The 288,358-nt window shown below is 36.4% G+C and overlaps 9 protein-coding genes across 21 annotated transcripts in view; 7 read left to right on the top strand and 2 right to left on the bottom strand.

Annotated features, from left to right (window-relative positions):
- LOC117419642 (synaptotagmin-10-like) overlaps positions 1-15,871 on the bottom strand; it is a 22,970-nt gene extending 7,099 nt beyond the window's left edge. Inside the window, exons 1-4 of one of the 4 annotated variants that reach the window (XM_034032608.3) lie at positions 15,517-15,871; positions 13,289-13,375; positions 7,878-8,235; positions 5,214-5,772 (exon numbers count right to left, since the gene is read on the bottom strand). In XM_034032608.3, the coding sequence (XP_033888499.1) occupies positions 5,214-5,772; positions 7,878-8,235; positions 13,289-13,375; positions 15,517-15,664 (1,152 nt within the window). In that variant the 5' untranslated portion in view covers positions 15,665-15,871. The remainder of the gene's footprint in view (positions 1-5,213; positions 5,773-7,877; positions 8,236-13,288; positions 13,376-15,516) is intronic. The other 3 variants (XM_034032610.3, XM_034032609.3, XM_034032611.3) reach the window with 3 other exon arrangements.
- An 84,683-nt stretch (positions 15,872-100,554) lies between these two features.
- On the top strand, positions 100,555-152,200 carry LOC117419772 (liprin-beta-1-like). 5 transcript variants are annotated; one of them, XM_058986188.1, is made up of 30 exons: positions 100,555-100,772; positions 123,543-123,637; positions 125,731-125,936; positions 129,711-129,797; positions 130,281-130,394; positions 131,318-131,449; positions 132,321-132,422; positions 133,996-134,088; positions 135,330-135,450; positions 137,378-137,439; positions 137,779-137,863; positions 138,721-138,869; positions 139,479-139,603; positions 139,700-139,759; positions 139,903-139,945; positions 140,162-140,200; positions 140,360-140,389; positions 141,000-141,171; positions 142,118-142,150; positions 143,345-143,486; positions 143,841-143,969; positions 144,626-144,776; positions 145,477-145,588; positions 146,010-146,098; positions 146,729-146,851; positions 147,171-147,296; positions 147,443-147,631; positions 148,094-148,270; positions 149,675-149,740; positions 152,073-152,200. In XM_058986188.1, the coding sequence occupies exons 1-30, from the start codon at positions 100,693-100,695 to the stop codon at positions 152,157-152,159; spliced, it is 3,219 nt and encodes a 1,072-aa protein (XP_058842171.1). In that variant the 5' UTR covers positions 100,555-100,692; the 3' UTR covers positions 152,160-152,200. The 5 variants fall into 5 exon arrangements, with proteins under 5 accessions (XP_058842171.1, XP_058842172.1, XP_033888752.2 ...); XM_058986189.1 differs by lacking the exon at positions 140,360-140,389; XM_034032861.3 differs by lacking the exon at positions 132,321-132,422 and having other exon boundaries at positions 100,556-100,772.
- Positions 152,201-154,303: 2,103 nt separating this feature from the next.
- LOC117419773 (rab15 effector protein-like) lies at positions 154,304-157,690 on the top strand. Its single transcript, XM_034032862.3, has one exon. It carries the CDS (start codon positions 154,802-154,804, stop codon positions 155,516-155,518), a length of 717 nt encoding a protein of 238 aa, XP_033888753.2. The 5' UTR covers positions 154,304-154,801; the 3' UTR covers positions 155,519-157,690.
- Positions 157,172-166,112, bottom strand: LOC117419897 (NADH-cytochrome b5 reductase 3-like). The gene is made up of 9 exons (XM_034033254.3): positions 165,995-166,112; positions 164,390-164,524; positions 164,029-164,101; positions 162,652-162,758; positions 160,793-160,922; positions 160,301-160,384; positions 159,988-160,073; positions 159,586-159,685; positions 157,172-159,047 (listed from the first exon to the last, which is right to left on the bottom strand). The coding sequence occupies exons 1-9, from the start codon at positions 166,013-166,015 to the stop codon at positions 158,878-158,880; spliced, it is 906 nt and encodes a 301-aa protein (XP_033889145.3). The 5' UTR covers positions 166,016-166,112; the 3' UTR covers positions 157,172-158,877.
- Positions 166,113-166,301: 189 nt separating this feature from the next.
- Positions 166,302-174,340, top strand: LOC117419898 (poly(U)-specific endoribonuclease-like). Its single transcript, XM_034033255.3, has 7 exons — positions 166,302-166,430; positions 168,247-168,346; positions 169,256-169,367; positions 170,302-170,423; positions 170,916-171,028; positions 171,940-172,093; positions 173,419-174,340. The coding sequence occupies exons 1-7, from the start codon at positions 166,420-166,422 to the stop codon at positions 173,674-173,676; spliced, it is 870 nt and encodes a 289-aa protein (XP_033889146.3). The 5' UTR covers positions 166,302-166,419; the 3' UTR covers positions 173,677-174,340.
- A 1,470-nt stretch (positions 174,341-175,810) lies between these two features.
- LOC117420151 (poly(U)-specific endoribonuclease-A-like) lies at positions 175,811-182,217 on the top strand. Its single transcript, XM_034033720.3, has 7 exons — positions 175,811-176,299; positions 176,746-176,842; positions 177,313-177,424; positions 180,248-180,369; positions 180,467-180,579; positions 180,882-181,032; positions 181,361-182,217. Exons 1-7 carry the CDS (start codon positions 176,289-176,291, stop codon positions 181,604-181,606), a joined length of 852 nt encoding a protein of 283 aa, XP_033889611.3. The 5' UTR covers positions 175,811-176,288; the 3' UTR covers positions 181,607-182,217.
- A 2,423-nt stretch (positions 182,218-184,640) lies between these two features.
- Positions 184,641-217,916, top strand: LOC117419415 (DNA-directed RNA polymerase III subunit RPC2). The gene is made up of 28 exons (XM_034032143.3): positions 184,641-184,849; positions 185,652-185,684; positions 185,883-185,939; positions 186,029-186,093; positions 186,341-186,416; positions 187,011-187,111; positions 187,286-187,377; positions 187,828-187,945; positions 188,213-188,321; positions 190,876-190,998; positions 193,972-194,088; positions 194,194-194,328; positions 196,696-196,857; positions 197,084-197,284; positions 197,540-197,702; positions 198,027-198,180; positions 202,059-202,133; positions 202,312-202,410; positions 202,530-202,657; positions 204,535-204,744; positions 205,238-205,396; positions 205,686-205,803; positions 205,918-206,060; positions 214,028-214,131; positions 214,641-214,807; positions 215,416-215,529; positions 215,707-215,880; positions 216,617-217,916. Exons 1-28 carry the CDS (start codon positions 184,778-184,780, stop codon positions 216,744-216,746), a joined length of 3,399 nt encoding a protein of 1,132 aa, XP_033888034.1. The 5' UTR covers positions 184,641-184,777; the 3' UTR covers positions 216,747-217,916.
- A 3,844-nt stretch (positions 217,917-221,760) lies between these two features.
- On the top strand, positions 221,761-248,711 carry LOC117419498 (transcription factor RFX4). Of its 5 annotated transcripts, none has more exons than XM_034032286.3 (18): positions 221,761-222,000; positions 225,546-225,632; positions 225,862-225,922; positions 228,733-228,856; positions 230,958-231,019; positions 231,445-231,658; positions 232,042-232,119; positions 232,630-232,793; positions 233,391-233,491; positions 234,007-234,065; positions 235,810-235,954; positions 236,566-236,660; positions 237,051-237,168; positions 238,915-239,034; positions 241,807-241,965; positions 242,737-242,902; positions 243,325-243,463; positions 245,823-248,711. In XM_034032286.3, exons 1-18 carry the CDS (start codon positions 221,958-221,960, stop codon positions 246,087-246,089), a joined length of 2,202 nt encoding a protein of 733 aa, XP_033888177.1. In that variant the 5' UTR covers positions 221,761-221,957; the 3' UTR covers positions 246,090-248,711. The 5 variants fall into 5 exon arrangements, with proteins under 5 accessions (XP_033888177.1, XP_033888176.1, XP_033888178.1 ...); XM_034032285.3 differs by having other exon boundaries at positions 241,804-241,965; positions 242,740-242,902; XM_034032287.3 differs by having other exon boundaries at positions 221,762-222,000; positions 241,804-241,965; positions 242,779-242,902.
- Positions 248,712-252,847: 4,136 nt separating this feature from the next.
- Positions 252,848-273,870, top strand: LOC117419939 (synembryn-B-like). Of its 2 annotated transcripts, none has more exons than XM_058986186.1 (10): positions 252,848-253,059; positions 254,634-254,681; positions 254,871-255,068; positions 262,986-263,080; positions 266,990-267,140; positions 267,234-267,329; positions 267,648-267,792; positions 267,936-268,080; positions 269,617-269,736; positions 272,889-273,870. In XM_058986186.1, exons 1-10 carry the CDS (start codon positions 252,967-252,969, stop codon positions 272,995-272,997), a joined length of 1,200 nt encoding a protein of 399 aa, XP_058842169.1. In that variant the 5' UTR covers positions 252,848-252,966; the 3' UTR covers positions 272,998-273,870. The 2 variants fall into 2 exon arrangements, with proteins under 2 accessions (XP_058842169.1, XP_033889238.1); XM_034033347.3 differs by having other exon boundaries at positions 254,871-255,473.
- The last annotated feature ends 14,488 nt before the right edge of the window (positions 273,871-288,358 follow it).

Genomic DNA, 288,358 nt, shown 5'->3' with positions numbered 1-288,358 from the left:
ACAAATGTTATCTTTGCCTACTACTTCTAGCATTTAAAATAGGAGAACAAACATATCTGAAAAACAGGGCATGTCAGTTTCTTTGGATTATCTAAGAATAGATCAATACAAGACACAGTAGCATCACAATTTAACTCAAGTTGTTGCAGTAAACCAAAGGTCAAAATAAAACCTTGTATGAGAAATGAAATCAGTTTAGATTCTGTATCTCCAATACAGGACCTTGAAAAAATGTAATAGCGAATACAGCCTATTAAAGATCTGAATGCCTGTTGAAGTAAACATTGAGCAGAAGCGACATAAGTAGAAAAACTCTGACCTCCCAGAGTGACTTATCTAAATAAGGGAATGGTCAGCAACTTAAAACTTGAAGAGCGTAGTTGACGTCTAGAGGTAAAGGGATGCAGCAATTCAGATAAATGTGTAGGCCCTATTCCCCAAATAGCCTTATCAGTCAAGAGTAAGATCTTAAATGTAATACGAAACTTAGCTACAGTAAAATTAGAGAGGTTCAGTGTAGATTAATTTTCTATGGTAAAATTGGTGCCTTGAGCATTAAGAGACGGCAAAGAATGTATAATGGATTCAACATTATCTGTGACAAAATTAGCAAAATTTAGAGAGGAAGTAGAGCTAGTAGTATGGTTAGGATGTAAAATTTTGCTAAAGTTCCTGAACAGTACTTTAGAGTTGCCTTGACCCTTAGTAATAATGCCAGAGTAGTAAACAGTTCTAGCTGATGCAAGAGCATGCTTATAAGTAGATAAATGTTTCTTCAGATCTCCCTGTAGACAGTCAAACCCGAGCTCCTCCATTTACGTTCAAGTTTACGTCAAATTCTTGGGGGACTTCAAATTCCCAGGTATCAGCTGGAACAGCCCCACAGATTGTGGAGTGACCGGTCTGTAAATGGTGGAGGTGGCAAATTATTTCTTCTTAGCACATTTTTAAATGCCCCTACCAGAGAGCTCTTGCCTTTAACAAGTATTGAACAAAATAGAAATCACGGGACCACTAGGAACAAACAACTACAACATCATTTGAAGTCTACTGGAAAATCAAAATAGCAACATCCAAAACGCTGGTCTACAACTTTCAGAAGGCCAAGGAATGAGACAAAGCCTTCACAACACAGACTGGGAGACGACACTGGAGGGAAAATCTGAGGAAGGTGGATGGACAAAGAGACATAATACTGGATATGCAAGATCAATTCAAATCCAAGGAAATTGTGATGAGGTTGTACAATGCACTGGTGAGACTGTACTTCGAGTACTGTGTCCAATTCTAGTCACCACAGTACTAAAGAGCAATCAGACTAATTACAGTCTTACAGGAATGAGTCTTTAAAATCTTAAAAGGAGTTGACAGGACCAGTTCGACACAGTTGGAAATTAAGTAGAGATAGACCTACAGTAGGACTGAGAGAGGGAGACACTGCTTCACATAGGGTGGTCAGGGTATGGAATGGATTACCTTGTCATGTTGTTAAGGCAGAATCAGTTGGATTCTTTAAGACCCAACCGCAGTTTTGAGATCAAATCAGTTACTAGGAACTGGATGAGTTCAGATGGGCTGAATGGCCTCCACTCGTTTGCAAATGTTATTTTGTTTTTATGCAGTGACAAACACATGATTGTCTTAATTTATCTCACTTATGATCTTCTAATTTTTAACAGGTAACTAACCCAACAGCTGTAGCTTTTTTGTTTGTTATATATACAGCTATAGCCATCACCCTATAGAATGAACAAATTTTGTTTCATAGTTGAATGAAACCTGCTGAATAATGTTATGTTAACATATTGAATTATATATCGCTTTGTAGTTATACTTCACGAAAAAATGACAAAAACTGAAAAATATGACATTTCTAAATCCAACATGAAATACTGTACTACTATTATGGCTTCATTTTGTAGTTTTTTGATGATGTGATGTATATATATATTTATGTCTCAATCCTAAAACTGTAGGTGATGCAAATCTTTGGGCCATAGCTGTATGTCCAATATATGTTTCTGCTTAAATGTTTGGACTGCACTACAGTAGCACTTTTTCAACATGTGATTCAAGATTAAATAAACAGATTTCTGGGATGCACAGTGTGCAAGCACATTACTCGTTTCAAGCCCTGGAAAATATTTCTCAAATTTCAAAGATAACAAACAGCATACGAGAATCTCAAAATTAACCAGTTGTAAATCAATGATGGCATAGAATTTTTTGATAACATTTTTTTTTTCATGGGTAATACATTAAAGGGGAAGTCTCTAATTTCATTTGGTTGTCAATGCTACAAGGAATATATGTCAGAAGTGACTATTAGTGGTGAACATGCCTCCAGTTATATGCCATGTCCACAGTCATCACTCAAGAGCTTGAGAAGCACAAAGCCCTGGCAGGGTGTATTTAATATTCTGTCATTTACAATGTAAATGTAGAAACAAGATTGCTTTTAGTCAAATACCACACTGAGTGACCGACAGGTCATTCAAGACCTTGTTTTTTGCCTCCAGTTTTCTAAGAAAAAATTATAGCATGCTGTCAAATGTGGTAACATACAATTAATGTACAGTATAATAGGCATAACAGAACACACTCTCATTAAAACTACATTTATTATACCTCCAAGAAAAAGTATTAAAACCAAAACCAAGAGTCCAGGTTTACCCAGTGGAGGTGGGTTGTTGAGGATTTGTGGCGCACTCCACAACCCGGTTTCTCTGAGACATCGGATTCAGTGGTCAAGAGTTGCGACGCATAGTAAAGAACTTATCTGAAGCAGCAGAGAGGAGCAGCAACTGGCTGTGTTTGAGATGAAAAGATTCTGGGTGGGGACCTCAAGCATAGTAGAAAGAAAGCAACATCGATGTAAAGGAAGGTAAGTAAGCTGGGCTTAGCTGAGTGGGGGACAGAGGGGGGTGATGCTGGGATGCCAGAATCACTGTCTTAAGGTGTCGTGGGCTAGTCGACAAAACACCAAAGATGGAAGGTGCCCACTTGAAGGCCAGCAGCCATTGTGTGTGCTGATGCGCCAGGGAGGCAAAATAGGTTGATCCCTGGAGCCAGGCAGAAGGATATCTACATCATCAGATGGAAGGAAATGCAGATGGATCACATTAGTTTACAGTAAAAGAAGCTATGTCTTAGTTGGTGCTTATCTTGGGCGAGAGCTGAGTCCAATATCAGCATGAAGTTTTAACACCTACTCTCATGTAATGGAAATCATATTAACAACTGCTTTTTTAGATTGCAATCTGTAATCTGTATCATCAGTTTTCTGGAGAAAAAAAAGTTTATCTTTCTTGTATCAGGACACCTTTCCAAACCTGAGCCAAGAAAATGGTCATAACTGTTACCACAGGCATGAGGAAGGCCTGACATATAATTAAAAGAGAAATACGTAGCTTTTGTAGGAATCAGCAAGTTTCAGAATCTGTTAACAGTTCAGTTATATTAGGAAGTTCACTTCATAAGATTTTAATTTAATAGGCAGTTCAAACTGCACACATCTAACAACAGATAACAGACATCTACATTTACAAAGACTAACAGACAACCACATGTCCTTATAGTATATATGTTTTACGATAAATAATGTACTTTTGTGATGTGATAGTTACCTGATTAAGACAACTGCAAACAAAACACAAGCTATAATAATGAACAGCTTTCAAAACCATTGAGACTTTTGTGCACAGAGCAATGATTTCAGGATTACGGACAGTTGATATGCATTTTGCAATCTCTCTGTTTAGTAATTACTCATATTTATTTTTTAAAGCCCATATTTTTCCATGTCATTAAAATCCATGTAACAGTTATAATGGCACCAAAATGAAAGTGCCTAGCTCTTAAAGCCTTTGAGCAGCTCACATGAAACAAAGAAAATAAACACAGTGAAAGCATCAAACCTACTTCCTAAAGTGATAATAAATGATTTATGTCTGTTTGTCTATGCACTTCTGAGGACCATTAAAGGCACTACAAACCTTTAAATATGTAAATGTCAAAATTCTGACTATGTAAATGAGCTGGAAGATAATATTGGCATGCAGTGCAATATTACTATTTTCTTTTGAGTTTTTTACAAGAACACAAGGCAGTTGAATGGTACTTCTGTCAAAATCTGTGGTTTTAGTGTTTGGTTGTGGGTTAAAATACAACTCATTTTCTGTTCTATTTCTATTCTAAAAATATTAGACATCGGTAGCAGTGAGTGTATTCACAAATCATCAGGTTCATATATGAGCTCTTAAAATAACCACCTATTCTTTTGAAGATGTATTTTTAATATCAAAGTTTTAGTGTAAATTTAGTAGGGTTGTAAATGCTTTGTGAATACGTCCATCTGTTTCTCGAAAAGAAACTTGCAAAAATTATTTTGCATCTGTCTCAGACTGGCTTAGAGCTCATCTTCCATGGTGATGGGTAGGTAAAATAAATAAATAAATAAATGCCCCTTGAGTCTTATTCATGCAGAAGCAAGTGAAAATGTTAAGGAACTGACAGTTGCTTCAGCCCTAAGGTAAGCAGCAAATGCGTAAGGAGCTCTATGAAGAAAATACAGCAAAAGACCCTTGAGTGTGAAAAACCTTAAAACCCCTGTTCTTAGTTACTGAGTACACAGGGGCAGTAACCAGGGTCGTGATTCTCAAATGTATATAGTTTACTCTATCAAACATGAGGAAAATTACCCAAAAAAAAGGTAACCCATTTTATCAGTAAAAGCTCAGTTGCACTGGGTCCTATTAATTTACTTATTTATAATTGTCACCTCAATATCACTACTGTATAACAATTGTCTATCAATTTTCAGTAACTGCATATCGTGCACCTTAGACTACCATTTATGTAACACTGAGCCAATATGGGAAGTTCTCTTGAAATGATATAATCTTTTTTCTCTTGAAATGATATAATCTTTTTTGGACTGTGTGCATGCTGTCTCATACAACAGTTCCGTGCATATCAAACCATTGCTGTGTCCTAAGGATGCTTGTAGGCTACCTTTTGAGAGTATAGACCCTATCCATAAAGGCCTGGCTCATAAATTACCTTAAATTTATTTAATTAAATATTTAATAGTATCAGTCTTTAAAGCTTTGCAAATATGACCCTAAGTTGGGACAAGCAACTGTTTACTATCGCAACAATATTTATAGAAACATTTAGAATATTTGTTGACGTATTTTAGGTTCCATACTCACTGCGGTGGCACAATGAATGTCCTTCCAAACAGCCGTTTCCCTGGAGAGATCAGACACCTCAAACAGATTGTCCACAACAACTTCTCCAATCATATTGTGACTGGAGAACCTGTCAAAGTCATACACACTGAAGTGAAGCTTCCTGTTGCTTAACTGATCATACACCACAGGAAACTGAAAGGTCTCATCAAAGATGGGATCAAGAGTCTTCCTGTGCACTCGTGTCTGAAACTTCTTTTTTCTGTCTGGAAGCAGATAGATCTTCACATAGGGGTCGGAGGTCCCTGTAAAGTCCTTGGCAGGCAGCTCTAATGCTTTGATAATTTTAACTACAAGCATCTCGTTCTCATAGTCATACTGAAGCGTGAAGTTCAGTTTTCCGCAGGTTTCAATGTTCTCATTTGGGTTGTCCTCAGAATCGACAGACTTCTGTTTATAAAGTTCTGGCTTTATGCGCCCAATGCTGATGGTTGTCTCTCTCCTCTGAAAGCTGTCCATGCTAAAATCCACACTCGACACCTGCATTTGTCGAGGCAAATGCCTCCTAAACGAATTATGCCTGTCACAAAAAAAAAAGAATATATATATATATATATATATATATATATATATATATACTGATTAAATAGTGGACAGCAAGTAGGCTTTTGATCATGTATGACAGGGGTAGGCAATCCAGTCTATTCATTTTTCCCAACAGTTCCAATATTATTTAATTGTCCCTGAAGAAGATAAATTAAACAATTAAGGACTTGATTGGAACTTGCAATGTCACACAAGAGCCAAGGTCTCCTAGCCCTATTGTACTGTATGAAGCAGTGGGAGTAGTGGTTAGGGCTCTGGACTCTTGACTGGAGGGCTGTGGGTTCAATCCCAGGTGGGGGACACTGCTGCTGTACCCTTGAGCAAAGTACTTTACCTAGATTGCTCCAGTAAAAACCCAGCTGTATAAATGGGTAATTGTATGTAAAATAAAGTGATATCTTGTAACAATTCTAAGTTGTCCTGGATAAGGTCTGCTAAGAAATAAATAATAATAATGTTAGTTACACACCTCCCAATAATAATAATAATAATAATAATGAAGTTAGACACCTCCCAAAACAATACTGTATATATATATATATATATATATATATATGCTATATTAATATATCATGTAATCAAGATACATCCTTTCATTTAAATAAACATTTTCCTAACCTTAGCACAACGCTTGTGTCAGGTAATATTCCCTGATGTTTTTATTTTGACGCCTTGGTAGAAAATAATTAGATGTTGTAAATGATATCAGCAAATGCTTTGGAGTCAGTTATGCACCCCACAGTTTATCAAAGCCAAAGATGTTGCTAATGTACCTGTATATTCTGTCAGGAATTTCAGATGAGCATGACCTTTTTTTTGCAGTATTGGAGATACATATTTGTATTTGCTTCTCATTAGTGTGAGTAGGCTTTTTCAATAGATTTTCTGTGCTAGCCTGTTTCCTAGCAACTACAACACTTTTCATCAGTTGTTTAAAGCAGTGTACAAAACAATATACTGTAAGTGTGATTATTTTAGTGATTGAAATTATCTTAAAATTGGAATGCTAAAGATTCTAATTACTGGAATGCTTTACTCAGAAAGGAGACATCCACCATTAGAATTAAAATAAACAATGTATTCAATTGACAGATGAACATGTCCCTAAATGATTAGATTGTTATTTGAATTTGGCGCATGGCCTTGTCCATTGGAGCACATTAGCCGGCAGACAATATGTCGAATAAAGTATATTAATTAAGTTAATAACTAAAGCCAGTGGGCAGGGCAAGTGGCGCTCTGGGCCACCTTCCCCCTAGACAAGGTAGGCTGCAAGGTAGAGGCAGGGGAGGAGGGGGACCAAACAAAGAAATGACAAAAGGGCTTGATGATTACGTACTTGATTAATGGGTGGATTCTCCTTTCAGAAATACAACCAAGTTTCCAAGGTTCAAACAGCAACCATTTAACCATTTGTTCATTTAATTCATCCAGATTTAAAGCAAGCATCAGCTATCGTATTTTGCAAAAAGCAAACAACCTCATTATGATCACTAAACAAGCCAAGTGAAAAATAAAGTATGACATTGCAGTTGAACACAACCTACTCCTTGGTGTGGTCTACAACTCCATTCTGTAATAAAATCCTGGTCCTGAAATTGCACTAAAGCACATAATGATAGGCTAAACTAAATGCCACTAGTTGTTGCTTGTGGGAGTAGTGCAGCTGCATGGTTGTTTCCAGTGGGAATCAGAACTCAACAGCACATCAGTTCCACTTAGCCACAGTTCTAATTATATAGTGCTCATTGAATTCTTTGAGACATGGTGCAAATAGGGAACTAGCTGATGGTTTAATTACAGGGGTATTTTACAACTGCATTGTAGATCTATTTTTTAGTTTTTAGTGTGTTTGGGGTGATTATAGGGATAGTGTAAATGGAGCTTATTTTTCTCTTTTTGGGTTTTATATACATTTATATATCTTGATATAGCTGATTACATCAGCAGGGCAATTTTACTGCAACATTTTACATTCTTGTGACATTAATAGATGACATATGTAATTTTGTTTGTTTATTAATAATACCATTATGACACTTTGTGTGTTCTTGGTATGAATTCCTTGTGTACAGATACCTGGATGATGAGGTGGGCTCTGTGATCTGCCTCTGCATTCTGGTTTGCCTCATGAGGTGCTGCTTCAGAGCTGTCTGCACCTCGGCTGGGATGTCTGGAGAAGTCTGGCTAATCTTCATAGCAGCCTCCATAAGCTTCACAGAACTCTTCCCGTTTTCCTTTATCTCCTTTTTTGCATCAGTTTCCACCACCTCTGCAGGCGGGCTGGGGGTATTCTGGGGGACGTTATTGGCATGAGATGTGAGAGCCTTGCTCCTCCAGCATGGCCAACAAAGCTTCCAAAAGACAAAGAGAGAGACTACCAACAGGGCAAGCCCACAGAAACTGACGACTACAGCAAGGAGACTGACTGAGATGTCTACAAACAACCAGAGAGTAAAGATAAGCAACCAGCATGACAGACAAACACGGAGGAGAGAGAGAAGGAGAGAGGAAAAGTAGCTGTGAGAAAGCAGAGGCTTCAGATATTATGTCAAAGCATTTAACATTTAATACTGTTCAACTTGTTTTTTTAAAGAATGTATGTAAGATTTAAAGCAGATAGGACCAATAACTTAATTAGATACAGTAGATGGTTTGTGCCAAATTAAAAAGAGTAACTAAACCATTAGCTTCCTATACTCTCTGTCTTCCGTGTATGGTTCCATGATGCTGCTTCACTACAATTACTGAAATGGAGGCACCAGCACAGGAAATAAACTCTGTACACTTTGAAGGCCCTTGAGCATATGCACCTGTAAAAAATGGCTTTGTTATAAACCTTTATGATGCGAATTGTTTACATCAGTGTGGAGTAGTGGTTAGGGCTCTGGACTCTTGACCAGAGGGTTGTGGGTTCAATCCCAGGTGGGGGATGCTGCTGCTGTACCCTTGAGCAAGGTACTTTACTTAGATTGCTCCAGTAAAAACCCAACTGATAAATGGGTAATTATATGTAAAAATAATGTATAAAAAATAATGTAATTGTACGTAAAAATAATGTGATATCTTGTAACAATTGTAAGTCGCCCTGGATAAGGGCGTCTGCTAAGAAATAAATAATAATAATAATAATAATAATAATAATAATAATAATAATAATAATCATTGTTAGTCAGCATATAGAAATTCAAGATCAAGGCAATGAAGATGCTAAAAGAAATCCACTGCATCATACAATCATGTTCCCCATCACCCTAACGAGAGCTTCTTGTGTATATGAAAGTGCACCACTGCATCCTTCCTCACTTCAGTGGGCAAACGATGTTTGCTTCCCTTCACATTACAATGCAATTTATTTGACAAGAGAGTGACTCAGACATAGGCGCAAGAGCTTGATGTGGTCATTGCATCAGAAAAAAAACTGAAATTCCCATATGTGAAAAAGCAACAATATTCAGTCACAAAATAATGGGTTTGCTTGCTAAAAACCCCAAATCATGGATGTCACACTGGAGACTTAAAACCTTTTTATTTTGGCTGATTATTGACATAATTTAGGTTAACACATCACCCATAGTTTAGTAAGATAAAGCAAAATAAAAGTCTATTCACCTATTGTGTTGCCAACCAATTTACTAGGCCAATTTGTGAAAAAAGGGACAAAATGCTACTTGTCCTTCTTAAAAATCTACTTGTCCTTCTTAAAAATACTTGCCCCCTCCCTGTTGCACAAAACACACACAAAAAAAAGTAAAATATAACTTGTAGGATTTTGGTTTAATTTACCAGTGAACACAATCAATCAATTAGTGATTAACAGGGGTGGATCTAGCATTGTAGCTTGACTAGTTCACTAAATTCACAAAAGGTTCCCTGTGACCCAACCTCACCTCAACACGTGTATAACATACTTTAAGGAAATGTTCCTTTCAGTGCAGTTTGTAACACATTTGCTAGTACATGTAAGTAACATACTAAGAGTACAACTATAATAAGATTACTGCTGCTGCTTTGTGGAATTCTGATTTTCTTAACATTCTACTGTAACTAGTTTTATAACTGCTGAACCTCAGATTTATAAAGAACGTGTGTATAACTTGTCAAGTTTCTCAGATTTCTTTTACTGTTCTTCTACCAAAATGTATGCACTATTTACAGTAGGCTCCATCAAATACTGCAGACATAAAATGTTTTTTTTTATTTATTTCTATGATATATTTATTTTACTTAATAATACTATACTATACTTATAATTATAAAACTGATTGTTAGAATGCTGCATACTGATTGGTCCATCAGTGTTCCAAGCCATTACAATATTCAGCACAATGTCATGATTAGGAACTACTTAGGAACAAAGGCAAATCACTGCACCTGTGCTAACCACGTATCACTGCGCCACCAAAATCAAAGAAAACACCTGTCCAAATACCTGTCATGGAAGATACTGAAGGTGTTTTCAGTTTATATTAATTTGCACTACGAACCAGTTTGCTATTTTAAACAAGACACTGTTTTTGGTATTTTATTTGTAGAACATACCAGTAATTTTCTGTAACTTCGGTCGGATCCAGTTGTCAGATATTTTTAGTTGTTATCAGCCATCGTTTTGTGAAACTGACTCTTCATTAATTTTTAACTGTGGATATTTTAATATTTTTGGACTCTCGCCTTTATATATATATATTTATATTTGAGCATCAAAAGAATCGTTTCACTTATATTTGAGCATCAAAAGAAACTTAGGACTTATGTTTGGATAAAATTCACTAGATGTGATCGAAAAATGACAAACTCTGTTTTAGAGCAGGTGCAGTGACTTTTTATTGTGCTGATTATGAACTGACATCACAAAGATACTGCAAAATTATCTGTCGATTTGGGCAGGTGTTGTGACTCTTGGTCTCCCAGCTCGTGGTCTGTCTTTGACAGAGTGTGTCTGATTATACCATCTTGCCAGGTTTGAAATTGCTGGCTGTGAGCACCCAAGATGGCGAGCCACAGTACGCTGCCCTAGTCCAGCCTCCAACATGCTGATTGCACAAAGGCGCTGCTCTCTTGAAAGATGTGGCATATTGATTTTTTTTCTGTAATTTTCTTTATTGCTTTTATTCAAGCTTGCAATTCAACAGCTGAAATCACTCCATATCCAGTGTCCAATCAACTGTCTCACTAATTAGGTGATTAAGTGCATATGCTTCAGTCATAGTCACTCAAGCGCGTCATGGTCAAGGATGAATGATCGAGTGATTAAAAAGAAACCAAAAACATTTCAGCAATGTCCATCATTTATATACCTTATTTTTTTCGAAAATAAATGTGTTATAATAGTGATACGTTTCTTTTGATGCTCAGTATATATATATATATATATATATATATATATATATAGCGTTTAAATATAAAAAAAATATATATGTAAATATGGTAAATAGCAAACTATGTTAGCAACACTAAAAATTTTTAAACATATTCACGCTTGACCACAAAGTGTTATAAATTACACAACACGTTTTTTTTTTCAAATCCGCTAATACCTTAGCGACAATGGTGTATCTTTTTTTTTTTTTTGTAACTTTACTAGATTGCTGCATTTAAATGTCAGGTTCATGTATTAAGAAAGCAGTATCACTTATTTGCTCATTTACAAAAAACGTAAATAACACCTTAAGTTTAAAAGATTAGCGTGTGTCTTGACAGAAGCTCTCATCCTCAGGCAGCCATTTCTGGGTTTCTTTGTAACCAACAGAAGATCGGCTTCTTCCACAGCTAGCCAATCAGATGTAATAGGGGTGGGGCATAAACACTTTTTAAAATATTTGTGTATGTGCTAGACTTCCGCAATTCAGTTTTCAGAAACTTGCGTGGCTCTCTACAAATATACCCAGAGTGCTTTTCTAGCAACAGAGCGAACAATAAAAAGAAATAAATAAAAACTACTTGTCTGATGGGCAAAGTATAACGGCAAAACTTGTTGTCCGTCCTACAAATCTTGTTGTCCCGGGCGATACGAATTGGCCACCCCTGTAGTGCTGTGGCTTGAATACCTTCTGTAATACTTGCTGGTCTGCATTTACTAGATATTCCGATCAGTTTGCCTAGAAGCATCCATAAACTAAAATCCTGTTCTTCTCAGTGTAATGCCACTGAACACAAAATATATATGCTGGATCTGAAGCAACTGTACCCAGCAGGGATATAGCTTTGAAGATTATTTTTTTCACAATCTTTGAAGGTAATGGGCCTTTCAACCGAGCTGTAACTCAAATTGATTATTTGTCTTTTTTGAAACATTTGTATGGGTTAGTAGAACAAATGACAACTGCCACAAACACATTTGAGCTGTTCTAGAAATGCCATCCCTGTTGTATTGAGAGTAATAAAATTACTTGAAATCACCAAGATCAGAGCAAGGCAATTCTCGGGAGAACAGAATTTTTCACTTATCTGAGTCACTGTCTTGTTTCAAATCAAACTGTAAAGACCGTACTGCACCCTACTCAAGTTGCTGCTGTTTTCAGAATGATCACACAGACATGGGGAAGTATGTAGGGTAGGTGTGAAGCCATCAACAAATACTGGGGTGTTTTTAAGTAATGACACCCTGCTGTTTCAATCTCATTTGGGTGACAGGATGTACAATTACTAGTTAATAAATACTTACACATTTCTTACTATTAATTCAAAATAAAAATTAATAAATACACTTAGAAATCGAAAAACAATGAATTACTTGGAAAAAACACTCTCATGTTTAACTTGTACACAGCAAATGTTAGGCTTTATTGAAACAGGATTATTTCATAAAAGTTATTCTTATTTTACAGTTTTAAAAAAAACTGTATTGCTCTGGGAGGCTTTTTTATTGTTATTTATTTCATATTTATTGACATACTTAATTAATTAAATAATTTAAAAAAAAAAACCCACTTAATTTAAGTTGGTTCAGTTTTGTTTTATTAGTTATCACAATTCCATATACTGTTGCAGGCATTCAGAATAGCAAAATACAAACTATAGCTTACATTCCATGCAAGAAAGGCAGTCAACCTGTTGCATTACTGCATGAACTTGAAGTACTCCGATAGATGGAAGTGCATGATTCAAATGTTTTAAGCAAAGCTTAAAGCAAACCAAACCCCACATATAATTATGCATTTGTCAAAACAAGTAAGATAAATGAGTTGTGGAAAAAGCCTACATATAAATTAATAAAATGTTTTGTGAAAAAACGAAGCTGTAAAAACTATATTAGCTAAAGACATTTGTTTTTTTTCTTTGTCAGTAAAGCATAAAAATCTAATCTGTTGCCACAAATACAAAAAAGTTAATCTTTCCGACACCCACACAAACTGCTGCACTTGGTTTGGTACTTTCACATCCCACATATTTGAGCTCAGTGTGCACGGCTGTCAGGTAGCACAATGTAAAATTACAGGAGAAGCAGGAGAAGGAAATGAAGCAATAGCCAAGACTGGAATCCAGTTTACCTGAGCTACCTTTACCTGGTTTGCTCCTCTCCACGGGAAAGATGCCTAAACATTTCTCCCACTCTACTTGCCCTCCCAGGCAAAGCTCTGAAACAAATGACAAACACCACAAAATATTTGAGCTGTATTCTGGAACTATCATCCCTGATCAAGGCCATCCTCGAGAGGACAGGATTTTTTCACTTGTCTGAGCCACTGTCTTGTTCCCAATTATTGTGAAGACTGTGTAGTGCATCCTACTCAAGATGCTGCTGCTTTCAGAATGACCATTGGAGATATCGGGCGGTATCTACGGGTATTTGTAGGGTAGGTGTGAAGCCTTAAAGCAATGTAATTTTGCACTGCACACTACCTCCTAATTTCCACCTTCAAAATGTGCCATGAGGTAAACAAATCAGGCATATGGTTTTTGGAATGCTAGGTAGATTGCTTAACAGTATGTTTGCAATAATGAAAGCTATGAATAACAGAATTTAAGGCAATGGAAGCTATTGTCTAGTTTAAACTGTATTGTGAGAATGTATGGTATAGTAGTTAACAGAATGGTGCAATGAAAACCTAAGAAAATGTGTTTAGAACATCCTCATAATACATCATTTCTAATTATAAAACTGAATCTTACAAAGTTGTCATTGTCAGTATGGATCTATCTATCTATCCATCAAACTATATATCTCCTGCATGTATCTACAGTATCTCTCATTTTCCATTCTTGCCTATAGAAGTACTGAATACATCCTTTACCATGTTAATTTATTATCTGTGCCATGAAATTGTCATCAACAAGTACATTTCAAAAAGATCCCGGCTGATACAAATAAATTACCACTGAAAATGTGCAGGCATTTAAAATGTAATCTGTTAATTATCCTAATAGTATGCAATAGCAGTGTTAGCGTTTTGACTATTAAGTTCAAATCACTAATTACCTTCTCATGGGAATTAACTCCATATGGTCTTGGCTAATTAAAACATAGCTTCAGACATCTAGTACTAAAACCTAATTGCTATCAATTACACAATCCTATCCAATGGGTTACTCATTTTTGGTAAAGAAAAGGTGAATAAAATGGGCATTTAAATAATAGTACAATACAAATACATAATATTCTGATACCTCAAATGCATGACTAAATACGTGAGGCAAAGTAAATACCATGCAATATCAACAGTGGTTTACAACCTTTCATTTATTTAATGTTCCCACTGAGATTTTCAACCAATATATGAATGGACAGAATGATCCATTCAGAGATTTCTTCTGTGTATAGTTCTTGCACACTTAACCAATCAAAAGAATCATATGTGGGAGAAAATCTTGTCTATTTGAATTACTACCACCATTGAGCTTTATCGTCATTAACTTGCAGACAACAAATAATTTATTGAAGTTATCATCTTACTGTCTGTAAAAAAGCATCCCAAATCAATACATGATTTTGTCATACATTTAGAGGGCATTTTAAATCAAGTTAGAAAATAAAAATAAAAACAGCTTGGAGACATTTCAGTTATTTCTTTCACAATGCCATATACTGTAGCAGGCATTCAGAAACTATACCTGATATTCCACGCAAGAAAGGCAGTCAACCTGTTGCATTGCTACATAAAGTAACAGGTGGGCGTGCATTGTTTCAATGTTTTATGTGAAGCATAAAGTAAAGCAAACCCTATTTTTATCATGCATTTGTCAAAACAAATAAGATAAATGGGTTGTAGAAAATGCCTATCTATTAATAAATATACATGTTGCAAAAACAAAATCAACTAGACAATTAAAAAAACGAAAAGCTTTACTATGCGTCACATTTTAAATAAGGCAGTAATAAAACGCTGGCTGGTTTATGTGTTCTAAAGAAAATCGCGCATACCAAAAAGTCAAATTCTTATAAAAACACACTGAAAACATGTCTCGTGTCATTGCGTTTTATTTTTTTTACTCTGTTAGAGATGTGTTGTTTTGTGAGAACTAATGGTGTAAAACACGTTATTAGCCGAAAACATCTGTCTTTTCCTTGGTCAGAAAGGCGTAAAAAATGCCAATCTTGCCACACATACGAAAAAGTTAATCTTTCCGACGCCCACACAAACTGCTGCACTTGGTTTGGTACTTTCACATCCCACATATTTGAGCTCAGTGTGCACGGCTGTCAGGTAGCACAATGTAAAATTACAGGAGAAGCAGGAGAAGGAAATGAAGCAATAGCCAAGACTGGAATCAAGTTTACCTGAGCTACCTTTACCTGGTTTGCTCCTCTCCACTGGAAAGATGCCTAAACATTTCTCCGACTCTACTTGCCCTCCAAGGCAAAGGTCTGACACGATCTGCAGAGCCTTCTTACATAGGCTGATACTGTCCTCTGTTTGGATACTCATGTCTCTCCCCTAAGCCATGACTTGCTGAAAGATTCGTGAAAAAAAAAAAGACTTTATCAAAGCACAATCTGCACTACAGCAAGCAGGCGGTGTTAGAGAGTGGAAAAAATGCACAACGCAGTCACACTCATATTGTCCATGGAACAACTCCCAGTGCGCTCTGCCTCAGCAGCTTCTTTTGAACAAAGACCATTCAGCACCTCGCGGGTTTCCATACCAGAGCTGTCCAATAAGAATGCAGCCTTCCAGGTTGGGAGGGAGACATGTGGTTAGTTCAGAAAACGACAGTGAATCATCTGTGTGAGATTTAAGGGTTGTGCACTCCTCTATGGCTTCACCATGCAACCAACATTGAATAAATAATCCTATTTTGGAGTTCACCATGCATAATGTTGAATTTTATTTGTAAACACTAAATTGAAAATAACACTATTCATTGCTGAATATTAATGAAATACAATATATAATAGAATAATAGAATTAAATGACAAATAACAAACGTTTCTTTTGTGCGGAAAATGATATTTAATATCAAGAAATGTAAGTGCACCAAGTATTACTTGCCAGAACATCACATATATACGTATGACGTTAATGGGACAGAACAAGAGAATAAAGACTTGGAAAGAGATCTTGCAGTAACACTAAACAAACAAAGGATTTAACAATGTGGAAAATTATTTTTAAAAACCATATACAGCCTGATTTTCAGAAGACGCAGTTTTACAGAGAAGATAGAGGTTGCAATCATAGGCGTAATTTACACGGGGATGTGGGGGGACATGACCCCCTCACTTTTTCAATATTGGGGAAATGTCCCCCTCACATTGCAGGAGTACTAAAACTTTTAATTCATGATAATGTATTGGTATAATCATTAGTCAGTATAGAAGTCAATGGGAAGAAAAATGGGATTGGATCCGGGATCACTGGAGCCGGATCATGAGATTGTGTTTTACTACGAGGATCTGGATCAGGCTCCAGTGATCCGTAATGTTGATCCAATCCTGGAGCTGCACACACCAATGAGAAGTGAACATACATGGCTTGTAGTTTAAAGACCCTGGCTGCAGTAGGAATTAGAACATTTTGAGTGCTGAGTGTGCACTCTGCTACAGGAAGTGCTGAGAGTGCTGGCACTCTATTACAGGAAGTGCTGAGAGTGCATAGAGTGCTGAGTACTGAATACCGGAGGTGCTGAGTACTGAGCACTGAATACCAGAGGTGCTGAGTGCTCAGAGAGTGCCGAGCACTGAATACCAGAGGTGCTGAGTGCTGAGCACTGAATACCAGAGGTGCTGAGTACTGAGCACTGAATACCAGAGGTGCTGAGTGCTGAGCACTGAATACCAGAGGTGCTGAGTACTGAGCACTGAATACCAGAGGTGCTGAGTGCTCAGAGAGTGCCGAGCACTGAATACCAGAGGTGCTGAGTGCTGAGCACTGAATACCAGAGGTGCTGAGTACTGAGCACTGAATACCAGAGGTGCTGAGTGCTCAGAGAGTGCCAAGCACTGAATACCATAGGTGCTGAGTGCTGAGCACTGAATACCAGAGGTGCTGAGTACTGAGCACTGAATACCAGAGGTGCTGAGTGCTCAGAGAGTGCCGAGCACTGAATACCGGAGGTGCTGAGTGCTGAGCACTGAATACCAGAGGTGCTGAGTACTGAGCACTGAATACCAGAGGTGCTGAGTGCTGAGCACTGAATACCATAGGTGCTGAGTGCTGAGCACTGAATACCAGAGGTGCTGAGTACTGAGCACTGAATACCAGAGGTGCTGAGTGCTCAGAGAGTGCCGAGCACTGAATACCGGAGGTGCTGAGTGCTGAGCACTGAATACCAGAGGTGCTGAGTACTGAGCACTGAATACCAGAGGTGCTGAGTGCTGAGCACTGAATACCAGAGGTGCTGAGTGCTGAGCACTGAATACCAGAGTTGCTGAGTGCCGAGCACTGAATACCAGAGGTGCTGAGTGCTGAGCACTGAATACCAGAGGTGCTGAGTGCTCAGAGAGTGCTGAGCATTTTAATAATGTTTGTTAATATACTGTTATAGGGGTGATGAAATTTGACAGGACACCGGCAATGCTGAGTAGCTGCAGCACTGAGAGAGCACTGTGCCGAATGACTTGTGTGCTGGCGGTGCTGAATGGCTTGAGCGTGTGTGCTGGCTGTGCTGAACGGCTTGTGCGTGTGTGCTGGCGGTGCTGAATGGCTTGTGCGTGTGTGCTGGCGGTGCTGAACGGCTTGTGCGTGTGTGCTGGCAATGCTGAACGGCTTGTGCGTGTGTGCTGGCAATGCTGAACGGCTTGTGCGTGTGTGCTGGCGGTGCTGAATGGCTTGTGCATGTGTGTTGGCAATGCTGAACGGCTTGTGCGTGTGTGCTGGCGGTGCTGAATGGCTTGTGCATGTGTGTTGGCAATGCTGAACAGCTTGTGCGTGTGTGCTGGCTATGCTGAACGGCTTGTGCGTGTGTGCTGGCGGTGCAGAATGGCTTGTGCGTGTGTGCTGTCGGTGCAGAATGGCTTGTGCGTGTGTGCTGGCGGTGCAACGGCTTGTGCATGTGTGCTGGCGGTGCTGAACGGCTTGTGCGTGTGTGCTGGCGGTGCTGAATGGCTTGTGCGTGTGTGCTGGCGGTGCTGAACGGCTTGTGCATGTGTGCTGGCGGTGCTGAACGGCTTGTGCATGTGTGTTGGCGGTGCTGAACGGCTTGTGCGTGTGTGCTGGCGGTGCTGAATGGCTTGTGCGTGTGTGCTGGCGGTGCTGAACGGCTTGTGCATGTGTGCTGGCGGTGCTGAACGGCTTGTGCGTGTGTGCTGGCGGTGCTGAACGGCTTGTGCGTGTGTGCTGGCGGTGCTGAACAGCTTGTGCGTGTGTGCTGGCGGTGCTGAACGGCTTGTTTGTGTTTGCTGGCACTGTCGAGAGTCTTGCAGCACTGAGATGTGCGGGTGGTTGTTGCAGTATCCTGACTGTCCTGGAAAGTTTCATTTCAGATCGTAACAATTATCGTGCATATTAATTTCAGTTGCATTTTCAATTTAAATTATTTTGTATTTGTTTATTAAGTAATTCATTACTTAATGCTTTGTTTAATCAGACTATATGCTTACTTCATTTTATGGCATTAATGTATAATTTTATGTGATGCTGTATTTGTCTCTGCTACATATTTTATTTTGAAATATATTTTGGAAAATATACCATAATCAAGGTTGCTAGTTTTGCATAATTTTAACTTTTTTTTTTTTTTTTTTTATCTGCTTTAATATGACAACCTCCTCCCTGCTGAATTGACTCACTGTATCACAATATGGACCCGCTGGGTTTGCCATCAACACTACACAAGAATACGAGAATATATGTTTCCCAGTTTAGCCTTAGTTAAGTGTGGGTATAAGTTAGGGGAGGGCAAGTAGGCAATGTATTATTATTATTATTATTATTATTATTATTATTATTATTATTATTATTATTATTATTATTATTGTAGTGCTGTATATTACTGTATATGTGTCTGTTCTGTCTGTATTACTATCTAGTTTGTTACATTTTATTTATTTTGATTTCTACATTTTACAATACTTTTGAAATTAATATATATATATATATATATATATATATATATATATATATATATATATATATATATAGATAGATAGATAGATAGATAGATAGATAGATAGATAGATATAAACCTACTATATCATTCTATAGTTACTACTTTCTCCCACCTTAACTCGAAAGCTTATATATATATATATATATTGTGAGGGATTGGTTAAAGAAAATGAATAAAATGTGAAAGGACAACGTAAACCAACTGGTAAGCAAATAAAATAAATAATGTTAAGTGTTTGGGATCAAAACTAAATTTAATGAATACACTTTGTAAATGATAACTGTGTGTTAAATAAGGGAAATCAAAAATAAATAAGTCTGGTTTAAAATAAATACTGTGCAGAGACCATAGTTGAGGCATTAGGACCCTGCAGAGGTTACTGGAGTCAGGGCTGAATCCAGGGGAAGTCAATTGTCTAATTGTTCAATTATGTAATTGGTTTTGTTTAAAAGGTGTGTGTGTGGGTCAGAGAGCGTGATGGTAGGAGATGTGTTTGGAGAGCGATGAGCAAACTGATTATTATTAGTACTGTGAAACTGGACAACAAAGGTATTTGGACTACGGCTTGGATTGTGATTTGGTTTTGAAGACGAGGTAACAGGCTTAGCCTGCCTCGTATTAGCTAGAGACAACTTCTGTTTAGCCAGGACCCGAGATTGGGTTAGGTTTTGTTTTGTTATTTTCTTTTGATTATTGTAAATAATACACACGCTACAGTGTTTCCACGCATTCTGGTTGTCAAGTGTGTTTGAAGAAGGAAAACCTGTGTCCATAATGCAATCTGTCACTATATACAATATTTACATTTACATTTCTGCAGGTTTATATACCTGCCTTCTAATCACAGACAGGTGATAAGGCTGGAGCTAGGTGAGCTCCATCCTGGCTCCCTCCCGTGGCATTCTGGAGGTTGGTCCTGCAGCTCCCTCCTTGGACCCCAGTCTGTCACTATATATATATATATATATATATATATATATATATATATATATATATATATATATATATATATATATATAATATAAATAATTACACACACAAATGGGTTTTTTTGGTATATCATGCTTGGGTTTTGCCCTTTTTATATGCATAGAGAAAGATATAGAAAGGGCTAAAGAAAGAGAGTCAGTCATAAATTCCACAACACTTCTTTATAACTTATGCCTGATCTGTCCCCAGCTGTTGTCTGGATAGCACCCGTTGCATGAAAAAGAAGGGCTGCTGTAACCTTTACAGGTACAGGTATGACATGACTGTGGGCTGTTTGTGATTCTAAATCAGACTCACACAGCTGTTATAGTGCCTATATCCAATCTGTATCTACACATAACTTGTATTGGAGTTAGATCTAGTTTAACCCTGGTGAAAGCATTGTTATGTCTATTAGGGGGCATGGCTTAACCTCAAGCAAAGTAGACATGCACAGACTGTTAGGATAACTAGTCTAGATTTTAAGGAGTAATAGCCAAGGCTACAAAGCATAGTATAATAGACAGTGCAGGAGGCTATTATTTGGTCGAGTTAAAGGGAAAAATTGTTTTTATGCAATATTACATTTCCCTAATGAATCTGGATACATCTTAGAGGTGCATTTCGCCTCCAGGAAATATATTTATTTTTAGTTAGCTTGGTCATGGAGCCTCAAAGCTTGGGGTCATGAATATTGCTTGCTTTTCATTCTTTTCATGATTTTGGTGGGTGTTGAAATCCTTGGACATGGACACAAGACAGGATTGCAAAATAAACAAGGATTACAATTACAGCTTGCCCTAGAAATAGTAGATTCATGCATCATTTTAGTAAATAGAAAAGCTATAAAAGTCAGTTTTATCTGACACTATGTACAGTTTATGATTATCATTTAAATGTTATTTAATCTAAACAGTGCATTTTAAGTTTATGTATGTATTGATTTATTTGCTTTTTTTCTTAAAAATGTTATTAACATATTTTATTTTATGCAAATGTGTAGTCATTTTAAGGCCCGTATACCATTGTGCTGTAGTGAAGTCATGATATCTCTTAAACTTAGTAATGTGAAAAATTATACCACCAATAATAATACCAATGATAATGAACTGATGTTATAGTACATTTGTCTTTACCCTGAGAAACTACACGTGGTTCTTTAAAGTGTTTTAATTGTTTGGGGGGACGGGAGTGAAACTTTTAATAGGGTGTAAGGTTATAGAAATTCCTTTACATAATTAACAGTAACTTTAATTCAGAAACAGGCACATTTAAATATGACATACATTAATATGCAGTAAAAACACATTTCTCATGTTTCAACTCCTCACTCAGTTGTAAACACATTCTGCATATGGTTCTCTTGTCACAACCACACTCCAGCAGATGCTTGTGAAATGCAAAGTCAAACATGACAGCATTCAGTGTTAAAATGCTTAAATCATTTATTGCTGTATGGTAACACTACACACAGCTATCCAAACAAACTTGTCTAATGCTGAGGGAACACTTTATGGAGAAAGTATAGAGACTTTGCATTGTCTTTACATATGACAACTGTATTCTTTTCTCAGTTAAGTCCCATACCGTTGTGCAGTAAAAACAATAGCTGTTAATGATTCTCTCTATAAAGTGAACATTAAAAAAACAACATTGTTAGTTCTACATTATTTTATGTAAAGCTGGTGCATTTTATCCTCTATCTTAGAAACAGAATGTATACCCCAAACAGTCTAGTATTTGAATAAATATTCTAGTAATTTTCCCTGCTGATTTTAAACTGTGAAGATTTTTCTCAGACAGACTGTAAAGACTGCTTGACAACCTGGTAAGATCTGTCTTTATCTTTGTAGGCTTCTCCAAGCCTACTCAGCCTGGCTATAAACTCTCTTTTGTCATGACAGAGGATTTAAAAGTGACTCTGCTTTTCCACAATGACACAACCTGGCAGTAACCCCTTCCCTTTGTCACAGGTTCCCCTTTAACAGCCAGGGGCTCTTCCGAGTGGCCCACCAGCGGCCTGAGAACACACAGCTCCAATACAAGTTACAATGTTACTTATGTTTGCATGAAAGACAAAACAAATCAAATTTCATTTCTTGTGCATTATATTTTGCTATTAAACCTAAGCATCATTAGTTGGTTAAGGTAGCCTTCTTTCATGGATTGACGTTGCTCTGTGAAAATGTGTCCATATGAACCTTCCTTTCAGCATCCGTAGAATTGGTAACAACTGACAAATATATTTTAGCCTTTCTTGCTAAATTGTGAAATAGTTCTTCATTTCTACAAAATTCAGTCAAAGAAATTCCAAAAATGCTTACAGATTGGAATTTTACACCATAAACTGATTTGCAACTGCAATTCTTAGGAAAGGACATGCAATAAATATAATGCTGAAGTGAACAAAAAAGATTAACAAGCAGAAACAACAAGGCTCACCATGACTTTTTCTAATTTGAAAAGATAGGTCTTAGTATTAACAACAAAATGGATGCTGTGGGAGTTTATGTGTTGCCCAAAGCATTGGTTTCTGGGAGACTTGCTGTCATTCTCGATTCCATGTAAGCAAATGTGCCCAGTGGATTTATCTGGGGTTAGATAAATCACTGGGAATCTTTAAAGGTTAACCACAGTCTATTTTTCTTGTTCCTCGTTGTGAATTACTGTCATGAACTAGCTTGATATTTCCTTGACATCTATAACGGTATACATTTAATTTAAGAGACTACTTTTTATTTTATTTGTGTTTCTGCCCTTTAAATTAGAAAAATACCAAATCTACACCAATAAACTGTTTCACTCTACCCAAAGGGATGAGAACTGTGATAAAGCTCTTTGTCTGTCTGTCTAATTAGATATGGATAAGGATAAACCTTTGCAGAACAACATATTTTCATCAAATACAATTTTACCATTAATACACTACTGCAGATTGGTTTAGCCCTGTATATTAAATCATGGACAGTTCTCAGTTGCCTTGCCTTACCTTCCAGGAAATCTGTTACCTATGACTTCCTGGTCATTTTACTTCAGAGTTGTCTTCCGGGCAAACATCTTACTGGCTGTAAACCATGTCAGTCATTATGGGAAGTAGGTTATCAACAGGAAAGGCGGCCATGAAGGAGTGGGGACAATTCACTCCCTGCGTGACTATTCTTTAACCTACAGCCGTGTAGTATCATGTGTCATGTATTGAAAATAGGTGTTTGCTAAAACATAAATTTCTTTCAAAACTACACATTTGAAATAGTTAACATTTGAAATATTTCACCAAATGTGGTGTACGTTTGCAAAATAACTATGTTAAAAAGGAGTGCTGGTTCTTTACAAAAAGTTAAGAAAAAAAAAAAAACCTTCACTAATGTGTTACATTTTGCATAGCCCCTGTGGTGTTGAATAATTGACAGCATTGCATAGAGCAAATGCCAGAGCATTTCCATTGAAGATCATTTTGTAAGGTCAGAACATAGGCGTACTTCTTACTCAAGGTTCTAAAAGGTGCAATGAGGATATCTATCATTATATATATATATATATATATATATATATATATATATATATATATATATATATATATATGTGTGTGTTAGGGGACAAAATAAAAGGTTCTAAACCAAACACTGCAAACTCTTCAAAACACACAAAACAAAAGAGCACAGCCAACCGAGGCACACTTTCTTTCTTTTCTCACCAAAACACTTGTTTACACCCTCTCCACCAAACACTCCTTTGTGCTTTTTTATAGGGTGTGACCAGGGGTAATTGACAGTCAAGCATTCAATTACCACCTGGCCAGATTCCACAATTTTTACAATCACACCTCAATCACTCAATAAAGCCCCTGCTCTGTACACATCCTCCCCCTTGTGCGCAGCAAACACGGCCATTCCAAAACACAACCATCCCCCCACAAGTCCATTATTGTCCACTTTCAGTCCCTTGTGGGTGGGTTCGAAAGTGGGTCTGTCCACCTTATGGCGCTTCCACAAAGGGTCAGAGGATCGGACCAAAACAGGGTGGCAGGGGCGACTGGAGTGCAGGCAGAGGTGAGAGCCCTGGAGCCGGCACAACGACATCTGAGCCACCAGGGGGAACAAAGCAGGAGGCAGGGGGAACACTAGGGACGTCTGCCGATATTGCAGCGACGTCTGGGGCATCAGGGGTAGCGAAGTAGGACACCAGGCTAACGACTGTGCCTGGTGGTGCATTGACCTGGGATCTAGGCCCAGCAAGAGGTCCAGACACAACGGCAGGGTGTCTAGGAGCGTGGGGCAATGGATCTGCCCTATCGGCACCAAATCAATGCGCAGGGGTGGTGGTCTCTGAATTACAAAATATACTACAAAACAAAGACACTGCAAACATCATAAAAACTTCGCTTTCATTGTTTTCTGACTTCCAAAAACTCAAAAGTCAAAAGTCAAAACGAATCAATACAACCTTCACAAACTCTTGAGAATGATATGCCGCAGTGACAAAGTCAGACAGACAGTTCTATGTCAAAAAACTTCAATAACTATGTGCTATGGACTTCAAACACATTACTTTCTTGTCCAATTGATAAAAACAAATATGGACTGCAGCAGTTCCATGTAACATTAGAGTTAAAATGTAAGCCTGTAATTAATGCATAGCCCACAAGTTAGCATTAAAGTATGTACAGTATTTATTGAAAGTACATGTGACTTCCAGTAATGTTGCATTTTACTCCTTGTAAAAGGGTAGCATCACGGGCCTGACTCTTACCATCAGAAAGGAGACTCAGAAATAGGATTGCTGCAGTTTAAGTGCCAGAGGGCACTTTAATTAAACAAAAATAAAACGTTAAAACAAAAAAAAAAAACCAACAATACAAACAAAAAAGACGCTATCTTGATGCGATAGGTAAGAGCACCACCTACATTTCTCATCTTGTTCAGGCTGGGCATTCTTTCCTGTAAATCAGAGACTTACACTGTATCCACCTAAAAAGTCAAGACCTTATTATAATCTACTAGTTGTAAAGCAATACACCAGAAATACACAGTTAAGTCTCAGATGCATTTAAAAGGTCACATCTTGTCTTTATGTAAAATAGGTTCTTATCACTTATGAAGATGTATCATCGCTCTTCATTCTTACTAGTTCTATCAAGATTCCAAGTCAAGGCTAAAACACAGAACACAGGTTTGGCCTAGCTGCATGTAGTACGTTGTTAATTGTAGCGCCACTATAGTTAGGTTTGAATATGTGTGTGTGTGTGTCTCTGTAAGGTATAAACCACGACAGGCCATGCGGTTCCCATGATATATACCACGCCTGTGGTGGTGATAACCACCCCAGATCCGCACGGCCCGAACTGGTTTATACCGCTTATAACATGGCTACCTGTCATTTGGGGAAATGAAAATAATTAAAATAATAAAAACACATTTTAAATTAAGACAAAACCAGAAACTTATATTGTGTATACATCCACAGTGTAATATAGTCCCACATTTAATTGAATTGAATTGAATTCATTGTTCCCTTATTAAAAATAAATTGCACATCTCTGTTTATTGTGAATTCATGCATCGAAAGTGGCATCTTGAAACTAGAGGACTGAGCACAAGCTAATGATGTTGATGGTCTGGGCGGAGTTCAAATAACAGGAAGGCAGGACAGCAGCTGCGATGAATGCTGAAGCCGGATATTGAGGTCAGTTTGTGACCTCGCTATATGCAAGGCACACATATTCAAGTCCATTTTCATCCTTCCGTATCTCAAAAGATGTTTTTGTTAGTTGTCAAACACCCTCGTGTCCACGTCGTGCCAGATTAAGTTTAAGATCGAACCAGACTTTACGCACCAATCTGACAGACGTTTCAGAGGATAGTGCCTCAATTTCCCGCAGACGCTTCAAATCCAGGCTGGTAATTCGGGGGGTGGTGTCTGGCCTTGTCTACCTGCTTTTCTAAAAGTTTTCATGACTGACAGGAGTACATTATTGCTGGTTTTAAACTCACTGTCAGTACAGATGTTAACACTTCTACTGTTAAAATATCTATCTAGTCCGGCTCTCAGCATTATATAACTGGAGACTGAATACTGGTCGCCAGTTGAACTTGCACTGGCATAAAATCCCCTTTAATGTTCTTGAGATTTTTTGACTTATTTCCTCTAAACGAATGTCAATATATTTTTCTTTAAACCAGTGTTTAAGTACATTAACAGCCCATGCTGCAGTTTTTTTCAATCTTTGTTTTCTTCTATTTCATTTAGCTGTTCCTCATCTACTGTTATGTGTCTACTCTTGACATTTGCTGGAGCACTTATTTTATTTGTTTATTTATTTCAGGTGGACTGCTGTCTTCACTCAGAAAGTTGGTGTTGTACCAGTTATCTGTTTTCATCCCCAAATAAATTAAAGTAAACAGGTGGAATGTCACTCATTTTTGGCAGTGGTTTTGTAACTAATAAGAAATAAAATAGCAGTTTGTCATGGAATTTAGAATGTAGTGGTGCGTATTGATTTATTCAGTGTGAAGCAGCTCATTAGTATGCAAGCCATGGTATACGCTATATATACGCATGGTCATGTGATGCTGTTTAACCAATCAGAGGTTGCTATTATTCCAAGCTGCATTATATATATACATACTGTATATATCTGACAGTAGGTAAGGAAGAGTTTAGTTTTCCATGTGAAATGTGTTACTGTCATTTGTGACTCAATCTAAAGCTGCAAGTGTATGTGGGAGCAAGTTATTATTATCTGCTGTTGATTTCTGTTGTCTGAGGATAATTGGATTTGTTTGTGTGTCATGCCGGTATAAGGTGTGTGTGTGTGTGTGTGGAATATTGGATTGGCAGGGAGGTGGTTAAATTCCTCCCTGCAGAAACGTGTAGGAATGTGGCATGAGTCATACATTGAATAAGTGATGATTAATTAGGCTCCAGTCACAGGTGTATAAAAAGGGTAATCGCGGGTGTTAATTTTCGTATTAATGTTGGTGATAGAGGTTGAGATACGTGATACGTGGTACATGGTACGTGGTACGTGGTAAGTGGTATGTGTTGCTGTGTTGTTGTGCTGCTGTGCTGCGTTTATGTCTGTGAGTTTTTGTATAGACCTTTTGTTTTGGCCCTTGTGCCTTTTTATTTGTTAATGTGTTTTCTTTAGTTTACTGTCTTTGTTATAAAACATGCAGAAAAGTGCTTAAACTGCAGCTTCTGTGTTCTGAGTCTCTCTACTTGCTGTTAATATCCTGGGCCGTGACCCTACCCTGTCACGCGCCAAATACCTTGGTGTTTGTGAAATGTGACAGTTTATTTTAAGGTGCTTTCTGTTGACTGGTACAGGGGAGTAACCTAGAAAGCAGTGTGGTCCAGTGGTTAAAGTCCAGGGCTTGTAACCCGAAGGTCAGTGGTTCAAATCCCACCTCAGCCACTGACAGTCACAGGTTCCAATCCCACGTCTGCTGCTGACTGACTCACTGTGTGACCCTAAGGAAGTCACTTAACCTTCTTGTTCTCCATCCTGCAGATGAGATGTTAATTCAATGTCTCTGTAAAGCATTTAGTGATGGTGGTTCACTATGAAAGGTGCTATATAAAAATAAATATATTGTTATTAAACTGCCAGTGTCATTACCTCAATGGGCATTACAGTTTGTAGAGGGACATGATCATGAAGGCTAAATACACATTATTCCATCAGGCTGTGCTGAGGCATATGTTCATTTTTCATGTTAAATTAATCTCAAATACTTCATGGTCCATTTACTTTCCCTCAGTCCTGCATGGGTGAGTAAACCAATTTAGGGGGAGCTGACTGACTGGATGCAATGAGCCTGTTCAACAGTAATGGAATCTCCACATATGGTAGAAGATCATATATGGTAGAATTCTTTTGCCCCTTCATTCCTCCCCATCACTAGAGGCAGTCCAAATCTGCGGATAATGGAATTCCTCGGAAATTGCGGAATTTGCAGTTTTCCATAGATTAAGCAAATTCTGCAGCTACATCGTCATCATAATTCATAAACAGATTGTTAAAGTGACCTGAAATATATAACTTAGTTGTTCGGTTCTAGTTTTGTTGAATTAACTGTTTTTTTTTTCTCCTTCAAAAAGTTGGAGTTAATTATAGACTGGAGTTAAGGCTTTGAAAATGTGGCCCAATAGGAAGTCTCATCTGATGTGATGTTTTTGTTTGACAGTTTCTAAAGATTTTACTGACAAAAATGCTTGATATATTAAAGTGGAAACATTTAATCCACAAATTATTTGATTTGATTATTTTTACTTGATTAACATTTTTAAACAAATACTAAAGACAATAAGTTGCTCTGCAGAACACACTGCACATATCTGCTTGTGATGGGGTAATACATATGGTTAGACTAGGTACTGTAAAACGTGGCCATGAATTGTAAAGGGAATTTGCAGTGGTTGTGCAGCAGTCACAGGTTGTTTTTTATTTTTTAGTGTTATATTTTTTTAATGTGAAAACAGTAACAGTGATAGAAGCACTACATTTAAATAATGTTCTGCGCTTTGGAAAGTTGGTCACCCTAAATATGAACAAATACAAATTCAAAATAATGTTAAAAAGAAAGAAACATTGGTGCAAGGTACATACACCAAAGAATATCAATAATTAACCAAGTTAATTAGCAAAATATTTGCAGGATATTTAAAACCATTACTGGAAACAAAATCACAAATGCTAATTTTTAAATACTGTAATAGTTTTTCCATTTATTACTCTTACCCTAGCCCAAATCTGAACAGAAGAAAATACAAATAATGACCTTATAATTGACTCTGTATATTACTTATTGACTAGTTATTATAAAGCAAGACCATAATATCCTTGCATTAATTCAAGAGCTTCTGATATTGTTAATAAGCCAAGTCTATCAGTTACCACACAGCCAAACTGTCAGCTTGAGAGTCTCTCATTCTTGCCAGTAACAGCTTGGGCCATGACGCTATCCTGTCATAGTCGCCTATTAACTATTAACAACCACCTAATAAACATGTTAATACAGTCAGCACTCACATATCCGACTGTATAAAATTGTGACTTCAGTGACGGTTAAACGAGTGTGACGCATATCTGATATCCAACCCTTGTCTGTTTTATCAAGGCACACAAAAAAGATACAATGTCAAAAATACATAGCTGAAAGGACTTTGTTTTAAAATAAGTAGGATTCTATTTAGATATACTGTAGTTGGTTTTGTTGGTACAGTAATATAGGGGACATGTATCAAGATCGATTGACACAGCGCTCTGCCGTGGCATAAATTTTACCCCATCCCGAATGTATTAACTGGCCCAAAATGAATGAGGCATGGCGTAAGCTGCAGCATTTAAATGCTTAAATGCGCTGTGCCGGTGCTCAAAATGGGCTACCGATAAAGCTTCGTTATTTACCATTGAACTGTTGTTGGACTGTTGTTTCTAAGCACTGCACTACCTCTGTACCTGTGCACTACAAACCACTTTGCCACAGTGTCGTATATCCGAGTGCTGACAGTATACATTATTTATTTTTCTGTTAATTGTTAGTTAATATATAATAGGCCAGCTACAACTTTAAACATCAGAGCCCTATAGATTATCAATACCCAGTCGATCATTCATCAATTCCCTGTCGATCATTGGTTTAAATTGGTTCAAATTGTTATTGTCTCCATTCGTGGTTATAGAGCTTTTAACCTCATCACACCGACAGTGAACAGTACCCGGAATGGCAGTACATCACATAACACGGTCCATTACATTAGTTTATAAAGATCTTAATGTATAACCCTTTGACAGAGAAAGAATGAATCTTGGTTATAAATCTCCCTCCCGACCTGTGAGGGCGTTGCGTAAAGGGAACAGAGTGCCCCGGACTGGATGGTCTGACAATTCATTCCAGGGAAAGGTGGAAGTGGGCCATCTAGAAAGGGGGCAGAGCTATGGTACACCAACTCATCGCCCCAGAAGGGAAGCGATGTGGCAACCGCAGATTGGAGGAGAAATGGTTGCACTTGCTAACCAAGGGGGCGTGACTAACGGTACACAAGGGGAAGTGGCTAAGCGATCTGTTCCTTTGCTATGGTTGCGAGTGAACCAAAAGGAGAACCAAAAACATACCGTGAGTGTTTAGTGTTTTGTTTGTTTGTCGTGTCTAATTATACTTGTTTGTTCTTGTTAGACAGCTAACACGATCTGGAGCTGTCACTTAAGGCCAGCACCAAACCCAGAAAACACTTCACCACTGTGCATGAATAAATTATATTTCACCACTTGCACATTAGCACTCACTGTGGACTTATGATCGTGTGTGTGTGTCTTGTGTGTGTTTAATACTGTGTTTATTATTTCGGGACTGACTGTAACCTGTGTTTAACAGTGTCATACACATTGCTGTGTATTGCCTGGGATTATCAATAGCAGTCATAACGACCTGGATTATAAACAGTATCAAATTAAACATTGTTTGGACCGTGAATTTACGTGTTTGTCATTACTTGAGCATCGCATCATCTCTACACCTGCACACTGCAACCCACTTTGCCACAAACCATTAGGAATGTTTGTTAACTGTTAATACACTACAAAAAATGGCCCTTAAAATAAAGCGTGACCCAGCAATTTAATTCTGCCGAGGTCTTAATGGTGCATTAGCACTAAATCGTTTCTATTAACATTAGGTAATGGCCACATTTTAGTTAAGTTTCTAAGAAGCATTGAATGGATGAGAGAAATTTCCTAGAAGATGGAAAACAAATGGTGTACAACAAATCTGGGTTATGAGCTCAGGATATCAGAACCTTGAATGTCACATGCGGAGTAAGGGAGCAATCAGTTTTACAAGTGCAGTGATAGTCCAAATATGATCCATTTATTACAAATACAGAACAACTGGGTGTGGCTTTTGTCCTTTATTTTAACCCCAAGGTATTGCAACTTTTGTATTAGTTCATAGCATTACTGGTAATGTACTGTATGTCACAATACTACAGTGGGTTTGGCACCACTTCACCAATGATCCCAACTGTTGTAGCTGCCCTTGTGCTACTGTTTGCCCCACTGCACACAAATAATTGTAGCCAAAGTAGTGCTACTGTATTACTGTTACAATGAACTGGTTAGAACTTTTCCCCCAGTTTAACATTTTTAATAAAATAAACCCTTCATCCATTTTTCTCCAAATATATCTTAAAAACAGATACTGCTCTTGGGAAATAAAAAGTTTTAATAAATTAGCAGCACTATTTTTGTTCTATCACATTTAATTCCTCACAGTACATCCCACAAGCAATGAAATGTGGACCTCAGCTATTTGCTCTACATAATTCAATGAAAAACCAAATACAGGGAAATATTTTTTTTACTGTAAAAGTAATGAAAAAAAAAATCTTAAATGTCAAGCAGTAGCTTCCTCTTTTGACATTTAATTATTAAAGGAATGAATTAGTTTTAGGTATTTTGGACAGTACTGACACTACTTTTTGCCGTTGTTTTGTGTGTTTCCAGCAAATTAAATTCATATCATTGGTCTCTTTTAAGTTACACCTTTTTCTCACACTATTTTGGTAGTACTTTTCAGGTCATTTGGGTTTTCATGTACATTTATTTTAGGTAAGGTGACATATGACTCTGAGTTCAACGGGACAGTTTGGGATAGTTCAGGCTTTTCAACTCGCAACCCAATGCATTCTGGTACGTTTAACCTGTCTCAGGTCCCATTCTTACCTTTAAGAGAAGCAGGACTATGCTTACCAGAATGCATTGGGTTGTGAGTTGAAAAGCTTGAACTATCCCAAACTGTCCCACTGAACATGGAGCCATATGGTCACCTTAATTTTATGGAAAGAAATTCTCCTTCCAAATGCAAACGACCTAATTATATATTAAAATACAGAAGGGTATATTTAAATATTTATGTCTGCCTTCCAACTTGGCCTTTGCATGGCTGCTGATATCGTGCAGCTTTCTTAAACTGTGTGTGACAGGGCAGAGGAAAAGCCCTGCACATAATTAGAGGGGGCAGGGCAAAATCCTGCTTGTAAATATATGTATTGTTTATTTTAGCAAGGTTGAATGTATTGTTATGATGTATTGGTGTATTATTATTATTTAAAACAAATGTATTGTCTGGTGGGTTATTTAAAAAGGAGAAACTGGTATGATTTAAAAGTATTTTGCTTTATTTACAACAAGTGTTTAGTTTGTTGTTGTTTGGCAGCATGGAGGGGGTGGAAGCCCCATCTCTGTAAACCCTGTGCAGAAGGTGACCATCTCCAGATTAATTAATTGATTAATTTATTGCTAGTCTGGAGATGGTCACCAGTATGAAAACCCAGCAGCTGTGACTGAGGGGGGAGTGGAGTGTCTAGGAGTAGAGAATAGGAGTAAGAGGAGGTAAAGAAAAATAACTGAAAAGAAAACAATTGCTACTCGTGCTGGCTTTAAAACCAGCACGATACTTGGATTTAGGGTTCGTTTTATTTTGTGTTTTGTTTGTTTTGGCCCTTGAGCCATTTTGTTTGTGTTTTTGTTTGAAAACCTTTTTGTTTATTTGAAATAAGTGCACCGCAGTTATTCCATACTGTGTACTTCCTGGCCTGACATCACCACCCAAGCTATCCTGTTACACTGTGTTTCCACTAAGTTTTCAGACTGCATTGAAGAACCGCAATTGCAGCTTACCTCATTTGCCCACCAAAAAATAAAATAAAAAAGCAAGGGAAGCAAAACAAAAAGCCAAACATAGCATTAAACAAATAGAAAACAAAACAAAAACAAATACCAACATTCCATAAGAAAGCACTGTTATACTTTCATTTTATTTATTTATTGCTGTTGTTGTTACTGGGGATCAATTATGCCGGTAGTCCACCCAGGCATTATTTATTTATTTATTTACTTTTTTTTATGTTTTCCTTCTTCTAAAACAAATCTTCCTCAATGAATTAGGTGGAAGAGATTTTACTTCAACTCTATAGGTGGTCCCTCAAGCCTAGTGGTGTCAGTAGCCTCCAGCAATAATACAGGATCCCATGATAGATGCTACTTAATTGCATCTTATTGCTAAGGGACAGCAAAGAAAGATATTACCTGCCATGTTTGCCAATGGTGTTTTATTGTTTTGTTTTTCCTGAACACTAGAATTATTGGAAAGCCTAAGGGCATTGTGTTATTTAAGAGGCTCAAATATTTTTTATGAATTATTTTCAAATGGTAGGCTACCTCCTGGGAAAGAGGGTAACATCATTAGCTAGCAGTGACTGGCAGTGCTGTATCCCAAGGTGAGTTATATCTTTATTTATAATAAACGGCCAAATCCAAGTGGTGGTTGAACAGGCATTTGGGCTATTGAAGAGGAGTGGGATACTACTGAAGCATACTGAAGTAAACCATGAGTTTGTTCCGCAAATTATTACTGCCTGCTGTATCCTGCACAATCTGTGCCAGGACAGTAAGGAGGTGTGTTCAGGCATCAGTGGCTGCTGATGGTGAGCGAAGCGGAGGAACAGCTACCTCAGCCGCCAGCAAGAATTTCCCAACAGTGATATGAAGTGGATCCTGCTATTAGAGAAGCACGCCTATCTTTATTTTTGTAACCCGACGGTGTACTATATTTTGTATCACATTTTTCTTCATTAGCTTATTCTGTATCCCTTTATACCAAATATAGCATCCTCATTTGTGCTGTACTTGTATGACTGCTTCTGTTAAATAAAGAATTGGAATATTAAGTAGTATTGTAGCGTTTCGCAGGAGGCAGAAAACAGAGAGACACAGGTTCCTTTTTCAAATCCTTTCTCTTTATTTATTTCTCTGGACACTCTCAGCACCCAGACCAGAGACCACAGCTCTGTTGGCAACACAGGATTCACACACAGGAACACAGGAACCATGGCAACCAGCACAACATCAACCCCCCTGAATGGCGTTGCAGCACCTTCTTATAGGAATAGCCCACCCCCTTATGCAAATAAATTCCACACCAATTTTTATTTTGAGAGTGGGTTAAACAATTTTCGTGTTGTGCATTGTATCAAGCTGCCTCATCATATCCTCTTCCCTTAGGGATATTAACACCCGAGTCTCTTCATCGCGGCAACGGATGTAAGTGGAGGATGGACACGGGTTTTGCTCAGACATAACTCGGAGAAATTGCATTGGAGTATAGTTATACACATTTAAACATAGTACTTAGTAGTACTTTACAATAAAGTTGTTTTGACAGTTGTTTGGAAAGCTATTTGCAAATGTATTCTGAAGTACTGTACAGTAGCTGTAACCACCTGAATTCACAAGCCCATGATGTAGTTTATCAAACACTTTTAGTGATAGTTTTAAACAGAAACTTAGTAAATACAATCTGTATGATACTTTACAGACGCATTTAGATGCATACATGATTTGCATTATACAAAGTGTTAGGGAAGACGGAGAAAAAATTGAGGTTATCTGCAACATCAATCTGATAAGGAAAATACTGCAAACAAAAAAAATATTTTCCTGCTTCCATCTTTGGACCATGGTAACTAACCTATTCCCATGTTACTTTAGATAAGGCACTTGAGTGAGCTAATTGACATTATCATGAGAAACTTGTGTTTCCAAGTGGGTGCTGATTTCCTTGATTCTCACAGAAAAATGAGACTTTCCTGTTAAAACAGTGCGACCGTTTTTGAGGCATTTTCAAAAGCTTTCGCTGCCAACATGCACTTGAGACAAACCACTCATGTAAACTGGTCCATTTTCAGTGGAAACGGCAAAATCAGCTGGATTTTTCCACCTATTAATCTGTTAAAAAAATATTAGTGCTGGGACAAATATCCGAATATTTTTTGACATGTATTTGGATACAAAAATCAGATGTTCGTATTCACTAGAAATGACAAAAATACCTTGCACTTATTTACCGCCTCACCAGAAGATGCATGACAATTTTAAAAATGTCTCATGAAAAAGAGGTCAGTGTTATATGTTAGATTAATGTATAAAATACATTAAAAAAAACACAGGATCAACACAGCAGCTCTTAGCCTCTATTTAAAAGTTGTAGACAGCAAAAAATAAACAAACCAGATTATACACACGCTCATGCATAGTGATCTGTATGTTTGACCATCTAGGTCAAAAACGCATTGTGCTGCTTTAGAGGAAATCTATGTAGCGCCATTTGTGCCAAAACTATCCAGCCATTAATTTGTCAATTTGTTTGTCAATTCATGAATTGGTCCATTCGTCCAGCAGTTCGTCCATAAATTTGTCAATTCATACAGTAATTCATAAACGTATTTGTTATTTCATCTAATAATTCATTAATTCATTTGTCAATTCATTAATATGAAAGGCTGTACAGAATTTAGTGTGAAACATTTGCTCGGCGCTTGAACTGCAAATTTCCAATCAACCAGACGAACTTCCCTGCAAACTTCCCAACAAACAGACAAACTTCCAACTGTCAATCTCGCACTATGCCGAAAACACTGCAACCTTTCTCGCCAATGGGAGCACACACTCATATTTTAACCAATGAAAATCCAGCCTCACTCAAAACTGCTTCAGCCAGTAATATTGCAGTTTAGTAGAAAGGGCGTTTCCAAAGATATTCTATTTAACAAGATACTCGACTCTGCTGATTTTCAATGGAGACTTCTGTCTCACTGCGTGCAAAGCATTTGTTAGAACGTGGTACGTGTATCAACTCTTGACCCACGTAATGTCAGAAAGCGATACGTTGTCATGTTGAAAGTGGTATGCTGTCAGATTTTGGTACAGGTGCAATCAATTGCGATCTGATGGGCATTTTCCTATTGTCAAACAGAGGTACATTTACCAATAATTATACATTATTTTTTTGCAAACTTCAGCTGGAAACAGACAATCAATTTCTCTAAAAAGAAAACAAATTCACGACGAACACGATAAAATGAGAAGTCCACTGCAAAGTTGCACAAGTAAAAAAATGTACAAGACCCAAAGTATTACATGTGATAAATATTTGCATACTATTTTCTTAATGGTGGAAATATATGATAAGTTACATTAACAACGATGTGAAAGACATATGGAAAATATGATAAATTAAGTTTTAAAAATGTAAACGAAAACAGCATGACATACCAGATTTGAATGGCCGCTTCCCTGCTTTCTTAAAGCATATTGCTTTCCTAGAAGGGAGCTTTTTAGGGCATAATCAATACATAATGTGATTGTGTACAAATCTCTCCTGTTTAAAAGTAAATGCCAGTCTTAATATAAACTTTGTTTTAAAATTGCAGACACCAACTCTGGATTTTAAAAGTGCACAAACCCAAATGCAAATGCCATTATTAGGTATTAGTAAAGATCAAAATGTCATTAGTGCCACTTTATATGAGGAAGAATGCAGCCTTTACCTTTTTATTTTCTGACAAGCCAGTCATGATCATTAAAAGTGACAGAAAGGTGATAAAACATTACCACAGTAGACAACAGATAAACAGATCAATAAATACAGTAGGAGAGCAATGTTTTTTTTAAAAAAAATATTCTATGTAGTGAACATATGATATTAGAAAGCTATTAGATACTACACTTTAAGAATAAAGTTACAACAAAGTATACTTGATTCACTGCTAGACAAATTCTTTGTTAATGCTTATTTATTGATACTATTTTTGTCTCAAATTAAAATGGTAGCAAAAAGGAAGAATACCCAGGAATTTAACTACTCTCTTAACTGCATGAATTGGTGTACACAGCTGAATCACGTTTAATCTTTTCAGCTAAGCATTAAAGTTGATAATCAAGAAGTAGGGATGCTTGCTGAACAACTTTACAGCAGATGGGACAAGAGTTTGGTTAATAATTTTGATCCGAATGTTAATTTTGCTCCCTTTTCTTCTTCTTTTTTTTTTTTTTTTAATGTTCATTTTGAAATACTGTACCTAGATAATTACAGCTCCAGGGCTTTGTGTCTTCTGATGTTAATGGATCTCAGTTTGAAAGCTTTACCTACATATGTTAATAATGACCTGATGAGATCTCATTTCTCTGAATTTGGTTGCCTTGGTAATGCATATTCTATGATGTGTTCTGCCAATCATTGTCTCCAGGGCCAGGGGATATGATTATCTTTTCTGCAGTTTCTATTGCAGTTCACAGTACTGTATGAAAATGGCAGAGTTGTTCAAATATTTCACTTTTTGGTTTAATGAGCAGCTTGGTACGGATGGATATGAAATGTATATAATTTTCTGTTTTATATCCTGGTGACATTTTAGAGCTTTTAAGCACCTGTGGCCTCAAAGAGCTCAGCTGGTACACCAGTAAAGCCATTAACCTGTCCCCTTGCAAGACTCTGCCCTCTGTGGATGTAAGAAATAACACATTTGTTCAACAGTATGTTATGTCTTACTGATGTATTACTTACATATTCCTATGTATTTGCTTAAAAACAGAAACAACAAATAGTCTGAATTAAAATATAGCTCCAATTAAATAATATTTGCTCTTTGGCTCGTCTGAGAATGCATTTCGCCTTGGATTCTAGTTATTTAACAGTTTTCAAATCATGCTTGTATCCTTTGATTCAGGGTGTTGCTATAGCAACTGCGTAGTCGACATTTGAATTTACTTGGATGACAGCCACCCTGCAAACCTCAGGTCTATAAATAAATGCACTAAATGCTAAAATGTTCAGAAAAAAACAGTGGAATACAATTAACACCAGCTTCTAAACTGTTATTGGCAGTCTAATATTGAATACAGAATACTACATTAGGCATCTGTCTAATATGTAATACGATCAAAAATCATAGACGTTTCCTATTTCAAATTGGGCAATTAATTGAATTAGGTATTTCAAATGAGTTAGAAAAAACAGTTAAGATTGATCAAAACAAAAAAAATAATCTTCATACCAAAAAGTTTAAATTGGTTACTCTGTCTGTTGTAGCTTAAGTATTTGGATTAATGAAAAAACTTTGTTTTCAGGGCACCTTGACCAATCAAAAACTGTTGAATAAATCCATTGTTACTATAAAATCCTGAAAGGACTTTGGCACAAATTTATAAAGGGGAAAAACCGACCGCAAAAAGCCACGTAATGTGCATGTTCAGTACGGCCGCACTCAGCTTCAAAATAACTACTTATTTTATAAGACTAATTAGGAGAATCAGGTGATTCCGCAATCAAATAATTTAAATACCCCTCACCGCAATTAGCGTGGAGAATTACACACCTCTCACAATAAATAGCAGGTTTGGGTCAACCCTGCGTGTGTAGGCTACACATTCCAAAAGAAAATGAATGGCACACAAAGACTTCAACCTGGTACTAGCCATGGTAATGAGGATGCACAGAAGTGAAAACTGAAATTTACCAATATGGAAGTGGAGATTTTGGTACAAGCAGTACTTGTAACACATGAAGATGTGTTACAAGCTTGAAATATATCACCAGGACAAATGAATAAAATATGGAATGTGTGGTGGCTTCTTAATAAACAAATGTACCACTTCAGAGTTTGTAGTAGGTTGCTTATACATTACGACGCATCATCCAGTTACTGTGCTTCACATATTAGTTCAACTTCTTATTTCGTATTGATTAATTCCAGGCATATAGACTTTTAAAACATCTGAAACATTATGTTTTATTTACTTACATCCATGGCAGTCAAACAGGTGGAAAATCATTCCGTTGTACAGCAATATTTTCAACAACAATAACTCCATACAGTTTCATACAAACAGTCTTTAGTTTAACTACGACTTATATCTTCTTAAATTCTTATGCAGTTACAACTCTCCTATTTCTTATGTATGTCTCTTTTTCTGACTCAATATATGATTTTAAAGCATATATGTATGGTCTATAATATAGCTACATTATTTAGATGTGCCTACAACCAGCTGTACTGTATTTGCTGTAGCTACAAACTTACTGTGTCATCTGTCCCTCTGTCCTTTTTTTACCGTTTTCTTTCAAACTCGAATTTAACAATACTGCCTGAACCAGAATTGTTAAATACCAGAATGCCATATTACAAAAAATACATTCTATAGGCATTACTAAAATAACAGTGGAGGATGAGCCCTCATTGTATTACATCGTGTGAACAGGCTGGCTGCAGGGGTGACGTCAGACCAGAAAGAAACACACAGATAGGCAGTACTGGTGGGTGAAACTGAGACGCTGCAGCGCTCAGTGTTTTATTACACACAGAGAAAATAAAAGGTTTGAACAAAACAGAACATGGCACTTGAGGCCAAAATAAATTGTCAAACAAAACAGACAGTGGATGAACACTAAACAAGTATCATGCAAGTCCTTTTGCACGAGTAGCATTTGTTATTTTCACTTACAATTTATTTTCTCCTTCTCTCTCCACACCCGTTCTCCACTCATTGAACACACAACCCAGAGTGAGTAAAAAATGTGCATCTATATATACTGTTGTGCCGGGATTCAATTACTAATTAATTATTCACTTGAAGCCCAGCACGTGAACTATTTATTATTTTGTGCAATCCCATGCTCACATACTATTACATACTTTAAATGCATGTGAAGTGATTATGCATCCTCGTGCCTAAATACAACTATATATTTTAAATCACTCGTGCTACACAGACCCATTTATATCCTGTGCACCAATACCTATACACCAACATTAAAACACCACACGCAACACATAACACACATGAGCAGGGCACACTGCCACACATGTATATGAGACTTTTTCATTTGTGTGCCTCGGAATATCGTTCCATCTTTTTTAATCTCCTCTACCGTTCTTATAATGATGGCTACAAATGGCTAGAAGTAAAGGCTCTTGTTAGAACCTTGCTTTGCCACTGTGGGGTGACCTTTTTAGGTGCTTCTAAGAACCTTTTTTGACATGGATTCTATATTCTCTATCTGCAGACTTTCTTTGTTGTCATGTAAGCTATAAAACTTGTATTGAAAATTGGAGTTTGCAAAACAATACAGTATTGTAAACCACAATTTACAAACTGACTTGATCAGAAGGGTTACAAAATTAGCTCTTTGCAAAATGTTATTTAATGTTTCTTTGTCCTTGTGACAGAAATACAATGAGTTTTGGTTGTAAATCTCCCTCCTGACCTGTGAGGGCGCTAAGCAGCAAAAGGAGAAGTCTTTGGACGTGCTGGCCTGACAGTTCTTTCCCTGGGCCGGGAAGTCGGTCAGTCTGGAAGAAGGTGAGACTCCGTTGCAGGAACATATTGACCCGGAAGGGAAACGACGTAGCAGCTGCAGATAGTAGAGACAGCTGCACTCGTTTACCAAGGGGTGATGCGTGATAGCATAAAGGGGATGGAGAATCGCAATCTTTTCCTTCGCTTGGTTCGAGATACAAGGAACTGGAAGGACCGGGAGAAACCCCTAAAAAAATAAGAAAAAGTGTTTGTGAGTGTTTTGTTTGTTTTGTCGCTGTTAGTAATTGTCTTTTATTTTGTAAATCACTAGACAGCTAACACGTCTCCGGAGCTGTCGCCTTGGGCCAGCACTACCCGGAACAACACTACACCACAGTCACTGTTTAATTGTTATTACCCACCAGGAGCACTACTGCATGCACCCGGACTGGTGACCGTGTTTTGTATTATTGTGGGGCGGATAACGTGTCTTTATTATTTGGACTGCAATCCAAATAAAATTGTTTCTTCTGTGCTTTACACATTGGTGTGTATTGCCAGAGGTTTATTGTTTGGTCACCAGACCAGGAGTTATAAATAAAAGACCACTTCCAAACGGATTAAAGTTTCCTGGTGTGTGATTATTTCTGCACTGCATCACCTCTGCACCTGTTTCCAATCACCAGCCACATTGCCACAGTCCTTGAAAACAAAGTCTCTTTCTTGCTGCAGACAACTCTTCCATATCACCTTGCCTTTTATGAAGCCTAGTGTATGACTGCGGCAAATTAACGCCTGCTTTTCAGAGTTCTTAAAATAATCAAGCAAATATGAGGCCCGCAATTACCGGCAGCTTTAATAAATTAGACGGAATATTTAATAGACCTCATTTGCAAAATCCCCTCCCAATTTTAGTGGTTTCATTTAGAAACGCACCAGAATTACATATGCATCAAGGGCTAAAGTGCACAGACATTGCCCCCGCAAATCATGTATTAATTGCGTGTTTTTGCCATTGCGTGTGTTTTATGAATCCTATCCAATAATTCAGAACCCTCAGAGCCATTTTTATGGTCATAAAACATGCACAGTCCTTTTATAAATCTGGGCCTTCGTCTTTATATCTCTCCTCATACACAAGTTCTGAATGACCACCTGTAACAGGGAACCGGGTCGCTGGTTCCTGCGCAAGTGTGTGCCTGTAGAAAATCAGCTGCAACGCGCAGTTGGAGACGCGTTGCTAAGCAACCAGTTGAGTGGCAGACTCGTCCTGAGCTAAAGTGATCGGGAGGTCTGGATTGGCTGGGGGGCGTGCCTGGGGATGCTGCGCAGAGCTCAAAAAGCGGCTGCGCTACAGCTCGGGGCTGCTGCAAGGCCATTGCTGTACAGACGAGAGCTGTGAGTTTGTTTACATCCAGGAGGGAAGCGTCCGCTCTGCGGGAAAGACTACTACGGAGCCCTTTAACTGCAAGACGGGGCCTGTGAAGGCAATTGCCCAGCCAGGACCGTCAGAATGGCCCGGAGTCGCTGGGAGGCCAGGACTTCAGAAATAACACAACAGAAGTAGGTCAGCTTAGGGGAGGTGGATCCCAAAACAGTATAAATAGGGTTACCGTAGAGTAGTAGGTTCCTGGAGCGGGACGTTCCTTTTAGTGGTACTAGCGCTCGTCATTTTGTGTGGCAAACTTTTATTTTTAGCTTTTGTTTCTTTGTTTTTATTGCTTTGTTAAATGTGACACTAGGTCTACCATCGCTGGTACCCTAGTGTCAGTTTGGTGCTAAAATTAAATCTGCACGCCTGAGCGGCGCATCAACACCAATGCTCTGTGTCTGTCAGTATTTTCCAGTGACTACCCACACATGTAACACGTCACCCTGTTACACCACCTCATAGACTGTAGTGGTCTGATATAGTGGATCATGTATAATGAACAAGAAAATCCAGGACCTGAAAAATGAAAGATCTAAGCACTTATTATATTACACTTATACCAAGAGTACAGTACTTGGAGACATCCTTGCTAGTATAAAGACCATGACCCTGTTTTATCCACCCTGGATGACCCTGTCATCTATTATAATACTATATACTAACTCGCCTAAGGTTGGAAAACAAAAGGGGACCACTAACAGCAACTACTTGTGTGGGGGCACGGGAAGGAACACACAGAAAGTGATTGGTACTCAGTGTTCTGACACCAAGATTTGAAATGAGACCTGGGATAGCCCTACTGATATAGAACCAGATAGGGAAACACGGGGTTGGGATAATGGTTTTTTCCCTGTTTTTGATAGCTTTGCTAGAGAGCAGGAACACGATGATACTCTGGTCAATATTAGGCAGAAAGTGGTCTCAATTAATGGTGTCCCAGTAGAGAATGCAGTGAGAAACCCTCATTTTTTGATTAAAAAAGATTTGGTCTATCGAGGGACCTTGTAGAGCAATTACTAGTACCCACCCTGTTCTGAAACCAAGTGTTAAGCCTAGCCCACAGTCATTTATTTGGGGCACACTTGGGATCAGAGAAAACACTAGATCGTATCTTACAACGATTCTATTGGCCGGGAATTAGAAAAGCAGTTGAGCGTTATCGCAAGTTCTGTCCAACTTACCAGCTTTCCAGTCCCCGACCACACCTGTGAGCTCCTTTAGAGCCCATGCTTATTATCAACGTTCCATTCAAACCTATTGCAATGGACTTGGTGGGGCCATTGACCAAGTCAGCCCGAGGGCATGAGTATGTGTCAGTGATACTCGATTATGCCACCCGATATCCCAAAGTCATTCCCTTACGGAACATGGCTTTGAAAACCATAATTAAGGAATTAGTACAGGTCTTCTCTAGGTTGGCATCCCAAAGGAAATACTTACAGACCAGGGAACTCCCTTTGTTAATCGTATTATGCACCACATTTAGAATCAAACCCATTAGGACGTCAGTTTACCATCCCCAAACTAACGGCCTAGTGGAGAGGTTTAACAAAACATTAAAATCCGTGCTCTGGAAGGCAATAGGGAAAGATGGGAAAGATTGGGATTTACTTCTACCATATTTAATGTTTGCAGTGTGAGAAGTATCCTAGGCTTCCACTGGGTTTTCCCCTTTTGGACTGGACGTCAGAGTGCGCCCCTATCGGCACCCCGAGGCAAAAAGGGTAGATGTCGTCAAGAAGGTAGAAGCCGTGTTAAAACTAGGGGTCATTGAAGAATCCACCAGCCCCTGGAACAGCCCCATTGTGATGGTAACAAAGCCCAATGGGAGCTGGAGGTTCTGTAACGACTTCCTGCAGTTAAACCTAGTCTCCAAATTTGACTCCTATACCATGCCTTGAGTCGATGATTTGATTGAGTGATTAGGAAGAGCCAAATTCCTGACCACTCTAGACCTTACTAAAGGCTATTGGCAAATTCCCCTTACCCAGAGTGCCAAAGAGAAAACAGCCTTTGCAACCCCTAGAGGCCTGTTTCAATATAGACTGATGCCCTTTGGTTTACATGGAGCCCCCGCGTAATTCCAAAGGCTCATGGATAAAGTACTGAGATCCCATACTGACTATGAATCCGCCTATATTGATGACATCATGATATTTACAGAAATTTGGGAGGAACATTTACCGAGGGTCAATAAGGTGTTGCAAGCACTTAGAGAAGCCGGGCTTATGGCCAATACCAAAAAATGATATATCGGGTTGATGGGCTATGTGGTGGTTGGAGGGGTTATCAAACCCCAAATCAGTAAAATTGAAGCTTTAAAAAAACTGGCCAATACCCCAGAGTAAGAAGCAGGTCATGGCGTTCTTAGGGCCAACCGCCTATTATTGTGCTGGAGTTCTCGGCAATAACAGCCCCACTCTCCGACCTAACCAAAAAGTTAGCCCCCAACAAGGTGAAATGGTCAGAGACAGCCGATAGTGCATTTAACAAGGTGATAGAGATCTTGTATAAGGATCCCATACTGAAAGTGCCAGACTTTACTAAACATTTTGTTGTTCAGACATATGCGTCAGAAGTAGGCCTGGGGGCAGTCCTCTCACAAATCTTCGAGGGGGAAGAACATCCCGTCATGTACCATAGCTGTAAATTATTGCCTCGAGAGTCCAGATATGCAATACTTGAAAAAGAGTGTTTGGCAGTAAAATGGGCCGTAGAGACTCTTAACTATTACTTGTTAGGGCGAGAGTTCACTCTGGTCACCTATCATTCACCACTAAAGTGGATGAAAGAAAACAAAGATAAGTATGTGCCCTGCAACAATACAAGTACACCATAGTGCATCGAAGTGGTTCTAAGAATGCCAATGCAGAAGTACTGTGTATATGAACATATTCAGTTCCAGTAATCAAAATGGGTGTTTTCTTAACAATGATTTTCATTAAAAATCATACTCAGTAGTTCTTTTGGTTCTGGGGCTTCAAAGGCATCACCCATTCTACCATTAGAAAAGCACCTGGGTGTTTTTTAAATGAAAACTCAGCTTACTTTTAAAATAATCAATGGGTTAAAAATAGTTTAATACAGAATATACTTCTAGATCCCAATCTAACCCTGATATTAGATTGCCCATCCCCTGCAGGGACAATCTGTTAGTGGAACAAATGGATTATTACCAGCATGTTGTAATGTTTCATAAAACCTCATTTTTCCCCAGATAAAGCCAGTCAATAAATCTTTTTTTTCTTGGAGGCAACATCTCCGTAGCAACAAAAGTCTTCTGACAACAAGAACTGTAACCCTGCATACAGTATGTGATTAACATGAAGTTTCTTGGAACTTGCCAATGGCACACACTGTACTTTATTGTAAAGCTGCCAAGATAAGACAGTAATTGTAGTTGATTTTGCAAGAGGAATAACACGATTGCACTTTACTTATTTTTACTATAAGAAAAAAATAAATAAATACTGGAGGCATGGCTGAGTGGAGGACCAAGGGTTGATGAGCAGAGTATGATCACAAAGTTGTCCAAAGAGACTTTTTACTTTACTAAAATCAACAGCTTAACATTATTTCTCTCGAGGACAGCCCCTTGTCACACCAATGGCAAGCACAATATTTTAAGAAAATTGGCTTGAACAAGTAGTAATGTGCTGCCCCTTCTTAATATAATTATCTAATTTAGTCAGGAACAAAAAGTAATGCAATAGATTTAATTGGATTAAGAAACACTTTGGTTTAGACTCTGAAAGCTATTTACTCCAAATCATCATTTGCACATTTCTTTTTGTTTTTGTTAACCACAATTAAATAACTCATGCTTTTAATTTTGGGTCTAGTAAGTAGTGTTATTTTTATTTTTTTATTTAATTCATTTCAGGATAGTAATTTGTGTTTTTTCCTTTCAGATCAAAATGTGCTAATGGATATTTGTATTCAATTGAGAATCTAGTCCTTTGTGTTCATTTTATTTGAGAATGCAAACATGTTTAAAACCCAGTTTAGAGTGCATTGCCTTGGTAACTGACTTTGGTAGTTGGGATTTTACCTTTCCTACTAATCAGGGTTCTTTGTTTAAATACATTTGCCAAATGCAGTTCCCAGTGACAAGCAGCATTATACTAGGACAACCAACATGGGTTATAAAGGACCATGTTCTGTAGCTGATGCATTAACTGATGAAGGTTTTTATTGCATTAGCTTACACAATCAGTTTTATAATACTGGAGCTTATATCACATGGCTTATTTAGCAACCAAATACATTTTCACTTAGTTTCTACTGCAAAATTACTTGTGGGGTTTGTTGAATAACAAACTCAGTCATTTTCATCTGGTGGAAGAAATGGCCCACAAAATGCACAAAAATATTTATTTCGGATTGATACTTACATCTCAGGAAATGGTGTTGTTGGATTTTAGGTTTTTGCAAAAGCTGATGTACATAGATAGCCTTAGACTCTATCTGACTATGCTTGACTGAAACAAAAACATTGCTGACATTACTCTTAATGGCTTCTTGTATTCCTATTCAATGTCTGAAGAACAATTAACATTCATCCTTTCCTATTAAAAAAAAACTCTATAAAGAAGAGCCTCTTCCTTAAAAAAACAAACACATTCTTGAAAATAATTTTACAAAAGAAAATAAGTGCTGTTTTACTGGTTGATTTGTAGATAGAATAGGGAATTCATAGAGACGGCAACAAATACAGTAATAAACCTAAACGGGTGTTATCAGGTAAATATTAGTATCCCCTCATCATTAACTGGTTGATATATTGATTAAGTGACAAATGTGGCACCACAGCAGGTCATCTTTAAGAACCAGCTCCTCGCTCTGCAACGCTCTGTTCAGTCTTTTTATTTTAATTCACTATCAGTACGATCATAATGAGATTTCTGTGCATGGGTAACATTTTGATTTCATGTTGCTGTTGGGTCATTAATGGAGAATTTTACATAATGCTACAATACGTACCGGATTTAAATGTATGTACTGTATTACAGTCCATGTGTCCACAGTCATCTCTTTTGGCAAGTGATCTTTTCAGAATCATATCGTTCTGAATTAAAATACTTCTGTTGAAAATCTAGTACTGTACCAACAAAACCAACTACAGTACATCTAAATGGAAGCCTACTTATTTTAAAACACAGTCCTTTCAGCTATGTATTTTTGACATTGTAGCTGTTTTGTGTTCCCTGAAAAAACGGACGAGGGTTGGAATGGGACAAAATGAAATAATCAGATATGCATCACACTCGTTTAGCCATCACTGAAATTTTATAGGGTCAGATATGTGAGTGCTGACTATAGAAGTATCGTATAAACTTATGACAAAACACATTATTTACATACACTTCTTTTTACAATTTATTCTAGGTCATATGTCTCTTTTTACAGTTGCTACTCTAATGGAATAAATGTTATAAAACTGATAGAAACATAATGCTACAGAATAGCCTGCTTTACCATGGTATCAGACCTGGAGAGACAACGGAAAATAGTTCCTCCAAATATCCTTAGTTATGGAGTGACAAAAAGATTCCTTTAATAGTGTTCAAGTCAATTCTTGTGTTTATTTAACTATTTTCTTGATAATGAATTGATGAAAGAATCAATTTGCTTGTTTTTTTTCTGAGGAGTATGTTCCTCCTTAGGAAAAGTAACATTTGAATCTCGCTGGGGATCTTAATGTAAATAAATGATGTTTTTATTATCTGAAATTGATTTTGCTCTGCATAAAGCCCAATATAATAATGATGGTTTCATTCAAAACGAATTAAATGCCCAATCGACACATAGTGAAACCATGTGATTGCCACTGCCGGGCAGGCTCAGTTTGCAGTTATCCATTACCTTTGCTGGGAAAAAAATATATTGTTTATCAATGAAAGGAAAATAGTTTGAAAATTAAGCAATAACTCTAGAGCTGGTTAAGTGTAAGAGGAAATTGAAAACTTCCAAGTGTACAAACGCCTACAACGCTTTTTCTTTGAGTTTTTAATTATGTTTTCAACAGACCTACATAAGTACATTTTCAACATAATACATTTTTGTTAACAAAGGATATGCACCAGTGTTTCTCAACAGTATAAGTTTTTTTTCTTTTTAAATTGTATTGATATATTAAGAAGTGGCAATTTAATATATTTAGTTTTCTCTTAGTTTGTGTCTCTCGTTGCCACATGGCGAACCGGTGGTTGGGTTCTTTTTATTTAGTCACTGTTTTTGCATAATTTATAATATTATTTTTCCTATCTTCAATTTATATGTCTTTTTAAAATTTTAACTCTAAAGAGTTTGTGTCTTTTAAAATACATTATTTAACTCTAGGGGTCTGCTAGTTGGGGAACCTGGTCTTATACATTATAAAAGTGATTTAAAAGCTATTTCTTTGGGTGAAATTCCCAAGTTGGCATAGTCGAACATTCATTAGTTGCACTTACCTTGCCACTCTGTCACATATCTGTAACAGTATCCGGACAGATGATTAGATGAGTGGGGCAGGCATATATATAAATTGTCATAATGTTGTAATTAGATTTTACATAAAGTACTATACAAATCTCTATATTCAGTTACAGTACACTACTGAAAAAAATACATTACTGCAGAAAATGCAGGAAAGGTTAATTAACTAAGGAGCTGAGACATTGCTAATTGAACTGCTTTCATCATTTGTCAAATAACTCTTAACACAGGGAATCAATTAACCAGCCTGACTGTGTTAAATATACAATCAGTAATTATCACATGCTGAATGCAACTGTTATTTATTCTGAATTGGTTTGTACTGACAACCACCCTCTGTACCCGGGGGAGCTCACAAACTTAATACGCTGCTTCAATTCAGTCTCCAGTCTCGTCCAGTCTGCCCACACGCTCTGTTCTCCAGGTGCTCCGCTCTCCAGCCGCTCCGTTCTCCAGCTGCTCCTTCAGCTCGACCAACAACTCGTTTCCAGGCTCTCCCAATCTAGGTAAACAGCAGGCCTAATATACTTCAGCACCCAGACTGACCCAGAGGTGGCCTATCTCACGGCCCCTTCCGCTCGCAGCAGACCAACCAGAGCGGAAGAGGGGTGGAGGCAGACCAACAAGGAAAAGGGTATTTAATTTAATTTACATGCTCACCGCAGAAAAACAAGCTTGCAACTAAAATAAAACGACAGCGAATATATATCCTGAACTCTGGATGTTACATGCCCAAAAATTAAGTTACTGCAAAACATCAAAACATAAGAATAAACATTAATTAGAGATTGTAAATAACAAAATAATTCTGAAAATATAGCTGGTAAGGCCAGCAAGGTCAAAAAGGAAACAGCAGTCACAAGTCAATTACAGCAGGAACATTTTGGGAGCTGTAATTGCTCACTAATTGCCTTTCATCTAGCATTTTTGCAAATACAAGCTGGAAAGAGACATCACTGACATGGCAGCAGAATTAAGTTATATATTTTCTGAAATAGGGGACCAGGCTCTGCTCGCAATGCAAAGGAAGATAAAAAGGGAAATCAAGGACCGTTCAAGTGGCAATTCACAAAGCCCCCTGCGGATCATCTCGGGGGACTAATCACCTCTAGTCACGTTCTTCTATGGGGGTGTAGGACAGATATGCCCATTTTATTATCATTGGTGTAATAGAATTAATCATACAAATCCAGTTGCTTCTCCCACAATGTAATTTAATATGGACGCTCTGAATAGCCACATACAATGCGGAAGAATTAACACTGGCATGTCTTTCTACATAATACAGTTTGTTTTTACTTTAATTTGTCTCTCTGTTACCTCCAAATTTATAACTTTTTGGACTTTATGTTCATGCAGTTATTTTTCCCATATGTAATGCCTGTTCCTTTTATTTCTTAGAGTAAAGTGTGTGTGTATATATATATATATATATATATATATATATATATATATATATATATATATATATATATATATATATATATATATATATATGGTAGTTTGGTATTGCTTAATTATTCGGTCATTTTGTGTGCAGTTTTTAGGCTTGATTTACATCTTATGTTAAAGTCGACCTCGCTCGAACATTGTCAATCTGTATTAATTTATGTTAATCATGCTGTCTGATACTAGCCAAACTATCTGATTAAAAAAGGCTGTATCTTGCATGTAACTGTAATTACAAAATACTGTAGTTGTAGTCAACCAATTGAAATGTAGATATGATCTACAGGTGTTTATAATAGGGATGTTTATATGAAATGTATTACAGGTTACTTGAGGATTTTTTTTTCTTTTTTTTATTACGTTTCTAAATTTCTAGTTGCTAGGGATTTAATAAATCTTGCACAAAAGCCAGGTCATACAGTAAGCACACACTGTTCTGTACAGTAGTACATCACATGATGTGCAGATAATTTGCCCTGGAGATTTCCTGCTATACTACACGTTCTGCTCGTTACTACATGATTCATACGAATTAGTTCACACATTAGAAATGACTGAAATTAGAAGCTCAGAACTGTTATTAAGAGTCATTATGATAGACAGTGTTGTAAAAAGAAAATGATGTACAGTGGTAAAGTAATTTTAGAACACTATGTAAACATTATCTTATTAAAATTAATATGTATTCAGCATTTGGAAATTATATTTAATTAGTGGTGCTACAGTAATTGGGAAACCTTATTTCCCCACACAATCCACTATGTAGCTACTGTAATTAGTGCACCTTATTTTTTGTAGCAGTGGAAGAAGCCTTGCTGACAGTAAAACAATGGTTATAGTTTCTATTTTGTGTTGTGTAGATACATAAAGCACACAAGATTTAACAAAAGTGGAAAATCATGTTTTCACATGTCATGCAAGACAGATTATTTATTTTATGATTGAAGTCTGTCAAAAGTTTGTTCACCTGCAACCTACAGTATCTTATTTTCTGCTCTTGACCTAACATCTGAAGTGAATGGTGCTAAATAAGCATGAAACTGTTCATTGACCTGTCTGAGATGAAATGTCCAAATGCAACATTGTTGTTCTAAACTGAATTCATATACTTTATATTTACCCCCCAGTGTCTCTGATCTAAGTGACACAGAGTAAGAGAAGCAGGCTAACTTGAGAAATCATATTTAATCCTATAAATTAAATATTATAAATATTAGTTTATTTAGCAGACGCCTTTATCCAAGGCGACTTACAGAGACTAGGGTGTGTGAACTATGCATCAGCTGCAGAGTCACTTACAATTACATCTCACCCGAAAGACGGAGCACAACAAGGTTAAGTGATTTGCTCAGGGTCACACAATGAGTCAGTGGCTGAGGTGGGATTTGAACCGGGGATCTCCTGGTTACAAGCCCTTTTCTTTAACCACTGGACCACACAGCCTCCTATAAATAACATGTTTACCACTCCAGTTATATTTTGCTTTATATTTCTATAAATTTGGTTGCCCTACAAGTTAGATGGGATAAGGACAAGTTCCCTGGTACAGCAGACATTTTGCAAACCTGACATTTACAGTATTTGTTAATGAAATCTAGGATTATAGGTAAATAAGCATCTAGGTATGAGGAATTATTGCTTGCAGTCGAAGTATAAAAGTCATTAAGCAGTAGCTAGTTTGTCATCCTCTGTGATCTCTTTTCTCTAAATATATTGCACGCACATAAAAACTAGAAAACTGTGTAATAATATTCAATCACTGCTTGAGTAAAGGTGGGTATAAGCTTTTAAGTTGTAACAAGACAAACAAAAAAAACTGTTGTGATCAAACCAACTAAAATTATTCATCTTACCTTTCTGTTATGCGTTTGATAAAAAAATCATTTAGATCTCCAGTGTGCACCTGCATCTCTACAAAGAATTGTGGGATTGTAATCCTGAACAATATTTAACATCTGAATAAACTTGACAAACAAATACAGCATCAGTAGCTCTTAAGGTAAGGGCTAAGGAAAGGTCACATATATGTGATGAAACAGTGGTATTTGGCTGTTTAGCTTTTCTGTGAAATTAGTTGAATAAGTTACATTAAATGCTTCTGTAGCACTTTTTAAAACTTGACTCTTGCATATTTCTCAAGCACCCTAAATCATTATGCTAATGAAATGCTTAAAAATTAGTAACCTATGCATGTTCCGGATAGTGTCATCTTTTACTGACCCACATTAGATTGCACAACTGAACTAACTGTGAGTGAGTCACATGTCATCAGTAGCTTCTACAGGATTACCGATACAATTAAAGGGTTGGCCTAATTGGTAGAATCTAAAACAGTTAATAGTATAGGAAATCTGCATATAGCTATAGCATACAGCATGCACAGTAATCATATGGATCCACTGGTTTTATATTTGTGTCTCTATAAAAGTAATCATATGTATATCACATCAACTTAGCAAATATCTACAGGTCAGTGGTAGGGAAAACACACTGTATTTACTATTGACAGGACAAGTCAATATATAAAATGGCTGTGGCACTTAATTGAGGGCGGTGTTTATTCGAGGGTGGCGTTTATCAGAAATACTATGGTTTTTGAACGGTGCAGTATTTTATTATTATTTTATTACATGATTTAAGACATGTTTTGGGGGCTTGAATACAGTACATTTACTGACCGTTAAAAAAAAAAAAAAACGACGTTGTCTTTTGGGACTGTACCATAAAATAAAATTTGCTTACTAAGTTGTGTGTAGATTAGTTTGTATTACATGCTGGATTGAGGCTGCAGTCTCTTCGGGGGGGTCACATGTACATAGGCAGAGCTGCGAGTTTCTTTATTTATTTTTTGAGCAGCGGTAGAAAAAAAATACCTTTACGTTTCTTTATTGAGAGCGGCGTTTATTCGAGGGTGGCGTCTATTAAAAAGCTGATATCTGAGTGAGGAGTTAATTCGAGTGCGACGTTAATTCGAAGTAATACGGTATTTAAAAAAACAACAAAAAATAAATAATAGTTGATCTTTTTTTGTTCCTGATTTTCCAATCCATCAGATTACTAACAGTTAAGTAAGAGTAATATATTTGAGTATGTCTATTATTGGCAAATAATTGGCAAACTTGGATAATAACATTCTTATGCTAGTGTGCCTACTTCATTCACTGTGGACTCCACTTTAGCTATTTAATCACAGGTGAGGTGTTTGCAAAAATTAAGCCACAACTGAATATTTACTTTTGAACTGCTGTTCTGTAATTCTACTGCTGTAAATCCAACATCGTTCTAAAGAGTGACAAAGTGCCTGGTTTGTGATGATCATTCTTTCGTTCCAGAAAGAATTCCCCATGTTGCTGCAAAAGAAAACGTATTTAATGAAAATGTTTCAAAACAAGTCGCTTCAAATGAAATTTCCAAAATTCTTACTGTCCTCGTACCTTTTATGATGTACCAGTGCCATCTCAAATAATGAGTCTTATTGACATTTTTTCGTATAGGCTGTTGCTTTTAGCTGTTTTGAAATTGACAGCGCTGACCCAAGATGACAGTTAATTGCTCTCTTATCGGTAAGTGGTGTACAAGACTGTCTCCATGGCTACCATAAAAGAGTCAAAATCACACTACAGGAAAACAGTGTACAGCTATGGCCAATAGTTTTGCATTACCTAGAATTTTAGGATTGAGACATAAAAAATAAAAAAAACCTATAGGAACATAATTTAGATATTTTATTTAACATCATGTAATCAAAGAAACTACAAAATGATACCTCAGCAGTCTACAGGAAGCCATCATAGTAGTAATATTTCGTGTTAGATTTTGAAATGTGTTTCAGTTTTTCGTTAAGTATATGGAAAACTACAAAGTGGTACGTAATTCAATATGTTACCGTAACATCATTCAGCAGGTTTCATTCGACTTTATGAAGCGAAATTAGGTAATTCTATAGGGTGATGCAAAACAGCTGTATAGCATGTAAATTGGCACATGCAGTTATACTTGGGTGTACGCTGTTTCTGTGAAACTCCTGTTACTCCTTTGGGTTCATATACTAGCCCAAGTGTCTGTGTCCAAATATGAGCATGCCATGGTTGAGGTTCTGCTAACGGATTCTATGTGACTTATTATTTATGACATTATAGTTATTTCACTGTCTATACATTCAACATTCTATTATTTTAATACATTTTAAATCCAAAAAATAAAACGGAACATGAAAAAAGGTAAGCCAATTCTAAAAACAGCTTATATACAGGATTTTTAATGAGGAGTTTTAAAATGCTGATTTTGTAGGCCTACTGTGTTTAATTGATACGTCTTTGATGTGCTCTTCCTGCATCACAAGTGCTTCTGTCTCTATGCTTGTCGTTTTTTTAGAAATTTTCCAGGGTGATACAGCTGTAATTTTTATGTCAAGTAAAGTAAGCCATTGTGTGGTCTAGACTGTGATTTTTGTTTTAATCTCATTTCATGATTGAGGAATCTGTCGAATCTGCTGATCGAGTTCTAAAGTGACTTTTATTCACTACTGCATGCTGAGCCAGTGTGCTGTGTATTGTTTTTGTATTGAAAAAGCTATCTGTATTGTTTGTTTTGAGTCTGCGTGCTGTTTATACAACTGTATGGAATAAACCATTATCAATAGACCAATGAGATAAACCATCTTTATGCAAACATACATTGGTCCATACACTTCTCTTTACATAATCTCCTTGTAAAATAAAACTGTAAAAACAATCTACCCATTTTATCCCTTCCTTGGTTTCTAACAAGATCTCAAGTCCAAAGTAGGTTCCAACTCAAAACACATTATCTTTGTAGCTTACAAACCTTTCATTTAATCAATGGGGTACTAAAGCAAACAGTCAGACTAGATCATGCTGGAACCTAATTCTTGATAAATAGCAATTACACCCCAGGATCGTGTGGGACATTAATAATAACAATAAGTTAGCTAACACAGTTCCAACCTGTAGTTTTCAATTATGCATTTTGCTATTAGTGAAGTACGCATGCTTTTTGACACAGTGAGGGTTCCATAGTAGGAGGAGGACTGGAAAGAGGACGGCACTTGCCCTCCGCTGTAGCTGTTTACTAGTTGGGTTCTATAGTTCACTTAATTGGGCGTTGGGCCACTATGGTATCCCGCTCTGTGGAGTTCTTGGCGGACCGTTTTTGATGAAACTGGCTGCTTGTGCCCCAGCTTGAAATTTGTAGTCAATTGATCTGCAGTTGCTCGTCTGTTTTGCCTTGCACTTCGAATTAATGCACGGATAGCACGATCCTGGAGTATGCGCTTCTGCCCACTGTTACCCTTTGCTGTCTTGGGGGATGTCTTTCCCTCGGAGTTCCATGCCGACATCACCTTAGACACCGTTGCTCGTGAAACAGTAGAAAGTTGAGCTGTCTTGGTCACTGAAGCTCCTGCCAAACGTGCCCCAACAATCACCCATTTTTCAAAGTCACTGAGGTCTCCTCTTGCAGCCATGCTAGCCATAATTATTGTTCACTACCTGTACGTCTTAAGCAACATTGTTATCTGTTAACCCTATCTCATTACATTTTTTTCCTACTGGATATATAATTATTATACAAGAACAAATGAAAACCACATAATATTTTGGGATTGTTAAAAAACAACATGAGTTGAATGTGCCTTCTGGAATGATAGTGTATAGCATAGGTTTTTGGCTACTTGGGGTTTGCTTGGGGTGTGTGTACATATGCAAAGTGTTAGGGACTGGAATACATTCATACACTATATGATAAATTATTATTTTTAACAGCACAAATACCTGCTTCAGTGTTCTGTGGTTTAAATAATACTGCTTTCAAAGTCTAGTGAAAATGAGGTTTGTTCCATGGTGTACACCATATCTGTATTTGGAGTAAATGTATCTCAGTATTTATTTCAATAACATAAGTGTAGGTTATAATACATAAAAAGAAAACTGTGCTTGTTTGTGAGGCCGCCCTTGTTTGCTAAAGTATGCCTGAATCAATAAGTTGTCCTATTTTCAAAATAAGTACAGTGGTTCCCTAAACTGCATCACTTTATGAATGACTGCCAAAACTGGTGCAGAAGAATAATGAATTCTAGTTCAAATTGGTTTCACAACCCCCCCCCCCCCCCAAAAAAAAAAGTAAATTCTTATAGGAAAGGAATTTGTTTCTAACATCAGTCATAAAAATTATAATAATAATAATAATAATAATAAAATAATAATAATATTTACAAAAAACAAGTGACTTCATGGGGATCATGAATGTGCTGTTTTGACATGGCTGAATAATTGTTTACTACCATAAATGTGTTTTAAGCATATATTGACAGGTTGTGTTTACACCACACTTTCTTTGCAAAGCCTCTTCAATATGTCTGTCATGAAAATTCTAGTGTGACAGCTACTTTTGGACCTAGAGTACAGCATGCTTTCATTTCTAAAGGATTTATAAAGAATTATTTATGGTTTAATGGAAAACCCTGTCAGTGGCATTCTGAGCAATGTGTTTCTTCTGATAGATCAGCCAGTGTCTTATGTAAGTAGGTGCCTTGTGTTATGTAATATTACTCATGTTATCTAAGCATTCTGGAAACTTTTACAAAAACAAACCCAGAGTCAAAAGCAAAACAAATGAAACTGTTAAATGAATGGTATTTAGAGTGAATATTGTTCTGCATCCTGGTTTGTATTCCTGGTCACAATTTTTTTCATCAAGATTCAAAGCTGTTATTATTACCAAATCGTAGCTCGTTTTCCACACATTTTTACGGTCACATAGCAGGGTTAGAAACTAACAATATTGTGGTACTAGTCAAACGATTACAGTGATCGATCAAGCACCTGTTTGCACCTTGTTACTGAGCAATTACTGTGCTGTGTGCTGAGAAACTGACACTAACAGCACCAGATGGGATGACAGAGGAAAAAAATATCTTATCCCTGTCACCTTGCCGACCACGAAGCTCTGCTTGAAATTGACACCGATGACATAAGTAAAATATTTATTTCATTGTTCATTACATGTGTTGCTATTTACAAAAATGCTGGATGGCTTGTGGAGTTGGGGGTTACAGCCTTAAATAACTATACTACCTACAATAATTAATGTACTCACGTACACACGCGGCCTTCACTAAAAAGCCCCAAAGCTTGATTTTTTTTGAGGATGCAACATCGACAATGGATAATTGCAAAGCATATGACATGGTTTATTTAGATTTCCAGAAAGCTTTTGACAAAGTCCTGCATAAAAGATTAATTCTCAAACTGAGCACAGTAGAGATTCAAGGAAATGCATGCACATGGATTAGGGAGTGGTTAACATGTAGAAAACAGAAAGTATTAATTAGAGGAGAAACCTCAAAATGGAGCGAGGTAACCAGTGGAGTACCACAGGGATCAGCATTAGGTCACCTGCTCTTCCCAATCTACATTAATGACTTGGATTCTGGTATAGTACGCAAACTTGTTAAATTTGCAGCCAACACAAAAATAGGAGTGGCAAACACCGTTGCAACAGCAAATATCATTCAAAATGATCTAGACAGCATTCAGAACTGGGCAGACACATGGCAAATGACATTTGATATAGAAAAGTGTAAGGTACTACACACAGGCAATACCAATGTGCATTATAAATACCCTATAGGAGATAATGAAATTATCTCCTATAGGGAATCTATGAAAAGAAGGAATCTATGAAAAAGATCTAGGAGTTTATGATGACTCAGAAATGTCTTCATCTAGACAATGTGGGGAAGCTATAAAAAAGGCCAACAAAATGCTCGGATATTTAAATAAAGGGAAGTAATGTTAAAACTTTACAATGCATTAGTAAGACCTCATCTAGAATATTGTGTTCAGTTCTGGTCACCTCACTATAAAAAATGATATTGCTGCTCTAGAAAGAGTGCAAAGAAGAGCAACCAGAATTATTCCGGGTTTAAAAGGCATGTCATATGCAGAAGACTATAAGTATTGAATCTATTCAGTCTTGAACAAAGAAGACTACGCGGCAATCTGATTCAAGCATTCAAAATTCTAAAAGGTATTGACAATGTCGACCCAAGGGGTCACAAATGGAGATTAAATAAAGGGGCATTCAGAACAGAAAATAGGAGGTACTTTTTTACACAGAGAATTCAAGATATTTGCACAGGACTGTAAATTTGTTTTTCACATATTAAAGTCTTCATGTACATGACTGTCACAAAGACGGCCGGAGTGGGTGGCGTCAGACCAGAAACAGGAACACAAACGACAGAGAGATGGGGTTTTGGTGAGGCTGAACGCGTGATCGCGTTCAGCATTTAATAAACAGAACAGAAAATAAAAGGTTGGAACAGACAAAAACACTGGACACGGCACTACACGCCAAAATAAATAGACATACAAAACGACTAAACGCTAAACAGACGGTGCAGGACAGACAGACGAACAAACACGGTGAGTGAAAACACGTTAACTATTACTTTTACTATTATTATTATTATTATTATTATTTTACTTCACCTCCGTCTCCAGTCTCGTTCTCCACTCACCGAACACCAACCACGAGTGACTAAAAATGTGCCTATTTATACTGTTGTGCTGGGATTCAATTACTAATTAATTATTCACTTGAATCCCAGCACGTGAATTAATTCTGTGCAACCCCGTGTTCACATATTATATTTTAAATGCACGTGCGTGATGTGCAATCCCGTGCCTAACTATAAATCTACACTTAAATACATGTGAAACACAGACCCGTTTATATCCCGTGTACCAATGACTATACACCAACATTTACACACGCAACATCCAACATACAACACAGATCACACAAATGCACACAGGGGCGGGGCACTTTGCCACAATGACATATTATTTTCCATTATGAAATGTTTCCCAATTTACATTCAGTTAGCATTACATTTTATTGCTAATTATCTATCATTGAATTCACTACTTTGTTTTTAGGAGATCAGTTGACATAACAAATGGACTACCCTTCAATTACATCTTCAGACATGACAGGTCATGAATATTCATTGACCAGCTTTTCCAAATCCAAACAATTTTTTAGGGCTCATAGAGAAAATGTGTATTCGAGATTTTTCCTAAAGAAAACAAAATAATGTTATAAAAGTGGTATAACTTACCTTTTATAATTTCGCAGCTTTATTTATTTATTAATTTATTTTTAAACAAGTATCGCAAATTTACAACAATCTACCAGGATGCTGTATAAGGATGAAGATGTTTAATCTGCCCATCTTCCGTTTCCTGTCAATTACAATGTCCACAGTCAGCTCCTAGCAACTCTCATTAACAGGGAATCTATTTTTTCATGAAAACTGTCACTAGAAAAGACAGGCAGGATAAAGATGGGCCGAGTTAATCTCAGTGCTGGCTGATCAAACAGTAAGTCTTATCATTCTTCTCCTTATGCCAGCTGCCTGACAGCACACGCAGGACAATGAACTTGAACTGTCAGAACATTACGAGTCTATCATTGCCATGATTGCAGGAAAGCAACTATTTTTCATACAGGCCACCCTTCCCTTTCAGCATAGTCCATTCCTGGCATAACTGTAGAGCTGCATGTCATAGAAGTACAATAACAGTCTCTCAAACCAAGAGGGTTCAAGAGAGAGAGAGACGATGTATACATTTTGGGGTACCATACATTTGTGAGATGGCTTGTTCATTAAATTTGTTTGTATTCAGTATACTGTATATAAATGAAAACCACTACAAACAAGTACAGTTTAAAAACAAATCGCAGGCCTCTGGTTGAGAAACCATTTTACCTTTTAACTGTTAAGCTAAAACAAAGCTGTACAATCGTACAGTTCTGCACAGCCTAGTTTGACATTATAATCTATTCAACCAGGACTCATACTCCAGGTTCCAAGCTGTGATGGCCATGTGAAAACACCTTATATACTGTATATATAACAACAACAACAACTAAGTAGAGAAATGCCTCTGGTAAAAACCTTCCTCAGTGTAATTACTTCTAGTTTTTTAAGGACTGGATGGAAATCAAAAGTACCCTATCATCCTATCATCAGAGTGTCACCTAAAAAGTGCTTGTCAGTGAATCACAATTGCAATTATCAGGTGGTGATGAAGCACTCACTGGAATAAAAAAAAATGATCCCTCTCCCTTTTTTTTGTTTTGCTGTAAGCATTAGTAATTACAACACCAGCTCTTAGCTTCTCCTGCTGTGAAAAGGGCAGCAGTGTGGTGTAGTGGTTAGGGCTCTGGACTCCTGACCGGAGGGTCGTGGGTTCAATCCCAGGTGGGGGACACTGCTGCTGTACCCTTGAGCAAGGTACTTTACCTAGATTGCTCCAGTAAAAACCCATCTGTATAAATTGGTAATTGTATGTAAAAAAAATAATGTGATAGCTGTATAATGTGAAATTATGTATAATGTGATATCTTGTAACAATTGTAAATTGCCCTGGATAAGGGCATCTGCTAAGAAATAAATAATAATAAAAATTAATCTAGCTGACACTTCCAGTCAAAAATAAAGTACATAGCACAAGGATTCTGTTACACTGGTCTGTCAGTAATTCAAGGCAGATCTATCTAGATTCTAAGAAGATTGTTGACCACTTTCAGAAACCTGATTATATTTTCATGTACAAGCAACAATGAGTTTTTTGTCATATCAGTTTACTCAATTGAATGTGAGTAAACATATGAAATAGCCTATCTGTGGATTTTTTTATTTTTGTATTTATTTATTAATATGTGCATTTTAGAAAATGAATACATTGTTTAACTAACCTTTTGTTCATTTTCATCAAAAGCACAATATGTTTTGGTGCATATATATATAGCTAGTCAGTGTCCTTGATAACAGTACATAAACTGCACTATACCCATAAAAATATTGCAGTGGTCCATACCTGCTTTTTGGAGCATTTTACAGAGCCATGACCAGCAGGGTACATGTTCATCAAGATAACTTTTTAACAAATATAATTATTTATATAAATATTAGACATTGAGGCAAAACTTTTTAAAAATAATTATACTTTATATACAGTATATATATATATATATATATATATATATATATATATATATATATATATATATATATATATATATATATATATATATATATTCTCTCCACTTATTAAAGTCAGGAGGCGCTACTAGTGAAAAATATGTGAGAAAATATGTTAATGAAAAGAGCCGCAATATACTAATTTAAATATTTGTTGCATCTTCTTAGCAAGATCTCTAGCATACATTGTGAGAGCCGTGCAACATTGTTCAAATAAATAGCGGGAGTTGAGCTGTGGTTTGCTGCACGTCTATACATGCAAGAGTGCAAGAATCAAAACAGCATTGTTTTTGTTAAATGTAAACGTCATCTGTACAATGCATTCTGTTCTGTCTTCATTTTACCTATTTTAATACTGTTATATATATATATATATATATATATATATATATATATATATATATATATATATATGTATATATATATATATATATATATGTATATATATATAAATGATTGTATATATATATATATATATATATATATATATATATATATATATATATATATATATATATATATATCATGTCATAGAAATTTGTTTTTAAGGCTTGTAAGTACACCCTGCCTTTATTAAAAATTATGTATTTGGGTGTTCGCCTCAAAAATGCATTGTGCACAACTGGCAATGCAAAAGAAAAAGTGGACTGGGGAATGCCAGCAACAATTGTGACTGCTTAAAACATGCTTTCAATAGTTCTTAACAAATCGATGCAATTGTAAGTGTAGAAATTGCCAGCAGCTTTAGTATATCTCATTATAATATTTAAGAACCCTCATTTGCACTCAATTTTTGCGAATTTATGCAGAAACAACACCGTAGGAAACACCCATAATTATATATTCGTCTAAGGATGAACCGCAAAGAACAAATGCTGCCGCAAAGCATTTCCTAAAAAGTCCCTATATAGCGTTGCACTTGTTTAATTCATTTCACTCTAGACTTCCGACTGGTTTGCGACTATTGCGACAGGCTCAACACTATTACATCTACCCCTGAGTGTTTTATAGTCTTGGAATATAATATTGCACTTGATGCAAGTTGACAACACATTCAAGTCTTAAGTATGCAATAAATGTATCACTATATTAACATTCTTACTCTGAGCTGTATAACAGCCCAGTAGGATTTACCAGCTGAGTATCAGTGGGGTTACAAGCTGGCATAGTTCCCATCTCTCTAGCAACAGCTAACAAAAAGGTTTGTTCCTCACTGTGTTTCCCTGTCGTGCATAATTAGGATTTACTTAGTCTGTAAGCAAACAGACAACCTGCAGTAGAGGAATTGTTTTTGGTTATGGAATTTATGACATCTCAAATACTGTATGAATGTAAAAAAGACAGTTGCTCTGGTAGAAATTGATGGGTAAATGCATAGTTGTCTTGGTAAGTGCTACTAGGGATGGTGTACCGAAAAATTATTTTACCTGTAAAATCTTCTGTGCCTTCTGTGATTATGCCACCTTGAAAATGAAATACATTTCGGGTTACAATGGATGAAAAATGGGTGGTTTTTAAAGTTGACATCCGTCACTGGCAGACAGTTATATAATTATGAACCTGCTTGTCAGACACAAGCACCATGCCTTGCTTGTTAATGAAAAGGCAAACAAAGGTCCAGTATACAACTTTCCATTTTAATAAATCCTTTTTCACTGAAGTTATACACATCTTGCCCTTGGAATAACTTAATGGACTTAATATATACAGAATTATACACTATTCCCTTCATAAACAAAATGTATGTTGGCTTCCTTGTTATTAAAATAAAAAAATAAAAAATAACTGTTTTTACATTTCAATATGAGGTTTAAAAATAAGTGTTATAATGAGCTTCTATTGCTTCTTTCTATAAGGGATTACAATTACAAAACACAGAGAGTGTACATGTATTTTTGTAGGGTTCCATTTGCAATCTGCAGCACTAAACCATGCCTTGGAATTCCCACATTTTCCTACAAGTCCTGTTATAGTTTGAAAGCATTGTGTTATGAATTTAGTTTTGCAGTGTCATACAAATGAAACAATCTAAAAAGGATTGCAGTTATTATAAGCTTCAGCACTGGTGCACCTTTAAGATGCACTAATCAACACACTGTAGATTATGAGGGACATTGACTGCAGATTTTGTCTTGATTGGTTTCATAACAAGGCAATCACATGTACATCAATGGAAGAAGAGTTAGGTCAGACCTGTCCGATGCTTTGACAAAATGAAAAAATGCCAAGAGTATTGTAGTCTGTCATTACTATAGAAAATGAAATTGCCTTACGTGGCGGATATTGATATTGTTTTGAACGTTATAACACAAGTGCCAATTTTAGCTTTGTACATAAGGCCTTGGAGATATAAATTGAGTTCATAGCAAACATAAAGGCTATTACACTCATAAATTGTGTCAATTAATTATAAATAAAATGTTAATAATAATAATGACTTATATGCCTTCCTGGAACAGATCTCGTTGCATATTGTATGGACAATTATTTGATTTTATGTTTCAGTTGTATTCATGTTGCTTGAACAAGGTCCGAGGAATCCATCACTTTTTTTTACCAACAAAGTAACACAAAGTAACATCCACAAACCACAGCAATGTCCCCAAATGAATTGCACTCGAATCTAAACATGCAATTCTGCTTGGCCTGAGTCTCCTGATTGTGCAAGACTTTACCATGTCTCTAATTACACTTTAATTGTATGCATAAATACAAACTAACTGCATCTTAAATATGCAACTACATGTGTAAATACAGCCAACTGCCAACATTTTATAATGTTGTTGCTTTGTAATTACGTGTACAAATGTGTTATACTTATCTTCTTTCGTGCAGAAGAAAGGCACCCTGCAACACCCCATTCAACCTGATCAACTACCAAAGTGAATAGTAATAATATAATTTTCTGTGAACATGTAATCTTCTGTTTAACCATACAGACAACCCCATACTTGCCTTTAAAACTAATTGTGCATGTGACTCAAATGGGAGCTCTAGCTAATTTACCCATCGTGTCATTGTTACCAGCAGCAGCACTTGTTTTGCATTAGGACAGTAGGGGGTTAACTGTTGTGTTATATAAGCTGCTTTTCTCACTGAGACAGTATGATTGAAATCAATCACAGCAAGACTCGCCTCCAGAGCAGTGACAGTATGTGCTCTGAAACAAACAAGTCAGTTATCTGTTTAAATGATTTTACCAGAAAATCCCTTTCATCAATATCACAGATCAGATGAACTCAGACTGACGGGTAGAGACATTAATCGGTTCTGAACAGGGAATTACAAATATATTTAGAAAATATGAATAAAAACTTTTAAATATATATCTATATATATATATATATATATATATATATATATATATACTAAAAAATAATAATACAGAGAGTAAGACAAGTAAGAAATATGTGCATTACATACGCAATTATACTTTATTAACTTGCACAAATCAGCCATGTTAATACCTTAACTAACTAAACTATAGAATGAACACGTGTTGAAATCATGTAATTGCCATTCACTTAATTCACAAGTTCGTGGTTGTGTGTTATTAAGGTATTGGGAGTATTAGATGCAACTAACTTTTCTGTATTTTTCAGTTAGGCATTTAAAAGTAGTTAACATCTGCTAAATATTTTTGCTCAGAAATGTGATAAAATTCTGCTGTAGAAATATCAGAAACTGAAGGAAATATGCACATTGTTCTTCATTTTTAAATCTCTTGATTACAGAAATATGAGTTAATTTAAAAATGATATGATCTATAAATTATGAATGTAATATTTTCATATGTCCATGTATATACATATACTAAGTGTAAAGCAGTTATATTGGGGCACTATGTGAGTTTGTATTGTACTGTCTGAAAAAAGGAATAGAACAACCAGTGCTCTTCCTTATAGCTGATTCATCAAAGAAGTACTGTATCTAGTTGGCTCCAGTCCGTCCTATATCCTTATTGTGATCCCACTAAATAGTAAGCTCTCTTCTGGTCCTAGTCTGTGCTGCAGAGTAAAATGTTATCAATAGTAATCTATTTTTTTGCGTAAACCATCCTATAATATTTATATACAGTAATTTATATATGCAATATTACATATTTTTAAGATTGACTGGGAATTCAAGAGGAATATACCTTGATTCCCCTGAGACCTCAACCTGCTCCATAGTACAACCTGGCTGTGGGGATTTAAAGGGGGGCCATCTCAAATAGGAGGCTGTGTGGTCCAGTGGTTAAAGAAAAGGGCTTGTAACAAGGAGGTCCTTGGTTTAAATCCCACCTCAGCCACTGACTCATTGTGTGACCCTGAGCAAGTCACTTAACCTCCTTGTGCTCCATCTTTTGGGTGAGACATAATTGTAAGTGACTCTGCAGCTCATGCATAGTTCACACACCCTAGTCTCTGTAAGTTGCCTTGGATAAAGGCGTCTGCTAAATAAACAAATAATAATAACATATCTCCTTTTCCATTAAAGAGAAAACTACACTTACATAACCAAAGAAAAACAGTGTTGTGACATGCAACTCAGTTTGTGCTTATAATATGTTTTTAGTGCAATTGCTTTCATCCTGGAATAATGACTCAGTGTGCTAAAGCAATAATCTCAAGAATAAGAACTTTTATTTACACTGCAGTAAGTTATTCATTATGGGTAGACGACACAAAAGGCAAGTCACAAGACAATCTCTCCTAGAAAGCCAGAATGTGAGATATGCTGCTTTGACCACTTCACCAGAGAAATAATGGGGTGCATAAACGCTTGGATTTTAAAAAGAAAACCGGTCTTTTCTTTGGGAAGGATGAAAGAACTCAATAGCTTTGTAAGAATGAACAAAGCAGTAAAAGACTTAGGAGGACCTATTTATGTAATAAAAAGGTACAGAATGTTCTAGAGTCCCATCTTTCATTTATTTTCCTTAGAGTCCCATCTTTCTTTCATTTATTTTCCTATCTCACATTTTGATTAAACAACACCTTACAGGCTACTGTAACTTCCAGGGCACTTCACTATGCTATTGCAGTTGGTTCAAGAAAGATACACACAATTTCAATTCACGGAACTGGTTCACATGAACAGCAGCAGGTTGTTGATTTGTCTGGTGAAAAATGGGTTTAGAGCAAAAAGGAAATAAAGAATAGTTTTCTTTCCAGTTTGACTAATATTTCATTGATTGCAGATGCATCTAACAGGAGTGTATAACTTGCTCCCACCTGTCTATCATTCTACTCCTTTCTTCATCCATGTTTATATGAGTAAACTAACAGACAAAGAACGCTTTTAAATACTGCAGATAACTTTAATAGACTAGTTTGAAAAAAGCGTATGGGGGAATGTTACTGTAAAACTTGTTTGAAATATAAGCAGACAACAACTACCCTTTTTCTACATTCTCACGTTTGCTGCAGAAATCCTTGTGTAAACCCAGTTTAAGAAAGCTGCACAATATCAGCAGTCACACAAGGCCAAATTGGAACGCTGACAGAAACATTTAAAATTATACCCTCCCATATTTTAATATTAATTAGGTCATTTGCATTTGGAAGGAGAATTTCTCTCTTTAAAAGAAAACTACATGTCAACCCAAATTATCCAAAAGGTACTACCAAAATAAAGTGCCAATATCTTTGCATGTAAACCACGACATTGTAAAAGACTATTTTCGAATGATGTATTTGTCCGAAGTGGAAACTTTCTTTCTTCCTCACAGAATTTCTGTAATACAATATGACATTTAAGCAATTAATTTTAAGGTCAGACAGTCTGGTAACTTTGGCAATGCCAGGGTATGTTTGAAGTCTTTAAAATAAAGATACATCATTCTTATTCCCAAACACCAAGTCACCTAATGGCTTACAGAGGGGCATGCATTCTCTGACTGTCACAATGGCTACAGTGAGTGTCCTGAAATCAAAGCAGCTGGGTCCTTGTCCTCACAGGAGCCTTTCCCAGGGGGGGTCATTATTAACCTCTTTGAACCTTTCAGACTTCAAACCCTGAAAAATGACAGCAATCATGCTGAGCCATCCTTCTCTCGCCTTCTGAACTTCAACCACTTCTGTAATTGAACCTAGAATTCAGTAATCAAATCAAATGAAGTTTGTTTATTATTTTTTTTATTTTACTGCTGACAATCCGATTACTTCCATATGAATGGAAAATATATTTAAAAAAATAATAATAATAAAAAAATAGAGCCAGTGTATTTAATGTCTTGTCTTGTTTATGTTCGTGGGTTTTTGTGTAGACCTTTTATTTTGGCCTTTGTTCCTTATTTTGTTAATGTGTTTTTCTTCATGTCTGTTCTGTGTTTGTAAATAAAGTGCACATTTGCACTTAAACTGCAGCTTTCTGTGTTCTGAGTCTTTCTCTGTGCCAATAACATCCTGGGCCGTGAAACAGTAAAATTACTGCCGAGTTTATCAGGAGTATCAACAAAGTGCATGAATGCATTGACGATCTGGATTCAAAATTGCCAGCTGAGTCTGTTTCCCAGATGCAGAGCCGAAGTGAAGAAAATGGAGCAAGTGGCTAAAGAAGTGTGTGACATCATAATTGTCAATGCAAAGGAACACTTTGCATATACAAAATATCTGGTGAGTGCAACATTATTGCAAAGTGACTTTGAAAGTGATAGACACAACCAATGCTTTCCAATGCAAGCATTAACCGACACAGTGCAATCATATCCAATGCTTAACAAAGAAAGACTGCGCACTGAATGTTCTGTTATATATGAGAAGCCAGACTTGTGTTGTGCTAGTGGTGCTATTGCACTATTTCGTTGTGCTAGTGGTGCTATGGCACTATTGTGTTGTGCTAGTGGTGCTATGGCACTATTGTGTTGTGCTAGTGGTGCTATGGCACTATTTCATTGTGCTAGTGGTGCTATGGCACTATTTTGTTGTGCTAGTTGTGCTATGGCAGTATTGTGTTGAGCTAGTTGTGCTATGGCACTATTTCGTTGTGCTAGTGGTGCTATGGCACTATTTTGTTGTGCTAGTGGTGCTATGGCAGTATTGTGTTGTGCTAGTTGTGCTATGGCACTATTTCGTTGTGCTAGTGGTGCTATGGCACTATTTTGTTGTGCTAGTGGTGCTATGGCAGTATTGTGTTGTGCTAGTGGTGCTATGGCACTATTTTGTTGTGCTAGTGGTGCTATGGCAGTATTGTGTTGTGCTAGTGGTGCTATGGCACTATTTCGGTTGTTTCTTGAAAATAATCTCCAGGATACATTTTCAGAAACTGTAATTTATGTAATTATACAGGGTGTTTACCACATCAAACCACCATATCACTGGTGTGGTAAACTTACTTTCTAATCACCTTGTACATATGATGTTTCTACTTTTTGTTCATTAAAATATATTTTTATTAATATACATTTTACATAGAGCTAAGGTAGATGCATTTATTATTATTTTATTTCTTAGCAGACGCCCTTATCCAGGGCGACTTACAAGGGTACAACAGCAGTGTCCCCCACTGGGGATTGAACCCACAACCCTCCGGTCACACTGCTGATTAACTGATTAAATTGCACAGTAAACAAATCAAAATAACAAAAAAATCAATATTTAAATTAGCAAATTGCAAATATATGTGGCTTTACATAACATCAAGGCATATTAATCAGAGTGGAATTTCAATAATAAGAAGGAATCAGTGCAAAAACGTCTTATACTGTATGCATTTGTTCATTTTTTTTTCTCCTACACCCCCTTAACCTGAGGCTCACCAGCCGGCACTGCGAGTCTTCTTAGTTGAAATCTTTAGTTAATGTAGCAATACTGTATTCACGAACTGTTTCTATTTCCTTCCATCAATAAACTATTGACAGTGGTTTCAGGGTTATCTGTCAATGCACTTTACAGCAAAATCAACAAGAAAAAATATGTTTTACAGAATGCTCTCAAAGCAAGGCACACTCTGAAATGAGTAGCAATTAATTAATTTTTGGGGTTATAGTGCATCAACATCATTGGTCTGTGAAATTGTATTATGTCAATTATGTTCAGAAATAAAAACACAATTTCTCAGTTGAATGTCCTTGTTTGTTTATTTATTTATTTATCTATTTATTTATTTATTTATTAATTTTGCGCAGTTTGTCATGGTGAAATACAATGACAAGGTAAATGGTTTGAGGGAAATAAAGATGGAAACTAAAACAGTATAATTAAAAGGACACTGACTTTGAAAAATAAAAGCAAAACAAATAATGTTGGCTTCCATCATTCCAAGAGAATGCCTTTGTCAAAAAAGAAAAAAATTCAATCTTACCATACCCTCAAAAACTCTCCAAAATAATGTTTTAAATGATGATATTTAAAACTGGAAACTATTTTTAGTTTTATAAAAAAAAAAAAAAAAAAATGAAAAAAAGTCTTGTAAGTTCCCCTTAAGACTTGTATTGCTTATAACACGTCTGCCCATACAGTTTCAGAAAAGAGAATGCTTTGCTAGCTCATGTCTATGTCATTACCAGAAAGACAGTATTTCATTCAGTAGGATGAGCAAGAAAAAAAAAAAACATGGATCGTTTGCGGCATGACAAAAAGCCCTTGACAATTTGCTTGCATATACTTTGAAGAGAAAAGCTGCATATGATACCACTAGCACCAACAAAAATGATCTGGTAACAGTGTGTGTGGGTGTTTGTTTTATGAAACTTTTTCAATCAGAGGCTAAGACTTGTTTTGTAACCAGCAGCTATTAGTGAGTCCCTATGTGGTCTGCCCCCAGAGACGGACTCTGGAATACTGTCCTATACAAGGACCATCATTTTTACATGCCTTACACCTGCAGGTTCTACCGTTGTGACTTACTCTAAATTAATGTCTGCGGTAATTTGAGGCACCTTATCCTGCATTACATGACTACAGAGCATACACTGCACATTACTGCCATCTTCTCTTAAACACAAATGCACAACATTTTTTCAACCAAAACAAGGTTTTCTCTTTTAACCCCCCACCCTTGTTTTGAATTTCAAATACAGGTATTAATGGTCAGAGAATGACCTGAAATGCTTCCTCTGGATTGTGGGCAGTGCCCATAATTAGGTTTATAATTAAATAAAATATAACAAGTATTATTACTTTCTTAAAATGTACATCTGTCCTATAATCATATAACAAAACCGTGGCATCTGTAACTGTACTGTTATTGTACTAAAATATGTTAAATATCTAAGTATCTAAAGAAGTATGTTCAGATTGTTCCCAAATTCAAAAGCCACTGAGAAAGAGTAATCTTAATGGTGAACTGGTACACTGTATCTGGTTAGAAGGAAGGATTTAACTGTGTGTGTGTCTCTCTCTATACCTGTTGTATTATTGCCTGTCTAAACAGACCATTTCAGTTCTTTACTTGACAAACAAATGGTGATTAATAATTTAATTAAATTATTGTTGGGAATTGCCTGAAGAGTATTTTTCATGTTTCATGCAACAGCTGATTGATTGTATCATTTATATATATATATATATATATATATATATATATATATATATATATATATACATTCATATATATATATATATATTTATATATATATATATATATATATATATATATATATATATATATATATATATATTCACAATTACTACAAAATAAGAAAAGTAATCAAGCAACAACAACAACAACAACAACAACAACAACAACAACAACAACAACAAGGATATTACTTTTACCTGGCGGGGCTTGGAAGGAGTCACTGTTCCCCAGTGTTTTTTTCTAGAATTGCACCGTGACCACTTGTATCCAAGAAAAGGGATACTCCAGCTGTGTCCACTAGAGGGTGGTATAACCAGACATTGGGAATTTCTTACCTTTCCAATCCGCTCAGGATTTGGTCTCTAAATGGCAGATGAGTTGTTAGTGTATATAGGTGGTGGAGAAAATACCACTTGTATATAACAAAACACTGGGTGACGTGTAAAAGTTTCAGGAAATGTATTAGAGGACAAGGAAACACTTTGTCACACTACTTACTTGTCTGTATTGTTAAAATAAGACAATATGACCTGGAGAACATATTGCTGTATTCCAGTATAATGGCAACTTTTAGCTTCTTTACAGTGTTCTGAGCAGTTCTGATAATACCCACAGCATTATTCATCCCCTTTTTAAAGAGTTGAGAATTCTATAGTTTTATGTTAAAGTTATAACTTTGGGCAGAATAGTGTCTGTCAATTCAAGGACCCTTTGGCAAAGCAATATTGAAAGAGATGCAGTACTTTCAAAGTGCTCAGGATGAGTAATCCTCTTGCTATTTCAATTCTGAATACAAAACAACACAAAATATTTAAATGTGATAGCTTGTTAAATTCATCCCACCATGAGGGACAATTGATGATCACTAAAATGGCAGCCATAAACTCAGTATAGGCATTTGTAATCCTCCTCACTCTGATACACTTGTCCCAGCTTGATGTGGGGTTGCATAAGCCAGGAGCAAATATATCTTAGGGGATCTGTCCAAGAACATCCTGCACTGCCTCCTTGACCCCCTTTTCACTTTTGAAACTAGTCTTTCAGGGGACCTAATAAAATGAAGTTGCTTGTGGCAGGGTCAGGGCTTTTCTGGGGGCAGTTTAGCATTGTGGTAGTTTTGATGTGTTGCGTGTACACTGTGTAGCACAGTGTTGCCATGTTGGAGCAAAAATCCCACGCTTTTACTCTGATCTTGATAAGAGTACACTTTTTATCCAGCAACATCTCAGAGTAAAGGATAAGCCAGCAGTTTATTAGTGCTCTTATTCCAAAAATGAGTAGAGATTATTCCCTACATAACATTGTGTCTGGCAGGTGTTTTCATATGAAGGAGGGGTTGTAGGTAGATAAATAAATGCCCTCTATCGGCAGCCTTTATTCTTCTTGTTGAATACATTTTGATAAAATACGATACTCACTAAAGGTATCTGTAGAAAAATGTCCACCTAGACAATACGTTTTTTACTTAATAATTTATTTTTGCACAACATGTTTAATGATACACCTCAGGCATTTCAGACTACATTGATCAAAAAGTAAATGATGTAAAAGTACAGGTACTTCACAGCTGATTCAGGATTGAATGTACATCAGGTAGCAAAGTATCCTGCTGCTGCTGGGTTCGTTATTCTGTCACCTCTATAAAATGGCTCCTCTGTGAAAAACTAGTGTATCAGTGTCTGCAAACTACAATATAGTATTACTATTGTATAAGATGGTACGTTTACCTACTTTGATACAGGAAAGCAGTGAATAATAATACCATTCTGTTCAGGTGTCGTATAAGAAAAAAGTGACAAAAGTGTATTTCACATTGGCAAGCTGGCTCTTTTATTCATCTGTAACTATAGTTATTAAGCAGATAATTGCACACATCACACAGACCAGTAGGCATTATTGAAAATGCATTAGTTTTGGTGCAATGTTTTCAGTATCACAGTGAATGAAAACGAATCATCCTTGTTGACAAGGAGCAAAGCTAAAATAAAAGGTTACACTGAAAGCAGTTAAAGCTCAGTTGATAATGTAACATGCATATTGCTTTGTGTTTTGCTTCAAGCTTCTTACACTGATGCAACACCCTATTAATATTGATATTGTCAACGATTGTTGGTTTTCCTTCACTAACATGTTCAAGAAGCTTTGCTGTGTAACCCCTAATAATGTTGTAGATGCGCTAGTATCTTGGAAAGCTATGTTTATCAAATTAGGATGTTTTTCCTGCTTTTCTTTTTTACTCGAAAAAAACTAGTGGTCTCTTCACCTTCTCCCCCCTCTTTAAAGCCGGCTGCTCGATCCTCCCGGTTTTGGCCTCAGCAAGGTAGTGGTGGCACTGGCAGTGGCAATGCTGATAGCAGCGCGGAGCACTCCGGCAGTGGTGGTGGAGCTGGGCACTCCGGCAGGCTGGCAGTGGCAATGCTGACCTCAGCACGGGGCACTCCGGCAGTGGTGGTGGAGTTGGGCACTCCGGCAGGCTGGCAGTGGCAATGCTGACCTCACCGCGGGGCACTCCGGCAGTGGCGGCGGCTCTGGGCACTCCGGTAGTGATGGCAGGGAGAGAGACTTGGACACAGAAAGCTGCAAGATGGGACAGCACAGCTCGGAACACAAACACGGACCTCTACCTCTATCACCACCAATTTAATTCTAAATTACCACCCGTGGACACCTATTTTATAAACCTGTGGCTCTAATCATTTATTCAATTATCAGCTTCAGCCACATTCCCACATGTTTTAACAGGGAGAAATGTAACCCCCTCCCTGCCAATCCAATATTCCCCTTAGCTTTTGCCCTGCAACAGGCATTCAATACAAGATTATATCATTTGAATGCTTGTTTTTGCTAAAGAGAAATCCTGTCAAGCTCTTAGTAGAAGACTTTCTTTTTAATGAGGATCATGACAGCTTTAACTCAACCAAAAGGTTAAACAGATACACACCAGCATTTGTAATGTGTTAACCTGTGCATTCATGAAGTAATCTTTATTATTTATTAGACAGAAATTATCAGAAACGTGATACCCAAGATCTCGCCTTTCAGCTTGGTAGAAGCCATCCTTCTAAGAGGGACAATACATTTGAACTGTGTGAAAATAAACAAGCTTTGAAATAAAATGATAGCGATGATACATTTCACACAGAATGTGCCCTATCTGAATGCTAATCATGTTCCCCCTTACTTACAATTAGTATCAAAATAGTTATCTAATAATGGCATTAATAATAGTGTATATATGGAATACCTTTAGTAATAATATTCAAGTTTTAGGCAGGTGTTGAGAGCTCAGTGGCAGTGCCATCACAGGGTTGAAGGTGGCAGTGGGTATTTTTGGTATTCAATTAATTTAATGGTTGGCCAGTAGTACAGACAGTTCAGTACAAACCAAGATGTGTTGTGTCTGAGTAGGCTACTATACCTGCACCGGCGCCAGTGATCTCACAAACTCTGCTCTTTCTAAAACCACACATATAGAAAGAACTTTAAACTTTAACATTCAAAGCGTTGCATAAATGAGCAGCATTACCTGATTATAATTGACTGATGCCATCATTCACCTTCATCTCATGTTATGTAATGCTGGCCATAAATATTCCCTCAGCACCCAGGTGCTGATACTGGATTATTCTAGATGTATTTTCTATGAGTTGTAGTGCACATCTCTGATAATATAATTCATTGCAATTTTTGTGTGTGTGTGTGTCTGGATTCAGGGGGATCTTTATATCCGTTTGTATTTTATAAAACCTCTACCACTCTTCCTGAATTGTTTTTATTTTCACATTTTTGAATTGCTTAATTTTACTCATCATGGTAACATAGCTTGTTACATTATTAATGGCACATAACCTGGCTCATACTGTTCTTTTTAGGACACTCGTCAACTGTGTGAAAGGCTAACATCATAGACACAAGTGTTTTTTTCTGACCTTTCTGGATTACATAGGGTCTTTCTGTTTGTTTTGTGTTCTCATTAACATTTTCCTCAATGATGGGAGAATAATGCTGTAAATGATTTGTATTCAAAACCAGGATACCTTTAAAGGGCAACTCATTCCTCTGTCATTATCTTCATTATTTTATCTGGTGCTTTGAACTTTTCTAAATGCATTAGCATATCGTCAGTTTTCTGTGCTCAGTTTTGTAAGTGCTGAGCCAAACCAAATCTTTTATGTCTGCTTACGTGCATATCAATCCCTTCCATACTAAACTAACCTAAATAACTTCTATCATCCAGAATTTAAAATGAGTTATTTTTATCTACAGAATGTATTTGTCCTTTTGGATTGTATTGGTCAACTCCACTGACATGTGGACAAGAGAAGCTAGCCTCCTTCTTTCAGAATGGGCACACCATGCAGATATTTGACTGATAATGAATAAATCATAAGCACAATTGGTGAAAAATTGCTGCTGGGAGGCAATGTACTTGCTCTGAAATAGATTCAATAAAGAACTCAGCTGAGCATGTTCTTCTCTGAAATGCTGGTTGCTAGGTTTCATGCTCCTTTAGAGCTGTAAACAGAAATAAATCTGTTTTCCCTTGGAACATTCTCTAGGCGAGTTACCTAATATGTAAATCCAATTACTTATTTCCCACTCTGTAGCTGTGTAAGGGCAAAAAAATGAGACCTCAGAAATGAGCTTACTAACAACAGTTTGCAATAAGCTATTATTCCTTAACTTTATAAATTGGCATTTAAATAAATGTAAGGAATTGTATAGTACAGTACATTACTAACTTTAAGAGCTTGAATGACTTTAAGCTGTATGAGTGTGCCAGTAGTAGACACTGAGCTTCAGAATATGTTATAGAAGATAAATACTATATAGAATATCTGGTCTAAAACAGTAAGTATAAATTGGTACAGATGGATATGTTGTCAACTACACCCCGCTTTACTTGTTACTCTATTACTTGGGAGGTAGAGTGTATTATCCCCTGTTAATCAATGTTATTAGTAAATATTTTTTAAAGAAAAATGTACCAGTTCTACCAGTTCTACATCTTCTTTGCTCCCAATACAACGCAATTGCCACACATTGATAAAGAGGTCGAGTAATCATCATGCAGAGGATGTGTCTTTTCCAGGCTATAGGCAAAATAAAACACCTGGAATGACTTGTACCCCATTCACGCTACCTAAATAATGCAGGATCATCATGTGTCAAAAATGTGATTATGAATAAAATGTTGCCTCTACTGCTTATGGTGTAGCTGGCAGGAATGTGTGCCTGCAGGAGAGACAATGTTAAAAGCTATATAATTGCTTTTATACAATGGTTAAAATGCTCACCCTTTTTAGGTTTTTATTCCAGCCGTAATTATGTCTTTTAAACCAATTAGATGTCTTACCAGATCCTGAAGTACTTAATCATGTAATTCTAGCTGTTAAACTGAAATGGTCCTCCAGGACGGGAGCAGCCTCTCCCTGCTGTATTGGTTGTGTTCACATGCCAACTCCACTGCCAATGTACCAGGGCACTGGGACTACATGCCCAGCTTAGCATGCTGTGCCAGTACAGTTCTAATATTCCTTGTTAAGCTCTAACCGAAGTTGAAAGGAAGTTGAAAGGAAGGCATTAATTGTGAGCAATCAACATTTGCTGTGATCAAGGGCAGTCAGAAGTGATGCACAGGAATGGGTTTTTGGAATGAGCTGAAGTGCATTACCTACTGTTTGGCGCCCCGAGGGAGGAATTTGAATGACAAATGAACATGACATTTTCTAGTGCTGAACCCAAGAACCTGTTTGACCTTTCCCTTCCATATGGCTATGAGCTATCAAAGCACTTTCTAGATTATGACATTTATTTCCAGTGCTTGAGTAAATACAGCAGCATCACATTGTGTGGATGCATTTTTAGCAGTCAGCCAAAACACAGGCTGGCACTTCATTCAATATATAGAGTAATGGAGGATGATGGTTAAAGCAAAGCAGCCACATGCTAAAGAAGTAGTTTTAAAAATACTGTCCATTATTATGGAAGTCAAGTAACTGGGAGGGAAAATGTTTTCTTTGTGTTCATAGTTTTTCAGGAGTTTTTGTTTCCCTTATATTACATCTACAAATATACCGTTCTTCAGTGTATAACAATATTTCTGTTATTAGCAAGTTTTACAAACTACCTACAGCATTTTCCTCCCACGGACCCTTGCCATTAATAAAAAAAATGTTCAGTTGGAAGAAAGCCACATTATTATTATTATTTATGTAGTTTGTTAACAGAAAGGAATCAGCATTTAGATTGTATTTCTAGTTGTTAAAATACATGGTTTGTAGTAATATATGTTAATGTGCATTCTGTACATTTTAATACTTTTCGGAGTTGCTGCCTGCCAATAGGTATAACAGGATGTTGCATTTCTGTAGGTATTTTCTGTATGAATATTTCAATAAACGTTGAATAAAAGTACAGATGACACCGTTTTATATTTTCTAAAAAGCATTCTTAAAAAGCTAGTGCCAATGCAAAAATAAATAGTTTTATTTGATTCTTTCCATTAACAGGTAAGATAACACAAAATGAGATTCTCTTAAGGTTATGCACGGCAATTACTTATAATGGGTGCTTGCTGAGGCTTCTTTTATAATTGGGATATTTCTGTCTTATTTCATATGTCCACGTGTGACAGAGATCGAATGATTCTTGGTGTTAGATCTCCTTCTCGACCTGTGAGGGCACAGAGTAAAGGGAACAGAGTACCCTGGACTGGATGGCCCGACAGTCCATTCCCAGGGTTAGGCGGAAGTCGGCCATATAGAAAGGGGACTGAGCACCGGTACACTAAATCATTGGACCAGAAAGTTAACGGTGTTGCATCTGTGGATTGGAGGAGCGGGTGCGCTCGTTAACCAAGGGGTCATGGTTGACAGTATATAAAGGGGACGTAGTGAGGTGATCTGGTCCTTGTGATGGTTATGCTAAGAACCGAAAGGACCGATACAGTGATTATTGTTTTGTGTTTTGTTTGTTTTGTCTGTCTAAAACGTACTGTTTGTTTGTTTATTAAGACTAGACGGCTAACACGATCCGGAGCTGTCCCCCACGGCCAGCACTAAACCCGGACAACCCTGAACATTGTATCACAGATAAAATGTACTTCACAGCGAGCACTACAGCACGCACTTTGGACTGATGACGGTGTTTGTATTTTGTGTTTGTTGGTACTGGACTATTGTTTATTATTGTTTACGGGACTGCAACTCATAATTATTCCCTGTGCAATACACATCGCTGTGTATTGCCAGTCCTCCTATTATTTACTGTAGGGTCATCAGACCATTTGGATTACAAATAAAACAAAAACCATTTCACCCGTACTTTGTTGTCTGTCTTTTCTTGTTGGGTTACTGCACCCACACTTCACCTGCTTTACTAATTACCACTTTGCCACACCACGTCATTCTGTTTTAGCTCACCGCTACCACCCCTGCGCTGACTCGGGAGGGCGAAGACGAACACACACTGTCCTCCGAAGTGTGTGCCGTCAGCCGACAGCTTTTTTTCACACTGCAGACTCACCATGCAGCCACCCAAGAGCTACAGTGTCGGAGGACAACGCAGCTCTCTGCCTGATTCTTGGTCTCTCGATCGGGTGAAGGAGATGGAGGAAGAGAAGAAAAGAGGAAAGAACGATAAAAGGGAATAACACAATGCTACTAACTAGAAACATAAAGTGAGTTATTTCATTTTATTTTTTATGGTAGCTACGGCTCAGAAACAGTAATAAATTAATAAGTGAAAATAGTATTTTTGAGAATATTTCGACCACACATCTCATGAAATAAAACTGTAAAACAATTTCTAGGTTACCAAAAGGAAGCCATAGCATAATATTAGACCCACAAAGGCAGACTTGAAAATCAACATTTTGCCTGTCATTTGTGTTTTAACCAGTTTGTGAAAAAAAAAGAAAAGCGCACAACAACACCACACAGAGGACATTTAAAAAAAAAACAATTCTAGGCAGCTTTATTTTGGCAGCTTTATTTGTCCAGAGTAAAAGCACACAGTATCTTCGTTAAATTCATTCACCAGACATACTAGTAATAATGTTCTGCCAGGCATTGTCTTTTTTACTGTTGTCTGTACTGTTGAGTTTAATGAACAATTGTAGCGCACAGGATACCGCTGCTCTTCCTGAATCAGTTTCTTGTCTTCCATGATCATCACGTATTTGTGTTTTGACCAGTGTCAAGATTACTGAGTTTGCTTCTGATTGGTCCGTTTCACTCTAGTCACTCACGGCTGGTGGGAACACATTTATATTCCTGTGGTCGCTCGCTTCACTCGTGTGTAGACACACCCCTTGATTCCTGTCACTTCTAAAGTATTTGCTCGTGTTGCTCATGTCCACCTTTATACTTATCTACAGTCTGAAACAACAAATGACAAAGTGTGATTTTCACGAGCTGAAATTTTTCATTTGTAATCCAAACCCAGTTTTGGTCCAAGAGAATAGAAGTTAGAAGTATTAAAACACAGCTCCTATACTACACCTGACACCCCTCTTAATTTACATCCTAGGCACTGCAGATGCTTTTACAGCCTGCTAATTGACCTGGCCACTTCCTATACCACTCTCAGTGGTTCTCAGTGTCAAAGATGAATAAAAGAAACTGCCCCCTCTCGCACACATCCTGCCCTTTTCTCTGTTAGCAAAGTACAACAATTCCATTTGTCAGACTCACAAGGACCGACTATAATGGATTTAAAAAATCTGGCAGTTATGATAAATGTAATTAAATATTAGTCTCCTTGGTAACACCATACCTTGTCATGGTAGCAAACACATGCGTTTAGAAGAGATATTGATTAGATAAATGGTGGTGGCTCAGTTTCTAAGAATTATAGTAAAATACTACAGCTTCTGATGAAGTATGCATGCCTTTAAATTTAGCATTTACTTCACAGGACAGCTGTGTCATACTGGAAAACTATCATAAAACAAAAACAAAAAAACTGTAACTATAACATCCCTCAATGCTGCAATGGCTGTGCCTCTTGATTATATTCACTGTTAGAAATAAAATAAATAACACAGTATAGCATTGCTTGAACTAGGTGTAACGTTTTGTTAAAAGTGTATTGTTTTATAAGGGCTGGCTGCCTAGTCCCACCGTTAAACATTACACCAAGGTGCCAAGTTCCACATTCTGAGTAGGATATAAATGACATTTTGCAGACATTCTTCAAAGGCAGCTGAGTAACACTGATCGTATCAGTGAAAACAAAAACCACAAGCTCCATCACTACAGATATTCTGAAAACACATGCCTGCCATCCAGATCTGACAAGTGTTTTGTCTTGAAGAGAAAGGCGGAAGTTCATTTGCCTTATATGCACTTTAATCGTATTAACTACCATGGTAGCTGGTGCTACCAAAAGAGAAAATTACTTTTGAAATCCTGAGAGATAAACTTCAATACAAAACAAATCTGTATTTTAATTTTAATAGCTCATTTAATCTAAGCAACACCGACACAAGCTTGTTATATTATATTAATGTGCACCAGTCAGTGCATCCAAAAGAAGAGCATGTTGCAGAAGAGAAGCAGAATGACTAAATATGGTGAAAACAAAATAAGCATCCCAAGTGGGCAGAACCCGTGTTATCATTTGTGTGCATCCTGTTGTTTCAGCACATCATTTAATGCTTAACCTTACACAGCCATCTAGTGGTCATATGACATGCTTAATGGTCCAAGCACAGCATGCGGTTCAAATATTTATGAAGATTGGATTACTTTGTAAATTATACATGAAGTGGGAGTAACCAGTAACAAGAACCCACATCTCCTCACTCCCGTAGCTCTCAACTACTACCAGATTAGATTGTCTTCCACTTTTAGCATTTGTCCACAAGAAAAGGCATAGTACACTTTGGGTAATATGTAGATCTTATTCCTAAAAAAAACTGATAAAAGAAAACTGCAAAAATCCTCTGCAAAAAGAACAGTTTTCATAAGAATCCTTTGTCACATACTAAAGTAGAACTATGTGTTCCTCCATATCTCTACTGTCCAGATGTCTGTAAACTGCATTTCTGGTTCATAGATTGTCCCCACAACACCTTATTGACCTGCTATCTGTACATTAACCATGATCAGAGGATTACACAGCCAGGTCTCCATGTCCAGGTAGCGTGGATGATATTCAGCCCGTTGCTCTTGGCATTGCAGCAGCCCTGAGGTGAATAAACGGGACCTTTTTATACCTGGCGCCCTGCTGGAACACACCTATCTGCTGATTATCCACAGCTGGCAATCACACACATCAAACAGGAGCGTCAGGTACTTCATTAATTATTTACAATACTTACAATAAAAACACACTCTTTACAATACATTTACACAAAAAGCCCTCTTCATGTGCAGGGCTCCTGCCCTGCCACATACATCGCCCCTTGTGCAAAGCACAGATGGCCGCCACCAGCCACCTACCCCTTGAATGACGTCTCTCTGCGTGGGTGGAAGTTACAGCTGGGCGGGAGGGTACGTTGGGTCATTGTGTGGGCCGATCTTTCCAGCCCAACTCCACCTTAAAGGGAATCAGAACAGGTGACAGGGGACCTGGGCGGTGTGGATAGGGCGACCAGAGCAGTAGGCTGGTGACTGAGCGTCTGCAGCTGCAGGCAGAGGTGAGAGCCTCTGCGACAGTTTAGTGACGTGTGATCTACCAAGGGGAGCAAAACAGGAGTCTGGGCAAACGACCATGTCTGGTGGTGCCGCGACCTGGGACCCAGGCCCAGCGATGAGAGGTCCAGACATGACGGTGGGGTGTCTGGGAGCACGGGCTGAGGGAGCTGACCCTTACGTGTCGGATTGGAGCACAGGGGTGGAGATCGGGGCTGTGGTGGGGCTGGCCTCCTCGACTCCTCCGCTATAGAAATCTGTCGCTTCTCTGCTTCCTGGCTTTCGGGGACGGCAGTTCCTCCTCAGGCTGTCGGACAGCAGCTCCTCCTTTTTTGGCCCTTGGCAGCTACTCCTTCTTGGACCGTAGCTCCTGGCCTTTGAGGATGGTAGCTCCTCCTACTTTAGCCTCCGTTGGCTCCCCTCTCTGGCTCCCTCAGCAGTGCCTCACCTGCAGGCTTGTTGTTGTCCCCCCAAAAAATGTCAGGGGTTCGGGGCATCAGCTTTTTCCACAGGGGTCCTCCCCCCTGGATTCACAATCTCCTCCTGACAGCAAATCCCACAGCTGGCACCATATGTGACAGGATAGCCGGGTGTCTAAGGTGGTCAGGAGGTAGGAAGGAGACTCAGAGCTCAAGAACTGACGAAGTTTTTTTTTCACAAATAAAACTTACGAACAAAAACACAGCTCACGGAGACAAAATAAAAAGGTTAAACAAAACAATCACAAACACAAAATCTCTCACTCAAGTCTCACACTATCATGGTGAGTTTCTTAAATGCATACAGAGGAGCATTTGTGTGTCTCTCTCTCTCTCTCTCTCTCTCTCTCTCTCTCTCTCTCTCTCTCTCTCTCTCTCTCTCTCTCTCTCTCTCTCTCTCTCTCTCTCTCTCTCTCCATGCAGCTCCCAAAACCTCTCTCCCAATGGAGCTTCTAGCTCCCTTTTTATAGAATGTGGCTGTTCCCAAATGAGATAATTGGTGCTAATTGGGAACAGCCACATGATATAAAAAGGGAGCTAGAAGCTCAATTGGGAGAGACAAATGCTCCTCTGTATGTATTTCTATTCCTGTTAAAGACTCTCTTGTTCAAGATGGCTTTTAACTAATGAAGCTCTATACTAGTAACCTACTAAATCTCTTTGTGTTGCTTTTCCAAGTATAACACATTTAAAACCATATGTACAACTGCTGAAAAAAAATGTTCTGGGTGTTATAAATTACAGCCAGGATATGACTCTGGATGTAGTTTATTTCTGAATCTAGTATTAAAGCTTCCAAAGGGAAAAAATTCAACAACTACACCTACTGTTCTGGTCAGGATTAAAGGGTTAAGGATATACTGAATAACCTTATGATACTTTCGCTGCTATAATACAGAGCCTGTTACAAGGACTAAAGTGACCCAAAAATGAGGGGCAGACTTGACTATGAGTCATGTATGTCTGGACAGGAAAATCTGTTACAAGCTGATTATAATGTTTTATTTTTGTGACAAACATTTGCCACAAGGTGATGGTCAAACATAACTGGCAGCTACAATCCTCTCAATGACCGCATGAAGTCATCCCTTAGCAATGAGGTTGTCACATTCCATTTTCTTTGGATTTTGAGCTCCACATAAAAGCTAATTGATATTGCGTTCCTTAATAGCCTCCAGGGCAGCAGTGTGGCGTAGTGGTTAGGGCTCTGGACTCTTGACCGGAGGGTTGTGGGTTCAATCCCTGGTAGGGGACACTGCTGCTGTACCCTTGAGCAAAGTACTTTACCTAAAATTGCTCCAGTAAAAACCCAACTGTATAAATGGGTAATTGTATGTAAAAAAAATAATGTGATATCTTGTAACAATTGTAAGTCGCCCTGGATAAGGGCGTCTGCTAAGAAATAAATAATAATAATAATAATGGCATAACCAAATGTAGCCACTCCCGAGTCAGCGCGGGGGTGGTAGTAGTAAGCTGAGCCTAAAAATAATTGGCTATTCTAAATTGGGAGAAAATTATAAAAAAAATCAATTGGTGACTACTAAATAAAAATAAAAAAATACATTACTGGCAACCTATTTTCTATTTGTATTTCAAATAGATTTGTAGACCACTATTTTCTATTTTCTATGTAAATAGTTTCCTCGAATATTTTGCCCATCCCAGGCATTGAAAAGTGTGTGTTCGCATTTCAGTAGAAGTATCCAGTCATGTGAATGAACTGGTTATCCAGCTGTGGGCTGTTTTACTTAGTTAATTGGTTCACACAGATTGTACTTATTGTATTGACAACTATATTAGAAACCTTTTAAAGTTGTGCTATATTTTTTAAACTACATTAGAAAACGATTCAGTTTCACCAGCCAATTAGCTTCCAGCTATAGCGGGCGTTAATACACAGTAGATGCCCGCTGGAACGTCACAGCATCACCTGTGAATCAAATTTAAAATTAATCCGTGCAAGTACCGGCTTTTTCATTTTGACTTGCTATATTTTTAAGCTTAGTTTACATCTATTGGACAGTAAATACTAAATAAAGACACAAATGGTCCAAAAGTATTTTAGTATCCACCAAAAGCAGCCAATCAATGCATTGCACCGACGAAAGCAACCAATCCTGTACCTGCAACTGCCAAGTCAGCCAATCACAGCATCTTTCAACAACAACAAACTGAGACCCGGACAGTTCAGTAATATTGTTTCATTCAGATATCTGGCACTGTTCAGATAAACTGTAAGCAGCTCTGACAAGTAAAAAAAGTTATTTGATTCATGCAGTAATATTGTTTTTCTCTAATTAGGTGTCTGATCCTTTATGAATATCTTTGGAACTATTCTCAGCGGAAGGCTACCTGACAAATCGTTACAAGTTCAAGGTAAATGTAGGTTTTTTTTTTTTGTTTTTTTTTTAATAATGAGAACAATCATTTTCGTTAGCGCCGTCCGGTCACAGTCAACTACCACACGGTAGAGCCTTCATCGACGGGCACTATCACAAAAATATATTACACAACTTTTTTTTTAACCATACTTTATAATCTTCCCCAGTTCAATAACATTCTTCTAAAACTTGTTTGGGACAGTAAACACCACAGTGACATTGATATTGGAGGTCTTCCCTCTGATAAGGCCAGTTATGTGAATCCCTCAAAAAGAAAAATCAATTTAAAAGCAGATTCCATATTGAATTGACAGATAATTTAATTAAAAAAAATTAAAGGTGAGAACTTCTGTACTAACTTTGCCTGAAAGAGGTTGTTCATTTCTGTTCCTATGGAGACCAATTGTGTTTTGTATGCAGGCTGCTACCTCTCACTGCTTGTTGAACACTACTGGATGATAGATTACTTACATTTATGCATTAACTTTATTATAGATTTAAAGGTTGCAATTTAGAATTAAGGTACGGTAGCTAAAATGTTGTTTATAATAAGAATGAATACAAGATTTATAGCTTTGTTTAGCCATTAGTATTCATGTACATATAGCTGCCATCAAGACAACAGAGAAGAGATTGCATTCTTCATGGTTAGCAGATGGAATTTGAAATTTACTGACATTGTTCATCTGTTGACATTGTTAATCTTTTCTGTTGGCAGGTTATATTAAGCATTTCATGTTATATGAAAGCTCTTTCACGGTGCTTTGGTTAGTCGTGAGGGGAAAATGAGGAGCGCCATTTACTTTGAAGGGGGAAAGAACAATAGGAAAGCAAGTCTCAGTCTCGCGATTGGTAACCTTGGTGACAGAAGGCTAGTCTTGATGACCCCTGAGACCTGGAAAACATAAAATGTTAGTCCCCTACTCACTGGAGAGCCGCGGCGGCAACTTGGATGCGGATGCAAACCCATAGGAGGAAGATGACCCGTCTCAGCGGGGCAGAATGGACTCGCAATTGTGCCCTTGAAAAGGAAAAGAATAGAGACCCTGACGTTTAGATTGGCATCGGCTTTAGGGGTACCCTGAATAGGAAATATATATTTTTCATATACAGTTATATAAAATAAGACTGGAAAGACAGGTAACGACAGATTGAATAAAAGCATTATAGAGCATGAGCTGCTACAGGACAGAATTATTTATGGCCGGGGGTCCCACTGGCTAGAGCGCCTGGAGCTGATAATGGATAATGGCAGATATAAACTAAAGCAACTTTTGCATGCTGCAATAGTGATCAGATCTGAAGAGGGAGCCGAGATCTGCTGTAGTGAGGAGAGATTAACAGTAGAGGGCAGGATCTGCTGAACAGTGCAGAGATCTGAGGAAGTAAACGCTGGGCATGTTAGCGATGGATTGTTAAGCCGCTGAGATATCTGAGACAGTGAATGTAAGTATTGACAGCTGAAGAAGACCAGCGACCCATTATTTTGATGAGATGATGATTGACGTTTGCTTTGGCGGCAGAGGTGGCTGCTCCGATTCTGAAAGGAGTGTAGAACTGGTGAGAGAGACATGCCTTAGATATGAAGGAGGCTAGATGAGTAGTGAACCAATGTCTTGATTGATTGCTCAGAAGGAATCGATGAATAGAGGGTCTGCCGGAAGGAAAGGGCTCTTGCAGGAAATGTACTGAGCATGGAGGAAGAGGGACATATTGGAGAATTGATTTTTTATATTTGGATGAACCATCCTTGATGGAGCATGGAGTGCTGTCAGTAGTGTGCAGTGGCCTGCTGTGGAGAGCAGAGATCTGCTGAATGTGGTGGATATTGGTCTTGAGTGTTAAGGTGGTTTAGATGGACCCGGAGCTGGGGCTGCCTTTAAGCAGAGATGAAGAATGCATAGATCTGAGGCCGCTGCAGAACCTGAGAGGATGAAAAATGTGTTGTTCTGAGGCTGCTGCAAAACCTATTGATTTGCTCAGGAGCAGTCTATGAGTGTATTGTCCATTGCGGGGTAGGAGGGCACTTTGACTGAAACGTTGATAATCGTAGGACATGGTTTCCGTATCTGACTGGCGGCTCGAGTTGATGAAATAATGACTTTGAAAGTTGAATAAAGTGCCTTGATGAAGTTGGTCAGTTTGGAGGAGCTGAGCCAGATGAGGAGACAGGACGAGGTCGCAGGAATGGATGCCTGATGCAGAGAAGCTGGAAGTTAATGTGACGGTAGATTCTGAGAATCTCCTTTAATACTTCAAACAAATATGTTACAAAGTTGCGAATAGTGGGCGAACTGTATTTGAAAGTGTATCTGTTAATATATTCATATTTATACATATTTACAGTTGCAGGCTAGCTGCTTTCTACATTTTAATGTAACAACAAGTTAGCTCCTAGTTAGTCCCAATTGCCTCCTCTCGTTTGTAAACTTTCTTATGTTCTTATGTAATATATTTTACACATTGTCCTGCCAGACTTAGAGAGCAGCCTTGAAACGGAAAGAGGGTCAACATCGTAGATAAAGAATTACATTTCTGGGGGTCCCCGAGTGGTTCATCCAGTTCATGACAGCAAACCCTACTGGCCAGACACTGAGCACATTCAGAGTGGACAAAAAGCAGGTCCGATATCTGATTTCTGGGCTTGGTAGCCCGTCCACCTCTGCTCTGGATTGCTTGGCACAAAATTGATTCTGGCTTTAGGCTTGTGAGATCGGAGGACGCTCACACGCCCTCAGAACGTCTGTGCTATGTGGGGACTTGCTGCGGTGAGGAGAAAAAACATATTTGGGCATTCCAAATTGGAGGAAATAAATAAATAGAGGGCTCCTGAGTGGCGCATCCAGTGAAGGCACTCCAGTGGAGTGCAGGATTCCCTATAGCCTGGAGAACGCCGGTTCGAATCCAGGGCATGTCATTGCCGACCTTGACCAGGATTTCCCAGGGGGCGGCGCACAATTGGCTGAGCGCCGCCCGGGTAGGGAGGGCTTAGGTTGGCAGGGCAATCCACGGTTCACCGCGCACCAGCGACTCCTGTGGCTGATAGGGAGCCTCTGAGTTTGCTGTGGAGCCACTCAGATCTGGCAATAATTTGGATTTGCCAAAATATATTATAACACATCTCAGGGGTTATGTTTGCATGACTTTACAGGCACTTTTTTTTTTTTATTATTATAACAGGTTGTTTGGATCTCAGACTGACCACCAGTCCCCCCCAGGAGCACACAGGAACCACACAGACAGGCAAATAAAAAGATTGTTTTTTATTATGTTAATAACAACAACAAAAAATCCCACACACAACAGTTTTCACAAAGAAATGTCAATAACACTTATACCCCCTAAAACAACAATGGTTTTCCCTGCGATGCTACAACTTAATATCCACACAGTAAGTATTCCGGTAAGTAAACAGTATAGTTCTGTCCCATCGGAGGATTTCAAAATGTCCCACACTGTTTAGAAGGTAGATTCATTATGTCCACAATACCATTAAAGTATCACCTGACCTTCAATGGCCACAGAGTGTCTCGTTCCTCAAAAGGACAAAAAAAAAAAAAACATCTTCTCCAAAGTGGTCTTCCCCATAATGCAGACACTTTAATTTGTCCACGAAAGTCCAACTGGCTCCTTGCCAATACTTTGCATCCAGATCCCACACCCGCCTCCAGGGGGTGCTCTTTCCGTGATGTCAATCCTGGAGAAACAATGAAAACAATTTGTCCTTAATAGTCGCTCTCCCCTCCCCTTCGGTGGTTTCTGTAATGGTGCCGCTTCTGTCCGTGCTGGAGAAGTTCAAGGTAGGCTAATATATTGTAACGGGCACGGCTGGACTGACTAGCTGTTGCCACCTGTTAGTTAATTGTGTCGTGCCCGGAGCCGGCCTCCACAAATATGTTACTTAGAAGCAGAGGATGCTGGGAGTGGTAAATAAGGTAAGGGAAATACTGTTGTTATTGTTGTTATAAATATTGTGATTATTTTGCCATACCCTGTAACTGTTGATCCCTTCTGTGTTGTTTTATGTACTATGTGAATGTCACCTTGAGCGGTTTTTTTGCTCTTTCTTACAAAAAGTCAAACCCCAAATTCCCCATAAATTAGTTGAAATGAGATGTTGCATTATCACAGACAATTACCACTTAAAGGTTATGTTACAGTTAACCTTTACAGTTTAAAAAATAAAATATGTTGTCATCACCATAGCGACATTGTTACCTAACTACTGCAGAGCTTCATTAAAATAAACAAATATACAGAAACTGCTCAAACAATGGGCTGAACTTCAGAAGCAAATGCCCAGACTGGGGTGTCTGACCAACATGGGCGGGATTGGGACAAAAATGTGGGGGGGTGTTCTTTCATTATTAAACAGTGTTGGACTTCTTAATCATGGATGTTTCATGTCACTTCTGAATGTACAAACATGCAAATATACCATATGCTGACAGTTTTAGAAACAACACCACGATTAAGATTGAGAGATGATATTATGTTTTTCAGGAGCCACAAATGATCCCTGGACTGTAAAATCGCTGCCTTACGTACCTGAGTACAACTGCAACCTGTTTGTGTCTACTTATATCCTGTGTTTCGAACGGTAAAGTGTACTATAGAGCTAGGTAGGGGAGAACGGGGTAAGTCGAGCCTGTGGGTAAGATGAGCCACCCCATGTATCCAGGCAACCAAACACAAAATTAATCATGTGACCACAGATTTAGAAAGAGTTCATCATTTCACTGAATATATGATGGAGGAGAGCACATGGAGAAAGTGGTAAGTGAGCTAGGTCCAAAAATTTGATTTTTGCTATGTCGGGTGATTTTATTATGTTTAAGGTGTCATGATTCTTGTATCTGTACAGAAGTAGATATGTTTTGGGCTGTATTACTTATTAGTTGGTGTCTATATGAGCTACAATATGAGGTTATAAACTAAGCATGGCAGTGGGCCTGAGCTGCTGTGCAAAGCAATTTTATCAAAATGGTGGTTGTGGGGTAAAACGTGCCACTAGGCCTGGGGCAATTTGATCCAATGGCTCAACTTACCCTACACTTATGATATTTACATTCTGTTAATTGTCAGGATTACAAGCTCAAATAATTTACAGTTTAAACCATATATGTACTCAAATGGTATTTTTGTAACATTACAGAGCAGATTTCATTATGCCACTAGTCTATAAACACAAAACAAACAGGGGTTCAGCCCCCTTGGAGGATCTAGAAAGAGCAGATTTACTTTCATTGCCTAAAACATCAGCAACAAAAGCAAAACAAAAACGAAAGAAGGTCAAGACAAGAATATTAACAGACACACCTGAGAAGCTCGATCTGGAGAAAACTCACAGAGAGAGAGAGAACAGAAGAAAGCTACAAAATCCACCAAGAAACAATGTGTGAAAAAACAGAGCAGCAAGCAAACCACTGTTGAAGAAGGCAGATCAGATGAGTTATGTAATTACTGTTACCTTGTTGAAATAAATAAGAGTTAGCCTACTGTTACCACGTTATAATGTTGAAGTAAACAGAAGTTATGTTGTTTCACACTAAGGAAGAGGGCACCTTCCCAAAAAAGGATCTGATAAAAAAAAACTGCCCATATCTCAGTTGGTGGAACAGCCAGAATGGAGAGACAGTTTGTCTTCCCCTGCAACCTGGATAAGAGGCATGTTGTCAAAGTATTGAAAGGATAAAAAAAAATGTTAAAAGTTGTGTAACCACAATACTAATTGTGTAACCATTGTTACCTTGTTGAAATAATAAAAAAAAGTTCACAAAATGGTGTGATTACATTTTATTCGGTACAGAAGTGTGGAGAAGTGGCACATTTTACCCCCACGGGGCTCAACTTACCCCGTCCACATGCTCAATTTACGTCTAACCTGGGCAGAGTCATAATTATAAAACTGCATTAGCTAGATAAAATTTATTGATTTCTAAGGATGCACAACAACCTGAAGTATACATAGCCATCATTGTTAGAAAGATTAATATATTTCCCTTGCCATAATAATGGCAAATGTAAAAATTGGCTCATCTTACCCCGTTCTCCCCTACATGTTTTTAATAAAAAAAGCAAACCATAAAAAGGGAACTATGCGCTGACTCCTAATTTGTTACATTGAAGTGTAGCATTTTCTTGACACTATAAGTAACCCTTAAGTACACCTCTGTATTATTATTATTATTATTATTATTATTATTATTATTATAGATATTTCCTGGTGTGAATCATAAAAAATAGGTAATGTTAATTATATTTGCATTATTTTAGTTCTGTTATACATTTTGTTTAATCTTTTCAAACTACTCTCTATAGAACCACCAAGATAAATTGTTGGATTGTTTTAACTTGACCAAAAGAAAAAAAAAAAATAATAACGTCTATAGCTACAGATGAAATTTTGGTACAGGTTGCAGATTTTGACAAGGTAGCAAAATTTGACGCTTATACATATCATATTTTGCTACTGATAGAACATTTTAACGAAGTAGCAAAAATTGACGTTACACTGGCACGTCCACAGAATATTAAACTTTGGCACACGCATTCAAGTATTGCCTGTTTTCCACAAGTTCTGTATTTATTTTAGTAGCAATGCTACCAGTCTTTTGGGAATCTCTGTAAGCAGAAAGCTTCACAGCTGCAGAAACATGAGAAGTGCTTTTTTGGTGATTGTTACATTTTTCAGTTGCCTTTTTTCCAATTAGAAAATCCTTTTGTACGAAAGGTTTCCTCTGTACTGGTCACTGTAATTGTTCATTTTACTACGTTTCATGAAATACGAATCCAATGTATAAGTGTGTTTAGCCATGCTTAAATAACCGATACTTGTGTGCAGCAGAAAAACACTGTTACTCCAAAGTTCTCATACCACTTCCCATTGGACAGAAGCTGGGTTACCGCGAAAAGAGACAATACTACTGTTTATAAAGGTAGTCTATTTTTCTATTACGCCATCTAGTGGTGAATCAAAATAACTATACATGAATGATATAATTATTCTACAGTACTTGTATTCCCTTCTAGACTGCATCTTCCTATTCTTCACCTATAATCCTGCCAGTGCTGCCCATTATGAGTTGTTGAAGAGTGTAGAGGTGAACCATCATTATTTCTATTATTAGAATACTTTTTAGACAGCATTAAATTGTATGCTTCGCCACAAACTAGCAATAAAGTCTGCCAACAACTCCATAATGTTAATTAAAAAAATGAAACAATAAGAATCTTCAATTTCATGTTTGTCCGTGGGTTGCAGTACAGCTCACACATACAGTAATGATAAAATCCATTACTTGTAGTGTTGGTGTAAGGCCTTGATAGATAGAAGCGCAGAGATTTAATTAGTGAAGGATCACATAACTAAGTAAGCCCATCACTAGTCATTACATTGATTTAGATTATACAGTATTATAGAAAGAAACTGACTGGAGGGGACTGAGGAAAGCCAGATGATGAGATTGGCAGAGGTCTAGTTACTTTCTCATACAAAGTTAAACAATGGTCATGTTTTTTAAATGACAATTGTATTTATCAAACAGTCATACAACTACTTTATAGTAGAATTTATAATTCAGTGTTTTAAATATTTCACATTTTATTCTATCACATTTAAACAGCCAGTTTGGGAAACATGTTTTTGCAATATAACACAACAACTATTTCAATACACGACTCTTATTCTTATAATTACTGACACTGTAGAAAACAAAAATGAAATATCCAACTGTGATCACTGGCAGTTTGAGATAAAATCATGATGCAGTGGGAATCGGTCAAAAGAGTTTACAATGCTAAAGTGTTTTGGTCGATATAGGAGAGAGGAAATTATTCTAATGTTATTAAAGCATGGACAGCTGCCATCTTCTAAAGTAATTGTGACTCTCATCTACGTAAAGGAAATCAAGGGCCAGAAACGGGTATTTTATACAGTGAGAATACATAGGCTGTTTTAGTCTGTACATTTTTAAATGTGCAGGTACTACAGTGAATTCAAGTCTTGGGGACTGTGACAGGGTAGCTAAGTGGTGACGTCAGGCCAGATGCAGGAAGAGAAAAACTGACACCAGGTAGGTACTGCAGTGCAAAAAGACGCGTGGTGCGCCCTTTATTTTCAATACAAAAATAAAATAAATATTTAAACAAAAAGACTTGCTCACAGAGCGAAAATAAAACAGTTAAACAAATACTCCTGGCAGAGGACGAGTGCTAATCTCGCGTCTGCCAGAACACGTTTAAATGAAAATAAATAAAACATACGACTTCACCGTCACATTTATAAATACAAAAACAAAACAAGGCTACGCCGTCATATTTAAATACATAAATCATAAAACAAACAAATACAAAACAATAAGCTGCACAGGGGCGGAGGGGGAGACCCTATTCTAAAACTAAATAAACAAATACATGTACAGGGCTCCTCGCCCTGTTACAGGGACCTTTACAGTTTGTTACATGGCAAATTTAAAAAGAAATTATGAACAACGAGAGAGAAAATACAGTATGAGTAATGAGATTTTGGAAAAGGTGTTTAACTTAATGAGTAACTAGACCAAAATGAATGTACTGTATTATGGTGGATGGGCTGAATACCAAATTACTTTCTAGGACAAACTTTAAATAAAGGTATGGGTCATAAAAAGGTTGTGTTAATTCCATGTTTCAAATCCAGTACATTTTGACAGCAGATATTTTTAAACCCTATCTAAGACTTATAAATGATGACTTCATTAAACAGACATTTTTGTCATGTGTTTTAGTACCCTTGAAATGTTGTAGAATGAGGACTCAGGTTAGAGCAGTCCTGTTTATCTCTTGAGCAGTTACAGTACAATCCTGTGTGAGTGACTCCACACTGCCCAACCATGAGCCCTGAGGTCCTCAGAGAGCGAGAAAAGAGTTTCCTCTTTTATTGGCGTCAAAAGCTTTCAGTTGTGATGGGGACTTTGGGGATGTATCTGTTTTGGAAATCCTGGTCTATATAGGATGTAGGAACAATTCAATAATTGATCATTTAATGTTTATCTGGGTTGATTAGTTCTCTTACTAACAATATTTAATTGACATGTTACAAAGATCGAGGATTTACTATGAACACACATTCACACGCACACACAAGGAATGGTTAATCAATAGTAGTATTTTATTAAGTACACAAATAATAAACAGAAATCAGAAAAGTCAGAAAGTAAAGTCTCTAAGCACAAAACACAATTAAAAAACTCTCACTGCCTTAATTTGACTATCAGGCAATTGAAATATGACACCGCCTGTCTCATCACACACAAGCAGCTCTAGAGCAAGCTGTGACGTAGTAGCTTGCTCACACACACACGCCCACATACAAGCACAGCCTCAACTGAGATGATGCAGACAATTGTAAAATATATCACATTAAGCTTATTAATGGTAAATAGATTAAGTATATGGCAAGTTTACTTTTAAAGAAATTCTTCATACAACAATATGAGGTAGATTACTTATAGTTACTTTATCAAGTTTCACTAAAAGTTATTTCACACGTGAAGTGTGCAACGTAACTAATTAATAGTTCAATTCTATGTGAATGTGTTACAATTAATCAATTTAGTTCAATGAAAGAAAATGCAATTGGAATTATACTCAACAGTTCCTTCAAGCTTAGACTTTTGGTCCGCTGTTTTGGAAACTCAATCTGTTGAAGTGTCCAGTACAAAAAGCTCTCCTCTCACAACGAAGTCTTCACTCCCACATTGGATCAAACTTGGCAACAAAGCTTTAAATTCTCGATAGAATCAACAAACAGCTGCAACAAAGTCTTCAGTCCTCCGTATAGGATCCACAACAGCGCCCGTCCACTCTGTCTTCTTCGCTGAATCTTTTAACTATGCAGGTAGCAAGGCACGGTTTCTTTTGGATACTGTGGTTTTAGGTGTACAGCAGACCTAGACTGGTTTGTCTGATAAGTCTCTGTAAGTTTTATGGCAGTCCTTCAGCCGGGCCTCAGTCTCGTTGCTTGTGGTCGTTGACTCGCTTGCAGCTTGCTTCCTCATCTTGGGTCAGTTTTCAGGTCCCGGATTTGCAGCTTTGCTTAGCAGAATGACAGCACCTTGTTTAGCATTCAATGTGGAGCGTAAAATGTTCAGTTTTGCTTGGATATTTATAGTCTTTTTCACTCTGCTAAATAGCCACCTTCATGAGATCATTTGTGCATCCTGCCTTTTTTTAAACTCCCAGTCCTTTGATGTTTTAATGTCCTTTTCCACTGTCGCTAGTTTATGTCTTCCTTGCGTCAAAACGATTGTTGTTGCACGTGTGAATTATCGGTACATAATTCAACTGTCCGCTCAGCCTAATCCAGTTCAGGCGCCGGTCCTCCAATCAGTAGGTCACATAGTTCAGTATGTCTGCAAACCACAGGCCCCTTTCTCAAGACACAGCAGTCTGCCCTGTTTCTCAAGACACAGTTTCATTAAACAATCCAGTTACATTTCTAATACACGTTCATGTATTATCATATTCAGGGAATATGTCCCACAAGGATCTTAAGAAATAAATCAATGCAACAAGAATGGCAATAAATCATATATCACATGAGGCAATGGGACCACGCAGAATGGGGCCTTCCAGCAAAGTTTAGGCCAGGCTGCTGTATCTTCTATGTAAGAAAGGGAAGTCAAGTAAGACCATGGAAATGTAGAGAAGGGCACATAAAGCATTTCTGTAAATGTACTGAAAAGTGCACACTGTATCACCATGTATAAGTGGCCTGTTAATATTGGTTATGATAAGGTGAACTAAATAGATAATTTCAGATATATTAAAGCCAATTATGATATACAAAAGCAGTTGTTGAAAAGTTTGTATTCTTATTGTAGTGTGATAGAAAAAAAAGAATGTTTCATATTGTCAGCAGGTACAAAAAACCTGACTAATAAATAAACTTTGAAAGAAGCAGGGAACACGTGTAGCTAATAGCCACTGTTGCTGAAAATAATTATTGTAAGAATGCTGTTAAAAACTACACAGTTCAGGGGATCAGGTGACATGTAAGGCAATCATAGATATTTGAAACTTCAGGCTGACCTTTATACTATGTATGCTTAATCATTTTAGTTGTGGTCACAGATAATGAAAAATAATGCTTTTTTATTTCACTTTTACTAGTAATCTCACAATAACAGTTTAGATTAGTATTTGGTATCTTTGTCCAAGATATAAAAAACATATCTTGAATCATTGAAGATCTCATTTTTTAAATGACAAACAGTTGGTACCACATATAATGATTAGTTATATCTTAGTTAAGGCAGTACACACTTAGTGCTATAGCAGTATGTGAAATCGGTCACCAATGTGTGAACAAATCCTTTAAAAACACATTGACAGGCATTGCAAGTGTGAAATGTAAAACCTCTGTATCAAATATCAGGTCATGGTGAAAACACATTTTAAAAATATATTTTAAAAGGCTGTGTATTTTATTGGCCTATTTTTTTGCATGACAGATATTGAAGAAGTAATTTAAAACATACAACTGCTATGCAGCAAGAACTGAGGCCATAACATGCCATTTTGTCTCACAAAGTGACATACAATTATTGGAAGCAGATTTTCAACAGGGGATACAGCTTCCTTGGGGGATGTAAACAAAACGGATAATGCAGAGGATACAAACCCCTAAGCTATGAGAAAATGTTTCAAATGGCAAATCAATGTGAAATAAATAAGCATTGCATTTAAGCTCCTAAATGAAGAATCAACTAAATGATACATTTAAGCTGCACAACCTGATTACATTACAAGCATCTGACAATAATAAAAAAAAAATTAAAGAATATTTAGTATCTAATTAGTCTCATGGCAACCAGAACCAGAAGTAGTCATCTCATCTTGTTGTTCATGCTCTTGATTTTGTTTTTCAAATTCCACTAGAGGGAAGTAGAGATTTAACAAAAAGCAACACAAAGTGTTATAACTTCCAGTAACTGTTAATGGCAATAATAAGTAATATCAACATTTGGTCAAATAAAATTTTAGCAAAAAAAAAAAAAAATTCTTCATGATATCACTGTATTAGGATTGCTCGATATAATAACAATCAGCCCTTCAAGGTTGAGCAAAACGTTAAATGCACTTTATTTCCCAGGGTAACAGCTGTCATGGTAGCAGTGTTATGGAGACTAATAAACCTTTGTATTCAACCTTTTGTGCATTGTAATTAAGTGCTTTCTGAAATTCCACAGATTCATCAGAGGAAATAATGTTCCTGTTTTAGCTCGTGCTGATTTTGCTCCTTGGCCTCACCGCCCAGCTAAACCCAGCAGGACAGTGGGTGAGGATTTATTTATAGCAGCAGAAACAGGGATACTGTGACTCATGTTTAAATACTGTTTGCATGAAGTTTTATCATGGCTCTGGGGGCTCTCTTGAAAAATCTCTTACTACTTTACTCTCAAACACTACAAAACCACATGAATCCCTACTCCTCTGACTCTATTTGAGAGACACACATTTTGAAATCCCATTTGAATCAACCTGCAATTGCATTTCTTTGTACTGATAAACAATTGTAAACAACAGTAGTTCCGAGGAGGATCCTGCGATGTTTCTTCCTCTTGTGAATTGGCAGAGACAACAAGAATCCTTGTCTTGTATTAGAGAGGTTTTTTTGGTATTACCCAAACTACAAGCAGATTAGCAGCATCTCACAGATGCAGGATCAATGTAGTTCAAATGTTATTTTCCCCAACAGGCACATTAGGCAACAGTTCAGTAGCGTATTCACCATATTATGAATTGAGGGGAATGTGATAGCATGTTGGGTTTTTTGTGTTTTCTAAGGGACTTGCACACCTTTGGCATCTGGCTTTAAAAGTCAGTGATACAAAGTAATTCGACTATTATTAACTGCCTTTTGGGGCCTTCAATGAATTCAGTGTTAAATACCTCAACCCATCTCTTAGTGCAGACTTCTACAAGGAGATATCTTGTCTATTAATCATCACCACCATTAATACTCTACTCTTGTTCCTGTGTGTCTGCTTGAAGGGTGATAGGTCATAGAGCTGGCCTCCCTGACCAGGGTTTATAGAAAGGGGAAGTTAACTAAATCCACCTTGAACAAACTACATTTTTTTGTTGGGCATCTTTTTTGGCTCAAATTCTGTAACATGGTATGTGATTGTGAGGGCATGAGTGATGGTTGTTTAAAAGCTGGTGGTCCAAAATGGGGCCTACAAAAACTTCCTGCGCTCACATAACCTTCCTGTTCACCCTTCACCCTGATTTTACTCTAGCCCTCATTGTTTAATCAAGTGTGTAAATATAACTAGACTGTGACAGGTAGAAAGAATTACAATGTCTTAAGACAAGGTTTTATTTACAATGTTTGCCAAAAACAGTTTGCTACGAGTAAAACTGGGAAATGTGAGGCACTGTTTTTCCGGAAACCTAAACAACTCAGGGAAAATTTATAATAAAGTATTGTAAAGAAAATTATGCGTAAGAAAGGTGCAGGTGTCGTTGTCCAAATCAAATCAACAGTACGAATGTCACTCTTGAAATCAGGACTTAAAGGATGTGTTGCAGTAAGAATACCTCTGTTAAGAAAGGGGAACAAGACTAAAAGGCAAAAGTATGCACAAGAACACAGAAATTGGACCATGGAACAATGGTCAAAGGTGCTTTGGACTGTTGATGGATGGATAACGACACCTGTGCCTTCTGCCAGTTCTGTATTCAGATACAATCGAAAAACCTGAAAGACAATTTTGACTTGCAATCGGAAGGCATAAATAACTGTAAAATAGAAGATTAGAGATTAAATACATCATACAGTACAAGTCGGAACCGATATAAACATAATCTCATAAGAGCCTTCAATGATCAGTGTAGTTTTCCACATATTGTTCTGAATGCTTTAGGATTAAAACTGTAACAAGGCGATACCATTCCAAATCACAGCAATGCCCGAGGGTGCTATTCCTTGAAGATTTTCCCTTTGAGATGAATAACCTTGAAAGACAAAAGGTAAATTATATCCTGGGGCTAATCAGAACATGTAGACAATTGTGTAATTCCCCTTCCCTGAATGTGTAGGGCATTCCTAGAAATAATCCTTTATCTTCTGTATTGGTACAGTAGGCTCTTTTTATTCAAACTATTAACACAAAAACAGAATGTTTCATTTCATAATATTAACATAACAATTGTAGGCCCAATAGTGTATGCTGAAGATCCCACATATCTATGCATTGAAACACATTATACACTTTACAAGAGCTCACTGGTAAAAAGCATTTTAACTTTCCATCCACTGTATGCACATGCAAAGAACGTTTGAAATACACCCTGATTATGATACTTTAAACAATTTGTGCTGAAAAATGTCAAAAACGAATTTCCTCACAAACGATGCTTCCATATACCCACACATTCTGAAATGTAAGAATGTTCTTCTCATGTTTCACCATAGCTGTTTTCTAGATTTGCATTTGCACTGTACAGACTGATACAGAAAGGTAGGAGGACCTGCAAAGACATGATATTTTCTTGATTGCTAGCTGACTCATCTAAATACAGAAGATGATTAAGGGATGTCAATTCCAGTAAAAGACAGAACATTGAAATTGAAGTCTACAACCTGCTTTTATCAAACAAAGTTACACTCTTACACTACGTTGCAAAGTAAGATGCCACTGGAGTGGTTAAACCACCATGGATTAGCATTATCAATGAGAAATGTGCGTTTGCCATACACAGGAATAGTCAGTCTATTAGTAATGACATCAGTTATGACATAGTTAAGTCAAATGTATATACAATTAGTTGTTTCCACAAAATCCAGAATCCATCTAGCTAGCCCATCTGAAATAAATCCAACATTGTACATTACACATTGTGGGATGTAAGTATTAATCTACCACCCAGTTTTTACTTTTTGTTTCTGGCTTTATAAGCAATACAAACAAAACACTTTCTGTAAGCTTACAAAAAGTTCACAATAAACAAATAGTGTAGGGCCAGAGTTTGAAGAGGCGTTTCCTTTATTGTTTCAAAACATGTAGTTTAGGTATATGAAGGTATATTTTGACAGCTTGGATATTGAATAATACTAAAGATAGAACTACTGTATAATCACTCTGAATCTATGTTATTTGGTAGCTTTGTACTTTTATACTAAATAATTGTCCAAATTATTGAAATATTATAGCATAGTGGTGGCCAGCTGTCCTAGAATAAAGTTGCACATCATCTATATATTTAGGCATGTCTTCTACAGTTCAGTTTTTTTAAAATACATATAGATTGCAGGTGGTACGCAGTGTAAAATTTGAAAAGTGATTATACAGTTGTTGTCCTTGGCAATATAAAGTAACGTGTAATAAAGCCCAGTGAAAGCATAGGAAAGCACTGTACAGCACAGAGCTAAAGCACATTAAAAAAATAAACCACTGTATGGTAAATATAACCATGGAAAAACTGTAAAATTGCCTTGGAAAACTTTCATAAGGGATGTGACCTACTGTGTGCCATTTATAAGTCAGTTTGTTGATAAAATTGTTTGCTCTGCAAACGTGTTGTTACACATTCATGGGACACCATAGGCAAATATTGGAATCAAATAGATCAGTGTATAGATTTGTGACTCAGATCCAAGGGGGTAGGTCCAAAGTTAACACTCAACCACAGGTACATATTGGAGACAGATCATTTACTATCCACTTATTAAAAAGTCAATGCTAATGCCATCCAACATTCAGCAAAAACATTGTTGTTCACTAACTATGACTGATATGACATTACTCCCAGTATAGGTACTGAAAATTGTACAGCAGCAAACATTAACGGAAAATAGTGTGACCAGTAATACCTAATAACACATACATGTGCCAGCATCCTATTACCCATTCAGAACATATCATTATTTTGTATACAGTAGGAAACATTCCTGCTAAACCAACTAGTATTACAGTGAGTAGTAGTCCTAAAGTTAATGGTACGGTATGTTGCCTTATAATTGACCACATTGAAATGATGGTATTTACAAGTTATGGGTTAAGGAATGTGTTGTACATGCTTCGACAATGGTTTGCATTTTTGTATCTTGATATGAGACATGTATACTGTAACATGTCCCCACTTGCCTGACAGGACCCATCTGAAATGTTTTACAAGTTAACAACAAATAATTAAACACATACATAAACAAATGCAGTAATTAAACAAAAAATGAATTTATTTAAATAGATCATATTAAGGCTACATCATGTACCAAATGTGTAAACGTGTATACTTACTGCAATAAACTAAACACTTTACCAAAGCATATTAAAAACGTTCTTTAAGAAAAAAATGACAATTTTTTTTTCTGCCCTACTTTGTCTCTAAATACAAGTACAGTACTGTAATAACCCTATCCTGTTGTCAAAGTAACAATCAAAGCTTCAAAATATCCAGTAACATTTTAAATGCTTAAAAATTAGACCCAATTTACTTTTTTTATTCAGTTATTGATCAATCAATTGGAGTTAATGTGCCTTGTGGAAAACGCAACTAAATGGAGATACTAATAGTTTTGTCCAACGCCGCCTTTAATCACTCTTCTTTCCAGCAACGTTACCCACTGTATCCGTCTCCCCAAGCGGGACTCTCCCACACTTTGGAATGTGAGGAACCACGTGACAGGCTTCTACAACTTCATTGAGTTGGCTATTTCATCCAATCGTTGCTTTCTTCCATGGAGGGTCTTCAGTCCTAAACCAATCCGCTTGAAAGTAGGGGCGAGGATATTTGTCGCCGATGACGTCCACACACTCCCAGTTAGATCCTTGGATCCTTGGCATGGCGTAGGGAAAACGGAGTACTTTTTATGCTGTTAGAGAGCAGGCTTGTGCATTTCCATCCAGGAAATAATCAGTTCCGTCGTTTAATATTCATATACTGTTCTAGGTAAGTAATACACGCTGTATAAACCAGTTACTCTTCTTAATCTATAACTACTGCGCAACCAAATCAGTATTTCAAATTTAGGAGTTGCATTTAAAAAGTTTATCGACATACTTTTCCTACTATAAATCGAAATAACTCTTATAGCGCGATATTGTGACGTATAATTCCAACCTGCGAAACTGTAAAGAGAAATGAAACTGATAAACGATGTACTGTAACCAGAGATGTTTGTAACTTTTATTTTAAGCGAGCATTGAGCCAGACGACCTTTCTTGGAAGATATGAAACGTAAAAATAAAAGGGTTCATAGTCATACTAATATTATCCCAAGTAGTGGCTTTCTTTTTGTGGTTTTGCTTTTAACTAAATATACTTGCATACACCGATTTACGTGTACTTTAACAAGATACATGTACACCCTTGGGGTTTGATAGCTCTGTGTGTGGCTTCTCAGTTATGTGAAATTTTGCATGACGTGTTTCTAGAATTAGAAAACTAGGGAAAGGAAGGTCTTACTTACAAAGATATCTGGCAGGGTAACTATTGTTAAGTGCACTTTTGATGAACCGTTTATGGTCAGTTTTGTTGCACAGTGTTCAGAGCACGTACTACATTCGCCGGTAGTGCAAACTGTAATGTAGACTTTTCATTCCAAATACTGTGTATTAAATCAACGTTGTTTTATGTACAGACAGTGCTAATATTTCAGCTACATGTGTTAGGGAGGTATGTGGGGGAAACAGATGAGCGGTGAGTGTATGCTCAGTTCAACAGCCTTTCTCTGATGAATGTTGAGCAAAATGTTTCTACTGTACCACTGGCAGGCAGTTTCTTGAGTACTATAGGACGGATTTAAAATAGCATTATCAGTGTACAATTATACTATTTAGATTTTGTTTCTTCATTAATTTGAATTAGTGGAAGCTTGTGCCATAATAATATACTCACTATACAAGCTTCATCCCAACTCCCAACCTCTCACTGTATAAACTTGACAAAATACATTTTATTCCCCTTATAAAATGTTAAGGGTCGGGTTGCTGTACAGTCATGATGACTGTAAGAACCATTTTGAACCAATAGCAAGGATTGCATGGAACCAAACAGTGACTCGGATGACCCCAAACCACAAATTACTGGTACAGTGTATTGTTTTAATTAAGCAGTGAATTTGATAAAGAACATCAAAGAGTATGATGTAGACTAATGCTAATACATCATAATGCTAGCAAGAACACTTGAAATTCTTTGGTTGGACTATGTAGGGATTGCCTTATCAACCATCCATCCAAAATTCAATGTGGTACAACCTTCAATGTGGTACCCATCTTGTCAATGGCCACTGCTGCAACTGTGCTTTGGTGGTTGTGGGATGGATTGCAGATTTATAATGTCATGTGTGCAGCATCGTAACCAGAGCTGACATTCTGCCGAGGTCAAACTTAGGTTTCAGGATGTAGCTGGCAGTATTTATATGACAGCTTGGTATTTACTGTTCAACCTCCAAATCTATGTTACACTGCAAAGTATCAGAGAAAATGAAGGAGTCTTTTGTACTTTACCAGAATTTTTACATGAGCATCAGCATTGATGATTGCAAAAAAACAAGAAAGGACACAACCTCGGTGTCCTCATAGCTAGTTACGGCCATGCATGCGTGTATTTGTTGAGTGGATAATAGTTGTCTATTGAGGGATACAAAGTGAGTAAGCGGGGTAAATGCCCACCCCTTGTAATTCTCAATTTCTAGGTGGATAAGCTGTTCCAGTTGTGCTATCTTTAGACTTTCTCTGAATGTTAATAGGGCTTGCAGAGCAAATCATTAACAATGTACAAATGGTAACAAATGGTAATTACAGTGAGGTTTAACCTGAACCTCACTGTCATCATTAATTCATCCTCCATTAATTCATCAGTAAAGTTATTACAATACTTATAGCCTACAGTATGTTGTAGTGACACACTATGCATTTAATGTAAAATGCATTTAATCAAAAAAAAAAAAGATTTACAAACAAAGGACCATCTCTTGGAAGTACCCTGTCATAGATATTTGACCCCTGCAAACACTGAGGGCTCTCGCACGTAGTTACTGTAAGTGCACTGAATAAATTATAAGTCATATTGGCTTAAGGCTATAACTGTAGATTCATTATGATTCAAGAAACCTGATGAAAAGGCAGTTTGTTGAGTTTTGTGGTCTTAAAACAGTTACAAATGAGAGGATATCATTTGGTCGATCAGGGCTTGCCGGTTCTGGTTCCTCGAAGCTGATTGATCCCAAAACTTTGTCTCTTAAAGGACCGCAGTGCCCACTTCGGGAGTCGGTCTTAATTGGTACACATCACAAAACTCAGGACTGTATGGTAGAGTAGGGGCGTGTTCAGGTCAAGCTTCAGGGGAAGCTTAACTTTAGCCAGCTCTAAATTTTAAAAGAAAGTTCTATGGAATTGATACACTATAGCCTAAACAAAAACATCCGTCTTGGCCAGGAATCTCTTGACATTTCCTGGCAGTGGCTCTTATCAGTATGCCAGTTAATAATACATACAGTTGGCCTACTTTTATATTCAGCATTGATTGTTATAATGTAGCCTACCAACTGTCCTGATGTCCACAAATGTGATAATGTTGATAACTGTCAAAGTTTAATGAACGTGTAGAAAATGAATAGATTCAAAACTTTACTGCTACTCCAGAGCTTCATTGAAAATAGATAAAGTACTGCAAGGGTAGCGTAGTATTGAATTGAAGCGAGAGCAGGAAGCATGCATGAGGGTGCGCTACGTTTCATTAGAGATCCAGAAGAGGCCTTCACATCAGAAACTGGAATAACGTCTACTCTTAAACCCCAAGGGATAAATGTAACTCTGGACCACATGCTTCTAATACAAGTGTTGTACTGTAATTGTTTAATGACACGGTGCTACTGTAGGGGACTCCTGAGCCCTTTGTTGATACAATAGCAAGCTGCTTGTGTATCTGCTTGGGTGTTTAAGTGGACTTCTTTTTTTTCTTTTTGAGTTAAACATTTAATTTGGAAACACTTAGCCCTGGCTTTTTTTCTTTTTGTAAATGCTTTACTTGTTTGTGTAATAACTGCTAAGTATTTCCATTTTAGTGGTGAGAAGCAGAGTAATTGCATGAGTCCGGAAATGTGGGATTCTTTTTTTAATGGCCAGTTAATATATTTAATAGGCTATTCTTTTTATGCAAAATGAGTTATTCAGAGGTGTTATATTGTGTGTTCCCATATTATTGAGCGTAACAAGATCCCACATACAGTATCTGGTAACAGAGTACAAATAGAAATACAATTTATCCAAATATTGAATATTCGGAATAGTAATGTCATTGACACACATATAAATGTAGTGATTGACATAGACAGATACTGTATCCCTTTTCTATGTCTGAATATTCCAGCATGTGTGTCTGGTGCTGTTTTCTGTTTTGAAATGGATATGACAAGAAGTCTAGCTGGATTACCAGCATTGTATTTTAATCTCTGGCCTTCAGTATTTTAGGGTGTTCACTAAAGAGAATATAAGAACATAAGAAAGTTTACAAACAAGAGGAGGCCATTTAGCCCATCTTGCTTGTTTGGTTGTTAGTAGCTTATCCCAGAATCTCATCAAGCAGCTTCTTGAAGGATCCCAGGGTGTCAGCTTCAACAACATTACAAGAGAATAATGACACTCTTTTTTTGTAATTGTAACTGATTATAATCCAATACTTCAGTTCTGCTACAGTAATACATTGGAGGACATTAGTGAAGTATGGGGGAACTTGGGCTAGCTTTCCTATAAAGGCAGCTTAGTGGGCCCGAAGTCATGCCGACTAGTTTAACAGTAGAATCGCCGCGGTTATACTCGTACCTAAAACCGCCGCCGACAGTCATTCTGACTGTTACATTTTAAACAACATCAATATTAAAATAAAAAGACAAACTATCAGATACCTTTCAAAAGTTTTATTCAAGCACATCATATCAAACATCTGCACAACCGAAACACTTTATTTAAATTATGTATGAAACATAAAAGGGTTTATTTTCTAACTTACCACAATAAAGCACTACTTTAAAAAATGAAAAACTATAATAAAATAAACATTTAAAAAGAAACTAGTGTGTAAACAGGTATATGTATATACAAAATGAAATTATTTTTTAATTTAAAACAAAAGTAACATATGTTTTCTGTCAGTAGGTGCAGCACTGAATCCAGATTTTGCTGCAGCAGCCTGCTGCTTTGCAGGTTTCTGATTGAAATGTTTCTGCCAAAGCGCAGCGTCAAGATGAAATCTCTCCTACTGATATTTTCCCCGGTGCATTCTTTGTACAAAACGAAAGAATTGATGGCTGCCAGGTCCAACAGAGATAACAGGCTTATATATATATATATATATATATATATATATATATACATATACATATACATATACATATACATATACATATACAGTATATATATAAAAAATATAATATTATAGGTTATATTCAAAATGAAAACATGTATTGTAAAAGGCAGTCAAAATGACAGCTTTGACGGTTCTAGTGTTAAATAATTTTATGTTGCATTTACTAAAACTACAGGTAATGTCCGAATAATTGCCTGTCTTTGGTCGTGTGGGAGGGGTAGTTTATTGTTAGAGGTGTCAACTTTAAAGTTCAAATCCAAACCAGCAACCTGTTCACTTTTACAGTAAGCACTACTGCAGCCTATACACTGGCTCCTAACCTTGAATTTTGTTTGGAGTAACCAGCTTTTGAATATTTTTGAATAAACCACCAAAACAGAACATTTGTAATAGACTGCATCACATTCAACAGCATCAACTTCAGCAAAGCAAAATCAATGTTTAGTCTTAGTCAGAACACACACAGGTTTGATACGTGCTCAGTGTTCCTTAGTCCTTTATTCAGTACAGTTCAGCACAGTGCATCATATATAATTATTATAATTATAATATATATTTTTTTATAACCCCAGGTGATGAAAAAACCTCCAGGTTTATTGTGAGCTACTGTAACAGTCAAATCGGTTACAAAGCTGTTTTATGAAGTGTTTCCCTTTTTCCATACAGTACTTGACTGTTAATAGTGTTTGCATTACTGAACAATACGAGATTTAAAAAAAAAAAAAAAGTTGCTTTAATTTGAAATTTAACTAGATAACCTCATTCCCAACAAATCTAGGCATTAATGAACCTTTATTGGTCGATGAATGTATAGGCGCTGTATGGTTTGATTTATTTATACAGTACGTCCATGCTTGCAGTATAATAGCTGTGTCCTTGCTTTTGTAAAGAATGGTTTTGTACTTCAAATATAAACAATGTAATTTCTGGCTAAATTACAGTGTGTGTAAAGGAAACCAAGTCTGCAATTATACTTGTGTGTGCCAATCTGTGATATGGCATACAGTCACAATTCAGTATCGGCACCTTTTGTGTACATTCTTTGCTTTGACATGTCGCTGACATGTATATACAGATGTACTGTGTGATGTGGGTAGAGTCTGCTGCTAAAACCAGAAAAATACCAACTTTATAATAGATAGAGGTAGTAGTGAGAGATATATATTTGCATGAAGGAGAAACCCAGACTAATCTGTTTGTATATTTAACAATTTGGGCAAATCATGTTACACAGTGTGAATTTTATTTATGTGTTGTATTTATTTTTGTGTATCTAGAAATGTTTTTTGCTGCCTATTAAAAAAAAAAGTGAGGTAAGGTTTCACATTCAGCTGCCAATTCTAAATTTTGAATGCTATGCTTTTAAATTTTATTTTCATAGCCCTTGGCAAATATACAAAACAGGGTAATTATTTTTGCACGCAGGACTGCCTTATTTTCTTAATAAAACTAGCCTTTTTTATAAAGCAGGCAGTAAAATGAAATTAACAGTGAGTCTGTGAAGTTTGAAATGTAGGTCAAGATTAAAGAATACACATTTGTTTGATGTACAGTAGGTCCCTTTTCAAGATGTGTTTTTACCTCGGTTTTGTTCCAAGCATTCCAGCAGTAGAAAGTGCAGACGGTAGTGATAGCAGTTTGTGTTGCATGTTTTGGGTGGTTGTCTGTAGCTGATGGGCACCAGGTGCTTTTATGAGAGAAATATGTCTGTGTTTTGCTGTTGGTGAGTCACTGTGTGGTGTCTTTGAGAGAGTGTGTTTTTGTTCTTGTTGTTCAAGGTTTGGTGTTGAATTTGAGCCTGAAGCTCCTGTTATTGCCCACAATGTACTGTAATTACTACAGCAGTCATTTTGAGAGGCAAAACGATAGCCACAGCAGCTGAAGTAACACGACCCAGGGAAATATAAAAAGCAACAGAGGACGTGGCTTTTTGGATATGCCATTTAAGATCATGTTTTATTATTTCTACAGTAGCACACATTTGTCCACCATAATCCTAATGTTGTACTTGGTACGGTAGCTGGGAGTTATTTATGATGTTTAAATAGTGCTTAGAGTCCATGTCGATTTGAGAGAAAAAAAAAACCCAACAACAAATAGAACTGCTGTAAGAGCAGTACTGTATACTGTACAGTGTGATCGGTCATACAAGAAGGATACTTTTTTTTTTTTTTTTATCTAAGTTTAAACATTAGGTACTGTAGATTCATATTGCATCGACATTGAGAGACAGCTGGACCATGTTGAAGGACTTCAGTGGAAAGGCTACTTTTTAGTCAAGGTCACCAGTTCCATCATTACATTCTTTAAAACATTATGAAAAGGATCAACACTGGTAAAGAGGAACCTACTGTAAGAGTCAGTCATGGTAACCCTGATGTACATATTCATGCAGGAGCTGAACTCTGAGCACTAGAAGAGCAGCAATGGCAGTCTATCATTTGTTACATGGGCTGGTGCCCAGTAGCTTTTGGATTGTTCAGACTCATTATGTTGGCTGTCAGGCATACTGTGTGTTACTGCAACTCAAGCACTTTTCCCTTTCATACAGAAAATATCTGACATTGTTCTCATTCTCAAGCTGCATCCACACTGGAAAAGAGTGACACAAGCGAAATCCCGAATGTCAATCCACACCAGACACGACTTCGAAATGATCCAAAAGACTGGAAATATACATGACCCCGCCTGTGCATTCCTATTGGACATACTAGAGATGGGCTGTCCCATTACAAAACAGGGCTTGTTTTGATAAAAAGGTTACCACCCTGACCTATGGCAACTACATTGTAAAATAATGATTAGAGTTATTGAACATCCCTATATATCCAACAGTTTTATTATTAGTAGTAGTAGTAATTGTACAGTTGTAGTCGTAGTATTTTTTTTTTCATGGTACAGTAGTAGTAGTAGTCTGAAAATAGTAGTATAGTTCAACTGATATTTTCAACAACATTATTTTATTGTTATACAATTTTTATGTACAACTTATTACAATCTCATTTGTTAATTTACAAATTCCTTCTTTGATCCTTTTTGTTTATTAACTTTAAGTATTTAAGTGCAATATTATTATTATTATTATTATTATTATTTATTACTTTGTTGTTGTTAAACACTACATAATTGCCATCTTTTTTTATTATTATTATTATTAAAATCTGTGTTATTATGCGCAGGTCACCACTTACCTTGTATTATTATTTAGTTTTACCTTTTAAAACAGTCTGGTGAACTTGAAAGAAAATGCTTTATAAATGTGGCTCATAATTTTCAAAATTATGTATGAGCTTGGTAATGTGGGATGTGTTGCATAGAATACAAACGTATTGCTGGCTTTGTTTTACAACATATAGAATAGTAGGACCTCTAATATTTGTTTGGTGAATCGCCACAAAACTTCACTTTATGCGTATGTAAAGACCTTCTTGTCACAGATTTGTGCCACAGAACAATTTAGTGAACAAAATGCTATTTACAAACAAACAAACAAACCAACAAAAAAAAAGCCATAGCTTAAAATTAGGTCACACGTTCTGGTTGTGTGAATGCTGGACCTTTTTTGTATCATTTAAAAGCCAGCAAAAGTGCACATAATTTAAATGCTGGATATGTAGACTGCATGTATAGTCAGATTTTTATTTTTGCTTATTAATAAACCTATTTTTATGCAACTTGCATAATCAGAAAGGAAATGTCTCGGTGCTGCTAAATGCACCACCTGCAAGCCACCCAGGCTTTGTCTTTCTTCTGGGTGTCTTTGTAGTCGTTCAATTTGCAATCATATAATAAAGGACACAGCTTGACGTGTTTTGAGGCATGTGTTTGACGTGTGTCAAGGGCGTTAACCTTGCTCCTGATTGCTCAGCTTTATTCCAGTCGCGTGACGAAAAAAGTAATAATAATAATAAAAAATAATAATAATAATATAGAAACAGGTTCTATTTCAGCTACGCAAAATTGTCAAAGCGACGTCGCTCGCTGCTTGTGTGTGTACTCCTATTTGACTGCAGTGACTTCTAAGTTATTCACTTGCGTTCAGTGTGGATACGGCTTCATCCTATCGTAAAAGAAAAGGGTTTTGAAAACAGAAGGGTAAATGGTTACACAAATTTTTAAAACAAAATTACAAATCAGGGCTCCATACAAAAGAAAATTGGTTGCCAAATCCAATTGCTGGGTGCCACTTCAGGAGCAAGTTGGTTGCTACCATATTCAACTGCTTAAAATACAACAACTTGTTAAGACACTAAAGTGATACTGCAACAGTAAATTAATGTCTGTACTCACTTGTTTATGGCCACATTCTCCTGAATGGTTACTCTGTGCAACTGATGATTGCAGTGAACTCACCATGTTTATATTTTAAAGTGTGTCTGGAATTGTTGACAGCACCTCTAGTTGTGTACAGTTGTATCATGGGGAAATAGCATGCTGCAGCTCCCCTGCTCAGTGTCAGTGAAGTCCTGATTTGACCGCATGTAACACAGACGGCTCTTATGATTTACATGTTAGTTTATTTTTCAGTAAACACAAGTTTACATTGCAGCAAGCTGGTTCTGCTATTTACAGTATTAAATAGTACTTTGTTCACAACACTCGAACACGTTTGGTCACCGTCACAACTGTTGCATGAAACTGGGGTTACTGTATTCTGCTGGTGTTAATACAGCACCTATCTGAGCTTACAAGCATTTGTATTTGATGAAATAGTTATTATTATTTATTTTATTTGTTACCGTCCTTCTCGCACTTGAGTTTATTAAAAATGTGATATGCACTTTCCCCCCTTACAGACCGACGTTGTAGTGCATTCATGAAAATTGACACATGCTTTTAAAGGGAGAGGCAGCATTTTTGTGTTCAAGCGCCAATCCGCCTAACCCCGAAAAAAACTGTTTACAATGTTTGTTTTTTTTGTCGGTTTACAAATATTGTAAATAATAATAGAACTAAAATAAAATGTGCATGGTTATTGGAAACCAAACTTTTTCAAAAGTTCTGAATGTGATAAAAAAGAAAAAAAATCTGTTCTAAATGCAGATTATTTTTAAAACAAATAGAATTATTTTAAATTGAGTTTTTTCTTGAGGAACACTTAAGTGATCTACAAGTCCTGGTTTGGGAATGCTTTGCTAATGCACACTGATGTTGCAGATAGTTTTGAGCGATTTTATGTTTCTAGTTTAGCTTAACTTGACAATTTGACGTCGTCTGTAACTGTGATGGCGATGATGTGCTGTCGATCTGATGGTGTCATGCACACTAAGATTGGTTGTATCCCCTGAATGCTTGATTCGAACCTTGCATATTTTACACACAGCATGACTTATCAAGAAGATGAGGCGAGTCCACACTGGATTTTAAACCAGCCAGAGCAGGTTGAATTTTGCTGCTGCCCTGGTGAGATTATCAGCATTAATAACCCGCCTCCACTCAGCTTCCGTTTCGCTCCGCTGCCAGCGGACTTGACAAAAACACTCAACACAGTGAATGGTAGGTGAGGCTGCTAGGGTACATGCTAATAAATAATGTTCTCGAATTATCAGTGTAGACACAATTTAATGCATTCTCATGTTTATGTTGGCAGATACAATTTTACTAAAACAAACAACAACAGTGTATCGATAATCATTTCGTCAAGGAAAATATCCCGGTTCACCGTGTGAGTCGTTGAATTGGCACACACCTAATGCTTTCTATTCCTTTCTTGTCTTTGTTATTGGGCTACTAAAGTTTTAATTAATCTAGATCTAGAATTCTTTTTTTTTTATTGATTGTGATAAATGGGATTTTCAGAATAGTTTTGATTAATGGATAGCAAAGACAGCCACTGTATTACATCTTTAACACAAACATACAGTACAATACACCATTGTTTTAAGAAGAGATACAATACAGTATATCATACCTTTTTCTGAACTTTTGGCAACAATCTGTTTGTTCATTCCAGAATGGGGCAGTCTTTCAAACAGGCCCTGGCTGCCAGTAATTCAGTGTTCTTCACAAGTAACTTTTATACAGAAACACTCGCCATACTGTAGTATCCAGTGATCTTTTTTCAAATCAAAACTACTGTATGTCGATTTAAATGCTTAGATTCTTCATTACTAAACACTTTCAAGCTCAGCTGGACCAAGGGGGGTATTGCTCGGCCACTTACGGTAAACCTGTATGGCCACTTGATTATTTGTTGGATAGCCCTTGAAACAAGCTTTAGACCGATACTACCTTCATGGAGAAAAAGTAGGTCAAAGGTCATCAATGGGCCTGTTTACCACCAGAGACATTTCTCATCACGCCTGCTAAGATATTCCAACACTGCACCTACTGTACAATTCACCACAAAGATCCTTCCTGTTTTAAATAAACCTTTCTGACTTAAACACAAGTGACCTCTGTGTGGGAATAACAGTCCTTAGTCGGTGTAATCATATTCAGCTATAAATGCCAAACAATGTCTGATTTTAAAATAACATTTCAAGGGAATACATGTGTACTGTATATAGCCTTTTTTTAATACTTTGAATGAGGCTTGGCCTAATTTCCAAACCCTGCTCTGGAATTCTAGGGATTACAGGGAACAATTTAGGACATGGTTGAACCGAAGACTTTGCCCATCTTTGCTATTACTGTATCTTTGAGGTTGTTGATAGTGCAGTGTAGTCACTCCTCTCCTTTTTTTTTTTTTTTTGAGTGGTTAGGAGGATGTGAGTCACTCCATGTCTACTGTTAACTGAGCACAGGTTCAGACATTCACCTCCTTGGAGTACTTTAAAGACAGTAGAAATAAGTCATTGTCTGGGATGCACATGGGTAACAAATCAACCATTTGCATGCTTCTGGTCTATAAGCCTATTGTTTTTTTCTGGACAGTACTTGAGATGACTAAAATGTGCAGCAAAATGTTTTTTAGAAACCTAATCCCATTACGTTCCCATTCTGTAGTAACACATTCAGTACTAAGGTCACCATCAAACATAATCACAAAAACACAAGCATGGTATTGGACGTTCTGTGGCATGTCTAAACTGAACCATGAAGTAAATACAGTATTGTAGCTTTTGGCTTGCACCAAAAAAAGCGAATCTGAAATCTACATTCTCATCTTTTCAAAAAAAGGTTATCGTTTGGCCAGTGCCTTCATCAGTGAGAGCCCCAGTTTCTGGACATGCATTTCAGAGGGTTTAACGCAGCTACAGTACATGCAAAATAATAATTACTTAAACACCCTTTATTTTAAAGGAAATAATATTGTTTGTATTCAATTAAGGATTTAAAATTGAATTTCCTTCAGTTCATTTCCAGTGGAAAATGGCACTTTTACAATTAACATTTGTTGCATACAATACTGTATAACAACCTTTAAAATACACATATTCAAGAAAACTAATACAAAAACAAAGTTGTAAACCCAATATATATATTAATGAGAAGTATAGTGCAGTACAACCCAGTGTTCAATTCTGATGTCCCAAAGAACTATGTCTGCAGTATGTAGAATATATATATATATATATATATATATATATATATATATATATATATATATAATATATATATATATAATATATATATATATAATATATATATATCTATATATCTATATATCTAGGCTACACTGATTTTAGTTGGTAAAGTGTCTTTGAAAATGCATTTTGGTATGGTTTTTGTACAGTAGGTACAGTACCATGCTGTAATTTTTTTGTGTATGTATTTAACAGGAAAAAAAAATTCAAGTTTTATCAGGTCATGCACGAAAGGTTTGTTTTTCTTTTGAAGATTTCACTTTCAAAGTGTTGCATAAATAAACATTTGTGAGAAGAATCAGCTTTATTGCACTTTTTAATTAGAATGGAGAATTCCCAAAACTGTTCCAAGCAAAGTCATATTTTTTTTTTACAGCAGACAGTGTTTTGTTTACCCTCAGACAGTGGAATTAGAGGATTGCATTCGAGCACATGAATGCTGAGAGAGAACCATGTCAAGAAAATGTTTCAAGACTGCATGCTGGGTTGCACCAGCTATGCGTAAGTTGTTACTTGGCTTAGTTATAGCGCAAGTCTATAACTGGTTTTACACATTACTAAATTTCCATGGGTTGCACCAGGTAAGACAGTTATAACGTAAGGCTTAGTTGTTACTTACATTTTACACATACCTTCGGGTAGGTGTAAGCCAGATCCAAGCATGACAGCTTTATTCTGAAGCATTCAAGTCTGTGGGACGAATTTAATGATGTCGATTTTAAAGGGAAATTACTCAGATTCAGGTTATAGATTCAGAAAGTGGTTAATGGTCAGTTTTCTAAACCCTGGAAATGCAAACCACAAATTTCATTTACTGAAATGTACAACTCGTTATAATAAACACTTCCATATATTGTAATGTTGGTACAACTATATTCATTAGCCTTAGATTAGGGAGTATTTTAAACAGTTTCCATTGAAAAATTGAATACATTTGAAAAAATATGTACAGTTTATTCAACATTACTAATAATAATAAAGTAAGATGCAACACTGAGTGGAGAGGTAAGCTCTTCATTACAGTGTTATCTGTGTGAACGGGAAAAGTCTGCAGTGCCGGTATCCCGACTCAGAATGTACTGATTTAATTAATAAATTCATCTTTAACATAAAACATTCCCAACTAAATGATATGCTTATCATCGGTACCTGTAATCGGTCGCATATACTACTAATAATAGTTTAAAGCCAGGCACTATGACTAGTCGGTTGTACGAGCTGTTTTGATCAGCAGCGTCCGCACTCCAACATCCTCAGTGCTGATTGGTTATTGTAAAGGCAACACGTGATCGACTTGGAGTCTCCGGTCGTAGTAACAAACTAGCTAAGTTCTGCCTTAAGTATGTGTTATGCAACCGAAAATAGGACAGCGCTTAGTTAGCAACTAACTAGTAACTACTAAGCACTTAGTGAAAGCTTTACGTGTTAACTTACGGACAAACTTATGCATAGCTGGTGTAACCCAGCCCAGGTCATTAACACTCCTTGGAGAAAAGATGTTAGTAAAGAGTAGGAAATATTACTGCTTATTAGAACTGCCACGCGGAGCACTGCTTTTTAACTGTTTTATATGCCACTGTGCAGTATATTGTATTAAAGTGAAAATCCCTTTTAAATTAATAAATGCATCCCCTGTTGGAAACTTTGAGAAGATTTTCACTTTACATGTTAACTGTTAAGTCAGTATTGATAAATCCCTGTTCTTTTGGTAGACCAATCCAAAAGTCAAAATCATGGACTGAGTTGAATCACAGTGATTGGTTCCTTTGACTTTTATTGCAAGGACCACCTTAAATGGTGTTCACCAGCAGACATATTTTAGTCTAGACTTATTACTATAGGGATGATGTATATTTTTTGTTTGTCTGATACAATCTTGTAGATAAGGTAGACCCACAAGAAAAATGTATCCCCACCATGTGTTTTACTTCCTTGTATGCCATTTACCTCTGCGACTATTAGCTGTTTTGTTTTCCTTGGGTTTAAAAGTTCATGTGGAAAATCGTTGAGCCTGTTTTTTCCCCAGTGTTATAAATCCACCACAGAGGAGCTCTCGGAGCCACAAGACAAGGAAACGTCATATTTGCCACTGGATTAGCCAATAAAATAAACACACAGTAGGCACACAGTATTTCATTTAATTAGCCTGTTTTTTTTTATAATTCCTCATATTTTTATACAATTTTGTCCAGCTAACTTTCTGAAGGATGTAGACATTTCTCCAGGAGGTTATTCTTGATTCCCACCAGAACTTTGTTCACGGTAGCAATACAGTAAAATCTACTGTGTGGGACACTTTAGGGCAGTGGTAATCAACTCTGGCCCTTGATTTTAAAAAAACTATGTATATATATATATATATATATATATATATATATATATATATATATATATATATATATATACTGTATATGTGTATATGTGTATGTGTGTGTGTGTGTGTGTATATATGTATGTATATATATATATATATATATATATATATATATATATATATATATATATATATATATATATATATATATATATATATATATACACACACATACATATACATATACATACAGACATGCTCAAATTTGTTGGTACCCTTACAGCTCATTGAAATAATGCTTCATTCCTCCTGAAAAGTGATGAAATTAAAAGCTATTTTATCGTGTATACTTGCATGCCTTTGGTATGTCATAGAATAAAGCAAAGAAGCTGTGAAAAGAGATGAATTATTGCTTATTCTACAAAGATATTCTAAAAGGGCCTGGACACATTTGTTGGTACCCCTTAGAAAAGGTAATAAATAATTGGATTATAGTGATATTTCAAACTAATTAATTTCTTTAATTAGTATCACACATGTCTCCAATCTTGTAATCAGTCATTCAGCCTATTTAAATGGAGAAAAGTAGTCACTGTGCTGTTTGGTATCATTGTGTGCACCACACTGAACATGGACCAGAGAAAGCAAAGGAGAGAGTTGTCTGAGGAGATCAGAAAGAAAATAATAGACAAGCATGGTAAAGGTAAAGGCTACAAGACCATCTCCAAGCAGCTTGATGTTCCTGTGACAACAGTTGCAAATATTATTAAGAAGTTTAAGGTCCATGGAACTGTAGCCAACCTCCCTGGGTGCGGCCGCAAGAGGAAAATCGACCCCAGAGTGAACAGAAGGATAGTGCGAATGGTAGAAAAAAAACCAAGGATAACTGCCAAAGAGATACAAGCTGAACTCCAAGGTGAAGGTACGTCAGTTTCTGATCGAATCATCCGTCGCTTTTTGAGCGAAAGTGGGCTCCATGGAAGAAGACCCAGGAGGACTCCACTTTTGAAAAAAAAAAACATAAAAAGCCAGACTGGAATTTACTAAAATGCATATTGACAAGCCACAATCCTGCTGGGAGAATGTCCTTTGGACATATGAGTCAAAACTGGAGCTTTTTGGCAAGTCACATCAGCTCTATGTTCACAGACGAAAAAATGAAGCTTTCAAAGAAAAGAACACCATACCTACAGGAGGCTCGGTTATGTTTTGGGGCTGCTTTGCTGCGCCTGGCACAGGGTGCCTTGAATCTGTGCAGGGCACAATGAAATCTCAAGACTATCAAGGCATTCTGGAGTGAAACGTACTGCCCAGTGTCAGAAAGCTCTGTCTCAGTCGCAGGTCATGGGTCCTCCAACAGGATAATGACCCAAAACACACAGATAAAAGCACCCAAGAATGGATAAGAACAAAACATTGGACTATTCTGAAGTGGCTTTCTGTGAGTCCTGATCTGAATCCTATCGAACATCTATGGAAAGGGCTGAAACTTGCAGTCTGGAGAAGGCACCCATCAAACCTGAGACAGCTGGAGTAGTTTGCTCAGGAAGAGTGGGCCAAACTACCTGTTAACAGGTGCAGAAGTCTCATTGATAGCTACAGAAAATGTTTGATTGCAGTGATTGCCTCTAAAGGTTGTGCAACAAAATATTAGGTTAGCAGTCCCATCATTTTTGTCCATGCCATTTTCATTTGTTTTCTTATTTACAATATTATGTTGAATAAAAGATCAAAAGCAAAGTCTGGTTTCTATTAAATATGGAATAAACAATGGTGGATGCCAATTACTTTTGTCAGTTTCAAGTTATTTCAGAGAAAATTGTGCATTCTTCGTTTTTTGTGGAGGGGTACCAACAAATTTGAACACGTCTGTACATACATACAAAATATCGAAACATTGGGCAGCTGGCTCTTTGAGCTAAAATATATCTATCTATATATATATATATATGTGTATATATGTATGTGTGTGTATATATATATATATATATATATATATATATATATATATATATATATATATATATATATATATATATATATATATATATATATATATATATATATATATATATATTTTATATATATATATATGTGTGTGTATATATATAATCTCACACACACAGTATATAGAAACTTGTATGATACTATCCTAAAGGGTAACAGTCTGATTGCATACTGGAGTAATTGATGACATCTGAGCTTAAACACAATACCTGCAGTTTAGAATCCACACCATTTTTAGTAAACCCATTACAGGCTTTGCAATGGGAGTTTCTGTTATCATCCTATTAAGTTCCTGCAAATTCCTACAGTTCCTTGTAAGAACTGTGGTGTCTTACATTTTGTTTACTGTAAAAGATGCATGCCAAAATGTTTGTTTTTTTATTGTACTGTACACAAGATATGTGACATAACAGACTACTGAATTATTGTTAATCATTCTTGTTAATCATTTGTAGAAAATGGTTAAAATACAGTATCTTAATACAAGCAAACATTAGAATGGTGTCTGAAATCCATTGATTATTTTTGGCTACTCAGGAATCTGCAAACCTGTATTTATTGTTAATTAAAAAAAAGGGGGGGAGGGGGACGGGACGGGACGACTCTTCTAGAAAGTCTTTCCTTTGCCTGAGTGTGTTATATAAAAAAACATGTCTGGAACCTCTGGCATTGCTTCACGGAGCCAATTATTTGCTCCTGCTGAGGTACATTTGAACACTACAGAACAAATGCCACTTGTACTGCAATGAAAGATGAAACAGACCTAGTTATCTTAAGGTTATTGCACAGAATTTTAAATTAACTCTACAAGGATGTAATTGTGTGAAATTGCATTTGAGAATGTTCCATTCACATAAGAGACATGCTGTTCTGAGGTCCCAGCATCTCCTCCAGTGCCACAGAACGTGCAACCAAAGCAGTGCAGGAAACGGGCCTTCTGATTGTAACATAACCCACAGTACCATATAGCCTATTGTGGAAGCATTTAGCAAACTTACACTAGGCCAGCCTTTTGTTTTTTGTATTTCTATTTGAAACAAAGGACAGCTGCTATTTTTATCATGTTTAAGCTACTGCTTTCACTAAACCTACACACACGTTTTTTTTTTTTGTTTTTTTTTTGGATTAAACTACGAAGATACCATCAACAATAACAAACATTTTGAATGGTACCAGCTGGATGTTATCCAAAAAAAAAAAAAAAACTAAGGCATTCTTTTAAAGTTAAAGTTTGTGAGTAAGAATTGAATGAAGTGATCCATTTTTTTCTGGTACATTTAAGTCATTAATATTAAACCAATGTGTTCACAATATATCTATATAGGCTGTGTACTGGGTGTTTTACGCATTGAAAAAATGAGTTACATACGATATTTCAATTTAATGCGTAAAGTATATGCATAGTAATTTTGCTGCACAGCTGGAGTTCACATATTATCAAACTTCTTGTACAGTAGTTGGTTGGTTGGTTCCCGCTGTCTCAGTGGTCAATTGTGAATATACTGCATGCAGTAGCTAGAGAATGGATCGTAGCCTACACTAGTGGGAGGAGACTCGGTGGACGCAGTAGTTAACTACATCGAGAGGAGCAACTTCACAGACTGGCTGCAAAAATACATTGTTGATTTTTTTTTTTTTTTAAATTGAGGTGGTAAAATAAGGAAAGGGAAGTTTTTTTTATTGTAAGACCCAAGTTTTTGTAAAGTAGTAAGTAACATTACAGTTCATGTAAGGCTGTAGTTACAGTAATGCATGTTACATAAGTTAGCATTAAAGTATGTACAGTATTTATTTAAAGTACTCATGACCAGAGGAATGTTGCATTTTACTCACAGTGTCTAAATTGGAGAGTAAATTACTCAATGACCGAAACCCTTTCTGGAGCACGGAGTACAATCATCAAAAAGTATTGGACTCCTCTGTAGTTTGATATGACTTTCATGGAATATAGTTTGATGAAAGCATTGCTTGTTTTTAGACAGGAAGTGCTGCATTATTGCTGAAATGTTTTAAATTCCAGGAATATTTACTGTATCCGCAAATGAAGTACTGAATAGTCTGTCTCGTTCTCAAGGCTATGGCTGCATTATTGTCAAACTCTGGCTTTTCTCTGGTCATGGCTCTTCTGTCACAGAAAATGAACACTAATGCCTTTTGAAATATATTTTTGTCAGGGAATTGAAGGATATTCATTTGTCTATTGTTACAAAAGCATTTTTTTTTTCTTTTTTTTTATTGATAATTTGTGGTTTGTAACCCTTGCAAGGTGAAGATTGTGCATTAAAATACATAATATCCATCACAATAAAAGGGGAAAAGTATTTCCTTACAAAAAACTTTATACAGTACGTCTGCAAACCTCTTTTCCAAATTTCTAAAATAACTTTATTTTACACATAAATCCTGTAGCTGTTTTACTTGTCTGAAAACACCACGGCCTAATTTTAAAATACATCTTGTTTGCCTCTAATGCTTCTAAACAAAAGAACTGCGTACTGTACCACCTTATAATGCACCAGCTGTATTGCAAATCCGTTGCCTTCAAGCCTATCCCAGCTGATGCAATTTGTTCCACCAGATGGGCAGTCTATAAACAATTTCATTATTAAAGCAGGTTCAGTCAGTTGACATAAGAATATTGTTTATAGGTTTTATTAAATCAAAAGGTACTGCAGCAGATGTTAGTGGCACATGTAATTGGTTTTTCTAAGTGCGTCAGTGTTAAAATTAAGGTTCATGTAACACATTGGGTATATTACTTGCCTCATGTATAAAACAGATACTGTATGCCTTTTTATGGCAGTAATACATCTCCTTCACATCCTGTGCTTCCATTATTTGCGCATTATGTAACTGTTGTGCAAATACACTGAAAACCAAAGGCTAATAGGCAGTTATGTAAGAAGCACTGTCACTTGCTACAGTAGTTTTCAACAATTTTACAGTGACTTGTTCAGCTTGTTCTTTCCAAAGATTTGAATCATAAGTTGTAACTTTTCAAAATGTGATGTACAGTAGAGAGTAGACACCTGCTTTTAAAGCAGCGATTATTTTACAGATGGTTCAGCGCAGTTGATTAAAAGGCAGAATCTGATTTCAACTTTTTATTTCCTCCCATTTTTAATTACAATTTGTCATAACAGTTTAAGACTGACAAACTGCTGGTTAAGGACTGAATACCAAACAGTAATTCTTAACATTTGTAATAACAAGTCTTTGGATACACATAATCAAAAATATTTGGGAATCTCATCAAGTGCACAAATTTGCTTTCTATTTGGCAAAATTATTATAAATAAAAAATAGTGAGCACTGTAAATGTTTTGCGTTGCCATTTACTTCCCATCTCGGCATAGTCGTGTGCCATTTAATATCTTTACAACATAAAAAAAACATTAACCTCAAGATAAAACTATAATAACTAACACTGATAAACTTTTTATTAAAGCCAACATACAAATTATCCAAAGCAACTCTGTATAACTAGGGCCACGGAAAATTCACGATTTCACGAATTTCACAGAAATCGTGTATTTGACTGCCTGACAGGGTTTTTTTTTTTTTTTTTTTTTTAACATTACTCTTCACCAGCTTTTATCATGTAGAAACCATAGACAACTACATAGAAATGTCTGCAACAATAATAAAACTATGACTAATAATAGATGTTATATATATCATGGTGTCAGTCTTGGATGTCACATATTTGCCACTAGATGCAATCCCTGATTTCACAAGCTGTAGAGATGAAATTGAATCTTACAAGCACCATGCTGCTGAAAGTGATAAAAATGTCAATATTGTTTATTTCTGGGTGAGGTATGAAATCAGATTCCCAAACATGGCAAAAATTGCACACTGCTTTTTGTCAATTCCACCAAACTCCGTGGATGCAGAACGAGCAGTTTCCGCATATCGTCAGGTTTTTACATCATAAAGACGAACCATGAGTGTTGAAACTGCAACAAGATGCACGATGCTGGCCGCCAACAAATAACTAGTTTTCTGCTCACGGGCCAGATAATTATTGTGTGTGCACAACACGCTAGATGGATAAAAAGTTGCGTACTATTTCTTCCTGTTTTTCCTGTTCTTGTTCTTCAGATTATTTTGTATAGGTTGATTCGCTCAAGTAGCACGATGTTATGTGGTTTAAAACATCATATATCATTTAGTGTGTGTAAAGAAAAACAAAGTTTCAGTTTTGTCACTTGCACTTACTTAACCCTGTTTTTAATATTTTGTTTTTCAAAGTCAGCATAACGCTATACAACACCGTCCATTTAATTACTGTATGAACAAGTTAAAGCCTAAGTTTTAAACGTTTACAAAACTCTACAGTGTCGAAATTGTAATTCAAACTTGTTTTGCTTTAATCAGTTTTGTCTGCTTGTTACTTTTTTTCAGTCAACACATTTAAATGACCCTTGTTTGTTACATTTTAAAAGGTTGTTTTAAATGTTACAATGTAAATGTTGACTCAGTAGCTCCCATTAAATGTTTATGTTTCAACCTCAGATTTTCTTTGATGCGCTATTAATTTTAGGCAACTTACAATAGAAACTTTTTCTTTGTTTTTTAAATAAAATGGCAGGCACTTCCATGCCAATCCGTGAAATGTATTGTGTTTTTTTTATTGTCATTCGTGAATTTCTTGAAAAAGTACTGTGAATTTTCCGTGGCTGTACGTATAACTTTGTTGCTTTGCGCATCTGTAGACTCTCCTTATTTTCTTCCTTAAATTTCTTGCTTGCAAAAGAAAAACAATATATTTAACTGAATGTACTCGATCAAACACCAAAAATACATTCCACCAACTGCTATTGCTGTTACTGAAAAGCAGCCACACCTAATATCAGAGTGGAAACTCACGTGTACAGTATAGGTGGGTGATAATGTCAGACTATAACATTTGAGCTGCTAAACAAAAATGAAATATGTATGCACAGTGGTTTAGAAATAACATAACCCTGTTAAAAAAAATTAATTTGTGGGATCCCAAGTGGTGCATCCGGTAAAGGCTCTCCGCGTGGAGTGCAGCATGCGCCCTATAGCCTGGAGATCACCGGTTCGTCTGCCGACCGTGGACAATTGGCCGAGCACCGCCCGGGGGGGTGTCCTCAGCTCACCGCGCACCAGTGACCCCTGTAGACTGGCGGGGCGCCTGCGGGCTTGCCTGTAAACTGCCTAGAGCTGCGTTGTCCTCCGACTCTGTATCTCTGGGTTGGCTGCATGACGGACCTGCAGAGTGGAAAGAAGCGGTTGGTCGGCTGACAGCACACATTTCTCGGAGGACAGTGTGTGTTTGTCTTCGCCACTCCTGAGTCAGCGCGGGAGAGGTAGCGGTGAGCTGAGCCTAAAATACAATTGGCTATTTAAAATTGGGAGAAAAAACGGGGACTACTAAAATTATTAAAAAAAAAAAAAGATTTTCTTTGACTTTTTTATTTTTGCATTTTTTGAGTCTTCTGCGTACTCCCTATGACCCTTAAAGTACCCACAGGGGGGATACATGTAGCCCTGATTGAAAACCCCTAGTGTAGTGCTATGGAAATATTCTGATGAGAAAAATGAGAGCGCTTGGTCTGTGTCGGCAGTAGCTGTCTTTATTCCCAGTACAGTACAGATGAGGAATCAAGATCCTATCTAATAGTTAATTGAAAGCAAATGTCAGGAAATGGTTTCAGACTATAGTACAATATAATACAGGAGGGTTGGGTTTCAAACAACGGCCTCTCTAGCTTGTGTGGTGTTTGTTTATTTTTTTATTTTTTCTTTAGTTTGGTATCTGATTTACTACTGTAAGGCCTTATTGTTGTGCCAGTGTCACAATACATTTCTTGGCTGTAAAGTACAATAAATACTGTATGGCACACTTAAGTTATGAAATTACATATTTTTGAGAGAATCTGAACCAAAAATATTTAAGTATAAATTATTTTGGAAGACAGACTGTTACACTAAGCCATAGTGTGCATGAACAGTATATACTTACTAAGGGCAGCAGTGTGGAGCAGTGGTTAGGGCTCTGGACTCTTGACAGGTGAGGGACACTGCTGCTGTACCCTTGAGCAAGGTACTTTACCTAGATTGCTCCAGTAAAAATCCAACTGTATAAATGGGTAAAATTAATGTGTTAAAAATAATGTGACAATTGTAAGTCGCCCTGGATAAGGGTGTCTGCTAATAAATAAATAAATAAATAAATAAATAAATAATAAGGGCGTCTGCTAAGAAGTAAATAATAATTTTATGTAATTGGTGTTAGCAGCAGCATGATGTACAGTTTAGACATGATTCTTATAGCTCTGTTGAGGCCTCAGGAGTGTTTTAAAAAGTTACCAAGATATGATGTATGAAACGGGGGGGGGGGGACTTGATTCAAAACAAGAAGAAAAATACATTACTGTAATTAAACTGTGATATATCAGTACCAAATTAGTATTTAAAGGCAGTAAACATTTGGCTCAATGTACTATTGGTGTATTGTCCTCTTAGGCTTTGCAGTGGCTACGTCTACAATTTCAAGATGATGTCCGATGCTAGTGACATGTTGGCTGCGGCTTTGGAGCAGATGGATGGAATCATAGCAGGTAGGTCATACTTGGGGCATCTGATTTTCGGGTTTTACACGATTCCCCCCCCTCCCCAATGCTTTTTATATAGTATTTATTTTGTTTTAGATTTTTTCAAAATTACAGCAATATAGCTTTAAGGTGTTTGCTTTTTTGCACACTTTTCTTCCCAGTTATTTGTTTTTTGAGAGTGCATTTAAGCCAAAAGCATTTAGATGTAACAGTCGATCGTTTCTCATTGTAAAGCAGCATGGAGTAAAGTTGTTAAGTTTTCCGTATGTTCTGTGTGCAATTATACTGGCAACTCGACTACAAAATAAAATTTGATTGGAACAGAGAGAGAGAGAGAGAGAGACCAAACATCTAATGCTTACAAACAGAAAATATCAAAAACAAAAAAAAGAAAACATCCTTTTTTTTCTCTTTTGTTAACATTACATTCCGTTTTTTATTTAAAAAAATATGTTTAATTCACAACCTTCACCAACCTCATACAGCACACTATTAAAGCACTTTGTTTTGAACCCCTCCAAATCACCAGTCACTTGGTAAAAAGAAAATTCAGTTTTAAGTCTGGTGACAACCACTGCCCTAGAAATAGCAACTACATTGTCCCCTCCCAGTCCCCACCTCTTTGCCTTGTGGGATTTTAAAATTGCCAGTTTAGCTTGACCAACAATAAAATTAGCCATAGAGCACAGTTCTCTTTTTAACCTAAAATACAGACTTCCTTTGTGAAAGCAATCCCCAGCGCAACCATTACATCCTTCAAGAGGTGGAACAGTGGGGAGCACTGAGCAGTCACAAAAAGAGTGGAACACTGTATCTGCCTCAGTACAGAATGGACACTGCTCCACATCAGGGTAAATTCTGCTAACAAATTTATTTGTGGCAATTATTCCATGCAGTATCCTCCATTGCAAGTCCCCTGAACGTTTGGGAATGGGGGGTTTGTACAGTGCGTCCGCAGAAAGGTGTGCTCTCCATTTGGTGTCAGCCAAACCCCTTAGCTGTTTAAAATTGAGGACTTTCACACACATATTATACAGCAGTTTTTTGCAGTATTTATTGAACAGATCTAGAGCAGCCAATACTTTACAAAGACTATTCTAGAAAGTCTGCATTACATTCCCAGGATATCTGATTATGAACTGTATTATTCAGGTTTTCAAAAAACCAAAGTCTTGATCAAGGAAATTTGTATGTAAAAGCTTTTTATAATATTTATTGTAACACATCAGTAGTGTCAGGATTAAGCTTTGGTTTGTTAAGTGGAATATCACATTTGTCATAAGTGGAGAGGAACTAAATTGCTGAAACCCCCTTTTGGATTTAGATGTTTCCTGTGATTCTTGTAAGGAAATCCCAGTGACAGAATAAGGGTGGCCCCATGTCGCCACTAGTAGTCACTATTGCTAAATGTAAGTTTGTTAAAGAGAACCTTAATTCTGTGCAGGGATGGAAATGAGACACCTATTGCAAAGTATTTTCACCCATTCCAGGGTTTACTAGGAGGTTGATTAGCCACAGTGTATAGGTAACAAGCTCAGATGTGTCTCTTTCAACTCGTAGTAAAACCAGGAATGTATGAAACTGCTATTCAATGGGAGTCTTATTTCCATCCCAAACACTTTTTTTTTTTTAAATTGTGATTAGAATATTTTAGGATGTACTTGCAGTGCCAATTTCCCCGAGTAGCCCATCAAAATAATTTGTGTTGTTGATGATTATTTTCTTTGTGTAGATGTGATTATAGCTTTAACATTTTTAATGCTGATTGGAAAATAATGCCAAATGATAATACCTTGCAAGCTTCCATAGTTACAGTACCCTTTATTGCATTCCCTTATGTGATCTGCTTACTTATGTGTTGCCTTAGGATATCTATTTAAAGCATTCACTATTTTGAAAGAGTTAAAAAAAAAAAAAAAAAAAAAAAAAAATGTTTCTGGATTTAATTTAAAGAAAAAAAGTACATATCATTGTTTTTTTGTTTTTTTGTTTGTTTGTTTGTTTTATCATTAAGCCTTTGAGTACAGACTTCTGTGGGTCTAAGTGTTTTTGAGATATTGTGTAACTGACTTAAGTAAAATGACATTTGCGTCTTGTAGGCTCCAAGGCTTTAGAGTACTCAAATGGCATCTTCGACTGCCAGTCCCCTACCTCGCCCTTCATGGGCAGCCTGCGAGTACTACACCTGGTTGAAGACCTTCGTGGCTTGTTGGAACTTATGGAAGTAGAAGAAAAAGAAGGATTACGCTGTCAAATCCCAGACTCCACTGCACAGACTGTGGTTGAATGGCTCCAGGGTCACGTGGTACGTTAATCTTACTGGCGCAATAACATTAAGTGCCTCTGCTTGATTATTTGTTAGTCACTTTTATTGAAAAAAGTAGGCAAATTGTATGGGCTACACTTTTATTGTTAAACTACGTATTTAGTTAAGTGTGTGTTTGTTTTTTTTTAAACATTTGTGTTTAACCAACTGAGCCATAAAGAATTACTGGAAATATTCTTCCACAAATCAATACATTCAGTAAAAGAAAATGGTTTTCCCATATATTTGAGCATAAAATATAGCTCATTAGCTGTGTATTTTATACAGCCTTTTTTGCTCATCTTTATCAAGGGTGCCAATAATTTTGGAGGTGACTGTATATTCTACTATATCATTTCTCATACACTGTCTTGTACACTAGGTATTCAGTACATATTTTACTGAGACAATACAAACGCTATAGTTACCCACCCAATGCTTTGGCTTAATATACCCAGCTCCATACACGGCAGCGGCGCCTTATAGAGTTGCTATGTATAACGGTTTGGTATTGGATTTTAATACAACAACTTTTAAGTAATGTGCATAATACAAATCAAAAGATTTTGCATGTCAGTGACATTTAACATGTGATTTATAATTCACATATTGTCAAACGATTTCTGTTAACAGAGAAAAAAAAAAAGTGTGTGAATGCCCCCTGATGAACCTTCGAAGGTTTAGAACTAAGTTTTAATTCCTGGCTAGCGAACGAACCTTAGAACCTTTTGAATACAGCCCTAGATATTTTTTCAACACTGGGTATGCAAGATATATTAAAGCTAACATCTATTTTACAGTACCATATTACTCCTACCAGCTGTAGGAGGTTATAATCACACTCTGCTGTAGCTCAAAACTAAATTCATATATATATATATATATATATATATATATATATATATATATATATATATATATATATATATATATATATAATATGTGTGTGTTTTAATTGTTTTACTACAAAGGATATGTTGTATATTCATCATTGTTTTTACAACTGTAGGAGCACTGCACTTTTAAAAAGCTGCTTTTAGGAAACAAAAGAACTACTTGACATGATCAAGATGCATAAGGCATCTTCACATCCATTTTACTGTGCCAAGTATCCATAGCATCCAGTCTGAAGCTGTATCTGTATGGTACGCTAATACAGTTGCGCCATTCTCCATTTGGAGAAGAGCAGCTTCATTTATAAACTAAAAATTAGTTTTGGGGGTGATGGTTTTTATTATTGTATTCCACTAGAAGTTAAAATTATTGCTATAATATAAAATCGTAATTTGGTGGAATTACTGTTTTGTAAAACAGTACTGCTAAAAGGCTACTGTCTTGCAGAATGAATGAATTGCTTGAGTTTCACAAAACGCTTAACAGACTTGTGGTTACCAATGCAAGCAGTCAGGAATTGGTTGCTTGTTGTTTTTCACACAATCACCAACCATAAACTCCTCACAGGGGATCTGTCCACACAGAGTACTACAGTCAGGGCACATTCCTCAGGAAACAATATTGAGGATGGCAACATTTTGAAGGAGGTTTATATGAGTCCGAGTTAAAGCCTTTTTTTTTTTTAATATGTAAAGGCTTCTGTATCCTTTCCATTGCATTTCTGTGCTGTCAGATATTCACTTCTGCGGTATGAAGGTCAAAAGTTGAAGTTTTTTTTATGGCAATGCACCTGTAGGGGTTTTTTTTTTTTTCAACTTGGCATCTCTGAAAATATGGATAAAACATTGGATATCTATAAACATTTAAAATGGATGAGAAAGGTAAGGTGATAGGTGATTAACAACAGTCCTGTACACATAGATTTTAGATTATTTCTGTTTTTTTAATAGAATGATCATAAAATGGGAATTTGTGATTTAATGAAATATAAACTTTTAATTTAGAAATGAAATACCGGTACCTGATATTAATAGAGGAGTACTGTATATCAGAAGGCATCCTTATTGAATTGCTGTTGTGTTGCATGTAAAGTGATTTGAAGAAGTTAAAAACCGTGAAGGTAAATATCATGATATACCAGTGCTGTGCTGCCTATCCCTACTGCTTCACCCATCTGCCACGTATGTAATAATTGGGGATTTTAAAAGTTGAAACTTGTACATATTAAACATTACTGTTAAGAACAGCTTTATGAAATGAATACATATGCATTTTCTTTTTATCAGGAAATCCAAAAATAGAAAGGATATTGAACACTTTATTGAGCACAATTCATTGAATACCACTTAATTGGCATTAAGAGTCTCTGCATCATAATCTTCAACTTTGGACTAAGTCGAATGTTTTCAGTTCTTACAATTTTTACTTAAATATTTAACTAAGTATGAGCTAACAGACACAACCAGTTTAGCAGTACGGTTCTTTCTTACAGAGGACTAAGCAGTGTAGATTAGATGGGACGTGGATGAACTAACAATCAGTTCAATCCCTCAAAGCAGCACCATGTTGCCCATGAACAAATCAATTGGGCACACGCCAGAGTTTAAATTTCTTTAGGATTTAAAATAATAGTAAATTCTACTGGAGCTCACTATGTGGTACAGTATGTGAATCCCAATTTGTCATGGGCTGTCATACAATCTACTGTACATTTTATAACAGGTATCTGCGGCAGGGTGAGAAATAACACTGGGGAATAAGAAAATGCTGTTTATGATTTTAAGGCAAAAGTAATTTTACCAGTTATTAATTGCTGCAGCAATTAATTTGGGGGGGGGGGGGGGGGGTGGTTACAGTAGCTATTTACTAGTTTTGTAGTTTTAGTAGACAGAGATGTCAGCGAGTTAAGGTAGGTGGTTGAGGTTAACCAGCTGGTTTTAAAATGTTCTACATTGATGGAAAGTGATAAATTCTTTGTGGAATAGTTTTGGAGCCTTAGAAAATTAAATGTACGTAAAAGGGTAATCTGATTCCAATAATTAAATGTTTGATAGTCCCGGTCAACCTTACTATCATCCTGAGATTAAAGCCTGATAAAAGACTAAAATATATTAATAATACAAGATGCAATTAGTAAACACTACATAGGTACGTTTTAGTGACATTTATTTCTACTTGATGTAATTTGGTTACCTTGTTTGCCAAGGGATACAGTTGGTTCAGCTGCCAGTGTTGTGTAAAAATGTATAAACCTATTCAATGCAGTGCACCTCAGACTTTGAAAAGAAGATATATATAAAAAACCATTTGCTCTGGTTGAGCAGTAACCTCCAGGTCCAAGTTGAAATCCGTTCCTGTTTAAACTCTGCCTGCCAAAAACAAAACTGCTGCCTTTCAAGTCCTGCACTGTATGTAGAATGAATTGTCTGCCAATATAATGAGGAAGACTAACTTTCGAAAGCCATTACTCCTTTAGCATTTGAAAGTTGTAAACTACTAATACATTTACCCATAGAGATGGGTGAAGTCAAATCCCACAATTTAATTTGACATGGGGGGGGGGGGAGGGGTCCAAGTCACATTAAAACTAGACTGAAGATCATTTTTGTTACAGATCAGCTAACAAATTTGCAAACTGGGATTTACTTTTTTCTTCCTTTTAAAATGTGTGTAAATATTATAGATACAGCTATTGAAAAGATCTGAATATGGATGGATTTCTTGGCTTCATTACTTCACTTTCTTACAGTTTCAATATAACTTCACTTGTTGGTGTATAATGGTGTTGGGTCACATTATCTGTGCAACCTTAAGACTAAAGTATACCCGGAAATGTTGTTGCAAAGCTGCTGTCTTAACCCATGCTTATGTGTGTTTCAGACCAATGGACACATCTCTGTGAGCGGTGATGTTTACCAGGAAAGACTGACTCGCCTGGAGAGTGATAAAGAATCCCTAGTTCTGCAAGTAACTAGCTCTGAGACTTCTATTTAAAAAAAATTAAACGTACGGTAGCGGGATCTCAAGTAATGAAAAAAACATGTATACTACATAATAAATGAAGAATGCATGCTTCTTATGTGATGTAATGCTTTTATTAGCCTTTTTTTCACACTGCTCTATTGACAGTTGTCATCACAGGGATATTTTAATAACCCCATAAGACTTCTGTGGAAATTTGTTTTGCTGCTCTGCACTACATTGACTGTTAGTTAAATAGGATTTTGAGGAATTCCTCTAGTGGTAGAAATGTTTTTAGTTACTGAATTGGTTTTCCTGTGGTTCATAAAACACTTTTATGCTTTAATATTTTCTGATATTTAAAATGTGAGTTGTCTGAGACCTGCTGGACGGGTTAACAGCATGATGCTTCATATTTTCAAAACGTCTCATTCACCCTTTGCTGTTTTCAGAGTTTTGCTATATCGTCTCTTGAATTGTATTTTCTAGGTGAGTGTGTTAACAGATCAAGTGGAAGCACAAGGAGAGAAGATCCGAGATCTTGACTTTTGCTTGGAGGAGCATAGAGAGAAACTAAATGCTACTGAGGAAATGCTGCAACAGGTAAACTGCTGTGCATTTAGTATTTTCTTTCATTTTATGGACATCAGTAATTCTGCATACTTGTGTGAGAAATGCTTTCTTTGGGCTCCCCGAGTGGCTCATCCAGTGAAAGCACTGCCGCTGGGAGCGCAGGATGAGTCATACAGCTTGGGCGGCACCAGTTTGCGTCCAGGCTGTGCAAAGAGGCCGAACTTAGCTGTGCACTCTGAAGGGGGCGTCACATTGGCTCTGATGCTGCCGGGGTGGGGGATGGGAAACCGGCAGGGATTGCTTCTCCTCGTCGCGCAACAGCGAACCCTACTGGCCAGACACCGAGCACATTCAGAGTGGATAAAAAGCAGGGCTGATCTCTGTTCTCCAAGATCGGTAACCCGCCCATCTGTGCTCTGGATTGCTCTGCATAAAAACGATTCTGGCTTTAGGCTTGTGAGATCGGAGGACCCTCACACGCCCTCAGGAAGTCTGCTGTGTGGGGACTCGCTGCAGTAAGGAGAAAAAACATAATTGGACAGTCCAAATTGGGGGGGGTGGGGGGGAAATAAATAAAAAATAATCAAGTAGAGCTTCAAAATTAAGATAAGGACAATATGGAACTGCAACAATTGACCTAAGATTTATAATTTGTGCTTGTATTTCATATTTGAAGTAAAAGAAATCGGAAGTTGTTCACAAACAGTGAAGTGTTCAAGTGCAGACGTTTTATTATTTTAAAGTAATAGTTTTAAAGGCATACCCCTGTCCCACTCCAACCAAAGGTAAAAAGTTACAGAATGACCCTTTTTTTCAAGCACACTACACACAAGTCAGCGGTTTCAAATAAAGATGGTTGTGTTCCAATGACCTCAGCAGCTACCAAACGACATGGAATATATATATATATATTTTTTTTGTGAACTACGCAGTAATGCTGGTGTTTTCCACAGGAACTTTTGAGCAGATCTGCCCTGGAGACTCAGAAATTGGATCTCATGGCTGAGATTTCCAACCTAAAACTAAAGCTGACTGCTATGGAGAAAGACCGTCTGGATTTTGATGAGAGGTTCAGGGACAGTGAGGTAGGAGGCAGTTCGAGCAGCTTAGATACATGTACCACTAACCTTTTATGAGTTGGTATTATTGTGCTACCATTTGTTTTTCATACCATAAATGCTTCTGGAAGTGACGGTTTAACCTTTAATTACACTTAGTACACTAGCTGCAGTGCTTCTTGACTTGGGTAGTTGCTGTTTTTGTTTAAATTTACTTCTGCATTTCAGCTTGAAGGTGCTAAGAAGCACATGGTGTGGTGGTAGATTTTCTTCATACACCACTGATTTAAAATAAAAATAATTCTGGCAAGCCATTCATTTGGGGGTTTGACTTTTCTTAAAGATGCTGAAGTGTAAAAATGATTTGTATAAAACAATTTGCAAATAAAAAATACAAATATCAACACTTCTGCAAGTTGCAAACATAATTTCTATGTTTTGCCAAAGCTGTTTTTCCAAACAGATTGTATTAATCACAGTTTTAGGGGGCTGTACTGAAAGTGTGTAAATATCTTCTTCCCTGATTGACATAATGTTGGTTGAGATTAGTGCTTATTGGGTCAGCTTTGACCCAAATTGCAACAGACATGTAATTATTAAACTCTGCCTTGGTTGCACACAGCCAGTTGTTTGAAAAGATTTTGTATGGAAAGTTGATTTATATTCCATGACACAGTAATGAGTGGGTGGTAAAGGATGGGGGACTACAGTAAGCACGTTGTTTTAACATTTCACAAGAATTTGCAGGTTATCTACTTTCTACTACTGCATGTACAGGATTACTTTTACAGTTCTGAATTCTTCCATGTTACCTTAGCTTACCGTGTCATAGAAACAACATTGTCTTTCCATCTTTTCTTCCTGCTTTTCAATCTTTTGCTTGCTCCATACTCTGTAGTCACTGCATAACTTAATCTATGAGCTCCGAGACCAGATGGAAACACTGGAGGTGGAACTAGTACTTTTCCAGGAAAAGAGGTCACAGTATGGGGATCAAGAGGTGACTTTAAACACTCTGCTTTTCAGCTTTAACATCTGGCCCCAATGTTGTTTGTGCATGATCTCAATTAATTAGAATGGAGCAAATTTAATTTTATATATAAATGTGCATCATGGATTTAAAACAAAAGCTACAGACTCGTTTAACCTAAACTGTTTCATCAGTCAACCATAAATCTATGATCAAAAAAGTTAAACTTGTTGAACAAAACTTGAAAGATCTTTCTACTGTTACTTCCAGCTGTGTTAGATGCTGATAAGTTCTGCTTTTATAGGTGTCAGTATTGTTGTAGCCAGACTTACGCACTACATTCCCCAGTTAATCTGAAATGTGCAAAAAATGTGTTCATCTGATGTATATCCAATTATTTTTAGACTCCAATTATTTTATTAGATTGCTCTTTGCTGCTTCCCTCACATTGCAGAAGATCTGTCTGTTTCATTTTGTTTGTCTCATCAATTAAAATATGTAATTCATACCATGCGCCAAACATTGGTCTTTGCTTTCTTTTGTTTGTGTATCCTGTCACTCTTTCTTCATTCTATATATTCTATACTTCTAGTTGGAAGAGAAAAGCATTCAAATTGTGCTGCCTTGTTCTTGGGAATGGCTTTATCAGCTTGCATGTCATTTGCTTGAGCTGGCAGTTTTCCCTGAAAATAAATATAAACAAGCAATTTAACATTAAGCGGATTGAATTTCTAAAGCAATCTTAAATCTAAGCTATAGAGGTGTTGTGTAAAGATTCATGGTTAATATTCTGTCTCGGGTGGAAATTAAGTCACAGGTTGAACATGCTCTACAAAATTTTAAAAAGGATTAACAACCTGCTGTCCAAATCAATCATGCCACACATAATTGTGCAGCATCAGCTCAGTCTTGGTAGTGCAACACCAGTTTACTTGTACTTTGACTTGACTTGGTTTACACTGGCGTAAAGAGTAATATGGGATCCTCTTGTGGATCCAAACTACTGTAATATTTGTTTGTTGGTATTTAATGCTATAGCTTCAGTCAGTGAGTGAATGAACAATAAAGGGGTGCTTTTTAGTGTGCAGTTTTCTAACCTCTTATTTCAGCTTTCCCATAGTGGGAAACCTGTATTCTTAACAAGACTTGAGGATGCAACATGCAAGCACTTGTTATGTTTAATCTGTGTGCATGCATGCGTGCTGAATGGCAAACGATCAGCCAGTAGATGTGTATAAACACATTCCTATTGAGCTGGCTTGACTTTTTAACTTCTCATTTATACTGTACTACATAGATATGGACTGAATTTGTAAGAAGTGTAGTGAACTATAGATACTGTAGTGGAATAGCTTTTTATTTCTTGTCAATTTCTATATCCAATATGAAATACTACAAATACTGTATTTTAATATTCAAGTCATACTCCTCTGTAAGTAATAATTATGTCACTACACTGAGAGAAAAAAATGTCTTATGTTGGTATAATGTAGAAGATAGTATAGAAATTGGCAGTACACAAGTTTGCAATGCATGTTTTATTTTTTGCTATTTTCTATATTAACCTTTGTATTGTAACTGCTTCTTGTGTGATCATTCAAAGGGGTTGATCCAAGAGATAAACGAGCTGAGGTTCACGATAACAGACATGGAAAATGAAAGGCTCCAGTATGAAAAGAAACTGAAATCGACAAAGGTAACATTTTAGTGTTGCTGCAGTACCATATGATTCCCTGAATACAGTGTTCTGTCTTTGGACTGGTGTATTATTGCCACATACTTAAACTTACATATTTATTGTACATGTTGAATGCGACCTGTATGATTGTGTGTCTGATCCTTTTTGAAAATTAGAGAAGCATGTCTTCCACTTTATAAGCGATGAGTAATGTTTGTAGGTAGCTGTACCCATGTTCTCTTATTATACTTCTCTCAATTCCTTTCTTAACCTCTCTCAAATCTTATTGCTGTTCTACTTTTTTTTCTCCTTCTTCCTCTGTCAAGCTTTTTCTTTTCTAATTCTTCTCTTACTAGTCGCTTATGGCCAAACTCTCTAGCCTGAAAATCAAGGTGGGTCAGATGCAATATGAAAAGCAGAGGATGGAACACAAAAGCCAGACACTGAAGGTTTGGTGTTCTATGGGTACTTTTGTATGCACTGTGCTCCAGCATAAGTGTTTAGCTCATTGTGTATTTGCTGTTCACTATTTCTGTTCATATATAGAAATAGACGAAGAAGACTAGATAGCATAAAAAATGTCCTTTTAAAGTTTAATACTAAACTTAAAAATGGTGAATGCTTTCTCTAAGGTAACATTTCATGTATTGAAATTGGTTGTTATCATGTTTATAAACATTCTGGATAATTGTTTATTAGCTTTGCTCTGAGCTTGTGCAGCAGCCTGATGCAACAAGTAAACATCATTAAAAATTGCAGTATAGTACAGTATGTCCTTGTCCTTGTTGTTGTTGTTGTTGTTGTCGTTGTTGTTGTTGTTGTTATTAGCATAATCTGTGCTGAGGATGTCAATACCTAGAGCTGCATTATATACTACTTGTGTGAGGTTTATCTGGCCCTGCCTGCATATGACTTGGTAAACCCTGAGCCACAGTTTATTTTGTACTGTTTTTTATACATGTATTTCTTGTTTGATTGTTTCTATGAACGCTTGTGAGACTTGGAACTTCTGTTTCCCACCCCTTTAAAAAAAAAAAAATTGTAACAGCGAATTGAAATAGTAGATAAATCCATCTGTAATGTAGCATAACGTTCCCATTTTATTTGTTAAAATTGCTATAGTAATTTAGATAGATAGATAGATAGATAGATAGATAGATAGATAGATATGAAAATAAAGTGACAGTATGTACCCAATATGGCATGTATTGGTACATACTATTGGAGCCCTTATTCTTGCATCGTATTCTTCTGGACAGGATGAGTTGGTGATGTTGAAGGACAAACTAGAGCAGAAAGATGGGGAGGTGAAGAGACTGTGGGATGAGAGCCTCTACAAGATCACAAGTGAAACCGGAGGTTCAGAAAAAGTTGAAAAAGGTACAGGGATATTCTTCCTTCAAATATTCCTCATGTTTTCACACCTTATGTCTTATAACATATATTGACTGTTTTAAATCCCATTTATGGCCCACAAATACAGAAGGTAGAGCTGACCCTAGCATTGAGTGTGTTGAAAATGTATTTTCTTTATAGGGATATGAAAAGGATACATTTTATTTATTTTGACTTAACCATACTGAGTTTACAACACAAACACATTTCAAATACATTCTAGCAGTGATACAAATCGCAGTGCACTCGGGACATTCACAGCACAATTTTGGCTCCAAAGAATGAGGAATGATTACTATTCTTTAGGACTGTTATTTTTAAAGGAATTTTACACACACACACACACACACACACACACACACAAAAGGTTCAAATGTTTGCCATTCAATGGTAATTCTACCTTTTTCTTTCTTTCTAATGATCCAGTATTCCTTTTTTCTTTCTAATGGTTGTACGTCTAACTCATTATTTCATGCAGATGAACATTTAAAAAGGAAACTCAAAGAGAAACGTAAGGTTTTAGAGTTGTTGCGCCAGTGTGTATTTCCAGTCTGCTTTATTCACAGTCTGCATGTATTGTCAAGGTTTGTTGGAAAATGTTGCTTATTTGTACCTCTTGGGTGGTTCAAGGTAAACACCTTTCTTGGATTACATTTATAGGAAATAAAATGATGTATCTTATGTAACTTAAGTATTTACATTAAATAAATAAAGGCCAGTTATAAGCCAATCATTCTAAAATTTGTTTTTTTCTCCCCACTTGCTGCAATTTTATGGTTTGCAGCAGGCTGTTGGTAAATTTATTCTGACACTGCTTCAGTTACAGTAAATACATTGATATTTATTATTATTTATTATTATTATTATTATTATTATTATTATTATTATTATTTATTTCTTTCTTAGCAGACGCCCTTATCCAGGGCGACTTACAATTGTTACAAGATTTCACATTATACAGGTATCATAGTATTTTTACATACAATTACCCATTTATACAGTTGGGTTTTTACTGGAGCAATCTAGGTAAAGTACCTTGCTCAAGGGTACAACAGCAGTGTCCCCCACTGGGGATTGAACCCACAACCCTCCGGTCAAGAGTCCAGAGCCCTAACCCCTACTCCACACTGCTGCCCTTTACTCCACACTGCTGCCCTATACAAAGTAGACAGCACTGTGTGTGTAATAAGTGCTTAACAAAGCACTTCACCTCCTTAAGAGGGTATGTCATTTGCTACCTAATGATGTTGAGGTAGAATCCCTTGGATCCTTTACTATTACAGCCTGGGCTTTTAAAGCACATGTTTTTGTATACCTGTATACAAGGGGGGTAAATGGAAATTGAAAAAACCCTGAGGGCTGTAGATGAAGCAAAGTGCTTGGTTCCATCAGTGATATCGTAACTGTAATTCTCACTGCAAACATGCCAACATTCAGGCTGCACGTCCTGTGTTTGCAGGATATTTGTGCTGTGGCTGCAAAGCAAGAACCACTATCTGCTACCATCCGAACAATCCATCGGTCTTCGTATAAACAGTTTTTTTAATATTCATTTCATTGGCTAGAAGTATAGTCTTCCTCACGATGTACTGATTGTACTCACAAACCTCAACACTAGTTAACATTACAGTAGAATTGTGTATATAAACAATATTTACAATGTGTTAACACAATCGAGTGAGCAAATTTAGTGTATTTGTAAAATAAAAATGAAAACCCAAGGATTATCAAATTGCAATTTTATATCCTTTATATTATAGTTGTTACTGCAGTATACTTCTATGACACTGATTCTGTTACTGTATAAGAAGTCTGTGATAAAAACAAACCCTTTTTTTTTTATAAAATTGTAAATGTGTACAATTTTATATTGACGATTCTTGTTCATTTCATTTTACTTTCTCTCCCCCAGACTTGGAGGTGCAGAAGATGAAAAGGGCAGTTGAATCTTTGATGGCAGCAAATGAGGAGAAAGTAGGATGATTTTATATTTCTGTATGAATTTAAAACACAACTATGCCGAATAATCATAACAAAATGTACTTGAATACAGAGGTTGTGGTAGTCCACTTGGATGGTTTTATTTTTCATTTATAGAAACATATTTATTTAATTTGATTACTGGTGCTGTACAGTATGATATCGCTTTCATGCTGCACAATACTGTACTTCCAGATAATTATGTGAACAAGAGGCTTACACTTGTAAGAGTTAAGAACTTTTAAGTGTTTAAGTACAATCTAAATGTGTTTTATATATTTGCAATATGTAGTTTTTGTATTTAGTTTATTTCCTTTCATCTGCCATTTTCAGGACCGTAAAATTGAGGAACTTAGGCAGTCGCTGACCAGGTACAAAAAAGTTCAAGACATGGTCATGTCAGCTCAGGTTAAAAAAGGTAATTGGAGGCATTGCAGTTACTATATTTTATTTTTATTTATTTATTTATTTATTCATTCATTCATTACTTGAAAATGTGTGAGTGGAAAGGCTAGAACAGAGTACAGTTAGACTCTGTATGTTAACCAGAGATGACCTTGAGTAACTGAGCCATCCTAAATAGGACACTTCCTCAGGATGTTTGGGGCTTTAAGCTTTTCCTCTTTAACTATTTTTAATGCAGCCAGATAGCAATGCATTATGACAACCTCTGTCAGCCCTTCACTCAAACCTCTGATTAGTGCACTTACTGACATTTCTTTTTACGTCTGTTTTGATTGATATTTTTTTCTACAGATAGATCAACTGGGCATCTAGTGATGTCATGTTGAAGGAAATTGTGCGGACTATAGCCACTGTGACAGGATATTTTTAGATAAAATGTTTTGTTTCATTCCTTTCTTATGTCCTTAAAACCCTTCGTCAAATGATAAAGACGGTATGGCTGCGGGCAACTGAAATCAGAATTTTAATGTGTATTTTGTTTTCTCTGCTTAAGAGCACCTGTATACAAGGAAAAGCCCTTGAGGGCTGCAGAAGAAGCAACATGCTTATTTCTGTCCGTGGTATTTTGAACTGCAGTTCTCTTTGCAAATGTGTCAACATTCAGGTTGCATGTCCTGAGTTTATTGTGAATTTGTAATAAGGGTAGGAATGTTATTTTTGGATAAGCTATAGTTATTATTTTATTGCAAGGTACACTATTCTGTGCACTGCCCCCCCCCCCCCCCCCCCAAAAAAAAACAACATAACACGCACGCACGCACACACGCACACATTACTGCTGTATATTTATTAAAAATGTTTTCCCCTCAGATAAACTTAAAGAAGGCAGCAGTGAGGAGAGTCAGAGTGATAGCTCGGTTTCTGTGTCGACTGCTATTTCAGTCTCAATTGAATCTGAGAAACCTCCCTCGCCTGTCGCAACAAATGAAGAAGAGATAGTAAAAACTCCTGATGATGAGGTACAGTATTCCTTTTTGCTAATATATAAGTTGTCAAGAATGTAGCCATTTTGTGCTCTCTGGTAGTCTTTCATATATTTTGTGATGTTGAACAGTGTCCACACAACCAAGCTGAGACCACCCAAAACAATGTTACTCTGTCCCTTTTATCAAATTTAAGCCAGCTCTCAAAAGTTAAGACCAGTGTCCCAAACAAAGACGTTTTTGCTGCACAAACCAAGATGGATTGGTTACAAACATTTAAAGTGCCACAATTGTACCTGAAAAACTAATCCAAGTTAATTGGATTAGTTAATCCTAACTAATTCAAAACCAATGAAAACTGATACACTAGTCTTTATTTATATATATATATAAATAATTCACAGAATGGAAAAATGCATTTTTCAAGGTTTTATCTTTTCAGTGCAAATTAACTTTCATTTACCTTTCTGTGGTATTTTTTGTATGGAATCGGCCCTTATTCTTTATTTTTCTTTTTTTATGTTTTTATATTCCAAATCGATCTTATCAAATCATACAGGCAAGTCATTGGTGTCCTTTGGTTCAAGTCACCCTAACATAGTAGGGTGAATGTTGATAAACATATTTTCTGTTTTCCTCTCTTAGGTACCTGTTGAAATGCACAAAAGTGTTCTCCAAGTTTCAATCCCAGCGTTGGCATCCTCACGAAAGAACAGCAGTGAGCAGGCCCAGAGCCAGGAGCAGGAGGATTGGGGCCTGTCAGAAATGAGGTACTTTCATAGAAATACAAGCAGGCTGTGTGTTTTACCTTTTGAATACAATAGCAAACATTAATGCAATAAGACATTTTTTGTTTCATAATTCAGTGGGATGGTGACACCAGATATGTCTTCAATACAAGAAACAAGTTTGTGTGATAGTCCTGTGTAAGTATATTATTATGAGGCCATCCAACCATTGTTTATAATGAGACACCAACTATTCTGTCATTTCCTGTTCACAGAATTCTATAATGTGGTCTGCTGTCCATCTGGTTGCTTACCTACTGCCCTTTTTTTTTTCTTTCCAGAACAAGTAGTATGGACAATTTAAAAAGCAGTGACACAGATAAGGTATGTCATTTACAATGCCTTTTATCATGTTCTGTCTGTAAAGACACACACACACATTATAAATGATGTTTATTAGGACGACACTCTTGAAATAGACATAATTCTTCAGAAGGATATCTATAACCAGATAGCCTTTTTTAAACATGTATTTACATTCTTCTAGCACCTAATTCCTATATAAAATAAATGTAACATTTCTGTTTTTTGTTGATCCAGAACCCTGGTGTAGTGCCGGTTCATCAGAAGCCAACAGAGGTAATTAGTATTTCAGAATTGTGTTCATAGAGGAGGACTTGCAGTGAGGTTTGTCAGATGACTCTCTGAAGCTTTTTGTTCTTCTGTGTGGTCTTTCTCATGTTTCTTCTTCTTCTTCTTCTTCTTGCTTGCTTCCTTTTACGGACGTCTCCTGTATAGATGGCTGAAAACTTTTTTCTCCTCATTAAGGTTAGCATCTCTAAATAGAATCAATATTTGATTTTCAGTTCACTTTATTTCTTGTTTAACATTTGGATAACTGATAACTGAATGCATACACTAATTATTGGTATTTGTAGTGCACTTTTATTCTGTTTTTTTGCTTTCTTCAACTTTTATAATCTGTTTATTTATGAAGTGTATTTCCCCTTTCTTTTACTTTGTGTTTCTGTTTTTATTTCACGGTTTTTGATGTATTTTTAACTTATTACCATTTGTGAATATAGTCCTGAAAAGCACATTCCCTTACTTTCACTACAAGGAAAAATAATTGATCTGATTTAGCCCCCACATCACTTTTAGTCCTGAATAAAATGTATCTCACATCCTACTGTGGAAGGGTGACACCTAGTGGTAGTATTAAACTAGATGTTTCACTGGTGTTTTCCTCATAAACCATAAATCAGTCAATTTTAGAATTGTACTACAGTGAATAAACACATTATAAAAAAAAACTTACCCCCATATATATATATATATATATATATATATATATATATATATATATATATATATATATATACATTTCAATTTCAGTTATATTGTACCTTGTACTGTATCATTTTGACTTCTGTTTTAGAACAAAGCATATGAAGAGATCAGCAAGTTTAGTGCTCTTCCTCTTAAGCCTCCTGGTCAGTCTGGCTCAGTCGACGATGAAAGCTTCGGTTCTCGGAAAGCGAGGGCCTCGTTTGGTCGCGGCTTCTTCAAGATCAAGGGAAGCAAGAGGACAGCAAGTGCACCCAATCTAGGTGGGTCTTTGTCTGCTATAGAACCAAAGATCTGCACACGGTGCACTGATTTTACAAATTCTAGATTTATTTCATTTATTCATTTTATCAGTGATGAAACAAACTTAAGAGTACAGGAACTTTGCTCGCATGATGTCAAGCCTAAGATTTAAAATGTGCCTAATCACAGGGTGGGAATCTAAATATGTTAAACCACCTGGTATGATGAGTAGTTTTAATTATTGTAAAAAATCACAATAGAGTGTATTTAGAATTTAAATACAGGATACTGTATGTGCCGCATACAATACATTGGCCTATTGTGCAATGTAGTTGTGCCAACACTTGTGTGAATACTGCACACAAACCTATTAATTGTGCACCTCCATATTGCGTGATTATTATTATTATTATTATTATTATTATTATTATTATTATTATTATTATTATTATTATTATTATTATTTGTTTATTTAGCAGACGCCTTTGTCCAAGGCGCCTTACAGAGACTAGGGCGTGTGAACTATGCATCAGCTGCAGAGTCACTTACAATTACGTCTCACCCTAAAGACGGAGCATGAGGTTAAGTGACTTGCTCAGGGTCACACAATGAGTCAGTGGCTGAGGTGGGATTTGAACCTGGGACTTCCTGGTTACAAGCCCGTTTCTTTAACCACTGGATCACACAGCCTCATGGCTACACAGTGTATAGGTGACTTGGAACTCAAGGTTCTCAAAATGTTAAACAGCTTTTTTTATTGTTATACTAATTGGGTCCTCCAAATCACTAGAGCTAGTTTATTTCCTGGTCTCCGGTGATGCTCTCTTTGTACATCAGCATTGTTTCCTTGTGCTCCCTTGTTTTGGGTTCTGCTTTTTGTGTAATTTGTGCACTTTACCTTGTTGTCCTGCATATGCTCTGCTGCTGCTCTGCGTGTGGTCATAAACATTGTCTGGATATATGAAGATCGCAGTCGAAGTGCAAGTGCACCTACATTAGGTATAGTATGTAGCTGCATGGGGGCCTGCAGGCACAGCAGTGCCATGTGGATAAACTGAACAACTGGATGCTATCAAAGTGTTTGTGTGTGTGCTCTACTACTGGTATTGTGCATCCTCATCTATAACTGGTGTTTATCCAGCTATGGATCAATGATGAGAAATACTTTTCTATAGCTATAGTATTTATCATGTAATCTTTTAATGGTCATCTTCCAAAACCTGCAATATAGTTGTTAAAGCCAGAATGAAACATTTAAACAAAATTGCCTGAAACGGGACAGAATTACTGTACCTAGTGATAGCAAAATTTTTTAAACTGTTTAATATATATATATATGTATGTGTGTGTGTGTGTGTGTGTGTGTGTGTATATATATATATAATATATATATATATATATATATATATATATGTATATATATATATATATATGTGTGTATGTGTATATGTATATCATATATACTTTTTTTTTAGTGTTGTATTGGACAAAACCTTGGAGCTAGACAGCCTTATCTTTTATTTGTTATCTAGAAAATTGCTAACGTTAACTCAGGCAGAATTTCAGACCAGGTCCTCTAATCATTGAACATGCTTTGTCATTTCAAGGATAATCACATTCATCATTATTTTTTTTCTTTCTAAAGCTGTTGTGGCAGTGCTAATGCATGTTATTAACAAACAAATCCAGTTGTTCATTATTCATTGCAAAATGGCATGTGCTGCTGCCCTGTTCCCACTTGACCGTAGATGTGAAACTAAGCAGAAACCGCTTTGGGATTAGTGGTTCGCAATAGCTTCCATCCTTACAAGTTCCTGGGTAGAAACCATTGTTCATTGGTCCTGGTGTCCTGCAAACTAACAACGGTTACAAACATTTTAGTTATTAACTGTCATAAGACTGCATTCAGTGCTGGGATTTACCCATAATGGATGTTTCTGAATATATTTAAGACATCCTATTTTGTTCGGTTTATAGTACTTGCACAAATGGTATAGCATTTGAAAAGAGGATTTAAAATAAATAAATACATAAATAAATAGAGTAGATGGAACAGTACGGGCTAAAGCGTTTGACATATAGGCTAATCCAATATGGCCAGGTGACTGTGCACCATTTAAACCAGCACTGAATGGGGTCATATAAGAGGCAAAAAAAAGTTTTTGCTGATGGATGTTCTGTATTTATGTATAGCGGAGACAGAAAAAGAAGGCTCTGAACACATAGATCTGGCAAGAATGCCTCATAGGTCTGCAGAGGCTGACGGCTCCCAAACATCACCTTCTTCCCCAGACTCCAAGAAAAAGGCCAGAGGAATCAAGAAATTGTTTGGAAAGTATGTTTCTGTGAATTTGATGAAAACCTGTTCTTAAAACAGCAGTAACCATAATTAGGGCCAAATTCTTTTCTGTAGTGTATGGAAATAATAAACTTGGCAGATATTAAAGAAAAAAAAGTCTGTTTAATGTAATATGACAATAAAATATATTTTTTGTAAATGGGGTATTAGCATTGTAATACTGCTTAATTTCATGTAACAGATATTTGTTTGTCTGAAACATTAATAAATGTTTAGTATTGTGCGCTGTAATTTCAATAATGTATACTCTTACTGGCCTCTGTAGTTTGGGTATACGTTACTACTGGAGGTAGTAATTATTAAAGGATTTTTTTTTTCTTTCATTCCCAGGCTTAAAAGAAGCCAGTCAACAACATTTAACCCTGATGATATGTCTGACACAGAATTTAAAAGAGGTGGCGTGAGAGCAACTGCAGGCCCCAGGCTGGGCTGGTCTCAGGACCTACAGAATGCTAACAGGTACGATACAGTGAATCAGAACGGACAAAGATGTTACTGAAGAGAAATATTTCAGTGCTGGTAAAATACAGCAGTCAAACGTTTTTATATCTGCAATGCTGTTTTTATTACAGTTAAATAGAAGATTTGAATGTTTAAGTTTATGGCACAGTTTGCATTACAGGTGGATTAGTTGTCCACGTCGTGTAGTGATAACACTGAAAGGAGTGGTGGCAGAATAATGTGACCTTGTTAGCAGCTGCTTGGTGTGAAGTTAATATTTGAATAAGTAAAGTAATATTAAAATAGTGTACTTAAGAATAGGTTTAAGGTTAAGTAGAGTAGCTCCAGATATCCTTTCTTATATGTTCATCTTTCTATTACCTTTTTTATGTTTTTTGTTTTGTTGCTCCGGTATTTACATTAATAATTGTTCTGTATCTGAATCCACCTTGTATTATTTACACCTGCAGAATCCTAGTTGTCAGTCCCGTTTTGAGTACTTTCTGATTATAAAGAAAATTATAATATAAAGTCCTTTCAACCCTTAGTAGAGAACAACAAATATAATATTGCCGAATCACCAAGCAGATTAGTGAACAGATTATCGGTATTCATTTTAGGCTTTTGGGGATAAATAACATTTAGTGTGTTTGTTTATTTATTTTTTCAAACAGCGAATTAGATATGCCGTTTGCAAAGTGGACAAAGGAGCAAGTGTGTAACTGGCTACAGGAACAGGGCCTGGGTTTAAATGTGAATTTTGCCAAACGGTGGATCATGTCAGGACAGACTCTACTGCAGGCTTCACAGCAGGACCTTGAGAGGGTGAGTAATGCTGTTGAAGAGGAGGAAACATTTTTGTCTTTGCTCTAAATTACAAGACGATCACCCTTTGGCTTGGATTGAAGCCAGTAAAGGAGATGGAAGGGCTTCAGTGGGTCCCAGTTAAAGTAAGATCTTGTATACAGTTATGCTAAAATATTTCTGCTTTTTAAATAATTTATTATAAAAGGTTTTCTTACCACAATGCATGCGTGTGTATTTTTCATTGATGTGCTTCTATGTTCTTTTCCAGTTCCATAGTAAAGTGGTGCAATCTGTTTACTTTGGCTGTGCTCTAACGGAAAATATGTTTGACCCTCCAGTTTGTTGCAATAACTGGTTAGATTAGATTTACATCAGTATTTATTTTGACAAATTTACATTTTCACTTAAGAACATTTGTTTTAAAAAAAAAATAAATTATTAATAATAATAATAATAATAATAATAATAATAATAATAATAATTAATAATAATTAATAAAAAACATTAACTATATACCTGTTCATTTATGTGTTGGCAACAGTTGCAATGACTCACTAGTCTAATGGATAGCACTAAGGAGCTGTGAAACTTAGAATCCGGATCTTAGTTTCTGTTTTATTATTAGTCTGTTTGGAAATGTTTGAAAATCTCATTTGTATTCTCGTCATTCTAAATTGAAAGTTTTAAAATAACAAAATAAACGTCCCTTCCTTCGTAGGAGCTTGGAATTAAACAGCCTCTTCACAGGAAGAAGCTGCAGTTGGCCTTGCAAGCCCTTGGCTCAGAGGAAGATGACCGCAAAGGAAGACTTGACTTCAACTGGGTCACGAGTAAGCTGCTATATGCATGGGACATTCTAACATGTTTATGTATGCTCTTATTCGAAGGTGGATTTTTAATTTGAATGGGTTTTCAAAATATTAAATATAGCAGCAAACCTAACTGGTGTTTCAAAATACATTTCCATTGCAAATTATTATAAATTAATACAAATTGTTATCTTATTGTCTCAAGTCCCCTTTTCTCCTTAAACTCTTGTTCTCAGAAAATAGGAGGCACTTTTTTACACAGAGAATTGTGAGGTTCTGGAACCAGCTCCCCAGTAATGTTGTTGAAGCTGACACCCTGGGATCTTTCAAGAAGTTGCTTGATCAGATTCTGGGATCAATAAGCTACTAACAACCAAACGAGCAAGATGGGTCGAATGGCCTCCTCTCGTTTGTAAACTTTCTTATTTTCTTATATGTTTAGGGTGGTTGGATGATATTGGACTACCCCAGTACAAGACTCAGTTTGATGAAGGAAGAGTAGATGGGAGAATGCTTCATTACATGACTGTTGTAAGTTCCAGTATATAGGGATACAGAGTGTAGAAAATGCTGTGTCTTTTAACCTTTTTATCAAAAGCAGTACATTGTTTGCATGTCATTTGAAAGCAGATTTGCTAAAGCAGTTGCCTATAATATAAAAAAAAATCTAATCATTTTGAATTGAAATGTGCCAGGTCCAGTAGAGATAACAACAGGCTTGTATATATTAAAATAATAGAATATTGTAGGTTATATTCAAAATAAAAACATGTATTGTAAAAGGCAGTCAAAATGACTGCTTTGGTGGTTCTAGGTGGGCAGGATTAGCCTTTGAAAAGCTGTCAGGGTTTTTAGTACACGTATTTAGGAAAAGTCATAAACGCACAGCCACATAACTTTCAGATACACAGAGTAATTTAAATTTGAAAACCTCAAACCGTCAGAATGACTGCCGTGGGGCTTCTAGTGTTAAACATATGCAAAGCTGAACTTATTTGATCCTAAATGTTTTAACTGGTGGGGTCACTTGACCTTGGAAACTGATTTCACCTATTTCTGCCAAAAAAAAAAAAAATCATGACTTGACCCGATTTTATATTAGCATTTAAACAAAACAATACATTTTATTGAGCTTGTTCTCCTTCCTTCCTTCCTTTCCAGGATGATTTGCTGTCCCTGAAAGTTGGAAGTGTTCTACATCACCTTAGTATCAAGAGAGCCATTCAGGTCCTGCGCATCAATAACTTTGAGCCTAACTGTTTACGCAGACGGCCCTCCGATGAGGTAGGACTATGTCAATGATGCTATTGCAATCTGTTCTTTTCACATTTTGTATGCGTTGGGGTATTCATTGGGTTTCCCAGTTTGTTAGAAGTTCACTAATAACAACATGTTTTACTTTAATTTACTTTAAATAATTATTAAATGAGGCAACAACAGTATGCCTCTGAAATATTTATCAAATAAAGCTTTCCCATTATCTTTACTCTTACTGATTTGTTTAGAAAGATCTTTTGAATCAACATTTCTTTGTAGACAGCTTTAAACAATTTATTTTGTACCTTTTACGTAAGGTAACCTCTTCTTTTTATGGCCTCCTTAGAACAACATAACACCAGCAGAGATTGCCCAGTGGACAAATCACCGTGTTATGGAATGGCTGAGATCTGTGGACCTGGCAGAGTACGCTCCCAATTTGAGAGGGAGTGGTGTACATGGAGGCTTAATGGCAAGATATTCTTTAAAGTATAAATAACACCACAAGATGGGTTATAAGTTTCAAAAGATAATTGCTTATGAATACTTTTCTATTATGTTACATTATAATAATGAAGCAACATTAAAACCTGTAATATTTTTTTATGCATTTTTTAGGTGTTGGAACCTCGGTTTAATGTGGAAACAATGGCCCTTCTGTTGAACATTCCTCCAAACAAAACTCTCCTGAGACGACACTTGGCGACCCACTTCAATTTACTGATTGGTCAAGAGGCTCAGCAACAGAAGCAGGAATCTGTGGAGTCTCCTGACTACACCCTTCTCACTGCCACTGCCAAAGTGAAGGTCTGTGTAGTTAAGTTTCTCTTCCTTGACTGCAGTTGAAATACTTTTTTTCACAGAAAGTGATAACAAGGAGCAATCTAACTGTATAAATTATAGTATGCAGAAATAATTAATTATCCCCCATGACATACATGCATCTGCCAAGCTTAGTTATATCTTGAAAATAGCTCATTCAATTGGGATGAGAATTGGACATCATGCAAATCACTCTTTGTAACAAGTGAAGCACATCAAATTATTCTTTTTATTTATGAGATCAGGGAAAGTTAAAGTATAAAGTAACTGATTTCTAAGCAATTTTAGAGTAACCACTTCCAATTACGCTAGATAGTTTAAAGAAGGATGGTCAAGGGGTATTTCAGATATACCTCAATTTTGTAATCAAAACCTCCAGATTAGCAGATGTGAGTCCAAGAGAATTACCTCGGGGGGTGGGGTTGTGTTTTTTTTTTTGTACTTCAGCCAAGAAAGCTTGCTTTTGGAACTTTTGGGAGTTTGCGGAAGAAGAAACAGGAAGAAAGTGAGGAGTATGTGTGCCCAATGGATGTGGCAATGCCCACAGGAAGTAGTTTTCAGAATGCATATAAGCGTGGAATGGAAATCAGACTGTATGATGACGACCTTGATCGCTTGGAGCAGGTAAAGGTTTGGGATATTTACATGGTTTTGCAGTAGGAGATTATTGTAAAAAAATAAAAAATAAATGTAGATATTTGTACATATTTTGGTCTTGCTTATCAGCTGCAAGCATACAGACCTCTCTCAGTTGAAAGTGTAAACTTTGCATGCTTTCATTCCACAGACTTGCATATCAGTCAATGAATTAATCAATAAAACATTCAAAGGTTCTGTACATACAGTAATCCATCGAAGAAACATTCAACAACCGAGTGACTAGTGCTGGGACAAATATCTGAATATTCAAAAGAATATTTTTTGACATGTATTCGGATACAAAATTTTGATGTTCGTATTCGCTAGAAATTACAAAAATACCTTGCGCTTATTTACCGCCTCACCAGAAGTTGCACGACTTTATGTGGAACAGTGTTTTTTTCTCCCTTCGTTTTACAACGCCATTTCCACGTTTGTTTTATTTGAAGTGTGTAAGTTAAATTTCAGTTTTCGTTTGCTTGTTCACCTACAAAAAGGCACAAATAAACCTCATGTTATTACTTTATGAAAACGTGTCTATGGCCACTGTTTACTGTGAAGAAACGGCAATGGCAAGGAATGAAAAAAAAAAAGTAAAAAATAAATAAAATGCAGCGTCAACTTTATGTACTGTTTATTGTGGGAATAAACAAAGCAACGTTTAACTTGAACTGCTATTTGGCATCCTTTGTTTTGTAGTTAATTCACTGGGGTAAAGTAAGGCCTACACAACGTATTCTTTACTCCTGGGATATTTTTTTTCTTTTTACTTTAACATGTTGCATAGTATAACGTCTAGCTGTAAAATAAAAGCACACACAGGGGCCACGCCCCCTGCCCCTGCTGCTTTGCTGTCTGTGCCTGCGTTCTGAGCAATATAATGTCTTTCATTACTTTTTAAAAATGAACAAATATTTAAATTATGAGCGAATATCTGAACATGAAAATCCTGTCTTTGTCCCAGCACTATTGGTGACTGTAAAATTTGCATTGATAAATATGAGAAAATATAATTATGTAAAATATCCAAAACCTTCTAGGTATAGTGAAATCGATTGACTTCGTGCTCGGTACATGACTGCTTCTCAAGGTCAGCTTCCATTACACTAATGTGTACTGCACAGTAAATAAAAACATTTCAAACTCTGGCCAAATCCATGAAAAAGACAGCAAACTTTGAGGTACTGTCTTCACATTTGGTACAACATTTATTGGTAAAAATTGAACCAATTCATAAATGTTTGTTAAATGAATGAAGATTTTTTTGAACATGTATTATTTTGTTTAATTGCATTGCTTTAGGCCAGTGGACTGTCTTTAGATGTTTTGGGATAATTGACATCAATTTGTTTTGCCTGTAACAAGTAAATATTACTTGTCTTTATTCAGATGGAAGACTCCGAAGGAACTGTCAGACAAATTGGAGCTTTTTCTGAGGGCATCAACAACTTGACAGTAGGCTGTTTTTTGTGTTTGTTTGTTCGGCAAGGTCTCTTGAGATCCCAGTTAAGGTGGTCTGAATATACAGTAGTTGGAAACCGTCTGTTTATGTTCAATAATACTAAAAGCACATAGGGTAAAATATATAATATGAATTACCATCACTTGATAAATGTTTTCCTTTAAAAAGATCCACAAAAAATGTTTTATTTTTATTTTTAAATGGTATTTTTTAAATGTATTTTTGTAGTAGTAGTATTTGGTGAAACAAAACAACTTCACCAACTTCAAAAAAAAAATACCATTTAAAATAAAATCATATACATGACAGTAATTCATATTTGGTAAGTTTACTGGAATTATGTCGCTACCTCCTGTGTTTTAAGAACCAGATTTTAAGTCTTCAACGCTGCTGAAAGATCACAGTGGGGAAAAATGAGGATGAAGACATTGTAAAAGAATATTATAGCTATGCAGCTAATGAATTCCCAATATTTTTGACCGCTTCAGTAATGCAATAGATCTATAGTGCTATGGTTTTATATAAATGAACGACAGTGACAATATCAAATCCTAAATTTGATTACAAGATTAAAGTTGCATTTAAAGAGTAAATAGCAGGGTTCCGAAAAATATAGCATTGCACGTCCCCACGTGTTGCTACAACTGTTTAAATAACATACCTGTAGTTTTTCTGACATCCTGACAACTTTTTGCACATATAAGTTTAAAGTCTGTTTCAAGGCTCTCTTCAAAAGATTCGCTCTAGTGCACTGCTAGTGTAGGATTATTGCCCACATTGTCAAACAGGTAACACAGAAATAACAAGCTATGATGTGTTTTTTGGTTTGTTTTTTTAATCACTCTTCATGCAGATTTCAAACCCCAGTGCACTAGAGCAGACATTTTGAAAAGAGCTTTGAAACAAACTAAAGTTAAGTGAAAAAAGTTGTCAGGATGTTCACATGAAAAGAAATTACAAATACATTATTTCAACAGTTGCAGGAACACGTATAACTCCATATTTTTCAGAACCTCACTACTTATTCTATAAGCTCTTTTTTAAAAGTAGAATTTAACTGGAACTGAAAAAGTAAAACATTGAATGTACTAAAAAATAGGGGGACAGGAGTGTGAGCAATATCTAGAGTCTGAGTAATCTGTAACCAACTTGTTTTTGTTTTGTTTTTTCTTGCTGCAGGTGGTAAGTTTGCCTGCCTTGGTTTGAACATTTGCATTAAAATAATAAAACATACATAACTATTAACAATTGCTGATCAAAACGCAATGATTTCCTGGTAAAGGTTAATACTGTAGTAGACATAATTGTATGTATAAATTGAAACTCCATTTAGAAAAAAATCTGTATCAACACCCCCCCTCCCCAACAAAACAAAACAACAACAACCACCAAAAAAGCACTTTCATAGCTATGGGAGTCAAATCACATAGAGAATCTTAAATCTCATGTTTAACCTTTGCAGTGTTCCCAATATCTGTCAGTGCAACAGATTAGCCTGCTTTTCTAATACTCTGACTAGCTGACATTGTGTAAGATGTACAAAACATACAATTAGACACAGTGTATTGAGGGAAAAGTAGTGTGAAAAGGAATGGGCTGCAGAAAACTCACTGTCAAACAGGTAGGCAAAGTATCTTAGTTGTATTATTACTATTATGATATTGGGCCAGTGATGGTACAAGCATTAAATGTGAATGTAAAAAATATGTGTTTATTTAGTTTTTTAAAAATAGTTATGAAAGTGCAATAAGTAGCTTTCTACAAAAAAAGGCACATTTGAATAAATTGCTTTTATTTTAATTGTGCTGCATTTTGGGGTTTTGGTTTTAAAAAATGAGTGAATGTCGTTGCCAGTGTGTGTCATTGTAGTAGCATTTTGGCAAAATTCATGGATTATTTTTTTTTTTTAATCGCCTTTTAAAGGGGCTGTTATATATTTCCTCCATAAAACTGCTTTTCATTACAGCTTTGTATACTTTTTTTATTTTTAGATCAATAGCTGTATTTGCATAATTGTTTCTCTTCAGCAGTAGTTAAGCATGAATTACAGTATTTGGCATTGCTTGTGGATGAAGAAATGCATTGGCTATGCTTCTAGAGGTGTGGTGGTTATTTTGGGAATACTTATTACTGTATTTGTCTATCGAGAGAGGTACATTTGGCTAGGGACTTATGTTTGTAAAAAAAGGAGGTGGGCAGGCTTTTTGTTGAACAAGGAGATGAGTTCAAACATTTTTTCCCAATTCTGATCATCATATTCCCTGTCCTAGAAAAATGATTCTGTATTCCGAACGTGTTATAACCTTGTTGTGTTTATTATTTTAGAGCATGTTAAAAGATGAAGAATTCTTCAAAGAACTGTCCACCTGTTCTCCCAGTGCCAGCGTAACAGATGAAGACTCAAATGTGTGACAAAGAAAGTGATTCTCATTTAGAACGGATGGGCTGTGAACCATAAAACTGACTCTGCAAATTGTAAAGAATACCTATACATTACCTGTATGCCACCTATATATATTGTAAAAATGTGGGGGCTCTCATAAGTGTGTCCTGAAAAGTATTACATCTATATTGAAATATATCTTCACCACAACTTCATTTTGAATTGCATACAATTAATTATCAGCAATCTATGGTTCTCAGTAGATTGCTGTGTTTTAAATAAACTGCATTTCATGTATAGAATATAAAGGTTGCCAAATATCTAGAAGACAAGTTATAAGACATTTCCCCCTGTTTTTATGGACCGGTATGACCACTAATCTTGGACTACTTTTAGGGGTCGTTGAAATGTAACATATTTTCATATAAAACATCTAATTGAGGGGGGGGATATGGTTCAAGAAATTCCAATATAAAAGAGTGTAGTTTGTTTGTTTAAATGTTGAACCACCTCTTACTACACGGGTCTGTGAAACTAGCCAAAATAATATTATTACATTTAGAGTTCAAATTAAGCCTTGCAGTTCTTACAATGCTCTAATGCAGTTATCACTTTTTTTTTTTTTTTGAATTTGTATTTTTCACTTCTGTAATAAATATGTTTTGATATAAGATGATTGCATTTTTATAGAAAGATCCTAGTTTGTATACCAGCTGGTTACTGGAGAAGATGGATTTCTATACTGTTTGGGATTTTTTTGTAATCTTGTGAATATTAAACATTTTGAGGTTTTTACCAAATAGGAACAGTCGCTACAACCTTTCACTCAATAGTTTAGGTGTTTACTGCATGGCACATGTTTAATTGTTTCTAATGATAAAATGTATACTAAGCAATAATCCCTTTTTTATATAAAACGAACAGTAATATTGGTGTAGTTAAGTTACTTTGCATTTCTTTGTGTGTGGTGTGTGTTTTTTTTTTTTTTTTACATTTAAACCTTTTTTTTCCACAATTGGTAATTATTTGATTTCATTGTTGCAAAACCATTCACCCCTAGGCAGATAGTCATTAATAAACATATCAAAACTTCAAAATGGGAAGGAATACACCAAAAGCATCTCCTTAATCACTTATCACTCAAAAACGTATGTTTGTATTGTTCATTCATCATCTCTTCATACTGGTGGAATAGAGATGCAGCCATAGCCATCAATGCCTATAATTCAAAACAAAATTGTTTGATGCTGTGTTGATTGAGAATATGAACAACCACCAATCAATTCACAATTTAATATTATAAAAGTCTAGAACAGTTTAATGCTGAAATGTGTTTTTTTTTTACTGTACTCCGTTAAAATAAACTTTTTTTTTTTTTTTTTTTTTTTTTTAAGCCCATGAAGCTTTGTGAAATAAGAACCCATATTCATTTTGTTAAACTTATGACCATGAACTGTCCAGGTGTTTACAGATACGGAACTTTTTTCTTGCATGTATTTATTTCAGGACATTGTTTAGTCTGCATGCAGTTGTTTTTTTGTTTTGTTTCATGTACCAGTATTATCAGTGATTTGTTGCATGTTATTTATGCTTGTCTAGAATTCTTTCTGCTATAGTTTTGGGATTTAAAACTGCAAAGAAAGGTAGAACCCCTAGTAAAATATAAACGATGAAACAACAGTTATATATTTTTCATCCTCGCCTTTTTCTAACTCCTCAGTTTATCCAGGAATACAACATGTTTTGTAGTATGTGGGGTTTTATAATTGTACTTTTTGAAAGTAAATAACTTCATGTCAGATCAAGTATAAATATGGAAAAGAAAGTATCTTTAAACCTAAATTAAACGGCTAAATTCAGAAAACTGCCTTAGATCAATCTTTGCATCTGCTTATGAGTTTCAATGAACAGCCCTTAATTGTCATTAACTTATTATATAATACATGTAAAGCAATTCTAATGAATGGTATACTTGTTAAAGGAGTTCTGTCTTTCACATGTATTGTAACAGATGATACAAATAAATACTATTATTCAATACATGTCTTAAGAAACACTGGATAACCATGGTATAAGCAGTTTGTGTATTGTTAATACTGTATATGATTTAATTCATTTTTAAGCATTGTTCCAGGCAGAGTGTCCTGGTGTCCTAAGGTGACAGAACTGAGAATTCTTCCTCTGATGTATCAGTAGCAAGAATAGTCATCTTCAATGCCTTCCAAATTACCTGAGTTTTCTTCCTTTTAACATAATAAATATACCTTAATGAACTTGTAGAAAATCTTACTTGTACGTTGTGGCACAGCAGCTGGAGTTGCATGTCTTTTTGAGATATTTAACTACATTTTTTAAGCACAAACTCAGATAACATTCTGGTTCAATGTTATCTGACACGCCTAACAGGTAGTGATTAGCATTCTTTGCTACTATTACAAAGCAGGACCACACCCCAGAGCACTATATTCAGGAAGGACCTGTATTACAATGCTGTCTTAGCAGGTGAAAGCTGGTTGCATCAGGTGCTCAAGAGTCCTTCTGTTTTTTCTCAAGTGGATTTTTTGAAGATGTCTACTCTTGCCAACATAAAGTTATGCTGGAGATGCTGAACATTTACTGAAAAAGCACAGATCCTATTTTAAACTAGATTTCCAACATTTTATTTCCAAATATGGGACAGGTGCAGTCTCCGGAGCCGGTCCAGGACAGCAAGCCTGATGTCCTCTGTGATGTTTTCAGCCAAGGTGTAGTGCATGCATCTCAAAGGCTGAGAGAGTACTTGGGGTTCGAAGATCCACAGAGCAAACTGCAGCCCAGCACAGACACGCTTAATGAGATTTTCCTTGTCAATTTTATCTCTTTCTGCATGGAGAAAGGTGTGGAGGAGCACATTACCACAAGCAAGATGACAAAACAACAGTCTTTACTGTTTGGAGTGGACTGGATATGGACAATTTTTGGGCCTGACAAAAATATCAGGCTCCAGTTTACTGTTCAAACGTGTCAGCTGTCAGATTCGGCAGTGAACGAGAGCGGTCAGTCAGAGCAGCCCTGTAGAAATGGAAATGAGACTGCCACATTGGATGTACTGTATACAAACAAGGACAGGTTTGAGAAACTAGAGGAATTTTGTTCACTGGTCGGACAAGACTGTGTGGGACTTTTCATTGTGTTTGGACTGCCTGGAAAGCCAAAGGAAATCAGAGGAGCACTTTTGGATAGTGTCCAGACCAAAAAGGGTAAAAAGTCATTGCCCGGGGATAGTTTGGTGAAGGATTATATTATGAATACAGAGTCATTTCTTTCCACACGAGAGATTCTGGAGCACTGCTTGAGCAAAAAGAATAGACTCGAAATTGTGGGAAATGTTTACATCAATTTCCTTTAACTATGACTTTTTTCCCCCTTTTTTGGTATATCAAAACTTAATTTAGGTAACACTTTTAATCCCTCAAATTTACTGTTCTACTTTGATTTATTGCTTTAATTTCAATTAAATGAGTTGACTTATTTAGTAGTGCAATACTGTAAATACATATGTGGTATCCAGTTTCACTTTCAAGTGATACTTGTATTAATCAACTATTCAAAAGATATTTCCTTCAAGTATGGTTTGCACCACACCAAGATTGTGACCATAAAGTATATTACTATGGAAGCAATAACATTTAATATTTTAAGTATGTTACCAAGGATTTATATGGCTGCCAAGTGGACACATTTTATACAGAAGTAAATGTGAATGAACACTTGCATGTATATTTAAATAACAAATGAATTGAGGTAAACTGTGTACTGGTGAACTATTTACTTATAAACGTGTTTGCTGACTGTGAAAAGGGCCTGTAGAAAGTTTATAATACTTAACCAATTTGAAGCTACAGAAGGTCAGTGTCTTTGACTTTGTTAAAAAAAAAAAGGCACTTAACAGTTCTGTTCATAGACTAACTGCCAAGGTGAAATTATTATTATTATTATTAGTAGTAGTAGTAGTAGTAGTAGTAGTAGTAGTAGTAACAATTAAGAAGCTCTAGGAAACCAAGCAAACCTTGCTGTTGTGAAGTTATGATTTTAGTAGTCGCCACCGCTTAGAACGGGTACGTTTGTGTTGACGTGATTCACCCGCAGTAAGCGATGGACGGTATAAACACCCACACAATAACCTGACATTCAAAATGTCCCCCAATCACCAGTACAGTAATCAAAATAAACAAGCGTGTATGCGGTTAAAAATCTTTATTAAGACACTCATTGCACTAATAAAAAAGATGTATTAAAACCTATGAATGTAATAAAATAAGTGCAAAAAAGTAATGCAAGTGCAGAAACGTACAGTACAGGTACAATACTGCAAATTGTTTTCAGCGAAGAACTCTGACACCCATGTGGACGATCTTTTTGTGCAAACTCTGGTGTTGTCAGAGTTTCAGTTTCGATTGTATTTTCGTCAGCACTCGCCTCTTCAACTACAGAAATCCCAGCTTTTTGAAGCAACGTTGCATTATTTGCTGACTGACAGAGTTCCAGGCATGCTTTAGCAAGCGTGCAGTATCTAAACAGAGACATTTTATTTACACTGAATTTTCGTGCTGATGCTAATCGCTTTTCTCTTTCCAACCATGCTTGCTGTTGCAGTCAGTGCTGTTTTTTTTTTCTCGGCCTTGTGCCTCGCATTCTATAGCACATATACCTTTTTGGATGAATTATCATTCTTAACTACACAAGGCCTTGTCAACTGATGTTTCTTGTCTCACCTAGTGAAAATAAATTGGGTACCAACAAAATATCAAAGTATCAATAAGTGTCAGAAATTAAGTTTAAGGTACTGAGGTGCTGAATATTATGATATTTCTTCAAATTTTACTTCCAACATAAAATCTAGGCCTCGTTTACATCCTTTAATAAATTATACTTATAATATTGATGATTTTTTTTTTTTTTTTTTAGATACAGAAAAGGCATACTGTATTTCTGGGACATCTGTTTTTAGAAATGTTCTTCCTCCAACATAACCTAGAAATATTCAGTAAATAAGGACAAATAACAAGGCAAATTGCTTTATTTGCTTAATGGTTGGGCAGGTTACAAGGTGGCCAGCTGTTCAGCTCAATAGAGGTCAACTGACATTACCAAGCCTGTAAACGCAGATTGCATTTAACACTTAATAAAATTCTGCAGTAATATTTCTGAAATTTAACATTTACAGCAAAGGCTACAAACAGATCATTTGCAACTAAAACTTAAATTAAAATTCCCAAAGTTTTGACTTACGATCTTAAGAATGTTACATGCATTGTAATAATAAGCCACATTATTACATAGTAATACTTGCACTATATTGCATTTTGGATGCTTAGCAAACATATATTAAAAGAATACCAATACTATGTTGCAAATAAATGTGCTCCCTGAAGCAAGTTAAGCTGTGATGTACAATTACTGTTTGACATAATATTTGTACTACATAAGAGGCTTACTGTGGCATGCATACAAAAGCATAAGCAATATCGCTTTCTGCTTGGTAACATGCAAATGGTGTTAACTGAAAATGCAGAACGATCTGGAGCTTTCTGCTACTTGATCGTAAAAGACCATACACATTGTACTGCTGCTGAATAGTGCAAGCTTAAATATACTGCGATCTTAAATGTGTTTATAACTGGAAAATGTTGTTTCCAATGTGGTTTTTGAGCAGGTTCAAATGGCTTTACCATCCACACAGCTGAAACTAGTGGATCAAAATAATGTGTGTAAACAGGTGTGTTTAAAAGATGACAGCTGGCACTGTACCCATTGAAAATATCTTCTTGCTTTTTTTCCATATACTCTGAGGAATGTATCACTATTCCAATTTAGGTAGGGAAAGTCACATGACGAGGGCCTGTGCTTTTTTCTTTTTTTTAGAATTGGCATGTTTGGGGAAATCACTACTCTAATCTGTTTAAAAATAAACTTGCCACTTACCTTTACTAGGCTAACATCAAACTCTTTATTATTGATCTGTTAGCACTACTAACAATTTTCATTTTTATTAAAACAAGAAAAAGGGCTTTGCAATTGTGTACGTCATTATCAGGAAACATGCATTAAAGAAAACATGAGTTATTTTGGTGCCTCAGTTTATTTTCTGTGGTCAAATGTCACAAATGATTTAATTTTAACTAATGTGAATGATTCAGACACCAGATAAGCTTTCAAACAAAGGTAATCAATTTAAATAAACACATCATTCTGTTTTTCTTCATAAGGGCAAGATACTACCTAGAGTCGTATTTTTATAACTCTGATAAACCATATATCGGTTATTCTCTTTTTAAACGCTGACTACAAGGAACTAAGCTTTTCTGTACTTATTACTAATATAGGAACATAATAAAACTGTATGCAGTAACACTAAAACTAACCAGAGAAACCAGACATAATACTGACAAATGTTTAGGAAGTCATTCAATCAATGTCATTCTGGGTGTCTATGCATTAACTCTCGCTTACAAAGGTAAAGGGAGTCATGTCACTGTAGCTTCTTAAAATAACTGCATAGCAAAAAAAAAAAAACACATCACACTGAGAGTTGCATTATGTGTGTGTGTGTTGCATGTCAATACTGCATTGCATTTTTAAGCACAGTATATATTAGCTCTCGTTCACACCAAGCATATCAAGAGTTACATTCCATTAGTAGTATAGCAGAGTTACATTCCTGTCCTGCTGAATTATGTAAAAACCTGCTTTAAGTACTAATGGAAATTAAAATGTAAAGATCCTGTTTTTATAGTTTAGTTTCTCAAGGTTAGGAAGGCAAGCAAACTGAATCATTGGAAGAGGCCCGCACAACAGGATAAGGGTGTTATCTCCGGGTGGTGGCATTTGATCTTTGATCATGTTTTCATTGATGAAACCTTGGCTGTACTCCCAGTCTGAAAGGCAATAGACAACAAAAGGATTTAGAGATTTTGGTTTTACAGGTGCATTCCACATCGTATTGGAGTTGGACAATCATGTTATGTAAATAACAAATTCACTTAACCAACATTAGCCTATACCATCAGGAAATACCAGTGACTACAAACCAGTTTGCAAACTAACTGTACCAAGCTGGTTTATGTGTGTTTCAGACTAACTGAAAATAAGGCAAGTTGCTATAACAACCAATCCAGAAAATGGTTAAACCTAATAAGCAACTAATTTAAGTGTCCATCTCACATCTGCAGTGACTCTAACTTATTTCTGGCACATTTACATTACAGCTCTATAAAACAGCCATGGGTGACATGGATTTACTGTATCTACTGATTGACATTACATTTATGAGCCTCTGACTGATGACTTTTTGCTTCTAAGGAACCTTAAACACAAACCATTTTTACTTTGTTGTACCTAATTTTAGTCCCGCCCAGCTTCAATGAATGGGAACCTTAATTGTACAGATCCTGGCGGTTTACACCTGACTCTTACCCGCAGGAGCTCGGTCCAGGGTGTACCACAAATGAAATCGTGATGGATATTTTACTGTGATCTCCTCCAGCTCTGGCTGCAGCAAGATATCCTTCTCTGTCTGGAGACAAGTAATAACAAACAAAGTAATCATTAACTAGTCTTCCTTTTTTGTTTCCTCTGTTACTGGAAAAAAAAGATAAGATCATAAAAAAAACCTACAGGGATGTGCAGAAAATTCTGATTGGAATTACAAAAAATTACTAAATTTAACAGGGAAATATGTCAGCTATTTTTTGACTAATTAAGATCTAAAACAGAAATATCCATTACTTACAATTCACCAAAACAATGTTGGTATGAAGTTAGCATTTTAGCTGCCTCCATGAAGCCTCAAAAAAGAACTCCAATGTTCTAGCATACCTGGTTTGCAAACAACAAGTAACAGACAGTTTTGTCCTCTGGGTCTTTCATAATTGCCCGGATTATCTGCAGCATGGGTGTAATCCCTAAATTAAAAACAAATTTAAAAAAATGTTAATACATAAAAAATAACTGCTTATAATCACACACTCCAGTACTAGCTTTTTTTCTAATGCAAATAGAAAGCCATTACTGTTGTTGTATAGTTGACTTGTAAGACATGACTAATATTAATACAATATATTGTGTTTTAGTTGATGGGTCGCTACAGCAAAGCACAACAAAAAATGACTTCACACACTACAAAACTTACCAGTCCCACCAGCTATCATTCCGATTTGTTTGGCAGTACTGATTACGGGATCAGATTTTTTATCAAGACGAATGGCAAACTTCCCTAAAATAGGAAATGATACATTAGTCAGGCATGCACATGTATACACATTGCCAGGTTTTAGTAATGATCAGTAAAATCTCTTTTGCTCTCTCTCTAAATTGTTTCAATATTATTTCTCAATATACAATTGCTTTAAGGCTATCAGAAACCTCAAATTATAAGAATATTAAAATAAAAATAAGTGACTGAACCCTTAATAAAGCCCTTCCTGTGCCAAATCCATAGTCAGTAACCCAGGTTATTTTAAGAGGATAAGCCACAGCTCACCTAAAGATATTTATCACAGAAATGCATGAGGAAGAAAACAATACAATATCTTATATTACCAGGGTTCAGATTACATAAACACACAAAAAGAAATGCATGAAAGAGAATCATACATCTACTTGCTATTACTCCACAGCTCACCTTTCCCCTGGTACACAAGCAGCCCGCTCGGTCCCCTGAAGTCAATGGCGTCTCCAATACGAAGGCTTTCCAGGTATTGGGACATTTTCCCTCCCTCAGGAAACTTTGGATGGACGTTTTTGTAATAAATCTGAAGCAAGAAATAGAATTAAGCAATGAATCTTATTATGACAAGTCACAGAACGTGAGTATGCTTTGATAGATATAATAGACTTGTGATAGTTCACGTCCCATCCCTTATAAAAATAAAACTTTTAACAAGTGTACGTGTTTTAAAGGAATTGTGGAGTAAAGTGGGATTGTTTCTTAAGAACGCAACGAAAATAATGATACTGTACATTGTGTTTTATTTAAATGCATATGAATTGTTTTACATTTGCAATTGCATAAAGTATGTATATATATAAAGTACTGACCTACCTGTGGGGTAGTAGGTGGGCGCGGGTGGATTCCAGGATAGAAAAAAAAAGAAAGACAAACAGAAACAAAGTTATGTTAAAGTGGTGCTGAATGCTTAGTGCGTGTTTCCCGGTGAAGGTGCACATTCACAGGGAAGTGCGTAGTTTGTTATTCAGTCACCTAAATTGCCTAAACCAGTAAAACTAAATTTTAAATTGGAGATTAAAAGCAAATACTTACTTGTTTGTTTGTTTGTAAATGGTGTTTGTTAGCATCAGTGTGGTGCATGAGCGGTGCCATGTTTGTGTGAGTCGAGCAGTACAATGAGGCGCCATGTTTGTGAGGGGCAGATCATACCTCGTTTTTACCGTAAAGCCTGCTTGCAATGCGCAAGCCAAATTTAATGATACCGGTGTGGAACTGAAGTGTGTCCTGGCTATACAAAGTAATATATCTCTTTACCGTTTTACTGCTAAAAACAGTTTCATCATCCTGCATTTAGGAGTTTTTTTTTTTTTGTTTTTTTTTAAGTTTTTTTTTTTTTTTTTTGCAAATTTGTTTTGATATGTTTTTGTTCAGTTCAGTTCTTGGATCATTTAAAAAATAAAAAGGAAAAAAGAAAGTTTGCAACGAATCTTCTGTTGTCCGTGTGCTTCCCTGCAATACCATCTTTGGCCACTTGGCACATCCTAACAAGACTAAACGCAACAAAAATAAGTTAGCTGCTTTTTGTAGAGGAATATTCTTATTTCAATATATTTCAGTCAATTGCTAAAGAAAACTATATTCAGACTCACTGATGTTGCAGGTGTACAGCTATGTCAAAAAGTTTTGCATAACCTTATAGAATTAACTAATTTTGCTTCAGAAAGTCAAATGAAACCTGCTGAATAATGTTACACTGACATATTGAATTCCATATACTTAACGAAAAATGGACAGAAACTGAAAAATGTGAAATTTCGACATCTAACATGAAATACTCTACTACTATTATGGCTTCCGGTAGACTTTTGAGAAATAATTTTGTAATTGATTGGATAAAGTTAAATAAAATATTTAAACTATGTTCACATAGTTTAAAAAAAAAAATCTCTCAATCCTAAAATTCTAGTAATGCAAAACTTTGGGTCATAGCTGTCTTGTCAGAAGACATGAAATAAAGTTCAGCCAATTCTGTTTTGAAATAATTCAAACTAATCTTGGATTTACTAATTGTGTAACTTGACTTTATCCTTGAACAACCTGCCAAAACAATACATGACCTGGCACTGACAAATGAAGAGAGTCTGCACGCATCCACTGAGGTGCAGCAATTAATATGAGTTGATAACAAATGTTGTAGCAGTTTTGTTAAACTATTTTTCATTATGTTAAGCTGTTTGTTTTTTTTTGTTGTTTTTTTTAACTTGTATTATTTCAAATATTGTTCAGCCTAGTATGCGATAGATAACCATTACCTTCACAACAAGGTCCACGTATCCCTTGTCATCATCACTTGACACTGGGGTGTAGGGTCTCACAACAAGATCCCCATTTATCCTGGCAGACAGGTAAATGTGCTGTCCTGGAAAAGAAATGGGATTTAAAATGTATTGCTCAAGTAATAATAATAATAATAATAATAATAATAATAATAATAATACTGCAATGCAAAGTCCATTTCAAAGACCTCAAATATTTAGGGGTAGATGTAAGGATATGCGCAAAGTGATTTGCGGGTACAAAAACCCCATTATGTTGCCGTAAATCTTTAGCAGCCATAAAGTTTGATTTACATACGACGCAAAAAACGCAGCGTATGTAAAGAATGGTGTTCACCTGGCGTTCTGCACCTGCTATCAAATCTGCACTTTGCCATCATTAATCCATTAAAATGATATTGAAATGCATTCAAATGAGAGTAGAAGTGAGTAATTAAGAACCGTATAAAAGAACACATCTGCAGAGACCTGTCGTTGGCTTCAGGATGGCTGCTGTAGTACGCTTCCTGATGCGGTGACACTTGGCTCTTGTTGATAACAGACAGGAACACATTCGGAGGAGAAGGGCAAGACAATCCCAGGGTCACTTTGTTTGGGATGCTGGATGTGGTGCTAAAGCGTTATCATCTCATTCCGCTTGTCATCCTAGACCTAATAGCTGAATTGAGGGATGAGCTAGACCCCAGCGTCAATCTAGGGGCCGCTATCCCTGCACATGTGAAAGTGCTGTGTTCTCTGCACTACGTAGCCTCTGGTTCCTTTCAGAACACAGTTGGAATGTCTGGAGGGATAGCCCAGTCCACCTTTCCAGAGTGCTAGGCACATTTCTGGATATCATGCTAAAAAGGGCACAATACATATCATTCCCTAAGCATACTCGCATAACTGATGTTGGCTGAGGCATTTCCAAACAACTCAGTTTCATGCTGAGTGACTTCTGCAGTAAGGACTCTTGGCTCCTTCTCAGAAAACTTTTCTTTTCTTTTCCATGCACCAAGAGGACATATTTTTTTGGTTTGTATTTTCGTGCACCACAAATTGCATACAGTGCCTACTGCTCTCTGTACTCCTAACTCCGTCACCTCTGGGCTGCACGTGCGGCCGCTAAATAGACCAACGCGCTCATTCAGACCCTCATTATCAGAATTGCGGATCATTATTTGTGCGTGTTGAGTACTTTGCATTGCTCTTAAGCTTACACAGGGCACAGTGCCTGGCCGCAATGCAATTTGAATTTTGCATCTGCAATTATTTGCACTGTGCCTATACTTACACCTACCCTTTAATGTTATCAAGTTCCAGCCCTGTTATAGTCACGGGTGTGAAAGCCACTGTTTTAAAAGCTTTACTCACCAATGGGAAGCCCCAGAACATGTTGAGGGGACTCCAGTGCAAATCGGAATCTTCTTGTATCATGACTTATAATCTGTAATAATAAACAATGATTTGTGTTTTTGTAACAAAATAAATATTAACTGTTTAACACATAGCACCATGTATATGTAAAAACTTTGGATATTAACCAAGTTTTGTTTATGTTTAAAACACCGATTTACATGGCTTGCAATCATTTATTGAACAAATGTCCATGCAAAGTTTAATTAAAAATTCAGTAAAGCATACAACCTTCTGTACCTTACTCTGCTCATTAGCTTGCCTAAGGGTGGAGGACAGTGTTAGGAAAGTTACAGAAATTAATGGAAAAGACCTTTACCTCTTTATCAATCAACTTCAAGCTGTACTTCACATTTGGATCCGCAAGGGTTATTGGGGCTCTTTTCTTTCCAAAGAAAAACCTTAAAACAGCAGCAATCACATCTTGTATTGACCCAATACCACATCTAATGAGCTGAAAATGAAAGAAAGTAACAGGAACAGGATTGGTGAAAAATATGTCAATATGTGTTTTCTTTTTTTGTTATTAACATTTTTGTATTGATTTTCCAACAAATTATACATTGCGAGTACATTTTTATACAATAATTAAAATAAGTCTGTAGGGCTTTACATTGCATACAATACAAGACCTTGTGAGTACAGTATTAGAGGTTAATTGACAATTAGGGTTACAAGTTCAGCTCAGGACATGGCACAGGAAAGGATCCCAAATTTGAGTAAAATCATGACTTTTATTGGACAACCTAGCTAGCATCTGTTCATAGGAAGCGGTTTGAATCATGGAGTAGAGGAGCTCTTCCAATCACAGAGGACCAGCCTGGCAGCAAAAATAATGCCCACTGTGATCTGACAGAAGTCCTTATTTGTCACCTCTGGGATCTCAGATCTCTCCTAGAAGGCACAATCTACGAGTGGTGGGCAGACCTTCCCAACCAAGTTCACCACTGGACACGCCCACATAGCATGTAAGAATGTGCCAACTCCCCTCTTCATCTAAATATGTGTTTTCTGTATATAGACATGTATTTTAATTTTTCATGATGTTATCAACCCAACACTCCTTCGCATTCAATGCCCAGAAAATAAACGGTGGTCTTCCTAGTGGGTGTTTTTTGGTGGTTGTTTTTTTTTTTTTTGGCATGACAACACCCACTTTGTAAGTTGAAGAAGAGTGGGAGTGCAGACGCGCAGACGCGCAGACGCGCCTTGTTTTTTTCATCAATATTTTCCATTTCGCACTCTTTTAATGTAAACACCACTGTCAGAAGCTCCCGGAGGCCCAATCATTAGGAAATATGTGGAGCTTTATACTTACTTTTGATGTAAATTAGGAAATATATGGAGTTGTATAATTATTTTTAATGCAAATTCCACTACTGTGTCCGAATACTTCCTGGTCCGGGCAATTTCGTGCGCATAACGATATTAATATGAAGCAACTAAATTATTAAAGTTAATTAACTAACAAAGTGTTACTATGCAGTTGTGCAAATGTTAGTACATCACGTACATTATTTCAATACTGCAGGTTGAAATAAATTATGGAAAACAAGAAAAGACAACTAAATTATAGTTACATTAACTCCATCCACTAACTGTACAATAAACCCCACGGTGCAACTAAATAAGGCAAATACTGAACAAGCGTTTACAGTAAGAAAATGCATACTAGCACAATTATGATATATTTTTGTTATTTCATCTGGTTGAGAAAAATGCAGACGTACAAGCATTGTCTGTATTTGTTTACGACTGTAAGTCGCCCTGAATAAGGACGTCTGCTAAGAAATAAATAAATAATAATAATAATAATAATAATAATAATAATAATTGTCTGGCTATTAAAAAATGAGAGCATAAACTAACAACATCATGAATTCCAAACAAAAACTTACACAATAACAAAACTAATAATACTTACGCCACTTATAAAAGACCACATTGTCAATCCTCTTAATTCACAACTGGAAAATCCAAGTCTGAAAAACACAAAATGGAATGGAAGAGGGGTGTATACTTTTCAACTTCTCTTCTAGGTCACACCCATGTTGTTAATATTGCATCGTGATTGGCTGAACGCCTATTGCTCTTGATTTGCAAAAAGTCAGATTTAGGCGACCACGCCTTTCCCATCTAGCCTATGAGGTGCCTCCTAATGTAGTTTAGGAGGAAATGTTGGCAGTTCAGAGCAAACTGAGGTTGTACTTGTTTTGTGATTGGATCAAATATGCCAACAAAAGTCTGATTGACAATATCTTGCAGCGGCTGGCATCTTTGCAAGGTAAGCTACAGTAAAGCCAAATACAAGGCTACGTAAGGCGAGAAAGAAATTGGCTGCGATACAGAATGGCTAGAGGGTAAGATTTTCACAGTTCCTTACAGAAATGTATAGTGTTTAATACAGTTACATCTGTTGTATCTACTTTAAAGTATAGCGGCATCCAAATAAAAGTTGACTTTCTGGTGGTCAATGTTGAGCATTTGCATCTTTAGTATACGAATTTAGGTCTGTTTTGTGCTTACTTGTTATGTATTATTATTATTATTATTATTATTATTATTATTATTATTATTATTATTATTAGATTTTAATGGGACTGTGAACTTGTAGTTTTAGTCTTAGTACTAATACTGTCTCGTGGTGTGTGCGTGCGATGTAAAGTATTCTGGATAAGAATTTAGGTTTTCTGTTTCAAGAACTCGCAGATTTCGTGAGGGGCCGTAATTAGTTTTGTATTTGGCCGCACCCATCACATGACTTGTTTATTCAAAAACATATGCACTTGTGGCATTAAAAGTATTATCGACCTGGAGTCGCAGTTCAGTGTCTACTGTATAGATTTAAAGTTATTTTTACAGAACGCCAAAGTGAAGGGGCAGGGGAAACCACCTTTAGAACAGCAGATCAAACCAGATACATGTGAGAGACAGGGGTCCTGTCAATAATGTATACGATTAAGTAGATGCATTTTGTCTGTTGTGTTGGTTAAACTTTCCATTATCATTACATCTTGTAGCACCCTTTATGACCTAACGAAAATAGTGTATACTCCTGGTTTTTGTTACACTTGTATCATAAATAAATGTAACCTCCTTCCATGTCTAAATCAATTAATTATTAAGTTATGCCTGGAGGACTTTGCCAGAGCAAATCTTAATTACCCCATGGTTAAGATGATTAAAATGGTTCACCTTCTAAGGTTATGAAAATTAAACAACTACAGTGCATATGAGTCGAGTATTTTTCGGAAGGGTCCTTGATTAATTATTTAGACAGCAGTGCCACATAAACTGCAGTTGTTGCTGGGTTATGACGTGTATTTACTGTGAAATTACTTGACTTAAAAGCCCCAAAAACTAGTACTTAACTGCATGAAGAGAACAGCGAATTTGAAACAAGGCTGGCAATCAGGTGGAGGTTATTATAGGGTTGAAAGGCATGCACAGGACATCAAAAACCACAGCAGGGGTTGGTTTCCTTTCTTGACAGACTGCTTTCATCTGTTTTTGGCTTTTCAAATTTCTCTGGCTTCCACAGGCCATGTCAGTTTCACAATGTGTCTGTGGCCACTTCCAGTTACAAAAGCTTTGAAAGAATGCAAAAATGTTTCCTTTGCTTTCTTCCACTAAGGCAGTTTATTAAAGAAAAAAAAAAAACATTCAGAGATCCTTGCCTAAGATTTATAAGATTTTTATTTTACAAATTCTATCCACCCATCTCTTCTTACTTCAACCTTTAGAACAAAAAACTTGAAAGTAATTATTTAGTTTTTGTTTAGCGGTTTTTTTTTTTGTTTGTGTGCAGCTAAGCGAACGCTTTGCCAAACAAGGCAGCTGTTGGGGAAGAGAATCCGTTTATTTTACAATCTTACAACACAGATATGCCTTTCTGTGGTAGGGTAGTTGATTTAATTAAGTCCAGATTTGTGTTTAAAGTTCAGTATAACTAAAGCAACAAAAAACTACACTCAATACACTGGCCTTGCTAAAAAGCTTTGAACTCAGACCTCTACTGTACAGGATTAAATTAATTGTTGTACGATATAAAGGCAGTTTGAGCTATTTGTTGTGCACTTTGTTGTGTATCTTAAAGTAATCATTTCTTGAAAATTGTCTATAAATTGTCTGATTCCTTTCTATTCTTATAATACAGATTTATATATTCTTCAACAGACAAGGTGTGAACCAGGAACTGTCTGTGATCTTGAACCAGCTATGGGCAGCTGATGAGAATCGTCTGAAGCCTGGGAAAGATTACACAATCCGACTGCAGGTGTGGCTCTGCGAGTGGAAATTATTCAAAGGAATTATAATGCATGCTTTTAACTAATTGCTCTTGCTTCTCATTATCATCATGGGTCCCTAAGCTTTAACTGATGAGTTCAGTCTGTTTTGATGGAATAGGTACAGTTTTGTAGGCATGAAACTTCTGTAAACCACTGTTAAAGAAACAAACAGTCTAGAATGGCTTAACAATTAAACCATAGAAAACAGCTTCAGAAACGTTATTGCTTAACCATGCATACATTCTCAGTTGACACTCTAGTTTGTAAGCCTTGCTGTTTCATTTTACTTTAATTAGGAATGCTTTTTTTTCACATACTTCTTTACACTATGAACCCCTTTTTTGTGTGCCATTCATTTGAGCTAATTTTTCTATATCAGTTTAAATTAAAATAAATGGATTCCTGTTGTACTGTATAATACACACCAATACTGCTTGTCCTTCGTCTCTTATCTTTATGGCGTCCCGTTTTTAGTTGTAATCTCTAAAATAGAGGGTTAAAATATGTACTGTAGATTAAGACGTTCAGACTGCTGCTCCCTCGTACTTTGCTCAAAGGAGTTACATTTTACATATCTGCATATAAATATAAACAGTGTTAACACATCAAAGAAATCACAGAAAAACACCATGAAAACACAATAGTAAAATGACTGTATTCATTCTGTTCAGAACGGAACCATTTACTGTTAATACCATACAGTTAGTCCATATTAAACAACAGACAAAAAGTAAATTACACACTTAAAGAAACACAAATTATTAGCAACTTATCGGCCCTTCCAAAGCATGTCTCTGTGTTACATATAACTTAATGGAAAACCTAGTTTCTGATGTCTGTGTATGTTTAAGTGTTGTATACACCAATAACAATGATTGTCATTTTCTTTCTTTTAGGGGAAAGCAGGGTATGTTGCTCCAGGCAGTAACAATGCCAGAGATAGAGCTTCGTTGCCTCTGTTCACCTACGTGAATGAGGAGCGGCTGAAAAGCATAAAGACTTATGAAAGTAAGTTTTTCCCTTTTTAATGAACAATAAAATAAACTCTGGGTGACCTCAAGAGTATTTACAGATACACTTGTATGTTAGTAATCTGATTGCAATTTGGAGGCTTCCGTTGCAAAATACAGCTTCTAAACTCTTTGAGATGGGATCAAATCATATTGGAAGTGAATCCAATTCCAGCCAATCAGATTACACTTTGTCTTGTAACCAGTTGTGGATTAGATGGCAATTTCCAGTGTATGCTTTGAGGTAGTTTATATGCAGTAAAATAAACTACAGCCCTAGCTTTGATTTTGCAGAATGAAACTGTTTACATGAAAATCCCCTGTGCATACTGAATTAGAACATCTATAGCAGTAACTCTGCTATAGGCAACATTATGAAAATAAAAACTCTATATGAAAACTTTACTGAAATTGAATTGTTCAATACCTATACTACTGTTTTCTTTCTTTTTTCTAAATTGAGGAAAGGGAACAGGCAGCTTATTTAAGTAACCTCTGCCTTGAATTGGGGTTGGAAATCTATTTACTGCTACTGATTCAGAAAATAATATATACGGGTCCAGGCTGCCATTTTTATAAATGTAATTGACATGACAAAAAATCCACAGTATAGTCTTAAATTCTTCTCTTGAGGTTTAAGGGGAAATAGGTTCCTCTTTTTCTGATCTTAAAATAATTTAATTGCAACACTTCTGATGTACTGATTCATTAAAGAAAACATGACCATTGTTTAAATCATGTGAACGATGTCTGTGTTCCATAACTACAAGTGATTGTTAAATGTTGTTGCTCAAAATAAATTGTGTTATTTGTCAAATTCTGTTTTATTTGTTCCATTTTTATACTTGACCCAATCCTGCATGTATTTAATACAACAAAAAAAAATTGGTTATAAAATTTCTGGTGACCAATAATTTGTGTTTCTTGTTTAGCGTTTATATCCCTGCTGGACAACTATGAGATGTCAACTGGGGTTTCGGAGACTGTTACATCTGAAGAAGTCGCCGAGAACAACCGCTTTCTTGATGCTGTTTTAGGGACTAAAGTTATGAAGGTACAGTATGTACATGTACTAGCCGTCAATTGAGTTAACTTTGCAGTATTTTTTAATGCTTACCTTTTATTGGAAATGTTGAAGTACACATATAATATACTGCATAGATTGAGAAAGCTTACTTAATATAAGTAATGTATACATCAGGGTCCTATCAATTTAATCTTTTACAGTAGTACAGTAATGGGCAAGAGGAACATTATACAGTAAATGCAACACAAAATATATTTACAATGCAAATTGTGTGGGGGGGGGGGGGTCATAAACCTTTATTTTATCCATGCAATACAGCATTAAGATAGAAAAGCTAGTCTAGAATATGTTTTTAACATTGACTTAAACATCGAAAAAACTCGGCATGCATAACAAAAGATTGTTTGAGAGTGTTAATGAAAAGCTGTTGAACTGTATCATTTAATTAACTTGAAGTTACAGTACTGTTTTCATATTGGTAATGTTGTATTATAGTTATTCTTTTTGTTTTTCATGCAGCTTGCTCACCAGTATCTGGTTGGTAAAAAACAGGCCAGGCCAGACCCCAAGGAATTTAAGACCCAGCTGTATGACATTTGGTTTCAGCTTTACAACAGGGACAGAAGCAGCGGGTATGTGTCGTAATCTGAAACTGTTGTTGGGAGAGCTTGATTCCTGTTCAACAATTTGTACCAGGCTAGGGCGAGTGGTGGTGCAATTTATAAAAAAACAAAGAACAGTTTTATTATTTCAAGAACCAACCAGGAGTAGAGCAACAAGCTCTCTTTTGTACAGCAAACCCGCCCCTGTAGTCAGTGGAATACTAGTCACGCTGTGACAAGTATTCTTAAAGCACATGATTCGAATGATGCGGCTGCCACTCATGCTGCCCTCTTTTACCAAGATGGCACCCCCCACAAAAGTGACTTGCGCCACTGTCACATGATCTTAGTAAAATAATCCTTAAGTTAGCTCAGCGCCCTCTACCTGTCGGGAGGCTGAATTCCAGACCGAACCCCCCTTCACACAACTTCTTCTTCTTCTTATTTTTTTTTTTTAGGTCATATTCGTGTTTAAATTACCCAATTGTATGGGTCAGCTTAATAAATATTGGGAACATGAAGGGTTTGAGTTGCAAAGCCTTACACTCTTAACTCTGTAGCAAAATAGTAAAACCTGGCTTTGATGTAATTTCTTGTAGTAAACCCCTGCTAACACACCCAGACTCTTCGAGTTGGCATTAACAAAAGGGAACAGAGGTGAAGCTCCTCTCCTGAAAAGGAGTGTGTCTCTTCATTAGGGGTGTACCAGTATTTTATTCATGTTTAAGCATGTAATTGGACTGTATACTTTTCTGATGCTTTTTTTTGTTGGCCTGCTTGCAAACAAAGCTTTGTGTTGGGTTCAGCAAGCAGATTGTGTGGTCTGTCCTTTATAAGTTCCAGAGAAAAACTGTGAATGGGCTGAGTGTTCAGTCCGGCTGGAAAGGCACTCTCGCACAAAAGTGGGGACAGTTTTATATGTATATACATATTTTTTGCAGAGCGGACTCCTGTGGATTTGAGCATGTTTTTGTTGGAGAGACCAAATATGGCAAAGAAATCATGGGGCTCCATAATTGGATTCAGTTCTACCTGCAGGAAAAGCATAACCATGTTGATTACAAAGGTTATAAGGCAAGAGACAACAAAGACACGGTAAGAAGGTATTCCCTATAAGGTATAAGAATAATGCATGTATATCTTAGTGTTAGAGAGTAGTAGGTGTTTTCTTTGGGAGGACCAGCAATCACGTCACACACACAGGAAGCTTGAGGCAAAACTCAGTGCCACACCTGGCAACTGAGTGGTGGTTTATTAAATAAAAACAAAAGGGGGCCGAAGCCACAATCAGCACCCAGGTAGGGTAGCAGGTATTACAAAAACTAAACCCCGGTAATACCAGCTATGGTAGAACCGGGTTAAAATAAAAAGAATAAACAAACCAGTCCCGCACACAATAATACAAAACACACAAAAAAAAAATAACTGCCGTTCTCTTAACGGCCGCGTTGTTGGTGGTGGCTCTGTGTTGGCAGTTGGCTCCTTCCAACACTGGCTACGGCACACTGCAGCACTCACTGCCCTGGGTGGAGACGATATTTCCCGAGCACACACTCGGGAAGAGAAGGAGAAAGGTAGGAGTCGGGTCGCAGGCAGCCGCCTGTTCAGGGGTCTGGAACGGGATCAGTAGAAAGTAGCAACACACACGACAGCACAGCGTACTCCTGGTGCTAACCCAGGACAGAGAGCCTGAATACAGAAACAGCGCAGCCTAAATACTGCCCAGCCCCGCCCCTGCAATCAGCTAATGCCCCCGCCTCAGCCAACCGGCGGACACAGCACAGCTGATTGCAGAAAGTGGGCTCGGCGACCGCGAGGTTCCGTGTCGGGGCAAAATGACCGACCACACCAGAACTCCCGGTATGATCACTTTCAGGCCGTTCGCCCCCGACTTCGGGCTGCCCTACCCAATGCCACAACAGATCGGGAAGCTGGCTTTGTCGTGGGATCGAAGGACCCCCACTGAATCTTCGGGTCTCCTGAGCCATGTGGGGAATTGCTACTGTGAGGAGAAAAGCAATTGAGCTTTCCAGATTGGGAGGGGGGGGAGACACTAAATAAAAAAATGTGGGGGTTAACGATTGAAAGAATATTTTTTTTATTCTCATTGGGCTTTTTATTTATTTTATTTATTTATTTATGTTTAGATTCTATTGATTTTTGTATTACATGCAGGACAACTGGTATAAGATCACTACCTTTTATTAAAAATGTGCACAAATGAATCTGCCGATTTTAATCTATGGTTAATCAACTAAACCCAAAAATGGTTTGAGTGTTTAAACGTTGACACCTGCATAGCATTTAAGCGTACCCAGTCAGTTTAATGCTAATGTGAGCTGTATCGAATTTTATGAGTAATAAGTATCAAAGCCCTTGTAAAACGGAGTTTGACACCCCTGGTTTAATGTGTTTTCCAGCCTGATGAAGATGATCATGTTTTAAGCCTTCAGTTCAGCTGGAAGGGATTGGTGAAGCCAGTCGGCAGCAGTTTCATCGGTGTGAGCCCTGAGTTTGAGTTTGCAGTCTACACCATTGTTTTCATGATGTCCCAGGATAAAGTCACCAGTGCAATCGTGAGAGTGGATGAGTATCAGCTGGAGGTGGTCGTGTGCCGCCATGGGAGGTGCATTGGAACGTCCTATCCAAAACTTCTGAGCAGCAACAACAGGCAGTGAAATGAGCACAGTGTGTTCTGCTCTTTTTCTTTTTCTTTAACTCTTTCCAAATGCTAGTCTTGCCAGATATGGTCAGTCATGAAAGTGTGTTTCTTTAGCTCAGTGCCTTAAAAGATGACTCGTTATCGATCTATTCTGACATTTCAGTCACGTAACATTACATAGATGAGCCACATCAAAGAGATACTTTACATAATTGTCCTAATATCATATTGCTTAATATCCTAATATGTGTTTTATATGATTCTTCATTGTTCTTTCTGCTTAGATCATTATTTAAACTGAAGCCTGTTGCATTAAGGAAGCATGAAGAATTTTTTTTTAGAAGCTATTTCTGTTGGAATAATTATAAGCTTAATGATCTAATTAGAAATAACTATTTAACATTAAAGAAATGAAACAGTAGAACAGAGCAGATGGTATGCCTTCAGAAGATTTATAAACCTGTAGTGGCCTGCATAAATGTTTTTTTTTTTTTTTTTAAATGGAAGTTCTGTATGTTTTAAACTGTTTACAAACAAAGTGTATTCAGAAGTACATGTCTGGGTCATTCATTTCAATAAGTATGCTTTAAAATGTTATATACTGCAGGTTTGTGTTCTAAAGCAGTGCCTTGTATGTATTTCTTTTTTCATTTTGTGATTAAATTGACATTTTGACTAAATACATTTAATTATATTTTATATATAACATATATATATATATATATATATATATATATATATATATATATATATATATATAATATATAATATATATATATATATATATATATAAATTCAAAGTATTGGAAACCCTCAAACACACCAAATTTCTTAACATACAGCATTGCAGAACTGTATGTAACACCTATTAATTAAAGTTCATAGAGAAAGTGAGAAATAAAGAGCACCTGTGTTTCTCCAAGCATGGATATCCTGACAAACATCTACAGTGCCTATAGAAAGTCTACACACTCTTGAACTTTTTTCACATTTTCTTGTGTCAGTGCCTCAGAGTTTCAAGCATTTAAATGAGGATTTTTTTTCCACTTATCTACACACCATACTCCACACTGTTAAGGGGAAAAAAGTTTTTATTGAGAAAAAATATATATATTAAAAATACAAAACTGAAAAATCATAATTGGATAAGTCTGGATTAACTATAATACAGGAAGCACCTTAGTCAGCAATTACAGCTGTGAGTCTGTTGGGATAGGTCTCTACCAACTTTACACACCTAGATTTGGCAATATTTGACCATTGTTCTTTACAAAACTGTTCAAGCTCTGTCAAGTTCCTCGGGGAGTGTTGATGGACAGCAATCTTCAAGTCATGCCATAAATTTTCGATTGGATTTAGGGCGGGGCTCTGACTGGGCCACTCAAGGACATTTACCTTTTTGTTCCTTAGCCTCTCCAGTGTAGCTTTGGCTGTGTGCTTTGGGTCGTTGTCATGCTGAAAGGTGAACTTCCGTCCCAGTTTCAGCTTTCTTACAGACGGCAGCAGGTTTTCCTCAAGGACTTCTCTGTACTTTGCTCCAATCAGTTTCCCTTCTATCTTGACAAGTGCCCCAGTCCCTGCTGAGGAGAAACATCCCCATAACATGATGCTGCCACTACCATGCTTCACAGTAGGGATGGTGTTCTTTGGGTGATGCGCTGTGTTGGGTTTGCGCCAAACATAACGCTTTGCATTTAGGCCAAAAAGTTCCATTTTAGTTTCGTCAGACCACAAAACCTTTTTGCCACATGGTTACAGAATCTCTGTAGTGTTTTTTTTTTTTTTTTTTTGCGTACTTCAAACGGGATTCAAGGTGGGCTTTCTTGAGTAATGGCTTCCTTCTTGCCACCCTACCATACATGCCAGATTTGTGGAGTGCTTGGGATATTGTTGTCACATGCACACTTTGACCAGTCTTGGCCATAAAAGCCTGTAGCTCTTGCAAAGTTGCCATTGGCCTCTTGGTAGCCTCTCTGATTAGTCTCCCTGTGTTCTATATGCATGGCTATGTGTTTCTCTTGTGTTCATCTGACTACTACTATAAAGGAGCTTGTCTATACAGTACAATGTATTGTACATGATATATATATATATATATATATATATATATATATATATATATATATCATCTGAGACCTGGCTTGAACCTGCTTCACTGCTACTGGTAGTTTATTCTACGTTTCCCTTTTGCAAACATATCAAAAATACTATATGGGGATCGGTACATTTCAGTTTCTGCAATACATTGTTTGTTTAGAAATTACAGTTCTCCCAGTGGTTTGATCTGGTTATTTATTGTGGGGTTTTTTTTGTTTTGTTTTGTTTTTTTAAACTGAAATGACAGTAATTAAAAGTTTGGGTGTCACATTGCATGGCATGAATTACATGGTTTAGCTTGTGTGCAGTTTCCAATTGCTAATTCTCTGGGTCCCACCCACATAATTTTCCTCCTCCTGTCATAGAAAGAAAAACAGGATAAGCAACTTTAACCAATGTGACATTTTCCAGTTGGATAAAGTATCAGTTTGATTGGTAATCCGATTGGCTGAGGCTTATAATAAATAAAGTATACTGGCGAAGGTCTGAGCATTAGTCTGTAGCAGACACCGAAATTGGCAGCAATACAGAATGGCTAGAAGGTAAGAAATGCGTTATTCTTTAAGATACTTCTATTTCTTAACACCTCCTGTTAGTCTGTATGGGCTAATGAAAGACATGCATGTTATTGTCATTATCAAACACAGCTATAAGCACTGAAGACTTCCGGTTAGTATTAACAACATTTGTTAGTCGTACTACTATTTGAGTAAATTACCATGAGATTTACTATGGGCCAAACCAAATTCACTGGTCTGGTAGATGGTAGTAAAATATTCAAGGACACAGCCATTGTAGTTGTAAAAAACAACACCTTATGCCTTGACAAGAATAATTATTGACTGCTGACACGCTTGAATCTGAAAACATGATACTAAAGTGGTTGTCGGGAGGGATCGAGGCAAGGCTGTCTTTGGATTTTTATTTGGTGTAGAAGGTTCACCCTACAACCTACAATAAAATATAATCTTTTTCCATTGTTATTCAGGCAGATAAACCATGAACTGTCTGAGATCCTGGCACAGCTCTGGTCAGCTGATGAGAATCGTCTGAAGTCAGGAAAAGATTATGTAATCTGTCCACAGGTATGGCTCAAAAAGTCAAGTTTCAATTGCAAAAAATCTACATTAAGAATAAATACACATGTGGTTGTAGCTGTTTGGGGGAAGGATTATCTTGCTCGTATTTGTTTTCATGTTCCAGGGGCCCAATTTTATTTGGGATTTTATCGTAAATTTAATTTACTTTCTGGATTACAGGCCCTTAAAATGCAATATAAACACAATAGTGTTAGCTAGATTTCTGTTGTTTTTAAGCGTATAGTACATGCCTTGGAGGTAGCCCACATCATGTCTAGTGGGAGAGAGAGACAATACATAGTACTCCAGTTTTTACATTGCACTCTTTACTACACGATTTAATTCACTGAACACTATCACTTCTTCTAAATAGGAAGAATACAATATATTCACACTCCTTTTCTAGTTTTGGTAATGCACGCATTATAAATCCATGTTCTTTCTTTTTTTCTTTTTTTTTTCTTTTTCGTTTTTAGGGGAAGGCGGTATGCGGTGCTCCGGGCAGTAGCAATGCCAGAGACAAAGTTTCAGCTCCTCTGTTCACTTACGTGAATGAGGAGCGGCTGAAAAGCATAAAGACATATGCGTGTAAGTCTTTTCCTTTTGAAATAATCACCCAGTGCAGAATGTATGACCAAACTGAGGTTTTGCAATGAGCTTCTGTTTGTACAGTACAGTTTTGATAGAAGGGTATCACTGAGTTCCTGGGGCAAGTTTCACAATACTTTTCCATTGTGTCCACATTGTTTTGTGAAACATGAGGAATGAAGTAAGCTAGAGGTCAATGCTAGCCCTGTTAATACCCAAATTAAATCTTGAGTTACAATGAGCAATACCAGGTTTTATTGTGAGCTTATTTACAGTGCTGAGAAAAAGTTTGTGAACCCCTTAGGATTTTAACATATTTCAAACCTAAAATGTTATTTGATCTTAATCTAAGTCCTAATAATAGATAAAGATAACCTGATTAAACAAAAGACACAAAAACACGATTTTTGTGCTTTTTCAACATTTATTTATCCACAGATGATTCAACATTCAATATCCATGTGTGAAAAAGTATGTGAACCTTTAGATTCAGTAACTGATGGCACCCCCTTGAGAAGCAATGACTTCAGCTGAGCGTTTCCTGTAACAGTTGGTCAGTCTCTCACATCGGTTTTGAGGAATTTTGGCCCATTCCTCCTTACAGAACTGCTTCAACTCGGTGACATTTGAGGGCTTCCTTGCATGGACGGCTCGCTTCAGGTCCTGCCACAACATTTCGATGGGGGTTTAGGTCCGGACTTTGACTAGGCCATTCTAAAACGCGGAATTTCTTCTTCTGCAGCCATTCTTTTGTAGATCTGCTTGTATGTTTAGGACCATTGTCTTGCTGCATGACCCACTTTTGGTTAATCTTCAGCTCACAGACGGATGACCTGACATTCTCCTCTAGAATCTTATGATACAATGCAGAATTCATGGTTGTGTCAGTGATGGCAAGCCGTCCAGGTCCTGAGGCAGCAAAGCAGCCCCAAACCATCACAGTCCCACCACCATGCTTGACAGTTGGGATGAGGTTCTTCTGTTCGAACTCAGTGTTTGGTTTTTGCCAAACATAACATTTCTCATTGAGGCCAAAAAGTTCTACCTTTGACTCGTGTGTCCAGAAGTCTTGTGGATCATCTATGTGCTCTTTGGCGAACTTCAGACGGGCAGCAATATTCTTTTTAAAGAGCAGTGGTTTCTTCCTGGCTATCCTTCCGTGAACACCATTCTTGTTCAGTCTTTTTCTGATAGTTGAGTCATGAACACTTACATTAGCCAAGGCGAGAGTGGCCTGCAGATCCTTGGATGTTACTCTGGGGTTCTTTGTGACTTCCTTAATGATTTTCCAGTTTGTTCTTGGAGAGATTTTGGTAGGACGACCGCTCCTGGGTAGAGTGACTGTGGTCTTGAACTTTCTCCATTTGTAGACTGTCTGTCTGACAGTGGATTGGTGGAGCCCCAAATCCTTAGAAATGGTTTTGTAACCCTTTCTAGACTGATGAGCATCAATAACTGTTTTTTCTGAGGTTATCAGAGATTTCTTTTGATCGTGGCATGACGTGTTTCCACACACCTGTATGGTGAAGACCAAACTCACAAAGTTTCTGATCTTCATATAGGGTGGGGCCTCCCAAACTCACTCCTGAATATCTACCAAATTATTTAAACACCTGATTCTAATTATCCCCTTAATTGATCTGATAAAACCAGGGGTTCACTTACTTTTTCACATACCCTGAATCTTAATTACTCATTGTTTGTCTAATTCATACATCATTTTGTTTCAAAAGACATGGAATTGGTTCATATAAACCCTATTGGATATTTAAGAAAAGACTGGTTTTGATTCAAGAAGGCTATTATGATATAACTATGGAATTTCCATAATTATCATTGGGGTTCACAAACTTTTTCTTGGCACTGTAGACACACCTGATCTTATTACCTGTACCTGCATGGCATTGTAATTTACAGAATTACTGTTTAGCTGGGGTGCTGGAGTCAAAATACCATACAGTGAAATTTTGAACCCTGCTGTAAATTTGATCAAAATGAACTGGACTCCATTAAGAAATATTGGCTTTTATTTGTAATTGATTACAATTTTCTATAGGTAACCTCTCTCTTTGCTTCATATTACCAACTGAATCAATTTTCTAAAAGCATAAGCCCCTTTCATACTGGCTTGCTCTACCCAGGTCGAGACCCAGTGTCATGCAGGTCTGCATTTCACACTGCTTTTGATAAAGCAGGGATGACCCGGGTGACAGACGGACAAATACACAACGCGCGTATCAATGCCCCGGAAGCAGCTTGTTACAGATACTTCCATCCAAGCTTCTCTGGATTGAACCGTCACCCCAAATGTTGATTAGAGTAAATGTTTCTTCATTCCTGCTGCAATCTGGCTCATGGTGTGACTCAGTCAACAGAAATATGGCTAAGCAGAATCAACAGAAATGTTCCTTGCGGAAGTGAAACCTTCATGCAGGCGTGGTTGTTTGTTTCGTCAGCTTATGAGCTGCCATCATGCATTTTGTCTCACTCAACCCGGGTCAAAGCGTGTCAACCCACTTTCTGAGGTGGCTCGCTGCAACCCAGGTACGTCCCATGTACGTGGTTTCACACTACACAGGATTGTGACCCGGGCACAAGTGCCAGTGTGAAATGGACTGTAGATGGTTATTGAACTTTTCCACCATATCTTTTTTAATTTTCCAGAAAATATTCTGTTGAAACTGTGGGATGATATGTTTTTTCCAGGACACCCTCTATTAATAAAGCATGTGTAAATGTTGTATCTAGAAAATCTTGCCATATGCTTTACTCTATTAAACATTCTGAATTGTTACACTAGTAAGTTTTATATTTCTGATCTAGTGTTTATATCTCTGCTGGACAACTATGAGAGGTCAACTGGAGTTGCAGAGATTGTTACAGCTGAAGAAGTGAGAGAGAACCACCTCTTTCTCGATGCTATTTTGGACACTAAAGTTATGAAGGTTTGTACTGGTTTGCTTGAACTAACTGAATTGATAACAAACCTATAAAGGCATCTGGTTCCATATAGTAAACACATGCAGTGTTATTTTCATGCAGCTTGCTCACCAGTATTTGATTGATCAAAGAAAGGCAAGCCCAGACCCCAAAAGATTTAAGACCCAGCTGTATGACATCTGGTTTCAGCTTTACAACAGGGATAGCAGCAGTGGGTATGTGTTATTTTTAATTCATTTTTGAAGTTGTATCTATGATAGATTACTACTTCTTGTTCCAAACTTTTACTTTGTTTCTGTGTGTGCCAGACCAAGAGTTCACTGGGGTGAACCACATCATTATCATTTATGACCTTATGTTTTATACCACTTAGTCCTAAGCGTAGCCTAGTTGCCCATTCTATAGCTTATCCAGAGAAAAATGTCTTGGATTTTTTTTAAATTGTCTCTCCACATCTCTCAGAATAAAGTATATCTATAGATCCTTAAACACATTTACTTTTTTTTGTTCTTTCTAGAGCGGATTCATGTGGATTTGAGCATGTCTTTGTAGGGGAGACCAGGTCCAAACAAGTCATTGGTTTCCATAACTGGATCCAGTTCTACCTGCAGGAAAAGCAAAACCATGTTAATTACAAAGGCTATAAAGCACGATCTAACAAACACAGGGTAAGAAGAATTAGTAAGTGGTAAAAATGAGAAATATATTGTAATAATGACAGGAAGAAGAAGAGCGGAGAGATGAGCAAGTAGATACAGTATTCCCTTCAGAGAAAACTGTTGGAAAGTAACAGAAAAAAATTGGCATGCATAATGTATCGCTTCAGTATGGTATTGTGCATATCCCCATAAATGTAGGAACAAAATGGTTTGCAGCACAACAATAAGGGACCAGTGATGCATTTACTAATTCCAACAATAGGTTAGAAAATAGATTTCAAAACCTTGGTTGTCACTCTTTTAAGAAGTTTGTCATTCATGTGAAATGTTCTTTCAGCCTGAAGAGGACCAGCTTCTAACCCTTCAGTTCAGCTGGAAGGGCCATTTGAAGCCTGTCGGCAGCAGTTTCATCGGGGTCAGCCCTGAGTTTGAGTTTGCAGTCTACACCATTTGTTTCCTGATGTCCCATACCCATACAGTTGTAAAAGTGGACGAGTATGAGCTGGAGATAGTTGTGTATCGCAGTGGCGGTTGCATTGGATCCTCTTATCCAAAACTTCTTAGCAATAACAATACTATGTAACTGACATGAGAAGTTACATATATTCTAGATTATACAGGTTTAAAGAGCAATCATTTCTGTAGAAAAGTGTGTGCATTAAATTTGGATACAGCAAAACAATTTGCTCACATGCTTCTATTCTAACATTCCAAAAATGTGCCTTTATCCACATAATTTAGACTGAGCAATGAGAGGATGTTTAGTGTGTCTAGAAAATGAAGACTCACTTTTACAGTAAATTCTAGATTTCCAAGCTGAAAGGGTTTGTACACAGTGTCTGTATCCTGAATTGTACACTTTAAAAAATTGCAAAATGCTACATGCCGCATATGCGTGATTTGGGTGCTAAATGTGTGTGTGGTGGTGGGGGGGGGAATCAAAACAAATTCAGAGATTATCTATAAAAATGCTTTCCGATCACTAAAAAGTTGTTATTGCCTATTTGCTATCTACAAAGCCTACTAATAATCCTTTTGGGGCCATTTCTTTACCTAGTGCTAATTTGTATGCATTTTTTGTGGTTGATACAATAAAATTATTCAACAATATATTGCTTTTTGGAGGTGGGGAACATTCGTTTTGGTATTTCTTTTAAATTGTTTTGTGATTAAACTTTTGGTTTTGACATGAGATTCTGCCTCCTTGCTTCATTGTGTGTGTGTGTGTATGCGTGTGTGTGGGTTGTGAAGCAACTCCACCATTGCCCAATACAAAGTTGACCTGTGTTCCAAACATTTTTCTGTAACTATTTTTCTTTAGACATAATTTCTGAAGTGACGTTGACATGACCACACCCTTACTTCAACCTATCTCCTGTAACCAGAGGTACTGTGAAGGTGTCTGAAGCTACTGCTACTACCGGAGGGCCCTTTGCAAGCGATGCTGCCAGCACAAGTCTGGGGCTTGCACTATCGCCGGGGCCACCCTCTGAAGAGGAGCCCCGAACAGGGAAACTCATTTGGACGTAAGGGAGTAGAAGCCCAGGGGTCACCATGGGGATTAAATGGGCTCCCCTTACAGAAGATCCAGGACAGCCACACCAAGAGACAATGTTGGGGCCTGCTGCCACCAAAAGGCAATGTGTCCAGGTTAGTGAGGGCAGCCCTGTCCATCTGGTCTTTGATTGGGGCCGGCTGAGCTTCAACATTTCCTTCCAGCCACCTAGGATGGAGTTAATCAAGATGAAGGTGGCCAGTAGCAGCCATGTGTGCTTCACACAAGGGGGGAGACATGTGGCAGGGCGGTATATTTGTTTTGTTATGTAAATCTTGCAGAAAACTGATGTTAAGGTCCACATTTGTCTTTTTGAACAAATTCATGGAATCAACTATTTTTTTTCACGTTTATGTTCTTCTTAAACAAACGTAGACAAAAACACTGAATGAAGCGGTCTCTTAACTTGTACTGTATGCTTATTTTTTCCTATTTGGTCAAAGAATATTGGCTACTTCCAGCAGATCTCAGTGAATAAAGAATTGTTTGGTACAGCTTTTAGTTATAGTAGAAAGATGCGCAAGATTACATCACTAACAGGATCTTCACTGCAAAAGGTATGGCTTCAGACGTTTCCATACAAAGAAGTCAATTTACCCATCTTTTTTCGTCTTACTATGTTTTGGTCATGCACTTCCTAGAGCGTGAGGAATATGAGTTGGATGATCTAAAAAGATATAGCTTGTATTAACACACCTTATTTACATACGTAAAGAAACTGAGGGGGGAAAAAAACTTTTATTTAGCTGTCATATATTGTTAACACAAAAAAAGTATCTAAATAAAGAGCATTCTGTTTGCAATACCACCTAACCTATATGTAATTTATGACTATGAACATTATTAGAAGCTTGTTGCTCTTGCACGACAGTAATAACATCAAATTCTCACCAATTGTATAGCGCTGCTTTGCTTTTACAATATGGACAGAGGCTAAAGGAGGTTTTTTTGGTTTGTTTGTTTATTTTTTTTATCTAGAAATTGACCAACACAACGAATAATAACCAAATGGCACGCAATCAAAGTAGCAAGATGTTTTGATGATGTTTCTGATAGGCTTCCTAATATGACACATCGTATTTTTGGTTGAGTCATTGCAAAAGCAGAGCAGGGAATTGTTAAATAAATTCTCTATAATTGTAAAATAAATATTGGCCTTTACATTGATGTACAATTCTATTTGTATGTGTTAACTGTACCCTGTTCAAACACAACTGTCCTACCTAGCACAAACTGGCGTCAAGGGTAACAGTGTTGCATCAGGATTAGGGTGTGTGGCCTGAATTACAGTTTTTCACAGTTAGGAAGACATATTCAAAATGTAAAGTTCAACTGGGTACCTATAAGGTGAGCAGAGAGGATGATAATAAAACTATCAATGTTAAACCGGTGGGTTGGTACCGGTTAAGAGGTAGGACTGGGACCAACTTTAAATGTATCTGTAAATTGCCCAATTCTGAGGCCCCAGAGCCACCACTGCTGTATTAGAATGCTAGACAGGATCTTGGTTTTAACCAACATATCATAGCACGTAACCCGACAGAATGCTAGGGCCTTCTTAATGCTCGCTTGTCAATTAATACATTGAACAAATGGTGTTGATTTTAGCAGCCACACTCCTAAAAGTCAGTAAATTACTATGTATTTTAATGGAGTATTCCTAAATCTGTCTCCTTTTTTTTTGGATATCTCCTTCATTTGGATTTTGTGACCTTGGCATCTCTGTCATAACAATTGTAATACTGTATTCCTCATGAAGATTAATTTAAATCAAAAACACACCACTAGGAATAGTGATATGATTTTGAGAACAAGTACAACCGGCTCATTTTGTTTATTCTGTCAGGAACATTTTGAACACACAAAATTACATATTTCAAATAATAACATAATTTGATTCTTTTTAACCATATATATATATATATATATATATATATATATATATATATATATATATATATATATATATATATATATATATATATAAACATTAGCACTGATTAAAAAATATGCAGCTTCCGGTAACGAATGCCCTATGTAACTTGTTTCCGTAGGGAACAATGTATATGTAACACCGTCTATATTCACGTGTGGAATTGAGGCTTAGTTTAGTAACATGAGTAAAAAACACGTATTGTTTATTTTGGTTAGTTTCTGAAATCGTATTTATCTGTTGTTTAGTTTGTCGAGTAAAAAACAATGGATGTCCTCGCAGAGGAATTCGGGGACATGCGCCCCGAGCAGCTTGCAGCTCCAGTAAATACAGTTGAGGTAGGTGCACTTGTGAATATGAAACAGAACGAAGGAAACACGGTTATCACAGTTATATAAGAAAGAACACATTCAAAGTATGTATGTAATGTATTAAACAATAAAAACTGAACGCGTTTGATAGTCGCCACAACTGGATTGCAGTATAATGTAATTATACTAGTGCAACACATTGTAAAGTTGTTGGTTACGTACCGAATACCACTCATGAAGTATACAGAATGGACTAGTAGTATTTGACTTCGTATTGTTAACTAAACGGTCGATTTTAAGGAGACTTCACGTTACAAAAAGGCGCTTATTGTTCCCATTAAGCACATGAAATGTTACAGTGTTTTGCATCGTACACGTGCAGTGTGCTTTAAATAAATAAATAAATAAAATTCCTTTCATACACCAGGATAAAATGCATTACGGAAAAGACATAATTAGTATTGCCCTGCATTTTCCAGATGTGCTGAACACAATACAAACATAGCCACTGTATGGAAGTAGTCTAGCAAGAAATCTGGGAAGTTCGCATTATGTTTCCTGGCATCTTGCACCACTGGCCCAGACTACTTTATTATCAAAAAAACATTAAAAAGTCAAACATTTTTAAGTGCATACTTTGCAGAGGTTGCACTGGTAAAGGTTTTGTTTGTAGGGTCTTTTATTTCTGCTTTTTAAAGAAATATAATGTTGACACTAATGCCCCAATTATAAATGATATTGTGTTACCATGCTTGTGTATCTTCATCGCCAGTGCAGTGCTTGCATTCAAATATGGATAATAATATTTTTGTTTTTGTTCTCCTCACAGGAGAAATGGAAGTTGTTACCAGCCTTCCTGAAGGTACAGTTTTGTTGTTAAGTTTTCTGAAATGTATTAAATATGTATTTTGGTGTTTAATGTTTTACTGAATAGCAACTTCACTTAAAAAAAAAAAAAGTACAATTACTGTACTGTACACATTTAGTGTTGCTTTTGTATCAGACTGGCTGAAATTGAGCTAGAGAATCATTTAACTTCCTTTGCATTTGTCACTTATAGGTGAAAGGACTTGTGAAACAGCACATTGACTCCTTCAACTATTTTATTAACGTGGAGGTAGGAACTCTTTATGATGATGTCCTAACAGTAATATATTTCTTTAGTTTACACCATTCTGATTCCTTATAATTTGTGTTTTCTTGCAGATAAAGAAAATCATGAATGCTAATGAAAAGGTTACAAGTGATGCAGATCCAATGTGGTATTTAAAGTAGGTGCTTATGTAAATAATTTTTTGAAAATTGTATTTGTTTTTATATATTTAAAAAAAAAAAGTGTATTTGGCTGTATGAATGTGATTTTGCTTTATGCTTGTCTTGGAAACAAAGTGACATCTCAAGAGAACTCTCTAGAAATTAAACTAGAATGCAGCATTCCCAACAAGCATTTCCTGCCAATGAAGCTATTGACATGGTAAATTAATACAAAAGCTCCCTACATAATTAGATTTTTTGCAGGTACCTCAATATTTATGTGGGAATGCCCGATGTAGAGGAAAGCTTCAATGTAACAAGACCAGTATCTCCACATGAGGTAGGGGAAATATTTTGAAATAATAGTGGTGTGAGAACATGTTGATTTGCTGCCTGTATTTTATTTTCATATCTGTGTAAACAAATCCAAACCACTACCTTTCATGTAAACCAATGTGATATCAACGCCAGACCTTTTTACAGTTACCCATAGTGCTTTGCTCCTAACTATGGAGGAATTCCAAAAGTCCCTCCTTTTTCAGAGGTAGAAAATCAAAATCAAGTGGTTATTGTCCAGTCCATTCATATATTCTGTTCCTGAGCACCCCTCCCTAGTTTTCTCAGAGTGATATCAAGATCAACTATTTTTCACAACTCTTACATGACACCAGAATCTCGCCAGGTATTATAGGCAACTCAAATAAGCTAGTCTTTTACAAATGGCTTTCGTTTTTGTTATCTTTAAAAATATAATTACCTGAATGGCTTAGTGGAATATGTTACTTCTCATACACAAACCATGTAACAAAATATACTGATTTTCTTGATTGAATTCTCATAAATTCAAAATGCTGTACACCTAAATTGATACATTGTCTGAAAATATGATGTACCATCACTAGAGAAACCTTAAGAGTTATTTTTTCCTTTTTAGTGTCGTCTGAGAGACATGACCTACTCTGCCCCAATTACAGTGGATATTGAGTATACCCGAGGAAGTCAGAGAATCATTCGCAATGCCTTACCCATTGGCAGGTAGGACATGGTCTTGGCTTTGAAGTGTAGAGCCCAAAGTTTAGGTGTGTGTTACCATTAAATATCTGGACCCTTAGCTTTAACATCTCCATTTACATGAAAATTCATTGTGTTCATCTAACTGAAATTTAGCAGTTTTGTTGATAACTTTTATACCTTTTTTTTTCTTCCTAGAATGCCAATCATGCTACGTAGCTCCAACTGTGTTCTCATGGGGAAAACTCCAGCAGAGTTTTCTAAGCTGAATGAATGCCCTCTTGATCCAGGTGACTTCTTGCTTTTCCCCACTGAAACGTTTGTTTTATTATTATAAGTGGTTGCATAGATTAATAGTATTAGGTTTATCAACAATTTGTCAGGCAAATTTAGGAAGTAGACAACTAAATTTAGTAGGTTTTTTATTGGAGTAATGCAACTCGTTTACAAATAAGGATTAAACAGATGTACAGGACTGAAGCGCTTTTCAGCAATATTATAATAGGTCAAGTGATTGTGGTTTTAACAAGAATGCAGTAGTTTACTCTTTTTGCAGTATATCCTGTGTGCTGTTTTTTCATATATAAAACAGCAGGAAAGTGTGTGTGGTGTGGCCTGTTATCCTGTACCAGCCATGCAGGCTGCTAGTAGAAACGGGTGAATCTGTGGTTAAATATGTGGGTAAAAAGTCCATGTGCATGCAGTGCCTGAAAGGACCTTGCTATGTCTGTTTTTTGCAGGGGGGTACTTTATTGTGAAGGGGCAGGAAAAGGTCATTTTAATTCAGGAGCAGCTGTCCAAAAACCGAATTATTGTTGACGTTGACAGGAAAGGAACGGTGGGGGCCTCTGTGACCAGGTAAAGTTGTCAGAAGAATGTTATGTATTTTGTTTATATTGTATATTTGTAAGACTGCATTTGGCCACGATCATGTTCATTTTCCAAGAAAAAAAAAAAAAAATGGTACAGTCTTCTAGAAATGTGTGTAGTAAAACTAAAAGGTTATTTTAACAAATGTTTGAACTGGAAGCTTTTCTCTCATTCATATTTAGACTTAGTAACTCTTACATTTCCTAATATCCCATATTTCTTTTAGTTTTTATGCTAAGATGTGATGTTTTACAGCTCCACCCATGAGAAGAAAAGCAGAACCAATATAACCGTAAAGCAAGGAAGGTTCTACATGAAACACAACACCCTGTCCGAGGACGCCCCTATTGCAATCATCTTGAAGGTACATTCTTTCTGTAACTCTACTTTATGCAAAGCCGCTCCTGTAACCATAGATGGACAGGTAAGACTGAATTATACTATTGTAAGATTATGATTACCTTGGCATTGTAGAGTTTGTAAAAATGGAGCCTATCCTCAATATTGTGTGTACTAAAGGAAGTTTCAGTTGTTGCCCACAAGAGGGCAGTAATGTTATCAATTTACTTTGAAGATCTGGGATAACAGAAGCACTTGCTTTGTGGGGCACAGCAGAATTAGGATTGCTCAAGTAGTACCCAGCAATTTCTAACTGGCAAAATAGCAAACATTTGGTGGTGTTCTCATCAGATACAAAAAAAAACGAAACCTTTATGCTTACTTAAATTTAGCTTGCTGCCAGTTGAACATTCTGTTGTGATGAAAAGAAAAATAACTGTCATTTCTGAAATTCATCAGCTCATTGTTCAGTTCCCTGTCTTGTGATGCTGCCTGGCCAGGCTTTTACCACACAGCTCCTAGAATAGTATCAGTATAATATGATTAATTGTATCTAGGCTGAAACCTAACTTTATTGCAGTGACATTATTGTGGTTTCTAGCTTGTTTTATATTTTTCTAAGTGTATCACTCCCTTTTTAAAGTACAGTAGTTATTCCTGCAAAAGAAATAAACAAAATTCAAACTAATTGTATGAGTTTTTTTTTTTTTTGGTCAAGTAATTAGATTAGATTAGGCCGGCAGCCTTTGTATGTGTGCTGCAAGAGCTGGACTGGTACATCTTTATTTCTAATGTCTTTAATTCTGAAAGCTAAAATACTCTGATAGTAAGATTTAAGCCATTTATCCATGAAAGCCTCCAATTCTTAAGTCTAGGCAATTTCTTTTTTTTCTTGTGTGTTTTTGGAGCACAGACTGGCACTTGTGTTAATGCCAATTTAAACGTTTTATGCCTAGTTATGTTTAGAAGGAAATGCTCTAATACTGAATGAATGCAGCCCATAAAATACCTACAGGGCTGTCAGATCTCATGGAGTTTTCATACTGTGCTGGACTCAGCCCCAGTACTTAGCACAGAATGGCTTTTGTGTCGAAAGAGATTATAATTTCAGTGCATCGTCATGCCGTTATCCACTAGCTTTTAATATTTTTTTCAAAGTCTATCTTGAACCAGGACTTTAACGGTTTTATCTTCAGTAAGCAAAAGGTTCAGGATTGTCTTAATTATTCTCCATGGATTGTGAAATCCCTAGAAATAAAGTGTTGATGCGCATGTCCGTCCATCCACCTGTACACTGAACTTCTTGATGTGTTTTCCAACTGTGGTAAAACTTAGTAATGACACAAAGTATGTGCAGTAGCATAAGTATTATAGGTATGCAATTGTGAACACAGGCACCTAATTTTGCAGAAGTTCTGTCATCTGATTAAAGCTCTTGCAGGGATTATGTCCCTGGTCATATTTTCTTTAATAATCCCTTTTCAATCCTATCAAGATGAGATTTGAATATATTGAAATGTTATTAAGAACCTATAACAAGAAAAAAAAAAAAAAAGAAAGTGTTCTTTGAAGTAAAAACTTCTCCACTTGGATGAGATTAATATCATCCCAGCCGTCAGGCTAGGTGTGGATAAAGACTGAGCGCCATCTGGAAGCCACAATGGGCCGCACTGCTGGCTGCCACCTTGCCCCAGCGGTTCGAGCTACAAATTCACTAAACCTGTTTAGCACTTGCTTAACTTCAAGCTGGCTTCAAAAGCCTGGGCTCAGTGGGATGTGTGAAATACTGCCTGAAGGAGAACTTTGGCACAGATAAAAATAAAAAAAAAAATCCTGTCAAAATAGTGCAATCTTACTGTTGAAGAAAGAAAAGAAAAAAAAAGTCACTGCACACATTGATTAAAGTGCTAAAGCCAATGTTTCGCCACAAGCCAAACAAGGTCTTAATTCTTAATTAGCCTCAGTGTTTGTGTACATAGATAGCATGCATGTATGTATGTATGTATGTATGTGTGTGTGTGTTTTTTATATATATATATATATATATATATATATATATGTGTGTGTGTGTATAAATGAGCAGATTAGACATACAGATATGTACAGTCAGTGTTAAATATCTCGCATCACTTACAAAAGTCTTCCGTTTTAATTTGCAGCATCTGTAAGTAACAGCTCAAATTTTCACCAGCATTGAGTTGATCCCAGTACCCAGTAATTACATTTGATGAAGGTAGTGTAGCAGTTCACTGTTCTATCCTGTCTTGTATAAATCATCTTTCATCTGTAGCAGGACATAAAGCTTGGGAAACATTAAAGAACACTTTTTAAATGCACTTGATAAGAAATACACTGGATATGAGTGATTACAAACAGTGCTTCACAAGTTTGTCTTACACTTGTGTATGTAGAATTCATTTCAAAGCTTTCCTGCAGCAGGACAGTGCTGCCAAAGCCAGATGGCACAGGATCCGAGAGTAGGACCAGCTTTGGTGCCAATGAAGTACTGGCAAACAATGCTTGATTAGCATAAGCAAATGTCACTGAGCAAACACTAATATTTCTCCCATCCATCGCAGGCCATGGGGGTGGAGAGTGACCAGGAGATTGTCCAGATGATTGGGACTGAGGAGCACGTGATGGCAGCCTTCGCCCCCAGCCTGGAGGAGTGTCAGAAAGCCCAGATCTTCACACAGACACAGGTAGACCTGCCAAGCTTCAAATACCCCATTTACAAAACAACACAATTTTATTTAAGCCAGTTTTGAAAACACAAAAAAGTTTGGCATGCATGAAACTTTAGTTGAATATCACTAAAGAAACCGACAATGGTCTTAAAATATGTAATGAATATAAAACTTTTATTTAATGAGATATATATTTTCACACAATTATTGTTTTGAGATTCAATTTTTATTAGGGAGCTTCCCTAAATCCCTTGTTTAGAAAGATACAGGGTATTAATGCTTGTGACAGGGTAGCCGTCAGCCGTGTGGCTGCGTGCATTCGCAGCCGAGCGATGGCAGGAGATTGAGACGGAGGTTGAGGCTAATACACTCCGCAGACAAACAGGATTTATTTACATTGTCAACACATTGAACAGCTCGCGTGACACTACCACAGCAATGGTAGCGCACAGAGTACATAACACTTTGTACGAAAACTTTGGTAGGATCTACAATATCTGAACTAATCTTCTTTGTTCCATAATAAACTAACGTTGCTGAAGAGCTTGATCATGGTGGATAAACGGTTACTGCTGATATGTAACGAGCGGATACGCGACTGATTACTGTATATGGTTTGTTTGCAATGTTTGTACTATTTGTAATAAAATAAAACATCTATGAATAGGACAACTTATATATACTGTTCCACCAACCTAATTTTTTTTTTGTGCCTCTGACATCAAATACATCAGCCAAAGCTGAAAGATGGTCGTGACTGCCCTCTAGCAGTTTATGTTGGAATAACCGGAGCTCTTATGTTTGGGAACATTGTACTGTATATGAAATGTAAAGCTCTCTAATGGCAACAGACCCTTTTTAAGTTGTAGGCTACTGTGAGTAACAAGTTTGTATCCTTACTACTCCAGGTCAGTTGTTAGCTAACCCTAGTCTTTTCAGCTGACCCTAGTCAGGGTATTGTTCTGACTGTATGTACAGTATGTGTGTGTTTTGCAAGTTTTATAAGCCTAACTGAGATGTCATTTGCATATGAATATAGTAAGATACCTGAAAAGTGAAAGAAAGCTCCTTAGTTTTGATATGTATTTATTTCAGTAGTTATTTACTTTTATTTGTTTTTACCATACTTGCAATTTGCATTGTGACAAGCACTGCAGCCAGTCATTTACCTGTTACTGGTGTTTCCATGAAGCATCCAAATCCCTGCTCCAGAAGCACAGGGGCCTTGCTTTGGAGCAAGCAGGATGGCAAAGGCAAATTGTCTGAGAGGAATAATACAATTATATTACAATAGTATACTACTTAAACCAATCTGTAGTAATCAGGATTATTTTATGCTTATGTTTGGGGTATGTGGGTATTATTATTATTATTATTATTATTATTATTATTATTATTATTATTATTATTATTATTATTATTTATTATTATTTATTTCTTAGCAGAACCCTTATCCAGGGCGATTTACAATTGTTACAAGATATCACATTATTTTTACATACAATTACCCATTTATACAGTTAGGTTTTTACTGACACTTATTACCCTTCTTTAAATGTGCTTTTCTTGCTCTTATCTGCCCCCTATTTTACTGCATTTAATCCTGTACTTCAGAGTACAAGTGTTTAATCTGTAGTATTTTGTATTTAATCATATCCTCATGTAACTATCACTGACACTGTTATCTGCTGTATTATTGAATTGTATTTTGTCACACTTGTACTTGCTTGAACCAAAGTCATTGTATTTATCTTGCTCTTAATTGTATTATTACTTGTACTGTGATACTTGAAATGCATTTGCTTACGATTGTAAGACGCCATGGATAAGGGTGTCTACTAAGAAATAATAATAATAATAATAATAATAATAATACTGGAGCAATCTTGGTAAAGTACCTTGCTCAAGGGTACAGCAGCAGTGTCCCCCACCTGGGTTTGAACCCACGACCCTCCGGTCCAGAGCCCTGACCACTACTCACACTGCTGTGCCTATATGCATTGTAGGGTATGCACTGTAGATGCCTTAGATAGAAGGTAAACTCACCACCATAAAAGTACCTGTTATTGGGGTGCAGCACAAATGGCTGATCTATAGTACACCATGCTATATAAAGCTTGCAAATGATGTTGGCTAGTTATATATAATGTATATGTGTTGTGATGAAACTTCCTGAGGGCATTATTTAGAACAAGTGGGCAAGTCTGTCTGTATGTCACAGAAACATTTTAACATGCAGTATACCCAGAGAACTGCTAATCCAAGTGTGCGGAAATGTTTCATGTAGTAGAGTTGTCGTGAACTGGGCAGTGATTGATGAGTAGCACTGAAGCTGCCTTGTCAAATAGACAGTTTGACCTGTGAACCAATGTACAAAATTTTTTAATGCTGACTCAGGTGTGGTCAATAATGACATACACTAGCAGCAGAGGAACATTCTTACCAGTAATAAAATGGTTTATTTTTGAATGAGAGCCATTGTAGTATTGTGACTCGAGCAGTATGACTTGTTCAGAGCTATTTATGGAAAGAATACAAAATACAAAGAAACCCATTGTGCACCCATCTTTAACAATACCACGGAAGGTCTTGGGCCTCCTCAAATTTCTCAACTGGTGATGCCTTTCCAACAACCTGCAATTAATTCTTATACTGCACTTCACAGAACATTTAAGTGTTTTGGCCCCATGGGTAAGGAGGTACTAAGTTAAGAGTCTCTTACAAAAAGTAGGTGTCAAATCCAGCTATTTAAGTTTTCATCATTTTACAGTCGGAATAACAAAATGTGGTCAATGTGTACATGCTTTAGGTTTGTGTATTGACAATCACATTTAGCCATGTCACTAAACATTTAAAATAAATATCGGCCAAATATTCGTTTATAATTGTACTTTTTAACAAACTTTAACGTTTGTTGTAATGTATGTTTGGAACTTGTACTACTGTATACATAAAAATGCCTGTTACACTTATTACCATGTGTTACAGGCTTTAAAGTATATTGGAAACAAGATTCGAAGGCAGCGCATGTGGGGCGGACCAAAGAAAACAAAAATGGAAGAGGCACGAGAGCTTCTGGCTTCAACCGTTCTTAGCCATGTACCTGTAAGTAGTGTTTCGGATGGCTGAGAAGAACTCCTATTACTGACATTGTGACATCAATGATTTGTATCCATGCATGCCCTCTATTAAAAGTATTCTTATTTTTAGGTGAAAGAATTTAACTTCCGTGCAAAATGTATTTACATGGCAGTGATGGTCCGCAGGATCATTTTGGCTCAAGGCGAACACAAGGTGGATGACAGGGACTATTATGGAAACAAACGTCTGGAATTAGCAGGACAAGTGGGTATCTTTTTTCTTTTTGGCCAGTTTACATTATTATTATTATTATTCATTTCTTAGCAGACGCCCTTATCCAGGGCGACTTACAATTGTTACAAGATATCACATTATACATTATTTCACATTATACAGTTATCACATTATTTTTACATACAATTGCCCATTTATACAGTTTGGGTTTTTACTGGAGCAATCTAGGTAAAGTACCTTGCTCAAGGGTACAACAGCAGTGTCCCCCACTGGGGATTGAACCCACAACCCTCCGGTCAAGAGTCCAGTGCCCTAACCACTACTCCACACTGCTGCCCTAGTTATACATAACTGCAGTGTTGTGTTTTGTCTCAATCTGTCACAGTATTTGGCCTTGCTGTGATGCATGCCCTGAAACAGGTAGACACAATTATCACTCAGTTGTGAAGTTTTTTTTCTTGGTTTACTTGGAAGTGCAGAGACCATATTAATAAATAAAATAAAATACAATGTAGTGAGAAGCAGCGGTTTTGGATATGGTTTTTTTCCCATGCTGTTCCTAATTAATTTAAGCATGATTGACAGTGTTTAATTCTACTGGATTAAAACATACTAAAACAAAAGGGGGCCATTTCAGTGGTTTGCAACTGGCTATAAAATGCATCTTTTTAAATGGCCAACAGTTTTGCTTGGTAGCTAAACGGGCAGTCTTCAGAAGGCTCAGCATTAGCTAATTCCGTCACTAAGTAAAGAGCCCTATCCTCATTGTTGGTCAAAGAAGAAAAAACATATTGAAAAAAGATAAACAATCCTGAAACAATAAAGAACTGTTTTTGGGGTGATATGAGGGAAACAGACTGTACCTCACCTTTTAGATAATGAAGCTGTATCTAAAAGCCTAGCCTGGTTTTATCACAGGCCTTCTCCAAAGCTGTTTTCCCACTAGAGACTTGATCAGGGCCCAATGCCATTGGAGGTGTTAGCAAAACCTGTCTTCTTTTCACTTAATCTCTCACCTTCCTTTTTGTTTTAGTCTTCTATTAATGTGTTCATTATTTGAGGAGCATTTTCCTATTCTTCGTTCATTTTTTATATTCCTAATGCGGCTCCCTTTGTCAGGGAGAGATATGGAACGGTACCAAAATACGACACCCTGGAAGGCGAGGGATTTCCACCACATGACAAAAGAATACCGCCTTGACTTCAGAGATTTCCTAATCCCTGCCCTGCTCTGATAATGTAATTACAGCTGCCTAAAGTCTTTTAATTTCCCCAAACCGGCTCGCTTGTGAAAGGGACGAATTTGGACACTCAATAGGCTTAAATGCTAAAAACGGCAATCTCAAGGCGCTCTAATTAGAATTCCCTGACATTCAGCTAATTGCCGCAATTGTATTGCAGTAGCTTAATTTCTTTAATAATTTTGCTGCTGCTTATTTTGATGTATGTAAATGCTATTGATTGGGCTGTCAAGGAAAGATTTCCTGTTTGCTGGAAAGCATTTCTGGCTTGAAGTAGACCTTCAATAAAGAGAGAATATGAATGTTATCATGAACTTCCCGTCCCTTTTTATTAAATATTACCAGAACAAAACAGGTGAATGCTGAAGCCTTTAGTGTAATCCACAAGAAGGTATAATTTAAGGGTTATAGATTGAATACATTGTGTAATTTTCACACTCTACTTCCTCTGATGGATAAAGCCCCCATTCAGACTTTCCTGTACAATGAAAAACAGAAATATACTCCATAGCACAGGTGCTCATTATGGCTAGTTGTCTTGATTGTGCAATTAGTGACATTGGTACGCACAGTATTGATTTATCTAAAGTTTGTTTGACAACAAAATGCTTCAAATAAACTCCACAACTGACTGATAGCTGAAGGTTTCATCTAATGATGGTGTTTCTTCAATTATTATTACTAATAAAAATACTACGACTACTACTACTACTACTAATAATAATATATTTGATAGACCATTTAAAATATGCACTTTTAAAACTATTGTACAATTAATGGATTACACATGGCATGCCTAATTTAGTAGATAGGCCTATATTACAAGGTATTGACACATGTAGTGACAAAAGTATACTGTATTTTACAGTTTTACATACATATACTATAAGTTTTTAAATAGCAACTATGTGGTACAATGACTACACATTACATGTGCAATTATAGTTAATGGCATTTCAAATAGTTAGCTTTCATTTTAATCCAACACAGCCATATTTAATTAGATGTTTTCATTGTAACACAAAACATAATGTTTACATTTGAACTTTTTTAGTATAAAAAAACATCAGCAAGCATTAAAAACTGTACATTTCCCAAATAATAGTTCATTTGGTAAAGTATGACTATTTAATAATTTTTTTTTTTACCTCCATAGTTGCTCTCCCTGTTGTTTGAAGATCTGTTTAAAAAGTTCAACTCTGAACTAAAGAAGATTTCAGACCAGATTATTCCCAAGCAGAGAGCAGCTCAGTTTGATGTAGTGAAGCACATGCGACAGGATCAGATCACCAACGGCATGGTCACAGCAATCTCTTCTGTAAGTGAACAGTACATTTATTTTTGTTGATGCTAAATTTATACAAAATATACATTGGCACGTTTTTTAATAATACATGAACAGTCAAATAATGGTCACTGTTTTATGTTTATTATCCCAAATCCTATGACACCTGCACTGTGTTTATAATCCCTAATTATTCTGTCTTTTGGTGATTATAACAGACAGCCTTCGTTACTCTTGGTATGTTTTTCTTGTTATTCAGGGAAACTGGTCATTAAAGAGATTCAAGATGGATCGTCAGGGAGTGACCCAGGTGCTGTCTCGGCTGTCTTATATCTCAGCACTAGGCATGATGACTAGAATCTCATCCCAGTTTGAAAAGACCAGGAAAGTGAGTGGCCCTCGCTCCCTGCAGCCATCGCAGTGGGGAATGCTGTGTCCGTCTGACACTCCTGAAGGAGAGGTACATTTTATATATCCATCCTAGGATTACAAGCTGTGACTGAATACATTTAATGAATAATCACTATGATATACCAACATAGTCTCCATACCAACTGCTCCATAGCTGAAGTTGAAAAAAGAAGCATTGTATTTAGAATACAACATGCATTAGAATAAGTGTGAATTCGCTCATTTAATTCATAAAAATATGGTTGTCAGCAGTTGTCAGTTTGTTAGGACCCAGCGTTTGATGATTTTATATGATGTTTTTCAGGCTTGCGGTCTAGTAAAAAACCTTGCTTTGATGACCCATATCACTACTGACATGGAAGATGGGCCTATTATTAAATTAGCTTTTAACCTCGGGGTGGAAGATGTGAATCTACTGTGTGGTGAAGAGTTGTCCTATCCCAACGTGTTCCTTGTCTTTCTGAATGGTATTTATAAAAATCTGTTTTTTTTTTATTTATTTATTTTTTTTAAATTGTTTTTGCAATCAGTTTACCATTGAAGCTTATATAGCATTATATAGCATTTATATTCAATTTAGTAAAGTTTATGGCTGAGGTATATTTTGGGAACCACTTGTTGCTTGTTTCGATTGAACTACATTATGCATGTCTCTTTTCTATTCTATATATGGAATATTCTTTTGTAGATGTAGGCCATACCATGGTATGCTACTTTTTGACTTTTTATGGAAGAATTGTACTGATACTTTGTAACATACACCATCAACTTCTATATGCTGTACGTTTTAGGCAACATTCTTGGGGTAATCCGGGATCACCAGAAGCTTGTGTCCACCTTCCGACTGATGAGGCGAGCTGGCTTCATTAACGAGTTTGTGTCTATCTCAACAAACCTCACTGATCGCTGTGTTTACATCTCCTCTGATGGAGGGAGACTGTGCAGGTAATGATTCCTCAGGGAGTTTCATAAGTCACTTGGTCTTCAAGTGGATTTTTTACATTCATTTTGACAATGCACTTACATTTTGTTGATCTCACAGACCTAATCCTTTCCTGGAACCAGACCCATTTTTCTTGTTTCCATAGTAATGTGCACCAGCTAGTCAAGGTAGGGTGGAACAGCTGGAATTATCATTCCGAATTCATTCTGCGTTGTCTGCCGTTCGGAAGAGATGGCTGTTGACAACGTAAAGAAAATTTAAGAAACTAAAAGATTCCCCTCACCCCAACAAGAAGGGGGGATGAAAGGAGTGTTGAGGTATCTGTGCTGCCTTGCATCACACACAGCAGGGGTTAAAATAGCTACACAGCTTTAAAACATTCTCTGTTACAAGAGTGCTGCAGAGCTACAGGCCATTGAGTTTCCCCAACTCGCTCGGTTGATCAGCTTAGACGGCATGAGAAATTAAAAAAAATACATAAATTCTCAAACTCTTACCCTAAATAAAAAGTCAAAGAAACTGAAGCAACAGTCAAATCTATTTGCACTTGGATTTGGAAAATCCACATCTGGCCAACTCCATGAAAATGAGAATGTAACAGAAGAAGGGGGAGGAGTTAACAGAGTGTTAGTATTTTAGCCAGCTTGTCTATGACAGTAATAAAAAAATGTGTTCACTTCCCGGGATTTTTTTATATAGTTATCTTCCCTGGCATTTGATTAATATAGTTATTTCGTGGCATTTTATGTATATACTTCACTCACTGGCCTTTTATGCACACAATACTGGAGGATCCTCCTGCGGCAAATAAAAACTGAAAACAATATTTATATTTTTTTTTCTCCAAGATTATATATATATATATATATATATATATATATATATATATATAAATACCTGTAAATCATAACAGTAAAATAATTGTTTTCCACAATCTCTGATATAAATCATGCTAAATTAGGAGCTAGATATAAGCAGTAATTTAGGCATTATGGAAGGCTGCATATTCTTGCTCAAAAAAAGTTTCAAAAGTGTTATAGGTTTCCACAGCAAATTGACAAGCCTCAGTTTTATTCCTCTTTAGTGTATTATTCAGGTGCACTACTTAAGTGGTTAAGAGGTGCTCATTAGTCTTGAACGATTAGCAGGACTTTTTTTTTTTTATCTCGGAGCAGGCAAGTATCTTGTGTTTGTTTTCTCCACACTCTGGGAGCTGCTTCTTCAAATAGTGCCAGCTCTTGACGTTTGCATCCTGCATACCATCCTTTGTGCCTCTGTTTCCTCTTGGGGATAGTAGGTGGAGCATGCTGGGATACAGGATCCCAGAGGCAGTTAAAGATCACCATGATAATAGGGCGAATCTCCCCCCACCCACACGCATGCACTTCTGTTTATTGGAGTGCTCGGAATGCCGATTTGAGATTTTTAAAGCTGGTGGGTTCTGCTGTCGCTGTCACACTGCACAGCTTCTTGTCATGTGGTTGTCAGAAATTTTGGGGTATACTTCAACTCTTTTAAAAACTTTATATCTGCGATTTCAAATATTTCCAAAGATATTTCCAAAAAAACATGGGTCCCGTCGTGGTTGAGCTAGATAAATAGGAGTGTCACACTCTGAGGTTAGCGTTGCTTTTGAAGTGATTAATCCAGGTAGCATAAGGGAGTTTTCCCTCTTGATAAACTGGACAACCAAAAGTTACGTGAATTCCTCAGACTGAATGTAACAAATGGTGGAGCGATTCCTTCATCAACCCAGCAGAGACGCAAATACTTACCTAAAGTTGCGGAGTATCACAATTGTCAGTGGTCACTGACGAGCAAAGTGATGTCCAAGATCAGTATGTGTTACACATTGTATTTGTTTTACAAGACCTAAGTGGTGAACGTGCATCTAACATAGAACTGAAAGCTGTCCAGATACACTTTACCTACAGGCTGTTAATTACAACACCATTTCACAAGCTATTGTAAAGTGCTTGAATAACTTTGATGTTGATTTTGATGATGTCAGTGCATTTATCTCTGGGAATGCATCCTGCAGTATAATTTTTTGTTATTAATTATTTATTTCTTAGCAGGCACCCTTGCAATTGTTACAAAATATCACAGTACAAAGTATCGCATTATAAAATATCACATTACAGAATATCATAATACAGATAAGAGCAGTTATGAAGGTACAATAAGATCAAATTCAAGTAAGAGCAAAATAAAGGATACAGTAAATAAGTAAAAGCGAGTTTGACCAAGAGCAATTAAAACTTATAGCATGTCAGAAGCTTACAATCAAGTGCTTAAGGGACTACTGCCTAACTCCGTTTACCAATTTTCCAGAAGTTGACAAGCAAATTGCAACAGTCAAAAAGGTTTTCAAATATTGTCAGGGCAGAAAACTGCATTTAAGAGCATCTACAAAGTGCAGTCCAGGCTGCGGATTCAAATCTTCCTGTAAAATTGCCGTCTGAACCAGTTCAGATGAGATGGGGAAGCTGGTATGCTGCTGCTGAATACCATTGATAGTACCTTACGTTTGGATGCAAGGTAGGAGGTGTGGAGGATGAAATGGAAATTACACCAAACACAGAATTGTTAAAGGAGCTGAAACATCTGCTGGACAATTTGGACATTTTACAGATGCAACTTGACATAATCACAAGGTATGGCAAAAAACTTGCTGATTTTAATCAAGTGGTTTGAAAGCCATGAGATTCGGGTTCATCAAACCTACACTAAAGTTGCTGACTTACTTAACACATACCAAGCACTTAAAGGTGAGCAAGACTGCAGTGATGCTGGGATTCAAAGCCAATGTATTAAAACATGTACTGAAATTGTAGGTAAGCTTACAAGCTCCTACAACCCTGATCACAGTGAAAGAAAGCTCTGTTTCACCCAGCCAGCACACCAGTTCCTTAAAGCGGTAATGGTTTTGATCCCCTGCAAGCATTTGTGTTCCGTTGGATTCCATACCTGGTTTCAACAGTGCAATACTGAATTAGAAGGCTACCAGTGTCATGCAAAGGAATGCAGTCGTGACCTTCCTCTGACTACTTTTTTGGAGGTCTGCAGAACCACGCTTTCCTAACATTGAAAAACTAGCCAAGGGACATTTGTCTGTTGTCCCTAATTCTGTGGATGCCGAGCGACGCGTTTCGCCATATGGACAGGTTTTTACTTCACAAAGGCAACCCATGACGGAGGAAAGCGTAAACCAACTAACGATGCTGAATTTTAATTAAAAAAAAAAAAAAATGAAGATTCAGTTGAATGGAATATATATTTGTGTGTACTGCAGAGTTTAGCTACACAAATGTTCACTCTTTAAAATAAAACAGTTTATTGTTAGTTTTGAACTCTATTATATAATTTTGGCCACTGGACAGCTATACTTTTAGCTGGAGATCACCACAATTTGTTCCTCTGTTTTGTGTGTTTGTTAAATAAACATGCGCATATGAGCTTTAACTGCAGCTTTCTGCCCCGGGTCTCTTTCCTGCCGGTAACAGCTTGGGCTGACGCTATCCTGTCGCATGCATAATAAGATCAAATTATAGTTAAATGATGAACAGTTTTGTTAAAAGACAAAAACTAAAGTGAATTGGAGTGTGTAGTCATTCCAGCTATAAAACACACTCTTCATTCAAGAACCACACCCCCTACCCCAAACTTTGTATGACCGTGAAGCTCAGTAACACTTGGAGAATCCTAATTAAGTGAGTCCCCCACCACCACCACCACCACCCTTGATTTGCTTTAGTGCCAGTAAATCAGACAAGTCATTAATTTTACTTATCTGCTCCATGACTCATTATGTGTTAACTGCTGAGAAATATGATGTGTAACACTATTGTCACATAAAACATCATGTTTTGTATTTCAGGCCTTACATCATTGTAAAGAAAGGAAACCCTGCAGTTACAAACAAACACATTGAAGAACTCACGCAGGGGTACAGGTAAGATGAGAGATACTTTATAATAATTTTAATAAGGTATGGTAATAAGAGAGGTGCAGAATGTGTTAGTTGTATGTGACTGTGCTGCTATGGGCACGCACTCATTATTTTTAGTAGTAAGAACTTCCAAATGTATATAGTGCATTGCTTAGGATTTGTTTTTTGTTTTCTTCTGCAGGAATTTTGAAGATTTTCTTCATGAAAGCTTGGTTGAATATCTCGATGTCAACGAAGAGAATGATTGCAGCATAGCACTGTATGAACACATGATTACCAAGTGAGTATTTAACAAAGATTACTTAATCACTTTTTGTTTATCGCATGCCATTACCCAAAATGTATCTATTTGACTCTGTTTTGAAAGTTTATTTTTAATTGACCTCCCTATTTTCTCAGATATACGACTCACTTGGAGATCGAGCCATTCACACTGCTTGGTGTTTGTGCTGGGCTCATTCCATACCCTCATCACAACCAGTCCCCAAGAAACACATACCAGTGTGCTATGGGGAAACAAGCTATGGGTAAGATACTTAAACGCGTGCCTTCTAAAATAATGTTAATTGCAGTTTGCAACTGCACATTTTGGGTCTCTAGAAATGATAGTCCCTGTAATTAGTCCAGTTATTTTTTACACTGGAAGTAAGAAGTTATAGAAAATATCTTGAAGGGCATAATTTGCCTTCCACTGATGTTAGCTGCGTCACTGTGTCACTCTTGGTTTGATTTTGTTCTGTAACTACAGTACAGTAAGAGTGCTTTAAAAAGCTGATCTTAAACTGTAAGATCCAAAGATCACAAAAGATGAATCTTTATAGGTCCCCCAATAAAAGGCATTATAAAATGAATGCATGGCTTAAAATGAGAAGTATAATTCGAATTAAGATTTTTCTTATTTGTCATAACGAAGTAATGGGACAAAATTATATTCAAATGTATTGATTATTGAATAATGTCAGTTTAGCAACAAACTAGTAACTGCAGAGAACTTGCTGTAAACCATGTCTTGATCTAATTTATCTTAATTCTCAACATTACTCAAAACATTTTGACAGAGTACAACCCGCAGACTATAAAAAGGAACAGAAACACCCAGGAAAAACTACACATCTGTAATGTTTTAGAATTATAAATAATAAGTGCATATACAAGGAAACTGATTATGATAATCTGTTTTGAAGACCAATGTCTTGAACAATGCTTCTTTTTTGTACTAAGTCTTTTAAATCGGTATTTACCATATTCATGGTTCTAAGTTTGTTGCCACACACACAGAGCAAAAGCAGTATCAGTTTGTAGAGACTAAGCTTCAGCCCAATAACTGCTGAGTTCTTTTGTAGGTTTGTATGCAAAGGCCTTTTTGTGTTTCTTTTTTTGAGTGTCATTAGCAATTCATTGTCTGTGTTTCAGAGGTCAGTGTATTCAGCTGCTTATACTCCTGAGCTTGCACAGCGAGTTCCCTGGAAACGAAACTCCCAACATCACTCCTGACATTACAAGAGGGTATCGCCCCCATTCCTACAACCTTAAGAGAGACTGGGACTATATTTGTCCTAATTTCCATTGCCTGTTTTTGTGTTGGCTTACTATAGATGTGCAAATCATGCTGTGTGGCCATTAGGGAGGCAGTATTTTTGTAAACTGCTGATCATGTGAGAACAGCGGACAAATGTAATGTCATATCCTCATGAGAGGGGGAGGGCAGGGGCAACCTTTGAGGAATGGGTGCAAACTCTCACTTTTTATAAAATAGAAAATAAAAATATATCCTTAAGTATTAAGTTTGCATTCTGTTTTCACCAAAATTATCTGTTCAAAACTTTTTGGGAAATTTTAAATAAGATAAAGTGGAATATTTGGCACTGTCCATACTAGTGATAATTCCCTTAAGGGACTGTTGGCAGCTGCAGGCAATGTTTTGCCACTTTCTGCTCATGATTTAACAAATGAAGGAACAATGTGGAACACTTTTTTTGTCTTGTTACCATTTCTTTGTCTCTAAAAGAACACTAGATAACTTTCCCTAACTTTCGATCCCAAATTGGAGTGCATCTGTTTCCTTTGTGACTCCCCCTAGGGTTCTTACTGACATGGGAGGAGAGGCATTGAAGAGTTTAAAAACGGCAGTTAATCCCTAATATACATTTACTGGTACACAGTAGTGGTATACATTTAGTGGTGTCATTTGAAAAATATGTTGGTATAAAAGAAAGCACACTTACCTGTTTAAATACTGTAAAATCCACCATTTTATGACAGAATCCAGCTTGCCAAAATTTTATATCATTTTACATGAACATTTGTCACGAAAAGTTATTCCACTGTGATAGTAGGTCATGGTACTCCAGCGATTAGTTTAGTGTCTTGAAATCCTTTTTTTTTTTTTTCTCTTCCTCCACAGGCACAATCGCCTACAACCAGAGAAACCGAATTGACACCCTCATGTACCTGTTGGCCTATCCACAGAAACCCATGGTTAAGACAAGAACCATTGAACTCATTGATTTTGAAAAGCTTCCAGCAGGACAGAATGCTACTGTGGCAGTGATGAGCTACAGCGGCTATGATATTGAAGATGCACTTGTTCTAAATAAGGCCTCTTTGGATAGAGGTACATGTCTTCATGTTTTTGTTTTGAGGTTACACTTGTCTGTGGCACTGTCCCATCAGCTTAATAATTGTGAAGAAAAGCGAGGTGAGGGTAGGGGAGGTAGGTAGCACAGTTGGTTAGTGAATTAGTGTTTCACCTCTTGGGTCAAAATGTAAATGAGTTTGGCAGTATGAACTTAGCAATCATTGGAGAGGAGCTAACATGACAAAAGCACAACATAGTAACACTGGCTACCTTTGCAAGTAGTCGAATTAGATAGGCATGGGTCTGAGAATGATTTAGTTTGACTTTCAATCTGTACCAAAATAATCATGTAGGTGAAAGTCAAAATTGTTAAACTGCTCTCTTATCTGTGGTACTACACGTGCATGTTAACTAAACTGAAGGTGTAGCACAACCAATTGGAGATTTATAACTATATAACGCAAAGGAACGTTTTAAAAACATATTTGATTTCATTACTGTGAACAGAGGCTTCTATTTATAATTCTAGGTTTTGGAAGATGCCTTGTGTACAGGAATGCCAAGTGTGTTCTTAAACGGTACACCAACCAGACCTTTGATAAGGTAATGGGCCCAATGCTGGATGCAGCTACGCGAAAACCAATCTGGCGTCATGGGATCCTTGATGCAGATGGAATCTGCTCTCCAGGCAAGTGTCAAAACTTTTTTTGTTTGTTCTGTAATTATTATCCCCTGCTCGGATTGCATTATATAGCTAATTTAACATATATGGGTGGTTACTGGGTGTATCATGTATGTACTCCTGTTTTGTCTGTCTGTCTGGCAGTTTGTCTGCATGTCATTCATTTTTACATATATCCAGAGAACCACATGTTTCTCTAAAAACATAACCTGGGGTGTATGAAGGTTGTTAGTCTGTCATTTCAAATATCTAGAGAAAGTGAAAAGTGTCAATGGATTTTCCTTGTTGCACACAGGTGAGAAGGTGGAGAATAAGCAGGTCCTGGTTAATAAGTCTATGCCCACTGTTACCCAGACCCCTCTGGAGGGCAGTGCCCAGCCACAGCAGCCACAGTTCAGAGATGTGCCCATCACGTAAGTTAAATCAAGGCCTTCTATAGTACCCTTTTTTAAGCATATTTAAAACAGACTATCTTTGCAGAGAGTTGCTATATTTAACAACTTCTGTTTTGTTTTGCCTTTTTCCAGATACAAGGGATCAACAGACTCTTATATTGAAAAGGTGATGATTTCCTCAAATGCAGAAGAAGCCTTCTTGATTAAAATCTTGCTAAGGCAAACCAGACGGCCAGAAATTGGTGATAAATTCAGCAGTCGTCACGGCCAGAAAGGTAACGTGAAGTAATTTTGTGATTTAAACAAATACTGGAAGGTGCAAGCCAGATATCAGCTGGAAATGAAGTGATTTCATGCGAGACGTCAAACAACTGAAAAACATCAACCATTCCAAAATGAATGTTTGTGTTTCCGATATGGGCCTTTCCACGCTAACGGGATACACATGTGTAACACAAAGTTTGAAAAGTAAAGTTCATGATGTGATGATCATCCCCCTCTTATCATGTGCTCCAGAGTCTCAATGACATAGAATTATTAAAGGGAAGATAACTTTTCATGTTGCAGGCACTTCAGTTTATACTCCATGCATGGTAACGCTGCGAATGAGGACAGACGCAAGGCATGAAAAGAGCCCAAAAAATTACAATTGTGTTAAAATTGATTTGAAAAACAGTCAAATATGGGAGTCCAAGGTATCCCTTTATAATGCTTTAATCAAGTTTGGTTGCTTGCACACAATTCAGATGCCTTTATCCAAGGCGACTTTGTGAGGGTGTGCCAAGTGGCTGATGTTAAACAGGGAGGACGCACAACCAAAAAGTTATTTATTTATTTATTTATTTTTTAATTATTATTTATTTCTTAGCAGACGCCCTTATCCAGGGCGACTTACAATTGTTACAAGATATCGCATTATTTTTACATACAATTGCATTATTTTTTACACATTATTTTTACATACAATTACCCATTTATACAGTTGGTTTTTTACTGGAGCAATCTAGGTAAAGTACCTTGCTCAAGGGTACAGCAGCAGTGTCCCCCACCTGGGATTGAACCCTCCGGTCAAGATTCCAGAAACAAATACTTTATTTGTGAACAAAAGTAAGCTTACTCTTTCAACAAATAACTATTTACACTGATCCTGGATAAAAAAAAAACTTTAAAAAAAACCCAAAAACATAACATTGGCAGATAATACAGTCCTTCTATACGTAGGCTACCACAGAGGTCAGCTACTAACCTCCAGCCCACCCGGAGCGCCTCATACTGACCTCTTTATACCTTATCTCAGGTAGGTCCTTCCCCCAGCTGAACCATTACTGGGCAAATACCCTAAATAATTAAATAAATGAATCCAGATTTATTTATTAATAATAATAATAATAATAATATTTACTCCAGTAAGAATGCTTTACTTCACATCAATTTCAATATAAACCCAACCTTACCCTTATTCAATTTACCTTTATTAAAATAGGATTAAACAAAATTAAGCATGGCCCCGAAAGAACAGCGCATATCAAGCATGAGTCTCAGGCGTGCACTCCCCTTCCCATACAGACAACAGCCTGCCACAGAGAACAAGCAGACATGCATTACCTGCGCTCCTTAAATCCAATGGTAAAACACCAAGTCTATAACTACTTGTTAATAATCTTAAAACTCATAACTCCTGTATGTGTACGCATTTTCATTAGCAAAGAATACTTAAAGGATTCAGGTTCACTTTACCAGCAGTGTGTACCTTGCTACCCAAAATGAAACATTGCACTAAAAAAAAAAAAAAAGTATAAATACAGATTCCATTCTTATGCCATTCCCCGATTCCTGACAAGCAAATACACACAGATTGAATAAACATTAATTTATGGGGTAGTTTTATCTGTCCATTTACAAAAAGAAAGTGAATCTGTTTTTAGTTTGCAGTTTTGTTTTTAGAGCTACTGTGGGCGGGGAATATAAAAAGTGTAATATAAACAACACCTCTGCATAACAGAAATAGAATAGATCAAGGCAGAAGTGGATTATTATTATTACTACCATGGTTGCATGGAAAGGTTACATGCAAGATATACTGAAACACATGCTTCATCAATCTCGGTCAAATTTGCTGTAGAAATCAAGAAACTTACCTTCTTTATTAATCCAGAGAGATGGAAGATGTACTACACGATATAATTATACACTTCAGCTAGTAAGTAATAGTTCCTAACCACAATCATGTTCGCAACATGAAGGACCGACACCAACGGATTAATAACAATAATAACACTATGACGCAAAATGACGACTCTCTTCAGTCAGAAGTCAAAGGGCATGGGTCAAAATCCTGGATAATGAATGGCGCTGTTTTGGATTTACTACAACCAACTTCCTGGTTGTTACGAACGTAGAAATGAGTGGACAGACTTCAGGATGCAAGATTAAATACTTTATTAGTGATTAACAAAATCCTGCATCCCCAAAAAACCTGTTTTAATAAAAAGTACAGATATAAGTTGGCTCCCAAAGAAGAAAACTTTGATTACTATTCCTTTCTAAAGAGATGAAATAATAACCTTCACGTTCGTAACAGTGTGGACAGACACTGATGTGAACTTAGCGCATTTAAAAAAAAAAAAACGATCTAGAATATAGAATCGCATGCTACAGTGGTAAAAACACACTTAAGATAATATTGTAAACTATTCTAGATTAGAATAATCAATTGAATTAGACATAAATATGACAATATTGTTTATAAACACCCTGTACGTCATCATGATTTGCCATGTTATGTTTGGATCATGTTTGAGAGGGATAGTATACAGTTTTATCAGACAAAGTTATCTACACAATCTCCAGTGTATATTTTGTCATTTTAATATTTAATCTCCACGAAATCAAGCTTCAACTTGTCAATTTACTCAAACATTTACATATGTGTAAAGTTTCCATTAGCATGGAAATGCCCATATACTATTGGAGTAGTATACATTTCACTACAGAATGCCTTGTTCTGATCGTGAAGCTTTTTTGGTTTCAGATGATCAAGACCAAATTCTTTGAGCTTCATTTTCGGTACGCAATTGTATTTTATGATTCTCTAGGCCAAGTTCCACTTTAAAAGCACTATGTTTCTTTCTTTTTTTTTAATGAATGTACTTTTTGCTTACAAATAGTTTGGCTCAGAGGTGCAGTTCCACGTACTGTGTACATAGTCAATAAAGTATTGTTTTACTGTGCATGTGTTTAAGGTTGCAGGCTTACCACAGACCAGTGCCTCTGAAAGTAAATGTTTAATCCCAATGTGAATAGAAGCTTGCTGGGAAGGCATAAAAACTCAAACTTGAACCATTGACCCTGATTACATATTTAAATGTAGGCTGGTTAGCATTTTTATGCAACCGTAAAACCATGCCTTCTTAGAAGCGCTTATGGATTGTGTGTTTAGTCAAGTTCCTCTGCTGATTGTTTTACAATAGCCCCTCTCACAAACATTCTAGGGCTGTTTTTCAATTAATCGGTTCTTTTGTGTGCTCCAGACTATGCAAATTTTAATACATCCAAGTATTCTACAGCCCTTGGGAAAGCGGTGTACAACCCTGTTGTCTTTCAGTGCCTCCCAAAAGTGATGTTTTAATCAGAAAGCTCCATGAATTAGTCACAAGTTTAGCTAAACGTTGGCACTTTTTGAGTTTTGTTCTGAAAAAAAGAAAATCCTTGAGAGAAATCTATAGTGAATAGGCAAGCACATTTTATACACATACATAGATTAGTGGTGTAATTGTGTGTAGTTTATGTACAGTAATATTGAGCAGCACATGGTTTAAACAAATACCGAACAGTACCCTAACTTTACCATACATGCAGGATATTAATTCGTCCGGTGTTAAACACACTGGGAACATCCAAACTTTGAAAAGCATCTATTGTAATACAGTATTGTCGCCCTGAGGGATTGAATAGAAAACTTGTAATCTCATAGTGACTCTTAAATGTTTAGGGTAAAAAATTGATTTTAACTGAGGATTAAGATGCTCTTGTTCCTGAGCATTTGCTACCAGACAAATCTTACAATGTGCGCTGTACACAGGACTGTGCTCTTGTGACACCTCTGTGAAAATGGGCTTGATTACACAGGGATCCTGGTATTGACTGCAGGTTTTACTGTAAATAAACATTTGAAAAAATATAGAAATGTTTTATAAAAACCTTTTAAATTTTGGAATCCCTAGGAAACAAGATGTTTTTATTTTAATGAGTAAATAAACTAACAAAAGTAAAATTTAATAACATATCAGGTAAGGAACACTATAAATTCTTCATTGATTCAGCAAGAGAATATACACCGTAAAACAGGTTTGTTGTTTTATGGATGTAAATAATGTTTGACATTTTATGTCAAGTGGGCTAATGTATTTCTCAGTGAAACAAGGAATGTCCCAGTTTAGTAATTCTAAAATAAATGTAATTAATTAAATTACAGATTTTTGACATAGGAGTCTTTCTCAATGTTTTCATGAGAGACTTCTAGTCAAAATGTTTGTCATTGAGTTTATTATGTTTCTTTTAGTATATTTAAATGTAGAGTGTTTGAAGTTATGGATAAGGAATCCCAGAGTTCTTCACAAGACAGGGTAATGCTTTATATTATGTTTTTTTTTCTATTTGGTAATAAACAGAGGAAAGGTTATTGGTCAAAGTCCAGAAAAACTGTTCTGTTTTTATGCAACCTTCTATGAACACCTTCTGGAAGCCCAAACATCTGTTAGCTAGACTACCCACGTGACCATCACACATTTTAGATTTGGCACCTATTCAGCAACTAGGCGGTGCCCCAAACAAATTGGTGGAACAGTTCTTAAAACTACTTATGAAAGATATGTGATGATTTAATGATATAATTAACTGAATTAAGTAGACTAATGTTTGTTGTGTTTGTGGTATTATGACAAACTTTTTGGCCAGTGCCTTCGATGTAAAATGTTTTTACATTTGATATAATTATATAGTTTTATCCTGTCATAATTGTGTGTCTTTATATGCCAGGTAAACCAATGTCTACCACGCTCCTATTTAGCTCTACTATTTGTATCTTATATTCAACTAAGTGTTTTAAATTTTCTTTGAGTTACAGTATGAATGATTTCTTATGTATGACCAAATTTAAGCTGTAATGGCCTTAGCCATTTTTAGTGGCTAGAACCACTAAAAATAAAGTAAGAAACTCCATTACCATTTTCAGTGCCCTGTCTGTGCCTATCATCCAACATGCAAGGAAACTTTTGAGATATCCAGCTGCATGTTTGTCACTTTAATGTTAAGCTAATTTGACAGTTTTTTGTGTGAATTTTATTAAATTCTCTCAGCTATGACTTGTCTCATAAGCACACTCAGCAGACCAGAATAAGTTAATAATTTGCTTGTGTCACTAGTTTCCCCTCTATCTAATCGAATGTACAGCTGTGTTGGATCTGCAGTTGGGTGTGTGGATTCCATTGTTCCCCAAGTCAGCAGAGGGGAGAGCCGGCTGTCATGGAGAGCTCCGGGTCCTCTCTGTTCTGCTTTTCTCTGCCGATTTCATGGCTCCTTTATCATTCACTTTCACACAAAACAAACAACACAGTGACTGACTGCTATGGGAACCTTTTTTGTTGCTGTTAAAAAAAAAAAAAAAAAAGTTTTTATTTAAGTGTTTTTTTTGTGTGTTTGTTTTTTTTAAGTTAGATTCTAATCTTCTGCATAAGAGACACTATCATTCTATATTTACAATGAGAAAAAAAAAGAAAAACTAAAAAAAAAAAAAAATTCCATTATGGTCTGTTGAACCATGCAGCTAAGCCTGGTCTCTGTCTATATATAATTAAGTACTGGTAAACAGATCAAATGAACCCACACTCTGGACAGATGGCAGAGCTGTCAATGATACCCCATTTTTACAAATACCCAATTAAAACCCTGACTTCATATGAATGCACACTATTTGCATATACTTAATATGGGTATTTACTTATATATATAATGTTTAATAATCTGTTAAAGATAAATAAATTGGACTATAAAGTTTTCTTTTTTGCAGGCCTGTCTTGGAATGTGTATAGGTGCACAGAGATTTGAATGTTGCTTTAAAGTTTATCTTCACAAATCAGTTGACATGAAAGTATAATACTGCTTTGACTAAACGGTTTGTAAGCCTTCTGCTCATCTTTCTTTACTTGCAAATTGTCTTAATTTGTTTATTCTGGTTTGAGCTTAATGCAGGGCTACTTCAGCAAACATTTACACAAACACTTGAGACTGTTGGCTTCTGTTACTGCAAACAAAAGCGTTATAATTTAGTTTTGTTGTGCTTTGTGCAGCTTTACTATTACTTTAATGTTTTTGTTTATTTAATAGTCTAGTGTGCATTGCATTTAAATTAAGTGCATGTGTGAACATTAACAGATATCAAAGAGTAAACAGGGTTCTGAAGAAATATAGCGTTCTACATCCCCACATGTTGCTACTGTTTAAATAACACACCTGTAATTTCTTTTCATAGGTAACATTCTGACATCTTTTTACACTTAAGTCTGTTTCAAAGCTCTTTTCAAAATATCTGCTCTAGTGCACTGGGGTTTGAGATCTGTCCTCTAAATCACTGCATGAGTGATTTGAAGAAACATAAGTGCTCAGGCTTTTCTGTTCCGTACCCCATCATGGATCATCATTGTTGTGTTACCTGCTTGACAATGTGGGCAATAATCCTTACAGTATCAGTGCACTAAGCAGACATTCTGAAAAGAGCTTTGAAACGTACTTTAAAGTTATACGTGCAAAAAGATGCCAGGATGTTAACAGTGAAAAGAGAAATGACAGGTACGTTATTTAAACAGTTGTAGCAACACGTGGGGACGTGTAACGCTGTATTTCTTGGAATCTCGCTAGTTACTCTTTGAACAGCAATTACTTTAACTTTTAGTGGTGCTTTGCTTCATAATATAACCTTGTTATATATATATATTTTTTTTTTACAATTCCATCATCCACCTCAAAACTGAAATATTTCCATACTTCACTTCAGGGTTGTTCATGTTCTAGCCATTTTGGAAGTAATTGAATCTTAAGCCGCTCTGCAATATGCTGCCTCACGACACCTCAAAGCATTAAGAACTGTGCCATGCCAAATTTTTATGTTTTGATGTCCATCTCGTTTATAATACCAAAAGTTCACATTAAACCACGGTGATGAATAAGTTAATAGCGTAACTAATCACACAGACAAAATTCAATGAAATGCTGACGCATGTGCATATCTCAAATGAATGCAAAATTCAGCACGATGCCAGCAACACTTGATGGATGGCCAATAGTGCCAAACTTAGCGCAGTATGCAAATAGCGTTTTGTAGCTAAATGCCAATCTATGGTATAAAATGGTTAAATAATATTCGTTTGTGGTGTTTCTTTGCCTATGAGACTGACAATGATTGGTATGTATAGGGTTTATTGTATCTCAAAATATAAAACAAACTTGATTATTCTGCATTTGTATTTAGCAATAAAAAGTATGTATGCGAGCGTACAAGAATTTTTTTTAATCCCACGATATCACGGTATGGAATTTATCGATATCGAACAATATCATATCAAAGTATCGATATTGGTGCCCACGGATTTATAACCTGTTTTTGAGAAAATATAGAAATAGAATTTATTCCATCTGGTGTTTTTTGTGCCTACTTCTACCCTATATTATAACTGTATATTACAATCTGCAACAGTACAATAGGAGAAACCTTGATGTGCTGCCATGTCATTGTTGAAAAACCAGGTGACCAGGTCAGGTTACTTTTTGCAAAGTTAAAGTGCAATATAGTTTTAGAACGGGTGTCGATTTGTTTATTTAATGTGATGAACAGTTAAAATCAAATGAATATTTTAATAGAAACAAGTTTCACAGCATCTATACTTGCACAGTAATGGGCTTGTATATTTAAAATATCGTGTTTTAAGTGATGTAGTTGGCAAAGCTTTTTAACAAATCAAAGATCTGTACATAAATTCATATTTGTATCTCAACTTTTAAGCGGGTATAGTTTAGAGCAGGTATGTTTCTTTGTAAGTTAGGTTTTGATTACAGCAGAACAAACTGTTAGACAGTTGCAGACTAACCTGTTTTGCAATTCTTTGGTTACCATTGAGGCTCTCTACTTAAACCAGTGTTGGTTAGGTGCTTTTTATTATACTGAGCAGCAAACTTGATTTTTCCACAGGGGTATGTGGTTTGATTGTCCCTCAAGAAGATATGCCATTCTGCGACACTGGAATCTGCCCTGATATCATTATGAATCCTCATGGTTTTCCATCCCGCATGACGGTGAGCATTTTCTAAAATTGTAAAATCCTTAAGCAGCTAGATGGCCAGATATTTCCTATTGCGTTACAATATGAATAAATAAATTGCCTTTTTTAATACAATATTTTTTAGGGGAAGTGAAAATGTGAATAAAATCTGCAGCAGGAAATCATTGACAATTTAAAACCCCTTTCTCTAGGCTGGATTGAAGATGCAGTGATTGTGCTTGCAGTGTGTACAGAAATGTCTTGTAGCTCCTCAAGCAGCCAACCTTATGCAATCTTTGTGCAACAGACTAGAGTCATTAACCGCACAATTATTCTTAAGTACAGAATTTCTAGTAAGCCTGATGCTTTGATTCAGGGGGAATTACTAATTTTGAACTAGCTCTGACGAGTGAGCTCTGGTACACCTACAGTGCTCAATGCTTCTACATACAACAACTTACAGATTATTTAGACATTAAACAGGCATCATTGTTTTATTATTTAAAAAATATATAATACCATTTTTTTAATTTATTTTTTTAGGTTGGGAAACTGATTGAATTGCTGGCTGGCAAGGCTGGTGTTTTGGATGGCAGATTTCATTATGGAACAGCCTTTGGTGGCAGTAAAGTTAAGGATGTTTGTGAGGATCTTGTTCGCTATGGCTACAACTATTTGGGAAAAGACTATGTGACATCTGGTATCACGGGGTAAGAGGGTAATTCTCCTACAATTCTTTGATTTAGTTGATTTGATTTTCCGTTTTGAGAGGGGCATTATAGTGTATGCCTGATTCCTAAGAAAATGTGATGTTCAGCACATGAAGTGATTAATTAACAGGAAGCAGCAGTTAATTTATTTATCCCAGTTTTATAGGTATTTTTTACAGTGAAAAAGGGGCACAGGTAAAGTTGCTCACACTAATACCAGTAAACAAGAAAATAGCCTGTAAAGCCTTCGTTACAAGTGCTTAAAGAATGATAACTTGCATAGCAGTCAGAGAAATTCCAGAGGCACCTGTGCTTGTGCTTACTTCTGTTTGTCTAATAAAATGAGGTATAACTAAACTCATAATAAAACCAGGAGTGGCTGTAACTGCTATGCAATAAGGGTTATTTCCATTAAGGTCTGTACATCTGATTGCTGTAAGGTGTCAATCAATATGCACACACCTGAATGCAGGTAATGCCTGTGAGCAAGCTGAATAAACCAAATATTGATGCACTATTTTTTTTTTTTATTGATTTATTATAGATATAGATATTAACAAATATAAACTCACACAAATGTAATTATCCCTTTTAACCATTTATTTAAGAGAACCATTGGAAGCATACATTTACTTTGGCCCCGTTTACTACCAAAAGCTGAAACACATGGTGCTGGACAAGATGCATGCCAGAGCTCGGGGACCCAGAGCAGTCCTCACCAGGTAGGATTTACAAGGGAGTCATGCTGTTCTTGCCAGAGACGAATACCAAGTCTTTTAGGGATGGTCCAATTTAATGGAGGGGAGGGGGGGGGTGTACAATCTCATGGCTGAAGTTGGTTTTCTGTCTCTGATCCTTTTTGATTTTTTTTTTTTTTTTGTTATTGTTGTTCCATACAGGCAACCCACGGAGGGCAGATCGCGAGACGGTGGTTTGCGTTTGGGTGAAATGGAGAGGGACTGTCTCATTGGTTATGGAGCCAGCATGCTGCTGCTGGAGAGGCTGATGATTTCCAGTGACGCGTTTGAGGTGGACGTGTGCGGACAGTGTGGTTTACTGGGATATTCAGGGTGGTAGGTGTCTAGGTCCAATAAGAAAAAAATGAGAGAGCGGATTGGATCATCTTTCGTTGTTGTTGCAGGCAAGATTTATAGAAACAAGAGATTATTAAAGAATGGAGTAGAGGTTTGTTGTGTTATTTTTCCTTCCTTTTGGATCTGGAAACAACCATTTACTCGCACACTCAAAGCACAACTACATAAAATATATACTTTGATCTAAATTGGCTCCCGACAACAAAATGTAGTGTGTTCAGTTTGCTACTCCCCATTCTCAATTGAAAATGGGTTCAGTTTTAAGTTTTCCTGACTGCTGCAGGGTTGCAGGGTTATTTGCTTTTTACAAAGTATTGATTATGGAATTGATTTTTAAGATTTCCGTTATTTCCAGTATCCATGGAAGATATATATATATATATATATATATATATATATATATATATATATATATATATATATATATATATATATATAATATATAATATATAATTTTTTTTTTTTTTTTTTTTCAGACCTTTTTATTTTAGACATCTCTCACAAGAAAACATATTAAAAAAGATGCCCTTACAAAATAAGAAATCAGTTCTTATTGTTTAAAGTAATATTTTGGTTATCTCGATGACTTGTAAGTGTATGGTTATTGCTCATCTTGTATCATGGTGGCAGTGTGTAGGTGAAGCACAGGAAATTGTTCATGAATTTTGTAAGGCAGTTTAGCAAGTAGACTAATATATTTTCCTTTCTTCGGTAGGTGTCATTACTGCAAGTCTTCCTGTCACGTATCTTCACTGCGCATCCCTTATGCATGTAAACTGCTGTTCCAGGAACTTCAGTCTATGAACATTGTGCCCAGATTGAAACTGTCCAGATACAACGAATGAAAAGACATGTAAACCAGGACAGAACAGCTGCTAATGAAAACTTCTAGTGCTTCAACTGATGATTAGAAAAAGGGGGGGACATTTGTGCAGATCTGTTTAAGTAATGAACATAGTCTTCTGTAAACTTGAGCCCCACAAGTCTATGTGTCTTATTGACTGTTGTTTTTTTCTAAAGAGGACTTCTTCAGTCCTAGAACCTGGAACTACAGGAGGAATATGACCCTGTTTTCTTTCATTCAAACTCATTTATTTGTTGACATTTTGTTAAAAAGAAACCTTAATTGCATGACTAGCGTCTAACTTCTCTGAAACCCAAGCACTTAAAATCACTTGTTAACCCAAGTGCAATTGACTGATGACATATTCTGTGTTCAACAAAGTAAGCTAATCTTGTTTAGCAACAATAGAGTATGTCTGCTTATTCTTTAGTAGTAGTTTTAGATGTCTTGCATCACTGCCTCATCACTTAACATCAACAATCTGCAAAACTGTCAGTCATTAAATTGGCCTGACAGCTAGTAACAAACTAGAGAAAAGCAAAAGATGTAATTTGGAATGTAATAATTAGTTTATGCAACAGAGATGCATTCAAGACATTAAACTAAATCATTTTTTTCAATACTGGTAATATACAAGTTATATTTGTTTAAAGTACTGTTGAGCTTTGCTGTCTTTTTACTATACAGACTGTATACAGCAAAGCTCAACAAGGAATGAAGATAAAGCAGACATGAGACCATCCCATCCATTTCTTCAGTGAACTTTCTCCCCAAGCCAGACAATGAAGATGGAAGACTGTTTTAAATTGAAAATTATACAATGTGCACAACTAGAGAGAGGTTATTGTGATAGTTACTGTTCACACTGTACTGTTAATTAAATATTTTACATATTTAAAATACCAGAATGTCCATGCATAACATAAGATTTTGGTTTCATTACTTTATTATAAAGGGATATTCCCTTTTTTTTCAATTTCAGTAGTTCATTTAGATGTAATAAATTAACGGATGGAGACTGAACAATACAAACCAGTGTAATAGATGGTTTCTGTGACAAGCAGCATGAATAGGGGGCTTCTTGTGTTTTTTTTTTTTTTTTTATCTGTATTGCTTATTTGTTTTGTATAAAAAACAATTACACCCAATTTAATAAAGTTTCCCCACACTCTCCCATCCATGCTGGTCATTTATTTATGTGTATATATATATATATATATATATATATATATATATATATATTTATATTACAACATATCTATGACTTTGCCCTTTTGATTCATTCTACTAATCTAACTAAAAGTGGCTTTGAGAAGAGGAGTGTAGGGCAGATATATTGCTGGTTTAACGAATCCATAGTTTATGCTACTAATCCACAGAAAACTCTTGATTCGTTAATGAAACCGGAACATAACAGTTTGAACGCAACAATCTTTTCAATACTTAGTTAATTATATTTCAAACGTAGCACTGAGAAGGGATATTCACATTGTTTGCTAAAAGTAATACAATTACCCATTAACAATTAAAAAAAAAAAATATAATTACAAATTGTTACAAAGCTTCTTTATTTACAGTATGACTTTGAACACAGTTCTGGGTTCCGAACACAGTTCTGGGTTCCTAACACTGTCTTTGGTAGATTTAAATTCAAACTTTAAAAATTGAACCCATTTTCAATTGAGTGGGGAATAGCAAGGAAGGGTTTAAACAGGGCGGTACCTGTACCTTTTCCAGTGGGAGCACGGCTTCTTTTAACAAACAAAACAAAAATAAATCCTAGCTCCTGTTTTGGAGCATTAACTAAACTTAAGATGATCCCTAAATTTAAGTCGGACCGCCAATCTAGTTTACCGACTTTATATTCACAAATCACAGATTTAATATACTTTGTTTTAATGTGCGCTGTGTTCAGGTCTATACACCAGTCCTTACCTTCACACAGACAGCTACTGTCTTTGAAACCTGTCCTTCTATACCTGCCTGGCTTGTTAACTTACAAGCAGGTGTATTGGCTTAACTGATTTCCAGTCAATCAGTGTGCTTGGAAAGCTATGGCATTCTGGGAGATGTAGTTTTTAATTCCTCGTTTAAGCAGCAAGAACTATTTTGATTTTATGTATTCATAACGGGAGAATACATACGTTTTTGAGACAGACAGCACAAGCTTCCCAGCGATCACTTTAATGGTGTGATGTTGAGTATTTTCCAAGCGTTAGCTGAGACCACTAGACTCCTCTTATTTGTACATAAAATCAGTTTGAACCCAGGTGAGAGGCAAATGCATAACGTACTCCCTGATAGAAAGAATGCATTTATTGGACAAAACTATCCCAAAAATTGTGTTTCAGTTTGTATTGGTTCAAGTTGGCAAAAAGCAAGGCAGCTTCATCTCTTCCTTAGTATTTGAAAATGTTAACAGATCTAGTGTTTAATTAACATGCAGTATGTTATATTTTAAAATCTAACAACACATTAAATTGTAAAGTAATATAAATAATGAGGAGTTTCACAGAATATTCAACTTGAAATGAAGGAATAATTCCTACACATTTTGTTCAAGAAATCCCATAGCACATGGGGTTTGTACAAAGAAATTAGAAATGAGGGTCAATTAACTGTGTTTTGTTTCAGGTGAAGGTATTACAGGGCTTTCCACAGATCACCAAATGCATGTGCATGCCACTGGGCTCTCTGGCATTAATAACAGGAACAGAAAAGTTGTGCATGACAACGACTATTCATTGTCCACTGTTCTGCAATGAATCTTACATCGTTCATTTCCTATTAGCACTATTGAGTATACTATTGGTAGCATGCACCTGCCATTCCTAATGAGATCCTAATAAGCTCTGCTGATTTAGCAACACTCCAACACCAAGTCAATAGAATGGAAGGCAATCAGAAAAGCAGTGGCATGTTGAAATTACCAACAACAGAAGAAACCCGTTTTTTTTTTGTTTAATTGGAGATCGCTCTATACCGCTGTTTTGCTTATGATCTGTTTTTGGTCTATATTATATAGTTAGAAATGTTTAACTATAGTACAGTAGTATAAAATAGCGAATGAAAAACGTTATTATACCATGTCGTCTAAACAATATTATAGAACTTGAATTACATGAAAACAAACGTGTAACACATCTTCAGGTACTTTTACTTAAACTGCGACTCTAAACGATTTTACAATTAACACGAATATACATAACTCAGGTCTACTGGCATAAATATAAAACCTTCTACAAAATATACTGCTAAGAAACCCAGTATCTTCGCTGCGATTGATTCTTTTTGCATAGTTCTGGGGCGTTACTCCAAATTAAACTCAGCAGTTGGGAAAACAAAATTTCATTTATATAGGTAGTTAGTTCCGATATTAAATAAATCCTTTCAATATAGTTGTCAGGACAGGAACACTTTACATTTAAAATGTAATTACCTTGTTAGTAGGTCTATTGTTTAAATGAATAATAAACCATATTTCATTTATTTAAATTGATTCATATTTACTAATTTGGCCCAATATTTCAAACGGGGAATACTATTATTTTCAAGAACATGAACAATATTTCAATTGTACAAAAACATTTTTTTAGGGGGTCGGGGGGTTAATTTATGACCTTCGTTATTTCTGATTAATGATAACATTTGTAGTTTGCTTGTTTTTTTATTTTGTTTTATTTACAAATGCTTTGTTATATGACTCGTACTGTGTTGCACTTATTAATTAATTAATGCCCATGAACGATATTGTGTATTCTAGGAAAATAAATGATGCTTGGTTAATAAAAGAGTTGCAATACACAAAAAATATGAACATGTCAAAGTTCTAAGCATATATATATATATATATATATATATATATATATATATATATATATATATATATATATATATATTATTTTTTATCAAATCATTCATCTTTGCACAATTGATATTGAAAGTAGTGCAGTTTGTTCTTCAGTTCTTATTTCTTTTTTTCATTCACACATGTTGTATTAGGGGGAATAGTTCAGCATAACTGCTCTTTACTCAGTGTTTAGTTGAAAACAGTAATACTTAAGGTATTCACATGCAGCCTTTTTAAACTTATTTACAGCCTATGCTAAGATCTTCAAATAAAGTATTTCTGTCCAGTAAATTAAGGCATCCTTACAGAATGTAGACCAAATTTGACCTAATCAACCCTACTGTACATATGAGAGAATGTAATTCAGGTCTGATAAAGGACAGCTATGTGTTGCCAGCACCAGTTTTGCTGAGTCTCTTGCAATAGAAAGTGCTGCTGCTGTCCATGGTCAAAGTAGCTCAGCTCTAACCCTCCTTTCTCCTTCTCTCCTGGAGCTCCATTCATATTCTAATCACAGCTTTTCCTTCCCCAAAAAACAGCCACTTTATCACAGCCTTCACAGCCACTGGCTTTGCACTTTTACTTCCCTTTTGTAGCCCACACAGTTTTTCAGGCACTTTGCAATCCAGTTTCTTTTTAAAAAGTGTACTTTTGCCTTATCATAAAAAACGGGAAAGTCCGCATTTTTAGTGTTATTTTTTAAGACAATAAAACACACGATTACATGGATGAAGGAAGTGATTCAACTTCAAGTCAATAAAAAAGAAACATGGCACCAACAAGTAACAACTTATTGAACATTTCTGTATTTTCCATATTCAAGTTATACTTTTACTAATATGCCTGTCTATCATAGACAATAACATGTATTCTCTTAAGTTAGTGGGCAGATCCATGCAGTGTTTAAGAGATAGTAATTATATCAACTGAAAGTAAGCGACCCAACACATTTCATTAACAGTAATGTTAGTGGTGTCAGGGTTATGTGGAACTTTAAAAAAAAGAAGAAAAACTATTGTAATGCTTTAATGGAAGAGGGGAGGCTAACGTGCTGGGATTGCGTAGATCTAAGCCCCTCTTTTCTGGGCAGGGAGCTTTTCTTATTCAAAATAGCATCACAATGGACTTCACAGTGAGTCTTGCCACATCCCCATCTGACTAGCAGCCATTCATCAGACTGCCTGGCCTATCAATGACATTTCTCCCATCAGAGCTGGTATAAAATGATGCTTTTTCCCATGAAACATCAGCAAACATTTTGACGGGTCTGGCTTTTCCCCTGCTGGATTACTGGTCCCCCAGTCTCTCAGATCACTAGAGCATTACTTTTTTTGGAGCTTGTACACTGTTGATGGGAAGAGCATGCATTGTGGGTTATTGGAGGAACCTGACATGGATTCCACAGGTTTGTCCAAAATTCATCCATTACATTAAAAAGTTGCTTGGTTATAATAAATAAATAAATAAATAAATAAATAAATAAATAAAGATCAGTGAAAGTCAAATGTTGCTACCTTACATTGTGTCAATTGTTATTTGTGTTACCGTTAAGAATTTAGGTAACCGGTTGTTGCTAGAAGTTGGTTATACATAGTCAAGTTAAAAACGAGGATATAAAGTGAATCTTGAGAGCTGCACAAAAGAGACATTCTTTGGTTTTTCCAAAAAACAGTTAATGTTTCAAGAAGTCTAATTCTAACTATTCTTGCAGAAATTAACCTAAATAAGGAATCGGGGTGAAGAGAATGTGTGTAAAATCACTTTCACGCATTGAACAGCAAATATAAAACAATGCACATGGCTACTGCATTAAGAATTTAGTAAAGTTTTTGTTCAAATAAATTGTGAAAGCGTTTCTTTGTGTTGCACCTGCTGGTAAACAACCCTGCTGCAGTTTTCTTCTGAAATCCGAACTAGAAATATTTGCACATTATCGTCATTATCGTTTGTAATCTCAAAAGGTACCGTAGCAAATAAGCCTATTTCATATTAATTATGTATCAAAGCCTACAGTGTATTATTATTATTATTATTATTATTATTATTATTATTATTATTATTATTATTATTATTTAATAACACTTATACCACCCTAGATAGTAACTTGTTACATAAAAAATACAGTTGTTTTTGCATCTTGAAAATCTTTATAGATTAAAGCATAAACAGATTAAAGTACAAGTAAGTACTTTTTTGATAGACATTTAAATCTTCTTGATTAAAGAAGTTTATGAAAAATAATGCTACTTTATGAGAAATAATCAACAAGGGAATGTCGTTTAAAATAAAATAATCTTGCAAGACATTCACCATTTATTTCACTTCAAGATTGTTAGATAGAACTTAATCCAATTACCTTGGTCCTCTAAATTAACTGTGAATATCCCATGATTACTACACACACACACACACACACACACACACACACACACATATATATATATATATATATATATATATATATATATATATATATATATATATATATATAGTTAACACTTGTTTATTTATTTTACACATGAACATGTTTGACCAATGTGCACCAGTACGTGAAACAAATACATTTAAAATCATACAGAACAAAACAAAACGAATTTGTATGTTTTTGATTGTGTTGGTTCAGCATCGTTTAAAAGTAATCTGCAGTCCAGTTTATATATATATATATATATATATATATATATATATATATATATATATATATATATATATATATATATATATATATATATAAATTAGAAATATATAGAATTACATAGTAAATACATAGCCTACTTGGAAAATATATAAAACGCAAATAAAGCGCAGTGATATATTTTCTAAAATCCATAGAAAAATTTTTTTTAACTGCTAAACTTATTTTTCTTATATTTCACAAATATTGTCCACCTGGCACAACACAATCTCGTATTAAATTTGTTAAATCGGAATGTTTATTACTGTATTTCGAGGCATTAAATATTTCTTGGCATATTTATTTTCTCTTGAATTAATGTATATGAAAAACATCGATAACTTCCCGGACCGGAAGGCATTTTTATCAATTTGAGTCCATATTCATATTTACATTACCAATTAAGAGGTATTTACTTCTGTGCATATATAATTTATTATTATTATTATTATTATTATTATTATTATTATTATTATTATTATTATTATTGTTGTTGTTGTTGTTGTTGTTGTTGTTATATAATTGTCTAGTGTAATACTAGCCTAATAATGTTATGTTAAATATTATTATTCAAAGACATTTGAAAAAAAAGTTTTTTTCTTTAAGATTTACCTTTTCTTAGAAAACGAACGTTTTATTTCCACTGCTATTAGTTAAACGGTACAACTGAATTATTATTGTTTTTAATGTTTTTTGGTTTGTTTGTTTTTTTTGGGGGGGGGGGGTTGCATATAAATAAAAACACAATATAGGCTTATTTGTTTCAAAGAACACGGTCTGCATTTACAGTGTTTCATGCTTGTTGCAGCCTTTAACCAAGTTACACCTGTAGTTCTTGTTAATTTGTGTTCGTTTTGCAGATGCTTTGCATTAAATTATTTAACAGTGTAGCTTAAGCTCTTGGGGTTAAAATGATAATAATGACATACTGTACTTTGATTTTCCATTTTGCTAATCTCTCTTCATTCATTAAATGCGCAGTTTATAGGCGTAATACCATTATTTACTGGCAGTGAATAAATCCCAAAGGGAATAATTCGAAATATAAATTTGCTGGCCTATACCCCCCACCGTCACCAACACTAGATATGCCATTCAAAGCTCATGAAGGCATTTTCAAGACAAGTTTAGACTGTTAGTTAGTTAGTACAGTTAGTGTACCAAAAATTTGTCAAGAACGTTCTTTCCTTTCTGATGCAAGAAGACCATGTTGCCATGACAACTGCACTCGGTGACAACGGCTGCTATAGTGACAGTTGCTATGGCCCGTGCGGGAAACAAGGTCCAGTACAAGAGTAAGAAAGAATATTATGAGTTTGCAATTCTACCACCAGAAAGGACACTAGTTGTGCTTTTTATTAAAATACATTAGAAATCAATAAAAAGAAGTGGTGTGCTGAAGTTGGTCATGCAAGGGTAAGAACTCCATTGAGCAGGTGTGTGAGTGCTTTAGTCTCAACAAACAATGGAAGATCCCCGCAGTTTTAGGTGACAACATTTTAAATAGAAACTCAGCTGAACAAAGCCCAGGCCATCAATTATTGTTTAACTGCTGTTGCAAAATTATTATTATTATTATTATTATTATTATTATTATTATTATTATTATTAGTAGTAGTAGTAGTAGTAGTAGTAGTAGTAGTAGTAGTAGTAGTAGTAGTAGTAGTAGTTTTTTAGTAGTAGTATACCTATTTTTAATAGATGTCGTTTATTTTAAGGTAATGTAGGCTATATCACCTTGAAGTATATTCGTATTTAATTACTCAAGTTAAAGTTTGGAAGATGTAATGTGGGGTTATCGTCGACACAATTTAAATAACAAATGCAGCGCTTTACTTTAAAATAAACGCTGTCTCCTTAGAAGAACAGTTTTGCACCCTAGAACTTTCATAAGCTATTGTGCATTGCAAGTGCAGATTTTCTTTGGTTTTATTATTATTATTATTATTATTATTATTATTATTATTATTAAATTAAAGTTTAAAATGTTACATGCAAAATAAATAAATAATAAAAACCAACCAACCAACCAACCAAACAAACAAACAAACAAAAATAACACTCGACACACAGAAGTATTATTGCCACTGATCTGTGCTCGAACATTTCATCAAGGTTGCAAGTGCAGTTACATGTCACGCTCCGAGCATTAGGTTGTTGTGGTATAGGTGAGACCAGTACAATCAACCAAGCAACTCCTATCAAAGACCTCTGATGTTTTTGTTTAGCATGTCAATGCAGGGCTCGGGCAACTTAAATGTTGATTCATTTTTCAGAGAGCTGGATTGAGAGATGTCTCAGCGAAAGTGAAAATAAACGTTACTCAAGTCACACATCACTGGGCAATATGTCTAATGATGAAAGTAAGTATTAAAATTGATAATGGTCCTTGTTAGTTTGTTTTCTCTTGCCCTTTGTTGCAGCCTTGTTGGTTGAAATATTTTTAAAACTTGTGTTCTATTGATTGTAAATTGCGTTAAACTGCAGTTTTGCGGAAGGAATCTTCCATGCTTTGGTACATTCTTTATTAAAAAAAAAAAAAAAAAAGTAGCTAGGAAAGTAGTGTATGATGGTGTGTAATGTATTTTTCAGATGAGGAAAAAGAAAACAACAGAGCTTCCAAACCACACTCAACACCAGCTACTTTGCAATGGTATGTAAAGATATTAAACTTACGTTTGCATAAGAGGTAACAACTCTATCAATGCCAACATATTTTTTTATTTATTTTTTTATCACCGTTCAGTATAAAAGTAGAAAGTTAAGAGATTTTGTAAGGAATTTTTGTTTTAGGTCCATTGATATGTTATTTATGATATATTGGAATTTACAATAACTCTGGTAAATATGGGTATTATTGCTATTACATGTCAATGAAGATGTGTAATGTGCATTACCCATTGTAATGTGAAGGAATAAGGCCATGTTTTAACTGAATGTGAGATACAGGGTTTTGTATTTTATATCGACATAGGCTCTTTATCCTTCTGGGTTTGCCATTGACTTTTATAATGAATTAGAAGCTTGACCCAGTGTTGCATGTTGATAAATCCCCCATCTTACTTACTATAATACAAGTGGAGTATACATGACTTGTTGCAGGTTGGGTCACAGGAGAGCCTATTCTTTGTTTGGAAAAACTACAAAGCTGGCATAGGTCTTGTAAATGCTCTTACAACAAACTACAAATTACAATATATATTATATCAACACCTTGCTCGCTTGTATAGAGATAAAATAGGCTGGTTTGTGGGATATGGGAAGCAAGGAAGGAAAGCAGCTCTATTTGTTGTGCTAAATAAAACATTTGGAACCCCATGTTTGTGGTAAAATAAATATAACTGAATACATTGTTACAGAATAATGTCATTAACTAAGCCCTGGGCTGAATTTAGGGTTTCAATTTCTCTCTTTCTCTGTGTTTTTTGATACTTTATGATTGAAACTTTGAGACAAAGCAATGTTGAGGTACACATCATCATTAGCAGTTCCTAATGTGTGGGTAACATGAAAACTAAGATTTTTAAGTTATTTAGTGGTTTTGTTGTCCACCACATTTTATAAGCGAGAGAAAACATAAGGGTAAAGTTTCAGGTTTCAATACTGTGGAAATATGTAAGATACATTTTAATTTAAAACCTTTGCTGATGTTTAACCAGATCAGTTCCACCGTCTCTGAATATGGTATTTTATTATGTATACACCATTAATTATCTTTGGTCAGTACCACTGAATACAAAGTCAAAATACAGTACAAAAGTATGCTATTTAGGTAGAAATGTGGATAGTAGGTTTGTTGCCCAATTATTAGTCAGGTTCAGCCTTTTTTCTCCCAACTAATGATACATTTTTGTCTGAAGGAAAAATACAACAGACAAAGGTAGAAATAATAAGGCACAATTCTATTTGCCCTGCCTGTGGTAAGTCAGGATGACATTCCAATTAGGAGTGCTGTTCTACAAATGAGGCTTCTTTGGTGTTAATAGAGGTGTCTGAAAGAGCTTGTGAATCTATTAAAGTGGGGATGAGCCGATGGTGCTTCTTTGCAAGACCACAAAAGCATTACCAGCACTGTACCTTTTATAAAGGCAGATTCCATTTGTATAATTGATTAGAACTGGATTGAGACGAAACAGCAATAACACTGCAATGCCTAGTGTCCCACAATACACCAAAGGGCCATCTGTAGCCAATTAGTATTCTTTTTAATAGATATTCCAATACTGGGGACCTTTCTGGAATCATACCATTAATAAGCAGCCTTCATTTTGATTTCTTGTTTTATTGTGATTATTGATGTCCAAACAACAATATGTTGTGTATTTTTTATTGTGTTACTGTACCTACATACACAGCGAGTTGACAAAGGTTATTTAAGGTGCTATTATTGTCAGACTGTTAGGACTATTAAGCAACTGTAACTTCAAATTTACAAACAGCCTTAAATGAACTTTGTGGGCACTATGTCAATGTGGCATATTAGTTAATTCAATCAGCCACCCTTCTAAAACCCCCTTCATGTAATCCATTGGTCATTACAAACATGAAGCATTAAATAGTTGGGCAACAATAGTCTATTTCTCAGTACCTTTTCATCTCTTTGCATATGTTTTTTTTTTTTTTTTTTTTTTTTTTAATATCTGCAAATCAGAACACCAATATCCTTGCATATTATCATAAATGTGACTGGTTTTCAAATGTGTAGTCATTGTAGGTGAGAATGAGGGATAAAGGGACACAAATCCCATTTTAACTGATGAAGTGTGATTACATGACCCCTTCCGAACAGCTACAACAAAAGGAGCCTTCTCTTTAGAAATAACAGCTGTTTACAGTCACATGACAGCAGAGAACATTTAGAAATCGCCTTTGTGATGCAGTCAGGAGTAATTGTGGGGAGATCCAATGAATTGTCATTAATCATTGATTGATACCAGGTAGTGTCATAGTTAAGGAATACAGGGTCAAACAGACGCAAATGCAATTGTCCTGGATCTCATGTAGCTTCTTATCCATACACAACTGCAAGTGGTAATCCCTGCTGGAAAAAAAGTTGATAATAGAAAAGCAGGTTGCAGGTCAGTTGTAAACTCTTGACTGAGAAAAGATTACCTTAATCATTCAACTAACTTTGTTTAGCTTTATCAATAATTTTTCAATCAAACTAAATCAATACTGATGCTTTTTCTCTCTTTATTTGCAATTAAAATTGTCCTCCAATACTAAAAACACCTTTTGTATTATGAATGCATTATAGGAGCATTTGTGCATTGACATGGACTGAGAGGGCAGTTCACTTTTCATACTGTATGAGTATATCTAAAGCACATAGTTCCACTTTCAAACAAGCTATCGCCAAAACATAAACAGACATCTGAAGAAAATCCAAGCACTTGTTACAGTGTAGGTTTGCAGGATTATGAGGCACTTGCAAATCTAATGACATCCTAATCTCTTTTGAAGGCTTGAGGAAAATTATGAAATTGCAGAGGGGGTATGTATCCCACGAAGTGCTTTGTACATGCATTACCTGGACTTCTGCGAAAAGAACGACACACAGCCTGTCAACGCTGCAAGCTTTGGAAAGGTAAGACCTAGTATTAATAGAGAACCTATTTCTGTTGCGTTTGCTGTGAGTTTTTTTTTTTTGAACTGTTAAATGATATTGCTCCTGTGAGACAGAACTTGGCCAAGATGAAATTGGCATGTTTGAAATGCTTGTAAATATTTTGCTTCATAATGCTTCTTACCCCGTGTATGTGGCTTGACCTCAGTAGAGCTTCAAGAAATGGTTTCTTTGGCATGATTGTTAAGCTTGGGTTTAGATGATTTTGAATAAAAGAGTTCTTTGGCATGTTTGTAAAAATGTGGGCTGAGGAGCTTCTTGGCATGTTCATGTTTTGAAAGAGCTTGATCATAAGAGCCTCAAAGCACATTTCAGGTGCTTGCTCTTGAATGAGCTTGGTTAAGGAAACGGCATTTGAGACTGGTCTTGACTGAGAAGCGCTTCTTGACCTTGACATGTTCGGTAACCTTGCTTTGTTAGAGGAGCTTTGCCACACAGGTCTATATTGTATATTGGGGCGGCCAATATATCAGCATATCACAACACCCTGTCGTACCATAATTCTTAATTATAACATGGCTATATGTTAAGGCATTGTAAAAAGTCAAGCAAACAAAAAAAAAAACCAAAAAACAATATGGACACTACGCCTTGGAAATATCTACATTACACACCTATTTCTAGACAATCCGATCACTGGAAGTTACTATGGTGGACTGCGCTATACTGTGAAATGAAATGACATCATCACAATGCAGTGGCAGCATTGCATGGTATATCTGCATTGTATGTCCTTGGGTTATCATTGAAACCACCTGTCTTGTTTTGCAGAAACTGTGCATGAGCATTTGTTATGATATGATATTTTACATACTATGGATGTAGTCCATGGTACTGACAGCCTGTACTATGTCATTTATATTGTTGGCAGATAATGTGTATCACACTAACTTATTATGTTAGATTAGCAAGAGTTGCAGGAGTACAGTGTTGTTTACTACACTGAAACCACAAAGTGAATTTGTGACAACTATACCTACATTAAAGAAACCACCTTTTTTTAACATTGCATATTTGTTAATGTTTTTATGTAATACAATTTTGTATATGTATACATATTTATTTAACCTTTAAAATAGGTGCTGGGGGGTATAATTAGGCTTAAAACATATGTTGAATGCCCACACTCTTCAGCCCTCATAAAGAAAACCTTTTTTTGGGTCTCTACCTGTGAATATAAAGCCAGCTATCATCTAGTCGGAAATTTGAATTCTGAAGAGCTGTGATCTTGCTTTTGAAATCAAGCCGAAGGGATAATATTAAAAAATGCAAAGTGCAAATTCCAATAAAAACAGGGTCTGATTTCCATCGTCTGCGGTTCCTTTTCCCACAGTCCGTCCCCGTCCCCCCCCCATCCCTCCCACCCCTCCACTCAGCCTCCTGTCTGAGGATATTGAAAGAGAGAGGGGCTGGATTAATGTCTAATTAAATGGAATTTGGAAGGCCGAGATGTTGCGGAATGTTAGATCAGTAGCTGGAACAGCATGGGGTGTCCTTTAGGAAAGCTTCATTGATTCTGGACAAAAACTAAGGGGGCTGCCTCCCTGTCTGCTCATTTATCAAACAGCCGGAATGAAACTTCACAGCTCTCTCCTTTCTTTTAACAATAGAAAGCTTGACTGTTTGCTAAGGTTTTGCACTAGGAATTAAAGCATAAACTGATAAAACACTGCTCAAACTTGCCAGGATTTCACAGGCAAATAGGGAGGAATTTAAACTGTCCAAAAACATTACTGGTCATGTCTCTGATGCAGATTTGTTACTAAATCAGGGTCAACCCCAGTGATTTCAAATGCTTCCCAATGTCCCTCGGAATAACACAACCAGGCACCTTGCAATAACAGTGGTGCACTGACCTGACAGTATGTCTATTACTCAGACAACTCAGACAAGTAATAACATTAAGAGCGAATACAAAGTAATAGAAATTCTCTGATTTCTAATTTACTGAAAATAATTGCCTTCTACTTATGAATTCAGGGCAACACAACAAACATGATTTACATAAAAAATAGATATATTGACCAGTATATATATTCTAACTATTTGTTTCCCTTTTTAGATAATTAGACAGCAGTTTCCACAGTTAACTACAAGAAGACTAGGCACAAGAGGCCAGTCAAAGTAAGTAAAACTAAATATCTTGTGTATAGAGATCTCACAGGAAATGGGACACCTCCAAGATTACACTCCTAGTAAAGTGTTAATTCTCTATAAATAACAATGCTTCTATCCTGAACAACTGAAGATACTGATAATAACTTTGAAACCAAATAGTTCTAAATCGAAGAGGTTCCATGTAATGCTTTATATATGCAACCCCTAATTAAAAGTCCCAGGAACCTTCTTTTCTAGGAGTGCACAATTCTCCTACAATAAATCCATATTCCAAAAGTATATTAGTGAATTAAAACCCAATGGTTTGAAGTACAGTAACTGGTCCCGTATACGGTGTATAAGATAACAATATCCACTCATCTGCTGTATATATTTGTCACCTGGCACCATATACTCAGACAGCTATAAAAACACAAACATCTCTGTACCAGGTACCATTACTATGGAATTGCAGTAAAGGAGAGCTCCCAGTATTACGATGTGATGTACTCCAAGAAAGGGGCAGCTTGGGTAAACGAGACAGGAAAGAAGGAGGTCACCAAGCAGACAGTGGCATATTCACCACGCTCCAAACTGGGGACGCTACTGCCAGAGTTTCCAAATGTCAAAGATCTAAATCTGCCAGCAAGTCTGCCAGAGGAGAAGGTAAACAGACTTTTAAACATCCAGCTGGCCTCTTTTTCTTTGCTTCCTTTCTTCTGTGCGGCAGTCCAAGTCTGTAAGATTTAGTATCAGACTTGCTTAATTTATGCACCACAGTTTTCCTTTTTTTGTCTTGCAATTTTTTTTTAATTCCTAGATTCTGCTTTAGAATGCAACCACTCAAACACCATCTGATGCTTCAGAAAAGTAAAAAATAAATGAAATCTCCAATCTTCTCCAATTCCTTTGAGTTGAATACCGTAACACAAATGACAAATATATCTGTGGCGTAATGCAAGCTAATTTTATGAGATTTTAAATATGTTAATAATTTCTGATGCTCTTTATATCAGTAACAAAATGTGTCATGCTGTATTTCCGAACAGGTTTCTACGTTTATTATGATGTACAGAACTCATTGTCAGAGGATTCTGGATACAGTAATAAGAGCAAATTTCGATGAGGTAGGTTTTGATTTTTTTTTTTTTTTTCTGTCATAGTTCAAGCCCTAGTTAAAATGCATGCTAATTTCACAACATTTTAGAATGTCCAATCCCTGTAACAGGTACTATCATCGGCTGAATACAAAAAAACAGTGCTTTAAGAATTTTTGTATTCAGCCGTAGAAGGACTTGTAGTCCGAAACGTCCTGATAATTGATTTGTAATCAATTATTCTACCTTTTTAAGTACCTGAAATATCCTTTTCTCTTTTTCTTTTTTCTTATTGATCATTTTCGTACACAGCAGTTTTCCTTTTTCTCAAACTTTACATATATATATATATATATATATATATGTGTGTATTTTCTGTGGATTTTAATACAAAAATGTCTTGACTTATGTATCTATCAAGAGAATACAAGTACTCGTTACTCTGACACAATATTATACCTTGTAAATACTAAATTATACTGCTGTTACATTTTGAAGGGGTCTCTTTGAACACTTTGTTACTTTGTTTTTCCGTACCAGGTACAAAGTTTTCTTTTGCACTTTTGGCAAGGCATGCCTCCTCACATGCTTCCAGTCCTTGGTTCCTCTACAGTCGTCAGTATAGTTGGTGTTTGTGATTCTATACTCTACAAAGCGATTTCCGGAGTCCTCATGCCGACCGTCTTGCAGGCATTACCAGACAGGTTGGTTTTCTTCCAACTCCCTTTGGCAATGTGTCAAGTCAAATATTTTCTTAAAAAAAGGGGGACATGAATAAAGATCAGCTAGCAGACTGCAGTTATCTAGTTTTATGTATAGCTATATTATAATTTTTAAAAAATCGAAATAATAGGTATAACTCATGGATTTACCATTACAATATTTTGCAGACAGGAGAAGCATGCACCAGATTTGAAAAAAAAAAAGCAATTTGAAGTTTTTTGGGGAGGGGATGGGGCTGTTCTGGTCTTTTCGTGGAATTAGGTTTACCACTGTAATACTTTTTTAAATTCTATGTAATAAACGTTTTAACAGGTTCTCAGCACAGTGGAACAAACACTAAAGTAATTATGTTTGCTGAACAGTGTGCATTGGCTTGTTGCTGTGGAGCGGGTGTGAACAATGTTGGATCCTGTTAGGTTTATTTCTTTATTTAGCTTTAACACCCCACAAATACTGTTTTATGTTTTTATATAGTGTTGAAATAAATAAAAATTGATTTTCTGTCATTTCTGAGTAAACCGTCCTGTTATATCAGAAAATGACACTGCATTAAGCTGTTTGTTTTTTCTAAATGTCAGCTTGACCCAGGTGATACGGAAGTTTGCCAAGCAGCTGGATGAGTGGTTAAAGGTGGCCCTGCATGATCTGCCAGAAAACTTACGAACCATTAAGTTTGAATGTATGTAGAGAAGTAACTCCTTCTGTCTTTTCTATATATTTCTGTACAAGAACATGTACTCTATCTTACATACAGGCATTTCCCCAGCATTGAGCAGAGCAGAATGCAATACATTTTGCTTGTGGTTAAATGTATTAGTGCTGGGCTGGAAACATCAAGGTTCTTGATCCATAGACTAGACTATTTCCAGGTCTGAATCCAATTGAGCATTGCTGAATAGAGGGGGAGAGGTGGGTGAAAAGAAGACAGTCTTCAAGTATTGAGCAGTTGCAAGTTATACATGCTGGTCTGTGAAAAATCCAGAGGAATATCTATCTATCTATCTATCTATCTATCTATCTATCTATCTATCTGTCTATCTATCTATCTATCTATCTAGCTATCATCACAAATAAGCAGGAGGCATTTTAAGATTATGAACAATGGGAATGATTTGATAAAATACTGGCAAAGCACAGTGTTGTACATTTTGACATGATTTGGATTCCTGAATGTTATGTTCCTTATGTTTCTAGTGTCAAGAAGATTTTCTCAAATTCTTAGAAGGCAAACATCTTTAAACCATCTCTGCCAGGTAAATGCATGCTGTTCTTGTGAAGATTCAGAAGGGGCAACGGGAAGCAAGTCACAGATGTCAACAATGTACTTTCATAACTGTAAATTCTTATGCAGTATAAACATATTCTGTATATATGTTACTGCATGGATATTATTTATCTCTGTTTATGCTGTTACTCTGGTGTTAAGTGTTTGAAAGTCTTCCAGTAAAATATGTAGTTTAGACCTGTTTGATCTTTACTACACATTATTTATTTATTTGTTTATGTCAGTAATTTAACCCTGAGGCCCTGACATTCCTATAAAAGCATTTTATTTTTTGCTGGTAAAATATATATATATTAGGGCTGTCACTCGATTAAAATTTTTGATTATCAAGAGATTAATCCGTCCACATTTTTATAAAGGTAACGATCTTATAGCGACGGTCCTGTATAGTAATACTTCTAAAGCAATAGAATCTAAAAAAAAAAAAAAAGCACAATGGGAATTTAGTCTTTTTAAAAGCATTTTTTTTTTTTTTTTTTGTAAATGTAACAAATTTTCAGAGAACAACTGTTCATTCGGACCATTGTCAGTCACATGAAAACACAAGACAGCTGAGCGGCATTTCCCATTACAGCTACGTACTTGGCTTCCTGTACTTCTCCTTTTTATTGCATCTAGCAAAACCTGAGACACCGAAGACATTAAGTTGTTCTGAATCTTGTTAGAGGTACCCGAGAATACTGTGGCTGTTGACAAGTGATTGCTTAAAATGCTGTCGTAGAAAGTATCAGAGAAAGTAATTCAACATAATTACCTCTATTTGAGGAATTGGTGCCTTCATTGTGCCCTCTGAAAGCCAGTTCTTGCTTGCTCATTGTGATGTATTGGGAATGCTCATGTTTTTGTGCTGACTTCGTTAGATATCCTAGATTGATGTAGCCAGTGCTGTTCCATATCACCTTTTCTGTACTGAACAAAAGACAGTTCCAGCAGTATTAGTTTTTAAATTGACAGCTACCGGTAAGCCACAAATACCTTTAATAATTAAAATTTTGGAAGTGGCGAGTATTGTATATGCCTTCCCTTCCTGTGTCGGTTCGGGAAATTGTGGTATATACCTCCCTTAATAATCTCCAATTTTCTTTAATATTTTTGAAAATTGATTCGTAAACAAATCGACTACGATGCCTCCGTTGTCTGGTGACATTTTTTTTTATTTGTAAAAAGTAAATTGAAATATGACTTCAATGTTCTCAATATAAGTCTCAATAATGCTCGATGATATGCAATATCACGCAAAATGCAGCTATTGTTACAGCGCTTAGGGCCTAGCATATTTATGTCCCATCTCTGCTCACTCATGATTGGACAGCTGCAAAACCAGTGAAGATCTTTGACTCTCTTATTGGGTAAACTTACTCATGACCGTCAGCCGAGGCAGAGAATACCTTCAACTGTTTATGTCGGCTTACTTATGATTGGATTGCCGCAGAGAAAATGCAGACCTATTGGTTGGTTTTATTTTATATACAACAATAAAATTCTGTACGCTTAAATTGTAAAAAATAACAATTATCTGCAATCAACTCTTTAGTTGATTAATCGGTCCGATTAATCTATTAATCGGAGCAGTCCTAATATATATATATATATATATATATATATATATATATATATATATATATTGCAACTGCAAATGTGGTATTTATACATAAACCATACATATTTTTATGTAATTAAGATCCAATCATTTTAATGTGTTATTTCTGAAGGCCTCCAGAACAGTAATCCATAGTGCGGACATAACATTCCAAATGTTGGAGGACTGGAGAAATGTGGATCTGAATAGCATTACCAAGCAGACTCTGTATACAATGGAGGATTCAAGGGAGGAACACAGAAAACTCATCATACAATGTAAGTACACATTCTTCAGTGAGTCTATTATTACATTGTATAGTTTGAATATAGATCAGGTTCAATCTTATTTTCAATAATGTATAATATATGTAATACTGTAGATGTAATTATTGTCCTTTTTGGAACTATAAATGAATTCCCACGACCGCCAAAGTCAACCTTTAGGCCCATTGAGGTAAAGGTTAAACAACTTTATTCTCTTGTGTTTTTCAACACCCCAGGGAGCATCTCAAATTAATTTCAAGCATGACTTTTGTATTGATCACTTGGGGTCAAAGTGCAATAATTTGCAGTGTGACTTTCCGACACATCTGAAACTGGACATTGAACACCAGACCTTGATTCAAACAAAGGACTAAATAATATTTATAAAACAATCAGAATGTAGTATTTTCCTTTATATTCTTCTTCTTCTTCTTCTTCTTCTTCTTCTTCTTCTTCTTCTTCTTCTTCTTCTTCAAAATACTCCATAGACTGTAAATGATCTCTGTTTAAATGAGATCACATGAATTTGGAACAGCAGGTAGAGCCTGTCACTGATTGTGACTTAGTGATCCTCTTACTGCCACCAGTGTTAACTCCTTTGTGTTGTTCTATTTTTTAATCAGTGTATCAGGAATTTGACCATCTTTTGGAAGAGCAGTCACCCATTGAATCCTACATAGAATGGTTGGATTCCATGGTGGACAGTTGTGTTGTTAAGGTCAGTACACAGTCACTATAGAGGTGTTCCATATTTATTCAAAAGTATTGAAGCTTACTGGTGTAGAGTTTTGGTATAAATATACGCAAGCCAGAGCACTTGTTTTGCTCTTCCTGCAGTGATTTAGAGGACAGATCTCAAACCCCAGTGCACTAGAGCAGACATATTGAAAAGAGCTTTGAAACAGACTTTAAAGTTATAAGTGCAAAAAGTTGTTAGGATGTTAACAATAAAAAGAAAAATTACAGGTACGTTATTTAAACAGTTGTAGCAACATGTAGTGACGTATAACGCTATATTTTTTGGAACTCTGCTACTTACTCTTAAGTTTCTTAATGTTTGTTTGTTCTGTTTTCTAATATAAATGCTCATTTGTCATATGCCATTTAGGTAGCTGGAAAAATACCTGGATCCTTAAAGAAAGTAGCCCAGCAGTTCCTTTTAATGTGGTCCTGCTTTGGAACAAGAGTCATCAGGGATATGACTTTGCACAGCGCTCCTAGCTTTGGTAAATGATGTTCATTTATTGTAGTAAGGGACTGATCCCTCATTGTAAACTGAGGTTTCTAGCCCTTGTTGAGGTTTCTAGCGCTCTCATTTTGCAGATTGAAACTATCTTTAAGTGTCAGGACATTCCTCACTGATTGCACACTCAATGACCTCAACCCATGATACTGAAAAATAGTGTTCCTTTTTTAGATGTACATATATTGTACAAGGTTGTTCATTTGAACATATTATTATGCTTACCAAAATAGCCTTTAACTGATTGACAAATCAAGTAATATAAAGCAAGAAATACAAAGGGATTCATAGTTGACTATTTACTGGTATGGTTAGGAAAGTGTTGTGTTACTAAATGATTAAGGCACTTTCCAAGCATTGGATGACAAAGCCTTCTTTATCATTCTATCTTTTTTTTTTATTTAATAAATATTCTGTGCCGAATTAGGATATATATAAAATTGTGCCATTTTGTGGTGTATAACATTTAATGAACTGTATTCTCAAATAGAAAAGTAACCTCCTTAGTACTGTACATGCTATATAGCATTCTGTGATCTATGCAGACAGGAGTAGGGGCAGAAATAAAAATGTTGATTCCAGCTACTCAATCATCTGATTATGGTATAGACCTTTAATGACCAGTAAGACTTCCTGAGCGGCGAGTTTCATCCTTTGCAGTGTTTGTAAGCAGGGTATGACAGAAAAGCTGAAAGAGATACTGGTGGACAAAAGCTGCGGCCCCCTTACTCTGTCTGTGCATATCAAAGACACAGCTGGTGGCGGTGTTTTGATAAAGCAGACCCCCTATAAGAAAATGGCTAATTAACAATAGGCAGCCCCCCCACCCCTTTCCAGTCTGTATATTTTAGCGTTTTATGATACTTGTGTATCAGTCTGCTCTTTGTGAATAGTCATTGGTGGAGTGACCATTACAATATGGTGATTGTATTATTCCCCTTAAAAGCACACAGTCTCTTTCAAAGCCAATTTAGTCCTGCGGTCAGCTGGGGGAATTTGCTATTTTCAGCTGCAGTACTTCTTTATTTTCAGGAGGCAAAGGCTGCCCCACTGAAACAGCATCTACAACAGAGATGAGTTTTGCTAAATTGGTAGTTCTAACCTGAAAATGCCCCCCACCAATTCCCTGATGATCTAAACTCTTAAAGTTTTTGCCTGTTAAACCTGAGTTTGGTGTCAAAGGCAGCTAAAATGCTACTGATCTAAGGAGAAACAACAGTAACAGTAAATTCTGCAATTATACTGTAGATGAATTGCATTCATATGCATATACACCATAACATGTTACTAGTATGTAATCCTGTAATAGAATACCATGTGCAGTTAATAACATGCAGAACAGTTTTTGTTTCATATTATGAATATGAGTCTCAGAATATTCAAACACCTCTAAAACAGATGTACTGTTAAAATATATAATAATGAATTCCTTCTAATCTTAGCAGATGTGTGGGTCTGGTTGGGAATCCAAACCTATTCAGGCTTCTATTGCTGTTCCCTGAAAAATTCACACCTGCTACTATTCAGACTCCTTGTGATCCCTCTGGCAAATCTTTGATTGCATTAATCCTCTGCCCTTGAAATCCCTATAATACAGCTGTGTTCTAGCAAGTTTTATTTCTTGTGTGCTGTTAAATCCTTTCAGATCTGAGCTACACAGCACACTTTCGTCCCAAATAGTTTTGAAGTTTCAGCAGCTCATAAAGCTTTTTCTTTTTTTTTTGGACAGGTTCTTTTCACCTTATCCACTTAATGTTCGATGACTATGTTCTTTATGTGCTGGAGTCTCTCCATTGTCAGGAAAGAGCGAATGAACTTATGAGAGCGATGAAGGCAGAAGGAAGCACAGGTGAGAAAAACACGTAATGTGCAGCCTGTATTTTCATGAAAAGTAAAATACTTTTAATGAAAATTCTTTGTTGACTTGTTCTGAGTGAATATTATTTTATAGGTTTATGTAAGCTGTCCTCCTACCGCTAAATGTATGATTCCTCACATTTTTTTACAGTGAGTTTGTAAAGTAGGATAAGCTGACAACAAAAGTTCAGAGTAATGTCAAAACAGGTTAATCCGTTTATACTGTATACTTAGTGTTCCGCATTTCCGGTTTATTCCGAATTTTACCAAAAAATTACAGGAACGTTTGGGCAACAGGATTTATGTCCGATTTTTTGTCTACTAGTCAGTATTTTCCCAGTACTATTTTTTAGAAAATACTTTTTAGGCAGCTGTACACTGTATCCTAGGATACAGCACGTACGTTTAGACAGAGGATCAAATAACATTCAAACGTTGCACGTGATTGGTTCTCTGTTGCTTTACAAACATGTTTTCACCTGATTCTGTTGGCCAATGGCCAATCAAAGTCTGATTATTGTGGCAAGTGCTAGGTGTAGTAACTAGCTTGATAAAAAACTAAATTGAAATACGTACACGAAAATATAATATTTTTAGTGGATGAGGAATGGGGAGAAAACGTAAATCTGTTTATGAATATTCAAAAGAAAACAATGTTTCACAAAGTATACAAAAAGCCAAATAGCAGAAGTGGACCAGATTAGGCAGAGGATCCATTGCGTTGCAAATACTGCTGCATTGAGGTACATGTTCGTGCTGACAGAATAAAAGAACATACTGAAAGTAAGTGACACATTAAACTAAAACAAGAAAGTGAACTGAGAGACAAGCAATCAATTTCTGTGACTTTTACACATGCTTTAATAAAAGAGAGAGCAGAATGTGTTAATGGGTTTGTCAAAGCCCTGTGCTTTGCTGGACAGCCACTGTTTATTGCAGAGGGGTGTGTATTGGTGACTTTGTGCGACAGTACTGTACTTTTGATGTGTCTCCCGATGCCTTGGACCGTCCAGTTCTGTCCATTTTCTTTAATTTTTATGACTTCAAGGCAAATAAGCCTGGCTTATTTTGTGCTGATGTCACATTCATACCTTCTGCAGATCTCTATCAGCAACTGCTACGTGTCATATCCACATGTAAAGTGTGTTTACTGAGATTTTTTCCCCTGATTTTTACAGATGTTTCAATTAAAAATACAGTTTTACCGATTTTATCTCTATTTTAATATATGTAAAATAAACTCTGAAAAATTCCCAGGAAAAATTTATCAAAATAAAAACCGAAAATGCAGAACATTATGTATACTGTACATTTTTCATACATACAAATCATTAATGCTGTATACAAGTTGATATACATACCTCCAGACTGTGGCTGATAAATCACTGAAATCCTAAGATCAAGCAATAAACCCTTAGCTTACTTAGTCAAGATAAAAGCATCAAATCCTACTGTTATTTGAATACAAAAAAACTTCTCTTATAATAATAATGGTAGTTATAGCCTGTCTTTCAAAATAATTCATTTTAAGTTAAGAATCGTACATCTGTTACTGGACACATTTTGTATGAAGTTCAAGTTACAGTGTAGCAATTATGATAGTTGCAATGCTAAGTAACCAAAAAACAAAGCATCTATTAACTTACTTAGTTTACCAAAATAAACTTAATTTAATTAGTAGTAGCGGTAGCATTTTGGCACAACTTTAGCGAAGCACATTAAAGAGTAAGTAGTGGGATTCTGAAAAATATAAAAACGTACCTGTAATTTTTCTTTTCATTGTTAATATCCTGACAACTTTTTGCACCTTTAACCTTAAAGTCTGTTTCAAAGCTCTTTTCAAAATGTCTGCTCTAGTGCACTGATAGTGTAAGGATTATTGCCCGCATTGTCAAACGTGTAACACGCAATTATGATCCATGATCTGGTACGGAACAGAAAAACCAGAGCACTTGTTGTTATGTTCCTGCAGTGATTTAGAGGACAGCTCTCAAACCCCAGTGTACTGGAGCGATCATTTTGAAACAGACTTCAAAGAAATAAGTGTAAAAAGTAGAAAAATCACAGCTATGCTATTTAAACAGCAACATGTGTTGCTGTGTAACACTATATTTTTCGGAACCCCGCTACTTACTCTTTAAGGAATCAGTTTTGTACTATGAGAGAATCTTAATAGAAACATTAAACAAACAATTACACTTAACCATGGATATATACAAAAAAACAGAGATGACCATAGAACGCTTCAGTTACATGTGCTATAAACCAAGATGGCCACAATTAGGTAAGTAAAATTGGAACATTTCTGTAATATCATTCTAAAATCTTACAAAGTCATATCACTCTTTTTAATGCAATGTGCATTTAATTATGAGTACATTCTTATGGTGCATGCTATATGAAATATTACTCCTTAACTACCATCAAATGACACCCATTGGCGTGGCACTTAGAATATGTTGTAAATCCATGTAAAAATAAAAAAGAACAGGATCAATGGATTCTTTTTTTTTAGGATTAATAGCGTGATAATCATAGAGTGCTAACACTATTTTCATTGTAAATGTAGCCATTTTGTACAAGCTAAATATATAAACAATTATTGTTGACACTGAGATAAAACTGCAAAAATATTAATATAGGATCCTAGGATTAATGGGGATGTGAGAGATAAATTATGTTTTATGAAAATTGTTATGATGTACTGCCAAAAAGATATAATTTATCAAAGTTGACCATTGTATATATGTTTTGTTTCTAGCAGACAGAGGGGAAGAAATAATGTTAACAGAACCTACCCCTCCTTCTTCTTCACCGGGGCCCTACTCTCCTGCTAAATCTGTCACATCTGCAGAAATCACCTCGGCTCCATCTCCTGGGGACAGTCACTCCCCAGAATATACAGTCGTGACAACTACATCAGGTAAGAAGGTTTCAAAAATACATAATTTTTTGTTTCACTAATTCACGTTTATTCTTTGGAGGCAGTATGTGTTGAACAAGTATCCAAGCTTTCAAAATGACCGAATGTTATGCTTGAAAGTCACTAAGAACCCATCCTTCCAGGTTGCGTGTTTGCTACTAATTTTGGTGCAGTATTTGTAAAATGTGCACCCAAGCTGATTGATTCTATGTTGGTGGGAATTGACTGATGATAAGTTTGTAGCATTTTAGAAAAGTGATTGATACACCACTGACTCAACCATCAGTATTTACTATATAAATATATCAAACCAAGCCACTCTCTCTTGTTGCATAATGATTGATCTGCTAGTTATGGGTGAGCTCATTATCCCACCTAACAGAACTGATAATGGGTTAAGGAATGGATGCATGTCCAGTGCTGGTGACAGATAAGATTTCATGTCTCAGTCAGGAGGTAAAAAGGGAGATTTGTCAGTAGGTGTTATAGAGCACCATTACTTTAGAAATAGACACACACACAAGTTGAACTAATTTTACAGGTATCGTCATCTACATGGTATCTTTCAGGAAGGATTAAATATGTGCATTACTTAGGTCAAATCATTTGCTTGTTAAAGTTAAACTAGATATTAATATTCAAATAATTATTTCCCTGGCTAAGGACAGACTGATGATATTATAAAATGTATCTTTAATATGCTACATTTTTTACTAAAAGGTATAAAACTAAAGCCATGTGGTACTCTTTTTAAAATAAAGTATTTTTTAGTAGGTGCTGTTCAATCATATACATGGTCCCTTACGTATACAGTGACAACAGCAGGAAATAATCCATCAGATGCCGGCCAGCAGCTACCCTGTATGAGAAGCAGTCAGTTACCTCCATCTTCCAGCACACACAGGATGCCAGTCTACCCACACAGGGAAGAACACGGGTATGTACGGTAATTAAAATACAATGTATTCATAGGTTGCAACAATTTATAGGTTAGGTTTAAGGGAATGGATTGGGGCTTGTTGTTATTTATGAACATATAAGTAAAGTTGATGACTTTATATCCCCATTGTATTTACTGAGTTATTACTATGTAATACTTGTATGTAATAATATGTACCAAATATATTTGTTTTATTTAATTACCACATAATTGAGGATGGGGTCCAAATCACATCAACTGAAACATTGAAAGAATTAGGCTTCAGTTTGTTTTGGTTTTTTTTTTGGGGGGGGGGGGGGGGGGGGTAGGTCCAGGTTTGGTTTTACTGCGTGATCTTAACAATAAAAGTTGTATCCTGTCTGATTTTTTTAAATGATTGTTTTGGGTATTTTTTTTTTATTTGTATTATTATGTTTCAGGTATACAGGTGGATACAACTATGGAAGCTACAGCAACCAGCACCACCATCCAATCCAGAGCCAGTACACAGGTCTTCCACATGAACCTGGCATCACAGCACCTCTGCACTACCCAGCATACCACAGGAGCACCTCACAGGTGAGTCTTCTAGTAACTGTGAACATTGGGAAGTATTACATTGATTTGCTGCACATTACAGAAAAGTACAGTAAAAAATGTAAACATGAAACCACTTTATTAAAAAAGCCCTAGGGAAAAAATGTGAAGGAACACCACTCAACAAAACCCCTCTGGCAGCTTAGTAGATCCCATACTGAGTCCAATTATATACAAGGTTAATGTGTTAAGCATTTAGTAATGCCTAACACTGACCACCAATTTCATTCACATGTAAGCTCTTTCATAGTGCTGATTCCAGTTAGGATCCCTGATCGGACAGTCTATCCATTACCAAAATATTTAGTGCTGTAAGTTCTAAAGCATATTATATACATACATACAGCTCTCCAGATAAGGTTTTGGGTCATTGAGTAATGTACTCTCCAATTTAGACTAAAATGTATTTTGGCTGAGTAAAATGTAACATTGCCTTGAAGTCATAAGTACTTTCAGTAAATACTGTACATACTTTAAAACTAACTTATGGGGTATGCATTAACTACAGCCTTGCATTTTAACGGTAATGTTACTTTAAATTACTGTACAAAAACTTGGTCTTACGATAAAAACAAAAACAACAAGTATTTGTATTTGCTTTACTGACTACAAACAATATGGCTGTGAAGCAAATAAACACATAAACAGATTTCTGTTTTGCTGCAGATGGAATATCCTTAACAAAAGGCCTGTTTATCTGGAGTGCTGCATAGATACATTTTTTTCTGCTTTTTATATGCTTCTACTGCATGTTCTCCAAATCACAAGCTCATAAAACAAAGTTCTGAAATGTAAAAGCTGATTATTTATTCACAGGGCAGTGTTACTACAGTCTGAATTCCATACTCGCTCTTGAAGGTTGAATTTTACGCACCCTGTAAATCAGGAAGGAATTTGAATGCAGACGTTGGCCAAAGCAAGCCTATTAACATGCAAATTCTGCTTTTAAATTAACAATGAATTGCACCCTCAGCTGCAGGGATATTGTAAAGCATTTAAAACACAGTATTCACAGAAATCAAGCTTTTATGTAGCTGGAATGCTGTGAAATATTTGTCTTGATAAATAACCATTCTTTGTTGAGTCTGTGGGCCACTGGAATGGGCATGGAAGATTTATAGAAAAGGCATTTCCTGAACAAAAATTGAAATAATATGGAAATTGAATGTACAATATTGCCTATATATAAAATGTTTATATGTGGGGGAAAAAAAATGTTTAAACCGTAATCTACCAGCTGAATTTGGAGAATTATTTTATAATTTGGCTCTGAATGAATGCACGATAGATTACAGAAACATTATGCAACATTCATCTACTTAGTTATAGCACTACTGATGAAATTAGCTAAGGAAAGAGAAAGTGAGAGAGGAGAGAGAGAGAGAGAAAGAAAGAGAGAGAGAGGGGAGTAGGGGGAAGAGGAGAAGAGGATCAGGGGGTTTTGTCTACTGTTAGCAAGAGTGAGTGTGAGTTGACCCTTATAATGGTAATTTCCTGTCAAGGGCCCTCCAACAAACATTGCCTTTGTGCTTGGAAAAGATCAGTAGGCCTCAGTGTTTTGAGCTCAACGTGCTTAAGCACTCTTCATAAACCGGATGTGTAGTGTGAAAGGTGATTGTGCCAGTATGGGCAAGCATCCGTGCAGATGGCTGTACTTTGGACTGCTTTTCCCAGGCTCAATAGATGTTTCATTGGCTGAGTTGATAGTCAGGAACAGGGCAAGGGGGCGATTATTAAAATATTGTTTTTCAATGGTCTCTTCACTGCTCACGAACAAGGAGTCACTGGCTTGCTGTGCAATTATGTGACCCAGACTGACGTTTTTTTTCCATGATTCGCTCACTCAATAGAATTTACTGTAGAACTGTTTATATTTAGAAGGTCAAGATTTTTTCTTTACATTTATATTTGGTACAAAGTGTCTAGTTAAAGCTAAAAAGAGCTTTAATTAAGGAAAATGATGGAAAAGATCTGAAGTTTAGGATTACAAGTATGTTCTCAGTTTTAGCTGTATGTTGCCCTGACCAAAATACATACTGAGTAATTACTAGATTATTTAATGTTATTTGTCTGTATTTGTTACAATGTATGCAGGTTAGAATTGCTATACTTTAGAAAATAAAAAAAATATCATTATTTTTACATCTAGTACATTGCAACAGTTATAAAAGAAGATATTTTTGAGCAAGACTGGTCAGGACAGGTGGGTGTTTAGGACAAAGGGATAGTGGGATACAGTTTGTTCATTCTTCACCACTAGTAAAATCCAGATTGATTAATGTAATATTTTGTTTACTGAAGTGAATGACACTAATGTAGATTAATGTGGTTATTTTAACAGTACCCCCTCAATAGTCAGATGTCTCGGATGGAGCCTTGCCTAATGAGTGGTACCCCAAGACTGCACCCCACACCAGTGACCCCACGGTGGCCTGACGTCCCATCAGCAAACAACTGCTACACCAGCCCGCCAATGCACTCCTCCAGATACTCCAGTGATATGTACACGCCCCTGGCGCCCCGCAGGAACTCTGAATACGAGCATGTGCAACACTTCCCTGGCTTTGCTTACATAAATGGGGAGGCCACGACAGGATGGGCAAAATAAACCTTTCTTGATATGGACTTCAGTGCACACCTGCTTATTCCAGAACACTCCCATTAAATGACAATGGGTGTGGAGGACATAAAAATTATATTTTATAAAGGACTGTCCATATACAGTCTGCTGAAACCCCTAATATTGTTGTATTCTGGATATCCTCTGCAACTTTTTGAAGACCAGCATTTGTCATTATTCTGACCCTGATCACGGAAAAACAAATGAATGCAAACATATAACTTGAAATAGCAAATCTCTGCCATGGACCAGTACAGAGAACTCCAGCATTCACAGCATAAACCACTTAACCCTTCGACAGCGGCAAGAATAGGGCTACACGGAAGGTGGAAAAGGGTGCAAAGGCACCCCACATACATAAACGTGGTCAACTTATAATTTAACACAAGAAAATATGAAACCGGTTTATATTATTATTTAATAATTTCTTCATTAAATAAATGTTGTTTTGAAATGCTAAGCATATATTTTATTTATTTATTTTTGAAAAAAATGGTGCTATCAACAGTCAATGTCTTTAAAATTTCACAAACACAAATATAAACCACAAAAATAAATATTATATTGTACATGGAAACTCAACATGTACAAAATCTAGTAAATATCCAAACAAACAATTTGTTAACAAATACCTGTGCTTCAATATGAAGTTGCAGCTTCAGTCTTTTTGGCAAAAAAAAAACAAACAAAAAAAAAACATAGTCCACAAGGAGAACTTGGATAAATAACAGGAAAGGCTCCAACCCTCGAAGAATAACACAAAAAAAGAATTCCAATTCAAGTAGCGCCATTATCAAAGTTCTGTAGATGGGGCACATTTACTCCAAAAGCCCTGTCATTTCTATCAGTCATCAGTGGTATCGTCTTTTTTTTGCAACTCATAGAATAATATCATAATTTGTAATACTGTATTGTAGCCGGTAATCAGCAGGATACTGTAAATAATGCAGTTATAAAATACACTGCTGGAAATTAATGTATTATACATACATAGTTTCATGAAAATGAATATTTGCTAGAAAACTAAATAAGTGGGACTAAATCAGTAATTTTAGAAGTGATACATCTTTATACATCTCCCCAGCACCCCTATAACTCTCAACAATCTATTATGCCAGTAAGCATGAGTTGTGATTGTGGTATTTGAAACATGTATATTTTTTGCAACCAGCAAAAGACAGAAAGGAGTGCAAATGCACCCCAAACATTGACCGTGTGCACTTTGATGAAGCATTGCTCCAGTTTCCCGAGTTGGACAAAGATGAGCTTGGTATCAAAATGAAGGTAATCGATTAACGTTTAATCACTTCAAAGACATGAGATATGTTCATTTTAAACATGCTGAGGTGCATTTGCATCCCTTGCCTCTGACAAAGGGTTAACTACGCTTTTCTGATGTGTTATTGGAATGTCCCCTGGGATCTAAACATCATTTTCTAAGTAAAGCATGGATTTTCAGGTCCCTTTTCATCAACAATGATGACACTTTTACCATTGTAGAGCACTAAATCTGGGCCAAAGTGTGCCTTTTTCATTGACTAAGCATTACAAGAACCAATACTGAATTTTGTACCTATTCAAAATGTGCCATTTCCTTACATTCTTAAGGAGAAAACTCTACTCAAGGAATACCCAGTTTACACCTAATTGAATCACAAGAGCCAAGTTTACAAGAAGAAGCAGCTGAATACTTGGCTTTCCTGTTGCTACCAGTGAACACATTTGTGCTTCTCCACACAAAGCCAGTATTTGCTTTCTTCATTGCCACCTGTTGTCTGCACAAGTGGTGCGCTTTGGCTTACATCTGACTTGCTGCGGATATCACTGCACCTTTTGTTGTTATTTTGTTTTTGTTTTTCTTCATATCTCTCCCATCTAGAATCTGAGAGAGTGTGTCTCTTACAAGGATTGCGTACTGCCTTAATACTTATCTCAGACCTTGAACTTTGTACAATCCACTATGTGACAGTGCTGCAGCCAATCATATCCAATCATATTTGCCTCAAGGGAAAAGGGATTTGTTTATGGGCAAAAAGACTAATCTTGAAGAGGTCTTATTACTTCATAGAAGGTTATATACTCAAACTCTGACACTGGGCACCTAAATCTTATTTTAATTACAGTATTGTAAACGCTCCTTTACAGATGATTTTATATATATATATATATATATATATATATATATATATATATATATATATATATATAAAGCTGTGCCTTTGAAAATAGTGTTACATTTCAAAAGTTGTACTGTTGTATTTCTGAAAGAACTTACTGTAGACATATTTTTCTGTCACCTTTGTAACATTGTGTTTTTGTTTGTTTTGTTTGCTTGGATGTTAGGAAAAGATTAACCTAGAGTTTGTGTACTGTAAAATGCACTCAGCAATTATTGTGGACCTGTTACCCTATGGGTAAGAATTCAAAAGGAATTGGAAATATAACATTAAGAATATTAGTCACTTTTTATGTAAATAAAAGCACTCATAGCAACCACTGTGATGACTGTGATGGGTTAAATTGAGATATGTGGTAATATTTGTACAGGTTGATACATAAAGATACATAAAGAACTTTAAAATTTACAGTAAATAAAGATGTTAAACTTAACATACCTTCCATCTGTGCCTTATTCTGTGGGTTACTGAGTGACCCAAGTCATACCAATATACTATGTAAATCAAATTCTAAGTTTAGATGCATTTTTGAATAATGATAGAGATCAAATAATTGCATTATCAGGTGGATTTTATGTTGTCGATGAAAGGTGCACACACAGTATGTATCTGGAAATGTACCAACAAAATTGCATTGATTAAAGTAAGAATATATTTAAAGGAAACGTGACTAATTAACAGTTACAATTAACCATTGACCAACCTTAACCTACTCATCACTAACATTTATTACAGATACAGAAAGTTCTCTTTAATTTCTGCTTATATATATAGGTAATGTAAAATGTGAACAATATTTCCATTTACAAACGGTATTACATCACAGAAAAGGCCACAATTAGAAAATAATTAGTTTCAGTGCAATGTTCTGCAGTTGATATAAACTGAATTTAATTACATTTTACTATGAATAATTATTAGTTAACCAAGATTCAAGGTACCTTAAGATTTTTTTTTAAGATGTAATACATTTTTTCATGGATAATTATTTTTCATCAATACTGTGGGGTACTTAATAGGCATCTATTAAAATACTAATGAAAAAGGGCTGCAGCATATTTGATCTTATTGCTGTCGGATTCAAGAAATTGGTCTTGTTTGAATTATTGAACTTCCACTCTAATGATCTGCGTTGTTTAATTTAAATGACTGTTAGCACCTTGTTTTTGTTATAAATTAAAAAAAAAGTAGTCAATGAATTCTTAATGTGACAGTTTCATCATTGACAACTTTTATCATAAATAGTCAACGACCAATCCATAATTTCAAGATATATGTAAATTATAAATTAAATTTGTTCAGATAAAGAATACAACTTCTGTAACTTCTAATTCACATTATACTAGATGTAATGCAAGCTTTGCAGTTGACACTTTTTACTCTTGCCATTTTTGCTTTTTTTACATGGTTTGTTTACATTCATACTGTAGACAACCCCAGACACAGTGCTGAAATGCCAGATTTAAAAGTTGATATAAGCTATTAAACCCTCTTCAGCATATAAAGATATGTATCTTGATAAACACAGAATGCTGACTACGTTTCAAAATGTTCCAGCATTATAGGTGCATATTAGATTGGTTAAATCCCATTAGTTTGTATAATGATCTTGTAAAGCCAGCTTCTCAGATGTTGGGAGTCATTTAGTCATATAGAAAGAGCCTATCCTTCAGATATCAGGTCCCTCGACATGGAGACAGTTCATTTCTTTTTTAAGCTTTTTAATTTAATTTTTTATTACTCATAGCTCAATTGTAGAAAGGCTCAGTGGGGTATGCGTATTAAGGCAGGCATAGTGTGGAAATAATTACTTTTCTAAGGGAAATCTTTCCCACTGTTATGGTCAGTGCTCTTCAGCACAATACCCTTTGACCTTATAACCCCACAGTTTTCATAGAGGCTGACCCCTTACCCAAAACCTCACATACAGAAGTCCTATAAAGTTCACCACAGGGCTTGGATAAACTTTTGAACATGGGAAAAGTACACAATATTATGGATTATATCATTTTTCAATGTGGTATAGTACTTTTTTCATTAGCATCCATGTTATTCTAGTTCTTTTGTTGAACATAAATACAAAGAAATCTTGATTTTCATACACAGCCGTGGATGGACTAAAATGAAAAAGGAAAACACTTAACACATATAGTCCAAACATTTGTTTAAATGATCTGTCCCCTGATATTTATTCTGCAATATATAAAAACTGTATCTCCCTGTGGAAAAGTCACAATGACCAAAACAGGAAATCTAACAGATTGCTTCCAATAAACACCTTGCAGACTCGTCACGTCAAATTACACCTGCTCATTTACTGTGGTAACTGGTGTGATACTGTATGTATGTAATTCATTGATATGCAACACAGAAATGTATATTAATTTAACAAAAATGGCAGATCACTAAATAGAGAAATGGAGAAATGGAGGCTACATATAGACCTGTGGGCCTTTACAGAAAAGATCCTCTTTAATTTGTGGATACTCTGGAATCAAATAAGTTCTATATGCAGGAACTATCCTCATATGGATCTGCAATACATCCACTTTTCAGAACACTATCATAGCATGTTTTCTGACCCCAGTGTCGGTGCAGGTTAAAGACATAAAAAGGTTTGACGGATCATAGCACAAAGGTTAAGCAATAACACAGTCTGGTGTTTTGTGATCTCCTGGTAGTTCATGATTCACACAAGAAATCTCATACCTCTATCTTGCACTAATGAAAAGTTATGAGTCCTCATAAATGAAGAAGTATGTAAATGTTTTCAAAAAGAGTGCATACAACAAAATAATTAATAGTGGAGTCCAAGTCTAACTGATAAAATTGTCCAGATTTATTATTTAAAGAGATCTGGGGCTAAAACAATAAACGAGAATTATGTTTGGGGGGGGGGGGGCTCCCTTGTCTTGGGTTGCCATTATTGATTAATTTAGGCATTTACTCATATTAACATTTATAACTTGAAAAAAAGAGAAATTAGTTATTGTTATTTAAAAAAATAATACTTTTCATACAGAAAGTAAGTGCATTAGTTAATTTTATTATACAAAAAATACTATTATTATTATTATTATTATTATTATTTATTTCTTAGCAGACGCCTTCCTTCTGCAGCTATATACTCTATTATACTATAGAACATTTTAACATTTGGTATTTGAGTGTGTATAATAATTTATTTTGAGCCAGGGACCCTTTATAATGTTTTAGCTATATATATATATATATATATATATATATATATATATATATATATATATATCTGTTTCTTTAAATAATTCACATTGTTACATTTTGTTTAAAAAAAGAAGCAAAAACACTAATAAAAAAACGATGACATATGTTTTCACTCCAATCAGAATGGATTCATTAAAAGGTAGCTACTCCACAGAAAATATAACACATTATTATACCATATGACGTTTCCTTTAGATGCTGAAAAAAATATTTTATATACAAATCTGAAATACACGTATAACTTGGATATCTATGGACTCCAAACCAGAGGCAGTTTTCTTCTGCTGGGCAGCTGTTATCAGTCCCATTCAGTCTAATGGGGTCCATTACCTGCATTCCTAGCGCTCGAACCTTTAGCTGCAGAGAACGCTATCAGAGAGTACAACTTCTAAATCACTTTCATATGCTGTGCTAATGACAAATGCTCTCTCATCGACATTGCATCATCATGTAATTTCAGCAAAGCGAGAGAAAGTATTACAGAACAAAGGCTCCCACAGCGTAACTCACACAGGGTAGCTCGAGCGCAACTCGTTATAGACGTCATCATTACATGCGGCAGCCCGATCACATGATAAGGGTGATAAACGTATCACCCTAACCTAAAGTTCGTGATGTATTATGGTCACGTGGTATGGGGTGTTGACGGTCAATGAAGCACTACGTAAATTAAAAATCCCGCACGCAGCACTACCTGTGTGAGCTACGCTGTGGGAGCCTTCCTTCTGCAGCTATATTATATAGTATATAGTATATACTCTTGAGCAAAGCAGCATGGTGCAATGACATCACTGTTGGGTAGGGTGATGTGGCACGTGTATAAGCACATTCTTAAATTAAGGGTGACATACTTTCACTGACTGCGTTTATAAAACATTCCATAACTATTAAACTCAATAATGTTGAATGTAGAAATTATAAAATTAAATTACAAAGTTTCTACTAAAGTATTTCAATAATTTGAAGACCTCCCAAAAGAGGCTGTTTGTTGTTAGCTTATTTTAGTATTTCTATATCAAATCTCCTGTATGGTATTGTATTACTGTATTTCTTATTTAATATGTGTGTTGGATAAAATGACACCAGCGTTAACTGGCACAGCCTTTACATTTTATTATTAAAAAAATAAACAATATAACTTAATTTTATTATTTTACACATATTTTACACACAAATACCCCGAACATTCTCGTACCCCACATGCAACACACAAGAAAAATAATATTGTGATATCCTTTAATAAATAGCACAGCCTTTCCCCGGCGAAAAAGACGGAATGGGACTGTTGTCAAAGAGATCCGTGACATCACAGGGTGAAAGGTGAAGGGTGAAGGGTTGAAGTGGGTGGTGTGTGTTGTGGAGGTTTCTTTTTCTGATTTGTATATTTCAGAGTGCTTTGGCATTATTTATTCCGTTAAATTGTGTTTATTGCAGTTTGTTAAAACATGGATTTAAATACGGTTTTGTCAAAGGTGGAGAGCATAGAAAGTAGCAGTGAAGAAGAGATTGAAAGTGTCTTGCGGGAATACAACAGAGAGGTAGGACAGTGATATTCATCACGTAAACAATGCAACATGTTTTATAAACAATTTGAATTCAACACTTATTTTATTTTATCATTATTCATCCGAGAAATAACATATTAAGCCGTAATGCATTTTGTCATTGAAATACGCAGAAATCCTCAGACTGCGGAAATGCTTGTGTCATTCATGCAGTTCAGCACGAATAGGGAAGCCGACATATTTTGCTTGAAAATCTGCAGCTGGATTCATTTTTTGCAACAATCGCGATCAGAGGTCTTGTCATATTCTCTTGTGTAACCTTAGTCTGTACTTGACAATACTACACCAACAATTAGTCTGCGGCCTTTCTACTGTCCAACGCACTTTATAATAATAATAATAATAATAATAATAATAATAATAATAACATTCGAACGAAATAGACGTCATCCTGCAGCAGTAAGAGGTTATTATTGACATCTGTAACCAGCATTTTAAAGACCAGTATTTACAATGCAACGTTTAAACTTGCTAAGAAACAAAGGGTCATATTTAAGACATTAAAAAAAAAATACAAAGTAGTTTTATTTGTTTTATGTATTTATTGTTACAAAATTAGAAATAAGCAAGCAGTGTAGCCACAGTATGATGTGTACAGTAATCAGATACATGAGTGCGTGGAGCAAAAGCTTAGATATTCTGGATACATATCTCCATAATATTGAGGTCACAAAAGCAATACGGGGAAGTTACTATGCAGGCAATATACAGTAAGGTCCAACAGTCTATAGCAGTTATTAACAGAGCAGTCAAGAGCATAATGTACTGAAAATATGGAGCAAGATTGTTGGTTCTGTTCATAGTAAGGTCGTAACCTAAACAGTTAATGGAAAAGGAAGTGCTGTTTAAAATGACCCTTTAAAAACTTCATATCAGAATGTACTATGCGCTAGCCGAGAGAGACCCGTGACAGTAGTTTTCAGTCTTTCACATGATTCATTTTCTTGCCAAAAATGATTATAGTCCCTGTATAACCAAACAGTTAGTCTTATATATTTGAATGCTCATTTGCATGACAGTATGTGTTATACAAGTATTTATTATTTACACCTAGACACTATAGAGGAGTGATAACCAAGGCTTTACAATCAATTTAATTATTTGTTTTGATTACCCTTATGTGGTGCTCAATATGTTTTTGTTCTTTGCTTCTTTTTGGGGAACATACTTATTTTTACAGTCTCACTACCTTCAAAACATGTACACATCCTTCAGCCAAGTACCACCATGTTCCTTTCTATATTATTTACCCATGGTCAGGCCAAAGGGCCGTCTCTAGTAAAGAATCATACAAATAAGAACAAAATGATCAAATAGGGAGACTAGTTACAACGGTAATACTAGTGCTAAGAGGAAATAATATTGATTTTAAAACCTGGGTTATTGAATCATTTCTTTTCGGGTTGAACTGTCAAAAATATAAGTTTCAAGTTGCAGGTGAAGAAGTTTGGACATGAAGCTGATCCAACAACCACAGGCTTTTGTGATTTTCAATTTTGCCAACTGTATTTATGTAAATAACATGAATTTACATTTTTCCTTTTTAGAACAGTCAAACATTCAATTTCAACCCAAAAGAAGAAGAAAAGCGAAAGGCAAGTTGTGTAAAAAAAACTTATATATACTGTATATAAAGAAGATGGCCATTTTAGTCGAGTGCACTGTTTATTATAGAATTCCTCATTGAGGCTAACTCTCCCGAACTGCACAATGTTATACAGTCTGTTATTTATCTAAACACTGCACCTGTATTCTGAAGTTTCCTTTTCTTGTGTTTATTGCAGAAACTGTGCGAGGGACTGATCAGAATCTTAGGGAAGAATGTACAGGCTTCTTGCCAAACCATGTGCTTGGAGACTTTGCGTATTCTTTCACGGGACAAGAAAGTTCTGGGACCTGTGGCAACCAAACAAGGCATGTTAGTCTTGGCTCAGCTGGCCGCACTTCAAGGCACTGGGGAATCGGTTCCAGAGATTTTAGAGGTGGGGCTGGTGGTGGAGGCGTTGAAATGCCTCTGTAACGTGATTTTCAACAGCGTGGCAGCACAGCAGCTGAGTGCTGAGCTCAGTTTTGCTTCGGGGCTGTGTGCCCGCCTGAGGATGTACACAGGCCAGGGACTTAGTCATGAGGTGGCACTCTTCTCACTGCGCCTCCTTTTCCTGCTGTCAGCACTGCGCACCGATGTGCGATCATGCTTGAGGCAAGAGCTGAAGGCAGTAGGTCTACTGATTGAAATCTTGGAGCACATCCTCAGTATAAAGTGGGTAGGGAAATACGAAGTTGCCACTGATCTGGAGGCTCCACCCTTACCCCTAGAAGACAACGAGCGCACAATGGAGGCTCTGAAAACTCTTTTTAACCTCACTCTGTCAGATTTCAATGATGAGGTAAGCCATTTTCTAGCGCTGTAGGCATTTGTGGAAAGTACCTGAACAACGGAAGATTTTATTATAGATTGGATTTATTATTCAACTTAAATGTGCAGACAGCTGTCGGTGAAGTTCCTTAGTTTTCTTAGTGAATCTACACTTGAGCTGGAATGACCAATGTGTAAAATCCTCCACGTATCAGCATTTCCACTAGAAAAAACTGCTGCCCATCATGCTTTATGTTGTGATCACTGTCATCATCATTCATCTTAAACCTGTCCACTCTTAAAGCAATACACAGTTATGTAGAAAAAATAGGCCTATGTGAAAAAGTAAAAAACAAACACCTCATTCCTTTCACTTAGCAGCCTTATAATTAGGGCTGTATTTTTTTCACGTTACAAAATGGCTTATTTCATGACATTTTATGGTCTAAAAATAGGTATTAAAAGATATTTCACGATTTAAACATAATATGTATTAAAGCAGAAAAAAATTGCATTGTTACATTCAAAATTGATAATTCTCTAAATGTCCCTAAATATTGAAATCCTTACCTGAAAAACAGTAAATGCTAAATTATAGAATATTTAATGTCCACTTTTTAAAGACATTAGTTTTCACTATCGGTTAATTATCCAGAAAAATAAAAACATAACTAAATGTAAAAATAACAACAGACACATGAGATGTCCCTGTCTTGTACTGGAGATCTTTAGCAGAAGTCTTTGCTGGGTCATTCCATGTCAAATCAACCCAAATTTTGTGAAAATGTCACCATATGTCTCAGATTTTGATGAAACTTGGTACAAAGTTAGTTAAAGTGATTTTATCAAAAGATTTGAAATTTGAACGGTCAAATACTAATAGTTCTTGAGATATGTCAGATTATACCCGGGGTGCGGGGGGCGGGGGGCGGGGGGCGGGGGGCGGGGGGCGGGGGGCGGGGGGTGGGGTTCCACCACTTTCTTGGGTAGCCAAGGTTGCAAAATAACAATGCTTTTAAAAGCCAATAACTTTTTTAATAAGTATGACAGAGCTACCAAAATTCACACCTGTATAGGTTTTTAGTCATATAATCTAAAAATCACACCAAAACAATGCTGTACAATCGACATACGAACATACTATATGTCTTTTGTGTTGCCCAATATAAAGAAACTTGCCTCTAGTGGACCTTTCTAATGTAATGCAATAAAGAAAACATTATCCAGAGAACCTCAAAAATCACCCATGTCACTTTCTAAGAAATGTTTAATAAAGCCCACAAAATATACAAATGTACAAAATACCGAGGCACGCTAACTACTACTTGACCTGCAGTTTCTCAGGCTCTAAAATGTCCCCTGTTGATTTGGGATGTTTAAATTACTTTCAATACACAGCAAATATAGTAAAGGCTCAGTGCTTGGCTGGTTTGGGCCCTTTAATGTCTGGGGAGGAATAAAAGGCTGTGGCAACTGTAGTAGTTGACTTAAATATACCATACTTAAAGGTAAAGAAACAAATACCTGATTCTTAACTGCAGGTGTAGATTTTAGGAGCTGTTCCCTAGTTTGAGTATTTACGACAGCACAGGAACACATACTGTAGTTCTGCAAGGCTCCAGTTTGATTTCATTCTTTTCTTTTTCTACACATTATTATAAACCCATGGACCAATTACCAAGAATTACAGTGGGTGTTCATGTTCTTTCTCTGACAGGAGTGATTGTAAAACATACCTTTCATGGTTAAATGGAGGATCAATAGGTCATCAAGGGATTTTTTTTTTTTTTTTTAGCAGTCCGCTAGTTCCACAGGTGAGTTTAAAAAAAAAAAAAAAAAAAATGTGGCATAGGTAGTATCAAGTATTTCCTGTGGGAACAGGTACACAAGTCACCAGCAGTGACAACGTTTCTATTTTCTTTCTGCAGTCTACTGTAGTAAGAATGTACCATCTATATTAAACAGGAGTTATCATATCCAAACAGTAAATATTTGTATTAAATTTGTTGTCCTTTTAATATTTGTATAATTACTAAACTAGCAGTTTAACCCTTCCACTATTGATTACTGACGTGCCACAACACAAAATGCATGGGGTGACACCCCCATATAAAACAGGTAGGAGAAGTAACTACACTTAAGAGTTTATTTGATAACTGTAAATTGTTTCAGTCCCAACATTAAAATAAGCTTGAAAAGTCATTGTGTAGGGGTGGCTGAAGTTGAAGCTAGAAAGTGCTCATCAAAATCTAAGGATACTGGTTTCAGCACTAAACTAGATTACAAGGAACTATTCCTGCAGCTGGCATGCTCCACAGAGAGAAGACCGTGCATGATCCATCGCTGCCTTGAATGCCCTGGGGTAGAGCATTTGAGCCTATCTACAGGGGCTCTTTGAAGAAGCTGAGATGGGTGATGAAGACATCATTCAATACAAGCAGTGGACTCATGGCGCACAGACCAAACCATGAACCTCTCAAACACTGTTAGAATTCATCAGCATTACTTGTGCTGCAGTGGACAAGGCAGCTTAGCACCACTTTATTGCTAAAGCTCAGGCTGCATATCTGAAGGACTTGAACATATCACTTCCTGAAAGTTCTCTCATTGTCCTGCTAGATTTTGTAGAAAATTATTAATTTATCTGTCTATATGCAGTACAGGGCTTCCACTGGGAGATGTCCCAAGCAACACTCCATCCATTTACAGTGTACTACCGACAACAAGAAAGTTATGAACTTCATTGCCTTAAGGTCTCCACATACAGGATGCGATGCGATAAGCGAATGTGTCATATGACACAACACACCACGACAAAAAAAAAACGTGCATTTTTGATATGAGGCGTTCACACTGCCTACGATGCATGGCCGACACTGAAGCGATGCGAAAATTTTTTTAAGGGTGTAGAGGCTCACTAGACGCACACTCATTCGCTCTTGTTAGTGACAGTCGATGTTTCTAGCCGCCCATCACAGACCTTTGCTGGCAGTCTAACTGACGGATGGCTTCAGACTCTGCCGGTCAACTCTGACAGGTATTTACCAGTTAAAGGAATTGCGACAGACACACAAGTAGGCCTACTTTACTGAATCCAGTACATTTTACATCAGCTTTGTTGGTGATCAAGGCTGAACTTTATGGATCTGCACCACTGTAAAATGTTTAAATGTTGTCTTCCTTTTTAGCAACAATACACTAAACCTGCAACATCATTTAAAAACCAGGGGTACAGTGGGGTCAGAGCGAACTGGAGCATTACGGTTGCATAGCCTAATATTAACTACAATCACTCGCTGCCAGGCTGCTCACAGTATGTACGACACAGCACAGGCTAGCATTTACTTTTGTACACACTATGGATTATAAATAAGTTGTTCTCTTATGTGTCAGGTTTTTTTGTTGCAAAGTGGTTTGCAGTGCGCAGGTGTAGAGGTGATGTGATTATGAAACAGAAGACCGACAACAAAGTCAAATAGAAAACGTTTATTTTTATAATCCCGGTCTGGCGACTGCAAAGAATAATCCCAGGCAATACATAGCAATGTGTATTGCACTGTTTCAAAACAAAGGGCTACAGTCCTGAAAGAATAAACACAGTATAACAAACACAAAAAGACACACACACGATCACAAGTCCAGAGTGAGTGCTAAAGTGCAAGTGGTGAAATACAATTTATTTGTGCACAGTGGTGAAGTGTTGTCCGGGTTTGGTGCTGGCCTTAAGCGACAGCTCGGGATCGTGTTCGCTGTCTAACAAGAACAAACAAATATAATTAGACACGACAAACAAACAAAATACTCACGGTAAGTTTACAGTTCTCCTTTATTGGTTCACTTAACTATAACAAAGGAACAGATCACCTAGCCATGTCCACTTTTGTATTCAAACCTACAGCGGGTTGTACAGAAAATATGCAATATATAATCTTCTATAATCTGGGGTTGAATATCCTTATTGGAACATTCTGATATGTTTTCAGAAAACCGTTTTACATAACTTAAAATCGAAATTGCTTTCCAGAATTGTTGCGGGCATGTCATTTAACACTCATTTCCAGATGATACTAAACCATACTGTACTTGTGTGTGTATATATGCCTGTATTCTCAAGGCAATGCACATCGAATTACAGTGTGCCACAAGGAATGCTTTGTTTTTGTTCATAAACACTAACATCATGTTTTCCTGGAAAACAAAATGCACACTTCATCCAACAACTGCAAGTTGAATCACGTTACCACAGCCAAGTGCTTTTCTAATTTAAGTCTGTCCTCCACTCGGACACTTTCCGTTAGCCCGGTTCCAAACAGATTGTTGATTTATTAATAAACAAATCTGCAATAATAAATATACATGGTTCATTTCAGTTCCTTAGTCATTTTACCTCAGCAGTGTGTTTGTGGTCAAAACATTCTATTTGTTGCAAAGCATGTCCGGCAATGGGGGAAGAAGCTGGTTAGTTAATTACTTGAGAGAAGGTGTTGAAGGGGTCGAGTCAATTCCATTCTCTAGGTGAGATGACCAGGAAACCTGTTTTAAAGCAACGAGTCAGTCAACACGCCTTTACCACTGTTTCATATTTTATCCTAGTTATTATTGTAATGCCAGTAAAATGCTAAACTTAATTTGTGGAGTACTGTACATAGGATTACTGTCACATGACATTGCTGGACTGTTACTAAACTTTCATATTTTTTATTGTTATTGTAAATGCCAGCAATAAGCGAAACAGGTCTTTTCAAAACACCTCTATTTGTAGACTGAACTATTGTGTTAGTGGAAGACTGTAAATATGATTCTCACAACTGTGCTGGACATTTTTTTTTCTGAACTGTTGTAATATAATTCTTAGGTTTTCCTGCTTATTTTAATGCCAGCAATGAGCCAAGTGATGTCTATAAACATTATAACAGGTTTGAAGTGTCTTCAGGTGCTTTACTTACTATTGCAGCAACAAGAGCCTGATTAGGGGGAAAAAAAATGAATTGTGGTAATATTACTTATTTTAACTAGCAACATTATATTTATGTTCAAATGCCATATTTAATTATTCATACATTGATAAAAAGCGGGAACAAATGGAATTGGACATTTGACAAACAGAATTTAGTATTCCCAAGAATGGAACAATTAGTAGCCCTAAAGCTGGTTACAATTGAAGGCAGTGCAAACACCAGTGTGTTATGCAGTAGTATAAAGCAATTTTATGCAGGCCACCAGTTAAGCATGCAGTCTATATCTATGATAACAACCGACAGCTGCATAGGATGAGAGGATGATTCAAAATCAGAGGCAGAGCCACAATAAATGTCTTGTTGAAATTTAAAGTAAATTGTAAAATTGTTGGAATATTGTTTCAAAAATTGTATAATATAACAAAAATATAAGGGTTAGTGCGTGGCCGAAGGTTTCTCACTGATAATTTACCCATTCTCAGTCAAAATGGCAAGTTTCTCAGTATCTAAAAAGCTTCGAGGGAATGCAGGTTGTGATCTTCACATACATTCGCTGCTTGTTAATTTATTTTTTTAAACACAAGTGGGCTTGCATCTTCAAAAAATATTAATTAAGAAATAGGAACACAATTTATTTCAGAAACCATCTATTTCGCTACGCGGCCAGTATGAAAGCCTGCATCGTACAGTATTCTAAAAAAAAAAAAAAAAAAAAAAGCAATGTTACATTGGTGTGAAACGACCTTTAACTAAGTTTTCTACTCTAAAGTAACATTTAAACCTGTCGGCAGCTCTTGTGTATGTTGATGTAGCTGAAGCTACATTATTTGGTGACCTTTCTGTGAATTATTGGTGTACTAAAAATCACTGTGCCAAAATCGTAGCCTTACATATAATTGATCAATTACAGTTCAATTACACACCTTTCCAAGCTTAATCATTCACATTTCCATGTTGCATTTTACATTGAGTGAATGTTCTTCTTGTATTTCCAACCACTTTTAGTGACTCAATTTGTTTGAAAAAAACGTTAGTCCTATATAGTATGTTTCTGTATTTGTACCTGTGATTACTGTTTGGTAGACTAAACATAGTAAACAAGTTAATATGTGTAGCTGTTTATGTAACTTTGTAGTGTAATTGTAATTGCAATTTCAGCGACCAATTGTGCTGTAATTGTTATTGACCCCAGGTCTGGTCGAGAACCAATGAAATGTTTCTAATTGAAGAGGTTGGATTGAAGCTGCCAATGTTGTGAAATCAAAAGATCTTTTTTTCCAGGAAGACCCGATGATTAACTAATGTGAAACAAAAGTAATTAGTCAAAACTGATTTGACCAGGGATATGCTAATAAAATATCCAAATCATCCTGATTTTTATGTTGAAAAAAATACTGTAGAAATACATACAAGAGAGTAGAAAGCTAGTGAAAGTAGTGCATTGTGTTTTAAACCCTACAGCCTGTACAATAATACTTTAATGCCTATTTCTATACATGGATCATTTGTTTACATGATCTTATGTCTTTGTACTGCAGATGTCTTGCTCTGTTGAGGATTATAGCTGGAAGAGCTTGTTCTTCAGTTTCATATCGGTAGCAATTCCTTCCTTGATGACACATTATGAGCTCAAGCCTTTATTCCCTAATGAACTGTTGATAGTTTAAGACATTATTTCTTCCTTGTCTATAAATCAAATGTAAGTAGAAGAAATACTAAAAAGAAACTGACAAAGAATTATTTGTCAAAGGATGATACTGATTGAGTAGGTTTTGTGCACTGTAATTACAGTTAGTAGACTTTATTATATTTATTTTGAACATTAACTGTCAATAGCCAGTAACATCCACTCCTTCACTCCTGTTCCATCACAAGTCATCTGTCAACATCACATCAGTTTGTGTCTGGTGTCTTAGGCCCTGTCCACACTATGCCTTGTAACCATATTGGTTGCCTTTAAATTGACTTTAAAGTGCTAAATATACGGTTAGCATCTGCACTACGCAGTGTTTTAATATCGTACTTGAGAACCAGACTCGAGACCACCTTGGAGTGTTTTGGCGCGTTGATGTTACAAATACAGCCACCTGAAAGAGTTGAAAATGACTTTCAATACTGCTGTACTATTTTTAGGCTTTTGTTGTAAAATGGTGGATCGTGGAGCGCCGTGGTCATATTTATGGCATGTTGACAGAGCCTATGCAAAGCTTACCGTTGCTGTTTCTCCATCACTGATATCTTGTGTTTTCAATAAACAAACTCATAATGTTCATGCTAAGCAACACTAGGTCTTCCGTGGGCATGGGCTCCATATTTGGAAGCTTGTAAACAGACCGTCCACGGTGGAATACTATCGTTTTAAGTCCCACAGTCCATTGCACTGCTAGGAACTGTAACCAGACTATTTTAATAATGTTTGTAATCATTAAGCCAGACTAAACAGGAAATTATACTGTAGTGTGGACACTTTGAGCTGGATTAATTAAAACGTTTTTGAGTACGGTTCTCGAGATCGGTTATGTAGTGTGGGCGGGACCTTAGTGTAAGGATGGGGATCATGTTATTGTTCGTCCTTCATTTGATAGGACGGTGCCCACCAGCTTCGCCTCATCACTGCCATCATGCGCCATGTTTTGATGATAAAGACTCAGACGGAGGACAAAACAGAGGAATTGCACAGGTTAGCATGATTTTTGGTGTAATACAGCTTGAGAGATATGCATGTGTGTCACAGTGTTTTGGAGTAAATTAATCAAATAAAATAGTAAAACGTCTTATTCACTTGACAATAAAATATAAGGTGTAGTTTATTGTGATTGGTGATGTCGTTAACATATGTTTGCATAATAAAAATAATGGATGTAATGCTTGTACTTTTTTCTGCTATTTGCACTTTCATCTGCACGATCGAATGCACCAATTTGTGTTTATATAATATATATTTTTCTCAGTCTAATCTATGTATGTCAAGGTAAATGTAATTATATTACAAATCTGTACATGCTTACTGTAGCACTGCAAAAAGTGACGGCTTCACGTTTTGAATGGTTTGTAGTGTTTACATACATGTCAGTGCTTTAGAATTCCGAATTAGATGTCATTGTGTTCTGTTTATGGCGATGGATCAGTATTGCATACTAAGACTAACATAAATGATTTTACTAAGGCAAGAAACTATACTGGGTGCTGTATTGTCCCTGAGGTCAAAGATCAGTGCCTACTGTGCCACCCAGCTCCCCTGCACAGTTCTAAGCACTGTTACCAAATGAGATGCATAAGTCATAAATAATGTTAAGAATTGAGAGACTGGAGAAGGTATTGGGATGGCAGAAAAATCTAAACAGGTTCTGTATTGAGCAGAACAAACCAGGCAATTCACTTTAACTGCATCAGTCTGACTGGGAGAGAGGGAGAGTTTTTAGTCCATTAATTTATGTATTTATTGTTGTATATGTTTACTTATTAGATACAGAACTGGCACTACCAATATAGACAAGACCTGCATTCTCTTATAAATATAGACCTGTGACCTTCTTCCGTTTTAGGAATAAAAAAAAAAATCTTGATGGTGTTTCCTTGTCCTTCATACGGATTAGATACTGTATAAGGCCCTGTGCACAAAACTTTGAAAACTTTGAAAACTTTTAAATACATTGTGAAAAGGACCATGACAAAGTGGCACACATTTCTAAATTACACCTACAGATAAACAGTTGGTGGACAACTACTGTATTTCTTAACTTGGCAAATGTCGAATTGTAGCTTAAAATAAATTAAAATAAATTATACTAACATTTACAAATTATTGATTATGACAACACATTTATATGAGTACATTTTAATTAAAAAAATATAGTTGTACCCACTGGATATTTCATACATATTCTACTATTATTATTAAAAAAAAAAAAATTTAATGATGCAGAAAATGTAAATAAAAGACCTGCTCAGTTCTGACTTCTGGCTAATTGTGTTATTCAGAAATAAGTATTTCATTCACAAAGCATGTTTAGGTCACTGAATTTAATTAATGCAAAGGGCTCTTAAGAAAAAAAAAATGACAGTCAAAAGTTTTGCTTGTGTGCTTTTCGACAACTAGTCTGCCCCCTTAAAAGCATTTTAGGTGCCCTGATTCAGCACATCGGGAGGGGTCTGGGAGCCAAGAGGGTGGGTGTCATCTGTGGATGATTAATGATCTGCAGAGAAGGGTAAGTCGTGCCTAATATATTCTGTATTTTCACCCCCTGTGGAAGGCATGCTAATGCCATTGTGTAGACCTGGCTATAGTCTCAGGCTCTTTGGTAGCTCAAGAATTTCATACTCTCCCCTGGCACAAATAAAACTGTCAGCCGGGGGACTCGGATCAGAAAGCCAAGCCTCTTGCACTGAAAGGAATAGCTCAAACACACTGATCCAGAAAATTCATTTTGAAGGTGTTTTAAGATCAGAACACTTTTTTTTATTATTATTCAAATCTTTTTTACCAACAAACAAGTCTTTCTAATTTTAAAGTTTAAAAAAAAAAAAAAAAAAAAAAGCGCTTTACAAGTACTTTGCTTTTCCAAACTGTACTATGAGAGCAATGCAGGCACCATTGCAGTAATCAGTCAAATAAATAAGGGAAGTTGAAATATACCTGATCTATCTATAGTATTGTGTAAAACTTTATAATCAGATTGTGCACTGTAAAAACAAGTTGTGTATTATTATCAAGGCCTTGGTCTCATGAGGCTTCACCTATTTGCAGCACCCTATGGGACCCATTAGCTTACTCCACCCCCCATTTTCCATTTTTCTAACTGCTGCATTTAACTACTGTACCCACCAGACTGCCTCCAATTACTTATTTAACAATGTCATCTACAGTATAGCTTACCCTGGGCTCTAATCAGATTTTTGCCCTTCCCACACTTTGCCACTTTTTTTTTACCATTTGCTTCCCTCTTAAGTTACCGGTAATCAAAATTCAAAACTGTAAAATAATGCAGTAAAATTGAAATGTTCAAATTCTGTACTCTTTTCTTCATCCTTTCACTGACACGTTACAGTGATTTTGGTCATATGGCTTATCGTTCATATATGTTGCTTTGAGACTTCTTTTATAAGTCAGATAACTTGTTGCTACATTGACAAACATTGTTTTTTTTGTGTAATACTTGTGTTCATTTGTTGTCACCTTCAGATAAATCCCTATGAGAGTAATACAGTCTGGATCCCTGTTCAATGTATAAAATTCCTTCAACTTTTAATTTCTTTGCCTGTCATGTGCTCAATGTTCAGCTACTGTGATTTGTGCAGAATATGTCACTTTTATACTGTAAGATATGCTTATTATCAGTATAGTGAATTTCATATTGTGGTGCAGGTCTTGAATTTCAGCGTGGGATTGTGGGAATCGCGCATTTTCCAAGTTGCTCCTGCATATCTGCAACTTTCAGTGTGGGAAAATCCTGCAGAGATATTTTAAGACACCAAATTTAGAATGCCTGAAACACTACAACAATCTATAAGGAAGTAGGTGTCAGTGATGAAAGCACTATGAGCCGCATTCTAAGTAGTTCTGGTTTAAAATAAATAAATAAAAGTAGTGCTGGATATTTTTAGTACCGCAAGACTTTATTCTCTCGTATGTGATTCTCGGCCACTATCTTTAAGGATTATAGAAACTCAGTACACTGCAGTAAGTAAACAGTTTTGGGGAAAAAAAGACAATATTATGTCTATCTAGGTGGTGTTTTGCAAGCTTTAACTCTTAAAACTCCATTCTTTTTGGGGCACCAGAGCCCGAAGGTTATGCACATATTACTCAGGCACCGTAAACGTATTCAGTGTGTGTGTGCGGTACTCCTAGCCGGAACTACGATCGCCTGAAGTTAAGACTCATTATGTGGCTCCCGAGTGGCGCATCCAGTAAAGGCGCTCCTCGCAGGATGTGCCCTATAGCCTGGAGATCGCAGGTTCGAGTCCAGGCTATGTCACAGCTGACCGTGACCGAGAGTTCCTAGGGGGCGGCGCACAATTGGCTGAGCGCTGCCCGGGTAGGGAGGGCTTAGGTCGGCAGGGGAATCCACGGCTCACCGCGCATCAGCGACCCCTGTGGCCGATAGGGCGCCTGTGGCTCTGCAGCGGAGCCGCCAGATCTGTGTTGTCCTCCGGCACTATAGGTCTGGTGGCATTGCTGTGGATCTGCAGTGCGAAAAATGACGGCTTGGAAGGAGCACGTTTCGGAGGACGCGTGTTCCAGCCTCCGTTTCCCGAGTCGGCGGGGGGGTTGCGAGCGGTGAGCCGGGGATACAGATACTAATTGGGCATGCTAAACTGGGGTGAAAACCGGGGTAAAATAATTGGCGACGACTAAATTTAAAAAAAAGAAAAAAAAAAAAAAGACTCATTATGTGACAGAGTTCACAGCTTAGGTTTCGTTTTGAGCCTATTGCTTCGTAGCAGCTAGACAGAAAGAGGCGGTATCGTTGTAAAGCTTAGAAGCTCAGCCCTTCAAGCCCTGTGGTTACAGGATGTATTCAACAGGTTTGGAATTGTATCATATAAAAATGAAATGTGTTCCTATGCCTTTTTTTTTTTTTTTTAGCCATGCCATCAATCTGCTAAGCAACATTCCTGTTTTATGCCTGGGGGTGATGATCAGTGTTCAAAGCCGGGGAGGAATCGAGGAATACAGTGGGAAGAACATGGATGTCATCCAGGTCTTATTGGATTTTATGGTAAAGAGGATAGACAAGGTAAGAGGGGAGAAAATAATCTGTGACTGCTTAATAAAGTGTCTAATACAGTGTCCACATCATTGGTATTTTGTTTGCCTATTCTTCAAAAAGGGCTCCAATTTTAAGGAAGGACTTACCCCCGTGTTTAGCCTAATGACCGAAAGCGCCAGACATCACAGAGATATCAGGAAATATATTAAAGCTCAGGTAAGAGCGTTTTTCAAACGAACTTAAGTATTGCATTTCTAATGTATTTTTAGAGTAGCTGGATATTTGATCCTAGGGTTAGTATGTTTTACAGATACTTTCACAGGACAAAATTATAATGTTTGATTTAGCCAAAATAATTTGTAAGTCAGATTTTAATTGACCATAGCCTATGCACTTACATAAACTAACACTCCTGAGTATCGTTAACTACAGTTACAGTTCTGCTAATCCATTTTGTTTGTCACTAATCTGTTATAGATGAGTCTACTTGAGGGCATTGTGTAATGTACACTTATAAACATCCTTTTAATTTAGGTTCTGCCTCCACTAAAAGATGTAAAGAACCGCCCGGAAGTGGGAACAACTATCCGAAACAAACTTGTGCGTCTCATGACACACGTGGACACTGGCGTGAAGCAAAGTGCTGCTGAATTCCTCTTTGTGCTCTGCAAAGAAAGTGGTGTGTATTAAGTATGTAATTAAGTATGTAATTCCATTGTGGGAGTGTTAAACCTCAAACATCTATGAGAAAAAAAAAAATATATATATATATATAATTTTCTAAAAAAAATGTTTGCATTGTGCGGGCTAATTGTGTTTTAGTTGACAACTTGTTAAAGTACACTGGCTATGGCAATGCAGCGGGGCTCCTGGCTGCTCGAGGGCTGTTGGCAGGAGGAAGAGGGGGAGGCCAGTACTCCGAAGATGAAGATTCAGATACAGAGGAGTACAAATCGGTAAAACCTTTGTAAGTACACAAGACACCTCAAACCATCTGCAGTATCTGTATCATGTAAGGTACCGAAAATAAAACATGTTGGGTCAGTTGCAAGTTGCCACTTAAATCGGTTTAACTAAGGTTTAAACCTCAAAACAGGTCTTAAAAAAGGCCGGTCTAAGAGCTCAGTTGTACCTATTTAGACCACAAGGTGTCAAAAGGTATTTTCAACTTCCAACATACCTGCAGTGGTTTAATTTAAGCCCATTTTGCGGTCTATTTTAGACCATGTAGCAGCAGGTTTAATTGTGGGGATTCTACCTTTTGAAGAGACAGTATTTCTGTCAGAAAGAAACTTCCCGATATACAAAAATATTATAACTTCAGGTAAGATGTTCATAAAACATATCCATCTGCCATTTTTATTGAAACAGTATGTAAATTCTATAGTTTCAGTATAATGGCGTTGGAGTCACTATGCATGCATGCAACACAACTGTGTGGTATAATGCTAACCACAAAATAGCATATTTCAATAAATTAAATACTAAGAATAAAATAGCTAAAATGTGTAAAACATATTGGAAAAAACTAAACATTTTAAACAGTATTTCATCATAGGTACCATGTATATTCATACTTCCCACCTAATCCATAGGGTGCACATTGTTAGATTATCACGGATACTGAAAAGACGGTGGGTGCGTTAAATAAGTGAGCTGCTCGGAGCAGCTCCGTGAAAGAACGCACTTAACGGCATGCTCAGTTCTGCTTCCCCTGAGCAGCTCGGACTGCTGCAGAGCAAATTTTTTCAGTGATCCGAGCGAGCGGAAAAAGTCTCGCTCTGAGCCGCAGTTACTTAACACACCAACTATAAAAATACCAGGAACCCTTTTACAACATACATCGACAACAAATTCCAAATTAGGTACCGTTTGTCAAAAGTTAACTCTCCACCAGGAAAAACAATGTGTTCAGTGCTGTAGTTCCCTACTCATTTCCCAGACATTGCTGCTGAACTGTGTAAAAATGTACATTATAGCAATTTAAATGCTATATTACATTTTATTTTAGGTGTCATTTAGGCATATTCAATATTACAAGATACAACATACTTACTGTGTAGATGAATTCGCAAGGAATGGTTAATTTGTGGCATTCGTCTTTAATTAGAGCTGGTTTAAAACGGTTCTGAAGTAAACCACTAAATGGGTCTTCCAAAACAAATTAATTGGTTTAAGTGTTTGGTACGTTGGAGTAGAGTTTAATTTAGACCAATGTAATGGTTCAATAGGGGTTGAACCAAACCCAAATTTAGCACCAAGATAATGGTACGTTGCAATTGACCTGTTATATCCACATCTCTCTTGTCTGGATTCTGGAGAGAACTATTGTCGTAGTATAACGTGTGTTCAGATCAAGTTGATAAGGTACTTTCCAAAGTGAATAATGTTCAGATTTGGTTATTGCCTTGTTGTTAGTTTATGTAACATATTTACTTTTTTGGTTTATTTATTTATTTATTTATTTGTTTGTTTGTTCAATGCATGTTTTTATTTATTTCAGTATTAATCCTATCACTGGCCATGTTGAAGAACCAATGCCAAACCCCATTGAGGAAATGACTGAAGAACAGAAAGAATATGAAGCCCTTAAACTAGTCAACATGTTTGATCAGCTTTCCAGGTACTGCATATTTTTTACTAGGTCTGTTGTCCAGGGAAGGGTTCTCTGCAAAATGAAGTAAGGTTGATAGTATGTTAGTAACAACTGCTATACAAGTGGGTATAAATGGGTACTGTATATCCAAGAAACAAGGGGTGCATGATGTTTTTCTCCAGTGCACTTAATACTTAACTTAAAAAAAAAAAAAAATAGATCTGGGATGATGGCAGATTGGGAATTGCATAATAATTACTGAATTAAACTATAATGTATAAAAATGAATGCAGATTGGGCAGTGGTATGGCGAATCTCTGTATACTGTAAAGAGTATACTTTGGTTTGACCTCCCTTTTACCAAAATAAAAAATAAATCATCCAAATGCTTTAACCAAGAACAATATCATTTTTCTTCAATGCATTCCTTTTATTTTTTGAAATACCAGTTCGAACATATCTTCTTTTGTCCTATGCTGTCCTTTATTTAAAAACGTGTGTGTATATACAGTTGATTAGTTAAGGATTAATTGAAGGCCAGATGACCGTTTTCCTTGCCAACCTGTTCATAAAACCAAGAATTTACGTCTGTGCTGGTCGGCTCCAATTACCGTAGCCTGAGTATTATAACATATCGAACAAAATTAAATGAAATGAGTAAGTAAAAGAACCCAACAGTACACCGGCTGCTCATTAAAACCGCATAATTAATTATTGGGTAATTGGTACAAACAGTGGGAGCATTTATTTATTTATTTATTTATTTTCTGCGCATCCCTCTTTTTTTTTTTTTTTTTTTTTTTGAACCATGTAACAAGACATTGGTACATGAAAGGATCAGAACTGATTATAGCTGCTCAATTAGAGCGAGGTGAACGAGTCTTTGAGAACAACCTGCCAAGAAGCAGGAATTCTCATCCTGTCACCGCTATTTCAGTATAGACAACATAATGAATTACGAGTGTCAATGTGGGCCCACTGCCTGTACAGCAGAGGAGATAAAGAGATTCTCGAACAATAGCAGAAGGTGTGTTTTCTTTTATTTGGAGTAGTGATCAAGCTAAATGGCAGCGTGTAGTTAAGGCTCGTATAGCTGGTTCTGAAGTAACTCTCGGGTGACCTGCAAGTTGAGACAGGAATGCACTTTACCAACTCCTTAATTGCGACTCCATTCCAGCTGAGGGTCCTTCAGCAGACTGCCTTGTTTGTGATGGGATCATTTCTAATACAGATTGGAACAGGATGTTATATTGGGTGTCACTGTGTAAAATGAATACAAACACGTTGTTCTTCTATTTAAGAGATCTGTCATCAGTTTGCTTAATATGCAGATCACAGTATGTGAGAACTTAATGACTATTATTTCAGTGAAACTATTAGAAAATACCTAGCAGTTATAGTGCATTGATGAATAAATTTACCATAAACACCTACAGTGTTAAAAATATGTTTCCTTGCTGTTTCAGAGAGAGAGAGAGAGAGATGCTTTGCCACAGTTCGGGACCTTTTCCCGCCGTCACTATGTGTTTTAAAAAAAACTCCACCAACAGTACGGGGTTCAAAACAGGGCTAGGCCTGTATTTTTTATTTATGAGATGTATAATGTATATATAAAACAAATTAATAAACAGGAGAGAACACGGTACCCTCAGTGGCTATCACAGTGTTACCGAGGTGCAGGGACACTGCAGCTTGAGCACAGTAGAAAGTTAATAAAGGTGCATTATTTATTTATTTATTTATTTATTTATTTATTTTATTATTTATTTCCAAACGAACAATTAGCTAACTGTATTGTGAGGGAGCCCCCTCACATGGTAATGTCTTTATAAAGTGTGCAGAGAATTTGTACTATTTTAAATGTATATTCTGACATTATTGTTTTTATTAAGTCAGCAGAAAGCCGTGCTCATGTTTATATTCTGTGTACATGTTTAGGCCACCAAGTTTATTTATACAGTACTACTGTATATTGATTGTATAATAATAATGCATTTGTTTTCAAGGCGTAACACTTGCACTGTGAGTGTGAGTGCACAGGGTAAAGAAATTAAGTTATCCTTTTTATATGTATGTGTTTTATAGATATTTATATGACCCAGAACATGATTGTTTTAATTTGTTACGCAGTGGATATTTTAAAACTATTGATGAGATATTGGTTGGATCAAAAACCCAGACTGTGAGTCCCCAGGACTGATAAAGTCTGGGAAAATAATGCAAATGATGCAGACAAACATAATTCCCTACATATATAAGGAAAACTATAAGGAAACTATTATTAGCTTGTTATTGTTTGGTAGAAATATTAACAGAAACTAGGTTGTTAGCAAACTTTGGCAGTATCTGGTTATGTATTGTAAAAAAAAAACATGTTTTATTAGTGGCCCTCAGAAGTGATGTCGGATTTCTTTTCTGAACCTTACCACCTTACAATTGTATCTGTCTTCATTTTTTTAATGGTGCACAGCGTTAAATGGAAATGTTTATCCACTGAAAAATGTGGGCTACCATAGTTTACCTTTTGGTAGCCCATCGGTCTACCACACATAGCAGTGATTTGTCTGCCCCTGCTATACCTACCATCCACTACCTTCCGCCGTACTTTATTAAATAAAGTATAAAAAGCTACTCAATTAGCCTTTTTTAAATTAAGGGACGCATGTTAATCAATGTAAATCTTTTATAAAAACTTTCATTGGATAGATCAGTGATTAATCATCTTTAGTTCAGTCAGTGTCTCACAGAGCAAATATAATTAGATTAGCTGTAGAGGGGCAGCAAGAGCTTTGAAGAGATTAAAATGACCAATGATCCTGTATTTAAACTGCTGTGAACAATAGTGACAGTAGGGGAAGGGATAGCCAGTTAGTGAATCAACATCTTTGAGCACAACTAAAGTGAGGGAGGAAAAAAGGTGATTTTTCACAAATTGATTTATTTAGGAATACAATGGACAAAAAAAGCTAGAAGGGCAGGTGGGAATAAAATAGCAACCAATTTGTTAGTAGAAAAAAGAATAGCAACCCTTTTATATAATACAATGGAGCTACATCCTCTCCAGGGCTCAGTAAGGTTTCACTTGGCTATCAGTTGGCTCAGACGATTTAGTATTGTTTTGCTATTATGCAGTAACTGAATACATTTATTTCATTTGATTTTTTTCTTTTCATCCACAGGCAGCAGATTATTCAGCCGATGGGAGTGAAGCAGGACGGCACAATAGCCCCTTTGGCAGAGGCGATAAGCCAGTGTAACATAGAAAGTTGTAGCTCCGACTCAGATTAATGTGCCCCTTGCTTGACTGGTCAGCGTGGCTAATGCCCAGGTACTTCTGCTATTTCTCCACATATCAGTCTCCTTGTTCTGGAGACCCTGGGCATGCATCTTAACCTTTAGGTTTAATGTATGCAGATTCTTCTGGTGTGTCCCTAATTCTTATGTATGTGTAGCTTCAAAAAAGGTAAAATAAAATGGTAAGGGGGAGGGAGTAATATCAAATTCATATTTCTAAATCGGATGGTGTAAGTTATTTGCTTTTTTATTTTCAGCATATACATTTTTCCTCCATGAAAGAATGTTTGTATTTAAAGTGGTAGGGCTGTGTCTGTACAGTATCTATGTAAGAGAACTAGGAATAAAACATGTTATTTTCATACAGTGTGGACACCAAAACATATTTCTAGAATGGAATGTGTATGTAATGAAAATAGCGTTTGTTTGTTTGTTTGTTTCTGCCTGAAAATATTTAAAAACTGAAACATTTAATTCCAACTACTATACAGAACATATTGGTGATTTCAATATAAAAGCTGTACAGCAAAAAGAAATAAACAAACAAAAAAAAGATTTAGAATTGGCAAATTAGTACTATGTTACAACAAAAATCGCGCTCACAAAATAGATTTTATTAGTGGATGATCTGTGTAGTCACCTGCTGGTCACTCACATTTGAGTTATTTGTTTTACCTTGCTACTTATTCATATGCCATCAATGTATATTTTCTACATATGCTTACACTCTTTATTTAACCTTTTATATCAGAGCTCCTGTTTCACAGAGTAGTTTTGTTGTACATATGTACACATCTGTAACAATAATGCACAGCAACGTTTTTTTTTCAATGTTGTGCTGATTTGCATAAATTATATTAAATGTTTTGTAATGTCTAATTATCTTTTTTTATATCTAGTTTCATAAATGCTTTGTAACCCTCTTCAATGAAAAAATTAACATACTATTAGCTGGTTTTATTATATAATAGATACTTTTAGACCCATTGTAGAATCTCTGCCTACATCTGTCAGACTATAACCATTTTTTGCAAATACTAGATAATTTTGCCTTGCATAGAAACAGTGAAAATCTCATTCTCTTCACAAAGGATATCAAAAAGCCTCTACACAGTTATCCCCAACCTGGTGGTTTACAAGCACTTCCTTGATAAACTAACAGTAAAAGAACTTGCAACCCATGTTCTTCAGAAACTTACAAAACCTGCCCTTTCTTTTAACTGTTTTTCCTGTAATGGAGATTTTTATAAACAAGTAAGAGGTGTCAGCATGGGGACTAAAACAGGGCCCTTGTATGCCTGTATGTCTTTTTATAGGATGGATTGAAAATAAAGTTTTTCAAGAGTACAGATACACCTGTCATATCTTGGATACATTGATGACATGTTCGGCATCTCAGTTAACACTAATGAAGAATTAAATGATTTCATTAATTTTATTGACCAGTTCCATCCAGCACTGTGGTACTAAGACAGTTTAAGAAACAACCTTATCTACCAGAGCAGCTGTGTACTTTGCAGATGATATAACTTGTATTCAGCATTATGCTGGGAATCTATTTATTTCATGTAGCTTCTGTAGTTCTATAGTAGGAATCAGCAGCCTTACAGTCTTGAGTAATTCAACTTACATTCTACAAGTCAATAACTGAAAACAACCAGTGAATTTAAGAACTGTTTTTATACTTTTACTCAAGAATTGTCTTTGACTGCCACCGCTATCAGTTCTGAAAGTATTTTATATTTATTTGTTTTTTAATATTTATTTACAATGTACTCTAACACAATGTTATCATTTTTGTTTTGTTTTTGTTGTATGAAAGTAAAAATGTGGGGGTTTCAGTAACAATTTACTGTGTAAAAGATGTCTTTGTAATGTTATTTGAACATGTATTTATTGTAAACAGTACTTCTGTTTAAAATCTGACAATTAAATTAGCATTTTCATCAATTTAGCTAAAAAATGATTTAGTAAAAAAAAGGGTTTCAGTGTTGTCTAACTTAGGATTTGCAGTTGGTCTCAGACTTTTATTTTTAAATGATGCTAATAAAACACATAGGGGTAGATGTACTAAAGTGTTGCGCCTGTCGCAAACCAGTTGCAAACGAGTCGGAAGTCTAAGGTGAAATGTACTAAACATGCGCAATGCTGTTAGCGACTTTTTAGGGAATGTTTTGCGGCATATTTTAGGGAGTTCCTGCATAAATTCGCAAAAAGGGGGCAGAAATATTATGAGATGCCACAGACCCCTCATTCTGAGCATCTGTATAGGATGATCTATTGTGTGTTAATTGTCTAGGCTACTAAGTAGGCCAAGTTAAAAAATAATAATAATTAAAATAAAATAGAAAAACCCTAAAATCATTTAGTTTCAATTAAAAATAATCTTTTATTTGCATCTTACACCAATGTGTACAATGCAGCAGCATGATTTATTTTATGTTACCAGTAGGCTAAAGAAAAAGTAATAAAATGTGTGCTAGGTATTCATTTGATTTTACTACTGTACTGTATACTGTATAGGCCTACTGCACAGATTTATATTTTTACATAATATAATGTGTAGCCTACCCAAAACACATTAGTGTTATTTTAGCACAATGATTTATATTTAAAATACATCAAGAACTGTAAATGTATGTGCGTGCGATTTTATTCTATTGTTTTTAAACCTGACACCTCCTTAGGGGCTACTGTATGATTCTGAAAAGCTTTTTGGGGGTGAAGGTTGGGGCCCCACTATAGAATCTGATGGGATTAAGCTGCCTTTCATTTTATTTATATATATATATATATATATATATATATATATATATATATATATATATATAGGCTAACAGTATTAAAATAGGTAAAATGAAGACAGAACAGAATGCATTGTACAGATGACGTTTACATTGAACAAAAACAATGTTATTTTGATTCTTGCACCCTTGCATGTATAGATGTTATCCTTCGGGCACTCTCTGCTGCAGCAAACCACAACTCGACTCCCGCTATTTATTTGAACAATGTTGCATGACTCTCACAATGTATGCTAGAGATCTCGCTAAGAAGACGCAACAAATATTGAAATTAGTATATTGCGGTTCTTTTCATTAACTTAATTTCTCTTAGTACATACGACTAAATGTATACTTTGCGAATTGTTGCAACGAAAATGAAAACTGCGGTATGTTTGTGCTGTGACTGGCCCATCTTGGTACATCTACCACATAGTTTTATACGCATAGTACTTATAGGAAATGATCAGTTTTCAGCATGCTGTTAGTGAGGCCAGGTCAGGTCACCACTGTTGCTTTCTTGTTTATTATATGTTTTGATTCTTGCAGTCTTTTAGATCAATATCACGCTGGAGCTTAAATCTTTGACCAACATATTTCACTTTCGGCATGTTGGACCAGGATAGACAGGTAGTGCTCTTTTGTCTTTGTTTGTTGTGTCACACCGCAATACAATAAACTTTTGTATTCGGTTCAGGCTTAAAATCACACTTTAATAAGCCTTTACTCAACTTTTTAGTAAAGGCTTATTTCTGCGTAATTGTAGTTTTGAGATTCCATTATAACTTGCATTTAATTAAATTATATATATATATATATATGGGTTTTCAGAATTATTTTACACTTTACACTATCAGTGTGAAATGTAATTTGGAACATTTTAACTTAATTATGTTTACCCAAGGTCAGCTCTGCAAACCCCCAATGGTTTGGTTTCTCTAAAAGTAAACCGTTGGTTGCCTCTCAGCACGAGTTTGCCAACATCACCAGGATATTTAAAGCTGTGTTCTAGAACAGTAACATTCATTACAGTCAGGCAAAATGCCACCCTCTGTGTGTAGAGGTCTTGTGAAAATAGACACAGCGGGAACTGCACACTTGGGAGGTCATGCCTTCCATGCTAATTTACAGTTGCCCATTGAGAGAGAGGCCTGTACTTGGAGCCTCAGAGTCTTTCATTTTGCCTCCAGTCTTTTTCAGTAAATTTGAATTTCTATACTGTGCTTGAAACTTATGTACTTTACAACCAGTAGTCTTGTTTAAACAGTGATAACATACAGCGACTGGAAATCAGGTATTGCTGCACAGAATACCTAAATAGATAGAACTGTGGATCATTTAACATACTTACTAGATTATATTATTATTAATTTCTTAGCAGACACCCTTAGCCAGGGTGACTTACAAGATATCACATTATTTTTACATACAATTACCCATTTATACAGTTGGGTTTTTACTGGAGCAATCTAGGTAAAGTACCTTGCTCAAGGGTACAGCAGCAGTGTCCCCACTGGGGATTGAACCCACAACCCTCTGGTCAAGAGTCCAAAGCCCTAACCACTACTCCACACTGCTATCTATTTTGCTGTTGATATGTAATTGTTATTGTGTAGGACAATGGATGTATTAATAGTAGATGTTATGACTGCTAATTTATCCAAAGGTTACAAAGAAATTGAAAGATCCTAAGCAAAACAGACATCGCTTTCTGTTAAAAAAGATGTTGTTTCTTTCCTCATTGTGAGGCAACAAACAGGTGTAATTCATACTGCATAAGCACCCCCTCACCCTTGCCAACTACATCTGCAGTGTGTCCAGGATAAAAGGGTTAAGGGCTACCTGGATAACAACTTTTACATAATCACAAAAACAAAATTTAATTTAACAAGACGATGCAAGACAATAAATAGTTGTGATATATACAGTACTACTTCTGGTATTAAGCAATGCAAGATTTAAACATGGACACTTAACAAATAACCTTATTTACTGAAACAAATCCCTGTACCTACTGACCTGAAATCTGCGATGCCACTGGCAGTGCTAATTCCAGCCCCAGCCACAAATATGATATTTTTGCAGCGTTTCTGCTGTATCAGGCCAGCAATGTCCCTCAGGCTTGTTAGAGGACTGTGTCCTCTGGGGAGGTTGGGACTTGGTGTGGTTTTAGCTTGAGAAACAGTGCTGCCCATTGGTGTGCTTCCTCTCCTGAAAGCACAGTTTCCATACACTTGTGAATTTGCTGGTGGGTAAAAGGCTGTGCATCCAGAGTATTAGATCAGTGTACTCTGGAACAAGATGCTGCATCAAAGAGATTCTATCATGTAAGCAGCGAACCTAAACTAAGGGGGCTGAACGAATATGCTGCCACAGAAATGCATGGATAAACACCTAAAATGAGGAAATGAGGGAAGGAGGGAGGGTCAGCTGAAGATTTTAGCTATGTATTGGGGACAGAAGTGGGACTTGACAGTCTTAGAAGGAAGGTACTAGATGTGTAGAGAAAGGGAAATTGTTACCCCTAATTGGCATATAGCAATAAACAGCCATTAATATTGACTTAAATAAGTCTAGACTTGTGTCATAAATGCAACAAAGAGACTTCCACTTATTAAACAAAATCACCTACTGGTATCGGTACTCTTCATCAGTGACTTTATCCGCAGGAGGTTTTACCCTCTCCAGTCACACACAGTTTTTAGCGGGGTACCATTATTTTCAATTGTATGCTTTATCTAGCTAATAGGGCACAGATAAATTGTTAGGGCCTTCCAGAAAGCACAAGACCAATTGCTTGGCACACCAAGACACCAACAATTAGACTTTTTAAAAACTGATATTTTGAGCTTAACGCACCTGTGTTTGGACTACAGTTTTGGATGGTCTTCGTAAAAGTGCAGAATCATTGCTATATGAACTATCATTATGCAAACCAGACCAGCAATGGAGATTATTTTAGTTGTATCCTCCACTAGTTGGGTAGGACTACCTAAACAGCCACCTGTAACTGCAGAGCAAGCATGAATTGCCATGGATATAACAAGTATCAGTACATTAAGTACTTTGCAAAGTGAGAAACAGCAATCTAAAAAATACTTCCACCACAACTAGCAATATAACCTCAATTTACCACCCACAGAGTTCTGCAACAGCTAGGTCTGAATTCCCAATCCAGTTAGCAAGTTTTCTTTCATCTTTGGTGCTTCACACTCTTTCAAGGTTCACACACTGTTTCAGGCATTGAACTTTTCCACTCTATCTCCCAACAGCTATCTGACCCATATTTAAAAAGCAGTTACAAAGAAATTATAGCCTTGCCATTTGTTTCGCTCCCTTTAGCCTGTGAAAGGCTGAAATGTTTTAAAACTGTCACCTACTCACAAAAGGTAATGGGTGTAATATATTTTAGTCCCCCCTTAGCTGCATTCAGAATGGCTATGTTAATACAAACCCCAGCTGTAGATGCTTTATGGCCAGGGAGGGGGTGAATGAAGCGGGGTAGGGGTGGATGGAGAAAAAAAAAAAGTTTTTAGGATTGACTGTGTCAACAAATGCAGCTGGGAAAGATAGAAATCACCCCTCAAAGGCCTCAGTCAGCTGAAAAAAAAAAAATTCTCAACACTTCGAAAGATAAATGATGTGGAGGCGGAATTCAATAAAGGCAGACTAAGAAAAAGAGGGAGGGCATTGCTTACACCAAGAAGCCTTTCTCTGCATCCAGACAGCTTCCAGGAGAAATGAGCAAAACTGGCACGGAGATAAAAGGTACAGCAGCCATAAACAGAGCACAAAAGGGAACATCTCGTAAAGAAAGGATATCGACGCCGAGAACGAAAAAGATAATGAACTGAGTCTCAACTAAAAAAAAATATTAAGACTTTCCCCCCCCATCTTCTCTTGTTAATTTTAAAATATCACTACTTCAGACCCGATTCCTTGAATCACTGTATTCAATGCACTCTCTTCAGCATGCTATGTATTTAATTTCTGTCCCACAAAAGATGTTTCAATACAAAGGGATGTCAGAATACTTTTTAATGAATGTAGATGAATTCTAGGAAACAGTTCCTTGCTCATCATAACTATTTAGACAATGTCCCCCTAACTAAGCCATCAAATCCATCCCTAGAATTAAATTAATTATGGCGCTGCTATCCTAAAAACTATAACAACTGCATGCAATTATTTAATGATAAACAGTAGACTCCTGTTAATCCGTGTTTCAATAATTTGTGTTTCGATAATCTGTGCGGTTTAATACAGTACATTATCAAAATGTATTAGTGCAGAAATCACCTGATCCATGCAGAAGCAGGTATTTGCATGCTGTATTAGATTGGAAATCAGCTTATCTGTGCAGAAGCTGACGGCCATAATTTAATTAAATTGAGTACAGTACAGTGCAAGCCAACAGGCAGTACTGTATTGCAGTTACTGAAACCAGTGACAAGCAAGCAGGAAGCAGACTTAAGACTCCTAGCCTGGCAGTCTGTATATGAAGAGCAGTTAAGACAATTAAAGACTTTTTAAAACCAGCTCTCTCTGCCTCTGAACAACGCTGATTATGTACAGTATATATTTTGACCATTGTTGGGATATTATATTTTATTTGTATTATTGCATTTTTCGAGTTTTCAATTAATAGTGCAAGGATTTCCCAAAAAGTATACTCATTTTCGGCTAATGCATGTTTTTCACTAATTCGGGCTCAAATCGGTCCCAATCTGCAGGGTTTAACGGAGGTCTACTGTACAGTGCCTAAAATACCCCAAACTATGATAAAAAAAAATGTTCTGCATTGTAGTTAGTTTTGTCATTTTTTTTTATTATTTTTTAAAGCCTCAACAGCAGCAGCAGCATAATTAAAATGGTTTCCAAAGGTAAAAACTTATCAGGAAAAAAGGGTTCAGGTCTCAAGCCATACAGTTGTGTTTCTTTGTATTTAACACTCAGAACAGGGGTCAAACTTGTAAGAAAAGTCAACAGTTCAAATGAAATACTCATTTGGTGTTGATTGTTTACAGTAGGTGGTAAAGGACTGACTGTAGGTTTAAAATACGTCTGGTTACATGGACCTGATTAGCTTTATAGTGGAACTACCTTAACCCAAGATAAGTGCTGTTCGGCACCTCTGAGACAAATCAATTAAACATACATTTAGAGCCTTACAGAAAATATACTTTAGAGTACAGAGATGTTTTTCAAATGGAGAATGTGTATAATCCAAAATCAATCAAAATAAATCATTTCTTCAGGACTCAGATATAATAAATACAGTACATTATCTTTCCATTGTCATTGATGGAAAAACCTATTGAAATCTACAAGCCATGGTTGACAGGTTTATTGAACAGCAGGTGATAAGGAGGATAAAGGCCAAAAACTTGGTGCTTCGAGTGTTAAATCTGGCCTGACCCTGCAGTCTCATATCACCCCCTTTTTGGTTTTCACTGACCAAAACAATGAAAGTGAAAAGCAATCCCATCCAATTAGAGGAGAATAAATGGCTCATGCTGACGGAACTGGACTTTGAATAACAAAGAGCCAACAAGAGAGCAATACACTAAAGGAACAGAACCCAGCAATGCAAATCACTGTGCTCTTATGAGGAAGAATGGATGAAAAAAACTAAGACAACAATTAGTGAAAGATCAACATACATGATGAAAACTAAAAGACTTCCAAAGTGTGCTTCAACATAGTCTGCCTAGCCATTAATAATGGTGGTATTATGATAATTCTCAACATATAATTTATGTTACTTTATCTGAAACCTTTTGCTGCTTTTTATTCAAGTTGTTAAATGAGACTTAGGTCCCAGTCCAATTCACATTTTAGATGGAGCTGAACACATTGAAGGAAATTCTAAGGAAAGCAAGGAAAGCAGGGTATACATCCTGAGTTTAAATACCTTCTTAGCTACTGTTCACCCTGGGTAAGTCACTTTACTTCCTTGCACCCAAGTCAAGAATAAGTGATCAAAAGAAAGATCCTTGCAGAAAAAAAATGACATCATTTAAAAATGTTGCCAGGAAATTTGAGCCTGTTAGTAAACATTCTTCACAGAGAAACATGCAATTATCTTAAATAGTTCAGTTGAAATACTCACCCATTGGGTTTGCATCAGCATATAAAATTTACCTTAGAGATCTTTCAGCAGATATTTCTTTATGTTATTTTCAAATTTTTTTTTTTTATTACCCAACAGGTACAGTTAACGTACTTTGTTTTTTTTTTTAACTAAGAACAGCAAAATTATCATTTTTAACAGGACATGCGTAAAACATTGGTTAACATTTGCACTAAACTTTTGTACTTTTTTTAAGCCTTGAGGAGGAAAAAAAAAAGATTAGCAAGGGGAAACCATGTATGCTAATGTCCGCCCACGCCATTTTTCAAAGGTCAGGCTTACAGCTGAAAGTTGTATAGAAGCTGTCCTCTCTAAAGAAAGACTTAACTAGCCAGGCACAGGCTTAACTCGGGAGAGGAAAAACTAACACCGTCACTAGGATATAGAGAAACCATGGTGAAGAACGAGCAACAGCCAGGCCACGGTGGAATGAGCAGCCGGCAGCTGCTCTGTGGGCTTTTATCCTGCAACGTTGTATGTGCAACTCGAGATGCACTGAACAATTGTTGAAATGATGTAGACAAATTGACTCAAATTAGTTTAGCCTGGGCCATGCAAAGTTGAAGTCTTCGGTGTCCTGATGCATAGCAACAACCCAGAGCACATGACCTTTCAGAGACAGTAAGCTAGGAGACCACAAAAGAATAACGCCCAGTCAACCTCAAATATTGCTATAGACCAACGGCAACTAAATGTACAATAAAAAAAATGTAAACAAAGTTTTTGTAAGATTATTTTACTCCAAAAAGACCAACATAACACCAGTCTGTTTATCGTCATCATCATAAAATACTTCTGGTATGTATTAATGCTGTTTGATGCTTCCCTAATCCCTTGATTGTTATTTAATGACAAATAAATCCCCAAAGAATTGAGAAAAGATTAAAAGGATTTTGAGGTCTGCCCCCCCCCCCCCCCTTCCTCCTTTTTTCATTGAGTGAAACTGGTACCCCCTCCTCCTTTCTAAATCCAACCAATACAATCCCCCGTGGCCTGTGACACCTTCAGACCACCGGGAGTGAGCTTCTCATTTTAGTTACAGTAATCTAATTATATTGGGCCTTCAATTCACAGCCAACTTCGGCAGTGAGGCTTTGGCAAGACCCTTACCCTTGGTCTCAAATGGAGTCGCTAATCCTTTTAGACTCAAGTGCTTAAGAAGAAAAAAAATAAAACTAGCTACTCTTTTTCTGTGTGTGTAACCTTTATGACCAAAACTACAATAATCATTACCATAATTTTATGTTTGTAATAGTCTGAAGCATGTATAAATACATTTTTAATTCTACTATTCTGACAAACAGTTTGTTCTGGTATTTATGACCATTTTAACAGTCAGATGCAAATTAGTTAAACTGTATTATTTTTTTTGCCACAACACAACCCTATTAACCCTTTGAATGCTGTCACATCCAATGTGTTTTCCCTGTGAATACTAATTGAAATACTGTACAGCTGGCAAATTACCGTGAAGTCTACTTCCTAACTTTTCAAGGCAGGTTTCAATAATTACTTCAACTAAGGCAACACAAAACTCACTTATTTACTTTCTGTTAATTAATCAGTCTGTTTCTTTTTTTTTTTTTAATAGGCCATTTGTCAGTTGTTTGTTAAAATAATGAGGAATGTTGAAATTCTACATTGTTTCCATAGACTTTGTTTTAACATGTGAAGTAAACATGTTAATATTGTGTACAATCGCCAATGTTAATCTTTTGAAGGCTGTTTTGTGATGGCTGGGCTGTGAATAAAGCTTGAATAAAATAAATAAAAACAGCACCTGTCAATCTCAGCTCCAGCTTTGATAGGCACACATGTTTAATACAGCAGCAAGCTCCCAATGCAGTCTCAATAATGATGTGTACCCACAAGAGTCATAATGATAAAATGCAATAAATAAAATAAATTTTAAAAAAATAACCTGCTAGGCAAGAAATATTGATTTTGATAAGAGCCGCACATAAATCAGAACACTAGGTAAATGTTAACAATGCAAAGATAAAATTCAGCTTACTGTATATGGAAATACACTTTTAATACCTTCTGAAAAAAATCATAACTTACTGCAAAAATTTTTGCACTAGATACTATAATTACACGAAATAAAGCCCCCCCCCCCCCCTTCAGAAGTCACAAACATTCCTCTTCACATTCTGCAGCACATTTTAGCCTCACAGAATCAATTAATCGTTGGTAAAAAAAAAAAAAAAAAAAGATTCTGTTCTAAGGGAGTGGTCATGTAGACGCTGCTTGACACAATCAGTCAATAGGATGCAAGCAGCATTATTTTTGTAATTAAATGAAAAAGCTCATATACCTAAACACCATTGCCACATCATACCTTATACTTGCTGCCCAGTATAGAATTTTAAGTAGAATGTTAATCTTATATTCCGGGGCATCTGCTTCAGGCCAATATTGATTAGTCTTTTAGTTACAAATACAGTGGTTATTACTACCTGGGTTGTTAAGAAATGACACTTTGATACCTTTTATCATATTAGCCAACAGGCGGTACAGAGAGATTTTACTGCCATCTTCTGCATTTCTATAGCATTACACTCCAGATCAACATTGAAACTGTTAGTCAGTTGTATGCAGCTACCATGTGCTTCTTGGTTTTACAAAAAGGTTAATGTCATTAAACATAAATACTCCAGTCTTCATCCATCTTCCAAAGTTAAAGAACAGCGTTAGTCCTCCTAGTTACTGAGAACCTAATTTCAAGTATGCAATCACCAGGCACAAACTAATTAGAGCTAATTAAACAATGTTATAGGTTTAATTAGATTTATTTGTCTAGACCTACTTTACATTTTTTTTAAAGTCACATTTTTATCAATGTATCCCTATTTTTTGTACCCAATATTAATGTCTCCTCGTGGCTGCAAAACTTATTGCTAGAAGGGTCGAACATTAACAAGCAATCATCTGCTTTCCCTGCTGAACCTAGGGAAGAAACAGATGTTATCAAGCTACTGAACCCTGGAGACAGGGACTCGGCCTGACCTTGAGGGGCACCAGGGAAGTTGGGGTAACTGATGTGCGATGAGATGAACTATGATCTTCAAGCACCAGTAATGTGTGAGCCACGAAGGAACCATGGAAATGATCTTTTGATCACAGACATCTAGATTATACAAGCAAATACATTTGTTTAAAAAAGTTTTGATGTTGCATGGTCAATATGAAAAGATGAAAAAGTCTTTGCTGCCATCTAGCGAGATAAAAAGGAAATTGCATTCTGTCAATGTCTGGGCAGTGGCACTCATTTCCAATCCAGAACGATGTTCCAACTAGATTGCTATTTATTCAGTTGTACACCTAGGCCAAACTATCAATTGAAGACTTGGTTGGAACAGGGCTAATAACTGTTCAATTACATAGTTAAGGACATGGTTGAAACAAAGTCTTGAATTGTATGTATTTAAAGTGTTTCATTTTCAGGATTATCCTAAACCGAGGAGCAAAAATGAGGCCAGCCTCCCTGAACAATCTTCCTATATTTTTTATTTAGTACACATAATTAATAAATAATTCAGAGACTTGACGACCATACATTTGTTGGTTATTTTATCACATCTGTGATCCAATTGTACACATAGGTTCTCGGGATGTATAGTTGCATCTCAAACTAATGATAATGCTTAATTTCATCAAAATCTGACAAGTGATCCCACAACTGTAGCCTTCAACAGCTAAACCAGGTTAGAGTGGCATTATTGCTTGGTATTCCATGGTGTCAGAATTATATGACATCATGTGACAGAAATACAATGATTATTGGTAGTAAATCTCCCTCCCGACCTGTGAGGGCGCTAAGCAGCGAGAACAGAGCTCCCTGGACGGGCTGGCCTGACAGTTCTTTCCCAGGGTTCAAGGGAAGTCGGCCAACTAGGAAGCGGGTGAGACTCCGTTGCAATAACGCATTGACCCGGAAGGGAAACAACGTGGCAGCCTCAGATTGGAGAGGCGGTTGCACTCGTTTACCAAGGGGTCATGTGTGACAGCATAAAAGGGGACAGAGAATCGTAATCTGTTCCTTCGCATTTGGTTTGAATTGCTACAACCTAGAAGGACTGTGAGAGACCTGTATTGCAAAAAGTGTATCGTGAGTGTTGTGTTTTGTTTGTTTGTAATTGTCTTGTCTTGCCAAGGGCCAGCACTAAACCAGAACATCACTTCACCATTGTCACGAAAATAAACTTGTATCACCCACCACGAGCACTACTGCACGCACCCAGAACTGGTGACCGTGTTTGTATTATTGTGGGGCGGATATTATTGTTTATTATTTGGGACTGGAATTCTGTTATTATTTACCCCGTGCACTACACATTGTTGTGTATTGCCAGGGGATTATTGTTTGGTCGCCAGACCTGGAAATTATAAATAAAACCTTTTCCAAACTGGATTACAATTATCGCTGTCTGCTTCCTTCACACACTGCATCACTCCTGCACCTGTATTCAGTCAGCCACTTTGTCACACATCATAATAAAGAATTCCCATACCTACGTTTCATCACAATTGGAAGAGCTTTCTCAAGTTAATGTGTACCTTCACTATTTCACCTTCCTGCCCTGTGGATATTGGTAAGTCTCACTTTGTTCTTTTAAACAACAGCCTTTAAATAACAGTGTTAAATGTAACACCAGCCATGTAACACTGAGTGTTACTTTACAGCTGTGTATTTTTCCTAATCAAGTGCATTTTGTCTTACTGATATGACACATGTCACACACCTAATATTAAAATTAGGATATACAAACAGAAAAAATGTCAGTCGGTAGTGGGTCAATTATGGTTTAGTCCACTTCAAGCATACTAACTTCAGGACTAGAAAATCCAAACGAAATGAATTGGTCCCAATTGCAGCATACTAATAATCAGAATTTCCAGTTAATTAGTTTTGCTGATCTGATTAAGTGGACTGATCAGAGGAGTCAACCCATAGATCATTACTGTATATAGACAATATAAACCAGGATTGAAGAATCATTTTTTGTGCACTGTAGACATCATTATTTTTCTCCTCTTTATAAAGTTATAGATACTGGTGTTAAAACCAAACATCATTTCTGTCCAGGATGAGCTATATCATTAACAGTTCTGTCCAGAATGAGCTATATCATTAACAGTTCTGTCCAGAATGAGCTATATCATTAACAGTTCTGTCCAGAATGAGCTATATCATTAACAGTTCTGTCCAGAATGAGCTATATCATTAACAGTTCTGTCCAGAATGAGCTATATCATTAACAGTTCTGTCCAGAATGAGCTATATCATTAACAGTTCTGTCCAGAATGAGCTATATCATTAACAGTTCTGTCCAGAATGAGCTATATCATTAACAGTTCTGTCCAGGATGTTATTTGATTAGCATTTCTGTCCAGAATTAAACTTTCTTTTGAGTAGCTCAGTGCCAAGTCTGTAGGATATGAAAACCTTGGAGTCCCTGAGTCATTTCCAACACTACTCGCATCCCCTGTTTTTTTTTCAGGTGCTGCTCCAGGGAGTTTCCCTGTGTACACTTGCATATTCCATTTATAGTTAGATTTAGCATTGCAGGTTGCCCATATTTTTATGCCATAAATATGAGGCTTGTTAGGCATATACTGCGTAAAGTGACAGTGTCCTCTGAAGGGGACAAGATGTTCATCCACTGTAACATATTGTCCTGAGTTGTAAAGCAAAGGCAAAAATTTGACCCATTTATCCCACACTTCCGTGATAGCAGCTAATTTGTCTTTTTCTCATCGGTTGACTCTGGTATCCCGATTATCAAAGTGAATCACTAGCAATGATGTGAAATGTTTCTAGTGACATAGTGGCTGGAAATAATGTGTGGTATTCCACAAACTAGCTGTTTGCATGCATATCAACATGATCAAGTTCTTATTTAAAAAATAAAATATCAAATACTATTGCTATATCATGAATGTGAGTAACAGCATATCTAGGCCCTGATTCATACGTAGAGATGCTGCCCATGTTATAAAAGACCAAGTGAAAGCATTTTATTTTCTTCATGCACACAAAGCTACGTAGATAAATACCTTGGGTCATAATGACCTGAGGCATTATGTTTGTAAAAGATCAGATTAACAATAAATAAACAAACAAACCAGAGAGTTGAAAGGTCACAGCGAACAGGCAGGCACCTACAGTGTCCAAGAAATGTGTTTCGGAAATAAGGAAGACAGAAAAAAAGACTAGAAAACAGACACATCTCTTGTTTATCAGTTTGCAAAGACGTTCACTTAGACTGAAGTATGCCGTTGAGCAATATTTCGTTTTGGAGAAAATTACCAGATACAATCGGGAACAAATTAGCCCTTAAGAATACTTATTCAGAATATTCATACTGATGTACTGAATGAATGTGCATGTAATCGTACTGAATGCTTGACTAAAATAAAATTACTCTATGAACCT

Source organism: Acipenser ruthenus, chromosome 14, assembly GCF_902713425.1.
Source record: "Acipenser ruthenus chromosome 14, fAciRut3.2 maternal haplotype, whole genome shotgun sequence".
Taxonomy (NCBI): Eukaryota; Metazoa; Chordata; class Actinopteri; order Acipenseriformes; family Acipenseridae; genus Acipenser; species Acipenser ruthenus.
Note: the sequence above shows the minus strand (reverse complement) of the source record. Positions and strands in the feature narration are given on the sequence as shown.

Excerpts from the sequence above, each read along its gene's own strand:
- LOC117420151 (XM_034033720.3), top strand. Across the intron at positions 180,580-180,881 it reads AACAGGGATAGCAGCAGTGG|AGCGGATTCATGTGGATTTG; the intron begins GTATGTGTTATT and ends TGTTCTTTCTAG. Across the intron at positions 181,033-181,360 it reads CACGATCTAACAAACACAGG|CCTGAAGAGGACCAGCTTCT; the intron begins GTAAGAAGAATT and ends ATGTTCTTTCAG.
- LOC117419898 (XM_034033255.3), top strand. Across the intron at positions 170,424-170,915 it reads TAGGGACTAAAGTTATGAAG|CTTGCTCACCAGTATCTGGT; the intron begins GTACAGTATGTA and ends TTTTTCATGCAG. Across the intron at positions 171,029-171,939 it reads AACAGGGACAGAAGCAGCGG|AGCGGACTCCTGTGGATTTG; the intron begins GTATGTGTCGTA and ends TATTTTTTGCAG.
- LOC117419939 (XM_034033347.3), top strand. The coding sequence starts at position 252,967 with ATGGATTTAAATACGGTTTTGTCAAAGGTGGAGAGCATAGAAAGTAGC. Across the intron at positions 255,474-262,985 it reads TGTCAGATTTCAATGATGAG|GACGGTGCCCACCAGCTTCG; the intron begins GTAAGCCATTTT and ends TTCATTTGATAG. Across the intron at positions 267,330-267,647 it reads GGAAATATATTAAAGCTCAG|GTTCTGCCTCCACTAAAAGA; the intron begins GTAAGAGCGTTT and ends CTTTTAATTTAG.
- LOC117419773 (XM_034032862.3), top strand. The coding sequence starts at position 154,802 with ATGGGACAGGTGCAGTCTCCGGAGCCGGTCCAGGACAGCAAGCCTGAT.
- LOC117419772 (XM_058986188.1), top strand. The coding sequence starts at position 100,693 with ATGCTGTTAGAGAGCAGGCTTGTGCATTTCCATCCAGGAAATAATCAG. Across the intron at positions 129,798-130,280 it reads AAGAATCCCTAGTTCTGCAA|GTGAGTGTGTTAACAGATCA; the intron begins GTAACTAGCTCT and ends TGTATTTTCTAG. Across the intron at positions 140,390-140,999 it reads ACTTTTTTCTCCTCATTAAG|AACAAAGCATATGAAGAGAT; the intron begins GTTAGCATCTCT and ends CTTCTGTTTTAG.
- LOC117419498 (XM_034032284.3), top strand. The coding sequence starts at position 221,958 with ATGCATTGTGGGTTATTGGAGGAACCTGACATGGATTCCACAG. Across the intron at positions 236,661-237,050 it reads TGGACAGTTGTGTTGTTAAG|GTAGCTGGAAAAATACCTGG; the intron begins GTCAGTACACAG and ends TATGCCATTTAG. Across the intron at positions 242,903-243,324 it reads CCACACAGGGAAGAACACGG|GTATACAGGTGGATACAACT; the intron begins GTATGTACGGTA and ends ATTATGTTTCAG.
- LOC117419415 (XM_034032143.3), top strand. The coding sequence starts at position 184,778 with ATGGATGTCCTCGCAGAGGAATTCGGGGACATGCGCCCCGAGCAGCTT. Across the intron at positions 187,112-187,285 it reads AATGCCTTACCCATTGGCAG|AATGCCAATCATGCTACGTA; the intron begins GTAGGACATGGT and ends TTTTCTTCCTAG. Across the intron at positions 190,999-193,971 it reads AGATCTTCACACAGACACAG|GCTTTAAAGTATATTGGAAA; the intron begins GTAGACCTGCCA and ends CATGTGTTACAG.
- LOC117419897 (XM_034033254.3), bottom strand. The coding sequence starts at position 166,015 with ATGTGGTCTTTTATAAGTGGC. Across the intron at positions 160,923-162,651 it reads ACGTGGACCTTGTTGTGAAG|ATTTATTACAAAAACGTCCA; the intron begins GTAATGGTTATC and ends TTCTTGCTTCAG. Across the intron at positions 159,048-159,585 it reads CCTGGACCGAGCTCCTGCGG|ACTGGGAGTACAGCCAAGGT; the intron begins GTAAGAGTCAGG and ends ATTGCCTTTCAG.